The 219,112-nt window shown below is 42.0% G+C and overlaps 9 protein-coding genes and 1 pseudogene across 14 annotated transcripts; all 10 read left to right on the plus strand.

The window, feature by feature from the left end:
* The first annotated feature begins 642 nt into the window (after positions 1-642).
* LOC117673530 (uncharacterized) lies at positions 643-11,145 on the plus strand. Of its 2 annotated transcripts, XM_087884430.1 has the most exons (3): positions 667-747; positions 5,706-5,768; positions 7,899-11,145. In XM_087884430.1, the coding sequence occupies exon 3, from the start codon at positions 8,483-8,485 to the stop codon at positions 9,488-9,490; it is 1,008 nt and encodes a 335-aa protein (XP_087740556.1). In that variant the 5' UTR covers positions 667-747; positions 5,706-5,768; positions 7,899-8,482; the 3' UTR covers positions 9,491-11,145. The 2 variants fall into 2 exon arrangements, with proteins under 2 accessions (XP_060547340.2, XP_087740556.1); XM_060691357.2 differs by lacking the exon at positions 5,706-5,768 and having other exon boundaries at positions 643-747.
* Positions 11,146-20,867: 9,722 nt separating this feature from the next.
* LOC148115791 (uncharacterized) lies at positions 20,868-59,866 on the plus strand. Of its 3 annotated transcripts, XM_087884453.1 has the most exons (4): positions 20,868-20,954; positions 28,152-29,141; positions 32,970-33,059; positions 59,818-59,866. In XM_087884453.1, the coding sequence occupies exons 2-3, from the start codon at positions 28,332-28,334 to the stop codon at positions 32,982-32,984; spliced, it is 825 nt and encodes a 274-aa protein (XP_087740579.1). In that variant the 5' UTR covers positions 20,868-20,954; positions 28,152-28,331; the 3' UTR covers positions 32,985-33,059; positions 59,818-59,866. The 3 variants fall into 3 exon arrangements, with proteins under 3 accessions (XP_087740579.1, XP_087740577.1, XP_087740578.1); XM_087884452.1 differs by lacking the exons at positions 32,970-33,059; positions 59,818-59,866 and adding an exon at positions 27,930-28,027 and having other exon boundaries at positions 20,889-20,954; positions 28,152-31,157; XM_087884451.1 differs by lacking the exons at positions 32,970-33,059; positions 59,818-59,866 and having other exon boundaries at positions 28,152-31,157.
* Positions 36,683-39,823, plus strand: LOC148115792 (uncharacterized). Its single transcript, XM_087884393.1, has one exon. It carries the CDS (start codon positions 36,683-36,685, stop codon positions 38,039-38,041), a length of 1,359 nt encoding a protein of 452 aa, XP_087740519.1. The 3' UTR covers positions 38,042-39,823.
* LOC117673531 (uncharacterized) lies at positions 44,861-51,076 on the plus strand. Of its 2 annotated transcripts, none has more exons than XM_060691344.2 (2): positions 44,861-45,001; positions 49,048-51,076. In XM_060691344.2, exon 2 carries the CDS (start codon positions 49,229-49,231, stop codon positions 50,513-50,515), a length of 1,287 nt encoding a protein of 428 aa, XP_060547327.2. In that variant the 5' UTR covers positions 44,861-45,001; positions 49,048-49,228; the 3' UTR covers positions 50,516-51,076. The 2 variants fall into 2 exon arrangements, with proteins under 2 accessions (XP_060547327.2, XP_060547326.2); XM_060691343.2 differs by lacking the exon at positions 44,861-45,001 and adding an exon at positions 48,828-48,932.
* Positions 59,867-59,996: 130 nt separating the features above from the next.
* Positions 59,997-64,505, plus strand: LOC117673533 (uncharacterized). Its single transcript, XM_087884395.1, has one exon. The coding sequence runs from the start codon at positions 59,998-60,000 to the stop codon at positions 61,336-61,338; it is 1,341 nt and encodes a 446-aa protein (XP_087740521.1). The 5' UTR covers position 59,997; the 3' UTR covers positions 61,339-64,505.
* Positions 64,506-65,963: 1,458 nt separating this feature from the next.
* LOC117673536 (uncharacterized) lies at positions 65,964-71,029 on the plus strand. Its single transcript, XM_087884299.1, has 2 exons — positions 65,964-66,201; positions 67,717-71,029. Exon 2 carries the CDS (start codon positions 69,152-69,154, stop codon positions 71,006-71,008), a length of 1,857 nt encoding a protein of 618 aa, XP_087740425.1. The 5' UTR covers positions 65,964-66,201; positions 67,717-69,151; the 3' UTR covers positions 71,009-71,029.
* An 11,140-nt stretch (positions 71,030-82,169) lies between these two features.
* On the plus strand, positions 82,170-112,407 carry LOC117673538 (uncharacterized). The gene is made up of 7 exons (XM_087885247.1): positions 82,170-82,247; positions 88,596-91,077; positions 91,184-91,470; positions 104,809-105,509; positions 105,774-106,013; positions 106,794-107,030; positions 112,264-112,407. The coding sequence occupies exons 2-7, from the start codon at positions 88,982-88,984 to the stop codon at positions 112,405-112,407; spliced, it is 3,705 nt and encodes a 1,234-aa protein (XP_087741373.1). The 5' UTR covers positions 82,170-82,247; positions 88,596-88,981.
* Positions 96,088-132,372, plus strand: LOC132711724 (uncharacterized). Its single transcript, XM_087885248.1, has 3 exons — positions 96,088-96,350; positions 119,077-120,282; positions 129,140-132,372. Exons 2-3 carry the CDS (start codon positions 119,314-119,316, stop codon positions 130,514-130,516), a joined length of 2,346 nt encoding a protein of 781 aa, XP_087741374.1. The 5' UTR covers positions 96,088-96,350; positions 119,077-119,313; the 3' UTR covers positions 130,517-132,372.
* Positions 132,373-135,835: 3,463 nt separating this feature from the next.
* Positions 135,836-170,610, plus strand: LOC132711717 (uncharacterized; annotated as a pseudogene). Its single transcript, XR_015732002.1, has 3 exons — positions 135,836-135,979; positions 138,314-141,053; positions 168,419-170,610. The product of XR_015732002.1 is annotated as an uncharacterized LOC132711717 (transcript).
* Positions 163,550-194,730, plus strand: LOC148115793 (uncharacterized). The gene is made up of 3 exons (XM_087884232.1): positions 163,550-164,182; positions 167,934-168,072; positions 187,847-194,730. Exon 3 carries the CDS (start codon positions 188,330-188,332, stop codon positions 190,586-190,588), a length of 2,259 nt encoding a protein of 752 aa, XP_087740358.1. The 5' UTR covers positions 163,550-164,182; positions 167,934-168,072; positions 187,847-188,329; the 3' UTR covers positions 190,589-194,730.
* The last annotated feature ends 24,382 nt before the right edge of the window (positions 194,731-219,112 follow it).

Genomic DNA, 219,112 nt, shown 5'->3' on the forward strand with positions numbered 1-219,112 from the left:
CAGATATGTCTGACACAGAGAACTAAGATTGACATGATAGCAGTATTTCAGTATTTGAAGGACTGACATATTAAGAGGCGGTCAACCTATTCTCCAAAGTGCCTGAGAGCAGTAAAAGAAGCAATAGAGGGAGATTTATCAAAACCAAATCCTTCCTAGAATTGAGACAGTCCCTGTCCATGAAACCAATAAATCAGTAGAACAGCTTGCCTCCACAACTTGTGGGTACTCCAACAATGGGATTTTTAAAGAGGAGACTGGACAGCTGTTTGTCCAGAATGGTATAGGGTCTCCTGCTTAGAGAGGTGGTCCCTTCCAACTCCTATTCCGTAATTCTGTTTGAACTTCATAAACTTTTAGGACTCGGCACGTAGCGAAACTTCACAAGCTAAGTAGTTTCACATTTCACTTGGCTCAGTTGCTGGGAGTCGAAAACGATTTGACAGCATGTAATCAGTGAAAACATCTTGCAGACGCCTAAGGCAGAGACAGGACAAGCCTGTTTTTCGACCTCCTAGGATGAGATGGCGGTCAGATAGGCAGCATCTGCAATTAGAAAGCCAACAACACGAGAGCGCCATCTGTTGGTGCTAAAAGGAACTGAAACCATCGAGTACTGTATTGCTAGACAGGATGGGAGGAGAGGAGAAATGCAGATGAACTTCCTCTTCCAGATCACTCATGGGAAGAAGGTGGTGTGCAGAGTATTATTTGTGCTCTTCCAAGGATCAAAGCATCAGCTGGAAGGTGAGTTAAGGACAGGTTAGAGGAAAGGCCGGAAGCAAGTTGGCCTGTTTGGTTTGGGTGCTGCCAACCGGTTGATGTTAATGATGGTCACAGCATCCATACAGATACAGATTAACAGAGTTTGAAGGGACCTTCTAGGTCATCTAGTCCAACTCCCTGCCCAAGAGGTGACCCTACACCATTTCTGACAAATGGCAGTCCAATCTCTTCTTGAAAATTTCAAGTGATGAAGCTCCCACAACTTCTGAAGGCAAGCTGTTCCATTGGTTGATTGTTCTCACTGTCAGAAAATTTCTCCTTATTTCTAGGTTGACTCTCTCCTTGATCAGTTTCCATCCATTATTCTTTGTCTGGCCTTCAAGTGCCTTGGAAAATAGCTTTATCCCCTCCTTCCTGTGACAGACCCTCAAATATTGGAACACTGCTATCCTGTCTCCCCTGGTCCTTCTCTTCACTAGACTAGCCATGGCCAGTTCCTGTAACTGTTCATCATATGTTTTAGCCTCCAGTCTCCTAATCATCTTGGTTGCTCTTCTCTGCATTCTTTCCACACACTGCTGGCTCATATTTAATTGGCTGTCCACTAAGACTCCAAGATCCCTCTCACTGTTACTGCTATTAAGCCTGGTTTCACCCGGTCTATATGTGTACTTTTGTTTTTTCTTGCCTAAGTGTAAGACTTTATTTTTCTACATTGAATTTAATTTTGTTTGATAGGGCTCAGTGTTCAAGTCTGTCAAGATCCATCTGGATCTTGAGCCTATCATCTAGGTTGTTAGCTATTCCTACCAGCTTAGTATCACTTGCAAATGTGGTAAATTTCCCTTCTATTCCCTCATCTAAGTTGCTTATGAAGATATTTATTTATTTATTTATTTTTGAATTTGTATACCGCCCTTCTCCCTGAGGACTCAGGGTGGTGAACAGCCAAATAAAAACATCAAATACAAATATTAAAACACAGTTAAAAAGTATATATAGATTTGGCCCCATTAATTAAAATGATAAACAAACAAAACAATTAAAAAAACCCTTAAAAAGAAATTAAGCCAGCCCGGCTTGTTGAAAAAAGAAAGTTTTAAGGGCACGGCGGAAGGCACTGAGGTCATGGATTCTCCATATCTCAGGGGGCAACTGATTCCAGAGGGTGGGTGCCCCCACAGAGAAGGCCCTCCCCCTGGGGGTCACCAGCCTGCATTGTTTGGCTGATGGCACCCCGAGGAGGCCCTTTCTGTGGGAGCGCACGGAGGTCGTCGGTGGCAGTAGGCGGTCTCGAAAATAGCTAGGCCCTATGCCATGGAGCGCTTTAAAGGTGATAACCAACACCTTGAAGCGCACCCGGAAGACCACCGGGAGCCAGTGCAGTTCACGCAGGAGCGGTGTTACATGGGAGCGCCACGCTGCTCCCGTCACTACTTGCGCTGCTGCGTTCTGGAGCCTCCGGGTGCTCTTCAAGGGGAGCCCCATGTAGAGAGCATTGCAGTAATCAAGGCGAGAGGTTACGAGGGCATGAGTGACTGTGCACAAGGAATCCCGATCAAGAAAGGGCCGCAACTGGCGGATCATGCGAACCTGATAAAAGGTCCCCCTGGTTACAGCCGTCAGATGTTCCTCCAAGGACAGCTGCGTATCCAGGAGGACTCCCAGATTGCGAGCCCTCTCTGTGGGGGCCAAAGACTCACCCCCAATGGTCAGTGATGGAGTCAACTGACCATATCGGGATGCTGGGAACCACAGCTACTCAGTCTTGGAAGGGTTGAGCTTGAGCCTGTTCCTCCCATATTGAAAAGTATTGGGCCTAAGACGGAACCTTGTGGGACCCCACTGCTTTTTCTTGCGCTTCAGTGGCGCAGTGGTTAGAGTGCAGTACTGCAGGCTTCTACTGACTGCAGACTGACTGCAATTTGGTAGTTCAAATCCCATCAGGCTCAAGGTTGACTCAGCCTTCCATCCTTTCGAGGTGGGTAAAATTACGACCCAAATTGTTGGGGGCAAATGCTGACTCTGTAAATCGCTTAGAGAGGGCTGTAAAGCACTGTAAAGTGGTATATAAGTATAAGTACTATTGCTATTTCTAGCTTACCAAAAAGTAGGTTGTGGTCTACTTTGTTGAATGCCTTGCTGAAGTCTAAGTATATTATGTATTAATGTCCACAGTATTTTGCTAGTCTACTAATTTAATCACTATGTTGGAGAATGAAATAAGATTGGATTGGCATGATCTGTTTTTAACAAACCCATGCTGACTTCTAGTTATTACTTTACTCGTTTCTAGATGTTGGCAGATCTGATTTTTATTATCTTTTCCAGTATCTTCCCAGGTATTGATGTTAGGTTGATTTATCTGTAGTTTCCTGGGTTCCCCCGCCCCCCCCTTTTTTTAAGATGGGAACCACATCATCTCTTTTCCAGTCCTCTGATAGTTCCCCAGAGTTCCAGGATTTTTGGAAGATGTGGTACAGTGGTTCTGAGATTACATCTGCCAGCTCCTTTAGAACTCTGGGATGTGATCCATCAGGTCCCGGTGATTTGTATTCAAGATCAGACAAGTGTTCTTTTACACACAAACACACACACACACACACACACACACACACCTTTTGTTTTTTTCTTATTTTAACTTTTATTTCTAGTCTGCCTTTTACAGATATGTTTTTGGTAGGTTGGACTATAGTTTCTTTTTGTGTGAAGACCGATGCAAAGAATGAGTTAAGCAGCTCTGCTTTCTCTCTGCTGCCTGTTATTTCCTTGCCATCTTCTCTCTTTTGTGGACTATTTCCTTGATTTTTTTTCTTGTTATTTATGTTGGAAGAAACTTTTTTATTATCTTTGACTTTTCTTGCAAGTCTTTGTTCATTCTGAGCCTTTGCTTTCCTGACTTTGTCTTTGCAGATTCTGGCTCTTTGCTGATATTCTGCCTTAGTTATATGTCCTTTCCATTTTTTATACTTGTCCTTTTTGTCTTTCTATTTGTCAGAGAGATCTTTGTGCAGCCATGCTGGTTTCTTGGGATTTATTGTTTTCTTTTTCAGTGGTATTGTGCTGGACTGGGCTTTTATTATCATATTTTTCAGTTTTCCAAGCTTCTTCAGTTGTTTTAGCCTTTATGATTTTCATCCATCTTTCACAAATTCTCTCTGAGTTTGTTAAAATCAGTTCTTATAAAATCTAAGACTCTGTTATTTATTTATTTATTTGTTTGTTTGTTTGTTTATTGGAATTTGTCAAACAAAAATGAGAACAATAAGAAGAGAATAAAAATACAATGACAGGTTCGATAGGCACGTTATTGCACTTATGCATGCCCCCTCTACTGACCACTTAAGTATGAAGTAAGGTCCACAGAAGTCAATTTGTGACTGAAACTGTGAAAATTTGTAGCTGAGGTAGGGCAGTAATGGCTAACCTTTTTGCCATTGTGTGCCAGGACAGGGGGCAGGGGGGGTCACATGCGTGCATGCCCACACCCATAATTCCATGCGCCCTGCCCCCACGCATGCATGAGTGACCCCCCCTGCTCCCCCTGCTCCTGGCACGCGATGGCCCAGTAGGCCCGTTTTTCTTTCTCACCTGGCTCCGGGGCCTCTCTAGGAGTCTAGGGAGGGCAAAAACGGCCTTCCCCACCCTGCCAGAGGTCCTCTGGAGGCAGGAAATGGCCCGTTTAACAACTTCCGGTGGGACCAGAAGGCCCGTTTTTTTCTGTCCCCAACCTCCAGGGCCTCTCTAGGAGTCTGGGGAGGGTGAAAATAGCTTTCCCCACCCCTCCAGGCGCTCCGGAGGCAGGAAACAGCTTGTTTCCCTACTTCTGGTAGGCCCAGAAGACCTTAAAATCAGCATGCGCGCACCGGAGCTGAGCTCACGTACCCACTGATATGGCTATGTGTGCCACCTGTGGCACGCATGCCATAGGTTCGCCATCATGGAGGTAGGGCATTCCAGACTTTAGCAATTCTATTACAGATATCATATTTTTTACAGTCAAGTTTAGAACGATTTACATTGAATTTAAAGCAGTTGTTCGCGGGCATATTATTGTGATTAAAACAGAACAAGTTATTTACAGGTAAAACATTACTATGTATAATTTTGTATGCAATATCTAGGTCTGACTACAAGCGACACAGTTCTAAGTTATCCAAACCGAGAATTTCGAGCCTAGTAGCATAAGGAATTCTATTGTGTACAGAAGAGTCCACACTTTTCTCATGAAGTACTTAATTGTATTGATGTCAGATATATGGTGGGGATTCCAAACAGTTGAACAATACTCTAAATTGGTCTAGCGTACATTTTATAAGCTCTAATTAGCAATATCATGTTTCCAGAAAAAAAGCTTTGCAAAATTAAGTTTACAATTCTCATTGCTTTTTTTAGCAATGCTATTACAGTGAGCTTTGGAGCATAAATTGTCAGAGATAAGTACACCTAGGTCCTTTAAAAAGTGAGGGTCATCTGCTAGATCAACGCCATCTAGTTTATACTTGACATTCTGATTATGTTTACCAATATGTAAGACAGAGCATTTATTAATTGAAATTTGAAGTTGCCAAACAGATGACCATTCAGACACATAGTCAAGATCACTTGCAAAACAACAGAATTATCTGTAGAATAATTTTACATCATCAGCAAAAAGAACACAATTGCTTTTCAGTTGATCACATAAATCGTTGATATAGAGCAAAAAAAGTGTGGGACCTAAAACACTGCCTTGCGGAACAGCACTGTTAAATGATGCAGGATTAGACAGCGAGTTCCCTATTTTGACTTTCTGCAGTCTATTTACACAGGAAAGCAGCAATCCACTTGTGCAGAGGTCCAGAAATGCCGTAAGCGTTTAATTTCAACAGCAATTTATCATGTACTACTGTATCAAAAGTCTTACAAAAATCTACGTAAATTTCATCAACAGTATCATTATGTTCTATTGCTTGTGTTTTTGTTATGTTGAATTCTAGTATGACATGGTCACTCTCAACCAAGATTCCTGCAGTTTCAACTCCCTCTATCACTTCTTCTCTGTAAGTATTAAGTCCAGTATGGCTGTCCCTCTAGTTCCCCCCTCTACCTTTTGGACAACAAAGTTGTCAGCTAGGTTGGTTAGGAACCTATTTGATTTTTCACTTGGTGCAGAATTAATTTTCCAATTGATATCGGGATAATTGAAATCCCCCGTTACTATTATAGTGTGTTTCCTACATATTTCTTAGTTGGTTGGCAAAGAGGACATCTATTTTTTCTGCTTGGTTGGGTGGCCTGTAGTATACACCTATGGTAGTGTCATTCTTTTTTTCTTTTATATTGACCCATATGCATTCTAGGAGGTTTTCGTTTTGGTTTCGTGCATTTCTGTAGCAATATAGTGGTCCTTTACATACAGTGCAACTCCACCTCTTCTTTTATGGGGACTGGGGTTTTTTGAACAGTTTGTATCCTTCTATCAGTATCTTCCAGTCATGGGTTTCATCCCACCAAGTTTCTGTAATTCCAACTACCTTCATATCTACCTTCATGTATTAATAGTTCAAGTTCACCCTGTTTGTTCCCCAAACTTTGTGCATTTGTATATAGGCACTTGAGGTCTTTACGTCTGTCTGTGGGTATGCTTCCTATGTTGCCTATTTGGTTTTTGAGTTTGTCTTCCTTTCCATCACTCCTTACCTCATTATTTGACTTGCTTTCTAGGGGTTTCTGCTTGGAATTAGGTCCTGGAAATCCTAAAGATTGGTCATCCTCCCTGATAAATTGAGTCAGTCGTTTTCCAAAAATATTCTTCCCAGTCTTTGTGAAGTGCAGCCCATCCCTTGCCAAAAGCCCATCATGGAGGTAGTGCAGACCATGATCCAGGAATCCAAAGGTTTTTTGGCATCACCAACCCTTTAGCCAGTGGTTCACTTCTAGAATCCTTTGTTATCTTACCAGGTGTTGACCTTTCGTTGGTAGTACAGATGAGAAAAACTACTTGTGCATCTAACTCCTTAACTTTCTTGCCTAGATGCTCGTAATCTCTCAATATTGTTTTCAAGTTCTTTTTTGTTTCATTCATCCCTACATGTAGCAGTAGAAAAGAGTAGTAATCTGTGAGCTTTATCTCCACTTTGGTCTCATCTGTCTAAAGGACAGTGTTCCAGAGGTCTTGTGATTTGTTCAGATGCAACTTTGCAAATGCAAGCGCTGCTGCCATCAAATCAGGCTTTCTCCTGGCAACCCTACCAAACAAACCATACTTGTTCAGTCTTTTTCTAATTGTACTGTCGTGAACTTGTAACACTTAACATGCTAAATGAGGCCTGTAGAGCCTGAGATGTAATGCTTGGATTTTTTGTAATTTCTCTGAGCATTGCATTGTCTGAACTTGGGGTTAATTTGCTGGGACCTCCACTCCTGGGAAGATTGGCAATTGGCATTGAATGTTTTCCACATTCACTTGTGAATGTAGAATGTAGAATGATGGTCTTTAAATTGTTTGGAAATAGACTTACAACTCTTCCCAGATTGATGGGCAGCAACAATCGCTTCTCTAAAATACCAACTGATATCTTTACTCTTTAGCATTTAATTCACACTTCAATGCTGGAGACCAGGAAACTCCTACAACTTCGGCTTTTATAGATATAGTCACATTTGCTGATGATAATTGATCAAGGGCATTTGATCAAAGCACTGGCTGCTACTTTGCCTCTTCATACCTATAGAAGAAGTAAGAGTGTTTTTAGTTTTTCACGTCTCTGTTTTGGCTTTGTTTTTGTAAAAAAACCGATGACATGGGGATAATGTGTCATCTGTTTTTGTTCATCTGACATTATAGTTATCCATTTTTAAGAACTGCTAAGGACTGGATGATTTTTATTATGTCATGATATGTAAAATCATAGAACACAAAAAGGGTGTACTTTCTTTTTCACATAACTGTATTTGATGATAACCTTTTGCAGGGCTGAGAATTTATGACTGACCTAAGTCAACAAGTGAATTTCATGAGTGAATGGATATTTGAACTTGGATCTTGGTAGTCAAATGTCACAATCAATATAAGAAATTGTTTTACCATTGTGGAATGTTTGCTTTTTCATTGTAATGTATACTTTTTTCACATCATCTGCAACCCTTCTAAAGCCAATAAAAGCTGCATTTTCTTTTGAATCTTACAGACAAAGATGATGCCTAAAAGATCACACTGGACAACTGAGAATAACAAGCAACATTGAAAAGCAAAGCAAATTGAATAAAGATATTCTCCATTTTCTTCAAGAAAAACCACACAATACTTCTCCTTCCCCAGCAGGTGAAAGATAAAGGAAAGAAAATTAAGAACATATTTCAAGCTGGAAAATGTAGAGTATGCGGAACTCAACGATACATTATACATAAAGGTCAGGGGAGATTATTTTTCCATTTCAGCAAAAGGGGGAAATATCTGGAAGTCAGTGGGAAGGAAAGCTGAATTGGTTACATAGGGCAGATAATAATGCAGGACTTGCCCTGGAAGAAAGAAAAGGGCTTAAATCAAAGCACCCCTAAACAAGGCATCACACATATTTTCGACCTTCTAAAGAATATCAGTGGTGGAAAAGCTCCATAAATGTGCCTATTGTGAGAAAAGCAAATTTCTAATCACAAGTGATTATACAGGGGAGAATCCACTCTGGAGAAAAGCAGATACAAATTATCTGAATGTGATAAAAGCCCAGGTCAAAACAGCTCCTTTTTGGTTTTGTTCATCCACATAGGAGAGATGCCCTACAAGTGCTCCCAATGTGGTAAATGCTTTAGCGAAAATGGCAACTTGCTGATCCACCAGAAGATCCACATGGGAGAGAAGCCGTATGACTGTCCTGATTGTGGGAAATGTTTCATTGGAAATTCCCACCTTGTGAGACACCTGAGGACTCATACAGGAGAGAAACCCTTTGAATGTCCTGATTGCGGGAAAAGTTTCAGTCACAATTCCAATCTCATAAGACACCAGAGAACTCACACAGGAGAGAAACCCTTTGAATGTCCTGATTGTGGGAAAAGTTTCAGTCAGAATTCCTGCCTGGTGAATCATCAGAGGACTCACACAGGAGAGAAACCCTTTGAATGTCCTCTTTGTGGGAAAAGTTTCAGTCAGAATTCCTGCCTGGTGAATCATCAGAGGACTCACACAGGAGAGAAACCCTTTGAATGTCCTGACTGTGGGAAAAGTTTCAGTCAGAATTCTGACTTGGTGATCCATCAGAGGACTCACACAGGAGAGAAACCCTTTGAATGTCCTGATTGTGGGAAAAGTTTCAGTCGGTACTTCAGCCTGCTGATACATCAGAGGACTCACACAGAAGAGAAACCCTTTGAATGTCCTGTATGTGGGAAAAGTTTCAGTCAGAATTCCAATCTGGTGAAACACCAGAGAACTCACACAGGAGAGAAACCTTTTAAATGTCCTGATTGTGTGAAAAGTTTCAGTCAGAATTACAACCTAATGAAACATCAGAGAACTCATACAGGAGAGAAACCCTTTGAATGTTCTGATTGTGGGAAAAGTTTCAGTCAGAATGATAGCCTGGTGAAACATCAGAGAATTCACACAGGGGAGAAACCCTTTGCATGTGTTGAGTGTGGGAAAAGTTTCAGTCACAATTCCAACCTGGTAAGACATCAGAGAACTCATACAGGAGAGAAACCCTTTGCATGTGTTGATTGTGGGAAAAGTTTCAGTCAGAATTCCAACTTTATAAGACATCAGAGAACTCACACAGGATAGAAACCCTTGGAATGTCCTAAATGTGGGAATATTTTAGTCAGAATTCCCACCTGATGAAACACCTGAGGACTCACACAGGAGAGAAACCATATGTGGGCCCAGAGTGTGGGGAAAGTTTCATTAAAAATTTCTACCTCATGAGACACCGGATGACTCACAAAGGAGAGAAATCCTTCAAATGTCCTGACTGTGGACTATCTTCATGTATAAATTGTCCCTTATTTCCTACAAGGAAGTCCACATGAGGGAAACATTGATGAGTTTAGAGTAGGCTTGGATTTCATTTCTCATGTCTCATTAGGAATGTAGGTGAGAAATTGACTTGTTTTAATTCTGGCCTCATTCTTTTTACTGAAACATGTCTCAGAATTAGACTTGTAGGTGAATAGAAAAGGGAAATGGAAAAGGGCTAACCACCGGTTTCTGGTTAGCAGCAGCAGTTTTTGGATATTTCATTTTTGCAAAAGTAATGGAATTCCTCAAAAAGGCTTTTGAGTGGTGTTTTTTGTATATTGCTTATGGAATTTCCACAGATGGACTTTCCATCTTCTATCTTGGTGTCCTCCAGATTTTGAGCCCCAGAATTCCGCAGCCACCATACAAGTAGTCCTCTAGATACAATTGTAATGGGACCTGCCAGTTATGGTTGCATGTTGTAATGGTTGTTAAACGAGATTGCCTTACTTGGAAATGGTGTCTGCCTCCAGGACATCTCCAAATGGGCAGGGCATGTATCCTTGTGCCACATGAGAAATAGACAAGTACCACTTCTGCAACTGCCAAAAAAGCAGGCTGTATCAACAGAGGCATACAGTCTAGATAAGAAGAAGTTATGGAGTTGCTTTACACTATCCTGGTGACAGCACACCTAGAATAGTGCATCCAATTCTGGTCACCACGACAGTACCAGCCTCATGATTCTATGATTCTATGAATTTAGAGGCAGTTTAGAAAATAGGTACATAGTAGCCCTATAAAAGTGCTATGTGGTAAAAGAACTTTTTTTTAAAAAGGTTATTTTCTTCAGAAAATTAATATACAGTACAAACTCCAAAAAAAGAAATATTTTTTTCAAAAGCAAAACAAGGATAGACAAAACATTAAAAAAGAAAAAGTGTGCATTAAAAAAGACAAAAACAGATTTACTTATATTATCCCCCACACTTGAATATTCATAAATATATTGGAGCAATATTAGTTTCCTCCTCTTGTGAAGTAGCCCAAAATTTATGAAATTCTTCTTCTATTTACAACCAATTCGACATTCATCTATACACGTTATGTAAAGGCAATGTAATTAACAGATGAACCGACAACAAAGTTAAACATCAAAGCACTTTGTTAACAATCTACTATTCCGTTTAATTTGTATAAAGTTTAGAATGGCTTTTTATTTACCATAAATCACCAGAATCATTGTCTCTGATTTGTCCAGGATGATATATCTTTGTTTTATTCTTATTAATAAAACTTTTTCTTAAAATTTAAGTTAAGAACAATAAGACAACAGTTGTGTCTTATTTCCCCAAATCATAAAACCTCTTGGTCGATCCATTTAACATGTTTACTGTTAAGGATATTGTTATGTTAACCAACCAGCAGAGCGTATAGCACAGGAAAACGGTGCTGAGAGCAATAAATAAGATACATACAAACTGTTTTATCAAAGTTTTTATTTACTTTACTTTATAGTAAAAAACAATTGCATAGTCTTTAGTCAATCCAAGTCTTTAGCCAGTTAAATCAGTCCAGTGATACAAAAATCTTCTTACCATACAAAACAGCAGTAGGTAATAATAGCAAGTTCACGCTGGTAACAAACCACGATGGTAGCATATCCATCCACGATGATAGTCCGGGGGCAGCTCATTCCATAGGGCAGGAGCCCCCACAGAAAAGGCTCTCCTCCTGGGGGTCGCCAGCCGACATTGTTTGGCCGACGGCACCCTGAGGAGGCCCTCTCTGTGAGAGTGTATCGGACGTTGGGAGGCATGCGGTGTCAGAAGGCGGTCCTGTAAGTATCCCGGTCCAAACTATGGAGTGCTTTGAAGATAGTGACTAGCACCTTGAAACGCACCCAGAAGACCACTGGGAGCCAGTGCAGCTCGCGCAAGAGAGGTGTCACATGGGAGTGACGGGTCGCCCCCATAACCACTTGCGTGGCCGCGTTCTGGACCAGTTGGAACCTCCGGGTGCTCCTCAAGGTGAGCCCCATGTAGAGAGCGTTACAGTAATCCAGACGAGAAGTGACAAGGGCATGAGTGACCGTGTGTAAGGCGTCCTGATCCAGAAAGGGGCGCAACTGGGAAATCAGGCGAACCTGATAAAAAGCCCGCCTGGCCATGGCCATCATATGATCGTCTAAGGACAGCCGCATATCCAGGAGGACGCCAAAGTTGCGAACCCTCTCTGAGAGGGGTAAGGTCCCATCCCCAATAGCCAGCGATGGAACCAGCTGGCTATATCGGGGCGCCGAAAACCACAGCCACTCAGTCTTGGAGGGGTTGAGTCTGAGCCTGTTCCTCCCCATCCAGATCCACATGGCCTCCAGGCATCGGGACATCACGTCAAGGGCATCATTGGGGTGGTCCGGGGTAGAAATGTACAACTGCGTGTCATCGGCATACAGTTGACACTTCACCCCAAAACCATGGATGATCTCACCCAGCGGCTTCACATAAATGTTGAACAGGAGGGGTGAGAGGACTGACCCTTGCGGCACCCCACAGGTAAGGTGCCTTGAGGTCGACCTCTGCCCCCCGTCAACACAGACTGCGTATGGTCGGAGAGAAAGGAGGAGAACCACCGCAGCACGGTGCCTCCCACTCCCAATCCCCCCAACCGACACAGCATGATACCATGATCAATGGTATCAAAAGCCGCTGAGAGGTCTAGGAGGACCAGGACTGAGGAGCATCCCCCGTCCCAAGCCCTCCAGAGATCATCAACCAATGCGATCAATGCTGTTTCCGTGCTGTAACCCGCCCTGAAGCCCGACTGGCATGGATCTAGATAGACAGCTTCATCCAGGTATTGAGGAAGCTGTTGTGCCACCACACTCTCAACAACCTTTGCCGCGAAGCGGAGGTTGGAGACCAGATGGTAATTAGCTAATATAGCCAGGTCCATTAGCTAATTTAGCCCCACAAGCAAAACATCGTTTTACAAAATAGGCAGTTGAATACATTTTTTCTTCTTTTGGTTGTTGCCCTCTCAACTGATCCCTTTCTTGTCTTCTTCTGGATTCTTCCAATAACCTATCGGTTATGCCAGCCAATGTGAGTTCATCTCTGGTCAGCGAAGAAACATAGTCGTCATAACTATCGTCCAAAGAAGAAAGAATTATTTAAACTTGTTATAGTTCCGAGAAAACAAGTTCCTTTTCATGCAGCTCCTGGAAAATTCTGGTCATGGATTCCAAATGAGCCATCATATCTCCTCCTTTAAGAAGATGTTGTTTAAACAATTTCCGTGTGAGATAAATATGAGCACCCACAGTGTCATGAACATATAGTTTCTTCAACTTGGTCCAACACCTAGCAGCAGACTTTTCGCCACGAATATGAACAAGTTGCTGGTCACTCAGTGTTAGTCCAATAATACAAAGAGCTCGTTCATTGTCTCTGTTAAACTTGGCTAATTTCTTCGTATCTTCCTCATCAGCAGGGATGCTGTAAAATGCTGTTACATCCGGTGGATTATTTACTATGTCCCACAGTCCTTCTCTACACAAAAATAGATTACATTTTGTAGACCAGGATACATCGTTTGTTCCATCCAGCTGGGTTATCATGGAAATATTGGATACTTGTTCTTGTGCCATCTTCACTTGGATTATATATCATCAACACAGTTTTCTGTATTAGTCACATTAACTTTCAGTTTAGCTCTGAACAATTCTAATTAGTTCTGGTTGGCTCTGGGCCCATAAGCAATGTTAAGGATATTGTTGTGTTAACCAACCAGCAGAGCGTAGAGCACAGGAAAACGGTGCTGAGAGCAATGAATATGATACATACAAACTTTATCAAAGTTTTTACTTTACTTTGTGGTAAAAAACAATTGCATAGTCTTTAGTCAATCCAAGTCTTTAGCCAGTTAAATCAGTCCAGTGATACAAAAATCTTCTTACCATACAAAACAGCAGTAGGTAATAATAGCAAGTTCATGCTGGTAACAAACCACGATGGTAGCATCCATGATGATAGCATCTCCACACACCATGGTAGCATAACATCAATGACTACATTTCAGCTCCCTTCTTAAATACAGTTACAACAGAGCTTATCCAATTAGGATATAATGACTCAGCATTACAATGACTCAGCATTACAATGACTCAGCAGTACTACTTAAAGTCATATAATACATATTCATGTTAAAGTCATAGAACGCATATATTGTCCATATATTGCCTGGACAACCTGTTAAGCATACACCATATCCTAACATTTACAACAAGATAGTCAAGAACAGAGGGACATTGTGAGTTAAATCCAAATAGCATAAAGAGCACACGGAAGAAAAAAAGCGGGAAAAATGGGAAACTTCCCCTTTGCATGTACAGCAACCAATTATAGCCTAGATTGCCTCATGTAGGAGGTTTTAATGGTTTTGTCATGAGGTCAGCTAAATTATTTTCTGGTGGACAATAAATTATGTCTATTTCATTTTCTTTCACTGCTGCTCTGACATTACATTATGTCAACAGTTTTTCTTCTGGTTTGTACTCCCACCTGTTGCCATTTGTATATATTTTGTGTTATCTTCAAATACTGGTATAGCTCCTTTCACTTCAATATCCAAATCCTTTACTAATTATATAAGAGCCTGGTAGCTCAGCAGACTAATAGCCTGTTATTAACATTCAGCTGACTGCAATTACTGCAAGTTCAAATCTCCCCAGGCTCAAGGTTGACTCAGCCTTCCATCCTTTCTAAGGTAGGTTAAATGAGGACCCAGTTTGTGGGGGCAATAAGCTGACTTTGTATAAATATACAAAAGTATGAAGGCTATTGCTTAATGCATTGTAAGCCACCCTGAGTCTCCGGAGAAGGGTGACATATAAATCAAATTAAAAAAAAACAAAAGTATATATACCATGTCATCTCTGAAGACAATTTTGATAATGCTATGAATTGTGCTGCAGATGTGGAAATGGCAACTGAAGTCTGTTTTTTACATTTCCAACTAGCTAGCGTGTTTGCTAACATTATAACAAATCCTGACATTGACTTTGTGTCTTGTACATCATCAGCCCCAATACTGTCTACAAAGCATTTCAATTCCAATTCACTTGATGTTTGTAAATGCAATCCTAAATCCATGGTCTAGTCCAGTGGTTCCCAAAGTGGGCGGTACCGCCCCCTGGGGGGCGGTGGGATGATTTAGCGGGCGCTAAGAGGCAAGGAGGGTGGCAGAGAAGTGCTGCAGGTGGGCTCGAGCGGCGTCAGCCATTCCTCCTCCGGGTTCGCAACCAGCAGCTCAGATCAGACTAGCTGGCCAGTTCGCATGCGTGGACTAGAAACTGAAAGTTTGTTTCTCAGGTGTGTGCATGCCCACTGAGCAGCTCCTCTTACCACACCTGTGAGGTTGAACTGTTGGATGCTTTCTTATTGCTCTCTTTGCTTGCTATCGGTCCCTGAATGCCCAAACCACCCGGCCCAAGTCCAGGTCCTCCGCTCCTCACCCGCTTGACTGCCTTCCTAATTTTTGGTAAGTTGCAGGTGGGCTGCTGCGGTGGGGGGGAGGGCCTGGGGGGCGGCATGCCTGGTTGTCTGCTGCCGCTGGTGCCATGCCGTGCCGCCTAGGAAGGAGGAGGTTTGCGAGGGACGGGGGGCCTGGGCAGGCTGGCAGGCCTGGCTGGCTGGCGCCGGTGTCATGCTGCCCAGGATCAAGGTAGGCTGCCGCAGTGGGGTCGGGCAGGCCTGGCTGGCTGGACGCATACTAGCCATCCCGGGAAGGCCTTGGTGACATTGGGGTCAGCGGCAAAGCTCCCGATTTCGCCGAATGGCTCTTTCTTACCATAGTAAGGGGACAGGCTGTGGTGCAAAACGTCAGCAACTGTTGCACTGCCACCTGCATCGCATTCTTGGAGCTGGTTTGGAAAGGGAAAAAACGCAGCTGAATTAGGTGGGACACGCCCCACCCAGATCCCTCCAAATGGATCTTCCTACGGTAGCCTCCTCGCTGAAAAGTGCTTCCCACTTCTCCTTTAACTGCATTCTGTTACCGGCTCTGCACCCAGGTAGCGGCGTCTTGTTGGTCTTGGGGGATGCAATAGCATGTAGGTAAAGAAGCAGGAAGCGCTTTTCACGCCCCCAGCTCATTCGTTGCAAGAAAGAGCAGGCGCTCGGAAGAGCAGGCTCCGTTTGGGTGGACAATCACTTTTTGGTCGCGTAGTTCAGCGGGGGAGGCTACCGAAGGGAGACACGTTTGGAGGGATCAGGGTGGGGCATGTCCTGCCTAATTCAGCTGCGTTTTCTCCCTTTCCAAACCAACTCCAAGCAAGTTGTGCAGGTGGCGGCGCAAGAGCTGTTGAAGTTTGTGCACCGCTTGCTTGGAGCTGGTCTGGAAAGGAAAAAACCTACAGCTGAATTTGGCTGGACCTGCCCTACCCAGATCCCTCCTAACGGGTCTCCCTTCGGTAGCCTTCCCCCGCTGAACTAGGAGACCCAACAGTGATCGCCCACCCAAACGGAGCCCGCTCTTCCAAGTGCTCGCTCTTTCTTACAGCGAATGAACTGGGGGCGTGGAAAGCGCTTCCCGCTTCTCTACCTGAATACTGTTACCAGCTCTGCACCCCTCCCCCCAAAACCAACATGACACCGCTCTCCAGGGTCACCGACCGCTACCTGGGTGCAGAGTTGGTAACAGAATGCAAGCAGAGAAGCAGGAAAGCTTTTCAGCAGGGAGGCTACCATAGGAGACCCATTTGGAGGGATCTGGGTGGGGCGTGTTTCGTCTAATTCTGCTGCATTTTTTCCCTTTCCAAACCAGCTCCAAGCAAGCAGTGCAGGCGGCAGCACGAGCTTTTGAAGATTGCCCATCCCCTCACAATGGTAAGAAGGAAGCATTCAGAGAAATTGGGAGCTTTGCCGCAGACCCCAATGTCACCAGAGGCCTTCCTGGGGTGCCTGGTATGCGGCCAGCCAGGCCTGCTGCTCCCCTGCCGAGGATCCATGTGGGCTGTCGTGTGTGGGTGGGGAGCTGTTGCTACTACCGCCAGGGCCGGATTTAGATGAAAAGAGGCCCTAGGCTATTCCACTTATGAGGCCCTTTCACCAGTGGTGGGATTCAATTTTTTTAACAACAGGTTCTGTGGGCGTGGCTTAGTTGGGGGTGTGGCTTGGCAATCATGTGACTGGGTGGGCGTGGCTAGCTGGTCACATGACTGTGTAGGCATGGGTAGCTCGTCATGTGACCGGGTGGGCGTGGCTATGTGCATAGGGACTACTCAGAGGGCTGAAAAAAGTCATTTCTGACTGGGCCTCGCACTTTTGACCGGTCCTCACACTTATGACCATCCTCACATTTATGCCCGTGCAGCTTTCTTAACAACCATGTCACTCATTTCACAACTGCTTCTCTTCACCATGGTGACAAGATAGGGCAAAAACGTAAAATGTGAGGACAGTCGTAAGTTCCAGGACTGGTCAAAAGTGCGAGGACCAGTCAAAAATAACTTTTTTAGCCCTCTGAGTAGTCCATATGCACAAAAGGACTACCCAGAGGGCTGAAAAAAGTGATTTCTGACAGGTCCTCGCACTTTTGACCGGTCTTCGCACTTATGACTGGTCATCATTTATGCCCATTGTAGCATTCTTAACAACCATGTCACTCATTTCACAACTGCTTCTCTTCACCATGGTGACAAGATAGGGCAAAAACGTAAAATGTGAGGACAGTCGTAAGTTCGAAGACTGGTCAAAAGTGCGAGGACCAGTCAGAAATAACTTTTTCAGCCCTCTGAGTAGTCCATATGCATAAAAGGATACAGTAATAGAGAGGGATGAAGGAAGGGAAGGGAAATTAGAGTAGGAGGGAGGGTAAGAGAGGGAGGAAGAGAGGAGGAGAAGGAGAAAGGAAGAGGAAATAGGGAGGAGAAGAAGAGGGTGGGGGGGAAGAGAAAGTAAGAAGGAAAGAAAAGAGAGAGGTGGTAGGTTTGAGGAGAAAGATTGCTGTACAATAAAAAATATGAAAGAGAAGAAAGCCAACCCCAAACAAATATAAAGATATTAAGATAAAGAATGAATTGTTAAACTTTAAAGAATAAAAGAGAACAAATATGAATAAATAACAATAATTAGAAACACACATACAAACATACAATGTATTTTCTTTGAACAGAGTATTTTTGCCATATTTATTCCTCATCTATTTTTGTAAAAAACCAATATTACCGTTCATCCTCATCTCTAATCTTAATCAAATTTAATTTTTCCCTTCTATTCTATATTATACCCCTTCCCATTGTCATCTATTTTTATATCCATCCTCACATTGGTTAATTATGTAATATTAGTTGTTTAATATAAATTCAACATTTTAATATAAATCAATTAGTTATATAACTACCTTTTTTGTATATTAATCAATATGAACATGAATATTCCAATTATTTCCATGCAATCCAATTTCTTACAAATCAATTAATTATATTTACCAATAATAATAAACCAAATAATTTCCCCCATATATTCCTCCAAACCACAACTTAACCATTTCTGCTTTCAACACAATATACAATTAATAGTATCTCAATTATTACAATTCCCTAGTTAAATAGAGCTTTTTTTCTTTTGTGTTTTAAAATCCTGAACTCTCCTCTTTTTCCCTAAATTTCCCATTGTTTGCACGTACCTTTTTTGGTGAGGAAAAAGAAAAGAATTCTGCCTGCCTAATTTTCCAACCTTGCAGCAACAGCAAAGCAGTTTCAGTTTCGTTTCTTTGCAAGGAAGCAGAAGAGCCCTGAGCAAAACAGCCGAGACAAATCAGCTGAGAGCCGGGAGGCCAATTAGCCTATGCTGAAGCTCCGTGGGCCAATAAAATTACAAAAAAAAAAACACCAAACCCTTTGTTAAATTGCTGGCTCCCCCACCCCCCCTCCGCCCCCAGAATCCCACCACTGTGTAGGCCCCTCTTGATCTTGAGGCCCTAGGCTGAAGCCTAGTTAGCCTATAGGAAAATCCGGCCCTGACTACCGCCGTTCCGCCTGGAAAGCCAGGGACAGTATCGGTAAGAGTTGGAAGGGACCTTGGAGGTCATCTAGCAACCCACTTCTCATGCAGGACTATACTAGGGATTCGAACCACCTTTTAATTCTAGACACCTGCAGCCCACCCTTGCCTCCTCAGGTGTTGGAGCATCTGGGGGGGGGATGCTTTTCAAGGAGCCACAAGAGAGGCTGAGAGCAGAGTCATTCTGACAGTGTCTTTTAAAATTGCTTGGAAGAGCAATTTTTTCCCTAACAATAATGGTTTGTATAATGTGGAATAAAACATGCCTGGAAAAAATACCTGCAAAACTTGGACAGAAGGAAAAGAAAGGCAGGATTGGACTCATTATCAGTAGCTAGTAGTTCATTGTTATCAGTGACTCCCACTGATTCTAAACTCATTTTAAGACTGGGATTGGTGACTACTGAAATATTCAACATTGGTCTCAGAAATCTTTGAGAACCTGCAGAGGTGAAGACATTAGGTGGCCATCAGTCATTACTTTAGTGATGAACTCAAAAGAGATCAGGCAGGATATTGCTTATTTATCACAACTGTTTGCAAAGTTCATTGAAGTGAATTTGCAGTTGCAAGGAAATGAGGTCAATCTCATTAAGGCCAAATCTGTCATCTCTACGTTTATTTCAAAGTTAACTCTATTCAAGTGCAATATAGACCATCGCAAGCTATACCAATTTCCAAGCTTGTCCGAGCTAGAAGAGAAAGGTGGGATACAAGATGACGATCTGCAAGTTTTTTGTGACCATTTGGACATGCTGCATAAAGATATGTCTGAGTGATATCAGGATCTTCTTTTGATGGAAATTCCAAATTGGGTGATGAATCCATTTTCAGATACTGAGGAAGATGGGGTAGTGGAGGAACAACTAATAGAGCTGTTAAATGACATTGAGCTGAAGCCAAAGTTTAAGAAATTGTACCAAGAGTTTTGGTTACAGAAGGAAATTTCTGATTGCTATCCTGCACTATGGACAGTGGTTAAGAAGCTCCTTGTTGGATTTCCAACATCATAGTTGGTGGAACGTGGTTTCAGTGTGGTCTTCCAACTTCTCTCCAAGCAGAGAAATTGACTTCAGATTACTGAACGTGGTGATTTAAGACTCCTGCTAAGTGACTTAAAACCAGACATTGGGAAACTGGTATCACTTCATCAAGCCCATCCATTACTTTAAGAATTTACTAAACAGTGAAGTAGTTACTAAATTTTACTGAGTTTACTAAGTTATAGTTACTAAGGTTCTTGATAAATGACTATCAGACTTTGAAAACCTGGTATCACTGGATCATGTTCAACAATTTTGTTGAATTAACAAAAGATTTTTAAATTGGATTTTGAATAAAGATGCAATTAATTGTTACAGTTTTGAGTTTTACTGTTACTATCTTCCTTAGTAGGTCGTGCAAACCGCTATTCCGAACAATGCTATTTATAGGGGTGGGGGTGGGGGGCACTGAGGATGAGTTTGTAGCACCAAGGGGGCAGTGAACTGAAAAAGTTTGGTCTAGTCTAACACAGAGAAGGACTGCGGTTATATCATAGCAGCCTTTCAATATTTGAGGGGCTGACACACAAAAAAGGAGGTGGACCTATTTTCTAATGGGCCTGAGAGCAGGACTAGTAACAGGGAGACTTATCAAAAGGAAATCAAACCTACAATCAAGGAGAAATTTCCGTTCAGTGAGAATCAGTGGAAATTCTTTGCCTCTAGTCTAGAAGTTGTGGGTGCTCCATCAATGGGGTTTTTAAAGAGGAGATTGGACAGCCATTTGTCTGGAACGGTACTATAAGATCTCCTGCTTAGAGAGTTGGTCTCTTCCAACTCTATGTAATTCTGTAAGAACTTCATAAACATTTAGGGCTCAGCACATTTCTAACCTTCACAAGCTATTTAGTGTCACATTTCACATGGATCAGTTGCAAAGGTAGGTTTCTAGGAATCGAAAAGGACTTGATAGCATTTAATCAGTGAAAACATCTTGCAAAACGCCTTAGCAAAGACAAAACAAGCGTGCTCTTTTGCCTCCTATCGGGAAATGGTGGTCACAGATCAGTGATTAGAAAGCCCTTAATAGGTATATGTGGTTGAGCTTAAAGCAGTTAAAACCATCGAGAACAGCATTGCTAGAAAGGGAGGAGAGGAACTTCTTCCGGATCACTCATGGGAGGAAGGTGGTGTGCCCAGTCGCTTTTGTGCTCTTCTCAGGGTCGAAGCAGCACGTGGAAGGTGAGTGGAGGGCAGATCGTAGGAGAGGCTGAGAGCAAGTCGGGCTGTGTTTGGTTTCCTCCATGATGTGGAAGCAGAGAAGCAACTAGGCTGAAGCATGTCAGCTGCTGTTACATGTTCCTTCCCTCCCCAAATGCAAGCCCAGTGGTGCTGCACGCTGTGAAACTAGTGGCTGCAATTTTCTGCTGGTGGGAAGATTTAAAAAGTCTCCTTCAGGTTAAGGTTAATTCCTTGGGAACAGCTTGCCTCCAGAAGTTCTGGGTGCTAGATCGCTTAAGGTGGGGATCAGCAATGTGCGGCCCAGGGGTGAAATGTAAAATCTGTTACTACTGGTTCTGTGGGCATGGCTTTGGGGGGGGGGGTGTAATGTGACTGGGTGGGTGTGGCCAACTTTTTAAAAAAAAAACTTTTCAGAGCATTTTTTCTAATGCTTTGAAAAGCCTCTCTGCTGATCAGGAACTCAGCCTGGATCGTCAGAGACTTTTCAAAGCATTTTTTTTTAACCACCTCTTCGGCCAAGAGGTTGCAGAAAAAATGCTTTGAAAAGCCTCTGATGATCCCAGATGAGCCACGGGATCATCAGGGGCTTTTTTTTTTTTTTACTTTTAAAAGCATTTTTTCATCTGAAGAGGTTGTAGAAAAAATGCTTTTAAAACTAAAACAAAAAAAAGCCTCTGATGATCGTGTGGCTCAGCTGGGTATGGTGGGGGGGGGCAGGGATTTTTGCTACCAGTTCTCTGAACCACCCACCACCATCGCTACTGGATCAGGTGATCCGATCCGAACCAGGAGCATTTCACCTCTGGTGCGGCCCCAGAGCCGCATGCGGCTCTTTGGGCCCTCTGCTGCAGCTCCCTGTCAGATGATCCCACCACTGCGTGGCCCTGCCCCTCCCCCTCACTCCTCGCCTGCCCTGAGAAGGGCGACTGCGGCGGATGGAGACTCGCTTTGTATTCCAGAGTGGGAGCGAAGCGCCCCTCTACTTGCCTCTTTTCCTACGCGGAGCATCAGCTGGGCGGCCCAGCCAGTGTCTCGAGGTGGGGAAACTCGTTCGTTTCCCAACAAGGGCTGGAAAAAGAGGCAAGTAGAGGGGTGCTTCGCTTCTGCTCTGAAATATGGAGCAAGTCTCCATCTGCCCCCACGGCCCTTCTCTTCTCCGGGCAGGTAAGGGCGGGGTGGTGGTGGTGCAGCCAGCCGACAGGGAGCCACAGCAGGGGGATGAAAGAGCTTAATTTATCTGGGAACCTGAAATGACTCTTGATTTAAAATGAAATCATATGGTTAAAAAGCACCCAAAGAATAAGAACAAGATCAGAAATAAAAACCCAACCCTTGTCTGCTTTTGGAAATGGTTCAAGAGGGAACCGTGCATGAGCGCACGCACACATACACACGCACACAAAATACACACGAGAGAAAAGGGGGGGGGAGAAAGAGAGAGGTAGAGAGATGAGAAAGGGGGGGGAAAGAAAATGAGAAAGAGGGAGAAAGATGAGAGAGAGAAAGAGAGAGAAAGAAAGATGAGGGAGAAAGAGAGGGAGAAAGAGGAAGAGGAGAAAGAGGGAGAAAGATGAGAGTGAGGAAGAAAGAGGGAGGGAGAGGAAGAAAGATGAGAGGGAGGGAGGGAGAAAGAAAAAGGGAGAAAGTTGGGGGGAGAGACCTGTTTAAAAGAAAATACCTGGAGCCACAAAACCTGGGTAGGCGTGGCTGGGGGGTGTCATGTGATTGGGTGGGAGTGAGTGATGTTGAGTTGGCCACGCGCACCCAGGTTTTGTGCCTCCCGGTGTTTTGCTTTCTGTGGGAAACGGGCCCAAGTGGCTCTTTGAGTGTTTGAGGTTTAAGTCTTAAGGTCTTAAAGGAGAGATTGGACATCAATTAGTCCAGACTAACATAGAGTCTCCTGCCTGAGCAGGGGATTGGATTAGAAGACCCCCAAGGTCCCTTCCAACTCTGTTATTCTGTTATGGACTTGCTGTTTTCTTGGCAACAATATTGGACTGATCTGCATCTGCTTTCTTACTTCCAAGTCCACAAGCACAATATTTCCTATTGGTGTGCCATCCATGTATTAAGCAGGTTCAACTGTACTTAATTCAGACTTTGTGTAAAAAAAAAAAAAGATATTAGGGATTTTTTGGGATATTTAGTTGTATAGGTGGTCCTCACTTATCACTTCTTCCCTGAGCCTCCAAAGTTACAATGGTACTGAAAAAGCATACATTCATCTTGTACACAAATTTGTGGTCATTGTAGCATGTTCAGTGACCGTACTTCAGAAGTACCTGTGGATATGAAGATGCAAGAAAAGGAGTTGCACCAATTGAGATATTACCAACCGCTACATATTGATGATGGTTGCAGCATCCCACATTCATGAAGCCCATTAGTGGCCTTCCCAGCTATCCTCTGACAAGCAAAATCAGTGGGTATGCTGGTAGGAAGTTGCAAGTTATATGTAATTGCCTTTAACAATCCACAGTGATTTCTTTAATGGGCAAAAGTGGTGCTTCAAATGTTGCAGAGGCTTTTGGCATCATTTCATCAGTTAAAGCCCAGATCTCTAAAATTAACTCAGAAATGTTAGACTGTAACCATTTTCAGACATTTTTCAGGTTGAAAACACATGGATTTTCCACATATATACATTTGTTCAGCTGTGTATTTGTACTTCTCTCTGTATTCATATATCTGCAATTGTATATACTGTATTTTTCGGAGTATAAGATGCACCTTTTTCTCTTTCTCTCTCTTTCTTTGTCTCTCTCCCTCTCTTTCTCTTTGTCTGTCTGTCTCTCTCCCTCTTTTTCCATCTCTCTGTCTCTCTTTGTCTCTTTCCCTCTCCTTCTCTCGCCCTCTCTCTCTCCATCTCTCTGTCTGTCTGTCTCTCTTTGTCTCTCTCCCTCTCTCTTTCTCTCTCCTTTTCTCTTTCTCTCCCTTTCATTCTCTTTCTCTTTCTTTCTTTCTTTCTCTGTTTCTCTCTCCCTCTTTTTCTTTCTCTTTCCCTCTGTCTTTCTGTCTCTCTCTCCCTCTCCCTCCCTCTCTCTTTCTCTCTCCTTCTCTCTTTCTCTCTCTTTCATTCTCTTTCTCTTTTTTTCTTTCTTTCTCTCTATTTCTCTCTCCCTCTCTCTTTCTCTTTCCCTCTGTCTTTCTGTCTCTCTCTCCCTCTCTGCTTCTCTCTCTGTCTCTCTCTATCTTGTGGAGGTAGGGATGGTGAAAAACGGGCTGTTTTTGCCTGGTTTTATTGCCTTTTCACCCCCCCCCCCCACCTCCACAAATATTCTGCAGGCTAAAACCAGGCAAAAACAGCTCATTTTTTGGCCAAAAATGGGCCGTTTTTGCCTATTTTTTGGCCTCCTTTCACTCCCCCCCCCACCTCCACAAGCATTCTGCAGGCTAAAACCAGGCAAAAATGGCTCATTTTTTGGCCAAAAACGGGCCGTTTTTGCCTGGTTTTTTGCCACTTCTAACCCACCCACCCCCACACACACCTCCGCAAACATTCTGCAGGCGAAAATTGTTGAGCTTACCTTTTGGTTCCAGCCAACAGTTCTCCCGAAGGCAAGTCCTGCACTCTGTTGAAGGGTGGGGGTGATGTGGGTGGGGCTCCGTGGGCCGGATTAATAGTTTGAGGAGCCATGCTTTAGATAAATCACAGTGGTTTATATACAGCTAAATATTTACATACATATATATTGTTAAATATCTTACTATACAGCTACTGACAAAAGGAGAGCAATGAGACACAGGATGAGAAAGAATATGGAAGGGAGACACCCTCTAATGGGTTTCCTTATATAGGCTGCTTCTGCCCAGCTTCTTATAATGACAGTAACCCTGCTGCCTCATTCCCATTGCATCAGCTTACAGTTGCCTCTGCTTTCAACCTTCCATCAGTTTACAACTATTAAATCTACATACCCTGACAATATTCATCAGGGATATGATTTAGTGCATACCTGATTGGCCTAGTACTTTTCCCTACCTTCTTCAATTTAAGTCTAAATTTTGCAACGAGAAGCTCATGATCTGAGCCACAGTCAGCTCCTGGTCTTGTTTTTACTAACTGTATAGAGCTTCTCCATCTTTGGCTGCAGAGCACATAGTCAATCTGATTTTTGTGTTGACCGTCTGGTGAACAATACCGCTTGACATACAGTGGGGCAAAAAAGTATTTAGTCAGCCACCAATTGTGCAAGTTCTCCCACTTAAAAAGATGAGAGAGGCCTGTAACTGACATCATAGATAGACCTCAACTATGAAAGACAAAATGAGAAAACAAATTCAGACAATCACATTGTCTGATTTGGAAAGAATTTATTTGCAAATTATGGTGAAAAATAAGTATTTGGTCACCTACAAACAAGCAAGATTTCTGGCTCTCACAGACCTGTAACTTCTTCTTTAAGAGGCTCCTCTGTCCTCCACTCATTACCTGTATTAATGGCACCTGTTTGAACTTGTTATCAGTATAAAAGACACCTGTCCACAACCTCAAACAGTCACACTCCAAATTCCACTAAGGTGAAGACCAAAGAGCTGTCGAAGGACACCAGAAACAAAATTGTAGACCTGCACCAAGCTGGGAACACTGAATCTGCAATAGTCAAGCAGCTTGGTGTGAAGAAATCAACTGTGGGAGCAATAATTAGAAAATGGAAGACATACAAGACCACTGATAATCGCCCTTGATCTGGGGCTCCATGCAAGATCTCACCCCGTGGGGTCAAAAGGATGACAAGAACAGTGAGCAAAAATCTCAGAACCACATGGGAGGACCTAGTGAATGACCTGCAGAGAGCTGTGACCAATGTAACAAAGGCTACCATCAGTAACACCCTACGCCACCAGGGACTCAGATCCTGCAGTGCCAGACGTGTCCCCCTGCTTAAGCCAGTACATGTCTGGGCCCGTCTGAAGTTTGCTAGAGAGCATTTGGATGATCCAGAAGAGGATTGGGAGAATGTCATATGGTCAGATGAAACCAAAGTAGAACTGTTTGGTAGAAACACAACTCGTCGTGTTTGGAGGAGAGAGAACGCTGCGTTGCATCCAAAGAACACCATATCTACTGTGAAGCATGGGGGTGGCAACATCATGCTTTGGGGCTGTTTCTCTGCAAAGGGACCAGGACGACTGAGCCGTGTACAGGAAAGAATGAATGGGGCCATGTATCGTGAGATTTTGAGTGCAAACCTCCTTCCATCAGCAAGAGCATTGAAGATGAAATGTGGCTGGGACTTTCAGCATGACAATGATCCCAAACACACCACCCGGGCAACGAAGGAGTGGCTTTGTAAGAAACATTTCAAGGTCCTAGAGTGGCCTAGCCAGTCTCCAGATCTCAACCCCATAGAAAACCTTTGGAGGGAGTTGAAAGTCCGTGTTGCCCAGCGACAGCCCCAAAACATCACTGCTCTAGAGGAGATCTGCATGGAGGAATGGGCCAACATACCAGCAACAGTGTGTGCCAAACTTGTGAAGACTTACAGACAACGTCTGACCTCTGTCATTGCCAACAAAGGATATATAACAAAGTATTGAGAGGAACTTTTGATATTGACCAAATACTTATTTTCCACCATAATTTGCAAATGAATTCTTTCCAAATCAGACAATGTGATTGTCTGGATTATTTTCTCATTTTGTCTCTCATAGTTGAGGTCTATCTATGATGTCAGTTACAGGCCTCTCTCATCTTTTTAAGTGGGAGCTGACTAAATACTTTTTTGCCCTACTGTATCATGTCACCATTTATTCCAGAAAAAAAAAAAAAGCCGAAATAGAGAAGCCTTGTGTGAAAAAGTAACATCTTATGATTGAACATCTTGTAGAGCCACCTTTAGCACCAATAACTGAGAGTAATTGTTTTCTGTATGACTTTATCAGTCTGTAACATTGCTGTGGAGGAATTTTGGCGCAGTCTTCTTTACAACATTGCTTCAGTTCATTGAGGTTTGTAGGCATTTGTTGATGCCCAGCTCTTTTGACGTCCTGTCACAGCATGTCAATCAGATTGAGGTCTGCACTTAGACTGCAGTTGCAACACCTTGATTCTTTTAGTTTTCAGCCATTCTGTTGTTTATATGCTGGTAAACTTGCAATCATTGTCTTGTTACATAATCCGATGTTGGCCAAGGATGTTGTGTTTGGTTTTCATCAAACTTTGGTTTCGTCTCTCCAAAGGACAGTGTTCCAGAAGTCTTTTGATTTGTTCAGATGTAACTTTGCAAACCTCAGATGTGCTGCTATGTCATTTTAGAAAGAAGAGACTTTGTCCTCGCAACCTTTCCAAATGGACCATACTTGTTCAGTCTTTTTCTAATTGTACTGTCATGAACTTTAACATTTAACAAGCTAAATGAGGCCTGAGATGTAATGCTTGGATTTATTGTAATTTCTCTGAGCGTTGCACATTCTGAACTTGGGGTGAATTTGCTGGACTCCTGGGAAGATTCGCAATTATCAGAGAGGACCTTAGAGAAACAATTGTTGCTGCTCATCTACAGTGCATTCAGGAAGTATTCAGACCCCCTTCATTTTGTCAATTTTGGTATGCAGCAGCCTGATTCTACAGTTGTTGAAATACATTTTTTTTCTCATTGATCTACACTCAGCACTTCTGTTTTCATTTTGTCATGATGGGGTACTGAGAGTACATTAATGAGAAAAAAATGAATTTCAACAACTGTAGAATCAGGTTGCAGCATTAACAAAATTAACAAAAGTGAAGGGCCCCTGAATACTTTCTGAATGCACGGTAGATGAGCAGCAACAATTGCTTCTCTAAAGTCCCTGCTGACATCTTTACTCTTTGGCATTTAACACAACCTCAATGCCAGAGATCAGCAAACTCCTAGAATTTCAGCTTTTATAGAGCACTTGATTAGCAGCTATGGGCTGCTACTTAGCCTCTTCATACCTATGGAAGAAAGAAGGTGTACTTTATTTTTCTCTTTTGATGATAACCCTTTGCAGGGCTAAGGATTTGTGACTGACACAAGTCAACAGGTCACTTTCATGACTGAATGGATAATGGAACTTGGATCCCGGTAGTCAAATGAGTCACAATTAATGTAAGAGATTATTCTAACATTGTGGCATGTATGCCTTTTCATTGTAACATATGCTTCTTTTATTCACATCTTCTGCAACCCTTTTACAAACAATAAAAGCTATATTTTCAATTGAATCTTACAGACAAAGATGATGCCAAGCTCCATAGATATGCCTATTGTGAGAAAAGGAGACTTCAAATGACAAGCAATTATGCAGGGGAAAATCCCCTCTGGATAACAGCCATACTAATTATCTGAATGTGGTAAAAGCTCAGGTCAGAACTGCCCCTTTTTGGTTCATGGAAGGATCGACATAGGAGAGATGCCCTACAAGTGTTCTCAATGTGGTAAATGCTTTAGCAAAAATGGCAACTTAGTGATGCATCAGCAGAATCACACCAGGGAGAAGCCGTATGACTGTCCTGATTGTGGAAAACGTTTCACTGGAAATTCCCACCTCGTGAAACACCTGAGGAGTCACACAGGAGAGAAACCTTTCGAATGTCCTGTTTGTGGGAAAAGTTTCAGTCAGAATTTGTACCTGGTGAACCATCAGAGAACTCACACAGGAGAGAAACCCTTTGAATGTCCTCTTTGTGGGAAAAGTTTCAGGCAGAATTCTGACCTAGTAATACATCAGAGAACTCACACAGGGGAGAAACCCTTTGAATGTCCTGATTGTGGGAAAAGTTTCAGTCAGAATTCCCACCTGATGAAACACCAGAGGATTCACACAGGAGAGAAACCCTTTGAATGTCCTGATTGTGGGAAATGTTTCATTGGAAATTCCCACCTTGTGAGACACCAGAGGACTCACACAGGAGAGAAACCCTTTGAATGTGCTCATTGTGGAAAAAGTTTCAGTCAGAATTCCCACCTCGTAAAACACCAGAGGACTCACACAGGAGAGAAACCCTTTGAATGTCCTGATTGTGGGAAAAGTTTCAGTCAGAATGACAGTCTGGTGAAACATCAGAGGACTCACACAGGAGAGAAACCCTTTGAATGTCCTCTTTGTGGGAAAAGTTTCAGTCAGAATGACAGCCTGGTGAATCATCAGAGAACTCACACAGGAGAGAAACCCTTTGAATGTTCTGATTGTGGGAAAAGTTTCAGTCAGAATTCCAACCTGGTAAGACATCAGAAAACTCACACAGGATAGAAACCCTTGGAATGTCCTAATTGTAGGAATATTTTAGTCAGAATTCCCACCTGATGAAACACCAGAGGACTCACACAGGAGAGAAACCCTTTGAATGTCCTGATTGTGGGAAAAGTTTCAGTCAGAATGACAGTCTGGTGAAACATCAGAGGACTCACACAGGAGAGAAATCCTTCAAATGTCCTGTCTGCGGACGATCTTCAGGTATAAATTGTCCCTTATTTCCTACAAGGAAATCCACATGAGGGAAACATTGATGGGTTTAGAGAAGGCTTGGATTTAATTTCTCATGTCTCATTAGGAATGTAGGTGAGAAATTGACTTTTAATTCTGGCCTCATTCTTTTTACTCAAACATGTCTCAGGATTAGACTTGTAGGTGAATAGAAAAGGAAAAGGGAAAAGGGCTAACCACCTCTTTCTGGTTAGCAGCAGCAGTTTTTGGATATTCCATTTTTGCAGAAGTAATGGAATTCCTCAAAAAGGCTTTTGAGTGGTGTTTTTTGTATATTGCTTATGGAATTTCCACAAGTGGACTTTCCATCTTCTATCTTGGTGTCCTCCAGATTTTGAGCCCCAGAATTCCGCAGCCACCATATAAGTAGTCCTCTAGATACACTGTAATGGGGCTTGCCAATTATGGTTGCATGTTGTAATGGTTGTTAAGCGAGATTGCCTTGCTTAACTACCCCCGCCACCTTCTCTCCCTGATGAAGCTGTTAAAAAAATATTCAAGTCATTAAGCAGAACAGTGACTACCTCAGGGTTGTAGGAATCTATTGGAGGCCTAGCTTCCACTACCCTAACTTTTGGGTTCCCACAGACCTTTCCCTCGCTACAGTGTCCCCACAGGCATTTCTTACTCCCACTGGATCCCTGCGATCTTTAGGGCTTACTCCCACCTCACCAGGCATCACAACCTCCTCCTTCTCCATACTTTTTGAAGACCACTGAACCTCAAGTTGGTGAAGGAGGGTAAGACATTTGTGTGCTGCATGACTCTGTCATGAAAGCAGCCGTTATTTTGACTGTGCCTGGGATTCATGCCTAGGCCATGGGGTCGAGTGGTGGAAGCAGCCACCATTTTGCCATGTCTGCCTCTATGTCAAAATGGTGGCTGCTTCTGGGTCACTGTCATGTGGGACTGGGACAAAGTGTTCTGTTTTGCTCTCTTAACACTTTGTAAACTGTGTTAAGGAATTGTGGGTGCACTGGAAATGATGGCTGCCTCTGGGAGATCTCCAAAAGGGCAGGGCATGTATCCTTGTGCCACATGAGAAATAGACAAGTACCACTTCTGCAACTGCCAAAAAAGCCAATGCAGGCTGCATCAACAGAGGCATAGAATCAAGATAAGAAGAAGTTATGGAGTTGCTTTACACTGTCCTGGTGACAGCACACCTAGAATAGTGCATCCAATTCTGGTCACCACGACAGAACCAGCCTCATGATTCTATGATTCTATGAATTTAGAGGCAGTTTAGAAAATAGGTACATAGTAGCCCTATAAAAGTGCTATGTGGTAAAGGAACATTTTTTTAAAAAAGGTTATTTTCTTCAGAAAATTAATATACAGTACAAACTCCAAAAAAAGAAAGATTTTTTTCAAAAGCAAAACAAGGATAGACTAAACTTTGAAAAAGAAAAAGTGGGCATTAAAAAAGACAAAAACAGATTTACTTATATTACCCCCCACACTTGAATATTCATAAATATATTGGAGCAATATTAGTTTCCTCCCCTTGTGAAGCAAAATTTATAAATTCATCTATATACCATACGTAAAGGCAATGTAATTAACAGATGAACCAACAACAAAGTTAAACATCAAAGCGCTTTGTTAACAATCTACTATTCCATTTAATTTGTATAAAGTTTAGAATGGCTTCTTATTTACCATAAATCACCAGAATCATTGTCTCTGATTTGTCCAGGATGATATATCTTTGTTTTATTCTTATTAATAAAACTTTTTCTTAAAATTTAAGTTGAGAACAATAAGACAACAGTTGTGTCTTATTTCCCCAAATCATAAAACCTCTTGGTCGATCCATTTAACATGTTTACAGCAAACAAGATAATCAGGAACAGAGGGACATTGTGAGGTAAATCCAAATAGCATAAAGAGCACACAGAAGAAAAAAAGAGGGAAACTTGGGAAACTCCCCCTTTTCATGTACAGCAACCAATTATAGCCTAGATTGCCTCATGTAAGAGGTTTTAATGGTTTTGTCATGAGGTCAGCTAAATTATTTTCTGGTGGACAATAAATTATGTCTATTACATTTTCTTTTACTGCTTCTCTGACATTACATTATGTCAACAGTTTTTCTTCTGGTTTGTACTCCCACCTGTTGCCATTTGTATACATTTTGTGTTATCTTCAAATACTGGTATAGCTCCTTTCACTTCAATATCCAAATCCTTTACTAACTATATTACCTATATATTGTCTTTGAAGACAATTTTGATAATGCTATGAATTGTGCTGCAGCTGTGGAAATGGCAACTGAAGTCTGTTTTTTAGATTTCCAACTAGCTAGCGTGTTTGCTAACATTATAACAAATCCTGACATTGACTTCGTCTCTTGTACATCATCAGCCCCAATACTGTCTACAAAGCATTTCAATTCCAATTCACTTGATGTTTGTAAATGCAATCCTAAATCCATGGTTCACTTTAAATCTAGAAAGGAATTTCTGGAATGAAGGAGACATTTCTTGACAGTTAGAACAATTAATCAGTGGAACAACTTGCCTCCAGAAGTTGTAAATGCTCCAACACTGGAAGTTTTAAAGAAGAGATTGGATAACCATTCATCTGAAACGGTATAGGGTTTCCCGCCTAAGCAGGGGGTTGAACTAGAAGACCTCCAAGGTCCCTTTCAGCTCTGTTATTCTATTCTATTCTAAATAACAAGCATTCTTTTAATTCTTTTACTAACTATATATACCATGTCATCACTGAATACAATTCTGATAATGCTATGAATTGTGCTTCAGCTGTGGAAATCTGCTTTCTAGATTTCCCAACTATTTCGCTCCATAAGACACACTTTTTAGTCTCCCAAAAATGGGTGGAAATTTCTGTGCGTCTTATGGAGCGAATATTGCCGAAGCTCCACCCACACGCCGGCTCCCATACCGTTTTTGGCCTCTCTGTATCCCGTTTTCAGCCTCCGTGCATCCAGTTTTCAGTCTCTGCGCTCCGCATTTTCGGCCTCCATGCGGTCCGCTTTTGGCCTTCAAAAATTGGGCACGTGGAGACTAAAAATGGGGTACACGGAGGGCAAATCGGGGTGCACAGGCCGAAGACAGGATGCCCAGACGCTGAAAACAGGAGTGCATCTTATGGTCAGGTGTGTCTCATAGTGCGAAAAATGCGGTAGTTAATGTGTTTGCTAACATTATAACAAATCCTGACATTGACTTTGTCTCTTGTACATCATCAGCCCAAATACTGTCTACAAACCATTTCAATTCCAATTCACTTGATGGTTGTAAATGCAATCCTAAATCCATGGTTCCATTTCAATAACAAGTATTCTTTTAATTCCTAACCAATTTTGTTGTGTATGTTGTTATGTGTAGCAGGTTAAAATGTTGACTGAATTGGTAATATCTGGCCACAATATGTGATAAATACTACATAAACAGACCTCCTATGACTGCCTGATACAGTTCCGGATTACAAATTGTACTATTTTTGATGGTTTGAAATCTGGTATCATGGAGTTTGTACATTTCACAACTTTCCATATATTTTTAATAATTGTTCTATTTTTTTCTTTTGACTTAGAACATACCCAGCTAATCTTCACAAGCTAAGTACTATAGTGTCACATTTCACTATTTCACATGGATCATCTAACATCTAATAGTTGCAATGGTAGGTTTCTAGAAGTTGAAAACGACTTGATAGCATTTAATCAGTGAAAACATCTTGCAAAACGCCTTAGCAGAGACAAAGCAAGCTGTTCTTTTGCCTCCTATCGGGAGATGGTGGTCACATATCACTTGCTAGAAAGCCCTTATTAGGCATATGTAATTCATCTTAAAGGAGTTAAAACCATAGAGTACAGCAGTGCTAGAAAGGATTGGAAGAGACGAACTTCTTCCGGATCACTCATGGGAGGAAAGTGCCTTGCTAAGTGGCTTTTCTGCTCTTCCCAGGGTCAAAACACATCTGGAAGGTGAGTGGAGGGCAGATCGTAGGAGAAGCTGGGAGCAAGTAGGGCTGTGTTTGGTTTCCTCCATGATGTGGAAGCTGAGAAGCAACTAGGCTGAAGCATATTACCTGCTGCTACATGTTCTTTCACTCTCCAAATTTTGAGTCCACTGTGCTCCACGCTTTAACACTGGTGGCTGCAATTTTCTGCTGGTGAGAAAATTTAAAAAGTCTCCTTCAAGTTAAGATTAATTCCTTGGGAACAGCTTGCCTCCAGAAGTTCTGGGTGCTAGATCACTTAAGGTCTTAAAGAAGAGATTGGACATCAGTTAGTCCAGACTAACATAGGGTCTCCTGCCTGAGCAGGGAATTGGACTAGATAGAAGACCCCCAAGGTCCCTTCCAACTAGTGTTATTCTGTTACGGACTTGCTGTTTTCTTGGCAACAATATTGGACTGATTTTCATCTGCTTTCTTACTTCCAAGTCCACAAGCACAATATTTCCTATTGGTGCCCCATCCGTGTATTAAGCAGGTTCAATTGTGCTTAATCCCGTACTTCGGTGGTGGTGGTGGGGGAAGTAGCTATTGGGGACCTTTTGGGATATTTAATTGTATAGGTGGTCCTCACTTACCACTTATTCCCTGAGACTCCAAAGTTACAATGGCACTGTAAAAGCACACATTCATCTTGTACACATATTTGTGGTCATCGTAGCACATTCAATGACTGCACTTCAGAAGTTTCTGTGGGTATGAAGAGGCAGGAAAAGGAGTTGCATCAATTCTGGTGCTACCAACCGCTGCAGGTAGGTAAACACAACCTCAGATGAACAATAACGCTTGACATATCATGTCACCATTTATTCTACACACACACACAAAAAAGCCGAAATAGAGAAGCCTTGTGTGAAAAAGTAACATCTTATGATTGAACAGCTTGTAGAGCCACCTTTAGCGCCAATAACTGGAAGTAATTGTTTTCTGTATGACTTTTATCAGTCTAACATTGCTGTGGAGGAATTTTGGCCCACTCTTCTTTACAACATTGCTTCAGTTCATTGAGGTTTGTAGGCATTTGTTGATGCCCAGGTCCCTTGAGGTCCTTTCACAGCATTTCAATCAGGTTGAGGTCTGCACTTAGACTGCAGTTGCAACACCTTGATTCTTTTAGTTTTCAGCCATTCTGTTGTAGATTTGATGGTGAGCTTGCAATCATTCTCCTGTTACATAATCCAATGTTAACCAAGCATGGAATAGGAATGGGAATAGGAATAGGAATAGGGAATGGAATGGAATTTTTTTCTCCACTTTGGTTTCGTCTCTCCAAAGGACAGTGTTCCAGAAGTCTTTTGATTTGTTCAGATGTAACTTTGCAAACCTCAGATGAGCTGCTATGTCATTTTAGAAAGAAGAGACTTTGTCCTCGCAACCTTTCCAAATGAACCATACTTGTTCAGTCTTTTTCTAATTGTACTGTCATGAACTTTAACATTTAACAAGCTAAATGAGACCTGTAGAACCTGAGATGTAATGCTTGGATTTATTGTAATTTCTCTGAGCGTTGCGCATTCTGAACTTGGGGTGAATTTGCTGGACCTTCCACTCCTGGGAAGATTGACAATTGTCTTCAGTGTTTTCCACTTATGAACGTGGAGTGTAGAATTATGGAGTTTTAACTGTTTTGAAATAGTCTTATAACCCTTCCCAGATAAAAATAAAAGAGTTGAAGGGGACCTTGGAAGTTTTCTAGTCCAACCTAATGCTCAGGTAGGAAACCTATATAATTTCAGACAAATGGTTGTCCCATTTCTTCTTTAAAACTTCCAGTGTTGGAGCATTCACATACAGTGCATTCAGAAAATATTCGGGGAGGCCTTCACTTTGTCTATTTTGTTATGCAGCAGCCTGATTCTACAGTTGTTGGAATTCATTTTTTTTTCTCATTAATCTACACTCAGTACTTCTGTTTTCATTTTGACATGATGGGGGTACTGAGTGTAGATTAATGAGAAAAAAAAATGAATTTTAACAACTGTAGAATCAGGCTGCTGCAAAACAAAATTGACAAAAGTGAAGGGGGTCTGAATAGCAGGGGTGGGTTCTAATTTTTTTTACTACCAGTTCTGTGGGCGTGGCTTATTTTGTGGGTGTGGCTTGGAGGTCATGTGACTAGGTGGGCGTGGCTAGCTGGTCAGAGTCATTTCTGAAAGGTCCTCACACTTACGATCAGTCCTCGCACTTACGACCAGACTCATTTGTTTGCTTTTAACACTGATCAGCTGTAGGACGGCCGTTTGAAGCCCCGCGGCAAGAGTTTAAACAGTTTTTTTCCCTCTAGTCATCAGCTGGGACTCAGGAGGCAGCAATAGATTGGGGGTGGGACCAAATAAAAGGTAAGAATAACGTGGGTGGGGGGGTTGGAGGGCGGGGGGGAGAACCGGTTTGGTGACGTCATATCATCACCGCTACCGGCTCGGCCGAACCGGGAGGAACCCACCACTGCTGAATAGTTTCTGAATGCATTGTAGATAACAATAACAGAGTTGAAGGGGACCTTGGAAGTCTTCTAGTCCAACTCCTTGCTCAGGTAGGAAACCTATACCATTTCAGAGATATGGTTGTCCCATCTCTTCTTTAAAACTTCAAGGGTTGGAGCATTCACATACATTGTATTCAGAAAGTATTCTGCCTTCTATTTTCATTTTGTCATGTTGGGGTACTGAGTGTATATTAATGAGAAAAAAATTAATTTCAACAACTGTAGATGAGTGGCAACAATTGCTTCTCTAAGGTCCCCGTCAGTATCTTTACCCTTTGGCATTTAACACAACCTCAATGCTGGAGACTAGCAAACACCTAGAACTTAGCCTCTTCATACCTATGGAAGAAAGAGGGTGTAGTTTGTTTTTCTCTTATCTGTATTTGATGATAACCCTTTGCAGGGCTAAGAATTTGTGACTGATGCAAGTCAACAGGTGAGTTTCATGATTGAATGGATAATGGAACTTGGATCCCGGTAGTCAAATGAGTCATAATTAATGTAAGAGATTATTCTAACACTGTGACATATTTGCTTTTTCATTGTAATGTATACTTCTTTTGTTCACATCTTCTGCAATCCTTTTACAAACAATAACTACATTTTCAATTGAATCTTACAGACTAAGATGACGCCAAGCTCCATAGATGTGCCTATTGTGAGAAAAGGAGACTTCAAATGACAAGCAATTATACAGGAGAGAATCCACTCTGGATAACAGCAATACTAATTATCTGAATGTGGTAAAAGCTCAGATCAGAACTGCCCCTTTTTGGTTCATGGAAGGATCGACATAAGAGAGATGCCCTACAAGTGTTCCCAATGTGGCAAATGCTTTAGCAAAAATGGCAACTTAGTGATGCATCAGAGGACTCACACCAGGGACAAACTGTATGACTGTTCTGATTGTGGAAAACGTTTCATTGGAAATTCACACCTGAGGAGTCACACAGGAGAGAAACCCCTTGAATGTCCTGATTGTGGGAAAAGTCTCAGTCAGTACTGCAGCCTGCTGATACATCAGAGAACTCAAACAGAAGAGAAACCCTTTGAATGTCCTGTTTGTGGGAAAAGGTTCATTACAAATGCTCACCTAGTGATACATCAGAGGACTCACACAGGAGAGAAACCCTTCGAATGTCCTGATTGTGGAAAAAGTTTCAGTCACAATTCCAACCTGGTAAGACATCAGCGAACTCACACAGGAGAGAAACCCTTTCAATGTCCTGATTGTGGGAAAAGTTTCAGTCACAATTCCAACCTGGTAAGACATCAGCGAACTCACACAGGGGAGAAACCCTTTGAATGTTCTGATTGTGGGAAATGTTTTAGTCAGAATTCTGACCTAGTGAGCCATCAGAGGACTCACACAGGAGAGAAACCATTTGAATGTCCTGATTGTGGGAAAAGTTTCAGTCAGAATTCCCACCTGGTAATACACCAGAGGACTCACACAGGAGAGAAACCCTTTGAATGTCCTGATTGTGGGAAAAGATTCAGTCAGAATTCCAACCTGGTGATACACCAAGCAACACATAGAGGAGAGAAACTGTATGAATGTCCAGAGTGTGGGAAAAGTTTCAGTTACCGTTCTAACCTGATGAAACACCTGAGGACTCACACAGGGGAGAAACCGTATGAGTGTCTAGAGTGTCAGAAAACATTCAGTTCCCATTCTAATCTGGGAAAACACCGGAGGACTCACACAGGAGAGAAACCATATGTGTGTCCAGAGTGTGGGAAAAGTTTCAGTTACCCTTCTGTTCTTGTGAAACACCAGAGGACCCACACCGGGGAGAAGCCCTACAAGTGCTCCCAATGTGGTAGATGTTTTAGTGAAAATGGCAACTTGCTGATACACCAGAGGACCCACACGGGAGAGAAGCCGTATGAGTGTCCAGACTGTGGTAAAAGTTTCAGTTACCATTCTGACCTGGTGAAACACCAGAGGACTCACACAGGAGAGAAGCCGTATGAGTGTCCAGATTGTGGGAAAGATTTTAGTACTAGTTCTAACCTTATAAATCATGTAGTTTTACACACAGAGGAGAAACCTTTCATATGTCCAGTCTGTGGACGATACTTCAGGCGTAAATCATCTCTTATTGCACACAAGGAAATCCACATGAGACAAAAGTTGATGAGTTTAGAGAAGGCCTGAAATTAGTTTGTGATCTCACATTGAAAGTGTAGGTTATAAATGGATAGAGAAAAGAGATAGAAATTAGTGAAAGTAAAATTATGTATGAATGTTAATATTGAAAATAAAGAGATATATACAGTAGGGCAAAAAAGTATTTAGTCAGCCACCAATTGTGGAAGTTCTCCCACTTAAAAAGATGAGAGAGGCCTGTAATTGACATCATAGGTAGACCTCAACTATGAGAGACAAAATGAGAAAACAAATCCAGACAATCACATTGTCTGATTTGGACAGAATTTATTTGCAAATTATGGTGGAAAATAAGTATTTGGTCAATATCAAAAGTTCATCTCAATACTTTGTTATATATCCTTTGTTGGCAATGACAGAGGTCAAACGTTTTCTGTAAGTCTTCACAAGTTTGGCACACACTGTTGCTGGTATGTTGGCCCATTCCTCCATGCAGATCTCCTCTAGAGCAGTGGTCCCCAACCTTTTTATCGCCGCGGCCCGCTGAGCGCGCGCAGGGGTGGGGGCACGGCCCAGGAGCTTTTGCGCACGGCCCATTGCGCACGGCCCAGGAGCCTTTGCGCTGCAGCGTTCATGTCCCCCGGCCGCTGCGCGGCCCGGTGCCAGGTACTCCACGGCCCGGCACCGGTCCGCGGACCGGGGGTTGGGGACCACTGCTCTAGAGCAGTGATGTTTTGGGGCGGTTGCTGGGCAACACGGACTTTCAACTCCCTCCAAAGATTCAGTCTTCCCAGCCTGGTGCAGGTCTACAATTTTGTTTCTGGTGTCCTTCGACAGCTCTTTGGTCTTCACCATAGTGGAGTTTGGAATGTGACTGTTTGAGGTTGTGGACAGGTGTCTTTTATACTGATAACAATTTCAAACAGGTGCCATTAATACAGGTAATGAGTGGAGGACAGAGGAGCCTCTTAAAGAAGAAGTTACAGGCCTGTGAGAGCCAGAAATCTTGCTTGTTTGTAGGTGACCAAATACTTATTTTCCACCATAATTTGCAAATAAATTCTTTCCAAATCAGACAATGTGATTGTCTGGATTTGTTTTCTCATTTCGTCTCTCATAGTTGAGGTCTACCTATGATGTCAAATACAGGCCTCTCTCATCTTTTTGAGTGGGAGAACTTGCACAATTGGTAGCTGACTAAATACTTTTTTGCCCCACTGTAACTATAAACATAAAGGTAAAGGTTCCCCTTGCACATATGTGCTAGCCGTTCTCGACTCTAGGGAGCGTTGCTCATCTCCGTTTCAAAGCTGAAGAGCCAGCACTGTCCGAAGATGTATCTGTGGTCATGTGGCCGGCATGACTAAATGCCAAAAGCGCACGGAACGCTGTTACCTTCCCACCAAGGGTGGTCCCTATTTTTCTACTTGCATTTTTTACTTGGTTTCGAATTGCCAGGTTGGCAGAAGCTGGGACAAGTAACGGGAGCTCACCCTGTTCCACGGCACTAGGGATTCAAACCGCTAAACTGCCGACCTTTCGATTGACAAGCTCAGTGTCTTAGCCACTGAGCCACCACGTCCCCCACTATAAACATAGTAATGGATAAAAATATAAATAAGCTAATGTAAGAAGAAACTTAGTTTAAACTTTTTGGTTATATTATTATTACTGCTATTATTACTATCAGTATTAGCTTGTGTGCTAATATTTACTACCAACTTTCTTTGGTTTTGTTTTATTTGTAAATGATAATCTAAGAATGCACTGTTATGTTTATGAATGAAAATGTATTAAAGAAAAGAAAAGAAAGTGTAGGTTAGACATTTACTATTTGAATTCTGCCTGATTCTTTTTACTCAAATGTATCTCAGGATTAGACCTGTAGATGGGGAGAAGAAAATGGAAAATGTTAGTTTGATAAAAGATAAATAATTGTTTCTGGTTATCAGCGGAAGTCCTCAAAAAGGCTTTTGGGTGGTGTTTTTTGTATATTGATAATGGAATTCCCACAGGCGGAGTTTCAGCCTTCTATCTTGATGTCCTCCATATTTTGAGTGCCAGAATTACCCCAGCCAGCATACAAGTAGTCCTTGAGATATAACTAATTAGTTTTGCATCTTGCAACGGCCCTTAAGCAAGACTGCTTTGCTGAAGTACCCCCAACCTTCTGTTTTCCCTCATGTGGCCTTTAAATAAATTTGTGAGTCGTTAAGCAGAAAAGGTTGGGGGCATAGCAGAGGCCCAGACTTGCCTTTCAAAGGCTTCCTCTACCCTAACCCCTTCCCTCCCTCATAGGGTCCCCACGGGCCTTTTCACTCCCACTGGGTCCCTGCAGTCCTTAGGCCTGACTCCCACCCCACTAGGCCTCACAACCTCTTCCTCCTCATCTTTTGACGATCTCTGAACCTCATAATAGAAGGCAGGGCGGAGGATTTCGGACAATACCTGTATGACAAAATCGCTCAGATCCGGGGGGATCTGGACTCTGACTGGGTAGATCAGGGCAGGGTGACAAGGAACAGTCTTGAGAATATTATCTGGGAGGAGTTTGATGCTGTGACTCCCGATGATGTGGACAGGATTTTGGGGAGACTTAGTGCGGCCACATGTTTACTGGACCCGTGTCCCTCCTGGTTGGTACTGGCTTCCCAGGAGGTTACACGAGGCTGGCTCCAGGGCGTCATTAATGCTTCATTGAGTGAGGGTCACTTCCCCGCTGCCCTGAAAGAGGCGGTGGTGAAGCCTCTCCTCAAGAAGCCGTCCCTGGATCCAGCAATATTGGCTAACTATCGTCCTGTCTCCAACCTTCGCTTCATTGCGAAGGTTGTTGAGAGTGTGGTCGCGCAACAGTTTCCACAATTCCTGGAGGAAACATCCTATCTAGATCCGTTCCAGTCGGGTTTCAGGTCTGGGCACAGCACGGAAACGGCATTGGTCGCGTTGGTGGATGATCTCTGGAGGGCTCGGGACAGGGGTTATTCCTCTGTTCTGGTCCTATTAGATCTCTCAGCGGCTTTTGATACCATCGACCATGGTATCATGCTGTACCGGCTGGAAGAGTTGGGGGTGGGAGGCACTGTGTTGCGGTGGTTCTCCTCCTTTCTCTCCAACCGGTCGCAGTTTGTGTTGGCAGGGGGGCAGAGGTCGACCTCGAGGCCTCTCATTTGTGGAGTGCCGCAGGGATCAGTCCTCTCGCCCCTTCTGTTCAACATTTATGTGAAGCCGCTGGGCGAGATCATCCGTGGCTTTGGGGTGAGATACCACCAGTACGCTGATGACACCCAGCTGTACATCTCCACCCCAGGCCACCCCAACGATGCCCTTGAAGTGATGTCCCAGTGCCTGGAGGCTGTGCGGATCTGGATGGGGAGGAACAGGCTCAGGCTCAACCCTTCCAAGACTGAGTGGCTGTGGCTCCCGGCATCCCGATATAGCCAGTTGACTCCATCACTGACTATTGGGGGCGAGTCTTTGGCCCTCACTGAAGGGGCCCGCAATCTGGGAGTCCTCCTGGATAGGCAGCTGTCTTTGGAGGAACATCTGACGGCTGTTACCAGGGGGACCTTTTATCAGGTTCGCCTGATTCGCCAGTTGCGGCCCTTTCTTGATCGGGATTCCTTGTGCACAGTCACTCACGCCCTCGTCGCCTCTCGCCTTGACTACTGCAACGCTCTACATGGGGCTCCCCTTGAAGAGCACCCGGAGGCTCCAGCTGGTCCAGAATGCAGCAGCGCGGGTAGTGATGGGAGCAACATGGCGCTCCCATGTAACACCACTCCTGCGCGAGCTGCACTGGCTCCCGGTGGTCTTCTGGGTGCGCTTCAAGGTGTTGGTTATCACCTTTAAAGCGCTCCATGGCATAGGGCCTAGCTATCTCCGAGACCGCCTGCTGCTACCGATGACCTCCCATCGACCCGTGCGCTCCCACAGAGAGGGCCTCCTCAGGGTGCCATCAGCCAAACAATGTAGGCTGGTGGCCCCCAGGGGGAGGGCCTTCTCTGTGGGGGCTCCCACCCTCTGGAATCAGTTGCCCCCGGAGATAAGAAGAATCCAGGACCTCAATGCCTTCCGTCGTTCCCTGAAAACCTATCTTTTTCAGCAAGCCGGGTTGGTTTAAGAAGAAATTTTTAAAATTTTTAAATTCTTTTAATTAGTCTGTGATTCTTAACTTTCGGGCCAAAATTTATATATATTTTTAAATGTTTTAATATTTGTATTCTATGTTTTTTATCTTGGCTGTACACCGCCCTGAGTCCTCAGGGAGAAGGGCGGTATATAAATTGGAAATTAAATTAAATTAAATTAAATAATAGGGAAAGAGGGCAGGACACGCATCCCTGGGCCTCATGTCTATGTCCTGGAAGCAGCTGTTATTTTCATTGTGCCCAGGATTGAACCCTGGGCCATGTGATGGACTTGTGGAAGTGGTTTCCATTTTTTGGTGGAAAATGGTTGCTTCTGGGTCCCTATCACACGGGAGAGGGAGAAACTGCTCTCTTTCGTACCTTAACACTGTGCAAACTGCATTAAGGGTTTGTGGGTGCACTGAAAATGGTGGTTGCTTTCCGGAGATCTCCAAAAGAGAAAAGTGTGCGATGGCTGAGGGACATGTTGGGAATAGACCCAAGGCCCAATGAAAACAACCATTTCACATGTACAAGCTGTTCTGCCTTGGAAATGAACCTGATGATGAAGAGCTGTAGGAATATTGAGCTGAGGAGAAAAGGGATTGAGAATCTCTATTAGCAACTCCTGCCAGGATCTCTTTTTCTCGGAAGTGCCTGCTCGTTACCCTTTGATGGCTGTTGGGGGATAGCAGCACCACATTGCTGACAAAAGGGTTGTTGTAACCCTATTTGGTGATGACACATAAAAAAATTGAATAGTGAAAAATCTTTCATTTTTAATAATGCATCAAAAAAAAAAAAAAACTATCAGTAGCTTTTGACAAGGAAAAAATTGGGTAGTGTCAGTATTGCTATAAACATAGGGCCAGGCAAGACAGAGAGTTGCCACAAAGTGTGAGATGTGCAGTGAATAAATTTAATAATAAAATTGTAACATAAAGCCCTTTTCTCAATTATTGCTCCGTGTTGTGGTCTCCACACATACAGTGAGTTTCTCACGCACTACAATTTTTCAGCTACCTGTAATCTGTCTCTTGTGCAGTCTGCATCTCTATGACTAATCTGTCTTCCTCAGCTTCCTTTCCCTCCTCGTTATAAATTTAAAATTTGAATCAATCAGTTTATTACAGTCTTAGACCAGAGACCAGAACAAATAAAAACGCTCAGTAAATGTACAATTAAAAATTCTAGTATAAAATAAAAAATAACAACTACAATCTATAATAAAATCCAGTCTGTCAATTATATATGGTCTAACTATACTAAAGTTACAATCCATAAACTGTGTGGTCAAAATTTGAATTTGAATTGTATATCAATCCAGCCACTGTATCTCTCACGATGTGAGTCGCAGTTAGGCTTCTGCCTCTTAATTTATGGTTGCATTACTATCAGCCCCAGGCCTAAACTCTATGAAAATTTCTATGAACAACATTTCTTTATGCACAGTTAAACAATTAGAATGGCTAAACTATTTGTTTTGATGGGCATTCAGATTTCCTAATGGTGTGCCATCCATGGACTGACCTAGCACAACTGTGCTTATCCAAGGACTTCTTTTAAAGTAGCTACTGAGCACCAGTTGGGATGTTGAGATTTATAGACAGTCCTTGCTTACCTTTTTCCACTCAGCTTTCAAAGTTACAGTGGCCCTGAAAAAGAAGACTTACAACTTTTCCTCACAGTTGTGACCATCAGTTATTTGAAGGTGGCACTGGCTTATTTTTATTTTATTTATTTTTTATTTATTCATTTCATTTCATTTTATTTTATTTATATACCGCCCTTCTCCCGAAGGACTCAGGGCGGTGAACAGCCATAATAAAACAGTGTACAAAATAGAATTTAAAAGCAGATTAAAATAATTAAATCATAGGCCGAATTTAAAACTCTCATTTAAAACTAATTTGCAAAATTGGCTTGCATTTATGACAGTTGCAGTGTCCCAGAATCATGGACTCACTATTTAGAACCTTCACAATTGGCTTCCAACAAACCAAATCAATTGGAAATTGACAGGAAGTTGCAAGTCACAGTCATGTTACATTGCTCTGAGCAGACCACGGTGATTTGCTTAATGACCGCAGCCAGGAAGGATGTTGTAAGTTGACATGGTTAAGTGATGTCATACTTAATGACCACACCATTTAGAAATGGACATGACGGTCTCAATGGCTTTTGGTAAGCAGAGATTGCCTGAATTGGGATGTCACCAGTGTGAGACCAGGACTAGTAACAGGGAGACTTATCAAAAAGAAATCAAACTTAGAATCAAGGAGAAATTTCCTTTCAGTGAGAATCAGTGGAAACTCTTTGCCTCTAGAAGTTGTGGGTGCTCCATCAATGGGGTTTTTAAAGAGGAGATTGGACAGCCATTTGTCTGCACCGGTACTATAGGATCTCCTGCTTGGAGAGTTGTCTTCCAACTCTATGTAATTCTGTAAGAGCTTCATAAACATTTAGGGCTCAGCACATTCCTAACCTTCACAGGCTATTTAGTGTCACATTTCACATGGATCAGTTGCAAAGGTGGGTTTCTAGGAGTCGAAAAGGACTTGATAGCATTTAATCAGTGAAAACATCTTGCAAAATGATGCAAAACATCTTGCAACATTTTGCAAGAAAACATCTTGCAAAACGCCTTAGCAAGGACAAAGCGAGCGTGCTCTTTTGCCTCCTATCGGGAAATGGTGGTCACAGATCAGTGATTAGAAAGCCCTTAATAGGTACATGTGGTTGAGCTTAAAGGAGTTAAAACCATCGAGAACAGCATTGCTAGAAAGGGAGGAGAGGAACTTCTTCCGGATCACTCATGGGAGGAAGGTGGTGTGCCCAGTCGCTTTTGTGCTCTTCTCAGGGTCGAAGCAGCACGTGGAAGGTGAGTGGAGGGCAGATGGTAGGAGAGGCTGGGAGCAAGTCGGGCTGTTTGGTTTCCTCCATGATGTGGAAGCAGAGAAGCAACTAGGCTGAAGCATATCTGCTGCTGCTACATGTTCCTTCCCTCCCCAAATGCAAGCCCAGTAGTGCTGCACCCTGGGAAACTGGTGGCTGCAATTTTCTGCTGGTGGGAAGATTGAAAAAGTCTCCTTCAAGTTAAGGTTAATTCCTTGGGAACAGCTTGCCTCCAGAAGTTCTGGGTGCTAGATCGCTTAAGGTGGCGGTCGGCAACCTGCGGCCCTAGAGCCGCATGCGGCTCTTTGTCGGATGATCCCACCAGTGGTTGGCCCCGCCCCTCCCTCCTCGCCTGCCCTGAGAAGAGAAGGGCGACTGTGGCGGATGGAGACTCGCTTCGTAGTCCAGAGCGGGAGCGAAGCGCCCCTCTACTTGCCTCTTTTTTCCGGCCCTTGCCGCTGGGGGAGACGCGTGACTTTGCTCTGCGCCGAGACACTGGCTGGGCCGCCCGGCTGCAACCGATGCTGCGCCTTGTAATGGGCTCCGGGAGGAGACGCCCCAGCCGGTGTCTTCCCCATATTCCTCTCGCCGCCTCCGTGGCTGCTTGCTGGTCTTGCATTTAAACTTTAGCGCGCTGCACAATGGGGGAGACGGCCTCCCGTCCTCCTCCTCCTCCTCCTCCTCGTGGAGCCCATTACGACGCCGAGCATCGGCTGGGGCGGCCCAGCCGGTGTCTCTGGGCGGAGAAAGTCGTGCGTCTCCCAACAAGGGCCGGAAAAAAAAGAGGCAAGTAGAGGGGCGCTTCGCTTCTGCTCTGAAATACGGAGCGAGTCTCCATCTGCCCCCCCCCGCGGCCCTTCTCTTCTCCGGGCAGGTGAGGGAGGTTGCAGCCACAGCAGGAGGACGAGAGAGCTTCGTTTATTTGGAAACCTGAAATGACTCTTGATTTAAAATGAAATCATATGGTTAAAAAGCACCCAAAGAATAAGAAGACGAGCAGAAATAAATCGCCTGTTTTTGGAAATGGTTGAAGAGGGAACCAGCGCTCGAGCGCAGACACACACACACATCAGGGCATCTATTAATTAATCCCATGTTTGGCTCTGGGACAAATCACCCTGGTTAATTAGAGGAGATGGATCGTGGCTCCTCCTTGTTTGCAATATTCTGAAAAAGAATAAAAATAAAAAGAAACTTGAAGAAAAGTTCCAATAAAACTCATTTATTTGTTATAAAGAAAATAAAATACCTCACTAACTAAGAAAAGTAATTGCTACATTTTGGAAGTAATTCGGGCCAGTTGCTTTCCGTGGTATCCGTGGCAAGAGAACAAAGGAAGGAGTGTGTGAAGGAATGTGGGTGGATAGACATGCGTAATAGCTTTTGATAACAATTCTTGGCAAGGTACGGAAAGTCTGATAGTCCAGAAATGATGAGCTCAGCTGGGAAATAAAAAAACGCAGTGACACGAGAGAGAGAGAGAGAGAGAGAGAGGGGGGGGGGAGAAAGAGAGATGAGAGATGAGAAAAAGGGAGGGAGGGCGATGAAAAAGAGGGAGAAAGATGAGGGTCATTGTAGCATGTTCAGTGACCGTACTTCAGAAGTCCCTGTGGGTATGAAGATGCAGGAAAAGGAGTTGCACCAATTGAGGTATTACCAACCGCTTCATATTGATGATGGTTGCAGCATCCCACATTCATGAAGCCCATTAGTGACCTTCCCAGCTATCCTCTGACAAGCAAAATCAATGGGTATACTGGTAGGAAGTTGCAATTGCCTTTAAAAATCCACAGTGATTTCTTTAATGAGCAAAAGTGATCCTTCAAATCTTATAGAGGCTTTAGGCATCATTTCATCAGTTAAAGCCCCCAGATCTCTAAAATTAACTCAGAAATGTTAGACTGTAACCATTTTAGGACATTTTTCAGGTTGAAAACACGTGGATTTTCCACATATATACATTTGTTGGTCCGTGTATTTGTACTTCTCTCTGCATGCATATATCTGCAATTGGATATACCATATTTTTTGGAGTATAAGACGCACCTTTTTCCCCCCTAAAAGGGGGTGAAAATTTAGGTGCAACTTACATACCGAATGTAGCCCCGCCCACCCACTGGCCCCCACCCTTTGGCCTCTGCCTCCCAGCAGTTATTCCTTGCAAGCAAACAGCAAGAAAAAACAGCTCCTTTAAGCTTCAGCACAACCTGATTAGCAGAAGTTGATTAGATCGGCATCCTGACTCTCAGCTGATTTGCTCTCATCTGTTTTGGGCAGGGCTCTGTTGCTTGCTGCAAAGAGGTAAATTGCTGGAGCAGTTTTTTTTTTTCCTTGTGCTAATCAAGCTATGCTGAAAACGAAAATGAAAGTAAAGCAGGCTGTTTGCTCTTTGCTGCAACTAGGCAAAATTGCTCAGAAGCAGAGGGAGATTTCTTTTTCTTCTTTTCCTCACCAAAAAAGGTAGGTGTGTCTTATACTCTGGTGTGTCTTATACTCCAAAAAATACAGTACTTCCAGATATGCAGCCATGTGAAAAAGAAAGTACACCCTCTTTGAATTGTATGGTTTTACATATCAGAATACAGTAAAAATCATCTGGTCCGTAGCAATTATTAAAGGTAGGTAAACACAACCTCAGATGAACAATTGTTGTTGTTAGTTGCGAAGTCGTGTCCAACCCATCGCGACCCCATGGACAACGTTCCTCCAGACCTTCCTGTCCTCTACCATCCTTTGGAGTCCATTTAAGCTCAGGCCTACTGCTTCAGTGACTCCATCCAGCCACCTCATTCTCTGACATTGTTGTCGTCTTCTTTTGCTTGCAATCTTTCCCAGCATTAGGCTCTTCTCCAGTGATTCCTTCCTTCTCATTAGCTGGCCAAAGTATTTTGAGTTTAATCTTCAGGATCTGGCCTCCTAAAGAGCAGTCAGAGTTGATCTCTAAGACTGACCGGTTTGTTCACCTTGCAGTCCAAGAGACTCGCAGGAGTCTTCTCCAGCACCATAGTTCAAGGGCCTCAATTCTTTGGCGCTCAGCCTTTCTTATGGTCCAACTTTCACAGCCATACATTGCAACTGGGAAAACCATAGCCTTAACTATACGCACTTTTGTTGGCAGGGTGATGTCTCTGCTTTTTAGTATGCTGTCTAGATTTGCCATAGCTTTCCTCCCAAGGAGTAAGCGTCTTTTAATTTCTTGGCTGCAGTCCCCATCTGCAGTGATCTTGGAGCCCAGGAAATTAAAATCTGTCACTACCTCCATTTCTTCCCCATCTATTTGCCAGGAATTGAGAGGGTCGGATGCCATGATCTTGGTTTTCTTAATGTTGAGTTTCAAGCCAACTTTTGCATTCTTCTTCACCCGCATCAAGAGGCTTTTTCTGCATATCTTCCTTAAAACTTCCAGTGTTGGAGCATTCACATACGGTGCATTCAGAAAGTATCCGGCCTTCTGTTTTCATTTTGTCATGTTGGGGTACTGAGAGTATATTAATGAGAAAATATGAATTTAAACAACTGTAGAATCAGGCTGCTGCATAACAAAATTGACAAAATGAAGGGCCCCTGAATATTTTCTGAATGCATTGTAGATGAGCAGCAACAATCGCTTCTTTAAGGTCGCCGCTGACATCTTTACTCTTTGGCATTTAATACAACCTCAATGCCAGAGACTAGCAAACTCCTAGAACTTCGGTTTTTATAGAGCACTTGATTAGCAGCAATGGGCTGCTACTAAGCCTCTTCATACCTGTGGGAAAAAAAGGGTGTAATTTGTTTTTCTCATAACTGTATTTGATGATAACCTTTTTCAGGGCTAAGAATTTGTGACTGACACAAGTCAACAGGTGAATTTCATGATTGAATGGATAATGGAACTTGAATCCCGGTAGTCAAATGAGTCATAATTAATGTAAGAGGTAATTCTAACATTGTGGCATGTTTGCTTTTTCATTGTAACGTATACTTCTTTTTCACGTCTTCTGCAAACCGTTTACAAACAATAAAAGCTACATTTTCATTTGAATCTTACAGACAAAAGATGATGCCCAGCTCCATAGATGTGCCTATTGTGAGAAAAGGAGACTTCAAATGACAAGTGATCATGCAGGGCAGAATCTACCCTGGAAAACAGCAATACTAATTATCTGAATGAGGTAAAAGCTCAGGTCAGAACTGCCCCTTTTTGGTTCATGGAAGGACCCAAACAGGAGAGATGCCCTACATATGCTCCCAATGTGGTAAATGCTTTAGCAAAAATGGCAACTTAGTGATACATCAGAGGACTCACACAGGAGAGAAGCCGTATGACTGTCCTGATTGTGGGAAACGTTTCATTGGAAATTCCGACCTTGTGAGACACCAGAGGACTCACACAGGAGAGAAACCCTTTGAATGTTCTGATTGTGGGAAAAGTTTCAGTCTCAATTCCAACCTGATAAGACATCAGAGAACTCACACAGGAGAGAAACCCTTTGAATGTCCTGATTGTGGGAAAACTTTCAGTCAAAATTCCAATCTTACGAATCATCAGAGGACTCACACCAGTGAGAAGCCATACGACTGTCCTGATTGTGGGAAATGTTTCACTGGAAATTCCCAACTCGTGAGACACCTGAAGACTCACACAGGAGAGAAACCCTTTGAATGTTCTGATTGTGGGAAAAGTTTCAGTCACAATTCCAACCTAGTAATACATCAGAGAACTCACACAGGAGAGAAACCCTTTGAATGTGCTGATTGTGGGAAATGTTTTAGTCAGAATTTTGACCTGGTGATACACCAGAGGATTCACACAGGAGAGAAACCCTTTGAATGTGCTGATTGTGGAAAAAGTTTCAGTCAGAATTCCCACCTGGTAAGACACCAGAAGACTCACACAGGAGAGAAACCCTTCCAATGTTCTGATTGTGGGAAAAGTTTCAGTGAGAATTCCCACCTGGTAAGACACCAGAGGACTCACACAGGAGAGAAACCCTTTGAATGTCCTGATTGTGGGAAAAGTTTCAGTGAGAATTCCCACCTGGTGATACACCAGAGGACTCACACAGGAGAGAAACCATTTGAATGTGCTGATTGTGGGAAAAGTTTCAGTCAGAATTCCCGCCTGGTGAGACACCAGAGGATTCACACAGGAGAGAAACCCTTTGAATGTTCTGATTGTGGGAAATGTTTTAGTCAGAATTCTGACCTGGTGAGCCATCAGAGGACTCACACAGGAGAGAAACTCTATGAATGTCCAGAGTGTGAGAAAACGTTCAGTTCCCATTCTGACCTGTTGAAACATCAGAGGACTCACAGAGGAGAGAAGCCGTATGAGTGTCCAGATTGTGGGAAAGTTTTTAGCAGTAGTTCTAACCTTATGAATCATGTAGTTTTACACACAGGGGAGAAACCTTTCATATGCCCAGTCTGTGGACGATACTTCAGGTGTCAAAAATCTTTTATTGCACACAAGGAAATCCACATGAGGCAAAAGTTGATGAGTTTAGAGAAGGCCTGAATTAGTTTGTGATCTCCCATTGAAAGTGTAGGTTAGAAATTTACTAGTTGAATTCTGCCTGATTTTTTTTTTTACTGAAATGTGTCTCAGGATTAGGCCTGTAGATGGGGAGAAGAAATGGAAAATGTTAGTTTTTCAACGGCCCTTAAAACAAGTACCCCCTATCTTCTGTTCTCTCTTATTTGGCCGTTCAATAAATTTGTGAGTCGTTAAGCAGAACAGTGGTTATCTCAGGATTGCAGACATAGCACAGGCCCAGGCTTGCCTTCCAAAGGCCTCCTCTACCCAAACTTTCCCTCCCCTACAGGCATTTTCACTCCCACTGGGTCCCTGCAATCCCACTCCACTAGGCCTCACACACAATTGAATAGTGGAAAATGTTTCGTTTTTAATAATGCATTGTGTTAGAACTATCAGTAGGTTTTGACAAAGAAAAAATTGGGTAGCGTCAGTGTTGCTATAAACGCTATGGCCAGGCAAGATAGACAGAGTTGCCTCAAAATACGAGATGTGCAGTGAATATGTTTAATAATTATATTAATAATAAAATTGTAACCTAAAGTCCTTTTCTCAATTCTTGCTCCGTGTTGAGGTCTCCACACATAGTGATTTTCTAACATACTACAATTTTTCAGCTACCTGTAATCTGTCTCTTGTGCATTCTGCATCTATGACTAATCTGTATTCCTCAGCTTCCTTTCCCTCCTCGTTATAAATTTAATATTTGAATCAATCAATCAGTTTATTACAGTCTTAGACCAGAGACCAGAACAAATAAAAACGCTCAGTAAATGTACAATTGAAAATTCTAGTATAAAATAAAAAATAACAACTACAATCTATAATAAAATTCAGTCTGTCAATTATACATGGTCTAACTATACTAAAGTTACAATCCATAAACTCTGTGGTCAAAATTTGAATTTGAATTGTATATCAATCCAGCCACTCTCTATCTCTCATGATGTGAGTTGCAGTTAGGCTTCTGCCTCTTAATTTATGGTTGCATTACTATCGGCCCCAGTCCTAAATTCTATGAAAGTACCAAATTTCTTTATGCACACTTAAACAATTAGAATGGCTAAACTATTTGTTTTGATAGGCATTCAGATTTCCTAGTGGTGAGCCATCCATGTACTAAATGGCACAACTGTGCTTATCCAAGGACTTCTTTTAAAGTAGCTACTGAGCACCAGTTGGGATGTTCAGATTTATAGACAGTCCTTGTCACCTTTGACCACTCAGCATTCAAAGTTACAGTGGTGCTGAAAAAGAAGACTTACAACTTTTCCTCAAAGTTGTGACCTTCACAGTTATTTGGAGGGGCACTGGCTTGCATTTATGACAATTGTGTCCCACAGTCATGGACTCACCATTTAGAACGTTCACAATTGGCTTCCAACAAACCAAATCAATTGGAAATTGACAGGAAGTTGCAAGTCACAGTCATGTTACATTGCTCTGAGCAGACCATGGTGATTTGCTTAATGACCGCAGCCAGGAAGGATGTTGTAAGTTGACATGGTTAAGTGATGTCATACTTAATGATCACACCATTTAGGAATGGACATGCCAGCCCCAATGGCTTTCGGTAAGCAAAGATTGCCTGAATTGGGATGTCACCAGTGTGGTTGTGGACAGTATTTCTTGCCTTTTTCTTATTTAGAGTGGTAGACTTCCATGGCCAATAATGGTCCTTTAAATCTTGCTGAGACTTAGGATCATTTTATCAATTAAGCCTCACCTGTCCCTCTAAAATTAGATCAAAAAGTGTGACTGCACCCACATATATGTGTATATGTATAATCCATCCCCAGCACTTCCCACTATATTTGATAACCCTTTCTATGAATTTGTGATTGACATAAGTCAACAAATAAATTTCATGATTGAATGAATATTTGAACTTGGATCTCACTAGACCTGTATGTTGAAAATGAATTATAATTAATGTAAGAAGAATGCCAAAGAGCACCGTGGTGTATACTGAGGATCAGTAAAGTCAGGGTTCCAAGTAATGGACCCACAGAAAGCAAAACTCCAAGGCAGGTAGATTCCTCAAAGAATAGCTTTATTGGATATATCATTGGCACAGATCTGGTGAAAACCGACTCTGAAGGTTCCGGCAGTTTTCACCTAATTAAAAGTAAAAGTTTGTCACTTTCTCAAAACAATAAGTCACATGGTACAATCACGGCACTGTGTGGTTGCCTGGTGACATCACTCCGCCTTCCTCTGACCAGGTGTGAGAATGTCCTTGAGAATGTTCTCAAGAGAAAATATTTCGTTTTGGCTACAAAATCCCAGCTATCTCAAATCCCCTCCTCCCTATCCCCCAGCTCCAGTGTAGCAGCACTGAAACTATCAAGATGGCTTCAGTCAGGACAGTTGCAGGGTTGACAGCAGCATTAAAATGGGAAGCAAACCAAGGCAGAGTTAAAACCTTACGGTTCCTCCAGAAAAACTACAAACTTCTTCCCCAGCAGGTGACAGACAAGGAAGAGAAAACTCTTGCTAAGAAAGAAAGTTATTAAGTGAGCTTTACCCATTTTATGTTTCTTGCCACAATTATTAAGTGAATCATTGCAGTTAACTTAGTAACACATTTGTAAAGTGAATCTGGCTTTCTCATTGACTTTGCTGATTAGAAGGTGGCAAAACAGGCGTAAAACAGACCATTTCCATCAGCTCTTCTCTTTTTTTCCCCTTAGTGTCCTTTTGCCAGCATGCGCTAGGCAGGCAGTAGCGATCTTTATATGGGCTTTTATTTTGTCAGCCCGGGGTGCGGGGGGAGGCTCGGAATGGTATGTTAGAAATCACCCTGTCCCTGCAGCATCAGCCCGTCAAGCCTAGCAAACAAGGTGCCAGCTGTAACCACAAGCAGAGAACAAAAGGGGCAATGGAGCTTATCCTAAGTAGAGGTTGGTTAAAACTGAAGCTTTAAACAGGAAAAGCGGAGGGGGGGATATAGATTGAGCGCTTTGATAGGATGCTGTGCTGAAAAACAAACAGCAAATGGGGGTTTTGGGGAGAGGGATAAGCTGCATGTTTTAAACAGGAAAAGGGGAGGGGGGAAATGAGTCTGTGTAGGGGGATAAAAGGACTGACCTATGCCTTGTCACACGTTCACCTTTGTTGCACCCGTATTTGCACCGTATTTGTTAATAAAATCCTTTGCTACTTTCAAGTTATTGTCTCGGGTAGTTCCATATGCAAACATGCACTGTTTAACACAACATCTATAGAAGAGGTTGTACTTGGCTCAACGGCAGTAACTGCGAGAGAGATCTAGGAGTTCCAGTGAACAATCACCTCAGGTATGAGCTAGCAGTGTGCTCCAGTTGCAGAAAAAGCCAATACAGTCCTAGTCTGCATCAACAGAGGGATAGTATCAAGATCCCATGAAGTGTCAGTACTGCATTCTACCGTACTAGTAAGGCTACACTTGGAATATTGCGTCCAGAGGAGAAGCACAGAGGAACTTCCACTACTGGATCATTCATGGGAGGAAGGTAGTGTGCGGAGTGGCTTTTGTGCTCTTCCAAGGATTGAAACAGCAGCTGGCTGGTAAGTTGAGGGCAAGTGGGAAGAGAGTCCAGAAGCAAATCTGGGTGTTTGGTTTCCCCACAGCGTAAGAATCAGAGTGTATAGCATAAAATATAGAGTAACAGACTCAAAGGTGCTTTTTTTTCAAGAGGCAACTGGACTTTCTGGTTTTTCTTTGAAGAAGTGTTGCTTGTCATCCAGAAAGCTAAACATCTTCATAGAAACACCAGAAAGTCCCGTTGTTACTAGTACCACTCTATAAAGCCCTATTAAGACCACACCTAGAGTATTGCATCCAGTTTTGGTCACCACACTAAAAAAGATGTTGAGACTCCGGAAAAAGTACAGAGGAAAACAACCAGGATGATTAGGAGACTGGAGACTAAAACATATGAAGAACGGTTACAGGAACTGGGCATGGCTAGTCTAGTGTAGAGAAAGATCAAGGGAGACATGATAGCAGTGTTCCAATATTTGAGGGGCTGTCACCGAAAGGAGGGGGTCAAGCTATTTTCCAAAGCACCTGAAGGCCAGACAAGGAATAATGGATAGAAATTGACCAAGGAGAGATTCAACCTAGAAATAGGAGGAACTTTCTGACAGCGAGAACAATCAACCAATGGAACAGCTTGCCTTCGGAAGTTGTGGGAGCTTCATTGCTTGAGACTTTCAAGAAGAGATTGGACTGCCATTTGTCAGAAATGGTATAGGGTCTCCTACTTGGAGAGTTGGTGTCTTCCAACTGTATATAATTCTGTAAGAACTTCATAAACATTTAGGGCTCAGAACATACCTAAGGTTCACAAGCTATTTAGTGCCACATTTCACATGGTTCAGTTGAAAAGGTAGGTTGCTAGGAATCGAAAAGGACTTGATAGCATTTAATCAGTGAAAACATCTTGCAAAACGCCTTAGCAGAGACAAAGCGAGCGTGTTCTTTTGCGTCCTATCGGGAGATTGGCAGTCACAGATCAGTGATTAGAAAGCCCTTAATAGGCATATGTGGTTGAGCTTAAAGGAGTTAAAACCATAGAGTACAGCAGTGCTAGAAAGGATGGGAGGAGAGGAACTTCTTCCGGATCACTCATGGGAGAAAGGTGGTGTGTCGAGGGGTTTTTCTGCTTTTCTCAGGGTCGAAGCAGCATTTGGAAGGTGAGTGGAGGGCAGATCGTAGGAGAAGCTGGGAGCAAGTAGGGCTGTTTGCTTTCTTCCCTGATGTGGAAGCAGAGAAGCAACTAGGCTGAAGCATATCTGCTGCTGCTACATGTTCCTTCCCTCCCCAAATTTTGAATCCACTGGTGCTGCATGCTGTGAAACTGGTGACGGCAATTTCCTGCTGGTGAGAAGATTTAAAAAGTCTCCTTCAAGTTAAGATTAATTCCTTGGGAACAGCTTGCCTCCAGAAGTTCTGGGTGCTAGATCACTTAAAGTCTTAAAGAAGAGATTGGACATCAATTAGTCCAGACTAACATAGGGTCTCCTGCCTGAGCAGGGAATTGGACTAGATAGAAGACCCCCAAGGTCCCTTCCAACTAGTGTTATTCTGTTATCGACTTGCTGTTTTCTTGGCAACAATATCTGCATCTGCTTTCTTACTTCCAAGTCCACAAGCACAATATTTCCTATTGGTGCCCCATCCGTGTATTAAGCAGGTTCAACTGTGCTTAATCCCGTACTTTGTTAAAAAAAAAAAAGCTATTGGGGACCTATTGGGATGTTTAGTTGTATAGGTGGTCCTCACTTACCACTTATTCCTTGAGCTTTCGAAGTTACAATGGCGCTGTAAAAGCATACATTCATCTTGTATACCCAAATTTGTGGTCATGGTAGCACATTCGGTAACCCACACTTCAGAAGTTCCTGTGGGTATGAAGAGGCAGGAAAAGGAGTTGCACCAATTCTGGTGTTACCAACCGCTGCACATTGATGATGGTTGCAGCATCCCAAACTCATGATCCCCATTAGTGGCCTTCTCAGCTATCCTCTGCCAAGCAAAATCAATGGGTATACTGGTAGGAAGTTGCAAGTTATGTGTAATTGCCTTTAATCCCACAGTGATTTCTTTAACGGGCAAAAGTGATGCTTCAAATCTTGCAGAGACTTTAGGCATCATTTCATCAGTTAAAGCCCCCAGATTTCTAAAATTAACTCAGAAATGTTGGACTGTAACCATTTTAGGGCATTTTTCAGGTTGAAAACACGGATTTTCCACATATATGTATACATTGTAGGCCTGTGTATTTGTACTTCTCTCTGTATGCATATATCTGCAGTTGGATAATCTATCCCCAGCACTTCCAGATATGCAAAAGGAAGTACACCCTCTTTGAGTTGTATGATTTTACATATCAGAATACAGTAAAAATCATTCAGTCCTTAGCAATTATTAAAGGTAGGTAAACACAACCTCAGATGAACAATTGTTGTTGTTGCGAAGTCGTGCCCAACCCATCACGACCCCATGGACAACGTTCCTCCAGGCCTTCCTGTCCTCTACCATCCTCTGGAGTCCGTTTAAGCTCACACCTACTGCTTCAGTGACTCCATTCAACCACCTCATTCTCTGTTGTCTTCTTCTTTTGCCCTCAATCTTTCCCAGCATTAGGCTCTTCTCCAGTGATTCCTTCCTTCTCATTAAATGGCCAAAGCATTTGAGTTTCATTTTCACGATCTGGCCTTCTAAAGAGCAGTCAGGTTTGATCTCTGGGACTGACCAGGTTGATCACCTTGCAGTCCAAGCAGGGCCGGATCTAGATGAAAAGAGGCCCTAGGCTATTCCACTTATGAGGCCCTTTCACCTATAGTGAAAGTGTAATTTTAATTTTGCTAACAGTTTGAATGTAGGCCCCTCTTGATCTTGAGGCCCTAGGCTGAAGCCTAGTTAGCCTATAGGAAAATCCGGCCCTGAGTCTTCTCCAGCACTATAGTTCAAAGGCCTCAATTCTTTGGCGCTCAGCCTTTCTTATGGTCCAACTTTCACAGCCATACATTGCAACTGAGAAAACCATAGCCTTAACTATACACACTTTTGTTGGCAGGGTGATATCTCTGCTTTTTAGTATGCTGTCCAGATTTGCCATAGCTTTCTTCCCCAGGAGCAAGCGTCTTTTAATTTCTTGGCTGCAGTCCCCATCTGCAGTGATCTTGGAGCCCAAGAAATTAAAATCTGTCACTACCTCCAATTCTTCCCCATCTATTTTTTTTTTTTATTTGCCAGGAATTGAGAGGGCCGGATGCCATGAGCTTAGTTTTCTTAATTTTGAGTTTCAAACCAACTTTTGCACTCTCCTTCACCCACATCAAGAGGCTCTTTCTGCATATCTGAGGTTGTTGATATTTCTCCCTGCAATCTTAATTCCAACTTTTGATTCATCTAGCCCCACCTTTCTCATGATGTGCTCTGCATATGAGTTAAACAGGCAGGATGACAGTATACAGCCTTGCCGGACTCCTTTCCCAGTTTTGAACCAATCAGTGGTTCTGTGTCCAGTTCTCACTGTTGCTTCTTGACCTGCATATAGGTTTCTCAAGAGACAAATAAGATAGTCTGGTGGTCCCATGTCTTTAAGAAATTACCACAATTTGTTGTGATCCACACAATCAAAGGCTTTAGTATAGTCAATGAAGCAGAAGTAGATGTTTTTCTGGAACTCTCTAGCTTTCTCCATGATCCAGTGTATGTTGGCAATTTGATCTTTAATTCCTCTGCCTCTTTGAACTCCTGCCTGTACTTCTGGTAGTTCTCGATCCACATACTGCTGGAGCCTAGCTTGTAGGATTTTAAGCATAACTTTACTAGCATGTGAAATGAGTGCAATGGTGTGATAGTTTGAACTTTTTTGGCATTGCCTTTCTTTGGAATTGGAATGTAAACTGACCTTTTCCAATCCTGTGGCCACTGTTGAGTTTTCCAAATTTGCAGGCAAATTGAGTGTAGCACTTTTACTGCATCGTCTTTTAAGATTTTGAATAGCTCAGCTGGAATACTGTCACCTCCACTAGCTTTGTTGTTGCTCAGATTTCCTAAGGCCCATTTGACTTCACATTCTAGGATGTCTGGCTCAAGGTCAGTGACCACCCCATCGTGGTTATCAGGGACGTCAAGCTCATTCTTGTATAGTTCTTCTGGGTAATTTTGCCACCTCTTCTTAATCTCTTCTGCCTCTGTTAGGTCCCTGCCATTTTGGTTCTTTATCATGCCCATCTTTGCATGAAACGTTCCCTTCATATCTCCAATTTTCTTGAAGAGATCTCTGGTCCTCCCTATTCTATTGTTTTCTTCTATTTCTTTGCATTGTTTATTTAAGAAGGTATTCTTATCTCCTCTAGCTATTCTCTGGAATTCTGCATTCAATTTGGTGTATCTTTTTCTTTCTCCCTTGCCTTTCGCTTCCCTTCTTTCCTCAGCTTTTTGCAAAGCTTCCTCAGACAGCCATTTTGCTTTCTTGCATTTCTTTTTCTTTGGCAGGGTTTTAGTTGCTACCTCTTGTACAATGTTGCAAACCTCCGTCCATAGTTCTTCAGGCACTCTGTCTATCAGATCTAATTCCTTAAATCTATTTATCATCTCTACTGTATATTCTTTTGTGACCTAGGCTCACTTAGTCATTACAGAACATAATTAGTCTCAAACAAAACTATTTTATTATAACAGCTGAGAATTACTTCATTCCCAGCTTAATCCAAATTAATTCCAAAACTAGTTCTTCAGAAAAAGTCCTTCGGGCTTAATCACAAACCTTTATCTTCTTTGGCACCCTGCCAAAGGCCTTTCTTGGCAAAGCCCCATGAAGTTCAGAAACAAGAGACGCTTGCTTTCCTACAAAGAGCCCAAGAGCCTTTGCTGCTCTTTTAAGCCTTACAGGGTGGCGGGGAATCATCTCCTGGCCTTACTCCTGAGTCATCTTTTTTGCTTTAACTGCTCTTGCCTTCTGGCAGCTCTGCGCATGTGTGCATTAGGAACAGGCTTCTCCTGTTCCTCTGCCTCTCTGCTGTCCGACTGTGGAGGCTCCGGAGTCCGCACATCACTCCCAGATTGCCCTGGCCCCATCTCTGCCTCTGACGCAAAGCCCTTGTCCGGGCCTTCCCCAGACTCCAGGACTGGCCAATGGTCCTCCCCAACCTCCTCACTGCCCGACTCCGCTGCTAGCTCCGCGGGCTGCTGGTGGACCACAACATATTCATCAGGGATATGATTAAGTTCATATCTGAGTGGCTAGTGCTTTTCCCTACTTTCTTCAATTTAAGTCTAAATTTTGCCACAGTCAGCTCCTGGTCTTCAGGACCCTGAATAGTTTCCGAATGCACTGTAGATGAGCAGCAACAATTGCTTCTCTAAGGTCCCTGCTGATATCTTTACTCTTTGGCATTTAACACAACCTCAATGCCAGAGACCAGCAAACTCCTAGAACTTTGGTTTTTATAGAGCACTTGATTAGCAGTACTGGGCTGCTACTTAGCCACTTCATACCTATGGAAGAAAGAGGGTGCACTTTGTTTTTCTCTTATCTATATTTGATGATAACCCTTTGCTGGGCTAAGAATTTATGACTGACACAAGTCAACAGGTGACTGTCATGATTGAATGGATAATGGAACTTGGATTCCGGTAGTCAAATGAGTCACAATTAATGTAAGAGATTATTCTAACATTGTGGCATGTATGCCTTTTCATTGCAATGTATACTTCTTTTGTTCACATCTTCTGCAACCCTTTTACAAACAATAAAAGCTACATTTTCAATTGAATCTTACAGACAAAGATGATGCCAAACTCCATAGATGTGCCTATTGTGAGAAAAGGAGACTTCAAATGACAAGCAATTATGCAGTGGAGAATCCCCTCTGGAGAACAGCCATACTAATTATCTGAACGTGGTAAAAGCTCAGGTCAGAACTGCCCCTTTTTGGTTCATGGAAGGATCGACATAGGAGAGATGCCCTACAAGTGTTCCCAATGTGGTAAATGCTTTAGCAAAAATGGCAACTTAGTGATGCATCAGAGGACTCACACAGGAAAGAAACCATTTGAATGTCCTGATTGTGGGAAAAGTTTCAGTTGGTACAGCAGCCTATTGATACACCAGAGGACTCACACAGGGGAGAAACCCTTCGAATGTCCTGATTGTTGGAAAAGTTTCAGTCAGAATTCCAACCTGATAATACACCAGAGAACTCACACAGGAGAGAAACCCTTTAAATGTACTGATTGTGGGAAATGTTTTAGTCAGAATTATGGCCTGGTGATACACCAGAGGACTCACAGAGGAGAGAAACCCTTTGAATGTCCTGAATGTGGGAAAAGTTTTAGTCAGAATTCTGACCTGGTGAGCCATCAGAGGACTCACACAGGAGAGAAACCCTTTGAATGTCCTGATTGTGGAAAAAGTTTCAGTTACAATTCCAGCCTGGTAAACCATCAGAGAACTCACACAGGCGAGAAACCCTTTGAATGTCCTGATTGTGGGAAACGTTTCAGTCAGAATTCCAATCTGAGGAATCATCAGAGGACTCACACCAGAGAGAAGCCATATGACTGTCCTGATTGTGGGAAACGTTTCATTGGAAATTCCCACCTCGTGAGACACCTGAGGAGTCACACAGAAGAGAAACCCTTTGAATGTTCTGATTGTGGGAAACGTTTCATTGGAAATTCCCAACTCGTGAGACACCTGAAGACTCACACAGGAAAGAAACCCTTTGAATGTTCTGATTGTGGGAAAAGTTTCAGTTACAATTCCAACCTAGTGATACATCAGAGAACTCACACAGGAGAGAGGCCCTTTGAATGTTCTGACTGTGGGAAATGTTTTAGTCTTAATTATGGCCTGGTGATACACCAGAGGACTCACACAGGAGAGAAACCCTTTGAATGTCCTGAATGTGGGAAAAGTTTTAGTCAGAATTCTGACCTGGTGAGCCATCAGAGGACTCACACAGGAGAGAAACCCTTTGAATGTTCTGATTGTGGGAAAAGTTTCAGTTACAATTCCAGCCTGGTAAGACATCAGAGAACTCACACAGGAGAGAAACCCTTTCAATGTTCTGATTGTGGGAAAAGTTTCCGTCACAATCCCAACCTGGTAAGACATCAGAGAACTCACACAGGAGAGAAACCCTTTCAATGTTCTGATTGTGGGAAAAGTTTCAATGAGAATTCCCACCTGCTAAGACACCAGAGGACTCACACAGGAGAGAAACCTTTTGAATGTTCTGATTGTGGGAAAAGTTTCAGTGAGAATTCCCACCTGTTGCTACACCAGGCAACACATTCATGAGAGAAACTGAATGTCCAGAGAGTGGGAAAAGTTTCAGTTACTGTTCTCATCTGATGAAACACCAGAGGACTCACACAGGAGAGAAACTCTTTGAATGTTCTGATTGTGGGAAAAGATTTAGTCAGAATTCCAACCTGATGAGACATCAGAGAACTCACACAGGGGAGAAATTGTAGTGAGTATCTAGATCAGAGGTCTTCAAACTTAGCAGCTTTAAAGCTTGTGGACTCCCAGAATTCTCTAGCCAGCTATGCTGGGAGTTGAGTGCACAAGTCTTAAAGCTGCCAAGTTTGAAGATCTCTCATCTAGTGTCTGAAAATTTTCAGTTCCCATTCTAATCTGTGAAAATACCGGAGGACTCATATAGGAGAGAAGCTATTTGTGTGTCTGGACTGTGGTAAAAGTTTCAGTTCCCATTCTGACCAGAGGACTCACAGAGGAGAGAATGAGTGTCCATATACTGTGGAAAGATTTTAGTGCTAGTTCTAACCTTATAAATTATGTAGTTTTACACACAGGGGAGAAACCTTTCATATGCCCAGTCTGTAGACGATACTTCAGGCGTAAATCATCTCTTATTGCACACAAGGAAATCCACATGAGGCAAAAGTTGATGAGTTTAGAGAAGGCTTGAAATTAGTTTGTGATCTCCCATTGAAAGTGTAGGTTAGAAATTTACTATTTGAATTCTGCCAGATTGTTTTTACTCAAATGTGTCTCAGGATTAGGCCTGTAGATGGGGAGAAGAAATGGAAAATGTTAGTTTTGCAACGGCCCTTAAACAGCTACTCCCAACCTTTTGTTCTCTCTTATGTAGCCGTTAAATAAATTTGTGAGTCGTTAAGCAGAACATCTGTTATCTCACGATTGCAGACATAGCACAGGCCCAGGCTTGCCTTCCAAAGGTCTCCTCTACCCCAACCTTCCCTCCCCTACAGGCATTTTCACTCCCACTGGGTCCCTGTAGTCCTTAGGCCTGACTCCCATCCCACTAGGCCTCATACCCTCCTCCTCCTTATCTTTTGAAGATCTCTGAACCTCAAGTTGGTGAGGAAGGCCAGGACACGCATCCCAGGGCCGGATGGCTATGTCCTGGAAGCAGCCGTTATTTTCAGTGTTATTTTCAGTGATTCAACCCTGGGCCATGTGATGGACTTGTGGAAGCAGCTGCCATTTTGTCACACCTCCCTCAGGGCCAAAATGGCGGCTGCTTCTGAGTCATTGTTGCATGGGAGAGGGAGAAACTGCTCTGTTTCGCTTCCTTAACACTGTGCAAACTACATTATGGGATTGTGGGTGCACTGAAAATGAGGGCTGTCTCCAGGAGGTCTCCAAAAGGTAAGTGTTTGATGGGTGAGGGGCATGTTGAGGCCCATTGAAAATAGCAATGTAAAATTTCAAATGAAAAGCTATTCTGCCTTGCAGATGAACCTGATGATGAAGAGCTGTAGGAATATTGATCTGAGAAGAAAAGGGATCCTGGCTTTGATCACAGGACCTCCAGGTTTATTAGCAACTCCTGCCGGGATCTCTTTTTCTTGGAAGTGCCTGTTTGTTATCCTTTGATGGATGTTGGGGGATAGCAGCACCAGATTGCTGACATAGTTGTTGTAACCGTATTTGGTGGTGACAGAGAAAAAAATTGAACAGCGGAAAATCTTTCGTTTTTAATAATGCATTGTGTTGGAACTATCAGTAGCTTTTGACAAAGAAAAAATTGGGTAGTGTCAGTATTGCTATAAACGCTAGGGCCAGGCAAGACAGACAGAATTGCCTCAAAGTGCGAGATGTGCAGTGAATAAATTTAATAATAAAATTCTAAAACGTAAAGCCCTTTTCTCAATTCTTGCTCCGTGTTGTGGTCTCCACACATACAGTTAGTTTCTAACGCACTACAATTTTTCAGCTACCTGTAATCTGTCTCTTGTGCATTCTGCATCTCTATGACTAATCTGTCTTCCTCAGCTTCCTTTCCCTCCTCATTATAAATTTAAAATTTGAGTCAATCAGTTTATTACAGTCTTAGACCAGAACAAATATAAACACTCAGTAAATGTACAATTAAAAATTCTAGTATAAAATAAAAAATAACAACTACAATCTATAATAAAATTCAGTCTGTCAATTATACATGGTCTAACTATACTAAAGTTACAATCCATAAACTCTGTGGTCAAAATTTGAATTTGAATTGTATATCAATCCAGCCACTCTATCTCTCATGATGTGAGTTGCAGTTAGGCTTCTGCCTCTTAATTTATGGTTGCATTACTATTGGCCCCAGTCCTAAATTCTATGAACTTACGACATTTCTTTATGCACTGTTAAACAATTAGAATGGCTAAAATGTATCTGTTTGGATGGGCATTCAGATTTCCTAGTGGTGAGCCATCCATGGACTAACCTAGCACAGCTGTGCTTATCCCAGGACTTCTTTTAAAGTAGCTATTGAGCACCACTTGGGATGTTCAGATTTATAGACAGTCCTTGCTTACCTTTTTCCACTCAGCTTTCAAAGTTACAGTGGCGCTGAAAAAGAAGACTTACAACTTTTCCTCAGAGTTTTGACAATCACAGTTATCTGGAGGTGGCACTGGCTTGCATTTATGACAGTTGCAGTGTCCCAGAATCATGGACTCACCATTTAGAACCTTCACAATTGGCTTCCAATAAATCAAATCAATTAGAAATTGACAGGAAGTTGCAAGTCACAGTCATGTTACATTGCTCTGTGCAGACCATGGTAATTTGTTTAATGACCATCACAGTTATTTGGGGGTGGCTATATTTCTTGATTCTCACAGGTAAAAAACTAAATGTCAAACCCCAAGCCTAGCAAACAAGGTGCCAGCTGTAACTGCAAGCAGGGAACAAAAGGAGCACTAGAGCTTATGCTAAGTAGAGGTTGGTTAAAACTCTGAAGCATTAAACAGGAAAAGCAGAGGGGGGGGGCTATAGATTGAGCGCTTTGACAGGCTGCTGTGCTGAAAAACAAACAGCAAATGGGGGATTTGGGGAGAGATAAGCTGCATGCTTTAAACAGGAAAAGGGTAGGGGGGAAATGAGTCTGTAGAGAGATAAAAGGACTGACCTATGCCTTGTCACACATTCACCTTTGTTGCACCCTTATTTGCAAATACGTTAATAAAATCCTTTGCTACTTTCAAGTTATTGTCTCGGGTAATTCCATATGCAAACATGCACTGTTTAACACAACATCTATAGAAGAGGTTGTACTTGGCTCAACGGCAGTAACTGCGAGAGGGATCTAGGAGTTCCAGTGAACAATCACCTCAGGTATGAGCTAGCAGTGTGCTCCAGTTGCAGAAAAAGCCAATACAGTCCTAGTCTGCATCAACAGAGGGATAGTATCAAGATCCCATGAAGTGTCAGTACTACATTCTACCATACTAGTAAGGCTACACGTGGAATATTGCGTCCAGAGGAGAAGCACAGAGGAACTACTGGATCACTCATGGGAGGAAGGTGGCTTTTGTTCTCTTCCAAGGATTGAAACAGTAGCTGGCAGGTGAGTTGAGGGCAGGTGGGAAGAGCGTCCAGAAGCAAGTCTGGGTGTTTGGTTTCCTCCATGGTGTAAGAATCAGAGGGTATAGCATAAAATATAGAGTAACAGACTCAAAGGTGCTTTTTTTTCAAGAGGCAACTGGACTTTCTGGTTTTTCTTTGAATAAGTGTCCCTTGTCATCCAGGAAGCTAAACGTCTTCAAAGAAAAACCAGAAAGTCCTGTTGCCTCTTGAAAAAAAGCACCTTTGAAACAGGTTGATATCTTTCCCAAGAGAAATAAACTGTGAGGGGGAATCTAGGAGTACTAATAGACAATGACTGAAGTACGAAATAGCAGTGTGCTGCAGCTGCAGAAAAAGCCAACAGTCCTAGTCTGTATCACTAGGGGAATAGTATTAAAAAATCAGTGTTAGTAACTGTTAGTTACTGCTGCACTTGAAATACTGCTTCCAGTTTCAATTACCATAATACAAAAAGAGATGTTGAGACTCTAGAAAGAGTAGGGGACTGGCGGCTAAAACATCGGATGAGCAGTTGCAAGAACTGGATATGTCTGACACAGAGGACTAAGGGTGACATGATAGCAGTCACATTAGCAGACACATTAAGAAGGGGTCAACCTATTCTCTAAAGTGCCTGAGAGCAGTAAAAGAAGTAACAGGGAGACTTATCAAAACCAAATCCTTCCTAGAATTGAGACGGTCCCTGTCCGTGAAACCAATAAATCAGTGGAACAGCTTGCCTCCACAACTTGTGGGTACTCCAACAATGGGGTTTTTAAAGAGGAGACTGGACAGCTGTTTGCACAGAATGGTATAATGGAGAATTCTGGGAATTGAAGTCCACAAGTCTTAAAACTCCCAAGTTTGAAGACCTCTGGTATAGGGTCTCCTGCTTAGAGAGGTGGTCCCTTCCAACTCCTATTCCGTAATTCTGTTTGAACTTCATAAACTTTGAGGACTCGGCACGTAGCGAAACTTCACAAGCTAAGTAGTTTCACATTTCACTTGGCTCAGCTGCTGGGAGTCGAAAACGATTTAACAGCATGTAGTCAGTGAAAACATTTTGCAGACGCCTTAGGCAGAGACAGGACAAGCCTGTTTTTCGACCTCCTAGGTTGAGATGGCGGTCAGATAGGCAGCGTCCATGATTAGAGAGCCAACATCACAAGAGCGCCATCTGTTGGAAGTAAAAGGACCTGAAACCATAGAGTACTGTATTGCTAGACAGGATGGGAGGAGCGCAGACGAACTTCCTCTTCCGGATCACTCATGGGAGGAAGGTGGTGGGCAGGGTAGTATTTGTGCTCTTCCAAGGATCAAAGCATCAGCTGGAAGGTGAGTTGAGGACAAGTTGGAGGGGTTCGGGTGCTGCCAGCCAATGCACATTTATGATGGTCGCAGCATCCCACCATCATGATCCCCATTTTTGACCTTCCCAGCTAGTGTCTCATAGGCAAAGTCAGTGGAGATGCAAGCGACAATCACGTGAAATTGCCTTTAACAACCCACAGTGATTTGCTTAACAACCGCAGAGGAAGTTGGCATGATGTAAATTGGCACTGTCATGTGACACCATGCTTCATGATCGGGCTGCTTAGTGACACAGATGCCAGTCCCAAATGTGAGGACTACTTGAATGGGGATGTCACAGTAGGACAGTATTTTTCTGTCCTTATTTGGAGCTGAGGATTTCCATGGGTATAACTGGTGTTTCAAATCTTGTAGAGGCTTTAGGCATCATTTCATCAGTTAAAGCCCTCACGTCTCTAAATTTAACTCAAGAAGGTTTGACTTAACTATCTTGAGATGTTTTTCAGGCTGAAAACACATGGATTTTCCACATATATACATTTGTAGATCTGTGTACTTGTATTTATCCTTTGTATTCATATATCTATAATTGTATAATCTATCCCCAGCACTTCCAGATATGTAGTCATGTGAAAAAGAAAGTACACCCTCTTTGAGTTGTGTGGTTTTACATATCAGAATACAGTAAAAATCATCCGGTCCTTAGCAATTCTCAAAGGTAGGTAAACACAACCTCAGATAAACAATAATACCTGACATATCATGTCACCATTTATTCTACAAAAAGAAAGGCAAAATAGAGAAGCCATATGTGAAAACCTAACACTTTATGATGTGGTATAGGGTTTCCTGCCTAAGCAGGGGGTTGGACCTCCAAGGTCCCTTCCAACTGTTATTCTATTCTATTCTATTCTATTCTATTCTATTCTATTCTATTCTATTCTATTCTATTCTATTCTATTCTATTCTATTCTATTCTATTCTATTCTACACCTTTAACAGCAAAAACGTCAAGTAATTGTTTTCTGTATAACTTGGCTGCTACTTCGCCTCTTCATACCTATGGAAGCGGTAAGGGTGTCCTTAGTTTTTCACAGTTTTTGGCTTCTCCATTTTGGGTTTCTTTTTGTAAAAAAAATGATGACATGGATGTAATATGTCATGTATTGTTCTTCATCTGAGGTTATATTTACCCATTTTTAAGAACTGCTAAGGACCAGATGATTTTTATTATGTGATGATATGTAAAATCAAAGAACTCAAAGAGGGTGTTCCTTCTTTTTCCTTCTTTTCACATGACTGTATTTGATGATTTGATTTGATGATACAGGGCTCAGAATTTGTGACTGAGCCAAGTGAACAAGTAAATTTCATGCATGAATGGATATTTGAACTTGGATCTTGGTAGTCAAATGAATCATAATTAATGCAAGAGATTATTTTAGCATTGTGGCATTTCTGCTTTTCACTTATGTACTCTTTTTTTTCACACATTTTGCAACCATTTTATAAAGTTACACTTTTTTTTGAAACTTATAGACAAAGAGGATGGCAATAAGAGCACTCTGGATGACTGAGAATAACAAGCAACATTGAAAAGAAAAGCAAATCAAGTCAGAAATCAAAGTATTTTCCATTTCCTTCAGAAAACCACACAATTCTTCTCTGTCCCCAGCAAGTGCTAGACAAAAAAGAGAAAACTAAGAAGAGATTTCGAGCTGGAAAAAGTAGAGTGCAGAACTCAAGGATACATTACATGAAAGGTCAAGGGAGATTATTTTTTCATTCAGAAAAAGAGGGAAATATCTGGAAGTCAGTGGGGAGAAAAAGGTCAATTGGATAGTCACATAGGGCAGACAGTAATGTAGGCCTTGCTGTGGGAGGAAGAAAATTACCACTTAATCAAAGCATCACAAAACAAAGGATCATCCATATTTTTGACGACCTCAGGAATATTGATTGTCCAGGAATTGAATAGTCACATAGTATGCTGTGCAACTTATGTATAGACATATAACTGTGGTTTAGTGGGGTTATTAATATTCCACTGCAACTCCCTTCACCAAAAACCCAGAACTTTCCCAATTAAGTCCAGCGACAAGCAGACCAATGCTAGTCTACAGTGCAATAGCCAATGAGTACACAAGGCACCTGAACATTTCCCCATCAAAATAAATGTACCAGGCAAAATTAAATCCACAATACAAGAGGGTTCACGAGGCAAGAAAAATCGAATTCACAAGGCATGATCCAAATCAAGGCATGGTGTCAGTGGAAAGTGAGGCAAGAGTCACACCAACCAGAAAACACACAGCTAGGAAATGAACACATTCCCAGCATCGCTTCCATCTTTGTGCTGTGCTAAATAGCCAGCTTCCGTTGCAGCCCTTATAAAGAAGGGCAAGGCTTTCTCCTCACGAGTAATCTGGCTGACCTCTGCTCCTGCTTTTTCTCTGCCTTGGATGAGGTGCAGAAGGCAGTTCCTCTTCCTCCTCACTGACTGGCTGCATGCTTTCCCCAACCAAAACCTCAGGACTCCTGCTGCAGCTGTGCTTCAGCCAAATCTTTCTCAGATGACTGATTGGAGCCATAGACCAACTCCCTTCCAGATGTGGCCAGAACTGGTTCCTCTTCCTCCGAAATGATATCTGAAGAGTGATCTGGGAAAGCATCTGGAGGACTCATCACAGGCAGACAGTAATACAGGCCTCGAACTGGGAGGAAGAAAACAATAGCTGCAATCAAAGCAAAACTAAATAAGGGATCATGCATATTTTTGGCCTCGTCAATAATATCAGTGCTGGAAAAGCTCCATAGATGTGCCTACTGTGGGGAAAGTACAGACTGCAAATCACAACTGATTATGCACAAGAGGATCCACACTGGAAGAAAGCCATATTAATGCTATGAATATGACAAAAGCTTTCGTCAGAATAGTTCACTTGTGGTTCATAGAAAGACCCACACAGGACAGATGCCCTATAACTGCTCCCAATGTGGTAAATGCTTTCGCAAGCATGGCAACTTGGTGATACATCAGAGGACTCACGCCAGGGAGAAACCATGTGAGTGTCCAGTTTGTGGGAAAAGTTTCATTGCAAATTCCCACTTGGTGATACACCAGAGGACTCACATAGGAGAGAAATCTTTTGAATGTTCTGATTGTGGGAAACGTTTTGGTAACAATTCCAGCTTGGTGACACACCAGAGGATTCACACAGGAGAGAAACCCTTTCAGTGTCATGACTGTGGGAAAGGTTTCAGTCAGAATTCCAATCTGGTGATACACCAGCGGATTCACACAGGAGAAAAACCCTTTGAATGTCCTGATTGTGGGAAAAGTTTCAGTGTAAGTTCAAGTCTGGTGATACACCAGAGGACTCACACAGGAGAGAAACCCTTTGAATGTCCCGATTGTGGGAAAAGTTTCAATCAGAATTCCCACCTGGTGATACACCAGAGGACTCACACAGGAGAGAAACCCTTTGAATGTCCTGATTGTGGGAAAAGTTTCAATCAGAATTCCAACCTGGTGATACACCAGAGGACTCACACAGAAGAGAAACCCTTTGAATGTCCTGATTGTGGAAAACATTTCAGTCACAATTCCAGTCTGGTGATACATCAGAGGATTCACAAGGGAGAGAAATCATATAAGTGTCCTGATTATGGGAAAAGTTTCAGTCATAATTCCAACCTGGTGAAACACCAGAGGACTCACACAGAAGAGAAACCATTTGAATGTCCTGATTGTGGAGAAAGTTTCAGTCAGAATTATCACTTGGTGAACCATCAGAGGACTCACAAAGGAGAGAAATTGTATGAGTGCCCTGATTGTGGTAAAAGATTCAGTTACCATTTTAACCTGGTGAACCATCAGAGAACTCACACAGGAGAGAAACCGTACGAGTGTCCACATTGTGGGAAAAGTTTCAGTTACCATTGTAACCTGGTGATACACCAGAGGACTCATACAGGAGAGAAACCATATGAGTGTCCAGAGTGTGGGAAAAGTTTCAGTCAGAATTCTAATCTTGTGATACACCAGAGAACTCACACAGGAGAGAAACCCTATGAATGTCCTCATTGTGGGAAGCATTTCAGCCAGAATTCCCAACTACTGATACACCAGAGGACTCACACAGGAGAAAAACCATTTGAATGTCCTGATTGTGGGAAAAGTTTCAGGAAGAATTCTGACCTAGTGAACCACCAGAGGACTCACACAGGAGAGAAACCATATGAGTGTCCAGTTTGTGGGAAAAGTTTCATTGCAAATTCCCATCTGGTGAAACACCAGAGGACTCACACTGGAGAGAAACCATATGAGTGTCCACAGTGTGGGAAAAGTTTCAGTCAGAATTCCAACCTGGTGAACCACCAGAGGACTCACACAGGAGAGAAACCCTTTCAGTGTCTTGATTGTGGGAAAAGTTTCAGTTACCGTTCCAATCTTGTGATACACCAGAGGACTCACACAGGAGAGAAACCCTTTGAATGTCCTGACTGTGGGAAACGTTTCAGTCTCAATTCCAGTCTAGTTATACACCAGAGGACTCACACCGGAGAGAAACCCTTTGAATGTCCTGACTGTGGGAAATGTTTCAGTCAGAATTCCCACCTGGTAATTCATCAGAGGTCTCACACAGGAGAGAAGCCCTTTGAATGTCCTGAATGTGGGAAAAGTTTCAGTCAGAATTCACACTTAGTGATACACCAGAGGACTCACACAGGAGAGAAACCATATGAATGTCCAGAGTGTGGGAAAAGTTTCAGTTACGCTTCTGTGCTTGTGAAACATCAGAGGACGCATACAGGAGAGAAACCATAAAAGTATCTAGATTGTGGGAATGATTTCTGTATTAGGCCTAAGATTATCAGCCATGTACTTTTATACACAAGGGAGAAATTTCAAATATCCAGTCTATAATCTTTCAGGCATAAATCACTTCTTATTGCACACAAGGTAATGCACATGAGGCAAAAGTTGATGAGTTTAGAGAAGGCTTGCATTTCATTTCTGATCTATTGGGAGATGAATGGCCAGAATTCTGCCCTGATTCTTTTTAGTCAACACATCTCAGGAATTGGTGGAGAGAGAAAAAAATGGGAAATGGTAGGCTGTTAAAAGCCAGCTACCTGTTTCTGGTAATCAGCAGATGTTTCCGGATATTCCCTTTTGCAGAACCTGTGAAATTGCTGCAAAGAGGCTTTTGGGTGGTGTTTTTTATACATTGATTATGGAATTCCCACATTTCAGCCTTCTACTGTGGTGTCCTCTGGATTTTGAGCCCCAGAATTCCCTAGCCAGCATTCAAGTAATTCTCGAGATACAACTGTAATGGGGGCTGCCAGTTACGGTTGAGATCCTGCTTTGCTTAATTAATCCTGTTGCAATATTTTTAGGATCAGACTCAATAAAGATAATAAAGATTAGAGGTTTATATATATTTCTCTTTAATCATAACAGGCATTCTATATTCACTGAATATTCACAGATAGAAGCAAAGAAAATGGTGAGGGTGGCTCCTTATATATACAAAGGGCGGAGTCAAGAATGGGAGTGGTGAATTATGAATACATTAGGAAACAAAGAATAAGTTAACCCCCGATATCCCATATATACATTATTTACACATTAGGGAATAAGGCATTTACATCTGACAAATCCCCCTCTAAATGCCGGTTCGCTATACAACACCAATTACATTCAGATTCAGGACAATATAAGACATATAATTTTGAAGTTAAATATTTGTGCTGTTTAGAAGGTAAAGGCTTCGTTAATATGTCAGCTAATTGTTCAGAGGTATCACAATGCACTGCTTTGATAAATCCATCTTGAGACAATTGTCTCACATGTTTAAACTTTATATCTATATGCCTGGATCTTTGTCCAATGGCATCGGATCTGGATATTTCAATGGCTGCTTTATTATCTTCATGCATAACAAAAGGTAAAGCAGGTTTTTTCCAGACATCTGAAATCAAATCATTAAACCATACAAGGTTATTTGCAGCTTTGGATAAACAAACATATTCCGCTTCTGTGGTTGAAGTGGCTACCAGTTCTTGTTTACCAGTGTACCAGTAAACTGGACAGTTATTTAATAGAAAAATATAACCAGAAGTGCTCTTTCTGCATGATATATCTCCAGCCCAATCCGCATCTGCGTAACAAGTAAGTTTTGGTTCTTTGTCATTACTAGGTTCTAATACTAAACAAAAGTCTAATGTACTTTTTAGATATCTTAGAATTCTTTTGACAGCTTCCCAATGATACATAGTTGGTTTACTAACATGTCTTGACAATAAATTGAGAGGTAATGCAATATCTGGCCTGGTCCAATTAGATATATAAAGAAGTGAACCTATGACTGATCTATAAAATGTATTATCTTTGAATTCAGGGGAAGACTCATCAGTGTTTCTAAGGAAATCAGTTTGCATAGGAGTGTCACATGGTTTAGCATTGTTTAAATTGCATTTGTTTAGAAGTTCAATAATCTTATCTTTCTGAGTAAGTTTGAATCCCCTTCTAGTTTTGTTAATTTGTACACCAAGGTATTTGTTTACTTTACCTAGAGATTTCAACGAAAAATGTTCGTTTAGCTTATTTACAAAGGTTTCTCTTCTCTCCTTGTGTTTTCCTATATATAAAATATCATCTACATAAATTAACACGAATTCAATGTGATCATCACTTTTTTTTACAAAGAAACAGTTATCAGCGGTGGTAGCGTTAAAATCCATGGTCTTAAGTACTTTTACCAAACAATCATACCATCTTTTGCCAGATTGTTTTAACCCGTATAGACTCTTGTTCAATAGCCAGATTTCATTCTTATTAGTGTATTGACTGTGTGGTGCCCTTACATATATTTCCTTATCTAGTTTTGCGTGTAAGTACGCAGTCTGTATGTCATATTGAAATACATCAAGATTGAGTGCAGATGCCACTACCAGAGCTGTTTTAACACTCTCTGTTCTCACTGTGGGGGAGTATGTGTCAGTATAGTCCTCCGGATACTTTTGTGCATAACCTTGTGCAACTAATCTGGCTTTGTATAGAGTATTGCCTCCTTCTAGATTCTTAATTTTATAAATCCACCTAGTACCTATGATTGTTTTATCTTTAGGTGCAGTCGCAGGTGTGAATACATTTAATCCTTGCAAACTTTCCATCTCTTTTTTCATAGCTAGTTCCCATTTTTCCTTTTCTTCATAAGGGAGTTTTAATACTTCCTCATATGTATTAGGTGTTATTTGTTCACCATCCATATGCATTATGTAATCTCTGTATTTACTTGGTATTTGATTTCTATTGTTTCTAATAGCTCTTTCAGGTTTGCTATGGTTGTCATGCAAATATCTTGCTTCCTTTTTTGTTAATGTGTCTGTCTTTATTTTGTGCTGACTATTTGTCCAAGTTTTGGTTTTGTTTGTATTTTTGTTGATATTTTGATTTTCTATTGTTCCTTCCTCACAAGATTTTGTATCTTTGCATTTATCTGGAAATATTTCATTAAGATGTAATTTAGACCAATTGGCTTGTTCATGGAACACAGCTGTTCTGGAGACTATAAATTTGTTACTATTATCAATGAATCTGTACCCTTTGGTGCCAGTTTCATATCCCATAAATCTTAATCTTCTGGATACGTTTTCTCCCTTTCTTCTCAACTGTTTAGGTATGTGTACGTCTGCAGTGACTCCAAATATGTGCATGTGTGCTAATTTGGGTTTCCTATTATACATCACCTCATATGGTGTTTTATTCACAATACTGGACCAGGTTCTATTTTGAGTGTAATTTGAATAATGTAAGGCTTCTGACCAAAATTGTTTGCCTAAACCAGCATCCTCTAATGTGCACCTAATCATGGTTTGTAGTGTGGAATTCTTTCTCTCTGCAATCCCGTTTTGGAATGCAGAAAATGGACTAGACGTGAAATGTAGCATTCCTCTATCCTTTAACCATTGGGAGAATTCTTTAGACATGAATTCACATCCCCTATCTGTCATAATTTGTTTTATTCTGATATTATGTTGTGTTTCTATGCGTTTGTAGAATTCCTTAAATTTCTGAAAGGTTTCATCCTTGTGTTTTAATGTGTAAACAAAACCATAGCGACTGTAGTCATCTACTATTGTTAGGAAGTAACGTTTTCTATAAGTGATTGATGGAGTTAATGGACCAACTAAGTCCATATGTACTAAGTCAAAAATTTTGTTAGTTGATCTGTTGGATTTTTTTGGCCTGGGACTAGTTTTTAGTTTAGTGGATTTACATACTGAGCATTCCAAATAATTTTCACAATTTTTTATTTTGACACCTTCTGCGTGTTCAGTCATTTTTTGTACTACAGGAAAACTTGCATGTCCTAACTTCCTATGTAAGATGTGAGCACACTCATCATGAATTGGTTTACCTATTCTTGGTTTCTTCTCTTTGTGTGTATTTGTGTGATCATGAGATATTTTACATTCATCATTGTCACTGTTACTAACATTTTCATCATCTGCCTCAATACAATCTTCCATATTTGAATCAATGTTATGTAACCATCTTTCTTTTGTTACCAGATAGGGTAGGCCTCCTTTAATCATCACAGTGCCTACATTTGTTTTGTCCTTCTCTAAAGTTGCTTTCCCCTTTGAAAAAACTATATTGATGTCAGAATCTCTACTTAGTTTTATGACACTTAGTATGTTATGAGGTATTTCAGGAATTAACAATACCCCCTCTATTTTTCCTAGACCAGGCAATGTTATGTTTCCTCTGCCTAATACTTGAACCTTTTCTTGATTAGCTACCTTTATTACAAACTTATCTTCTGTAAATGAAGACAGAATATTTTTGTTATTAGTGGTGTGATTGGTTGCCCCAGAATCGATAAGCCAATTATTGTTCTCATTTTGTTGTGTTTTAGTGCTGTCTTGTTTATTTAGTCCATTCAGTGAACCAGATTTTCTCTCTTTTGAATTTTCTCTACCCCCTCTACTTTCTCTGTAATTTGGTGGGCTTCTATATTTATATCTATCTGTGGAAGACTGTCTATAATTGTATCTGCTTCTATATTCTGGCCTATGTCTCTCCTTTGATATTTTGGGACAGTCTCTTCTATTGTGTTCCCTGGACCCACAATTGTGGCATTTAAAAGCTTCATTGTATTTTTCTTGGAAAGCTACCTTCCTAAAAGATTTGTGTTCTGTGTGATTGCTAGAACGATTTTTTCTTGAATTGTCTTCTGCTATCAATTTGTTAGATAGACTCTCTATGGATAAATATCCTAGATTGATGGTGTCTAAGTGTGACATAAAACTATCCCATGATGAATCAAGTGAATTGATAATAACACTTTTCATTGTTTGATCTGAAATCACTTCCCCCCTCAGATGCAGCTCAGCTCTTATTTTGTTTAGAGATATCAAATGCTCACTTATGGAAACCCCTGGTTTTACTCTGGAAGAAAAGAAATCCTTAGACATTCTTGTAGTGGTAGCTACACTGTCGCTGTGAAACAGATTAAACATGCATTGAATTATTTCTGAAACAGTTAGGTTTGGTTTGATACTATGATACATTGCAGGAGATATGCTAGATATTATTAAGAAGAATGCTCTATGATGTAAACAATCTATTTTTAAAGTCCAAGGTCTTCTTGGAGGACTAGTGATAAAGAATAGTAAATTTTCTTTCATAAAGACAACCTGGAGCTGTTGATACCACTCTTGCAAATTAATGCCATCAACTCTAAGTTTTGGGAAGTCGCTGGGTAAGTTTCCCACATTATTTTGTCCATTACTTACAACCTGAGGTAGTCCGTGATCTCGCAAGTGCAGGAAATTGCAAAACGGCATGGGGATGCTCGCAACGAGTCTGCGTGGTTCTCTGGCCAGTTCAAGTCTTTCCGGACCGTCTACGTGGTTTCGCACATGCGCGTTGCTCATTTCTTCTTTGGCATCGTCGTGGAAGGTTCTCTCCATTTCAGCTCGTTCGCTCTGCTCCTCTTCAGACGAGTCGGTCTCTGGCTCGGTTTTAGGAGTTCTGATGGCGGCGACTGTTCTTCTCTTTCTCTTGTGTGCGTTGGTATTTGATCCGGTCTGCGGCGTGGGGCGGAATCGGCATGGCTCTCTGGGCTCGGGCGTCGTCGCTCTCGAAGTCAGGATGAGAGCGTGTAGGTCTTGAGGTATCGGCTTGTTCTCTTGCTTCTTCGTTGGCGCTTTGGAAATTTTTAATTTTGGCCCAAATGCAGCAAAAAGCGTCTTCATTGCTGATTTTATTTGGGATTTGGTTAAATCGTCTTCGCTTTCTGATTCGGGTTCTTCTGGAGAATTCGAATCTTCCTTTTCACTTTCGTTGTCTGATAACGTTTTTCGCGCCAGAAATTTTGAACTGAGCATTTTGATTGGCTCTGCTTCGCTCCCTTTGGAGGCTTGTTGAAACCAAGATGGCTGCCATTCAAAATTTCGCGCGGTATCACATCTTTTCTTTTTCATAATGACTTTCTCTGTAGTCATATCACTCACAGTTTTTTGGTCTTTGGGTTTCTCTTTGACGATGTTTTTCTCTCTCGCTGCTCCGCTGTTTTTCAGCATTTCTTGGAGATTCGCGATGAGACTTTCATCATTCTTCTGGCTTTTTAATAGCTTCAATATTTCTGACCTGAGTTCGTTATTTTCTATTTCGATTTCCTCCTGGTCATTATTTTCATTTATTAGTTCTTCTTCTTCTGTGGTGTACTCTTCGGATTCTCTCGAAATCGCGTTTGTGGATTCGTTGATTATTTCTTGTTCAGTTTCTATTTCTTTGCTGTAGGCCCTGGTGTTGGGCCTATCTTTCTTAGACATTTTTAAGTATTTATTGAGTCAATTAACCATCCTCTGCTACCAGCTTGTTGCAATATTTTTAGGATCAGACTCAATAAAGATAATAAAGATTAGAGGTTTATATATATTTCTCTTTAATCATAACAGGCATTCTATATTCACTGAATATTCACAGATAGAAGCAAAGAAAATGGTGAGGGTGGCTCCTTATATATACAAAGGGCGGAGTCAAGAATGGGAGTGGTGAATTATGAATACATTAGGAAACAAAGAATAAGTTAACCCCCGATATCCCATATATACATTATTTACACATTAGGGAATAAGGCATTTACATCTGACAAACCCTTCCCCCTGCTCTTATTGATGTAGTTAAATACATGTGCGAGTTATGGAGTGGAACACTGGCTACCTCAGATTTGGGGGAAACACTTGGAAGAGGGGCGCAGGGCCAGGCTTGCCTTTCAAAGGCCTTCTCTACCCCAATCCTTGGGTCCCTCCATTACAGAATCCCCTTAGGCCTATTACTCCCACATAGTGTCCCCCAGGCTTTCCCAAATAGGACTCACTAGGCCTCTGCCACAGGCTTTTTTCCCCACAGGCTTTTTTCCTCTCCTGCTGGGTCCCTGTAGTCCTTAGCCCCGATTCCCATCCCACCAGGCTTCAAACTCTCCTCCGTATCTTTTGAAGATCTCTGATTCTCATGTTGGGGAAGGAAGCCAGGACACGTATCTCTGGGCCTCGTGACTGTGTTCCGGAAGCAGCTATTATTTTCAATGTCCCTGTGATTCATCCCTGGAGTGGACTTGTGGAAGCGGTTGCCATTTTGCCACACCAGCTTTGGGGCCAAAATGGCGGCTGCTTCTGGGACATAGTCATGAGGGACAGGGAGAAACTGCTTTTTTTGTACCTTAACACTTTAGACCACGTTAAGGAATTGTGGGTGCACTGAGAATGTCAGCTGCCTCCGGTAGATCTTCAATAGGTGGGATGGGTAAAGGGTGTGTGGGTAGTAGGCCCAAGGCCTAGGTAAAAAAGCAATGTAAAATTTCACATGCAAAGGCTGTTCCACCTTGCACATCAACCTTATGGAGACGCCCTCAATATTGAGTTGAGGAGAAAAGGGATCAGGGTTTTGCTCACAGGGTCTCCAGATTTATTAGCAACTTCTGTGTGCTCTTGATGATAGCAACACTACGATGCTGGCATATTTGTGGTAACCCCCCCCCCCCCCGGTGGTGGCAATTTGAGAAAAGGAATGTACAGTGGAAAATGTTTCATTTTTAAAAATGCATCATGTAAGAACTATTAATAACCTTTTACAAGGAAAAAAGGTATTGTCAGTGTTGCTGTGAATATTATGGCAAAGCAACACACTTAGAGTTCCCTCAAACTGCAAATAAGTTTATTAATAAATACATTTAATAATAAAAAGGTGATGTAAAAGCTTTTTCTCAACTCTTGCTAGGTGGCGAGATCCCCATACATATGGTTGTTTCTAACTCACTACAATTATTAAGTTACCTATAATCTGTAATCTTCTTTTCCGCTGATCTATTGAAGGCATCATACACTGGAATTCTTTCCCTCTGTGAAAATCATATGTTAAAAAACTATTTCTGGGTGGGGCAGGGGGAAAAAAACCCTCCATCTTTGTAGTTGTTCCCCTTTTTGGCCAGTATAAGCAAAACTTTGCCAAATTCCATATGTGCCAACTATAAGGCTTTCCATTTCTTCTAGAGTGTGGAATCTTCCTGTTAGCTGCCTTTAAAGGTGATGCACAACAATCCTTGGTTCATGTGTGAATGTGCAATCCCCAAACCTTGTCAAGTGTGTCAGAAGAGAATCTTGCTGAGGGAACATACAGTCTCTTTCCACCAGGCAAAATTACAGGTAGTCCTCAACTTATGACCACAATTGAGCCCCAAATATTTCTTGTTAAGTGACACATTTGTTAAGTGAATTATACCCCATCTTATGAGCTTCCTTGCCACAGTGAATCATTGCAGTTGATAATTTAGTAATATGGTTGTTAAGTGAATCGGGCTTCCCCATTGTTTATGTTTGTTTTATGTTCTATGTTTTATTAAATTTGTATACCGCCCTACTCCCGAAGGACTCAGGGCGGTGAACAGGCACAGAATAAAATACATAAATACAAAAGTTAGAAACATAATTAAAACCAAATTAAATAATTTAGCCCAAGACAATTAAAAATCCCAATAATTTAAAACAAATTAAAATTTCAATTTAAAATTTAAAAGAAAGGGGAGAAAATTAGGCCAGGCCGGCTTGCTGGAATAGGAGGGCCTTAAGAGCACGGCGGAAAGTGCACAGATCCGGGATCCTCCGTATCTGGGGGGAGCTCGTTCCAGATAGTGGGTGCCCCCACAGAGAAGGCCCTCCCTCTGGGGGCCTCCAGTCGACATTGTTTGGCTGACGGCACCCGGAGGAGCCCCTCTCTATGAGAGCGTACCAGCTGGTGGGAGGCTGTTTGTGGTAGTAGGCGGTCCCGTAAATAACCAGGTCCTAAGCCATGGAGCGCTCTAAAGGTGGTAACCAAAACCTTGAAGCGCACCTGGAAGACCACCGGAAGCCAGTGCAGCTCGCGCAGGAGAGGTGTCACACGGGAGTGCCATGTTGCTCCCATAACCACCCGCATGGCCGCACTCTGCGCCATTGATTCGGCTTGTCAAATGGTTGCAAAAGGGGATCACCTGACCTTCGGACACAGCAATGTTCATAACTATGAACCAGTTGCCAAGCTCCGGACAGCCCCTGATCTCCGTTCCTTCCGCAAATATCTTAAGACCTGGCTTTTTATTCAAATTATCTGATCTGGTTGGGTTTTTTAGTTAACTCTGGGATTTTAAATTGGATTTTTAATGTTATTTAGTGATATTGTTTTTATTGTCATTTTATACTTGTGAGCCGCCCCGAGTCCTTCGGGAGAAGGGCGGCATATAAATTTTAATAAAATAAATAAATCTGAATTTTGATCATAGGGATGCTACCAAGGTTGTAAGTGTGAAAAATAGTTATGTCACTTTTTTTCAGTGTTGTCGTAACTTTGAACAGTCACTAAATGAACTTGTAAGTGATGGACTGCCTGTATTAGCTTAGTTCCTTTCCAGATACACTATTAAGATCTTAACATCTGGGTAGCTTTCAATGACCAGGATTAAACCAACATTGAAAATGCAGGTAATCCTTGATTTACAACTGTAATTTAGCCTGCAATTACAGTCCTAAGTCATGATGGTCATTAATGGGTCTCCACACAATGTGCCCAATTCTACAACCTATTTTGTGGCAGTTGTTAAGTGCATGCTACAATCAGTAAACGAACACATTGTTCACTAGGGATATAAGCATGGGTTTCTGGCAAAAATGTAAAAAATGATCATGTGATTGCAGGATGCTATGAAAGGACACAATTGCAGGCTGGTTGCCAAGCTCCCAAAATGTCATGTGACCCTGAGTGGAGCCCCCCCCCCCCCCATCCTCAGAAGTTCAAATCTGGGTCATAAGTTGTTTTTTGAATGGTTGCTAAACCATGCTGGTCGTTAGATGAGGACTATCTGTAAGTCACAGATTTGGTGTTGTCGCAGTTCTGTGTCTATCATCTGCACAGCTATAGAACAGCAATATTCTCAATAGCAGTAATTGCAAGAGGGACCTTGGAATCCTAGTGGACAATCACTTCAATGTGAGCCAGCAGTTGTGTGGCAGCTGTTAATAGAGCCAAGGCAGTGGTGGGCTGCACTAACAGAGGGATAGAATCAAGATCGCGTGAAGTATTAGTATCACTTTATAAAACCTTAGTAAACCACATTTGCAATATTGCATCCAGGGTTTTGTTGTTGTTATTTTTTAATACAAATAAAACAAACATAGCACATACACATCTAAATACAAAAAAAGAAAAGAAAAAAGGGGTAAAAAATATTACAGTACACCCCCACCCCAAGACCATTCCCTCCCCTTATATTTCTTCATCTATAACAACTAAAAGATATACAATATATTCCAATTGTGCCCTTATCCTAAGGTGACCAGATTTTAACATTGGTAAAGAGGGACACCATTGTGGGCGTGGCTTATTTTGTGGGCATGGCTTGGAGGTCATGTGACTGGGTGGGCGTGGCTAGCTGGTCATGTGACCGGGTGGCCATGGCTATGTGTATAGGGACTACTCAGAGGGCTGAAAAAAGTCATTTCTGACAGGTCCTTGCACTTTTGACTGGTCCTCACACTTATGACCATCCTCACATTTATGCCCGTGCAGCATTCTTAACAACCATGTCACTCATTTCACAACTGTTTCTCTTCACCATGGTGATAAGATAGGGCAGAAAACGTAAAATGTGAGGACAGTCGTAAGTTCCAGGACTGGTCAAAAGTGCAAGGAACAGTCAAAAATAACTTTTTCAGCCCTCTGAGTAGTCCATATGCACAAAAGGACTAACCAGAGGGCTGAAAAAAGAGATTTCTGACCGGTCCCCTATATCTTTCTTGCTCTTTTCTGCGCACTTTTCCCTTTTTTATATCACAGTGACTAAAACTAGATGCAATATTCCAAATGTGGCCTTACTAAGGTTTTATCAAGGATACTAATACTTCATGTGATGGCTAAAATATCCGATGAGCGGGTGCAGGAACTGGGTATGTGTAATTTAATGCAGAGAATGACTAAGGGTGACATGATAGCAGTCTTTCAATAGTTGAGGGGCTGACGCAGAAAAAGGGGTCGACCTATTCCCCAAAGTGCCTGAAAGTAGGACAAAAAGTAACAGAGGGAGAATTAGTAAAAAAATTCCAACCTAGAATTAAGAAGAAATTGTCAGTGAGAACAATTAATCAGTGGAACAAATTGCCTCTCAACCTGTGGTTGTTCCATCAGTGGAGGCTTTTAAGAGGAGACTGGAGAGCCATTTGACTGGAATGATATAGGTTCTCCTGCTTGGAGAGTTGGTCCCTTCCATCTCTTACTCTGTAATTCTGTAAGAACTTGGCGGTCAGATGGGCAACTTCTGCGGCTACAAAGCCGTCAATACAGTAAGTGCATCTGTAGTTGATCCTTAAAGGAGTTAAAACCATCAAGTACTGTATTGCTAGAAAGGATTGAGGAAGAAGAGAAGCACAAAGGAACTACCTGTACCGGTTCACTCACTGGTGGAAGGTGGCTTGCAGAGCGGCTTTTGGGCTCTTCTAAAAGTTGAAGCATCAGCTGGAAGGTGAGTTGAGGGCAAGTTGGAGGAGAGGCCAGAAGCAAGTTGGGCTATTTGGTTCGGGTGTGGTAACCGGTATACATTTATGATGGTCGCAACATCCCACCATCATGATCCCCATTTTTGACCTTCCCAGCTAGTTTCTCAGAGGCAAAATCAGTGGGGATACTGGCAAGAAGTTGCAAGTCGCAGCTATGTGAAGTTGCCTAACAACCCACAGTAATTTGTGTAACAAATGCAGAGGAACAGATGTAAATTGGCACACTAACAGTGGTGGGTTGCCCCCAGTTCGGACCAATTCTATAGAACCGATAGTAAAACTGGCAGGAAGCTCCGTCCGCTGACCTGGACGTCATCATAAGTGATCTGCGCATGCGCAGAAAAGCGTGTGTGCGAGTTAAACACGGGCACAATACAAACCGGTAGTAAAGGTAAGTAGAACCTACCCCTGCACACTAAGCATGTGATATCATGCTTACTGATCGGGCTGCTTAGTGACACAGTGCCAGTCCCAATTGCAGTCAGTAAGTGAGGACTACTTGCATAGGGATGTCACCAGAGGGGTTCTGGATGGTATTTTCTGCCCTTAAGCAGTTTCTGTGGGCAAAACTGGTGCTTCAAATGTTGCAGAGGCTTTCGGCATCATTTCATCAGTTCAAGCCCCACATCTCTAAAATTAATTCAGAAGGTTTGACTGTTTGGGGACATTTTTTTAGACTGAAAACACATAGATTTTCCACATATATACATTTTTAGCTGTGTGTATTTTTATTTCTGTATACCTGCAATTGGATAATCTATCCCCAGCACTTTCAGATATGCAGCCATGTGAAAAAGGAAGTACACCCTCTTTGAGTTCTATGGTTTTACATATCAGGACATAGTAAAAAATCATCTGGTCCTTAGAAATCTTAAAAGTAGGCAAATATAACCTCAGATGAACAACGACACATGACATATTACATGTCATAATGTATTTTACAAAAAGAAGGCCAAAATGGAGAAGCCATGTGTGAAAAACTAGCACTCTGTGATTCAGTATCTTGAAGAGTCACCTTTAGCAGCAATAACTTGAAGTAATTGTTTTCTGTGTGACTGTATCAGTCTCACATTGTTCTGGAGGAGAGATTTTGGCCCAAAGTTTACAACATTGCTGCAGTTCGTTGAGGTTTGTAGGCATTTGTTTATGCACAGCTCTCTTGAGGCCCCACCATAGCCTTTCAATCAGGTTGACGTCGGGACTTGGACTGCAATTTATTTATTTATTTATTACTCACATTTATAGACCGCCCTTCTCCCAAAGGACTCAGGGCGGTGTACAGCCAAGGTAAAAAACATAAAAACAAACATTAAAAACAATTTAAAAAGATATATATAAGTTTGGCCCCAAGTTAAAAAAACAGTAACAAAACATATTAAAAAACGTTTAAAAAAGTGTTAAGCCAGCCCGGCTTGCTGAAAAAGAAAGGTCTTCAGGGCACGGCGGAAGGCACCGAGGTCTTGAATTCTTCGTATCTCTGGGGGCAATTGATTCCAGAGGGCAGGTGCCCCCACAGAGAAGGCCCTCCCCCTGGGGGCCACCAGTCTACATTGCTTGGCCAATGGCACCCTGAGGAGGCCCTCTCTGTGGGAGCGCACTGGTCGGTGGGAGGTCGTTGGTGGCAGCAGATGGTCTCGAAGATATCCAGGTGCTATGCCATGGAGCGCTTTAAAGGTGATAACCAACACCTTGAAGCGCACCCAAAAGACTACTGGGAGCAAGTGCAGCTCACGCAGGAGAGGTGTTATGTGGAAACGCCATGCAGCTCCCGTCACTACCCGCGCGGCCGCATTCTGGATCAGCTGGAGTCTCCGGGTGCTCTTCAAGGGGAGCCCCATGTAGAGAGCATTGCCGTAGTCCAGGCGAGAGGTGACGAGAGGTGAAAAAGAAAAGAATTGCAACACAATTCTTTTCTTTTTCAACCATTCTCTTGTAGATTTGCTGGGGAGCTTGGGATCATTGTCACATTGCATAATCCAATGTCAGCCAAGCTTTAGCTTTTGGACAGATGGCCGCACATTTGACTCTAGAATACTTTAGTATAGAGAGGAGGTGATAGGCAACTCAGTGACTGCAAGGTGTCAGGGTCTTGTTGCTGCAAAACAAATCCAAATCATCACCCCTTCATCACGGTGCTTGATGGTTGGTATGAGACGTTTGTGCTGAAATGATATGTTTCATTTTTATCAAATGTGGCACTTTGCATTACAGCCAACCATCTCCACTTTGGTCTCACCTGTCCAAAGGACAGTGTTCCAGAAGTTCTGTGATTTGTTCAGATTCAACTTTGGAAACCTCAGCTGTGCTGCTATGTCCTTTTTAGAAAGAAGAAGCTTTCTCCTGACAACCCTTTCAAACAAACCATATTTCTTTAGTCTTTTTGTAATTGCATTGTCGTGAACATTAAATTTTAACATGCTAAATGTGCGCTGTAGAATCTGAGATGTAACTCTTTGATTTTTTGCAATTTCTCTGAGCATTGCATGGTCCAACCTTGGGGTGAATTTTCTGGGAGTTCCGTTTCTGGGAAGATTGGCAGCTGTCTTGAATATTTACTACTTCTGAATAATCTTCCTCACTGTAGAATGATGGATTTTAAATTATTTGGAAATGGCCTTATAAACCTTCCCAGATTGATGGGCAGCAACAATTGCTTCTCCAAGATCCGCATTGATGTATTTACATTTTGGCATTGAATTAAGACACACCTCAATGCCAGAGACCAGCAAACTCCTACAACTTCGGCTTTTATAGATGTAGTCACACTTGCTGATGATAATTGATCAAGAGCATTTGCTTAGCAGCAATTGGCTGCTACTTCATCTCTTCATATCTATGGAAGAAATAACAGTGTTTTTAGTTTCTTAGTTTTTTGCGTCTCCATTTTGCCTTTTTGTAAAAAAAATGATGACATGGGTGTAATAGGTCATGTTTTTTTTATAAAAGTTTTTTATTTTATAGACAAACATAAAATACATAATCAATCAGTATATCATCTGAGTACAACTTTTGTGTCTTCTTCCTACTCGTCCACTATTTATCATATCTTAATATTATCATTTCATTTATTATAACATTTCTCCCACATTTCTTGCTTTTCCATTAATACATTTATCTATCTTCTTTCTCTTCTTTATTCTTCACTCATTTCATTACATTATTATCCTATATATTTCTCTTCTCTAACCAATGATAAAATTGTCCCCAATGTACCTTAAAATATTCCAATTCCTCTTTTTCTTTAATTGTCAAAGTCAATCTATTCATTTCTGCACAATCCAATATTTTCTTAATTACTTCTCCCTCTGTAGGGATTTTCTCTGCTTTCCATCTTTGGGCAAATACTATCCTCGCTGCAGTTGTAATCAAATATGCATTTTCTTTACTAAATTTCTCTGGTAAGATAATATGTCATGTGTTGTTGTTCATCTGAGGTTATATTTACCTACGTTTAAGAACTGCTAAGAACCAGATAAGTTTTATTATGTCCTGATACATAAAAATCATAGAACTAAAAGAAGGTATTCTTTCTTTTCCACATGACTGTATTTGATGATAATCCTTTACAGGGCTCAGAATTTGTGACTGACCCAAGTCAACAAATGAATTTCATGCATGAATGGATATTTGAACTTGGATCTCGGAAGTCAAATTAATCATAATTAATGTAAGAGGTTATTCAAGCATTGTGGCATGTTTGCTTTTCATTGTAACATATACAGATAGTCCTCAATTTATGACATTAATGGAGCCTGCCCATTCATGTCGGAAGTCGAGAACTACATTAAATTAAGCAGCCTTCTCTGGACCCGGCTGTTTTATCAAACTATCATCCGGTCTCCAACCTTCGCTTCGTGGCGAAGGTTGTTGAGAGAGTGGTGGCGCGACAGCTTCCCCAGTACCTGGATGAAGCGGACTATCTAGATCCGTTCCAGTTGGCTTCAGGCCTGGGTATAGCACTGAAACGGCATTGGTTGCATTGGTAGATGATCTCTGGAGGGCTCGGGACAGGAGTTGTTCCTCTGTCCTGGTCCTATTAGACCTCTCAGCAGCTTTTGATACCATTGACCATGTTGCGTCGGTTGGAGGGCTTAGGGGTGGGGGGCACCGTGAAGACTACCTGACGGCTGTGGCCAGGGGGGCTTTTTATCAGGTTCGCCTGATCTACCAGTTGCGTCCCTTTCTGGAACGGGACGCCTTGCACACGGTCACTCACACCCTCATCACTTCCAGTCTGGACTACTGTAACACTCTCTACATGGGGCTCCCCTTGAAGAGCACCCGGAAGCTCCAGCTGGTCCAGAATGCGGCCACGCGGGTGATTATGGAGGCGACTCGGTGCTCCCATGTAACACCGTTCCTGCGCGAGCTGCACTGGCTCCCAGTGGTCTTCCGGGTGCAATTCAAGGTGTTAGTTGTCACCTTTAAAGCGCTTTATGGCATGGGACCTGGATATTTATGAGACCTCCTTCTGCGTCCAATAGCCTCCCACCGACCAGTACGCTCCCATTGAGAGGGTCTCCTCAGGGTGCCGTCAGTTAGACAGTGTCGACTGGCGGACCCCCAGGGGGAGAGCCTTCTCTGTGGGGGCACCTGCCCTCTGGAATGAGCTGCCCCCGGAGATTCGTCGGATTTCTGACCTCCGTACCTTCCGCCGCGCCCTTAAAACGCTATTATTCCATCAAGCAGGGCTGGCCTAAAATATTTTAATGGGTTATTGTATTTTAGACGTTTGGCCAAACTATTTAATAATTTTAAAATTGTTTTTAACTTTTCTATTGTTGGTTTTATCTTGGCAGTACACTGCCCTGAGTCCCTTTGGGAGAAGGGCGGTATAAAAATTTAATAAATCTGAAACTGAAACTGAAACCTAACTAACAACCTCCCTCCTTTCCCCAATGCATCTGTTAAACAAATGTGCAGGTCATTACCTAGATCATGGGGTGACTCAGGGATGGGAGAAACCAAGGGAGGCCTATTGCGGGCACAGGCACTCCCAGGAGGCTTCCTCCCCTACCCTCTAGGATATCCAATGCTCTGCCTCCTGCTCCTTGGTTTCCCCAAAGCCATGTGGGCCTCCTCTATACTCCACCCCATCACCATTCGCTTACTTTAATTTTGATGAGCTCAGGAAGTCAGAGTAGATAACCTATCTCTTAAGTCCGACCCACCAGGCATCATAGCCTCCTCCTCTGTACCTTTTGAAGATCTCTGAAGCTTACCTTAGAGAAGGAGGGTAGGACGCACATCTATGGGCTGCATGACTGTATCATAGAATCAGACGTTATTTTCAGTGTGCCTGTTATTCATCCCTGGGCCATGTGGTAGACTTGTGGAAGCAGCTGCTATTTTTCCATAAATGCCTCAGGGCCAAAATGACAGCTGCTTCTGAGTCATTGTCCTGCAGGAGAGGGATAAGCTGCACTTTATTTCTACCTTAACACTGCAGACCGCATGAATGAATTGTAGGTGCAGTGAAAACCCTAACCCTCTGGATATCCGATGCTCTGCCTCCTGCCGCTTGATTTCCACCAAGTCATGTGGGCCTCCTCCATACTCCACCCCATCACCATTTGCTTACTTACATTTTGATGAGCTCAGGAAATTAGAGTAGAGAAAGCCGCTCCCTCTGTGGGCCACGTGGCACAATCAAGAAGAAGAAATCCAATCTCTTTTGTTTCCATGGCAATCCTTTTGCCCCAGCCAGCATAAACTACTATGATTTCCTCTTAGCTCTGCCGGTGCTAGTTTTATGCAGCTGGCGCTAAGAAGATACTATAGTGGTTTAACCTGGCTGTGGAGGAAAGGAGTGGCATGGGAAAAAAAGAGAAGGGGTTTCTTCTTTGCTCTACCAGCATAAGACTAGCGTAAAGCTAGCATTGATAGAGCAAAGAAGAAATCCGATCTCTTTTGTTTCCATGGCAATCCTATCCTCCCTAGCCTAAGTAAGTGAATGATGACACGGGAATGGGGTTGGGGAGGAATGCCTAGAAGCAAAGATATTGACAAAGCAGGCCAATCTACTGGGGTCTGGGGCCTCTGCGGACTCACCGGGCAAGATGGGAGAGAAATAGGTGGGTGTTTGTGCTGTAGCATCTCTGCAGTTGGTCGTAAGGCTGAAGGACTACGGGGGGGGGGGGGGGGACTGCAAAGTTTCAACTTTGAAACTATTGATATTTATCATGGGGGGGGGGTGTTGTAACTTCAAACATTTCTTGAATGGCCTGTTGTACCTCAAGGATTGCCCATGCTACCTTTTTTCACATCTTCTGCAACCGTTTTATATAATTTACACTATCATTTGAATCTTACAGACAAAGATGATGCCAATATAAGCACACTGGACAACAAGCAACATTGAAAAGCAAAGCAAATTGCAACAAAATAAAAATATTGTTCATTTCCTTCAGAAAGCCACACAATTCGTGGCTATTGAGGGAAAAGCACAGAGTCCAAATCACAGAGGATCCACACTGGAGAAAAGCCATATAAATACTCTGAATGTGGCAAAAGCTTTGGTCAGAATAGCTTCCTTGTGATTCATAGAAGGATCCACATAGGACAGATGCCCTACAATTGCTCCCAATGTGGTAAATGCTTTCGCAAGCATGGCAACTTTGTGATACATTAGTGGACTCACACCAGGGAGAAACCATACGAGTGTTCTGATTGTGGGAAAAGTTTCCGTTACGATTTTAACATGGTGAACCACCAGAGGATTCACACAGGGGAGAAACCGTACAAGTGTCCAGAGTGTGTGAAAAGTTTCAGTCATAGTTCCAACCTTGTGAATCACCTGAGGACTCACACAGGAGAGAAACCCTTTGAATGTCCTGAATGTGGGAAGAGCTTCAGTCAGAATTCCCACTTAATGAAACACCAGATGACACATACAGGTGACAAACCCTTTGAATGTCCTGATTGTGGGAAAAGTTTCAGTTACCATTTTAACCTGGTGACCCACCAGAGGATTCACACAGGGGAGAAACCGTACAAGTGTCCAGAGTGTGTGAAAAGTTTCAGTCAGAGTTCCAACCTTGTGGATCACCAGAGGACTCACACAGGAGAGAAACCCTTTGAATGTCCCGATTGTGGGAAATATTTCAGTCAGAAATCCTCCTTAATGTATCACCAGAGAACTCACACAGGAGAAAAACCTTTTGAATGTCCTGATTGTGAGAAAAACTTCAGTCTCAATTCAAGCCTGCTGATACACCAGAGGTCACACACAGGAGAGAAACCGTACAAGTGTCCAGATTGTGGGAAAAGTTTCAGTCAGAGTTCCAACCTCGTGAATCACCTGAGGACTCATACAGGAGAAAAACCCTTTGAATGTCCCGATTGTGGGAAAAGTTTCAGCCAGAACTCCAATCTGGTGAACCACCAAAGGACTCACACAGGAGAGAAACCATATGAGTGTCCAGATTGTGGGAAAAGTTTCAGTCAGAACTCCAATCTGGTGAACCACCAAAGGACTCACACAGGAGAGAAACCATATAAATGTCCAGATTGTGGGAAAAGTTTCAGTTATCGTACTAGCCTTGTTATACACCAGAGGACTCACACAGGAGAAAAACCTGTTGAATGTCCTGATTGTGGGAAAAGTTTCAGTCAGAATTCCAACTTGAGGAAACACCAAAGGACTCACACAGGAGAGAAACCCTTTGAATGTCCTGATTGTGAGAAACATTTCAGTCAGAATTCCCACCTGGTGATACACCAGAGGATTCACACAGGAGAGAAACCCTTTGAATGTCCTGATTGTGGGAAACGTTTCAGTCTCAATTCCTACCTGGTGATACACCAGAGGATTCACACAGGAGAGAAACCCTTTGAATGTCCTGATTGTGGGAAACGTTTCAGTCAGAATTCCCATCTGGTGATACACCAGAGGATTCACACAGGAGAGAAACCCTTTGAATGTTCTGATTGTGGGAAACAATTCAGTTGGAATTCCCACCTAGTGATACACCAGAGGACTCACACAGGAGAGAAACCCTTTGAATGTCCTGAATGTGGGAAAAGCTTCAGTCACAATTCCCACTTAATAAAACACCAGATGACACATACAGGTGACAAACCCTTTGAATGTCCTGATTGTGGGAAAAGTTTCCGTTACCATTTTAATATGGTGAGCCACCAGAGGATTCACACAGGGGAGAAACCGTACAAGTGTCCAGAGTGTGTGAAAAGTTTCAGTCATAGTTCCAACCTTGTGAATCACCTGAGGACTCACACAGGAGAAAAATCCTTTGAATGTCCTGAATGTGGGAAGAGCTTCAGTCAGAATTCCCACTTAATAAAACACCAGATGACACATACAGGTGACAAACCCTTTGAATGTCCTGATTGTGGGAAAAGTTTCCGTTACCATTTTAATATGGTGAGCCACCAGAGGATTCACACAGGGGAGAAACCGTACAAGTGTCCAGAGTGTGTGAAAAGTTTCAGTCATAGTTCCAACCTTGTGAATCACCTGAGGACTCACACAGGAGAAAAATCCTTTGAATGTCCTGATTGTGGGAAACATTTCAGTCAGAAATCCTCCTTGGTGTTTCATCTGAGGATTCACACAGGAGAAAAACCTTTTGAATGTCCTGATTGTGGGAAAAAATTCAGTTGCAATTCCAGCCTGCTAATACACCAGAGGACACATACAGGAGAGAAACCATACAAGTGTCCAGATTGTGGGAAAACTTTCAGTTACCGTTCTAACCTGGTGAGCCACCAGAGGACTCACAGAAGAGAGAGACAATATGAGTGTCCAGATCAGGGGTGTCAAACTCAACTTCATTGAGGGCCGCATAAGGTTTGTGGTTGACCTTGTTGGTGGGCGTGGCTGGGGTGACCTCTCATGGCCAGCTTGACATCTCTTGTGCCTTGGGTGCTTACGATGGCCCAGGCAGGTCTGGGGTGATCCATTGTCTCCAGGAGAGGAAACCGAGACAATGGTTCTCGCCATCCCTCTCAAGCCACGCAAAGGACCCCCGGAGAGCAGCGCCGGCTGTCCAGAGCCCTTGGAGCGCAAGTACCCACCCTGGCCCTCGAGCTCCCACGGTACTGGGACCCCACAGTCCAGCCCTGCTTCCCCAAGTGGGTGCCCGGCTGCGCTTATCTCCTCCTCAAGGCTGCTGCTGCTGTGCTCACTCTCCTTGGGCATGTTGCTCATGGTGTATGCAGAAGGACAAAGTGTGTGGGTCAGAGGAAGGCCCACTCCCTCTCCATGCCAGGAGACCCAGCTTTGTAACCAAAGCATCCTCATCAATAGGATGGGAGACCATGAAGAGAGGTCAGAAGGAGGGGACAAGAGAATGGCGAAAGGGCAGCAGGGCAGCTGGTGGCCAAGTGCTTAGGCAGGATTTCCCTCAGAATTTTACTCCCTCTCATTATAACCTTTCCTTTCCTTTCCTTTCCTTTCCTTTCCTTTCCTTTCCTTTCCTTTCCTGGAAAGGAGGGCGGGACACGTATCTTTGGGCCTCATGACTTTGTCCTAGAAGCAGCCGTTATTTTTAGTGTCCCTGTGATTCATCCCTGGAGTGGACTTGTGGAAGCGGCTGCCATTTTGCCACACCAACTTCAGGGCCAAAATGGCGGCTGCTTCTGGGACATGGTCATGAGGGACAAGGAGAAACTGCTTTTTTTGTACCTTAACACTTTAGACCACATTAAGGAATTGTGGGTGCACTGAGAATGTCAGCTGCCTCCAGGAGATCTTCAATAGGTGGGATGGGTAAAAAGTGTGTGGGTAGTAGGCCCAAGGCCTAGGTAAAAAAAATAATGTAAAATTTCACATGTAAAGGCTGTTCCACCTTGCAGATCAACCTTATGGAGGTGACCTCAATATTGAGTTGAGAAAAGGGATCATGGTTTTGCTGTGAGTAAAACCATATCTCCAGATTTATTAGCAACTCCTGTGTGCTCTTGATGATAGCAACACTAAGATGCTGGCATATTTGTGGTACCCGCCCTGGTTGTGGCAATCTGAGAAAAGGAATGTACAGTGGAAAATGTTTCATTTTTAAAAATGCATCATGTAAGAACTATCAATAACTTTTTACAAGGAAAAAAGGGGTATTATCAGTATTGCTGTGAACATTATGGCAAGGCAAGACACTTATAGTTGCCTCAAACTGTGTGATGAATAGCGAATAAGTTTATAAATAAATACATTTAATAATAAAAAGAAAACCTTTTTCTCAACTCTTGCTTGGTGGCGAGATCCCCATACATACGGTTGTTCCTAACTCACTGTAATTGTTAAACTAGCTGTAATCTGTAATCTACCTATATTTGAGGTCCCCACAGATGGAGATAGCGAGTAGACAAAAATGTTTTGAAAAACCTGGGGATGAATTCCTTTAACGTGGTCATCTTAACATGACTGGGTGCTTTTGACCATTTCACATTACAATGGACCCTCCAAAAGCCACTTGAGACGCAAATTCAAAGTTCCATCATCCCCACATGGTACCTGTGGGGATGACATGACTGCATTTTGGATGTTCAACAGCTGGCTCACATTTACAGCTGTTAGCAGCAGTTTATCATTGTGACCTCAATTTATGACATTTTTTCCTGCTAATTGGTGTTTACTTCTGGCAAGAAGTGCCCCATAGCAAATAATGGGTTTGTTTAACAACCACAAGGTATACTTAATGACTGCCACAAAAGTCTTAAAATTGGGTCTGGTCATATGATAAATTGTTTTACGACCATGATAACTTACAACCGAAATTATGGGCTCAATTGTGGTCATAAGTGGATACCTGTAATATGAAAAAATGTTGCATTTTATTAATTACGCTCACAGACCAAAGGTGGATAGAGGATCCGGTTCCCAGGCGTGCTTTAGCTTTTTGATTAGTGTGTGGATTCCCTGTTGATTTCAAGCTTTAGGGGACTGGTTTTCTTTTCTGCTGATCGATTGAAGGCATCCTACGCTGGAATTCTTTCCCACTATTTATTTATTTATTTATTTAAATTTATATACCGCCCTACTCCCGAAGGACTCAGGGCGGTGAACAGCCACAGGATAAAACACATAAATACAAAAATTTAAAAATAGAATAAAAACGAATTAAATAATTTGGCTGAACAAATTTAAAATACCCCATAATTTAAAAACAAATTAAAATTTAAAATTTACATTTAAAAAGGGGAGAAGATTTAGGCCAGGCCAGCTTGATGAAATAAAAATGTCTTAAGCGCACGACGGAAGGTGCGCAGATCCGGGATCCTCCGTATCTCCGGGGGGAGCTCGTTCCAGATCGTAGGTGCCCCCAGAGAGAAGGCTCTCCCCGTAAGGGCCGCCAGTCGACATTGTTTGGCCGGCGGCACCCGGAGGAGCCCCTCTCTATGGGACCGTACTGGCCGGTGGGAGGCTATTGGCGGTAGCAGGTGGTCCCGTAGATAACCAGGTCCTAAGCCATGGAGCGCTTTAAAGGTGATAACCAAAACCTTGAAGCGCACTCGGAAGACCACCGGGAGCCAGTGCAGCTCGCACAGGAGAGGTGTTACATGGGAACTCCACGTCGCTCCCATAATCACCAGCGCGGCCGCACTCTGCGCCAGTTGGAGCCTCCGAGTGCACCTCAAGGGGAGCCCCATGTAGAGAGCGTTACAATAGTCCAGACGAGAGGTGACGAGGGCATGAGTGACTGTGTGTAGAGTGACTGTGTGTATCAAAATCATACGCTAAAAAACAGTGTTTCTGGATGGGGCAGGGGGAAAAAAACTCTCCACTTTGCAGTTGTTCTCCCTTTTGGCCAGTATAAGCAAAACTTTGTCAAATTCCACAGGTACCAACTATAAGACTTTCCATTTCTTCAGATTTCTTTCTTCTAGTGTGTGAAATCTTCCTGTTAGCTGCCTTTAAGGGTGATGCACAACAATCCTTGGTTTATGTGTGAATACACAATCTCCAAATCTTGTCAGGTGTGTCAGAAGAGAACTTGCTGAGGGAACATACAATCTCTTTCCACCAGGCAAAATTACAGGTAGTCTTCAACTTATGACCACAATTAAGCCCCAAATATTTGTTTTTAAGGGACACATTTGTTAAGTGAATTATACCTCATCTTATGACCTTCCTTGCCACAGTGAATCATTGCAGTTGATAATTTAGTAATATGGTTGTTAAGTGAATCTGGCTTCCCCATTGATTTGGCTTGTCAAATGGTTGCAAAAGGGGATCTCACCTGACCTTCGGACACAGCAACGGTCATAACTATGAATCAGTTGCCAAGCATCGGGATTTTGATCAATGTTCATAGGGATTCTACCAAGATTGTTAGTGTGAAAAAGGTCATGTCACTTTTTTCAGTGTCATCATAACTTTGAACAGTCAGTAAATGAACTTGTAAGTGGAGGATTGCCTGTATTAGCTTAGTTCCTTTCCAGATGCACTGTTAAGATCTTAACATCTGGATAGCTTTTCAATGACCAGGATTAAACCAACATTTTAAATGCAGGTAATCCTCAATTTACAACTGTAATTTAGTTAATAGAGCCAAGGCAGTGGTGGGCTGCAGTAACAGAGGGATAGAATCAAGATCACGTGACGTTATTAGTATCACTTTATAAAACCTTAGTAAGACCACATTTCCAATATTGCATCTTTTTTAATGATTTTTTAAAATACAAATAATACAAACATAGCACATATTACATCTAAATACAAAAAAATAAAAACAAAAGAAAAAAATAAATATTACAGTGCACCCCCATCCCCTGGAGACCATCCCCCCCATATTTTATCGTCTATAACAACTAAAAGATATACAATATATTCTAACTGTGCCCTTATCACCTCCAAGACAACATATATTCTTGAGTAGGTTTATTTGCCTACCCTTTGCCTTCCACAAACACTGATTTTATAAAATCCCCCCCCCATTTCATTATAATTGTCTGCTTTGCTCATCCCTTTTTTGAATTTAATTTCTGTTGTTAGTTTATCATTTGTTGCCATGCTCCTGGGCTTCAGTAATAGAGGGATGGAATCAAAATCACATGAAGTATTAGTATCATTCATAAAACCTTAGTAAGGCCACATTTGGAATATTGCATCTAGTTTTAGTCACCGTGATATAAAAAAGGGAAAAGTGCGCAGAAAAGAGCAAGAAAGATATAGGGGACCTGAGGCTAAAATATCTGATGAGCGGGTGCAGGAACTGGGTATGTGTAATTTAATGCAGAGAACGGCTAATGGTGACATGATAGCAGTCCTTCAATAGTTGAGGGGCTGACGCAGAAAAGGGGGTCGACCTATTCCCCAAAGTGCCTGAAAGTAGGACAAAAAGTAACAGAGGGAGAATAAATATATCTATATATCTATATATCTATATATCTATATATCTATATCTATATCTATATCTATAGATAGATAGATAGATAGATAGATAGATAGATAGATAGATAGATAGATAGATAGATAGATAGATAGATAGATAGATAGATAGATAGATAGATATCCAACCTACAATTAAGAAGAAATTGTCAGTGAGAACAATTAATCAGTAGAACAAATTGCCTCTCCACCTGTGGTGGTTCCATCAGTGGAGGCTTTTAAGAGGAGACTGGAGAGCCATTTGACTGGGATGATATAGGTTCTCCTGCTTGGAGAGTTGGTCCCTTCCAACTCTTACTCTGTAATTCTGTAAGAACTTCATGAACATTTAGGGCTCAGCATGTAGCTCATCTTCAGAAGCTTAACTAGCTTCACATTTCACTCTTTTACTTGGCTCTGTTGCAAAGATAGGTTGCAATTTGATAGCATATAATCAGTGATATCTTGCAAACGCCTTAGGCAGAGACGGGACAAGCGTGTTTTCCCGCCTCCTGTGGGGCGATGGCGGTCACTTCTGCGCCTAACAAAGCCGTCAATACAGTAGCTGCATCTGTGGTTGTTCCTTAAAGGAGTTAAAACCATCGAGTACTGTATTGCTAGACAGGATGGGAGGAGAGGAGAAGCGCGGACGAACTTCCTCTTCCGGATGGCTCGTGGGAGGAAGGTGGTGTGCAGAGTAGTATTTTGTGCTCTTCCAAGGATCAAAAGCATCGGCTGGAAGGTGAGTTGAGGGAAAGTCGGAGGGGGCAAGTTGAGCTGTTTGGTTCGGGTGTGGCAACCGGTGCACATTTATGATGGTCGGAACAACCCAGTATCATGATCCCCCATTTGTGACCTTCCCAGCTAGTTTCTCAGAGGCAAAGTCAGCGGGGATATACTGGCAAGACGTTGCAAGTCACAGCCGTGTGAAGTTGCGTAACAACCCACAGTGATTTGCGTAACAAATGCAGAGGAACAGATGTGAATTGCCACACTAAGCACGTGACATCATTTCCCGTGGGCAAAGCTGTTGCTTCATATCTTGCAAAGAGGCTTTCGGGATCATTTCATCAGTTCAAGCCCCACATCTCTAAAATTAGCTCAGAAGGTTTGACTGTTTGGGGACTTTTTTTTAAAGACTGAAAACACACAGATTTCCCACATGTATACATTTTTAGCTGTGTGTATTTTTATTTCTGTGTACCTGCAATTGGATAATCTATCCCCAGCACTTTCAGATATGCAGCCATGTGAAAAAGGAAGTACATCCTCTTTGAGTTCTATGGTTTTACATATCAGGACATAGTAAAAAATCATCTGGTCCTTAGAAATCTTAAAAGTAGGCAAATACAACCTCAGATGAATAACAACACATATTTTTTTAATAAATATTTCATTTTATTTTAATACAAACAATTTATTTAATACATTAATTTAATACATCATTTTAATGTTCCATTAAATAGTGTGTCGTCTGGGTACAAATGTTTTGTCCAATAACAGTTAAAATTTACAATCATATTCATTATTTAATATATTCTTAGCTTAATACCAATCCATTAAGTATCTAATACTATAAAACAATAGCAGCAGTCCTCTTCTTGATTTATTTGACTCTATTAACTCTATTGACTTTATTAATACATTTTCTATATTTTACTCATCTACTTTTATTTCTAATTTTTATATTTATTCTCTAACCATCGATAAAATCATTCCCATATAGCCGTGATGGCGAACCAATGGCACGAGTGCCACACAGGTGGCACACAGAGCCATATCTGTGGGCACACGAGCATTGCCCTAGCTCAGCTCCAGCGTGCATGCGTACGCCAGTCAGCTGATTTTTGGGCCCACCAGAAATTGGGAAACGGGCAGTTTCTGGCCTCCGGGGGAAATGGGGCAGGCCATTTTTGCCCTCCCCAGGCTCCTAGAAAGCCTCTGGAGCCTGGGGAGGGCAAAAAACAGGCCTACAGGGCTCACCGTGCCGTCGTGTGCCAAAAGCAGGGGAAGCGCCGGGGGTGGGTGGGTAGCACATGCATGCATGGGGGGCGGGCACATTGAATTATGGGTGTCAGCACACGTGCGTTCGACCCCCCCCACACTCCCCCCACACTTTTGGCACACGATGGCAAAAAGGTTAGCCATCACTGCCATATAGTGTAAAAATCAGTTTGTTGTTTCTCTTTAATTGCCAGTGTTAATCTGTTCATTTGTGCACATTCTAATATTTTCCTAATCACATTCTCCTCTGTAAGAATCTCTTCACTTTTCCAGTTTTGTGCAAATACAATTCTACCTGCAGTTATTACATGGATAATCTAATATACATTTTCTTTGCTATAAGCTTCTGGTAGAATCCCCAACAGGAATATTTCAGGTTTTAAGTCAATATGTTGTTGTATCATCTTTTCCAACCACGTGTGTATTTTTAGCCAATATTTTTTAGCTTCTACACATTCACCACCTATGATAATATGAGCCAGGTGTCTGGTGACATTTCCAACATTTAGCTGATTTATCTTTGAACATCTTTACCAATCTTGCCGGTGGCAATTGCCATCTATAAAACATCTTATACAAATTCTCTTTATACATAGTTGACATTGTTAGTTTATAATTTCTATCCCATAATTGCTGCTATTTTGCTAATTCCATCGTATAACCAAATTTTTTTACCCAGGCTATCATTCTTTCCTTCACTTCTTGTTCTTCTAGCTTAATACTCAATAAATAGCTATATGGTTTTTTTATCATCCTCTCTTCTGTTCCTGTTAATATCTTATTTGTCGTGTCCATATAAATATAATTTAGCATCTTTTTCATACCTGGATTGAATTTGCAGTTGTGTATACCAAACCATATGAATCCCTTGTTTTTCTAATTCTTGCTTAGTTTTGGGCTCTCCCGTTTCAGTCAAAATGTCTTTATATTTAACAATATTTCCCATGTTGATAATATTTGGATGTATTAGTGCTTCCATCATCGAAAGCCAAACTGGTATCTTTGAATACTGTTCTCTAACTTTCTCTCACACTACATAAGAAATAAAGCATTTCTTATTATGTAGTGTCTTTGAAAGTAACCATGTATCTTACTCTTCCCATATCAAAAGAAGGCATGCCAAGCCAACCCAGTTGCAAATCATGTCCCTCCAGTGTTAATAATCTTGTGTTTTTCAGTACAATCCATTCTTTCATCCATGTTAACACCGCTGCCTGATAATATAGTTCCCAATTTGGTAATCCAAAACCTCTAATTCTTGCATCCTGTAACATTTTAAGTTAACTCTTGCTTTTTTCCCCTGCTAAATATATTTTGTTATTATTTTATTAAGGTCTTCAAAATATTTTTTCTCCAATCTTATTGAAATTGTTTGAAATAAATATAATAACCTTGGTAATATATTCATCTTAATTGTACCTATTCTTCCTGTTAACAATAGTTGCAAACTTTTCCATTTTTCCAAATCTGTCTTAATTTGTTGTATCAGTTTATAGTAATTATATTCCTTAATTGTTACAAATCTTGCTGTTAATTGAATCCCTAAATAATTTACTTTCTTTGTAATCTGAATATCTAGTTTCGTCATTAACTCTTTTTTCCCCTGAAATATTCTTCACTAAGATTTTAGTTTTTTCTTTGTTTTATTTTCAGACTTGCCACTTCACCATACTCTTCTATTCTTTTTAACAGTTTTAGCCCTGTTTCTTGCGGATATTACATGTCATACTGTATTTTATAAAAAGAAAGCCAAAATGGAGAAGCCATATGCGAAAAATTAGCACTTTATGATTCAGTATCTTGAAGAGCCACCTTTAGCAGCAATAACTTGAAGTAATTATTTTCTGTATGACTTTATCAGTCTTTCACATTGTTGTGGAGGAGAAATTTTGGCCCACTCTTCTTTACAACATTGCTGCAGTTTGTTGAGGTTTGTAGGCATTTGTTTATGCACAGCTCTCTTGAGGCCCCACCATAGCTTTCAGTTGGGTTGAGGTCTGGATTTGGACTGCAATTGCAACACAATTATTTTCTTTTTCAATCATTCTGTTGTAGGTTTGCTGGTGAGCTTGGGATCATTGTCTCATTGTATAATCCGATGTTGGCCAAGCTTTAGCTGTTGGACAGATGGCCTCACATTTGACTCTAGAATACTTTAGTATAGAGAGGAGGTGATAGGCGACTCAGTGACTACAAGACATCTGGGTCCTGTCGCTGCAAAACAAATCCAAATCATCACCCCTCCATCACCGTGCTAGACGGTTGGTAAGAGATGTTTGTGCTGAAATGCTGTGTTTGGTTTTCGTCAAATGTGGCACTTTGCATTATGGCCAACCATCTCTACTTTGGTCTCGTCTGTCCAAAGGGCAGTGTTCCAGAAGTCCTGTGATTTGTTCAGATTCAACTTTGGAAACCTCAGCTGTGCTGCTATGTCCTTTTTAGAAAGAAGAAGCTTTCTCCTGACAACCCTTTCAAACAAACCATACTTCTTTAGTCTTTTTGTAATTGCATTGTCGTGAACTTTAAATTTTAACATGCTAAATATGGCCTGTAGAATCTGAGATGTAACTCTCTGATTTTTTGCAATTTCTTTGAGCATCAGAAGGTCCAACCTTGGGGTGAATTTTCTGGGAGTTCCGTTTCTGGGAAGATTGGCAGCTGTCTTGAATATTTACTACTTCTGAATAATCTTCCTCACTGTAGAATGATGGATTTTAAATTATTTGGAAATGGCCTTATAAACCTTCCCAGATTGATGGGCAGCAACAATTGCTTCTCTAAGATCCCCATTGATGTATTTACATTTTGGCATTGAATTAACACTCACCTCAATGCCAGCGGCCAGCAAATTCCTACAACTTCGGCTTTTTATATATATATATATATATATATTATATATATATATATATATATATATATATATATATATATATATATATATATATATATATATATATATATATATATATATATATATATATATATATATATATGTAGGTCTTTGGTTATTCGGGTCTTCTCCCACGTAAAATTATATAATATATTGTTTTTATTACGCATTTTCCTTTCTTATACATACATTTTCCTTTCTTATACATAATGTTTCCATTTAAATACAGTTTTATACACCATAATTATAGCCAGTTTTCTCATAATACATACAATGTAATCTTCCCTTCTAATAACCCTATACAATTTAATCTATAATCAAGTATAATCCAGTGATAATATTACTTATTGCTTATACTGTATTATAAAGTATAAGAAAATATTAAGTATAATAAAATAAAGAAAATATTAGACTGAACCTGTCCATTTCGGAACAGTCTAATATTTTCTTTATTACATTTTCATCTATAGGTATATTTTTGGTTTTCCAATTTTGTGCGTACATACCATAATTCTCACTGCCATTATCACATGTAATATTAAATATGTAATTCTTTTATTATATTTTCCCAGTAATATACCTAGGAAGAACAATTCTGGTTTAAATCTATTTGTTGCATTGTCATTTCTTCTAACCACCTTTTAACCTCAACCAATATTTTTTTCGCCATTGGACAGGTCCACCACATATGGTAATAGGAACCTGGTATCTGTTTACATTTCTAGCACTCTGGCGATATGTTTTGAAACATCTTTGCCATTCTTGCTGGTGGCAAATTCCATCTGTAGAACATTTTGAAAAGGTTTTCTTTATATGTTGTTGACATCGCTAGTTTGTAGTTTCTTTCCCAAAGTTTTTGCCAATTGTCTAATTCTATAGTATATCCAAAAAATTTTGGCCCATACTATCATAGTTTCTTTTACATGTTCTTCTTCAATTTTAAAATTCAATAGTAGCTTTTATAGATGTAGTCACACTTGCTGATGATAATTGATCAAGAGCGCTTGATTAGCAGCACTGGGCTGCTACTTCGCCTCTTCATACCTATAGAAGAAATAAGAGTGTTTTTAGTTTTTTGCGTTTCCATTTTGCCTTTCTTTTTGTAAAAAAAAATGATGACATGGATGTAATATGTCATGTGTTGTTGTTCATCTGACGTTATATTTACCTACGTTTAAGAACTGCTAAGGACCAGATGGTTTTTACTATGTGATGATAATGTAAAAATCATAGAACTTAAAGAAGGTATTCTTTCTTTTTCACATGTCTGATAACCCTTTGCAGGGCTCAGAATTTGTGACTGACCCAAGTCAACAAGTGAATTTCATGCATGAATGGATATTTGTACTTGGATCTCGGAAGTCAAGTGATCCATAATTAATGTATTCTAGCATTGTGGCATGTTTGCTTTTCATTGTAATGTATACAGATAGTCCTCAACTTATGACATTAATGGAGCCTGCCTATTCATATCGGAAGTCAAGGACTACATTAAATTAAGCACCTAACTAACAACCTCCCTGTTCCTTTCTTTCCCCAATGCATTTGTTAAACAAATATGCGGTCATTAGGTAGAACGTGGGGTGACTTGGGGATGGGAGAAGCCGAGGGAGGCCTATTGCGGGCACAGGCACTCCCAGGAGGCCTTCCCTCCTACACTCTAGAGCCGTGATGGCGAACCTATGGCACGCGTGCCACAGGTGGCACGCGGAGCCATATTAGTGGGCATGCCAGCTCAGCTCTGGGGCGCATGCGCTCGCTGGCCAGCTGATTTTCGGGCCTTCTGGGCCCACCAGAAGTAGGGAAACAGGCTGTTTCCTGCCTCTGGAGGGCCTGGAGGGGGGTGGGGAAGGCCCATTTTTCTTTCTTACCTGGCTCCAGATCCTCTCTGTGTATCTGGGAACGGCGAAAACAGCCTTTCCCACTCCCTTGGAGGCCCTACGGAGGCTGAAAGGGCCCATTTCCCGACTCCCAGTGGGACAGGAAGTGACGTTTTTTCCAGTCCCAGCCTCCAGAGACTCCTAGAGAGGCTCCTAGAGATTCCTAGAGAGGCTTCTAGATACTCTTAGAGAGGTTCTGGAGGCTGGGGACAGCAAAAAATGTCACTTCCTGTCCCACCGAGAGTTGGGAAATGGGCCCTTTTAGCCTCCGTAGGGCCTCCAAGGGAGTGGGAAAGGCTGTTTTCGCCGTTCCCAGATACACAGAGAGGATCTGGAGCCAGGTAAGAAAGAAAAACGGGCCTACCAGGCCATCATGTGCCAGGAGCGGGAGGGTGGAGTGGGGTTGTGTGCGCATGCGCGTGGGCACCTGCGTGCGCGACCCTCCCCCGCCCCCCCTCTCCTGGCACACGATGGCAAAAAGGTTAGCCATCACTGCTCTAGAATATCCCATGCTCTGCCTCCTGCTCCTTGGTTTCCCCAAAGCCATGTGGGCCTCCTCCATACTCCATCCCATCACCATTCACTTACTTAAATTTTGATGAGCTCAGGAAGTCAGAGTAGATAACCTATCTCTTAGGCTTTTCCTTCCTAAAACAGGGTCTGTGTAGTCCTTAGGTCTAAGTCCGACCCACCAGGCATATTAGCCTCCTCTGTACCTTTTGAAGATCTCTGAAGCTTACCTTAGAGAAGGAGGGTAGGACGCACATCTGTGGGCTGCATGACTGTATCATAGAATCAGACGTTATTTTCAGTTGCCTGTTATTCATCCCTGGACCATGTGGTGGACTTGTGGAAGCAGCTGCCATTTTTCCATAAATGCCTCAGGGCCAAAATGGCAGCTGCTTCTGAGCCATTGTCCTGCAGGAGAGGGACACTTTATTTCTACCTTAACACTGCAGACCGCATGAATGAATTGTAGGTGCACTGAAAACCCTAACCCTAACCCTCTGGATATCCGATGCTCTGCCTCCTGCCCCTTGGTTTCCACAAAGCCCATGGGCCTCCTCCATACTCCATCCCATCACCATTTGCTTACATACAATTTGGTGAGCTCAGGAAGTCAGAGTAGAGAAGGTTGCTCCCTCGCCCTCAATCCTTTCACCCCAGCCAACATAAACTACTATGATTTCTTCTTAGCTCCACCAGTGCCAGTTTTATGCTGCTGGCGCTAAGAAGATATCATAGTGGTTTACCCTGGCTGGGGAGTAAAGGATTGGCATGGAAACAAAAGTGATGGGTTTTTTTCTTTGCTCTACCAGCATAAGACTAGAGTAAGGTTATTGAGTGCAGGTCAGAATCTGATAATTCCAGTGAAACTCTGAACACGAGGCAACTGATAATCAGCTTTATTTTTCTCATCAGAAAGCAAAACTGGGTAACCTTTTTGTCTCCTACTTTAAACAGAGCAGGCAGAGAGAAAAGCAGGCGCGCACACTATTTTTTTTTTCCTTTTTATAGTCTACAGATATTGCTTGCATAGATTGTTATTGCTATAGAAACATTATTTCATATCCATTAGTTCATGCAAACCTCATGATTTTCTCAGCACTCTGAAAACAAAGGACCTTAGAAAGGAGGAAAATAATACATTTTCAGACATATAGTCCAGAGTTTTGTTAGGGGGTGCTATCTTGCATTAAGTTGCTGAGAATACACATTTTAAGTTACAAGCAAGGCTAACTTGGCAGCCTGGAAGCTTTATCTTTGCAGTTGGCACATTAGGTTACAATGGAGCTCAGCTCAGCAGGGAATCAAAAGTTGAGTTAGGTACACTCTGTGTATGCTCTAACCCTTTCAGTAGCGTAAAGCTAGCGCTGATAGAGCAAAGAAGAAATCCGATCTCTTTTGTTTCCATGGCAATCTATCCTCCCCAGCCTAAGTAAGTGAATGATGACATGGGAATGGGGTTGGGGAGGAATGCCTACAAGCAAAGATATTGGCAAAGAAGGCCAATCTACTAGAGTCTGGGGCCTCTGAGGACTGACCGGCCAAGATAAGATGGGAGAGAAATAGGTAGGTGTTTCTGCTGCAGCATCTCTGCAGTTGGTCATAAGAGTGAAGGACCGCGGGAGTGGTGGTGGAGAGGGGGGCTGCAATATTTCAACTTTGAAACGGATTTCTATTTAGCATTGGGGGGGGGGTTGTAACTTCGAATATTCGTTGAATGGCCTGTCGTACTTCAAGGAATACCTATACTACTTTTTTTCTCATCTTCTGCAACTGTTTTACAAACAATAAAACTTACACTTTCATTTGAATCTTACAGACAAAGATGATGCCAATATAAGCACACTGGACAACAAGCAACATTGAAAAGCAAAGCAAATTGAAGCAGAAATAAAAATATTTTCAGAAAGCCACATAATTTCTGGCTATTGTGGAAAAAGCAGAGAGTTCAAATCACAAGAGGATCCACACTGGAGAACAGCCATATAAATACTCTGAATGTGGCAAAAGCTTTGGTCAGAATAGCTTCCTTGTGATTCATAGACGTATCCACACAGGAGACATGCCCTACATCTGCTCCCAATGTGGTATATGCTTTAGCAAGCATCACAACTTTTTGATACATCAGGAGACTCACACTAGGGAGAATCCATACGAGTGTCCAGATTGTGGGGAAAGTTTCATTGCAAATTCCGACCTGGTGATACACCAGAGAACTCACACAGGAGAAAAACCTTTTGAATGGCCTGATTGTGGGAAAAGTTTCAGTCTCAATTCCAGCCTGGTGAACCATCAGAGCACTCACACAGGAGAGAAACCCTTTGAATGTCCTGATTGTGGGAAACAATTCAGTCGGAATTCCCACCTAGTGATACATCAGAGAACTCACACAGGAGAGAAACCCTTTGAATGTCCTGATTGTGGGAAAAGTTTCAGTCTCAATTCTGACCTGGTGAACCACCAGAGGATTCACACAGGAGAGAAACCGTATGCGTGTCCAGTTTGTGGGAAAAGTTTCATTGCAAATTCCCACTTGGTGAAACACCAGAGGACTCACACAGGTGAGAAACCATATGAGTGTCTACAGTGTGGGAAAAGTTTCAGTCAGAATTCCAACCTGGTGAACCACCAGAAGACTCACACAGGAGAGAAACCCTTTGAATGTCCTGATTGTGGGAAACATTTCCGTCAGAAATCCTCCTTGGTGTTTCACCAGAGAACTCACACAGGAGAAAAACCTTTTGAATGTCCTGATTGTGGGAAAAACTTCAGTCTCAATTCCAGCCTGCTGATACACCAGAGAACACATACAGGAGAGAAACCATACGAGTGTCCAGATTGTGGGAAAAGTTTCAGTTGCCGTTCTAACCTGGTGAAACACCAGAGCACTCACATAGGAGAGAAACCATATGAGTATCCAGATTGTGGAGAAAGTTTCAGTTATCATTCTAGCCTTGTTATACATGAGAGTACTCTCACAGAAGAAAAACCCTTTGAATGTCCTGATTGTGGGAAATGTTTCAGTCTCAGTTCCAGCCTGGTGAACCACCAAAAGACTCACGCAGGAGCGAAACCCTTTGAATGTTCTGATTGTGGGAAACAATTCAGTCGGAATTCCCACCTAGTGATACACAAGAGGACTCACACAGGAGAGAAACCCTTTGAATGTCCTGATTGTGGGAAAAGTTTCAGTCTCAATTCTGACCTGGTGAAGCACCAGAGGACACACACAGGAGAGAAACCGTATGAGTGTCCAGTTTGTGGGAAAAGTTTCATTGCAAACTCCCACCTGGTGAAACACCAGAGGACTCACACAGGAGAGAAACCATATGAGTGTCCACAGTGTGGGAAAAGTTTCAGTCAGAATTCCAACCTTGTGAATCACCTGAGGACTCATACAGGAGAGAAACCCTTTGAATGTCCTGATTGTAGGAAACGTTTCAGTCAGAAATCCTCCTTGATGTATCACCAGAGAACTCACACAGGAGAAAAACCTTTTGAATGTCCTGATTGTGGGAAAAACTTCAGTCTCAATTACAGCCTGCTGATACACCAGAGGACACATACAGGAGAGAAACCGTACGAGTGTCCAGATTGTGGGAAAAGTTTCAGTTATCGTTCTACCCTGGTGAAACATCAGAAGACTCACAGAGGAGAGAAACCATATGAGTGTCCAGATCAGGGGTGTCAAACTCAAGTTCATTGTGAGCCGCATCAGGGTTGTAGTTGATCTCAGGGGCAGCATGACCAAAGTGGTCGTAGCAGGGCTGGTGTCACGTGGCCAGCTTGACATCGCTCATGTTGGGGGATGCCTGTGGTGGCCCAGGCAGGTCTGGGGGGATCCTTTGTCTCCAGCAGAGGAAGGTGAGACCAGGGTGAGCAGCAAACCCTTATCCTCCAGCAGAGCTTCACCGTCCCTCTCGGACCACGCAAAGGACCCCCAGACAGCAGCGCAAGCGCCCGGACACAGCCCTCGGAGCACGAGCGCCCAGCCTGGCCCTCAAGCACTGGGACCCCACAGCCCAGCCCCACTTCTCCAAGGACCCCAGCTGCGCTTACTTCCTCCTCAAGGCTCCTGCTGCTTTGGTCGTTCTCCTTGGGCATGTTGCTAATGGTGTATGCAGGAGGGCTAAGTGTGTGGGTCAGAGGGAGGCCCACTCCCTCTCCATGCGATGAGACCCAGCTTTGTAACCAAAGCATCCTCAGCAATAAAATGGGAGACCACCAGGAGAGGTCAGGAGGAGGGGACAAGGGGATTGCGAAAGGGCAGCAGGGCTGCTGGTGGCCAAGTGCTAAGGCAGGACATATCTAAAGCTGGCTGCAGTCCAGTTCTAATGGCTGCCACCTTGTGGCAGCTCAGCGCTCAGTCCGCCTGGATTGGGCCAAGTTGCCGCCAGCCAGTCCTTTCATGTTTCCAGGGCAGACCCGCAGGCCAGATCTAATCACCTTTCAGGCCAGATCTGGCCTGCGGCTCTTGAGATTGACACCCCTGGTCCAGATTGTGGGAAAAGTTAACATTATTTTTGTTTTGAATATATGTTGTATTGGTACATTTTTCTTTTAAAAACAAAAAAAAATCCATGTCTATACTGTGTTGTTTGGGCACAATTTTAAGTAAAGATACAACAATAACCATAATCATACTAGTAATCTTAACAAACATCAATATTAATCACAGAGGAATAATACAATTAGTTTATATATCTTGCAAAATTTTCAATATAAATTTTTATTATCTTTTAAAATTCTGTTTAGTTTCTAACCTGTTTCTATTAGTTAACCAATGGTATAATAAATCACATGTTAAAAATATTCTGTTTCTTCCTTTTCTTTTATCTTAAGTGTCAATCTATCCATCTCAGCACATTTAATATTTTTTTATTACACTTTCATCTGTCAGGACCTCATCATTTTTCCAATGTTGTGCAAACACTATTCTTGTTGCCGTTACTACATGAAAAATTAAGTATGTATTCCCTTTATTATACTGTTCTGGTAATATACCCAGCAGGAATATTTCTGGTTTCAAATTTATATGTTGCTTTATCTTTTTTTCTAACCAAGTATGTATTTTTGTTCAATATTTTTTTGCCTTTGGGCATGTCCACCACATGATAATATGAACCTGGTATCTGATTACACTTCCAATATTTAGTTGATAAATTTTCAAACATCCTTGCTAACCTCTCTGGTGGTAAGTGCCACCTATAAAACATTTTGTATACGTTTTCCTTATAAGCCGTTGACATTTTTAGTTTATAATTTCTATCCCACAATTTCTGCCATTTATCTAATTCTATTGAATAACCAAAGTTTTTAGCCCATCTTATCATTGTTTCTTTCACTTGCTCTTCCATTTTAATACCCAGTAAGTAGCTATACATTTTTAAAATTAATTTTTCATCTGTCCCTAGTAGTCTAGTTCTGTTGGTTCTTTATAGAAACCATACATTCTTACATCTTCCTCATATCTTAATTGTAATTGCACATGTGGCCCCCATGCCTAGTCAGTTCTTATTTAGATTTAAGTTCCCCTTTATCTTTCAAAATGTCCTTATACCTTACAATTTTTTCCATATTAATCACATTCGGATGTATCAGTGCCTCCATCGTGGAGAGCCAAACTGGTATTTTCATGTAATGTCTTTCTTTAATTTCCCCTCATACTAACAATAATGCATTAATAACAACATGTCTTTGAAAATATCCATGTATTTTCTTTTGCCCATAGCATAGAAAGGCATGCCACCCCAGTTTGAGATCATGTCCCTCCAAAGTTAATAGTCTTTTATGTCTCAGATTTACCCATTCTTTCATCCAGACATGTGCAGAGGCCTGATAATATAGCTCCCAATCTGGCAACCAAACCCCACTTTAAGTTTAGTATCTTGTAGCAGTTTCAATCTTATTCTTGCTTTTTTCCCTTGCCAGATATATTTTAATATTATTTTATTTAGTTCTTCAACTAATGTTTTTTCTAATTTTATCGGGAATGTTTGAAATAAGAATAACAGTCTCTGCAAAATGTTCATTTTTATTGTGGCTATCCTTCCTATCAACTATAGCTGCAGGTTTTTCCATTTCTCCAAGTCTAATTTGATTTGTTATAACTGTTTCATATGGTTATCTTCTTTAATAGTTGTGAATCTTGCTGTTAGCTGAATTCCTAAGTATTTAACTTTCTTAACTATCTGAATATCTATCTTCTCCAGCAACTCTTTTTTTTTGTTTGTTTCTCTGTAACATTTTTAACCAGTATTTTAGTTTTCTCTATTCATTTTCAGTCCTACAACTTCACCATACTCTGCTATCATTTTTATTAACTTGGATCCAGATTCTTATGGTTCTTCTAAAATAAATACCAGCTCATCTGCAAATGCCTGTAGCTTATACTCTTCTGTTTTTATTTCCATTCCTTTATTTCTTGTCTAATATTTCTGTTTAATACTTCCAATGTTAATATAAATAATAGGGGGGACAGCGGACATCATTGTCTTGTCCCTTATGTTAAAATTCTCTGTCATGTCCCCATTAACTATCACTTTTGCACTTTGTTTGGAATATATTGCCTCAATCATGTTAATGAATTTCTCCCCAAAGTCCATATATTTTAATTGTAATAACATAAATTGACAATTTACATTATCAAATGCTTTCTGTGCATCTAAGAATATAAACATTTGTTTTTCAGGATGCATTTCATAATACTCCAACGTGTTCAAAATAATTCTCATATTGTTCTTAACTTGCCTTTTAGGTAAAACTCCATTCTGGTCTGAATGTATAAATTCATTCAAGAATCTTTTTAATATCTGCAATTATTGAAGCATATATCTTGTAGTCGGCATTTAGTAGTGATATTGGCCTGTAGTTTTTTATCTGCATTAATTCTGATTTTTCTTTCGATATTAGAGTGATATTCGCTTCCAGCCATGTATTTGGTATTTTGGTCTCGTAATAGTACTTCATTATAAACTTCCAACATTGGGAAACCTAAAGTATCTTGTAGACATTTATAAAGTTCTGCCAGTAGTCCATCTGGTCCTGGTGTTTTATTATTTTTTTGTCTCTTGATCGCCTCTGTTAATTCCATCATTATCTTTTCATTTAGTATAGTCTTCACTGTTTCAGGCACTTTGGGTAATTCAGCTTTCTGCAAGTATTGTTTTATTTTTTCTTCTGACACCTTCTCTTGATTATATAGTTTTTCATAGTAGTTCTGGATTATTTTCATTTTGTTTCATTTTGATGGTGGAGGATTCCCTTTTCATCTAACAAACTGTGTATCAATTTCTTCTCTCTATGCTAACCATCTTCCTGGCTTTTTGGCATTTGCAAAGTAGTTTTGTTTTGCTCTTTTAATCTTTTGTGCTAATACTTCTGTTTCCATTAAATTGAGTTTGTGTTTTATCAGTTCCATTTGTTCTTTTAAATTTCTTTTTTGTGGTTCTTTCTGTAACTCTGTTTCCAGTCTTTTATATTCTTCTGCTAGTCTCTTTTGTGTTTGCGTTTTTTTCTTATTCTTTTTTTGCTGTATAGGTGATCACTAATCCCCAAGTATATGCTTTTGCTGTATGCCATACATTTTGTACTGAAGTCTCTTTTTTTTCTTTTTGAAAAAGAAATGAATTTCCTTCTGCATTATTTGTATAAACTTTTGTGCTAATACTTCTGTTTCCATTAAATTGAGTTTGTGTTTTATCAGTTCCATATGTTCTTTTAATATCACTTGGTTCAACATCCATCTCGCTTTTTTCCTTTGACCTTTCCATTTTATTTTTATTGGATTATTATCTGCCCATACATTTGTTTCAATTTTTATCTCTTCTACATTTGTTCTTAATTCCGATGTCATCCATATCATATCTATTCTTGACCATGATTAAGGTTTATCTGAGTAGACTGTATATTGGTTCTTCTCTAAATTCATTTCGTTCCATGCATCTTGAATTGATAGTTCTTCTGTCATTTTAAAGAAAGTTCTTGGCAGTGTTTTCTGTGCTTTTTTACCTATTTTTCTGTTTCTATAATTCAACTTTACATCCACTATTGTATTGAAGTCCCCTAACAAAAAGTTACAGTTATTGTTCTAGCCTTGTTATACACCAGAGGTCTCACACAGGGGAGAAACCCTTTGAATATCCTGATTGTGGGAAATCTTTCAGTCAGAATTCCTACATGGTAATACACCAGAGAACTCACACAGGAGAGAAACCATATGAGTCCCGAATTGTGGGGGAAAAAATCAGTATTGGGTCTAACCTTATAAATCATGTACTTTTACACACAGGGGAGAAACCTTTGAAATGTTCAGCCTATGAACAATGCTTTATGCATAAATCATCTCTGATTGCTCAGAAGAAAGTTCACATGAGGCAAACATGGAACAGTTTAGAGAAAGCTTGAAATTCATTTCTGATCTCCCATTCAGAGTATAGAGGAGAAATTGATTATTTAAATTCTGGCTTTTTTTAGTCACCAGATCTCAGGATTAGACCTGTAGGTGGAGAGAGAAAAAATGGAAAATATTAGTTTGATAAAGGCTAACTACCTGTTTCTGATTATCAGCAGATGTTTCTGGATGTTTACATTTGCAGAAGTTGTGGAATTTCTGCAAACAGGCTTTTGGGTGGTATTTTTTGTATATGTGTGTATGGAATTCCCACATGTGGAATTTTAGCCTTCTATCTTGGTGAACTCCAGATTTTCAACCTCACAATTTTCCAGCCAACATACAATTAGTCTTCAAGATATAACTGTCATGGGGCCTACCAATTATGGTTACACCTTGCAACAGCCGTTAAGTGAGACTGCTTTGCTTAATTGTGCCCCATCCCCCCGGTCTCTCTGATGCAGTCGTTAAATGAATGTATAAATTATTAAGCGGAACACTGGCTACCTCAGAGTTGGGGGAAGGTCTTAAGAGGCCTAGCGCAGGCCCAGGCTTTCCTTCCAAAGGCCTCCCATAACCATCTCTTAGGCCTCTCCTTCCTAAAACAGGGTCCCTGTAGTCCTTAGGTCTAAGTCCGACCCACAGGCATCATAGCCGCCTCCTCTGTGTTTTTTGAAGATCTCTGAACCTTATGTTGGGGAAGAAGGGTAGGACTGTATGACTATTTCATGGAAGCAGCCGTTATTTTCACTGTGCCTGGGATTCATCGCTGGGCCCTGAGGTGGATTTGTGGAAGTGGGTGCCATTTTGCCACGACTGCGTCAGGCCCAAAATGGCGGCTGCTTCTGGGTCATTGTCATGCAGGAGAGGGAGCTTGAAAATTTACATGTGGAATAGGTGTTGGGCTTGTGGGGAGTAGGCCCGAGGCCCAGTGAAAAAAAGCAGTGTAACATTTCAAATGAAAAGCTATTCTGCCTTGCAGATGAACCTGGTGGAGAAGAGCTGTAGGAATATTGAGTTGAGGAGAAAAGGGATCGTGGCTTTGATCAAGATCTCCAGGTTTATTAGCAACTCCTGCTGGGATCTCCTCTTCTTGGAGGTGCCTTTGATGGCTGCTGGGCAATAGCAGCACCATATTACGTGTTGCATCCCCCTTTGTGTTGGTGATATAAGGGGAAAAAATGTACAATGGAAAATGTTTCATTTTAAAAACGCATTGTGTAAGAAGAATAATTTTGACAAGGAAAAAATGGGTAGTGTCGGTATGGCTATGAACATTAGGGTAAGGCAAAATGCTTAAACTTGCCTCAAACTGCGAGATGGGCAGCAAATAAGTTTATTAATAAATAAATTTAATAATAAAAAGGTAACTGTTGCTCAGTTGTAAGGTCTCCATACATATAGTAGGTTTTTAAAGCACTACAATTGTTAACCTACTTGTACATGTCTGTTGTTCATTCTGTATCTCTACCAATCTGTCTTCCTCAGCTTCCCTTCCCTCTTCAGTGTAAATATAAATTTTCAATCGTACATCAGTCCGGCCACCCTGTGGCTGTGATGATGTGAAAGTAGTGCCTAAATTTAGGATAACTTAGAATAGGCAGCACAGAGAGGTAGTGCTTATTTATGACCCCTGGTGGCACTGAATGACGGAGATTTATGATCAGTCCTCAAAAGTTCCAACCATCCCAGAATCCCCTGAACACCTGATTGCAATCCAACATATGGCGATCCATTCATACGACAAAACAACTAGACACAAGGACAGTATTTCCCCCATGCCATCACTCTGCTAAACAATTCATTCCCACAACACTCTCTTATGCCCTCCGATGTCAAATCACATAATTGGTCTGTATTACTATTATCCTTCTCATCTTTCTTATTATCTATTCCCTTAGCATCTTATGACTATAACTTTATTGTTTGTATATTATGATTTATGTTGATTGCTTATTTAGTACCCTAATATGAGCCAGCAGTGTGTGGCAGTAGCCAAAAAAGCTAATGAAATTCTTTGTTGTATATACAGAGGCATAGAATCAAAATCACATGAAGTATTAGTACCGCTTTATAAAGCCTAATTAAGGCCACACCTGGAATACTACATCCAGTTTTGGTCACCACATTACAAAAAAAGATGTTGAGATTTTGGAAAAAGTGCAAAGAAAACCAACTAAGATGATTAAAGGCCTGGATCCTAAAACGTACGAATGAAGAATGATTGCAGGAGTGAGACATTTGTTAATGAGTTTTGCCCCATTTTATTACCTTCCTTGCCTCAGTTGTTCAGTGAATCACAGCAGTTTTTAAGCTAGTGACACGGTTGTAAAAGGAATCTGGTTTCTCATTGATTTTCCTTGTCAGAAGGTTGCAAAATGGGGATCACATGAACCCTGGACACAGCAACAGTCATAAAAATGAATCAGTTGCCAAGCATCTGAATTTTGATCACATGACCATGGAGATGCTGCAAAGGTCGTAACTGAAAAACGGTCATAAGTCACTTTTTTCAGTGCCGTTGTAACTTTCAATGGTCACTAAATGAACTGTAAGTTGAGGTCTACCTGTATTTATTGTCATGAATACTGCTGGAAAGTCCTTTGCACCTGGATCCAGTTTAAACAGACGTTCTCAAAACCAGTTCTGAACACTTTTTTGGGTTTACAGTTATAACAAAGGCTAACTAAAGTTAATCCCTAGGAGACTTTGTTCCAAAATGAAATCGTGATTGCAAATACATTTTTTGTTCCGTGTTGCTTTAAATCTGTGCTGTAAAAAGCTGTTCTGGCCATTGAATTCTGCATGAGGAAGCAGGGTTGGTTGGGAGATCGTTAGTGAAACTCCCAAAAGCTGAACAGGTTAAAAGCACAACATTCAGCAGCTAGAGTAGATCCAGAAATGTAGACTCCTCTTACTGAATTCCTTTTCCTGTAGCTCCTTTGGATAAAACTTTTAGTTTGGTGGTGGTGGTGTTTAATTTTGCTGGGCGAATCTCAACAGTTCGGAAAGAGTAAGTTAAATTTGAAACTTTCAGAAAAAGAAAAGATCAGAGAATAAGAAATCCAGGAAGGGGGAGTGGGGGGGGAGGTTAAAGGGAAATTATCCTCGAGTAAATAATTTCTTTTTTTTAAAAAACTACACCTATTCAACTCTCTCCTGGTAAAGGAGAGTATACAACAGTTGGTCCTTGCAGACCTCTCTCTTCCTATAGAAAATTGAACCTCCATGTTCAAGCATAGCACACAGCTCCACAATCCAGGTGTGGGAAAAGGCATAAAAAGACGGTGCGGAGGCGTCACAGGTGGGGGGACAAAATGACAAAAAGTGCATCGAGGCAATTGAGTTGCAAGCGGTGTCTCTTTGTTTTGATGAATCGTGACATAATTCCGTGGAGATTTGAAATGGGTAGGACGTCACGGCAACGCCTCTATTTGCATGTTTGCCAAAGCCTCCAATTAACAGAATAACAGGAATTGGAAGGGACTTGTAGGTCATCTAGTCTAACCCCCCTCTCCCCCCATCCCGCGCCCAAGCAGGAGACCCTACACCATTTCTGACGGATGGCAGTCCAGTCTCTTCTTGAAAGCTTCCGGTGATGATGCTCCCACAACTTCTGAAGACAAGCTGTTCCTCTGGTTGGTTTTTCCCACTGTAAGATACAAGATACAAAGGTTTACATCTGGTAGGAAAAATGTGCAGGCCAAGTATAGAATGGAAGAGGGGCAACCTAGCAGTAGTTTCTGTGAAAGGAATTGGCGTTCTTACAGAATATACAGAATAACAGAGTTGGAAGGGACCTTGTAGGTCATCTAGTCCAAACTCCTGCTCAAACAGGAAAACGTATACTATTTCTGAGAATGACAGTCCAGTCTGTTGTTGAAAGCTTCCAATGATGATGATGTTGTTAGTTGCGAAGTCGTGTCCGATCCATCACAATCCCATGGACAACATTCCACCAGGCCTTCCTGTACTTTATCATACCCCAGAGTCCAATTAATTTCATGCAGACTGCTTCATTGATTCCATCCAGCCACCTCATTCTCTGTCGTCGTCTTCTTTTGTCCTCAATTGTTCCCAGCTTTAGGCTCTTCTCCAGTGAGTCCTTCCTTCTCATTAGGTAGCCAAAGTATTTGAGTTTCATCTTCAGGATCTGGCCTTCTAAAGAGCAGACATGGTTGATCACCTCTAGGACTGACCGGTTTGATCACCTTGCAGTTCAAGGGACTCACAGGAGTCTCCTCCAGCACCATAGTTCAAAGGCCTCAATTCTTTGGCGCTCAGCCTTCCTTATGGTCTGACTTTCGCAGCCATGTATTGCAACTGGAAAAACCATAGCCTTGACTATACGCACTTTTGTTAGCAGGGTGATGTCTCTGCTTTTTAGTATGCTGTCTAGATTTGCCATAGTTTTTCTCCCCAGGAGCAAGCGTCTTTTAATTTCTTGGTTGCAGTCCCCATCTGCAGTGATCTTGGAGCCCAGGAAAATAAAATCTGCCACTACCTCCATTTCTTCTCCTTTCTTTGGAATTGGAATGTAAACTGACTTTTTCCAATCCTGTGGCCACTGTTGAGTTTTCCAAATTTGCTGGCAAATTGAGTGTAGCACTTTTACTGCATCAACTTTTAAGATTTTGAATAGCTCAGCTGGAATACTGTCACCTCCACTAGCTTTTTTGTTGCTCAGATTTTCTAAGGCCCATTTCAATTCACATTCTAGAATGTCTGGCTCGAGGTCAGTGACCTCCCCATCGTGGTTATCAGGAACATTAAGCTCGTTGTTGTATAGTTCTTCTGTGTAATTTTGCCACCTTTTCTTAATCTCTTCTGCCTCTGTTAGGTCCCTGCCATTTTGGTCCTTTATCATGCCTTTATTATATTTTTCATGTTTTGCATGAAACATTCCCTTCATATCTCCAATTTTCTTGAAGAGATCTCTGGTCCTCCCTATTCTGTTGTTTTCTTCTATTTCTTTGAACTGTTCATTTAAGAAGGCATTCTTATCTCTTCTAGCTATTCTCTGGAATTCTGCATTCAATTGGGTCTATCTTTCTCTCTCCCTTGCCTTTCGCTTCCCTTCTTTCCTCAGCTATTTGCAAAGCTTCCTCAGACATGATGATAAAGACATCAGTTTTTGGTGTTAATTCTATAAGGTGCTGTAGGCCTTCATAGAATCGGTCAGTTTCATCCTCTTCAGCACCAGTAGTTGGGGCATAGACTTGGACTATTGCGATATTGAGTGGTTTGCCTTGGATTCGAACTGAGATCATTCTGTCATTTTGGGGATTGTATCCCAGTATTGCTTTTCATACTGTTTTATTAACTATGAAGGCTACTCCATTTCTTCTGAGGGATTCTTGCCCGCAGTAGTACACCTGATGGTCATCTGAATTAAATTCACCCATTCCTGTCCATTTTAGTTCGCTGATTCCTAAATTGTCGATGTTCAGTCTTGTCATCCCTGGTTTGACCACGTCCAGCTTGCCTTGATTCATGGATCTTACATTCCAGGTTCCTATGGAGAATACAGCTTTAAAGCATCGGACTTTCCTTTCAACACCAGATGCATCCACAGCTGAGCATCCTTTTGGGTTTGGCCAGTCACTTCACTCTTTCTGGCGCTACTAGTACTAACCCTCTGCTCTTCCCCAGTAGCATATTGGACATCTTCCGACCTGAGAGGCTCATCTTCCAGTGTCATATCTGTTTGCCTTTTGGTACTGTCCATGGGGTTTTCATGGCAAAGATACTGGAGTGAGTTGCCATTCCCTTCTCCAGTGGATCACGTTTTATCAGAGCTCTCGGCTATGACCTGTCCGTCTTGGGCCCTGCAAGGCATAGCTCATAGCTTCATTGAACTACACAAGCCCCTTCGCCACGACAAGACAGTAATCCATGAAGGGGGCAACTGTATTACTGCAACAGTATTAATTGAAAGGGGAAAAAATAAAAGTTGGAGACTGGAAAGGACCTGGGAAATGTAAGCTTTGCAGAAGAGGAAATCAAAAAATGCTTGATCAGTGTAAATTATGCTGACTGGGGAACTCTGGCAGTTGAAATCTCCACATCTTTATATTGCTAAAAATATAGAATCATAGGGCTGGAAGGGACCTTGAAGTCTTCTAGTCTAACTCCCTGCCCAAGGCAGGGGACCTTATGCCATCTGTCAAATGGTTGTCCAATCTATTTTTGAAAATCTCCAGTGATGGAACACCCACAACTCCCAAGAGGCAAGATATTCCATTGATTAATTCTTCTCACCATTAGAAAATGTCTCCTTACTTCTAGGGTGGATCTCTCTTTGACAAGCTTCCACCCATTACTTCATGTCCTACCCTCTGGTGCCCTAGAGAATAAGTCAATCCTCTCTTCTTTGTGACAGATCCTCAAGTGTACTGGAATAGGAGCTATCACATCTCCCTTAACCCTTCTCTTTCAGTCTAGGATACCCCATGCTCTGCCTCCTGCCCCTTGGTTTCCCCAAAGCCCTATGGGTCTCCTCCATACTCCACCCCATCACCATTTACTGACTTACATTTTGATGAACTCAGGAAGTTAGAGTAGAGAAGGCCATTCCCTCGGTGGACCATGTGGCACAATCAAGAAGAAATCCAATATCTTTTGTTTCCATGGCAATCCTTTTTCCCCAGCCAGTATAAAATATTATGATTTCTTCTTAGCTCCACTGGAGCTAGTTTTATGCTACTGGTGCTAAGAAGATACCATAGTGGTTTACCCTGGTTGAGGATTAAAAGATTGGCCTGGAAACATAAGAGTTGGGGTTTTTTCTTTGCTCTACCAGCAAAAGACTAGCGTAAAACTAGCACTGATAGTGTGAAGAAGAAATCCAATCTCTTTTGTTTCCATGGCAATATTCTTCTCCCAAGGCAGGGTAAACCAGTACGGTATCTTTTTAGCTCCTTCTGCATAAAATTAGCACCAGTGGAACTAAGAAGAAATTGTAGTAGTTTATGCTGGCTGGAAAGGATTGCAATTGAAGCAAAATAGGCATGATTTCTTCTTAGCCCCGCCAGCGCTAATCTTACGCTGGTAGAGCAAAGAAGAAATCTCATCTCTTTTGCTGGGTAAATCACTACCGATTTATGCTGGGTGGGCCAAAAGGATTCCCATGGAAGCAAAAGGAATTGTACGTCTTCTTGATTATGCCACGTGGCCCAGTTGACTTCGTGAGCTCGTCAAAAATTAAGTAAGTGAATGATGACAGGGGAGTGGGGTTGGGGAGGAATCCCTAGAAGCAAGTATATTGGCAAAGCAGGCCAATGTACTGTGGTCTGGGGCCTCTGAGTAGTGACGGGCAAGATGGGAGGGAAATAGGTGGGTGGGTGTGCTGCAGCATCATTGCAGTTGTTCAAAGGCTGAAGGACCACAAGGGGGCCCCTTCAAATTTCAAGTTTGAAACAGATTCGTATTTAGCATTGGGGGCAGTGGTGTGTGGCTCCCAGTTTGCCCTGGTTCAGGAGAACCGGTAGTGGCGGCGGTGGGAGGCTTCGCCCACCCGCCCAGACGTCATCAAAAATGCTCTGCGCATGCGCATAACCTTCTGCACATGCATAGTAGTGCTATGTACTCACAAAGTGAGCGCCTGTGCCCTACCGATAGCGAACCGGTAGCGCCGGGATTTGAATCCCATTACTGATTGGGTGTGTGTGTTGTAACTTTGAACTTTTGTTGAATGGCCTGTCATACCTCAAGGATTACCTGTACTACTTTTTTTCACATCTTCTGCAACCTTTTTATTAACAATAAAACTTACACTTTCATTTGAATCTTACAGACAAAGATGCCAATATAACAACACTGGACAACAAGCAACATTGAAAAGCAAAGCAAATTGAAGCAGAAATAAAAAATAGTTCCCATTTCCTTCAGAAAGCCTATTGTGGGAAAAGCACAGAGTTCAAATCACAAGAGGATCCACACTGGAGATCAGCCATATAAATCCTCTGAATGTGGCAAAAGCTTCGGTCACAATAGCTCCCTTGTGATTCATAGAAGGATCCTCATAGTAGAGATGCCCTACAACTGCTCCCAATGTGGTAAATGCTTTCGCAAGCATGGCAACTTTGTGATACATCAGCGGACTCACACTAGGGAGAAACCATATGAATGTCCAGATTGTGGGAAAAGTTTTATTGCAAATTCCCACCTGGTGATACACCGGAGGACTCACACAGGAGAGAAACCCTTTGAATGTTCTGATTGTGGGAAACAATTCAATCGCAATTCCCACCTAGAGATACACAAGAGGACACACACAGGAGAAAAACCCTATGAATGCCCTGATTGTGGGAAAGGTTTCAGTCTCAATTCCAGCCTGGTGAAACACCAGAGGACTCACACAGGAGAGAAACCCTTTGAATGTTCTGATTGTGGGAAACAATTCAGTCAGAATTCCAGCCTGGTGAAACATCAGAGGACTCACACAGGAGAGAAACCCTTTGAATGTCCTGATTGTGGGAAAAGTTTCAGTCTCAATTCCAGCCTGTTGATACACCAGAGGACTCACACAGGAGAGAAACCATACGAGTGTCCAGATTGTGGGAAAAGTTTCAGTCACCATTTTAACCTGGTGAACCACCAGAGGATTCACACAGGGGAGAAACCATACAATTGTCCAGAGTGTGTGAAAAGTTTCAGTCAGAGTTCCAACCTTGTGGATCACATGAGGACTCACACAGGAGAGAAACCCTTTGAATGTCCTGATTGTGGGAAACATTTCAGTCAGAAATCCTCCTTGGTGAAACACCAGAGGACTCACACAGGAGAAAAACCTTTTGAATGTCCTGATTGTGGGAAAAACTTCAGTCTCAATTACAACCTGCTGATACACCAGAGGACACACACAGGAGAGAAACCATACAAGTGTCCAGATTGTGGGGAAAGTTTCATTTACCGTTCTATGCTGATGAAACACCAGAGCACTCACAAGGGAGAAAAACCATATGAGTGTCCAGATCAGGGGTGTCAAACTCAATTTAATTGAGGGACGCATCAGGGTTGTGGTTGATCTCGTGGGTGGTAGTGGCCAAAGTGTGTGTGGCTGGGGTGACGTCGCATGGCCAGCTTGACGTCTGTTGCATCATGGGGTGCCTCTGGCAGCCCAGGCAGGTGTGGGCAATTCATTGTCTCCAGCAGTGGAAGGCGAGACAATAGTGAGTGCCAAACCCTTGTTCTTGCCATCCCTCTCAGGCCAAGCAAAGGACCCCCAGATAGCAGCTCAGTCTGTCCAGAGCCCTGGGACCGCAAGTGCCCAGCCTGGCCCTCAAGCTCCCCTTGCACTGGGACCCCACAGTCCAGCCCCGCTTCCCCGAGTGGGTGCCTGGCTGTACTTACCTCCTCCTCAAAGCTGCTGCTGCTGTGCTCGCTCTCCTTGGGCACGTTGCTCATGGTGTATGCAGGAGGGCAAAGTCAGAGGGAGGGCCATTCCCTCTCCATGTGAGGAGACCCGGCTTTGTAACCAAAGCATCCTCACAAATAGGATGGGAGACCACCAGAAGATGTCAGGAGGAGGGGACAAGGGGATGGCGAAAGGGCAACTGGTGGCCAAGTGCTAACTGAGGACTTCCCTCAGAATTTGACTCCCTCTCATTATAATCTTTCCTTTTCCTTTCTTTTTTCCCCTTTTCTTCTTTTTGCTTCCCTCATTTTTTTCCTCTCTTCTTTCTTCCCCTATTTCCTTGTTTTCCCTTCCTTGGTCTCTTTCCTTCTTTTTCTTTGTCTTTCCTCTCCCTTCTTGGATGCTCAACTGCAAAAGGAGAAACATTTCTGGATGCCTCCTTGCCTTGTGATCAAATGCCACGTTTGCTAGTAGTTTGTGGCCAAAGACTGAGAATAAACCAAGCTCAGTTTTTCCCGTGCTTGCATCTAGTGGGAGAGTCCACAGACAACAGCAAAACTATAAAATTGTTGGTTGTGATAGTTGATCAGAGCTCCTCTGTTTTTTATGTACAACAACTTTAGTGTTTAGGAACAGAGATAAATTAGTTGCTTTTTTATTAATACATAATCCTTAAAAGGGCTGTCCTGTAGGGAGCCTCCCATGGTCTAATTCAGACTGGAAACATAGCAAAGGAAAATATTTTCCCCACTCGGCTTTGTCCTGTTTTCCCCACTGGAAATGGTTGTTTGCAACACACAAGGAGGGGATATTTTCCTGAGAGCTCACAGTTCAAGAATACCAATGTTAACTTGGATTGCCCATAAAGTTCGGTCCGTGATAAAACAGAAGACAACATTGCTTTCTCCTTTGAACTGGGGCATCTCCAACCAAGTTGCCTCTCTCTCCTTCCTTCCTTCCTTCCTTCCTTCCTTCCTTCCTTCCTTCCTTCCTTCCTTCCTTCCTTCCTTCCTTCCTTCCTTCCTTCCCCCTTTCCTTTCTTTTTTTAACCTGCCAGAGGCTCCCTACAGACTTCCCATATTGACTTCAGCATGGTTTTTAGCTCACATTTCCCGGACGTGTATTTTTCTGTGTGTGTGTGTGTGTGCCCCTTGCAGCCCAGCCAGGGCTGTGATATTGGTAGGGGTGATAGCAGCACCATATTGCTGACGTATTTGTTGCATCCCCCTCTGTGGTGGCGATGTGAGAAAAAAATGTACAGTGGAAAATGTTTCATTTTTTAAAAAATGCATTGTGTAAGAAGAATAATTTTGACAAGGAAAAATGGGTAGTGTCAGTATTGTTATTAGGGTAAGGCGAGCTTTTCTGACTCGCCTCAAATTGCGAGCTGGGCAGCAAATAAGTTTATTAATAAATAAATTTAATAATAAAAAGTTAACTCTTGCTCAGTTGTAAGGTTTCCATACATATAGCAGGTTTTTAAAGCACTACAGTTGTCAACCTACTTGTACTCTGTCTCTTGTGCATTCTGCATCTCTAAATACCATTCTGTCTTCCTCAGCTTCCCTCTTCAGTGTAAATATAAATTTTCAATCATACATCAGTCCGGCCACTCTGTGGCTGTGATGATGTGAAAGTAGTGCCTAAATTTAGGATAATTTAGAATAAGCAGCATAGAGAGGTAGTGCTTAGTTAATGACCCCTGAATGGCACTGAATGAGGGGGATTTATGATCAGTCCTCAAAAGTTCCAACCATCCCTGAATCCCCTGAACACCTGATTGCAATCCAACATATGGCAATCCGTTCATACGACAAAACAACTAGACACAAGGACAGTTTTCCCCCCATGCCATCACTCTGCTAAACAATTCATTCCCACAACACTCTCTTATGCCCTCGGATGTCAAATCACATAGAAGGTCTGTGTTACTATTATCCTTCTCATCTTTCCTATTATCTATTCCCTTAGCATCTTATGACTAGAACTTTATTGTGTGCATGTTATCATTTATGTTGATTGCTTATTTAGTACCCTAATATGAGCCAGCAGTGTGCGGCGGCAGCCAAAAAAGCTAATACAATCCTTGGTGGTATATACAGAGGCATAGAATCAAAATCAGATGAAGTATTAGTACCCCTTTATAAAGCCTAATTAAGGCCACACCTGGAATACTACATCCAGTTTTGGTCACCACATTACAAAAAAGATGTTGAGACTTTGGAAAAAGTGCAAAGAAGAGCAACTAAGATGATTAAAGGCCTGGAGAATAAAACATACAGTATGACGAATGGTTACAGGATTTGGGTTTGGCTAATATATAGAAAAGAAGGACTGGGGTGGGGACGGACATGACAGCAGTATTCCAGAGGCTGCCACAAAAAAGGAAGGGTCAACTTATTTTCCAAAGTACCAGATGGCAGGCCAAGAAACAATGGTTAGAAACTAATCAAGGAGAGGAGCTATCAGGAATTAAGGAGAAACTTCCTAACAGTGAGAACAATTAACCAGTGGAACACTTGCCTTCAGAAGTTGTGGGTGCTTCATCACATCTTCTTTTTAAAAAGAAACTGACAATCACTTGTCTGAAATGGTATAAGGTCCCCTGCTTTAGCAGGGGTTGGACGAGAAGACCTCCAAGGTCCCTTCCAGCTCTATTCCGATTGATTGACTGATTGACTATCACCAAGAGTTGTATCTTATGATTTATGAGCATTATATTTTATGATTATGATCATGATTTATGATCAGTGTACATGATGTACACTGAGAGCTAGTGCACCAGAGACAAATTCCTTATGTGTCCAATCACACTTGGCCAATAAAGAATTCTATTCTGTCCTGTCCTGTCCTATCCAGTGGTGGGTTGCTACCGGCAGCAGTGGTGGCGGGAGGCTCCGCCCACCCGCCCAGACGTCATCAAATACAATCTGCGCATGTGCAGAAGCTGCTGGCTTCCCACAAGCAAGGTCAATGAAGAAGCCAGCAGGAAAGTTCAAAAGCCATTCATACTCCTGCCATATTCTCTCTTAAGGAGCACCCACAGCACCGGTTCTGCCCTTACTCCATAGTGCATATCTACCTGCCTAGCTATTACAGCAGACACTGGTGGACACTCCTACAGCCGGCTGCTTGCAGAACAATAGCCAGTTATCTGTGAGGGTATTTGCCAGGGTATTTGCGAGACCGCCTGCTGCTACCGATAACCTCCCACCAGCCAATACGCTCTCACAGAGAGGGCCTCCTCAGGGTGCCGTCGATCAGGCAATGTCGGCTGGCAGCCCCCAGGAGGAGAGCCTTCTCTGTGGGGGCACCCGCCCTGTGGAATGAGCTGCCTCCTGGAATACGATTGATCCCGGACCTCCGGACCTTCCGTAAAGCCCTGAAGACGTTTTTATTCCATCAAGCTGGCCTAGCCTAAATGGTTTTTAATTGGGATTTTAAATTTTATGGATTTGGGGGTTTTAAATTGGGAAGCCAGTGATTTAATTCTTTTTAATTATCTTAACTTTTGTATTTGTATGTTTTTTAATTTTGGCTGTTCACCGCCCTGAGTCCCTTCTGGGAGAAGGGCGGTATATAAATTAAATAAATAATAATAATAATAATAATAATCTACTTGCCAGCCTGTTTGTCAATTGCCCTAGGTCGGATTTGTGACTTCCTGAGATTTACTTGTTGACTTTGCATATTAGAAACAGCAGGAAATTACAATGAAGTCCTTGCTTAATGACAGCAGCAAGGACTGTGGAAATTGCCTAAGTGATGTAGTCATGTGATACAGCTAGTCCTCAATTTACGACCACAATTGAGTCCAACATTTCTATTGCTAAGTGAGAAATTATTTAAGTGAGTTTTGCCCCATTTTACGACTTTTCTTCGCTTCGTTGTTAAGTGAATCACTGCACTTGTTAAATTAGAAACACGGTTGTTAAGTGAATTTGGCTTCCCCATTGACTTTGCTTGTCAGAAGGTTACAAACGGGAATCACATGACTCCAGGACACTGCAACCATCAAAAATATGAGTCAGTTGCCAAGCATCTGAATTTTGAACACATGACCATGGGGATGCTGTAATAGTTGTAAGTGTGAAAAGTCACTTTTCCAGTGCAGTTGTAACTTTGAACAGTCACTAAACGAACTGTTGTAAGCTGAGGACTACCTGAATTGCACTTTACTAATGATAAAGCCGAGGTGGCTCAGTGGTTAGGGTGCAGTACTGCAGCTACTTCAGCTGACTGCTAGTTCAGCAGATCAGCGGATCAAATCTCATCAACTCAAGGTTGACTCAGCCTTCCATCCTTCTGAGGTGGGTAAAATGAGGACCCAGATCAGGGGTGAAATCTAAATTTTTTTGCTACCGGTTCTGTGGGCGTGGCTTAATTAGTGGGCAGGGCTTGGTGGTAAGGTGACTGGGTGGGCGTGGCCAAGTCAATGTCACTTCTTTGCCCTTTTTTAACCTACACAACACAACTGGCTCACCCACAATGTAAAAGCAGCTGTGCTAGACCCAAAATGGCCCCTGCAACAAGCAGGAACCTCACACAGCCACAAAAAGCCCAAAAAACCAACTTTCACACTTTACACACGCAAAATTCCACATACAGCTTTGTGAGATTTTGTGTGTTTGTGTAGTTAGAGTGAAACACTACAGAAACACACTAAATCTCAGAAAGCTGCACAAATATTATTTTATTTTTATTTATTTTTATTTTTATATAAAAGCCGCTAAATTTAAAACTTCCTAAACTTTAAATGGCTATGTCTAAAAAAAGAACAACTAAAAAAAACCCCAATTGACTATTTTTTTTAAAGCTCCCAAAGGGGAAAAAAACTTACCCAATAGAACAGGGGTCTCCAACCTTGGCAACTTTAAGACTTGTGGACTTCAACTCCCAGAATTCCTCAGCCAGCTTTGCTGGGAGTTGAAGTCCACAAATCTTAAAGTTGCAGATAGAGCTGCTCACAGATGAGCTTGATTGCAGGCAGGGAGATTGCTGATGCAGTGGATTGCGTTGCGATCAGCAGCTAAGGTAAGCAAGCTGGAGGCTGGGGTGGGGGTGGGGGTGGGAGTGGGGTGGGGAGAAAAAAAAACTTTTTTTTCTTTTAAATGGGTCTGACAATCCAAGCTGAGTTGCCTGATTAGCAGAGCTAATTAGCAGATCGTCAGAGCTGGGATCCTCAGAGCTTGGCTGGTCAGAGCCATTTAAAAGAGAAAAAAGGCTCTGATGATCGCGGGGCTCAGCTGGGCATGGGGGGGCGGGGTCAGGGAGTTTTGCTACCGGTTGTCCGAACTGCCCGCCACCATCACTACCTACTCACCCGAGCCGGTCCAAACCGGGAGCATTTCACCCCTGACCCAGATTGTTAGGGAGCAATATGCTATATAGTATACTGTCTTTGGTGTAAGCCGCCCAGAGTCCTTGGAGAGTGGGCGGCATAGAAATATGACTAATAAATAAATAATAAATAAATAAATAAAGGTTTTCCCTGTTCAGTCATTTCTGACTGTAGGGGACGATGCTCATCTCCATTTCTTAGCCGGGGGAGCCAATGTTGTCCGAAGATGCTTCTGTATCCTTGTGGCCAATATGACTATAGACTGATGAGTGGTTCTTAAGAGAATTTGGCTTTCCTGTTGACTTTGCTTGTCAGTAGGTCACAAAAGGGAATCACATGATCCCAGGGTACTGTGACCGTCATAAATATGAACCAGTTGCCAAGCGTCTGAATTTTAACCACATGACCATGGAGATGCTGCAAAGGTTGTAACTGTGAAAAACAGTCATAAGTCACATTTTTCAGTGCCGTTGTAACTTTCAACGGTCACTAAATGAACTGTTGTAAGTCAAGGTCTACCTGTATTTATTGTCATGCATACTGCTGGAAAGTCCTTTGCACCTGGATCCAGTTTAAACAGACGTTCTCAAAACCAGTTCTGAACACTTTTTTGGGTTTACAGTTATAACAAAGGCTAACTAAAGAGAAATTGTTCCAAAATGGAATCGTGATTGCAAATACATTTTTTGTTCCGTGTTGCTTTAAATCTGGGCTGTAAAACGCTGTTCTGGCCCTTGAATTCTGCATGAGGAAGCAGGGTTGGTTGGGAGATCATTTTACAATCAGGTTTGTAAAACTTTCCAAGAAGCTGAACGGGTTAAAAGCACAAAGTTCAGCAGCTAGAGTAGATCCAGACATGTAGACTCCTCTTACTGAATTCCTTTTCCTGTAGCTCCTTCGGATAAACCTTTTAGTTTGGTGTTGCCGTTCTTGAATTTTGCTGGGCGAATTTCAACAGTTCGGAAAGAGTAAGTTAAATTTGAAACTTTCAGAAAATGATCAGATCAGAAAATAAGAAATCCAGGAAGGGGGAGTGGGGGGGGAGGTTAAAGGGAAATTATCCTTGAGTAAATAATTTCTTTTTAAAGAAAGCATAGCATGTTCAAGCATAGCACACAGCTCCGCAATCCAGGTGCGGGAAAAGGCATAAAAGGAGGGCGCGGAGGCGTCACAGGTGGGGAGAACAAAATGACAAAAAGAGCATCGGGGCTATTGAGTTGCAAGCGGCGTCTCTTCCTTCGATGAATCGTGACTCGATCCCGCGGAGATTCGAAAGGGGCGGGGCACAATCTTAAATCTGAAGATGGGGGTAACATTTTTGAACTTGCATTGGGAATGGGTGCTGTAAAACTCTTATATGGGGAGGTGGTTAGAGGTTAAGTTACGTGCAACTGCATTACTGAAACTATTAATTGAAAGGGGAAAAAAAGAAAAGTTGCAGACTGGGAAGGACCTGCGAAATGTAAACTTTGCAGAAGAGGAAATCAAAAAATGCTTGATCAGTGTAAATTATGCTGACTGGGGAACTCTGGCAGTTGAAGCCTCCACATCTTTACATTGCTAAGAATATAGAATCATGGGGCTGGAACGGACCTTGAAGGTCTTCTAGTCTAACTCCCTGCCCAAGGCAGGGGACCTTATACCATCAAATGGTTGTCCAATCTATTTTTGATAATCTCCAGTGATGGAACACCCACAACTCCCAAGAGGCAAGATATTCCATTGATTAATTCTTCTCACCATCAGAAAATTTCTCCTTACTTCTAGGGTGGATCTCTCTTTGACAAGCTTCCACCCATTACTTCTTGTCCTACCCTCTGGTGCCCTCGAGAATAAGTCAATCCTCTCTTCTTTGTGACAGATCCTCCAGTGTATTGGAAGAGGAGCTATCACGTCCCCCTTAACCCTTCTCTTTTAGTCTAGGATATCCCATGCTCTGCCTCCTGCCCCTTGGTTTCCCCAAAGCACTATGGGCCTTCTCCATACTCCACCCCATCACCATTTGCTGACTTACATTTTGATGAGCTCAGGAAGTCAGAGTAGAGAAGGCCATTCCCTCAGTGGGCCACGTGGCACAATCAAGAAGAAAAAATCCAATCTCTTTTGTTTCCATGGCAATCCTTTTGCCTCAGCCAGCCTAAACTACTATGATTTCTTCTTAGCTCTGCCGGTGCTAGTTTTATACTGCTGGCGGTAAGAAGATATCATAGTGGTTTACCCTGGCTGTGGAGGGGAAAGGACTGGCATGGAAACAAAAGTGATGGGGTTTCTTCTTTGCTCTACCAGCAAAAGACTAGAGGAAAACTAGTGCTGATAGAATGAAGAAGAAATCCAATCTCTTTTGTTTCTATGGCAACATTCTCCCCCACAGCCGGGGTAAACCACTACGATCTCTTTTTAGCGCTGCCACCATAAAATTACTGCTGGTGGAACTAAGAAGAAATCGTAGGAGCTTATGCTGGCTGGAAAGGATTGCAATGGAAGCAAAATGGACATGATTTCTCCTTAGCACCACCAGTGCTAGTTTTATGCTAGTCTTACGCTGGTTGAGCAAAGAAGAAATCTCATCTTTTTTACTTCCATGGGAATCCTTTCCTCCCCAGGCAAGGTAAATCACTACCAATTTATGCTGGGTGAGGTGAAAGGATTGCCATGGAAACAAAAGAGATCGTAAATCTTCTTGATTCTGCCACGTAGCTCAGTTGACTTTTTGAGCTTGTCAAAAATTAAGTAAGTGAATGAAGAAGGGGAGTGGGGTTGGAGAGCAATACCTGGAAGCAAAGTTATTGGCAAAGCAGGCCAATGTGGGGCCTCTGAGGACTGACTGGGCAAGATGTTTGGGAAATAGGGGGGTGGGTATGCTGCAGCCTCTCTGCAGCTGTTCGATGGACAATTGGGAGGGGGCCCTGCAAAATTTCAACTTTGAAACAGATTCGTATTTAGCATTGGGTGTGTGGTTGTAGTAACTTTGAACATTTGTTGAATGGCCTGTTTTACCTCAAGGATTACCTGTACTACTTTTTTTCACATCTTCTGTAATCTTTTTATAAACAATAAAACTTACACTTTCATTTGAATCTTACAGACAAAGATGCCAATATAACAACACTGGACAACCGAGAATAAGAAGCAACATTGAAAAGCAAAGCAAATTGAAGCAGAAATAAAAAAATATTTTCCATTTCCTTCAGAAAGTTTATTGTGGAAAAAGTACAGAGTTCAAATCACAAGAGGATCCACACTGGAGATCAGCCATATAAATCCTCTGAATGTGGCAAAAGCTTTGGTCAGAATAGCTCCCTTGTGATTCATAGAAGTATCCACATAGGACAGATGACCTACAACTGCTCCCAATGTGGTAAATGCTTTCGCAAGCATGACAACTTTGTGATACATCAGCAGACTCACACCAGGGAGAAGCCATACAAGTGTCCAGATTGTGGGAAAAGTTTCACTGCAAATTCCCACCTGGTGATACACCAGAGGACTCACAAAGGAGAGAAACCCTTTGAATGTCCTGCATGTGGGAAAAGCTTCAGTCAAAATTCACACCTGGTGATACACCAGAGGACTCACACAAGAGAGAAACCCTTTGAATGTCCTGAGTGTGGGAAAAGTTTCAGTCAGAATTCCCACCTGGTGATACACCAGAGGACTCACACAAGAGAGAAACCCTTTGAATGTCCTGATTGTGGGAAAGGTTTCAGTGTCAATTCCAGCCTGCTGATACACCAGAGGATTCACACAGAAGAGAAACCCTTCGAATGTCCTGAGTGTGGGAAAAGTTTCAGTCAGAGTTCCCACCTCATTGGCCACCAGAGGACTCACACAGGAGAGAAACCCTTCGAATGTCCTGAGTGTGGGAAAAGTTTCAGTCAGAGTTCCCACCTCATTGGCCACCAGAGGACTCACACAGGAGAGAAACCCTTCGAATGTCCTGAGTGTGGGAAAAGTTTCAGTCAGAGTTCCCACCTCATTGGCCACCAGAGGACTCACACAGGAGAGAAACCCTTCGAATGTCCTGAGTGTGGGAAAAGTTTCAGTCAGAGTTCCCACCTCATTGGCCACCAGAGGACTCACACAGGAGAGAAACCCTTTGAATGTCCTGATTGTGGAGAAAGTTTCATTGCAAATTCCCACCTGGTTAAACACCAGAGAATTCACACAGGGGAGAAACCCTTTGAATGTCCTGAATGTGGGAAAAATTTCAGTCGGAATGACCACCTAGTGATACACCAGAGGATTCACACAGGAGAGAAACCCTTCAAATGTCCTGAGTGTGGGAAAAGTTTCAGTCAGAATTCCAGCCTGATGAAACACCAGAGGACTCACACAGGAGAGAAACCGTTGGAATGTCCTGAATGTGGGAAAAGTTTCAGTCTCAATTCCTACCTGGTGATACGCCAGAGGACTCACACAGAAGAGAAGCTGTATGAGTGTCCGGATTGTTGGAAAGATTTCAGTATTTTGTCTAACCTTTACACACAGGAGAGAAGCCATCTTGTGAACAATGCTTTAGGTGTAAATCATCTCTGAGTGCTCACAAGAAAATGCATGAGGCAAATATTGAACAGTTTAGAGAAAACTTGAAATTCATTTCTGATCTCCCATTTGGAGTATAGATGAGAAATTGATGATTTAAATTTTGGCCTGATTCTTTTTAGTCAAGAGATCTCAGGATTAGATCTGTAGATGGAGAGAGAAAAATAGAAAATATTAATTTGATAAAGGCTAACTACCTGTTTCTGATTATCAGCAGTACTTTCTGCAAACAGGCCTTTGGGTGGTGTTTTTTGTATTTTGATTATGGAATTCCGACATGTGGAGTTTCAGCCTTCTATGTTGGTGAACTCCAGATTTTGAACCTCACAATTTCCCAGCCAGCATACAAGTAATCCTCGAGATACAACTGTAACGGGAACTGACTATTATGGATGCATTTAGCAATGGCGACAGTGCTTTGGTTAACTAACCCCATCCCATGCTGTCTGTTATGCAGCTATAAAATGAATGTGCCAGTTGCTAAATAGGACACTGGCTACCTCAGTGTTCAGGAAAACTCTCGGAGGCTTAGCCCAGGCCCAGGCTTCCCCGCTTCCCCCCAGGCATCCTTAGGCCTCCTCCACCCCCCAAGACACCTATTACTCTGGTTCCCAACTCTTGGTTCCCCTAAGGCAGGGGTGAAATGCTACAGGTTTCCTCCAGTTCGGGGGAAGCCCTCCCCCCCAGCCCTTCCCACAGAGTATCCCCCAGGCTTTTTCCCACTCCCACTGGCTCCCTGCAGGCCTTAGGCCATTCTGTCACGGGGCCTTCCAATTACGATTACACCTTGCAGCAGCTGTTAAACGAGACTGCTTTGCTTAATTGCAGACAGGCTTTCCTTCCAAAGGCCTCCCGTAGGTCTCCCCAGGCCTCTCTGTCCCTCACAGAGTCTCCCGAGGTCTCTTCTGTCTCAGGGCCAAAATGGCGGCTGCTTCTGGGTCGTTGTCGTGCAGGAGAGGGAGAAATTGCTCTGTTTCGCTACCTTAACACTGTGCAGAAAGCCTTAAGGAATTGTGGGTGCACTGAAAATGATGGCTGCTTCCATGAGATCTTGAAAATTTACCTGTGAAATAGGTGATGGGCTTGTGGGGAGTAGGCCCGAGGCCCAGTGAAAAAAAGCAGTGTAACATTTCAAATGAAAAGCTTTTCTGCCTTGCAGATGAACCTGGTGGAGAAGAGCTGTAGGAATATTGAATTGAGGAGAAAAGGGATCGTGGCTTTAATCACAAGATCTCCAGGTTTATTAGCAACTCCTGCTGTGATCTCCTCTTCTTGGAAATGCCTGCTTGTTACCCTTTTATGGCTGCTGGGTGACAGCAGCACCATATTGCTGACGTACATGTTGCATCCCCCTTTGAGTTGGTGATATGAGGGGAAAAATGTACAATGGAAAATGTTTCATTTTAAAAAACGAATTGTGTAAGAACAATACTTTTGACAAGGAAAAAATGGGTAGTGTCAGTATTGCTATGAACAGTTGGGTAAGGCAGGATGCTCAGACTTGCCTCAAACTGTGAGATAGGCAGCGAATAAATTTATTAATCAATAAATTTAATAATAAAAAGGTAACATAAACATCTTTTGTCAACTTTCGCTCAGTTGCAAGGTCTCCACACATATAGTAGTTTCTAACAAACTACCATTGTTCTTCTTGTGCATTCTGTATCTCTACGACCGATCTGTCTTCCTCAGCTTCCCTTCCCTCCTCAATGTAAAATGAAAATTTCCTTTTAATCTGTTCTTAATGTTTGTATTATGTGTTTTTATCTGGCTGTCCACCGCCCTGAGTCCCCAGGGAGAAGGGCGGTATATAAATTTGAAGTAAAATAAAATAAAAAATAAAATGTAAACTTAAATTTCCAATTTCAATTGTACACCAGTACAGCCACTCTTTGTGCCATTTTTCAAGTATCACTAGACAGATTTCAAGGTTTTTTTTTAAATTAGTATTATTATGAGGGGTGCACTTCCTTATCCATAAGGTCTCCTTTTTTTATTTTTACTATAGTAATAATGAAATGTAAGGTCCCAAAACACACGAGTCACCAGAATGCCAAAGAGAGAGACTCAAGACGACGCTTGCAAAAAAGCAGATTTTATTTATGGCCAAAAACAAAATACTGGGTGGAACTATATTCAGAACATACAGATACAATGCATGCGAGGAAATAGCCACACCTTGGGAAAGGTATGGCGTCCTTTTATACCCTCAGAGACGTCAGTTTAGTACCCAATTCTGGCCTCCTAATTTAGGTTTGTGTATTCCTTGTTGCCCTGCAAGGGGGAATAGAAACTTCCCAATTAGTCATCCTTGAGCATTTCTTTGTTTACTCAATTGGCCACTTTGGCCCCCTGGCTCTGGAAAGCAGGAGTTTATCCAGATCAAACATAAATTAGGGCTGAGGTGTAAATTATCCCTTTGTTGATGGCTGTAGTTTCAACTGAGATATGTACCATGCTTTTAGATAGATCCTATTTTTATCAATAGCCGCACGAAAAAGTGCTGCTGAATTTTGTCCAAACCAGTCCCTTAGATTTTGAAGCCATGATGTTCTTCTTCTGCCTGGACATAATTTGCCTTCAATCCTTCCCCAGAGGATTAAATGAAGTGTGCCGTATTTTTCTGGATGTCGCATTACAAGTACGAAATATCCCAACTTTTGTTTTTTTAATTTTAATGGTTTTTTTTAATGTTATAAATAGGTGACTCAAAAGATTAGTCAGATTAGCATTGATCCTCATTACTTATTTTCCAAGAGTGTGTCATCAACATTTCATCAAAAAAGGACTACGGGATAATGTATAGGAATTAATGGCTAAAGGTAAAATTTCATGTTCATAGATATTCCAGAGGAAAAATTGCAGACCACAGGAACCATGTTCACCTTTAACATTTGGAACTAACCACAGATACATACAAACTTTTCAAATTGTTATTTCCTCCCAGGGTTACCTTCTCTTTTCCATTACCTGATTTGGGAGTCGGGGTGGGGAGAGCGTATCACGTTTTTACAAAAAGAATACAGAGTTAGTTTTCTTTTTTCTTCTTTAGTCTTTAGAATTGCTTTGTCTGTTTTAACCGTATAATCAATTGTGAAAGTTATTTTCAAGTTTCCCACAACTATGATTGATATTTTGTTAACAGCTGGAGAAAGTAGTGCCTAAATTTACGATAACTTAGAATAGGCAACACAGAGAAGTAGTGGTAATTATATAGTTGAGTACTACCTGCATTGCACTTTACTAAAGATAAAGGTTTCCCCTGTTCAGTCATTTGTGACTCTGGGGGATGATGCTCATCTCTGTTTTTTAGCCAAGGGAGCCAACGTTGTCTGAAGATGCTTCTGTGGCCTTGTGGCCAATATGACTATATGCTTTTGTGCATGGAATACTACCTTCCCACCAAAGTGGTACCTATTTATCTACTCGCATTTGCAAACTTTTGAACTCTTCAAAAGATGGACTGGAGCTGGAGCAAGTAACGGGAGCTCAACCTGTCATGTGGTGCTCGGATTTCAAACCCAGGCTGACAGCTTTCCAACTGACAAATTGAGTTGTTTTGCTGCACAACAATCCTTGGTTTATGTGCAAATGCACAATCCCCAAACCTTGTCAGGTGTGTCAGAAGAGACTCTTGCTGCAAGAAAACACAGTCTTTTTCCACCAGGCAAAATTTCAGGTAGTCCTTGACTTATGACCACAATTGAGCCCAAAAGTTGCATTGTTAGGTGAGACATTTGTTAAGTGAGTTATATCCCATCTTATGACCTTCCTTGCCACTGTGAATCATTGCAGTTGATAATTTAGTAATATGGTTGTTAAGTGCAAAAAGGGGTTCACCTGAACGTGGGACACAGCAATGGTCATAAGTATGAACCAGTTGCCAAGCATCTGGATTTTGATCACTGTTCATAGGGATGCTACCATGGTTGTAAGTGTGAAAAATGGTCATAAGCCACTTTTTTCAGTGTCATCCTAACTTTGAACAGTCAGTAAATGAGCTTGTAAGTGGAAGGCTGCCTGTATTAGCTTAGTTCCTTTCCAGATACACTGTTAAGATCTTAACACCTGGGTAGCTTTTCAACAACCAGGATTAAACCAACATTGGAAATGCAGGTAATCCTTGATTTACAACTGTAATTTAGCCTGCAATTACAGTCCTAAGTCATGATGGTCATTAATGGGTCACCACACAATGTGCCCAATTCTACAACCTATTTGGTGGCAGTTGTTAAGCGCATGCAACAATTGTAAAACAAACAGCTTGACTAGGTGGCTCAGTGGCTAAGACACTGAGCTTGTCGATTAGAAAGGCTGGCAGTTCGGTGGTTGAAATCCCTAGCATAGGTCTCCTGTGTAAGCAGGGGGTTGGACTAGATGACCTCCAAGGTCCCTTCCAATTTTGTTACTGTTACTGAGTGGTCAGTGGGGCACTTGAGTTTACTTCTGCATACACCTTTTTCTGGTGACTCATAGATTCCCTACCCAGTTGATTCAATTTCATTCAAACACTGCAGTTGTTAAGTGAATGCTACAATCACTAAGCAAACCCATTGTTCACTAGGGATATAAGCATGGGTTTCTGGCAAAAATGTAAATCATGGTCATGTGACTGCAGGATGCTATGAAAACTGCAGGCTGGTTGCCAAGCACCCAAAATGTCATGTGACCTTGGGTGGAGCCCCTCCGCCCCCAGTCCTCAGAAGTTCAAATCTGGGTCATAAGTTGTTTTTTGAATGGTTGCTAAATGGCTGGTCGTAAGACGAGGACTATCTGTAAGTCACAGGCTTGGTGTTGTCGTAGTTCTGTGTCTAGGACAAAAAGTAACAGAGGGAGAATTATTAAAAAAAAAATCCAACCTACAATTAAGAAGAAATTTTCAGCAAGAACAATTAATCAGTGGAACAAATTGCCTCTCAACCTGTGGTTGTTCCATCAGTGGAGGCTTTTAAGAGGAGACTGGAGAGCCATTTGACTGGAATGATATAGGTTCTCCTGCTTGGAGAGTTGGTCCCTTCCAACTCTTACTCTGTAATTCTGTAAGAACTTCATGAACCTTTAGGGCTCAGCATGTAGCTCATCTTCAGAAGCTTAAGTAGCTTCACATTTCACTCCTTTACTTGGCTCTGTTGCAAAGAGGTTGCTAGGAGTCTAAAACAACTTGATAGCATATAATCAGTGACAACATCTTGCAAACGCCTTAGGCAGAGACGGGACAAGCGTGTATTTTCGCCTTCTGTCGAGAGATGGCGGTCAATTCTGCAAAGCCGTCAATACAGTAGCTGCATCTGCGCTTGATCCTTAAAGGAGTTAAAACCATCAAGTACTGTATTGCTAGAAAGGAATGAGGAAGAAGAGAAGCACTGAGGAACTTCCTGTACCGGATCCCTCATGGGTGGAAGGTGGCTTGCAGAGCGGCTTTTGTGCTCTTCCAAAAGTTGAAGCATCAGCTGGAAGGTGAGTTGAGGGCAAGTTGGAGGAGAGGCCAGAAGCAAGTTGGGCTATTTGGTTTGGATGCTGCCAACCGATGCACATTTATGATGGTCACAACATCCCACCATCATGATCCCCATTTTTGACCTTCCCAGCTTGTTTCTCATAGGCAAAGTTAGTGAGGATGATGACGGCAAGAAATTGCAAGTGACAGTCATGTGAAACTGCCTTTAACAACCCACAGTGGTTTGCTTAACAACTCCAGAGGAACAGATGTAAGTTGGCAGTTATGTGACATCATGCTTCATGATCGGGCTGCTTAGTGACACAGATCCCAGTCCCAAATGTGAGGACTCCTTGAAAGGGGATGTCACCAGAGGAATTGTGGACAGGAGGACAGTATTTCCTTATTTGGAGCTAAGGACTTCCATCGGTATAACTGGTGTTTCAAATTTTCCAGAGGCTTTAGGCATCATTTCATCAGTTAAAGCCCCCACATCTCTAAATTTAGCTCAGAAGGTTTAATTGTAACCATTTTGGGACATTTTTCAGGCTGAAAACATGGATTTTTCACATATATACATTTGTAGGTGTAAATGTAATTCTCTCTGCAGTTGGATAATCTATCCCCAGTGCTTCTAGATATTCAGTCATGTGAAAAACAAAGTACACCCTCTTTGAGTTGTATGGTTTTATGTATCAGGACATACTAAAAATCATCTGGTCTGTACACTCTTAAAAGTAGGTGAATACAACTTCAGATGAACAACAACACATGACATATTACATCACGTAACCATTAGTGGTGGGTTTCACTTACCTTTGCTAGTGGTTCATGCACGTGCACCACTTCTGCGCATGCACAGAGCATATTTGATGATGTCCGGGCGGGTGGGTGGAGCCTCCTGCCACGCTACTACTGGTTCAACTGAACCGGGCCGAACCGGTAGCAACCCACCACTGGTCACCATGTATTTTACAAAAGGAAAGCCAAAATGGAGGAGCCACGTGTGAAAACTAACACCCTATGATTCAATATCTTATAGAGCCACCTTTAGCAGCAATAACTTCAAGGAATTGTTTTCTGTATGACCAAAAACAGTCTCTTGCTTTGTTGTGGAGGAATTTTGGCCCACTCTTCTTTACAACATTGTTTCAGTTCATTGAGGTTTGTGGGCATTTGTTTATGCCCACCTCTCGAGAGGTCCCACCGCAGCATTTCAATTGGGGTTTGTTATTGCAAACCTTGAGATGGGATTTCTTCTTTGCTCTACCAGCGTAAGACTAGTGAAGAGCTAGCACTGATAGAGCAAAGAAGACATCTGATCTCTTGTTTCAATGACAATCCTTTCCTCCCCAGCCAGTGTAAATGACGACAAAATCTTCTTAGATCTCTTCACCAGCATAAAACTAGTGCCGGTGTAGCTAAGAAGAAATCGTAGTAGTTTATGCTGACTGGAAAGAAAAGGATTGCAACGGAAGCAAAATAGGCCTGATTTCTTCTTAGCCCCGCTAGCACTAGCTTTACATTAGTGTTGTGCTGGTAGAGCAAAGGCGAAATCTCATCTCTTTTGCTTCCATGGCAATCCTTTCCTCCTCAGCCAGGGTAAATCACTAACGATTTATGCTGGCTGGAGTGAAAGGATTGCCATGGAAAGAAAAGAGTTTATATTTCTTCTTGATTATGCCACGTGGCCCAGCTGACTTCCTGAGCTCGTCAGAAATTTCGTAAGTGAATGATGATGGGGAGTGGGGTTGGGGAGGAATGCATAGTATATTGCAAAGCAGGCCAACATACTCGGGTCTGGGGATTGTGAGGACTGACTGGGCAAGATGGAAGGGAAATTCCATCTTGCCAGGGCCTGGTGGCTCAGCAGACTAAAAGCATTGTGATTAACACCAGCTGTCTGCAATTACTGTAAGTTCGAATCTCGCCAGGCTCAAGGTTGACTCAGCCTTCCATCCTTTCTAAGGTAGGTAAAATGAGGACCCAGTTTGTGGGGGCAATAAGCTGACTTTGTATAAATATACAAAAGTATGAAGGCTATTACTTAATGCATTGTAAGCCGCCCTGAGTCTCCGGAGAAGGGCGGCATATAAATCAAATTTTTAAAAAAAATAGGTGGGTGGGTATGCTGCAGCATCTCTGCAGTGAAGGAGTCAAGGACTCCCGGCGTGGGAGACGCTGCAAAAATTCAACTTTGGAGCAGATTCGTATTTAGCATTTGGGGAACTGTTGTAACTTCAGAAATTCGTTGAATGGCCTGTCGTACCTAAAGGATTACCTGTACTTTTTTTCACATCTTCTGCAACCCTTTCATAAACAATAAAACTTACACTTTCTTTTGAATCTTACAGACAAAGATGATGCCAACATAAACACACTGGACAACTGAGAATAACAAGGAACACTGAAAAGCAAAGCAAAGCAAATTGAAGCAGAAATAAAAATATGTTCTATTTCCTTCAGAAAGCTGCAGAATTCATCTACTTCATCAACAGGAAAGAGACAGAAAAGAGAAAATCATGAAGAGATTTGCAGCTGGAAAAAGTAGATTATATAGAATTTAAGAATACGTTACTTGAAAAGGTCAAAGGAGATCATTTTTCCATTCAGAAAAAGAGGGAAATACCTGGAAGCCAGTGGGGAAGAAAATGTCAATTGGATAGTCACATATGGCAGCCAGTAATGCAGGCACCAACAAAATAAGGAATCACACATATTTTTGATCTCCTCAAGAATGTCAGTGATGGAAAAGCTCCATAGATGTGCCTATTGTGGGAAAAGTAAACAGTTCATATCACAAGAGGATCCACACTGAACAAAAGCCATATAAATACTCTGAATGTGGCAAAACTTTAGTCAGAATAGCTCCCTTGCGATTCACAGACGGATCCTCATAGTAGAGATGCCCTACAACTGCTCCCAATGTGGTAAATGCTTTTGCAAGCATGGCAACTTTGTGATACATCAGAGGACTCACACCAGGGAGAAACCATATGAGTGTCCAGATTGTGGGAAACGTTTCACAGCAAATTCCCACCTGGTGAACCACCAGAGGACTCACACAGGAGAGAAACCCTTTGAATGTCCTGATTGTGGGAAAGGTTTCAGTTTCAATTCCAGCCTGGTGAACCACCAGAGGACTCACACAAGAGAGAAACCCTTTGAATGTCCTGATTGTGGGAAACGTTTCAGTGAGAATTCCAGTCTGGTGAACCACCAGAGGACTCACACAAGAGAGAAACCCTTTGAATGTCCTGATTGTGGGAAAGGTTTCAGTGTCAATTCCATCCTGCTGATACACCAGAGGACTCACACAGGAGAGAAACCCTTTGAATGTCCTGATTGTGGGAAACATTTCAGTGTCAGTTCCAACCTGCTGATACACCAGAGAACTCACACAGGAGAGAAACCCTTTGAATGTCCTGAGTGTGGGAAACGTTTCAGTGTCAATTCCCGCCTGCTGATACACCAGAGAATTCACACAGGAGAGAAGCCCTTTGAATGTCCTGAATGTGGGAAAAGCTTCACTCAGACTTCCAGCCTGGTGAAACACCAGAGGACTCACACAGGAGAGAAACCCTTTGAATGTCCTGATTGTGGGAAATGTTTCAGTGAGAATTCCAGCCTGGTGAAACACCAGAGGACTCACACAGGAGAGAAACCCTTTGAATGTCCTGATTGTGGGAAAGGTTTCAGTGTCAATTCCAGCCTGCTGATACACCAGAGAACTCACACAGGAGAGAAACCCTTTGAATGTCCTGATTGTGGAAAAGGTTTCAGTGTCAATTCCATCCTGCTGATACACCAGAGAACTCACACAGGAGAGAAGCCCTTTGAATGTCCTGAATGTGGAAAAAGCTTCACTCAGAATTCGAACCTGGTGAAACACCAGAGGACTCACACAAGAGAGAAACAGTTTGAATGTCCTCATTGTGGGGAACGTTTCAGTCAGAATTCCAACCTGGTGAAACACCAGAGGACTCACACAGGAGAGAAACCCTTTGAATGTCCTGAGTGTGGGAAAGGTTTCAATGTCAATTCCCACCTGCTGATACACCAGAGAACTCACACAGGAGAGAAACCCTTTGAATGTCCTGTTTGTGGAAAAGGTTTCAGTGTCAATTCCCACCTGCTGATACACCAGAGAACTCACACAGGAGAGAAGCCCTTTGAATGTCCTGAATGTGGGAAAAGCTTCACTCAGAATTCCAACCTGGTGAAACACCAGAGGACTCACACAGGAGAGAAACCCTTTGAATGTCCTGATTGTGGGAAAGGTTTCAGGGAGAATTCCAACCTGGTGAAACACCAGAGGACTCACACAAGAGAAAAACCCTTTGAATGTCCTGATTGTGGGAAAGGTTTCAGTGTCAATTCCCGCCTGCTGATACACCAGAGAACTCACACAGGAGAGAAACCCTTTGAATGTCCTGATTGTGGGAAAGGTTTCAGTTTCAATTCCCGCCTGCTGATACACCAGAGAACTCACACAGGAGAGAAGCCCTTTGAATGTCCTGAATGTGGGAAAAGCTTCACTCAGACTTCCAGCCTGGTGAAACACCAGAGGACTCACACAGGAGAGAAACCCTTTGAATGTCCTGATTGTGGGAAAGGTTTCAGTCACAATTCCCACCTGCTAATACACCAGAGAACTCACACAGGTGAGAAGCCCTTTGAATGTCCTGAATGTGGGAAAAGCTTCAGTCAGAATTCCTACCTGGTGATACACCAGAGGACTCACACAGGAGAGAAACCCTTTGAATGTCCTGATTGTGGGAAATGTTTCAGTCAGAATTCCAACCTGGTGAAACACCAGAGGACTCACACAGGAGAGAAACCCTTTGAATGTCCTGATTGTGGGAAACATTTCAGACAGAATTTCCACCTCATTGGCCACCAGAGGACTCACACAGGAGAGAAACCCTTTTAATGTCCTGATTGTGGGAAAAGTTTCAGTGTCAATTCCTACCTGGTGATATACCAGAGGACTCACACAGAAGAAAACCATACGAGTCTTCGGATTGTTGGAAAGATTTCAGTATTTCGTCTAACCTTTACACACAGGAGAGAAACCTTTCCAATGTCCATTTTGTGAACAATGTTTTAGGCATAAATCATCTCTGATTACTCACAAGAAAATGCATGAGGCAAATATTGAACAGTTTAGAGAAAGTTTGAAATTCATTTCTGATCTCCCATTCTGAGTATAGATGAGAAATTGATTATTTAAATTCTGGACTGATTCTTTTTAGTCAAGAGATCTCAGGATTAGACTTGTAGGTGGGGAGAGAAAAATGGAAAGTATTAGTTTGAGAAAGGCTAACTACCTGTTTCTGATTATCAGCAGTACTTTCTGCAAACAGGCCTTTGGGTGGTGTTTTTTGTATTTTGATTATGAAATTCCGATGTGGAGTTTCAGCCTTCTATGTTGGTGAACTCCAGATTTTGAACCTCACAATTTCCCAGCCAGCATACAAGTAATACTCGAGATACAACTGTGATGAGAACCAACTATTATAAATTCATTTAGCAATGGCAATAGTGCTTTGGTTAACTAACCCCATCCCATGCTGTCTGTTATGCAGCTATTAAATGAATGTGCAAGTTGCTAAATAGGACACTGGCTACCTCAGTGTTCGGGAAAACTCTCAGAGGCTTAGCCCAGGCCCAGGCTTGCCCACTTCCCACCAGGCATCCCTAGGCCTCCTCCACCCCTCCATGCCCCTCCCAAGACACCTATTGCTCTGGTTCCCAACCCTTGGTTCCCCCAAGGCATCCCTAGGCCTCCTCCACCCTCACCCCCAAGACACGCATGGTTCCCCCAATGTAGGGGTGAAATGCTACAGGTTTCCTCCGGTTCGGAGGAAGCCCCCCCCCACAAGCCTTCCCACAGAGTAACCCCCTAGGCCTTTTCCCACTCCCACTGGCTCCCTGCAGGCCTTAGGCCATTCTGTCACGGGGCCTTCCAATTACGATTACACCTTGCAGCAGCTGTTTAACGAGACTGCTTTGCTTAATTGCAGACTTAGGCTTTCCTTCCAAAGGCTTCCCGTAACCCATCTCTTAGGTCTCCCCAGGACATTCCTTCCCTCCCAGAGTATCCCCAGGCCTCTTTCATAAAACAGGGTCCCTGTAGTCCTTAGGTCGAATTCCAACCCTACCAGGCCTCATAGCGTCCTCCTCTTTATCTTTTGAAGACATCTGAACCTTATATTGGGGAAGGAGGGTAGGACGGAAATCTCTCAGCTGTATGACTATTTCATGGAAGCAGCCATTATTTTTACTGTGCCTGGGATTCATCGCTGGGCCCTGAGGTGGATTTGTGGAAGTGGCTGCCATTTTGCCACAACTGCCTCAGGACCAAAATGGCGGCTGCTTCTGGGTCATTGTCATGCAGGAGAGGGAGAAACTGCTCTGTTTCGCTACCTTAACACTGTGCAGAAAGCCTTAAGGAATTGTGGGTGCACTGAAAATGATGGCTGCTTCCATGAGATCTTGAAAATTTACCTGTGAAAAAGGTGTTGGGCTTGTGGGGAGTAGGCCCGAGGCCCAGTGAAAAAAAGCAGTGTAACATTTCAAATGAAAAGCTTTTCTGCCTTGCAGATGAACCTGGTGGAGAAGAGCTGTAGGAATACTGAGTTGAGGAGAAAAGGGATCGTGGCTTTGATCACAAGATCTCCAGGTTTATTAGCAACTCCTGCTGTGATCTCCTCTTCTTGGAAATGCCTGCTTGTTACCCTTTGATGGCTTCTGGGTGACACCAGCACCATATTGCTGACATACGTGTTGCATCCCCCTTTGAGTTGGTGATATGAGGGGAAAAATGTACAATGGAAAATGTTTCATTTTAAAAAACGCATTGTGTAAGAACAATACTTTTGACAAGAAAAAAAAGGGGAGTGTCAGTATTGCTATGAACAGTTGGGTAACACAAGATTCTCAGACTTGCCTCAAACTGTGAGATGGGCAGCGAATAAATTTATTAATCAATAAATTTAATAATAAAAAGGTAACATAAAGACCGCCTTCTGCCACCAATAGCCTCCCACCGGCCAGTACGCTCACACAGAGTGGGCCTCCTCAGGGTGCCGTCCGCCAGACAATGTCGGCTGATGACTCCCAGTGGGAGAGCCTTCTCTATGGCAGCGCCCACCCTCTGGAACAACCTCCCCCCAGAGATACGTACAATAACAGACCTCCGGATTTAAAAAATGTTTAAACTACATAGAATTCTCACCTCCTTTTGCCTCTCAGCATCCTTTCAACAAAACAACCCTCTGCATTTCTCTCTAGCCTCAACAACTGACAGACATTTTCCACAAATTTATCTCTCACATCCTCAACACACAGGCATTCACAGGTCTCAGGATCACTTCGCCTTATCACTCCTTATGAACTTCGGGACATCTCACACACACACATTCACATTTGTACTGCTATCAGACTTTTTGTATAAACCAATTTCACATACAAAAATTTCATTTAATGCTTCCTCCATGCAAACCAATCATAATTATTTCAGGGAGCTTTTTCACAAGCCAATGAGCTCCATTTTCTAAATAACTTTTTGTGTACTGTTGTTAGAGGGTCTCATCCTTCCTGCAGGTTTGGAAATGATTACATACACACACATACACACACATACCATCAAACATTTCCAGACCTGTGGATGTTGTTTTTTGTTTTAATTTTATTTCCTTGGGCAATCTATAGCTTATTCTTAAAGCAGTGGGAAAACTCAGAGAGCAGTTTAAATCATAAATATGATTGGGCCCTAACTACTTTCCGTTTCCCACAGCTCCAAGCCAAGATGTTTACTTAATTTGCAGGCTGGCCAGACATATCACAATCAATTCTACATGCTATTATTATAGATGCATATCCAGGAATTTTTTAACAGAAATCACACCAAATTGATCAAGTCAAATTATATGAGTCTTCCCATTTAGGCAGGTTTTACATTTTTTTTAAATTACCTGCTAAAGCCCAGGTGGGAAGAACAATAAACAATTTCTTCTTTATTCTTAGTTCTGTCAGACTTCTCTGGCTCTTTCGAGAATGGTAAATTATCAAGATCTTTATAACACTGTAATATTTCTTTGCCACCCATAGATCTCTCTTTAGGCACTAGATTGTTACTACGTGCCTCTGCCCTGGGGGTGTTCTGTGTGTTCTCATTCTAACTTGGATCGCCCAGCAATCGCTGGCCCATTTTAAAGATCAAGATGTATAAGAGGTATAGAGACCTATGTTCACACATCGTTTGCATTTAGCCAGGGCTCTCATGAGCAAGTTTGAACTCCACTTTTCTTTTTACAGATAACTTTTACTGCCACATTTTTTCATTCATTTTTTTAATACTCTTTTTTGTTTTGTTTTTTCACAACTTGTTTGTAATGTGTTCCAGTGGGCTAACATAGCCAAATGGAGAAAACGGCCCAATTCTTGTTACTAGGCTATTTGTTCCAAACAGGCTACCAGCATGATTGCCCATTTTTCCCAGGGGATTCCTTTCTGTCAGCTCGAAGCCTGACTAGACTCTCTTTCTTCCTGAGGAGATTTCCCACACCTTTCCGTCGGTGCGAAGCCTAACCAAACCCTCTCTTTTTCCCTAAGAGATTTCCCAGACCTCCCCTGCGGGTCCGAAGTTTGGTCAGAGCCCTCTCCTGCACTACAAATTCTTATTCCAACAGTCACACTCCTTTCAAAGCGATCGTCTCTGGCTGATCTCCTCTCGGATAATCAGAAACGCAGATTGGATCTCCGCACATCGCTTCGAGGCCAAACCTCTGAGGAATTTCCCTCGTCTCATTCACACACTCACAAAGCAACACTCCCCTTCCCAAGAGAAAAAAAAAAGTCTACTCACCCAGAAGAGCTGAGTTCCATAACCCCCCACAGTGGAAGCCTCTTTGTTAGGCATTCAGGGCAGGCAGAATCGGAGCCTGCCAGCAAATGACCAGATCAAAATCACTGGATAAATTTTTCCAGGAGCGCTCTTGACTTCGGTACTGGTCCAAGCTGGTTTCTCCTGTCTGCCTTTAATGAAGGCCACCAAGCCTCAAAGCGGCTCAGTTTGTGGGAAGCTGAATGCAGCCACCTTGAAGAAACTTTGCCTTCAAGTCCCACTTCAGGCGCCAGAAATGTAAGGTCCCAAACACACTTGAGTCACCAGAATGCCAAAGAGAGAGACTCAAGACAAGGCTTGCAAAAAAGCAGACTTTATTTATGGCCAAAAACAAAATACTGGCTGGAACTATATCCAGAACATACAGATACAATGCATGTGAGGAAATAGCCACACCTTGGGAAAGATATGGCGTCCTTTTATATCCTCAGAGACGTCAGCTTAGTACCGAATTCTGGCCTCCTAATTTAGGTTTGTGTATTCCTTGTTGCCCTGCAAGGGGGAATAGAAACTTCCCAATTAGTCATCCTTGAGCATTTCTTTGTTTACTCAATTGGCCACTTTGGCCCCCTGGCTCTGGAAAGCAGGAGTTTATCCAGATCAAACATAAATTAGGGCTGAGGTGTAAATTATCCCTTTGTTGATGGCTGTAGTTTCAACTGAGATACGTACCATGCTTTTAGATAGATTGATATGAGTTCAGGTCAAATGCCAGGGACATACGTTTGACAACTATCAGATACATTACAGCGGCCTAATAACAATCTGTTTGCAACAGGAGATACAAATAGAAAGGAATAATATGTATGATACAAATACAAAGGCATATATGTATTACAGGAACCTAATGGAGAATTCAAGACCTCAGTGCCTTCCGTCGTGCCCTTAAAACCCACTTTTTCCAGCAAGCCGGGCTGGCTTCAGAAGAAATTTTTAAATGTTTTAATTGGTTTGTGATTTTTAATATTTTGGGGCCAAATTTATATATATATTAATTGTTTTTAATATTTGTATTTCATGTTCTTAATTTTGGCTGTGCACCGCCCTGAGTCCTCAGGGAGAAGGGCGGTTATATAAATTGGAAATTAAATTAAATTAAATTAAATTAAAAATTAAATGTTTACAGAATCTAGTCTACCAGTATATCATATTCTAGTATTATTTATTATATCCTTATTATTGTTTCCCTTTCAGAACTTTACTGATTCTGGCATTTTCCAGCTCTTTCTTCTTGTCTGACTTGCAGAAAGGAGAGATACATTTTTAAAAATGGCTTCAAACTACTCTCACTACCATTACAAGGACGGGAAGTTTTTGAAATATTTGATATGATATAAATCTTCTTCTTGTGCCATATCCGTCATAAGCCGTTGGCGATCATGTTGGCGATCCTATTTTTATCAATAGCCGCACGAAAAAGTGCTGATGAATTTTGTCCAAACCAGTCCCTTAGATTTTGAAGCCATGATGTTCTTCTTCTGCCTGGAGCTCATTTGCCTTCAATCTTTCCCTGGAGGATTAAATGAAGTGTGTCGTATTTTTCTGGGTGTCGCAGCACATGTCCGAAATATCCCAACTTTTGTTTTTTTAATTTTAATGGTTTTTTTTAATGGTATAAATAGGTGACTCAAAAGATTAGTCAGATTACCATTGATCCTCATTACTTATTTTCCAAGGGTGTGTCATCAACATTTCATCAAAAAAGGACTATGGGATAATGTATAGGAATTAATGGCTAAAGCTAAAATTTCATGTTCATGGATATTCCAGAGGAAAAATTGCAGACTACAGAAACCATGTTCACCTTTAACATTTGGAATTAACCACAGATACATTTTTTCAACTTCCAAAATGTCTGAATAGCTTATATTTAAGCATATACAAAAGAGCCTTTTCCAACTTTCAAACTTGTTACGTCCTCCCAGGGTTACTTTTCATTGCCTGATTTGGGGTGGGTGGGGGTAGACCGTAATATGATTTTTAAATAAAGAATACAGGGTTAGTTTTCTTTTTTCTGCTTTTGTCTTTAAAATTGCTTTTTCTGTTTTAACAGTATAATCAACCGAGAAAGTTACGTTCAAATTTTCTACTATAATTGATATTTTGTTAATAGTGTGTGAAAGTAGTGCCTAAATTTAGGATAATTTAGAATAAGCAGCACAGAGAGGTAGTGCTTAGTTAATGACCCCTGGTGGCACTGAATGAGGGGGATTTATGATCAGTCCTCAAAGTTCCAATCATCCCAGAATCTCCTGAACACCTGATTGCAATCCAACATATGGCGATCCGTTCATACGACAAAACAACTAGACACAAGGACAGTATTTTCCCCCATGCCATCACTCTGGTAAACAATTCATTCCCACAACACTCTCTTATGCCCTCGGATGTCAAATCACATAGAAGGTCTGTATTACTATTATCCTTCTCATCTTTCCTATCATCTATTCCCTTAACATCTTATGACTAGAACTTTATTGTTTTTATGTTATGATTTATGTTGATTGCTTATTTGGTACCCTAATATAAGCCAGCAGCGTGCGACGGCAGCCAAAAAAGCTAATACAATCCTTGCTGGTATATACAGAGGCATAGAATCAAAATCACATGAAGTATTAGTACCGCTTTATAAAGCCTAATTAAGGACACACCTGGAATACTGCATCCAGTTTTGGTCACCACATTACAAAAAAGATGTTGAGATTTTGGAAAAAATGCAAAATGCCTGTGGAGACTAAAACGTATGAGTGAAGAATGGTTGCAGGATTTGGGTTTGGCTAGTCTAGAGAAAAGAAGGACTGGGGGTGGGATATCTGCCCTCTGCTCTGCCCTCACTCCATATTGCATATCTACCTGCCTAGCCATGTGCTGGTGGTACCACAGCAGACGCTGGTGGACACTCCTACAGCCGGCAGCAATCACTCCGGCTCTGCCATGCTAACAGAACAATAGCCACTTATCTACTTGCCAGCCTGTTTGCCAATTGCCCTCAGTCGGAGTTGTGACTTCCTGAGACTTACTTGTTGACTTTGCTTTTTAGAAGCCAGCAGGGAGTTGCAGTGAAGTCCTTGCTTAATGACAGCAGCAAGGATTGCTGAAATTGCCTAAGTGATGTAGTCATGTGATACAGCTAGTCCTCAAGTTACAAATGATACATAAAAATGCTACAAGATGCAAGAATTAAAGGTGGGTTTGGCCTTCCTAATTGGGAATTGTATTATCAAGTGGCAGCGTTAACATGGATTAAAGAATGGATTTTATTACGGAATACAAGACTATTGACATTGGAGAGTCATGATTTACAACTGGGTTGGCATGCCTTTTTACGGTACAGGAAACAAAGGATACATGGGGAAATCAGAACTGGATGAAATATTGACAGGAACAGATGAGAAAATGATTAAGAAATTATATAATTATTTATTGCGTATTAGACTATAACAGCGGTTCTCAACCTGGGGGTCGCGACCCCTTTGGGGGTCAAACGGCCATTTCACAGAGGTCGCCAAAGCCCTCTCTCCCCCCCCCCACGCCTTCACTCACCCTCACCCTCTGCCTCTGTTTGATCGCCCAGTTGCCCTTCGCTTACCCCGCCCACTCCCAATCTATTGCTGCCTCCAGAGTCCCAGCTGATGGCTAGAGGGAAAAAAACTTTAAATTCTTGCCGCGGGGCTTCAAAGAGCTAGCTGCAAAGAGATAAATTCCTGGAGCAAGTTTTTTTTCCCCTAGCAAAGAGAAAGCAAAAGCAGGGTCTTTTCTGCAACGTGACAAAATGAGGCAGAGAGATTTCTTTTTCTTTTTCCTCACCAAAAAAGGTAGGTACAAAACTGCAAACAATGGGAAATTTAGGGCAAGAGGAGGTTCAAGATTTTAAAACAAAAGAAAAAGAACAAAAGAAAAAAAGCTCTATTTAACTAGGGAATTGTAATAATTGAGATGCTATTAATTGTATATTGTGTTGAAAGCAGAAATGGTTAAGTTGTGGTTTGGAGGAATATATGGGGGAAATTATTTGGTTTATTATTATTGGTAAATATAATTAAATGATTTGTAAGAAATTGGATTGCATGGAAATAATTGGAATATTCATGTTCATATTGATTAATATACAAAAAAAGATAGTTGTATAACTGATTTATATTAAAATGTTGAATTACATAATTAACCAATGTGAGGATGGATATGAAAATAGATGACAATGCGAAGGGGTATAATATAGAATAGAAGGGGAAAATTGAATTTGATTAAGATTAGAGATGAGGATGAAGGGTAATATTGGTTTTTTTAAAAAATAGATGAGGAATAAATATGGTAAAAAGGAAATACAGAAATTGTAAATTTAATTGAAATGACTAAATACTGTGTTGGAAGAAATATCCTTCTGGGTTCTGCTCCAAGTGGGGAAAAAGACACTGGAAACATGGAGACTGTTTGGAAAGATGGTTTAATGGTGGACAGGATCACATGGCTGGATGGGGCCCATTGTGTTAGTTTCTGTTGCTATTGTGTTGCAAATGTCCTTTGACAAAGGATTGACTTTCTGCCTCTGGCCCATTAACAAAGGGTGGGGGGCAGGAAGGTGGGAGCTGCTTTGTCTGTAAAATATGCTTCTCCATTTCTCATCCAGGGAAATATAATATTCTGCCTTTTTAATATTTCCCAAAATATTTCATTCTTCTAGGAAAGGGGTGGGTAAGGTGACCAGATTTTAACATTGGTAAAGAGGGACATTGTGGGCCTGGCTTATTTTGTGGGTGTGGCTAGCTGGTCATGTGACTGGGTGGGCGTGGCTAGCTGGTCATGTGACTGGGTGGGCGTGGCTAGCTGGTCGTGTGACCGGGTGGCCTTTTCTATGTGTATAGGGTAAGGTGAACAGATTTTAACATTGGTAAGAAGGACACCATTGTGGGTGTGGCTTATTGTGTGGGCGTGGCTTGGAGGCCATGTGACTGGGTGGGCGTGGCTAGCTGGTCATGTGACCGGGTGGCCATGGCTATGTGTATAGGGACTACTCAGAGGGCTGAAAAGTCATTTCTGACAGGTCCTCACACTTTTGACTGGTCCTCACACTTATGACCATCCTCACATTTATGCCCGTGCAGCATTCTTAACAACCATGTCACTCATTTCACAACTGCTTCTCTTCACCATGATGACAAGATAGGGCAAAAATGTAAAATGTGAGGACAGTCATAAGTTCGAGGACTGGTCAAAAGTGTGAGGACCAGTCAAAAATAACTTTTCCAGCCCTCTGAGTAGTCCATATGCATTAAAGGATACAGCAATAGAGAGGGATGAAGGAATGGAAATTAGAGTAGGAGTGAGGGTAAGAGAGGGAGGAAGAGAGGAGGAGAAGGAGAAAGGAAGAGGAAGTAGGGAGGAGAAAAAGAGGGGGGGAAGAGAAAGTAAGAAGGAAAGAAAAGAGAGAGGTGGTAGGTTTGAGGAGAAAGACTGCTGTACAATAAAAAAGATGAAAGGGAAGAAAGCCAACCCCAAGCAAATATAAAGATATTAAGATAAAGAATGAATTGTTAAACTTTAAAGAATAAAAGAGAACAAATATGAATAAATAGCAATAATTAGAAACACACATACAAACATACAATGTATTTTCTTTGAACAGAATATTTGGCTGGTTCACAAATTTAAACAGCGTTTAGTCATTTCAATTAAATTTACAATTTCTATATTTCCTTTTTGCCATATTTATTCCTTATCTATTTTTTAAAAAAACCCAATATTACCCTTCATCCTCATCTCTAATCTTAATCAAATTCAATTTTTCCCTTCTATTCTATATTATACCCCTTCCCATTGTCATCTATTTTTATATCCATCCTCACATTGGTTAATTATGTAATTATGTAATACAGTTGTTTAATACAAATTCAACATTTTAATATAAATCAATTAGTTATATAACTATCTTTTTTGTATATTAATCAATATGAACATGAATATTCCAGTTATTTCCATGCAATCCAATTTCTTACAAATCAATTAATTATATTTACCAATAATAATAAACCAAATAATTTCCCCCATATATTCCTCCAAACCACAACTTAACCATTTCTGCTTTCAACACAATATACAATTATTAATAGTATCTCAATTATTACAATTCCCTAGTTAAATAGAGCTTTTTTTCTTTTGTGTTTTAAAATCTTGAACTCTCCTCTTTTGCCCAAAATTTCCCATTGTTTGCAGTTTTGTACCTACCTTTTTTGGTGAGGAAAAAGAAAAAGAAAAAGAAAGAAATCTCTCTCTGCCTCATTTTGTCACGTTGCAGCTTTCGCCTTTGTTTTCAGCATAGCTAGGGGGGAAAAAATCTGCTCCAGGAACTTTTTGCAGCTTTTTGCAGCTTTTTGCAGCTAATTAACCTAGCGGAAGCTGTTAACAGGGGCTGTTTTTTCTATTTTTGCAGGCATGGGTCTACTCTTTTTTTTTAACACTGATCAGCTGTAGGTCGGCCCTTTGAAGCCCAGTGGCAAGAGTTTAAACAGTTTTTTTCCCTCTAGCCATCAGCGGGGATTCAGGAGGCAGCCGGGACTCAGGAGGCAGAATGAAAAATCGGGACTTTTTTAAAACGCCGCGGGACGTGGGACAAATTGCTCAAAAGCGGGACTGTCCCGCCAAAAGCGGGACGTCTGGTCACCTTAGGGGTGGGTGCTAACCTCCTACAACTGTTTAAATTTGTGGACCGGCCAAATATTCTGTTCAAAGAAAATACGCTGTATGTTTGTATGTGTGTTTCTAATTATTGCTATTTATTCCTATTTGTTCTCTCTTATTCTTTAAAGTTTAACAATTCATTCTTTATCTTAATATCTTTATATTTGTTTGGGGTTGGCTTTCTTCCCTTTCATCTTTTTTATTGTACAGCAATCTTTCTCCTCAAACCTACCACCTCTGTCTTTTCTTTCCTTCTTACTTTCTCTTCCCCCCTTCTTCTCCCTACTTCCTCTTCCTTTCTCCATCCCCTCCTCTCTTCCTCCCTCTCTTACCCTCACTCCTACTCTAATTTCCCTTCCTTTCCTTCATCCCTCTCTATTGCTGTATCCTTTTATGCATATGGACTACTCAGAGGGCTGAAAAAGTTATTTTTGACTGGTCCTCGCACTTTTGACCAGTCCTCGAACTTACGACTGTCCTCACAATTTATGTTTTTGCCCTATCTTGTCACCATGGTGAAGAGAAGCAGTTGTGAAATGAGTGACACGGTTGTTAAGAATGGTACAATGGGCATAAATGATGACCAGTCATAACTGCGAAGACCGGTCAAAAGTGCGAGGACCTGTCAGAAATCACATTTTTCAGCCCTCTGGGTAGTCCTTTTGTGCACAGGGACTACTCAGAGAGCTGAAAAAGTTATTTTTGACTGGTCCTCGCACTTTTGACCAGTCCTCGAATTTACGACTGTCCTCACATTTTACGTTTTTTGCCCTATCTTATACCATGTTGAAGAGAAGCAGTTGTGAAATGAGTGACATGGTTGTTAAGAATGCTGCACAGGCATAAATGTGAGGATGGTCATAAGTGTGAGGACCAGTCAAAAGTGCGAGGACCTGTCAGAAATGACTTTTTTCAGCCCTCTGAGTAGTCCCTATACACATAGCCATGGCCACCTGGTCATATGACCAGCTAGCCATGCCCACCCAGTCACATGACCTCCAAGCCACGCCCACAAAATAAGCCACACCCACAGAACCGGTAGTAAAAAAAATTTAGAACCCACCCCTGGTTGGGGGTCACCACAACATGAGGAACTGTATTAAAGGGTCGCGGCATTAGGAAGGTTGAGAACCACTGGACTAGAAGATTTACAACTGGGTTGGCATGCCTTTTTATGGTAACTAGAGAGTCAAGGGATTGAGATAGATTGGTATACAAGACTGCAAATACAATCAAGATATGAAGCAGATCGTAGACAATATGGCTTTAACTTGGGGAAATCAGAACTGGATGAAATATTGACAGGAACAGATGAGAAAATGATTAAGAAATTATATAATTATTTATTGCGTATTAGACTAGAAGATGAAATAATAAAAGATATGATAGCATGGGCAAAGAATTTTGGATACACCATAGAATTGGATAAATGGCAACAACTTTGGGAAAGATATTATAAATTAACAATGGCAACAGCCTATAAAGAAAACCTGTATAAAATGTTTTATAGACGGCATATGCCACCAGAAAGATTAGCTAAGACGTTTAAAGATAAATTAGCCAAGTGTTGGAAATGTCACCAGTTGCCGGGATCATACTATCATATGTGGTGGTTGTGTAAAGAAGCAAAACAATATTGGGTGAAAATACAAACATGGTTAGAATGAATAATATAGAGTTAAAACCAGAGATATTCTTTTTGGGAATTTTACCCAAGAATTATAGTAAAGAAGATATATATTTGATTATTCATATAATAACAGCGGTTAGAATTGTATTTGCACAAAATTGGAAAGCAGAAAAAATCCCATTGGAAGAAAAAATTATAAAGAAAATTTTAGAATGTGCAGAAATGGATAATTAACATTGAGAATAAAAGATAAAGAGGAGTCGATGTATTTCAAGATATGGGATAAATTTTATGATTGGTTAGAAAAGAAACATGAATTAGGATATAGAGATAAAATAGATACAAGAATAGATGGGAGAAAACAATTAGAAAAATAGATACCCAGATGATGTCAAGTAAAAGGAGAAAGGGGGGGGGGTAAAAGAGAAAAAAATGAAATATTATAAAAATGTACGCAAATGATGACATGAAAATAAATAATAATTGAATAAGAAATTGAAATGAGAATAAAGATAATTAGGAAATTGGGGCTGCTCCAATACCACTTTAGATTGAACTGAAAAGAGAAACAACAGGAGAGGGGAAGGAGTAGAGAGAGAGAGAAGAAGGGAGAAGCGGGGAGAGGAGAGGAGAGGAGAGGAGAAAGAAGAAAGGGAAAAGGAGAGGAAGAAAAGGGAGGGGAAAGAGGAGTAGAGGAGAAGGTTAGAAGGGGGAAGAAGAAAAGGAGTGGGGGAAGGGAAGGGGAAGTAGGAAAGAGAAGGAGAGGAAGAACGAAGGAAGGAAGGAAGTAGGAGGAGAAACAGGAAGGAAGAGAAGGGGAGGAGAAGAAAAAAGGTTGGAGTAAAGGTAAAGGGTAAAAGAGCAGCCCCAAAAAAGTAAAAATGAAAAATGAAAGTTAAAAAAAATAAATAAATGAAAAATGATGGAAATGACTGTACATTTAAATGTGTTTAGGAAAAATAAAAATAAAAACTTTAAATAAAAATAAATAAATAAATATGAACCAATTGCCAAGCGGCTACATTTTAATCACATGACCATGGAGATGCTGCAAAGTTTGTAACTGTGAAAAATAGTCATAAGTCACTTTTTTCAGTGCCGTTGTAACTTTCAATGGTAACTAAATGAGCTGTTGTAAGTCGAGGTCTACCTGTATTTATTGTCATGGATACTGCTGGGAAAGTCCTTTGCACTGGATCCAGTTTAAACAGACGTTCTCAAAACCAGTTTAGGACCAGTTCTGAAGACTTTTTTGGGTTTACAGTTATAACAAAGGCTAACTAAAGAGAACTTGTTCCAAAATGGAATCGTGATTGCAAATACACTTTTTGTTCCGTGTTGCTTTAAATCTGGGCTATAAAATGCTGTTCTGGCTGCTGAAATCTGCAGAAGGAAGCAGGGTTGGTTGGGAGATCATTTTACAATCATGTTGGTGAAACTTTCGAAGAAGCTGAATGGGTTAAAGGCAGAAAGTTCAGCAGCTAGAGTAGATCCAGAAAATAATAATAATAATAATAATAATAATAATAATAATAATAATAATAATAATAATAATAATAATAATAATAATAATAATAATAATAATAATAATAATAATAATTTTATTTCTATACCGCCCTTCTCCCGAAGGACTCAGGGCGGTGTACAGCCTATTTAAAAACACAGAACAAAACAACGATTAAAATTTAAAATCATTAAATAATTAGGCTCCAATTAAAATCCCAGAAATTTAAAATACCCCAATTTAAAATCGTTATGTTAATAGCCCGGCCTGGCGGAACAACAGGGTCTTCAGTGCGCAGCGAAACACCTGGAGGTCGGAGATCTTACGTATTACTGGGGGCAGTTCATTCCACAGGGCTGGGGCTCCCACAGAGAAGGCCCTCCCCCTGGGTGTCGCCAGCTGACATAACTTGGCCGATGGCACCCTGAGGAGATGTTGAGTCCTCTTACTGAATTCCTTTTCCTGTAGCTCCTTTGGCTAAAACTTTGAGTTTGGTGTTGCCGTTTAATTTTGCTGGGCTAATTTCAACAGTTTGGAAAGAGTAAGTTAAATTTGAAACTTTCAGAAAATGATTAGATCAGAGAATAAGAAATCCAGGAAGGGGGAGGTGGGGAGGTTAAAGGGAAATTATCCTTGAGTAAATAATTTCCTTAAAAGAAAAAACAGTGATGAAGCTCCCACAACTTCTGAAGGTAAACTGTCCAGATTCCCAACATCTTTTCTCCAGTGTGGTCACCAAACCTGGATGCAGTATTCTGTGTGGGGTCTTACTAAGGCTTTATAGATTCCCTGCAAGTCTCTTGAGATGGAGTGGCAGGATTGACCTAAAAGTAAAACTGAGCAGTTCCAGCCTCTGATTTCATTTCTCTGCCAGCCCCCCCTCCTTCCAAAAGCACAAATGGTCAGAATGCAGCAGCTTTTAAAAAAGAAATCTATTCCCCCACTCGTGAAATTGTTCTTGGGAGATAACAGATAGTCTTGGACTTGCAAAAACACTTGAGCCCAACATTTCTGTTGCCAGGTGAAACATTTGTAAAATGTGTGTTTCCCCCCCCCCCCATTTTATGACCTTTCTTGCCACAGTGGTTAAGTGAATCACTGCAGTGGTTAAGTTAGTAACCTGGTTAAGTGAATTTGGCTTTCCTGTTGACTTTGCTTGTCAGACGGTCACAAAAGGGGATGACATGACCCCGGGACACTGCAACCACCATAAATATGAGTCAGTTGCCAAGCATCTGAATTTTGATCACATGACCATGGGGATGCTCTAATGGTGTAATATAATGATGCTGTAATGTAAGTGTGAAAAACTTACACTTACCACTTAAAGTGGTAAGTCACTTTTTTCAGTGCAGTTGTAACTTCGGTCACTAAATGAATTGTTGTAAGTCAAGGACTACCTGTATGCAGTTCCTGAGTCTGGAAGCTCCATTTTTTCTTGGTTGTTGCAGTTATTATCTTCTCTTAAGATAGAAGAAAATGACCTTTGCTGCATCTGAAAGCACTTCCTTCGATTGTTCGGCTCCAATTTTCCGCCACTATTTTTAATAAATCTTTCCTGAAGCTCTTAAAAAACCAAGGATTTTCTGGACAGTTTGTAAGAAGGGGAAAATCCCTTTTGCATTGGTCTTCTGTGCCCCGACTGTATCCTGTTTCTTGCTACTAAATAACGCAAGGCCATGGCTTCAGGCTCTTGACTGCATTCCCCTAACCACTGTACCAATATGTTTAAATGTTTTAATTGGTTTGTTAATGCTTTTAATTATGGGGCCAAATTTATATATATATATATTTTAATTGTATTTTAATATTTGTAGTCTATGTTTTTACGTGGCTGTACACCGCCCTGAGTCCTTAGGGAGAAGGGCGGTATACAAATTCAAAATAAAATATAAATAAATAAAAAAACATGCCCAGTAGCTGTTTGGGGACAGGACTTATTTCCCTTCATTTACAAACGTTTGACAAGCTTCTCCTAGGTGGCCGAAGGAAATTTATTTCCAACGTTTGGGTGGTGTTTTTTGTATTTTGATTATGAAATTCCGACATGTGGAGTTTCAGCCTTCTATCTTGGTGAACTCCAGATTTTGAACCTCACAATTTCCCAGCCAGAATACAAGTAATCCTAGAGATACAACTGTAATGAGAACTAACTATTATGGATTCATTTAGCAATGGTGACAGTAGTTTGGTTAACTAACCCCAACCCATGCTGTCTGTTATGCAGCTATTAAATGAATGTGCAAGTTGCAAAATAGGTAAGGTGACCAGATTTTAACATTGGTAAAGAGGGACACCATTGTGGGTGTGGCTTATTTTGTGGGCGTGGCTTGGATGTCATGTGACTGGGTGGGCGTGGCTAGCTGGTCATGTGACCGGGTGGCCATGTCTATGTGTATAGGGACTACTCAGAGGGCTGAAAAAAGTCATTTCTGACAGGTCCTCGCACTTTTGACTGGTCCTCACACTTACGACCATCCTCACATTTATGCCGTGCAGCATTCTTAACAACCATGTCACTCATTTCACAACTGCTTCTCTTCACCATGGTGATAAGATAGGGCAAAAAACGTAAAATGTGAGGACAGTCGTAAGTTCGAGGGCTGGTCAAAAGTGCGAGGACCAGTCAAAAATAACTTTTTCAGCCCTCTGAGTAGTCCATATGCATAAAAGGATACAGCAATAGAGAGGGATGAAGGAAGGGAAGGGAAATTAGAGTAGGAGTGAGGGTAAGAGAGAGAGGAAGAGAGGAGGAGAAGGAGAAAGGAAGAGGAAGTAGGGAGGAGAAGAAGAGGGGGGGAAGAGAAAGTAAGAAGGAAAGAAAAGAGAGAGGTGGTAGGTTTGAGGAGAAAGATTGCTGTACAATAAAAAAGATGAAAGGGAAGAAAGCCAACCCCAAACAAATATAAATATATTAAGATAAAGAATGAATTGTTAAACTTTAAAGAATAAAAGAGAACAAATATGAATAAATAGCAATAATTAGAAACACACATACAAAAATACAATGTATTTTCTTTGAACAGAATATTTGGCTGGTTCACAAATTTAAACAGTGTTTAAATTTAAATTTAAAACTGATCAGCTGTAGGGCGGTCCTTTGAAGCCCCGCGGCAATAGTTTAAACAGTTTTTTTCCCTCTAGCCATCAGCTGGGACTCAGGAGGCAGCTGGGACTCAGGAGGCAGAATGAAAAATCGGGACTTTTTTAAAACGCCGCGGGACGCGGGACAAATTGCTAAAAATCAGGACTGTCCCGCCAAAAGCGGGATGTCTGGTCACCTTATAAATAGGACACTGGCTACCTCAGTGTCAGGAAAAGTCTCCGAGGCTTAGCCCAGGCCCAGGCTTCCCCCCAGATAACCCTAGGCCTCCTCCATCCCCACCTCCCAAGACACCTATTGCTCTAGTTCCCAACACTTGGTTCCCCCCAGGCATCCCTAGGCCTCCTCCACCCCCACCCCCAAGACACCTATTGCTCTGGTTCCCAACCTTGGTTCCCCCAAGGCATCCCTAGGCCTCAACCCCCACCCTCCAACACACCTATTGCTCTGGTTTCCAACACTTGGTTCCCCCAAGGCAGGGGTGAAATGCTACCAGTTTGCTCCGGTTCAGGGGGAGCCCCCCCCCCAGGCCTCCGCACCAAGTACCTCCCAGGCCTTTTCCCACTCCCACTGGCTCTCTGCAGGCCTTAGGCCATTCTGTCACGGGGCCTTCCAATTACGATTGCACCTTGCAGCAGCTGTTTAACGAGACTGCTTTGCTTAATTGCAGACTTAGGCTTTCCTTCCAAAGGCCTCCCATAACCCATCTCTTAGGTCTCCCCAGGCCTCTCCGTCCCTCATAGAGTCTCCCCAGGCCTCTCCTTCCTAAAACAGGGCCCCTGTAGTCCTTAGGTCGAAGTCCAACCCTACCAGGCCTTATAGCGTCCTCCTCTTTATCTTTTGAAGACATCTGAACCCTATATTGGGGAAGGAGGGTAAGACGGAAATCTCTCGGCTGTATGACTATTTTTTTTTTAAAAAAAATAAATTTTATTAAGTTTTTCAAGTTAAAATCAACATAAGACAAAAACATTGATTATACCTAAAAACAAAAACCATACATTCCTCTCCCTCCCTCCCCCATTCATAACACTAAGCATACAGACACGTCTATCCCGGCAGATAATATTCCTGCCCTCATTAATAAATAATTATGCCCACAACACAGAATAAAGTAAATAATCCCCAAGTATGGTTTTCATACAATTATCTTTCAATCTAGATAAGTATATCTCTCCTCATATTGATTTAGGCCCTCACTTCATCTCAATCCTTTTATTCAACCACCGATACCAACTGTCCCAACTTTGAAAAAATTCAGAATCCTCCTTTTCTTTCAACCTATACGTCATTCTGTCCGCTTCAGCGCACTCTAATACTTTATTTATAATTTGGGCACTAGCCGGTATCTCTTTTTCTTTCCACTGTTGGGCGAACACTATTCTAGCTGCAACTAAAAAATGTAGAGTGAGATACCGTAATTATCTCTATCCTTCCTATAATGAGATTGAACTATAGCATAGGTCCACCAATCTAGCCTAATTCCTTTATCAGCCAAATCTTCCCTAGATTTTAATATCCCTTGGGCATCCACAAGCTCTTTATATCTATAAATATTATCCTGTTTAAGAGTTGTTGGATATATCGTCGCTTCTGTTGCTGAGAACCAGGTTGGGATCTTGGTATAAAATTTTCCTCTAATTATGTCCCAGGTTTCCAGCAATATTCGCCTTAAATAATGTCTCTTAAAATACTTATACTGTTCTCTCTCCATAACAGTGCATGCCAACCGTGTTGCACAGTTTAGCTTTGCTAGAAAGCAGTATTTTCTGCTTTCTAGCGAAGCAAAACCGTGTGGCACAGCTGATTCCCCTCCCCTCGCTGTTCTACTTACCTTCCCAAGTCTCCTTTTGGTGTGCACTGTGCATGCAGTGTGCACATGCGTGGCCAGCGAACTGATAGCAAACCGGTTCAGATTTCACCACTGCCTCAAGGCCTTTTCCTCCCGTACATCGTCCCACGAGGCTTTTCCTCCCCCCCGTCCCCAGGCCTTCCCACAGAGTAACCCCCAGGCCTTTTCCCACTCACACTGGCTCCCTGCAGGCCTTAGGCCATTCTGTCACGGGGCCTTCCAATTACGATTACACCTTGCAGCAGCTGTTAAACGAGACTGCTTTGCTTAATTGCACACTTAGGCTTTCCTTCCAAAGGCCTCCCGTAACCCATCCCTTAGGTCTCCCCAGGCCTCTCCCTCTCTCCCAGAGTTTCCCCAGGCCTCTTTCATAAAACAGGGTCCCTGTAGTCCTTAGGTCGAATTCCAACACTACCAGGCCTTATAGCGTCCTCCTCTTTATCTTTTGAAGACATCTGAACCTTATATTGGGGAAGGAGGGTAGGATGCAAATCTCTCTACTGTATGACTATTTCATGGAAGCAGCCGTTATTTTCACTGTGCCTGGGATTCATCGCTGGGCCCTGAAGTGGATTTGTGGAAGTGGCTGCCATTTTGCCACGACTGCCTCAGGCCCGAAATGGCGGCTGCTTCTGGGTCATTGTCATGCAGGAGAGGGAAAAACTGCTCTGTTTCGCTACCTTAACACTGTGCAGAAAGCCTTAAGGAATTGTGGGTGCAACTGAAAATGATGGCTGCCTCCTTGAGATCTTGAAAATTTACCTGTGAAATAGGTAATGGGCTTGTGGGGAGTAGGCCCGAGGCCCAGTGAAAAAAAGCAGTGTAACATTTCAAATGAAAAGCTTTTCTGCCTTGCAGATGAACCTGGTGGAGAAGAGCTGTAGGAATACTGAGTTGAGGAGAAAAGAGATCGTGGCTTTAATCACAAGATCTCCAGGTATATTAGCAACTCCTGCTGTGATCTCTTCTTCTTGGAAATGCCTGCTTGTTACCCTTTGATGGCTGCTGGGTGACAGCACCACCATATTGCTGACGTACATGTTTCATCCCCCTTTGAGTTGGTGATATGAGGGGAAAAATGTACAATGGAAAATGTTTCATTTTAAAAAACGCATTGTGTAAGAACAATATTTTTGACAAGGAAAAAATGGGTAGTGTCAGTATTGCTATGAACAGTTGGGTAAGGCAAGATGCTCAGACTTGCCTCAAACTGTGAGATGGGCAGCAAATAAATTTATTAATCAATAAATTTAATAATAAAAAGGTAACATAAACATCTTTTGTCAACTCTCACTCAGTTGCAAGGTCTCCACACATATAATAGTTTCTAACCAACTACCATTGTTAACCTACTTGTGCATTCTGTATCTCTACGACCGATCTGTCTTCCTCAGCTTCCCTTCCCTCCTCAATGTAAAATGAAAATTTCCAATTTCAATTCTACACCAGTCCAGCCACTCTTTGTGGCATTTTTCAAGTATCATTAGGCAGATTTCAAGGGTTTTTTTAAATTAGTATTATTATGAGGGGTGCACTTCCTTATCCATAAGGTCTCTCCTTTTTTATTTTTACTATGCTAATAATGAACTTTACTGATTCTGAAAAATTCCATCTCTTTCTTCCTGTCTGACTTACAGAAAGGAGGGATGCATTTTTAAAAATGACTTCAAACTACTCTCACTACTCTCACTAAGGATGGGAAGTTTTTGAAACATTTTATATGATATAAATCTTCTTCTTGTGCCATATCCATCATCAGATGTTGGCGATCCTATTTTTATCAATAGCCGCGCGAAAAAGTGCTGCTGAATTTTGTCCAAACCAATCCCTTAGATTTTGAAGCCATGATGTTCTTATTCAGCCTGGAGCTCATTTGCCTTCAATCTTTTCCTGGAGGATTAAATGAAGTGTGCCGTATTTTTCTGGGTGTCGCATCACATGTCCGAAATATCCGAACTTTCATTTTTTAATTTTAATGGTTTTTTAATGGTATAAATAGGTGACTCAAAAGATTAGTCAGATTAGCATTGATCGTCATTACTTATTTTCCAAGGGTGTGTCATCAGCATTTCATCAAAAAATTTCATGGACTACGGGATAATGTATAGGAATTAATGGCTAAAGCTAAAATTTCATGTTCATGGATATTCCAGAGGAAAAATTGCAGACCACAGGAACCATGTTCACTTTGAACATTTGGAACTAACCACAGATACATACAAACTTTTCAAATTGTTATTTCCTCCAGGGTTACCTTCTCTTTTCCATTACCTGATTTGGGAGTCGGGGTGGGGAGAGCGTATCACGTTTTTTTTAAAAAAAAGAATACAGAGTTAGTTTTTTTTCTGCTTTAGTCTTTAGAATTGCTTTGTCTGGTTTAACAGTATAATCAATTGCGAAAGTTATTTTCAAATTTCCCACAACTATTTTTTTTTTTTTAATTTGATTTATATGCCGCCCTTCTCCGGAGACTCAGGGCGGCTTACAATGCGTTAAGCAATAACCTTCTTACTTTTGTATATTTATACAAAGTCAGCTTATTGCCCCCACAATCTGGGTCCTCATTTTACCTACCTTAGAAAGGATGGAAGGCTGAGTCAACCTTGAGCCTGGTGAGAATTGAACTCGCAGTAATTGCAGGCAGCTGGTGTTAATAACACTGTTAATAACAGTGCTTTAGTATGCTGCGCCACCAGGACTCTATGATTGATATTTTGTTAACAGTGGGAGAAAGTAGTGCCTAAATTTAGGATAACTTAGAATAGGCAGCACAGAGAAGTAGTGGTAATTATATAGTCGAGTACTATCTGTATTGCACTTTATACAACCTATTTGGTGGCAGCTGTTAACCGCATGCAACAATTGTAAAACAAACAGCCTGACTAGGTGAGACAGCCTGACTAGCTGGCTCAGTGGCTAAGAAACTGAGCTTGTCGATTAGAAAGGTTGGCAGTTTGGTGGTTCAAATCCCTAGTATAGGTCTCCTGCGTGAGCAGGGGGTTGGACTAGATGACCTCCAAGATCCCTTCCAACTCTGTTACTGTTACTGAGTGGTCAGTGGGGCACTTGAGTTTACTTCTGCATACCCCTTTTTCTGGTGACTCATAGATTCCCTACCCAGTTGATTCAATTTCATTCAAACACGGCACTTGTTAAGTGAATGCTACAATCATTAAGCAAACCCATTGTTCACTAGGGGTATAAGCATGGGTTTCTGGCAAAAATGTAAGTCATGGTCATGTGACTGCAGGATGCTGTGAAAGGCCACAACTGCAGGCTGCTTGCCAAGCACTCAAAATGTCATGTGACCCTGGGTGGAGCCCCTCCGCCCCCAGTCCTCAGAAGTTCAAATCTGGGTCATAAGTTGTTTTTTGAATGGTTGCTAGATGGCTGGTCGTAAGACGAGGACTATCTGTAAATCACAGGCTTGGTCTTGTCGAAGTTCTGTGTCTACCATCTGCACAGCTATAGAAGAGCAATATTGTCAATAGCAGTAATTGCAAGAGGGATCTTGGAATCCGAGTGGACAATCACTTAAATGTGAGCCAGCAGTTGTGTGGCAGCTGTTAATAGAGCCAAGGCAGTGGTGGGCTGCAGTAACAGAGGGATAGAATCAAGATCACATGAAGTATTAGTATCGCTTTATAGAACCTTAGTAAGATCACATTTGCAATATTGCATCCAGTTTTAGTCACCGTGATATAAAAAAGATTTTGAGACACAGGAAAAAGTGCACAGAAAAGAGCAACAAAGGTAGAGGGGACCGGAGGCTAAAATATCCGATGAGCGGGTGCAGGAACTCGGTATGTGTAATTTAATGCAGAGAAAACAGCTAAGGGTGACATGATAGCAGTCTTTCAACAGTTGAGGGGCTGACGCAGAAAAGGGGGTCGACCTATTCCCCAAAGTGCCTGAAAGTAGGACAAAAAGTAACAGAGGGAGAATTATTTTTTAAAAAATTCCAACCTAGAATTAAGAAGAAATTGTCAGTGAGAACAATTAATCAGTGGAACAAATTGCCTCTCAACCTGTGGTTGTTCCATCAGTGGAGGCTTTTAAGAGGAGACTGGAGAGCCATTTGACTGGGATGATATCGGTTCTCCTGCTTGGAGAGTTGGTCCCTTCCGAACTTCATGAACATTTAGGGCTCAGCATGTAGCTAATCTTCAGAAGCTTAAGTAGCTTCACATTTCACTATTTTACTTGGCTCGGTTGCAAAGATAGGTTGCTAGGAGTCTAAAACAACTTGATAGCATATAATCAGTGACAACATCTTGCAAACGCCTTAGGTAGAGCTGGGACAAGCGTGTTTTTTCGCCTTCTGTTGGGAGATGGGGGTCACTTCTGCGCCTACAAAGCCGTCAATACAGTAGCTGCATCTGTGGTTGATCCTTAAAGGAGTTAAAACCATCAAGTACTGTATTGCTAGAAAGGAATGAGGAAGAAGAGAAGCACAGAGGAACTTCCTGTATCGGATCCCTCATGGGTGGAAGGTGGCTTGCAGAGCGGCTTTTGTGCTCTTCCAAAAGTTGAAGCATCAGCTGGAAGGTGAGTTGAGGGCAAGTTGGAGGAGAGGCCAGAAGCAAGTTGGGCTATTTGGTTTGGATGCTGCCAACCGATGCACATTTATGATGGTCACAACATCCCACCATCATGATCCCCATTTTTGACCTTCCCAGCTTGTTTCTCATAGGCAAAGTTAGTGAGGATGATGACAGTCATGTGAAACTGCCTTTAACAACCCACAGTGGTTTGCTTAACAACTCCTGAGGAACAGATGTAAGTTGGCAGTTATGTGACATCATGCTTCATGATCGGGCTGCTTAGTGACACAGATCCCAGTCCCAAATGTGAGGACTCCTTGAAAGGGGATGTCACCAGAGGAATTGTGGACAGGAGGACAGTATTTTCTTATCTGGAGCTGAGGACTTCCATCGGTATAACTGGTGTTTCAAATTTTGCAGAGGCTTTAGGCATCATTTCATCAGTTAAAGCCCCCACATCTCTAAATTTAGCTCAGAAGGTTTAATTGTAACCATTTTGGGACATTTTTCAGGCTGAAAACATGGATTTTTCACATATATACATTTGTAGGTGTAAATGTAATTCTCTCTGCAGTTGGATAATCTATCCCTAGTGCTTCCAGATATTCAGTTATGTGAAAAACAAAGTACACCCTCTTTGAGTGGTATGGTTATATGTATCGGGAAATCATCTGGTCTTTACACTCTTAAAAGTAGGTAAATACAACTTCAGATGAACAACAACACATGACAAATTACATCACATCATCATCAATGATGGGTTTCCCTTACCTTTGCTAACGGTTCATGCATACACACCACTTCTACGCCTGCACAGAGCATATTTGATGATGTCCAGGCGGGTGGGCGGAACATCCTGCCACCGCTACTACTACTTTAAGCCGAACCGGGCCGAACTGGTAGCAACTGACCACTAGTCACCATGTATTTTACAAAAGGAAAGCCAAAATGGAGGAGCCACATGTGAAAACTAACACCTTATGATTCAATATCTTATAGAGCCACCTGTAACAGCAGGAACTTCAAGGAATTGTTTTCTGTATGACCAAAAACAGTCTCTTGCATTGTTGTGGAGGAATTTTGGCCCACTCTTCTTTACAACATTATTATTATTATTATTATTATTATTATTATTATTATTATTATTATTATTATTATTATTATTATTTATTGGTTAATCTTTAGTGAGATTCACAGCCTTTGAGGCTGGTTAATAGCTCAGCAGCTCGAGTCCTAACCAAGGACCTAGGAACTGTTAAGGTATCGTCGGAGGATGTAAGCTGTTCCGAGTAAGGTGGTTTTTTGTAGAGTCAAAATGTTCAAGTCTGGCAAATTTAGAATTTCTAAATAGCGGGGTAGCCCTTTGGGTATTGCTCCAAGGGCTCCAATTACAATCGGGACAACACACGATTTCTTTTTCCACAGTCGCTCAACTTCAATTTGTAAGTCCCAGTACTTTGTGATTTTTTCTTGCTGCTTATCTTCAATTTATATTATTATATTTATATTTATATTTATATTATATTATAATATATATAATTTATAAATTATATTATTTATATTATATTATTATTATTATTATTATTATTATTATTATTATTATTATTATTATTATTATTATTTTATTTATTTATTTATTTATTTATTTAACTTTTATACCACCCCCTCTCCCGAAGGACTCGGGGCGGTGAACAGCCAAAATTGAAAACACACAATACAAATATTAAAATACATTAAAACGAAATTAAATTATCTTTGGCTTCTCCAATTTAAAACCCCTTGCCCATAAAATTCCCAATTAAAAGATTTTTAACCCAGCCCAGCTTGCTGAAATAAGAAAGTCTTCAGGGCCCGGCGGACGGTTCGGAGGTTCAGGATTAGTCGTATCCCTGGGGGTAGTTCATTCTAGCGGGTGGGTGCCCCCACAGAGAAGGCTCTTCCACGGGGGGTCACCAGCTGACATTGCCTGACAGACGGCACCCTGAGGAGGCCCTCTCTGTGGGAGCGTGTTGGCCGGTGGGAGGTTATCGGAGGCAGAAGGTGGTCTCGTAAGTAACCGGGTCCTAAGCCATGGAGCGCTTTGAAAATGAGAACCAACACCTTGAAGCGCACTCGGAAGACCACTGGAAGCCAATGCAGCTCGCGCAGGAGAGGTGTCACATGGGAGCGCCATGTCGCCCCCATAAATACCCACGCGGCCGCATTCTGTACCAGTTGGAGCCTCCGAGTGCTCCTCAAGGGGAGCCCCATGTAGAGACCATTGCAGTAGTCCAGGCGGGAAGTGACGATGGCATGAGTGACCATGCATAAGGAGTCCCGATCCAGAAAGGGGCGCAACTGCCGTATCAGGCGAACCTGATAGAAATCCCCCCTGGCCACGGCCGTCATATGCTCTTCTAAAGACAGCCGTGCATCCAGGAGGACACCCAAGTTACGCGCCCTCTCCATGGGGGCCAATGTCTCGCCCCCAATAGTCAGCGATGGCACCAGCTGACTATATCGGGACGCCGGCAGCCACAGCCACTCTGTCTTGGAGGGATTGAGTCGGAGTCTGTTCCTCCCCATCCAGACCCGCACGGCCTCCAGGCACCGGGACATCACTTCAAGGGCATCGTTGGGGTGGTCTGGGGTTGAGATGTATAGCTGGGTGTCATCAGCGTACAGATGACACTACACCCCAAAACCACGGATGATCTCGCCCAGCGGCTTCACATAAATGTTGAACAGGAGAGGCGAGAGGACCGACCCTTGTGGCACCCCACAAACCCACCTCTCGAGAGGTCCCACCACAACATTTCAATTGGTTGGAGTGAGGTCTGGACTTGGCTATTGCAACACCTTGATTCTTTTCTTTTTCAGCCATTCTGTTGCAGATTTGCTGGTGAGCTTGGGATCATTGGCATGGAAACAAAAGAGATGGGATTTCTTCTTTGCTCTACCAGCGTAAGACTAGTGAAGAGCTAGCGCTGATAAAGCAAAGAAGACATCTGATCGCTTGTTTCAATGACAATCCTTTCCTCCCCAGCCAGTGTAAATGTCGACAAAATCTTCTTAGATCGCTTCGCCAGCATAAAACTAGTGCCGGTGTAGCTAAGAAGAAATCGTAGTAGTTTATGCTAACTGGAAAGAAAAGGATTACAATGGAAGCAAAATAGGCCTGATTTCTTCTTAGCCCCGCTAGCACTAGCTTTACATTAGTGTTGTGCTGGTAGAGCAAAGAAGAAATCTCATCTCTTTTGCTTCCATGGCAATCCTTTCCTCCTCAGCCAGGGTAAATCACTAACGTTTTATGCTGGCTGGAGTGAAAGGATTGCCATGGAAAGAAAAGAGTTTATATTTCTTCTTCTTGATTATGCCACGTGGCCCAGCTGACTTCCTGAGCTCATCAGAAATTTCGTAAGTGAATGGTGAAGGGGGAATGGGGTTTGGGAGGAATGCATAGTATATTGCAAAGCAGGCCAACATACTGGGGTCTGGGGATTGTGAGGACTGACAGGGCAAGATGGAAGGGAAATAGATGGGTGGGTATGCTGCAGCATCTCTGCAGTGAAGGAGTCAAGGACTCCCGGGGTGGGAGGTGCTGCAATAATTCAACTTTGGAGCAGATTCGTATTTAGCATTTGGGGGAGTGTTGTAACTTCAGAAATTCGTTGAATGGCCTGTCGTACCTAACGGATTACCTGTACTTCTTTTTCCACATCTTCTGCAACCCTTTCATAAACAATAAAGCTTACACTTTCTTTTGAATCTTATAGACAAAGATGATGCCAACATAAGCACACTGGACAACTGAGAATAACAAGCAACATTGAAAAGCAAAGCAAATTGAAGCAAAAATAAAAATATTTTCTATTTCCTTCAGAAAGCCGCAGAATTCATCTACTTCATCAGCAGGTAAGAGACAGAAAAGAGAAAATCATGAAGAGATTTGCAGCTGGAAAAAGTAGATTATATAGAATTTAAGAATATCTTACTTGAAAAGGTCAAAGGAGATCATTTTTCCGTTCAGAAAAAGAGGGAAATATCTGGAAGCCAATGGGGAAGAAAATGTCAATTGTATAGTCACATATGGCAGCCAGTAATTTAGGCACCAACAAAATAAGGAATCACACATACTTTTGACCTCCTCAAGAATGTCAGTGATGGAAAAGCTCCATAGATGTGCCTATTGTGGGAAAAGTAAAGAGTTCAAATCACAAGAGTATCCACACTGAACAAAAGCCATATAAATACTCTGAATGTGGCAAAACTTTAGTCAGAATAACTCCCTTGCGATTCATAGAAGGATCCTCATAGTAGAGATGCCCTACACCTGCTCCCAATGTGGTAAATGCTTTTGCAAGCATGACAACTTGGTGGTACACCAGAGGATTCACACAGGAGAGAAACCCTTTAAATGTCCTGATTGTGGGAAAGGTTTCAGTGTCAATTCCAGCCTGGTGAGACACCAGAGGACTCACACAGGAGAGAAACCCTTTAAATGTCCTGATTGTGGGAAAGGTTTCAGTCAGAATTCCCATCTCATTGACCACCAGAGAACTCACACAGGAGAGAAGCCCTTTGAATGCCCTGAATGTGGGAAAACCTACAGTAAGAATTCCCACCTGGTGATACACCAGAGGATTCACACAGGAGAGAAACCCTTTGAATGTCCTGATTGTGGGAAACGTTTCAGTGTCAAATCCAACCTGCTGATACACCAGAGGATTCACACAGGAGAGAAACCCTTTGAATGTCCTGAGTGTGGGAAAAGTTTCAGTCAGAGTTCCCATCTCATTGGCCACCAGAGGACTCACACAGGAGAGAAACCCTTTGAATGTCCTGATTGTGGGAAAGGTTTCAGTGTCAAATCCAACCTGCTGATACACCAGAGGATTCACACAGGAGAGAAACCCTTTGAATGTCCTGAGTGTGGGAAAAGTTTCAGTCAGAGTTCCCATCTCATTGGCCACCAGAGGACTCACACAGGAGAGAAACCCTTTGAATGTCCTGAATGTGGGAAAAGTTTCAGTCAGAGTTCCCATCTCATTGGCCACCAGAGGACTCACACAGGATAGAAACCCTTTTAATGTCCTGATTGTGGGAAACGTTTCAGTGTCAATTCCTATCTGGTGATACACCAGAGGACTCACACAGAAGAGAAGCCGTACGAGTGTCCTGATTGTGGGAAAGATTTCAGTATTTCGTCAAGCATCCCTAGGCCTCCTCCACCCCCACCCTTCAAGACACCTATTGCTCTGATTCCCAACCCTTGGTTCCCCCAAGGCGTCCCTAGGCCTCCTCCACCCCCAACCCACAAGACACCTATTGCTCTGATTCCCAACCCTTGGTTCCCCCAAGGCATCCCTAGGCCTCCTCCACCCCCACCCCCCAAGACACCTATTGCTCTAGTTCCCAACCCTTGGTTCCCCCAAGGCATCCCTAGGCCTCCTTCACCCCCACCCACCAAGACACCTATGGCTCTAGTTCCCAACCCTTGGTTCCCCCAAGGCATCCCTAGGCCTCCTCCACCCCCACCCCCAAGACAACTATTGCTCTGGTTCCCAAACCTTCGTTCCCCCAAGGCATCCTTAGGCCTCCTCCACCCCCACCCCCCAAGACACCTATGGCTCTAGTTCCCAACCCTTGGTTCCCCCAAAGCATCCCTAGGCCTCCTCCACCCCCAACCCACAAGACACCTATTGCTCTGATTCCCAACCCTTGGTTCCCCCAAGGCATCCCTAGGCCTCCTCCACCCCCCCAAGACACTTATTGCTCTGGTTCCCACCCTTGGTTCCCCCAAGGCATCCTTAGGCCTCCTCCACCCCCACCGCCAAGAAAACTATTGCTCTGGTTCACAACCCTTGGTTCCCCAAAGGCATCCTTAGGCCTCCTCCACCCCCATCCCCACCCCCAAGACACTTATTGCTCTGGTTCCCAACCTTGGTTCCCCCTAAAGTAGTAAAGTAATAAATAAAGTAAAAGCGGGTCCAGCTAGATGATCACTGAAGGTCCCTCTTTGTTCATAATATTGTAGACGGGAAATGTTCTTGCAAATGTATCCAGCACGTAGGCAAACACATTCCTTTCAAATAGGATTTGTAAAACAAGGCCCCTCAGTTGTCACAGATAAAGACAGTCTGGTGATTTACACTTTGAAGGTCAGAGAGACGGAGATGACCATATTATTGTTTCAACAAGAAGATAATTTGAATCTATGCTTCAGTAACTTCTAAAAAGAATTATAACTGTTTTGCAAAGATAGTAACAAACTCAGTAATTAAGGTATGTCATTTTGTGTAACAAATGTCTGTGGTGATAAGAAATGCTGACTTCACAGAATCCTTTGTCTGACCATATATAAAGACTGAGATCTTCTTTCTTTCTTTGTTCAGACTTTCTTTGGTAATGATACCGGTCTGATCCTTTATTGCAATAAATAAATAATAAACTGATTCTGTCTGCCCTGTAGGGATGTTTCTTTAATTCCTTCTTCCACAACAAGGGAGCCAATGTTGTCCGAAGATGCTTCTGTATCCTTCTGGCCAATATGACTATAGGCTGACGAGTGGCTCTTAAGAGAATTTGGCTTTCCTGTTGACTTTGCTTGTCAGTAGGTCACAAAAGGGAATCACATGATCCCAGGGTACTGTGACCGTCATAAATATGAACCAGTTGCCAAGCGTCTGAATTTTAACCATATGACCATGGAGATGCTGCAAAGGTTGTAACTGTGAAAAACAGTCATAAGTCACATTTTTCAGTGCCGTTGTAACTTTCAACGGTCACTAAATGAACTGTTGTAAGTCAAGGTCTATCTGTTCTTGGCTTTCCACCGGCCCGTGTACGCCAATAAACCCAGCCGCTCAGACGGGGTAATGAAATGTAGTTTAATGGGAGACAGCAGCTCAGCTAAGAAGCCGGAATGCATGCATGCAAGGCAAAAACGCGGCTAACATAACCGCCGGCGGCGCCCCTTAATGCCGACCAGCTGGGCGCGGTTTGAAAGTCCCGCTGCCGGGCGTGCGCGGATGACGTTATCACATCCGGACTCGCAGCCGCCCTTCACCGGCAGCGCCGCTGCAGGTTTGTTTGTCGTCGCTCCGCACCGCAGCGCCATCCGCGATCCCCGCTAAGGCCCCCGTGCACCCCAATGCCTAGTCGCCCCTCGTACCCCACCACCATCACCCTGTGCCACCCACACCTCCCACGACCCCCCACGCCACCCACGCCTGCACCAGAACCCCCTTCCCCGGGCAGCTGCGGTCACGGGCATGGTGTCGAGTGCTGTGTGATGCTCGACAGGCGGCTCCCCCTCACCAGGTATCCGCCTAGAGAAACAGAGAAACAACATCAATTATTACCGATTACGTTTTGGTTTTGGTTGCGGTTTTTGGGGTTTTTTTGTGTGGTATTTTCGTAATAGTTTCGGAGCGTTTATATCGGTTAATAAAACCCAGGACGCTTTCAATTCGGGATAGCCTGTCCACCTGACTAGATACTGTAACCGTCCCCTATGGTGTCTGGAATCAATGATGTCACTGATCTCGTAATGCGATCCTTTTATTGGGCCGGGGAGATTTTGGGGACGACGGGGGTCGTTAGCTGGTTTCAATAAACTGGAATGAAACACTGGGTGGATCTTTCCTAACGAAAGTGGTAGTCTTAGTTTGACTGTTACCGGATTTATGATTTGTTCTATAGGGAAAGGACCTATATACTTGGGGCCTAGCTTTCGGCTTGGGAGTCGTAAACGTATGTATTTCGTGGAGAGGTACACCTGGTCTCCTATTTTGAAAGGCGGACAGGCAGCCCGGTGTTTATCCGCCTGTTGTTTATATTCTCGTGATGCCTTCTCCAGAGCTTCTTTCACCTGTGGCCACGTTTTCTGTACAGCCTGGGACCAGTTGTGGGGAGTTGTGTCCGTTGGAGTGTGGGGTTCCAACTCTGGGATGGCAGTAAATTCCCGCCCCATCACAACCTGGAAAGGGGTATACCCCGTGCTGCGGTGAACCGAATTGTTATACGCTACCTCAGCAAAAGGTAACAAATCCACCCAGTCAGTCTGTCGATATGACACATAAGAGCGTAAATAGCGCTCCACCATAGCATTAGCCCTTTCAACGGCTCCGTTGGTACTAGGATGGTAAGCAGAACTTAGCCCTTGAGTAGCCCCGATGTCACGAAGGAACCCCCTCCAAAACCGAGCCGTGAATTGGACCCCCCTGTCGGATATAATCCGCTTGGGTACCCCATGTAAGCGGTAGATATGGTGCAGAAACAGTTTTACTAATCGTCGTGCCAATGGTAGACCTTTACAGGGGACGAAATGTGCTTATTTTGAGAAGAGGTCTAGCACCGTCCAGATTACAGTATAGCCCCTACTGTTCGGGAGGTCTACGATGAAATCCATCGAGATCTCTTCCCAAGGCCGAGTGGGTTTTGCTACAGTCTGGAGTAGTCCTAAGGGTTTCCCAGGTCTTGGTTTTGAGCGAGCACAAACGTGACATTTCTGAACGTAACCCTCAATTTCTTTCCGCATTCGAGGCCACCAAAACTGTCGCCTGGCCAGGTGCAATGTTTTTAGGAATCCAAAATGCCCCGCGGGTTTCACATCATGGCATTGCTTAAGAACTTGGTGTCTCAACGCAGCGGGGACATATAATCTATTCCCCCACCATGCCACCCCCATTCGATGAGTTAATATCGCTTGGTTCTTACGTAGCCAGACATCGGATGCTGATGCCGTTTGAAACAGGGAGAGCCATCCATCATTGTCCCGATTCCCAACAGCGCATGTTTCCGTTTGCACCGTCGGTATTAAAGCCTGTAACGGACTGGTTTTATCATTGCCATACTGCGGCATCCGAGACAGAGCATCAGCTAGAAACATCTTCCCCGCTGGTTTATATTTTAATGAGAAACGAAACCGCTGGAAAAACTGTGCCCATCTCACCTGTTTCGGGGATAGTTTTCGGGGCTCCTGGAGGGCTTCTAGATTTTTGTGGTCCGTCCAGACTTCGAACGGATGCTTACCACCTTCCAATAGATGCCGCCAGGTCTGCAACGCCCACTTGACGGCAAATGCTTCCTTTTCCCAAATAGCCCAGTTTTGCTCCGATGCCGTAAACTTTCGCGACGTATATGCACTGGATCACATATCACCCAATCTGTCTTTATGTAAAAGAACTGCTCCAATGGCTATGTCGCTGGCATCTGCTTGCACAATAAAAGGCAGTAACGGGTCTGGATGTTTCAGAACAGGCTCCCTGGAAAACAGGCTTTTGAGGTTCTCGAATGCCTTTTGGCATGCGGAGGTCCAGGGCAATAGGTGCCCCGGTTTTGGTTTAACTCCAGATGGCAACACTCCTTTTGTGCGTAAGAGGTTTGTTAATGGTAAAGCTATCCTAGCAAACGAAGGGATAAAACGTCGATAAAAGTTCGAAAACCCTAGGAAGCTCTGTAATTGCTTCCGGGTACGTGGAGCTTGCCACTCTAATACTGCCGTCACCTTTTTCGGATCCATCTGTATGCCTGTGTTCGTAATCCTAAAACCAAGGTAGTCTATTTCCGTGCGGTGGAACTCGCACTTCGAGAGCTTTACGAACAACCGGGCTTCAAGCAACCTGGTAAGTACTTGTCTCACTAGTTGGATGTGTTCCTCTAGGGACTCTGAATAAATAAGGATGTCGTCCAAATAGACTAACACCCCGCGATATAAGAAATCATGCAATATCCCATTGATTAGTTGCATAAAAGCAGCTGGGGCCCCCTGTAATCCGAATGGCATTACCAGGAAATGATAGCTTCCTAGTGGACTGTTGAACGTGGTTTTCCATTCGTCACCGGAGCGGATTCGTACTCGATAATACGCCTCGCGAAGGTCTAATTTGGTAAAGACCTTCCCGGTAGACAACGTTGTTAACAGGTTGGTTATTAAAGGGAGCGGATATAACGGCTCGACACAAACAGCATTTAATCCCCGATAGTCCACACACAAGCGTAGCCCCCCATCCTTCTTTTCCCGAAAAAGCACCGGGGCAGCCAAACGCGAGCGACTGGGGCATATGAAACCTCGTGCTAGATTCTTGTCGATGTACTTTCTTAACTCTTCTAACTCCCTTGGTGTCATCGAATACATTCGAGGTTTCGGTAGTATCGTCCCGGGGATCAATTCGATGCCACAGTCCGTCTCACGATGTGGTGGCAGTATATCGCATTTGTCCTCGCTAAACACTCGAGCAGGATCATCATACTCCCGGGGGTATAGCTGAGTATCCTCCAACCCTGGTTGTGTTCTTGCACATGGGTCTACTGTTACTGGTAACCGCAATTTCCGAAAAACCCCTTCCCACCAAATGGTTGGCTCCCATTTATCCAACCATGCAAGTCCAAGGATTACAGGTTCCACCATATGCGGGACGACTATGAAACGGATGAGTTCACGATGTTCCCCTACCCCCAAGATAACTGGTTCCGTTATATGGGCAGTTGGTTTTTCCCCAAGAATAGTCCCGTCCATCTGTTCGAATCTAATGGGATTACATAAAGTGACAATATGGAGACCTAACTCCTCCGCCACTACACGGCAGATTAGGCATCTGGTACACCCTGAATCAATTAGAGCCATCTGCTGACACTCTTTTTTAGTCTTTGGATGGCGTAGAACAACTGGTATTAAAAACGGACGCACCAGGTCACTTACCATGGGGTCTTGGATGTCGTCATCGTCCTCACTTGTCACCGTGGTGTCAGGAACACGAGCCGTCCCAGGCGAAGTACTCACGCCCGACTGTAGTGTCATTTCCGCTAGAGAAGCGCGGTCTGCCGCTCTGGACCGTCCCAGTGTACGTCCGGGCCTTTCCGTCGATGCGGTATTGAGTCCTTGTGATCTCGGGGTGGACATCCGCGGTGGCGGTAGGAGACATTCAGCTGCTCGATGCCCTTCCTGGTTGCATCGGAAGCAGCGGAACGGGCGCCTGCTTGTTTCACCGGTCGCGGTACCGGTGAACGGGGTTGGTCGGGCGAGGGATTTCTCATTGGGCCGCCCACTGGGACCCCGTTTTTGTTGCACCTGACTCACCCCCCTGGGCCTGAATTCCCGGAGGCCTACGTCCAGGGGACAGCCGCTTTGTACCAGTCCGACAGGTGGGGCCCTAAGCCACGGTATACACATGCTTGACGTATCTCCCGTCCAACCCAGACTGGAACTGGTGGATAAGGAGGCGTTCCGGCCAGGAGCGGAGCTTCCCGGCTAAACTGCGGAACTCTTTAACATAGTCTTTGGCAGGCCGACCACGTTGTCGCAGCCCTACAAGCTCCCCTTCGATCACTTGGGTTCGGGTCTCATCTTCAAACCGGACCCGTAACGCCTCCAAGAATAGTCCGAGGTCTGTCAATTCATGCGCATGTTCGCTGTGAAGGTCGGCGACCCAATCTGCCGCCTCGCCTGTAAGGACTGCTGTCACAGCTACTACCATGGACCATTGTGAGGGATATAATCTGCCGTACAGGTCCATATGACTAATCACCTGACTAAGGAACAGTGCTACCTTCTCTGATGTACCATCAAAGGTAGCCTGCACTGGCGGCAGGCCCCAATTCGTCTGTGGAGCCCATAATCCGGGGCCCCAGTGTGGTACCAGGTCTATCTGGCGCGGCTGAGGGGGTGGTGGTCTGACTCCCCCCCCAGGGGGTCGTTGCCTATCCACATCCGAACCCCCTCTTTCCCTACTGGGTCGTGCAGCTGACCTTGGTGGTACACGGGCACCATCCCCACCAAACGACAACCCAGAACTGGTATTGGCTGGGAGATGCTCACCGCTGGCCCGACTCATCCTTCGTTCTAGTCTGAACTTTGGACTGGCAATACGCTGCCTGCTGTCGGGCCCGGTTCCCTGCCACACCCCCGTTGACTCTATACTGGGCGCCCAGGGCTGCCAGGAAGGTGCATCACGGAAACTAGCCTCCCCAAACCTGTCCCGTAGTACATCCATCGTGGTCGCTCCTGGGCCGGTGGAGTAACTCCAATCGCCGTCTTCCTCATCGACCCATTTGCGTTCCCTCCAGCCCTGGAACTGGGCTTCAGTATATGGGGGGGGTCTGTACCTGTGTGCCAGTCATGTCCTGGGTCCAGCAGGGGCCGGGGCCCCAGATGTGTGCGTGTCCTCTAATCCGGCCGTTCCCCATGGCTCGGTGGTTACCTCTTTTGGGGGGTCCCTTAGCTTTGGCCGCACCACAGGCTGCACACTCGGGTCAGTCACCTCAATGACTGTGTCCTCCGCAGCCTCCTCCTCAATCTCCTCCAGCGGTACGTCCTTGGAAACCCCCTCCGCCATGACGCTCGTCCGATGTGCCGGTTCCGCGGTGAGGACGAGCTGAAAGTGAGCCGCGTTTTCTTCTCGGCTTTCCGCCAGCCCGTGTACGCCAATAAACCCAGCCGCTCAGACGGGGTAACGAAATGTAGTTTAATGGGAGACAGCAGCTCAGCTAAGAAGCCGGAATGCATGCATGCAAGGCAAAAACGCGGCTAACATAACCGCTGGCGGCGCCCCTTTATAGAATGGTCTTAATGCCAATCAGCTGGGCGCGGTTTGAAAGTCCCGCTGCCGGGCGCGCGCGGATGACGTCATCACATCCGGACTCGCAGCCGCCCTTCACTGGCGGCGCCGCTGCAGGTTTGTTCGTCGTCGCTCCGCACCGCAGCGCCATCCGTGATCCCCGCTAAGGCCCCCGTGCACTCCAACGCCTAGTCACCCCTCGTACCCCACCACCATCACCTTGTGCCACCCACATCTCCCACGACCCCCCACGCCACCCACGCCTGCACCAGAACCCCCCTCCCCGGGCAGCTGCGGTCACGGGCATGGTGTCGAGTGCTGCGTGACGCTCGACATCTGTATTTATTGTCATGCATACTGCTGGAAAGTCCTTTGCACCTGGATCCAGTTTAAACAGACGTTCTCAAAACCAGTTCTGAACACTTTTTTGGGTTTACAGTTATAACAAAGGCTAACTAAAGTTAATCCCTAGGAGACCTTGTTCCAAAATGGAATCGTGATTGCAAATACATTTTTTGTTCTGTGTTGCTTTAAATCTGTGTTGTAAAAAGCTGTTCTGGCCCTTGAATTCTGCATGAGGAAGCAGGGTTGGTTGGGAGATCATTTTACAATCAGGTTGGTAAAACTTTCCAAGAAGCTGAACGGGTTAAAAGCACAAAGTTCAGCAGCTAGAGTAGATCCAGAAATGTAGAGTCCTCTTACTGAATTCCTTTTCCTGTAGCTCCTTTGGATAAACCTTTTAGTTTGGTGTTGCCATTCTTTAATTTTGCTGGGTGAATTTCAACAGTTCGGAAAGAGTAAGTTAAATTTGAAACTTTCAGAAAATGATCAGATCAGAAAATAAGAAATCCAGGAAGGGGGAGTGGGGGGGGGAGTTAAAGGGAAATTATCCTTGAATAAATAATTTCTTTTTAAAGAAAGCATAGCATGTTCAAGCATAGCACACAGCTCCGCAATCGGTGCGGGGAAAGGCATAAAAAGACGGCGCGGAGGCGTCTCGGGTTGGGGGGGGACACAAAATGACAAAAAGAGCATCGGGGCTATTGAGTTGCAAGCGGCGTCTCTTTCTTCGATGAATTGTGACACGATCCCGCGGAGATTCGAAAGGGGCGGAGCACAATCTTAAATCTGAAGATGGGGGTAACATTTTTGAACTTCTGTTTTGGCATTGGGAATGGGTGCTGTAAAACTCTTATATGGGGAGGTGGTTAGAGGTTAAGTTACGTACAACTGTATTACTGAAACTATTAATTGAAAGGGGAAAAAAGAAAACTTGGATACTGGGAAGGACCTGGGAAATGTAAGCTTTGCAGAAGAGGAAATCAAAAAATGCTTCATCAGTGTAAATTATGCTGACTGGGGAACTCTGGCAGTTAAAGTCTCCACATCTTTACATTGCTAAGAATATAGAATCATGGGGCTGGAACGGACCTTGAAGGTTTTCTAGTCTAACTCCCTGCCCAAAGACAGGCTTTCCTTCCAAAGGCCTCCCGTAGGTCTCCCCAGGCCTCTCCGTCCCTCACAGAGTCTCCCGAGGCCTCTTCTGTCTCAGGGCCAAAATGGCGGCTGCTTCTGGATCATTGTCATGCAGGAGAGGGAGAAATTGCTCTGTTTTGCTACCTTAACACTGTGCAGACCACCTTAAGGAATTGTGGGTGCACTGAAAATGATGGCTGCTTCCATGAGATCTTGAAAATTTACCTGTGAAATAGGTGATGGGCTTGTGGGGAGTAGGCCCGAGGCCCAGTGAAAAAAAGCAGTGTAACATTTCAAATGAAAAGCTTTTCTGCCTTGCAGATGAACCTGGTGGAGAAGAGCTGTAGGAATATTGAGTTGAGGAGAAAAGGAATTGTGGCTTTGATCACAAAATCTCCAGGCTTATTAGCAACTCCTGCTGTGATCTCCTCTTCTTGGAAATGCCTGCTTGTTACCCTTTGATGGCTGCTGGGTGACAGCAGCACCATATTGCTGACGTACGTGTTGCATCCCCCTTTGAGTTGGTGATATGAGGAGAAAAAATGTACAATGGAAAATGTTTCATTTTAAAAAACGAATTGTGTAAGAACAAGACTTTTGACAAGGCAAAAATGGAGAGTGTCAGTATTGCTATGAACAGTTGGGTAACACAAGATGCTCAGACTTGCCTCAAACTGTGAGATGGCAGCGAATAAATTTATTAATCAATAAATTTAATAATAAAAAGGTAACATAAACATCTTTTATCAACTTTCGCTCAGTTGCAAGGTCTCCACACATATAGTAGTTTCTAACAAACTACCATTGTTCTTCTTGTGCATTCTGTATCTCTACGACCGATCTGTCTTCCTCAGCTTCCCTTCCCTCCTCAATGTAAAATGAAAATTTCCTTTTAATCTGTTCTTAATGTTTGTATTATGTGTTTTTATCTGACTGTACACCGCCCTGGGTCCCCAGGGAGAAGGGCTGTATATAAATTTGAAGTAAAATAAAATAAAAAATAAAATGTAAACTTAAATTTCCAATTTCAATTGTACACCAGTACAGCCACTCTTTGTGGCATTTTTCAAGTATCACTAGACAGATTTCAAGGTGTTTTTTTTTAAATTAGTATTATTATGAGGGGTGCACTTCCTTATCCATAAGGCCTCCCCTTTTTTTATTTTTACTATGGTAATAATGAAATGTAAGGTCCCAAAACACACTTGAGTCACCAGAATGCCAAAGAGAGAGACTCAAGACGAGACTTGCAAAAAAGCAGATTTTATTTATGGCCAAAAACAAAATACTGGGTGGAACTATATTCAGAACATACAGATACAATGCATGCGAGGAAATAGCCACACCTTGGGAAAGGTATGGCGTCCTTTTATACCCTCAGAGACGTCAGCTTAGTACTCAATTCTGGCCTCCTAATTTAGGTTTGTGTATTCCTTGTTGCCCTGCAAGGGGGAATAGAAACTTCCCAATTAGTCATCCTTGAGCATTTCTTTGTTTACTCAATTGGCCACTTTGGCCCCCTGGCTCTGGAAAGCAGGAGTTTATCCAGATCAAACATAAATTAGGGCTGAGGTGTAAATTATCCCTTTGTTGATGGCTGTAGTTTCAACTGAGATACGTACCATGCTTTTAGATAGATTGATATGAGTTCAGGTCAAATGGCAGGGACATACGTTTGACAACTACCAGATACATTACAGAGGCCTAATAACAATATGTTTGTAACAGGAGATACAAATAGAAAGGAATAATATGTATGATACAAATACAAAGGCATATATGTATTACAGGAACCTAATGGTTACAGAATCTAGTCTACCAGTATATCATATTCTAGTATTATTTATTATATCCTTATTATTGTTTCCTTTTCAGAACTTTACTGATTCTGGCATTTTCCAGCTCTTTCTTCTTGTCTGACTTGCAGAAAGAAGAGATACATTTTTAAAAATGGCTTCAAACTTCTCTCACTACCATTACAAGGACGGGAAGTTTTTGAAACATTTGATATGATATAAATCTTCTTCTTCTTGTGCCATATCCGTCATAAGCCGTTGGCGATCATGTTGGCGATCCTATTTTTATCAATAGCCGCACGAAAAAGTGCTGCTGAATTTTGTCCAAACCACTCCCTTAGATTTTGAAGCCATCATGTTCTTCTTCTGCCTGGACATAATTTGCCTTCAATCCTTCCCCAGGGGATTAAATGAAGTGTGCCGTATTTTTCTGGATGTCGCATCACAAGTACGAAATATCCCAACTTTTGTTTTTTTTAATTTTAATGGTTTTTTTAATGTTATAAATAGGTGACTCAAAAGATTAGTCAGATTAGCATTGATCCTCATTACTTATTTTCCAAGGGTGTGTCATCAACATTTCATCAAAAAAGGACTACAAGATAATGTATAGGAATTAATGGCTAAAGGTAAAATTTCATGTTCATAGATATTCCAGAGGAAAAATTACAGACCACAGGAATCATGTTCACCTTTAACATTTGGAACTAACCGCAGATACATACAAACTTTTCAAATTGTTATTTCCTCCCAGGGTTACCTTCTCTTTTCCATTACCTGATTTGGGAGTCGGGGTGGGGAGAGCGTATCACGTTTTTACAAAAAGAATACAGAGTTAGTTTTCTTTTTTCTTCTTTAGTCTTTAGAATTGCTTTGTCTGTTTTAACCGTATAATCAATTGTGAAAGTTATTTTCAAGTTTCCCACAACTATGATTGATATTTTGTTAACAGTGGGAGAAAGTAGTGCCTAAATTTACGATAACTTAGAATAGGCAACACAGAGAAGTAGTGGTAATTATATAGTTGAGTACTACCTGTATTGCACTTTACTAAAGATAAAGGTTTCCCCTGTTCAGTCATTTGTGACTCTGGGGGATGATGCTCATCTCTGTTTTTTAGCCAAGGGAGCCAACGTTGTCTGAAGATGCTTCTGTGGCCTTGTGGCCAATATGACTATATGCTTTTGTGCATGGAATACTACCTTCCCACCAAAGTGGTACCTATTTATCTACTCGCATTTGCAAACTTTTGAACTCTTCAAAAGATGGACAGGAGCTGGAGCAAGTAACAGGAGCTCAACCTGTCATGTGGTGCTCGGATTTCAAACCCAGGCTGTCAGCTTTCCAACTGACAAATTGAGTTGTTTTGCTGCACAACAATCCTTGGTTTATGTGCAAATGCACAATCCCCAAACCTTGTCAGGTGTGTCAGAAGAGACTCTTGCTGTAGGAAAACACAGTCTTTTTCCACCAGTCAAAATTTCAGGTAGTCCTTGATTTACGACCACAATTGAGCCCAAAAGTTGCATTAAGTGAGACATTTGTTAAGTGAGTTATATCCCATCTTATGACCTTCCTTGCCACTGTGAATCATTGCAGTTGATAATTTAGTAATATGGTTGTTAAGTGAATCTGGTTTCCCCATTGATTTTGCTTTTCAAATGGTTGCAAAAAGGGGTTCACCTGACCTTGGGACACAGCAATGGTCATAAGTATGAACCAGTTGCCAAGCATCTGGATTTTGATCACTGTTCATAGGGATGCTACCATGGTTGTAAGCGTGAAAAATGGTCATAAGTCACTTTTTTCAGTGTCATCCTAACTTTGAACAGTCAGTAAATGAACTTGTAAGTGGAAGACTGTCTGTATTAGCTTAGTTCCTTTCCAGATACACTGTTAAGATCTTAACACCTGGGTAGCTTTTCAACGACCAGGATTAAACTAACGTTGGAAATGCAGGTAATCCTTGATTTACAACTGTAATTTAGCCTGCAATTACAGTCCTAAGTCATGATGGTTATTAATGGGTCACCACACAATGTGCCCAATTCTACAACCTATTTGGTGGCAGTTGTTAAGCGCATGCAACAATTGTAAAAAAAACAGCTTGACTAGGTGGCTCAGTGGCTAACACACTGAGCTTGTCGATTAGAAAGGTCGGCAGTTCGGTGGTTCAAATCCCTAGTATAGATCTCCTGCGTAAGCAGGGGGTTGGACTAGATGACCTCCAAGGTCCCTTCCAACTTTGTTACTGTTACTGAGTGGTCAGTGGGGCACTTGAGTTTACTTCTGCATACCCCTTTTTCTGCTGACTCATAGATTCCCTACCCAGTTGATTCAATTTCATTCAAACACTGCAGTTGTTAAGTGAATGCTACAATCACTAAGCAAACCCATTGTTCACTAGGGATATAAGCATGGGTTTCTGGCAAAAATGTAAATCATGGTCATGTGACTGCAGGATGCTATGAAAGGCCACAACTGCAGGCTGGTTGACAAGCACCCAAAATGTCATGTGACCCTGGGTGCAGCCCCTCCGCCCCCAGTCCTCAGAAGTTCAAATCTGGGTCATAAGTTGTTTTTTGAATGGTTGCTAAATGGCTGGTCGTAAGACGAAGACTATCTGTAAGTCACAGGCTTGGTGTTGTCGCAGTTCTGTGTCTAGGACAGTGGTTCTCAACCTGGGGGTCGCGACCCCTTTGGGGGTCGAACGGCCATTTCACAGGGGTCGCCAAAGCCCTCTCTCGCCCCCCCCCACGCCTTCACTCACCCTCGCCCTCTGCCTCTGTTGGATCGCCCGGTCGCCGTTCGCTTACCCCGCCCACTCCCAATCTATTGCTGCCTCCGGAGTCCCAGCTGGTGGCTAGAGGGAAAAAAAACTTTAAATTCTTGCCGCGGGGCTTCAAAGAGCTAGCTGCAAAGAGGTAAATTCCTGGAGCAAGTTTTTTTCCCCCTACCTATGCTGAAAAGCGAAATTGAAACTAAAGAAGGGTCTTTTCTGCAACGTGACAAAATGAGGCAGAGAGATTTCTTTTTCTTTTTCCTCACCAAAAAAGGTAGGTGCAAAACTGCAAACAATGGGAAATTTAGGGCAAGATTTTAGGGCAAGATTTTAAAACACACACACACAAAAGCTCTGTTTAGGGAATTGTAATAATTGAGATACTATTAATTGTATATTGTGTTGAAAGCAGAAATGGTTAAGTTATGGTTTGGAGGAATATATGGGGGAAATTATTTGGTTTATTATTATTGGTAAATATAATTAATTGATTTGTAAGAAATTGGATTGCATGGAAATAATTGGAATATTCAAGTTCATATTGATTAATATACAAAAAAGATAGTTATATAACTAATTGATTTATATTAAAATGTTGAATTTGTATTAAAGAACTGTATTACATAATTAACCAATGTGAGAATGGATATAAAAATAGATGACAATGGGAAGGGGTATAATATAGAATAGAAGGGAAAATTGAATTTGATTAAGATTAGAGATGAGGATGAAGGGTAATATTGTTTTTTTAAAAAAATAGATGAGGAATAAATATGGCAAAAAGGAAATATAGAAATTGTAAATTTAATTGAAATGACTAAATACTGTGTTGGAAGAAATATCCTTCTGGGTTCTGCTCCAAGTGGGGAAAAAGACACTGGAAACATGGAGACTGTTTGGAAAGATGGTTTAATGGTGGACAGGATCACATGGCTGGATGGGGCCCATTGTGTTAGTTTCTGTTGCTATTGTGTTGCAAATGTCCTTTGACAAAGGATTGACTTTCTGCCTCTGGCCCATTAACAAAGGGTGGGGGGCAGGAAGGTGGGAGCTGCTTTGTCTGTAAAATATGCTTCTCCATTTCTCATCCAGGGAAATATAATATTCTGCCTTTTTAATATTTCCCAAAATATTTCATTCTTCTAGGAAAGGGGTAGGTGCTAACCTCCTACAACTGTTTAAATTTGTGAACCGGCCAAATACTCTGTTCAAAGAAAATACGTTGTATGTTTGTATGTGTGTTTCTAATTATTGCTATTTATTGCTATTTGTTCTCTTTTATTCTTTAAAGTTTAACAATTCATTCTTTATCTTAATATCTTAATATTTGTTTGGGGTTGGCTTTCTTCCCTTTCATCTTTTTTATTGTACAGCAATCTTTCTCCTCAAACCTACCACCTCTGTCTTTTCTTTCTTTCTTACTTTCTCTCTCCCCCTCTTCTTCTTCTCCCTACTTCCTCTTTCTTTCTCCTTCTCCTCCTCTCTTCCTCCCTCTCTTACCTTCACTCCTCCTCTAATTTCCCTTCCCTTCCTTCATCCCTCTCTATTGCTGTATCCTTTTATGCATATGGACTACTCAGAGGGCTGAAAAAGTTATTTTTCACTGGTTCTCGCACTTTTGACCAGTCCTCGAATTTACGACTGTCCTATCTTATACCATGTTGAAGAGAAGCAGTTGTGAAATGAGTGACATGGTTGTTAAAAATTTGCACAGGCATAAATGTGAGGATGGTCATAAGTGTGAGGACCAGTCAAAAGTGCGAGGACCTGTCAGAAATGACTTTTTTCAGCCCTCTGAGTAGTCCCTATACACATAGCCATGGCCATCCGGTCACATGACCAGCTAGCCACGCCTACCCAGTCACATGAGGCCAAGCCACGCCCACAAAATAAGCCACGCCCACAGAACCAGTAGTAAAAAAAAATTAGAACCCACCCCGGTTGGGGGTCACCACAACATGAGGAACTGTATTAATGGGTCGCGGCATTAGGAAGGTTGAGAACCACTAGTCTAGGACAAAAAGTAACAGAGGGAGAATTATTAAAAAAAAAATCCAACCTACAATTAAGAAGAAATTGTCAGTGAGAACAATTAATCAGTGGAACAAATTGCCTCTCAACCTGTGGTTGTTCCATCAGTGGAGGCTTTTAAGAGGAGACTGGAGAGCCATTTGACTGGAATGATATAGGTTCTCCTGCTTGGAGAGTTGGTCCCTTCCAACTCTTACTCTGTAATTCTGTAAGAACTTCATGAACATTCAGGGCTCAGCATGTAGCTCATCTTCAGAAGCTTAAGTAGCTTCACATTTCACTCCTTTACTTGGCTCTGTTACAAAGAGGTTGCTGGGAGTCTAAAACAACTTGATAGCATATAATCAGTGACAACATCTTGCAAACGCCTTAGGCAGAGACAGGACAAGCGTGTATTTTTGCCTCCTGTTTTTTCACCTTCTGCGCCTACAAAGCCGTCAATACAGTAGCTGCATCTGTGGTTGATCCTTAAAGGAGTTAAAACCATCAAGTACTGTATTGCTAGAAAGGAATGAGGAAGAAGAGAAGCCCAGAGGAACTTCCTGTACCGGATCCCTCATGGGTGGAAGGTGGCTTGCAGAGCGGCTTTTGTGCTCCTCAAAAAGTTGAAGCATCAGCTGGAAGGTGAGTTGAGGGCAAGTTGGAGGAGAGGCCAGAAGCAAGTTGGGCTATTTGGTTTGGATGCTGCCAACCGATGCACATTTATGATGGTCACAACATCCCACCATCATGATCCCCATTTTTGACCTTCCCAGCTTGTTTGTCATAGGCAAAGTTAGTGAGGATGATGACGGCAAGAAATTGCAAGTGACAGTCATGTGAAACTGCCTTTAACAACCCACAGTGGTTTGCTTAACAACTCCTGAGGAACAGATGTAAGTTGGCAGTTATGTGACATCATGCTTTATGATTGGGCTGCTTAGTGACACAGATCCCAGTCCCAAATGTGAGGACTCCTTGAAAGGGGATGTCACCAGAGGAATTGTGGACAGGAGGACAGTATTTCCTTATTTGGAGCTGAGGACTTCCATCGGTATAACTGGTGTTTCAAATTTTCCAGAGGCTTTAGGCATCATTTCATCAGTTAAAGCCCCCACATCTCTAAATTTAGCTCAGAAGGTTTAATTGTAACCATTTTGGGACATTTTTCAGGCTGAAAACATGGATTTTTCACATACATACATTTGTAGGTGTAAATGTAATTCTCTCTGCAGTTGGATAATCTATCCCCATTGCTTCTAGATATTCAGTCATGTGAAAAACAAAGTACACCCTCTTTGAGTTGTATAGTTTTATGTATCAGGACATACTAAAAATAATCTGGTCTGTACACTCTTAAAAGTAGGTGAATACAACTTCAGATGAACAACAACACATGACATATTACATCACGTAACCATCAGTGGTGGGTTTCACTTACCTTTACTAATTGTTCAGGCACACATACCACTTCTGCGCATGCACAGAGCATATTTGATGATGTCCGGGCGGGTGGGTGGAGCCTCCTGCCACGCTACTACTGGTTCAACTGAACCGGGCCGAACCGGTAGCAACCCACCACTAGTCACCATGTATTTTACAAAAGGAAAGCCAAAATGGAGGAGCTACATGTGAAAACTAACACCTTATGATTCAATATCTTATAGAGCCACCTGTAACAGCAGGAACTTCAAGGAATTGTTTCCTGTATGACCAAAAATGGTCTCTTGCATTGTTGTGGAGGAATTTTTGCCCACTCTTCTTTACAACATTGTTTCAGTTCATTGAAGTTTGTGGGCATTTGTTTATGCCCACCTCTCGAGAGGTCCCACCACAGCATTTCAATTGGGGTGAAGTCTGGACTTTGCTGTTGCAAACCTTGATTCTTTTCTTTTTCAGGCATTCTGCTGTAGATTGGCTGTTGAGCTTGGGATCATTGGCATGGAAACAAAAGAGATGGGATTTCTTCTTTGCTCTACCAGCGTAAGACTAGTGTAGAGCTAGCACTGATAAAGCAAAGAAGACATCTGATCGCTTGTTTCAATGACAATCCTTTCCTCCCCAGCCAGTGTAAATGTCGACAAAATCTTCTTAGATCGCTTCGCCAGCATAAAACTAGTGCCGGTGTAGCTAAGAAGAAATCGTAGTAGTTTATGCTAACTGGAAAGAAAAGGATTACAATGGAAGCAAAATAGGCATGATTTCTTTTAGCCCTGCTAGCACTAGCTTTACATTAGTGTTGTGCTGGTAGAGCAAAGAAGAAATCTCATCTCTTTTGCTTCCATGGCAATCCTTTCCTCCTCAGCCAGGATAAATCACTAACGATTTATGCTGGCTGGAGTGAAAGGATTGCCATGGAAAGAAAAGAGTTTATATTTCTTCTTGATTATGCCACGTGGCCCAGCTGACTTCCTGACCTCGTCAGAAATTTCGTAAGTGAATGGTGATGGGGAGTGGGGTAGGGGAGGAATGCATAATATATTGCAAAGCAGGCCAACATACTCGGGTCTGGGGATTGTGAGGACTGACTGGGCAAGATGGGAGGGAAATTCCATCTTGCCAGGGCCTGGTGGCTCAGCAGACTAAAAGCATTTTGATTAACACCAGCTGTCTGCAATTACTCTAAGTTCGAATCTCACCAGGCTCAAGGTTGACTCAGCCTTCCATCCTTTCTAAGGTAGGTAAAATGAGGACCCAGTTTGTGGGGGCAATAAGCTGACTTTCTATAAATATACAAAAGTATGAAGGCTATTGCTTAACGTATTGTAAGCCGCCCTGAGTCTCCGGAGAAGGGCGGCATATAAATCAAATTAAAAAAAAAAAAAGGTGGGTGGGTATGCTGCAGCATCTCTGCAGTGAAGGAGTCAAGGACTCCCGGCGTGGGAGACGCTGCAAAAATTCAACTTTGGAGCAGATTCGTATTTAGCATTTGGGGAACTGTTGTAACTTCAGAAATTCGTTGAATGGCCTGTCGTACCTAAAGGATTACCTGTACTTCTTTTTTTCACATCTTCTGCAACCCTTTCATAAACAATAAAACTTACACTTTCTTTTGAATCTTACAGACAAAGATGATGCCAACATAAGCACACTGGACAACTGAGAATAACAAGCAACACTGAAAAGCAAAGCAAATTGAAGCAGAAATAAAAATATGTTCTATTTCCTTCAGAAAGCTGCAGAATTCAACTACTTCATCAGCAGGAAAGAGACAGAAAAGAAAAAATCATGAAGAGATTTGCAGCGGGAAAAAGTAGATTATATAGAATTTAAGAATACGTTACTTGAAAAGGTCAAAGGAGATCATTTTTCCGTTCAGAAAAAGAGGGAAATACCTGGAAGCCAGTGGGGAAGAAAATGTCAATTGGATAGTCACATATGGCAGCCAGTAATGCAGGCACCAACAAAATAAGGAATCACACATATTTTTGATCTCCTCAAGAATGTCAGTGATGGAAAAGCTCCATAGATGTGCCTATCGTGGTAAAAGTAAAGAGTTCATATCAGAAGAGGATCCACACTGAACAAAAGCCATATAAATACTCTAAATGTGGCAAAACCTTAGTCACAATAGCTCCCTTGCGATTCAGAAAAGGATCCTCATAGTAGAGATGCCCTACAACTGCTCCCAATGTGGTAAATGCTTTTGCAAGCATGGCAACTTTGTGATACATCAGAGGACTCACACCAGGGAGAAACCATATGAGTGTCCAGATTGTGGGAAATGTTTCACAGCAAATTCCCACCTGGTGAAACACCAGAGGACTCACACAGGAGAGAAACCCTTTGAATGTCCTGAGTGTGGGAAACGTTTCAGTGTCAATTCCCGCCTGCTGATACACCAGAGATTTCACACAGGAGAGAAGCCCTTTGAATGTCCTGAATGTGGGAAAAGCTTCAGTCACAATTCCAGCCTGGTGAAACACCAGAGGACTCACACAGGAGAGAAACCCTTTGAATGTCCTGATTGTGGGAAATGTTTCAGTGTCAATTCCAGCCTGCTGATACACCAGAGAACTCACACAGGAGAGAAACCCTTTGAATGTCCTGAGTGTGGGAAAGGTTTCAGTTTCAATTCCCGCCTGCTGATACACCAGAGAACTCACACAGGAGAGAAACCCTTTGAATGTCCTGATTGTGGGAAAGGTTTCAGTCACAATTCCCACCTGCTGACACACCAGAGAACTCACACAGGAGAGAAACCCTTTGAATGTCCTGAATGTGGGAAAAGCTTCAGTCACAATTCCAGCCTGGTGAAACACCAGAGGACTCACACAGGAGAGAAACCCTTTGAATGTCCTGATTGTGGGAAATGTTTCAGTGTCAATTCCAGCCTGCTGATACACCAGAGAACTCACACAGGAGAGAAACCCTTTGAATGTCCTGAGTGTGGGAAAGGTTTCAGTTTCAATTCCCGCCTGCTGATACACCAGAGAACTCACACAGGAGAGAAACCCTTTGAATGTCCTGATTGTGGGAAAGGTTTCAGTCACAATTCCCACCTGCTGACACACCAGAGAACTCACACAGGAGAGAAGCCCTTTGAATGTCCTGAATGTGGGAAAAGCTTCAGTCACAATTCCAGCCTGGTGAAACACCAGAGGACTCACACAGGAGAGAAACCCTTTGAATGTCCTGATTGTGGGAAATGTTTCAGTGTCAATTCCAGCCTGCTGATACACCAGAGAACTCACACAGGAGAGAAACCCTTTGAATGTCCTGAGTGTGGGAAAGGTTTCAGTTTCAATTCCAGCCTGCTGATACACCAGAGAACTCACACAGGAGAGAAACCCTTTGAATGTCCTGATTGTGGGAAAGGTTTCAGTCACAATTCCCACCTGCTGACACACCAGAGAACTCACACAGGAGAGAAACCCTTTGAATGTCCTGATTGTGGGAAAAGCTTCAGTCACAATTCCTCCCTGGTAAGACATCAGAGGACTCACACAGGAGAGAAACCCTTTGAATGTCCTGATTGTGGGAAAGGTTTCAGTCACAATTCCAACCTGGTGAAACACCAGAGGACTCATACAGGAGAGAAACCCTTTGAATGTCCTGATTGTGGGAAAGGTTTCAGTCAAAATTCCAACCTGGTGAAACACCAGAGGACTCATACAGGAGAGAAACCCTTTGAATGTCCCGATTGTGGGAAAGGTTTCAGTCTCAATTCCCGCCTGCTGATACACCAGAGGACTCACACAGGAGAGAAAGCCTTAGAAAGTCCTGATTGTGGGAAAGGTTTCAGTTTCAATTCCCGCCTGCTGATACACCAGAGAACTCACACAGGAGAGAAGCCCTTTGAATGTCCTGATTGTGGGAAAAGCTTCAGTCACAATTCCTCCCTGGTAAGACACCAGAGGACTCATACAGGAGAGAAAGCCTTTGAATGTCCTGATTGTGGGAAAGGTTTCAGTTTCAATTCCCGCCTGCTGATACACCAGAGAACTCACACAGGAGAGAAGCCCTTTGAATGTCCTGAATGTGGGAAAAGTTTCACTCAGACTTCCAGCCTGGTGATACACCAGAGGACTCACACAGGAGAGAAACCCTTTGAATGTCCTGATTGTGGGAAATGTTTCAGTCAAAATTCCAACCTGGTGAAACACCAGAGGACTCATACAGGAGAGAAACCCTTTGAATGTCCTGATTGTGGGAAAGGTTTCAGTTTCAATTCCCGCCTGCTGATACACCAGAGGACTCACACAGGAGAGAAACCCTTTGAATGTCCTGAATGTGGGAAAAGCTTCACTCAGAATTCCAACCTGGTGAAACACCAGAGGACTCATACAGGAGAGAAAGCCTTTTAATGTCCTGATTGTGGGAAAAGTTTCAGTGTCAATTCCTACCTGGTGATATACCAGAGGACTCACACAGAAGAAAACCATACGAGTGTCCGGATTGTTGGAAAGATTTCAGTATTTCGTCTAACCTTTACACACAGGAGAGAAACCTTTCCAATGTCCATTTTGTGAACAATGTTTTAGGCATAAATCATCTCTGATTACTCACAAGAAAATGCATGAGGCAAATATTGAACAGTTTAGAGAAAGCTTGAAATTAATTTCTGATCTCCCATTCGGAGTCTAGATGAGAAATTGATTATTTAAATTCTGGCCTGATTCTTTTTAGTCAAGAGATCTCAGGATTAGACCTGTAGGTGGAGAGAGAAAAAGGAAAATATTAGTTTGATAAAGGCTAACTACGTGTTTCTGATTATTAGCAGTACTTTCTGGATGTTTGCATTTGCAGAAATCGTGGAATTTCTGCAAACAGGCCTTTGGGTGGTGCTTTTTGTATTTTGATTATGAAATTCCGATGTGGAGTTTCAGCCTTCTATGTTGGTGAACTCCAGATTTTGAACCTCACAATTTCCCAGCCAGTATACAAGTAATCCTCGAGATACAACTGGGATGAGAACTAACTATTATGGATTCATTTAGCAATGGCGACAGTGCTTTGGTTAACTAACCCCATCCCATGCTGTCTGTTATGCAGCTATTAAATGAATGTGCAAGTTGCTAAATAGGACACTGGCTACCTCAGTGTTCGGGAAAACTCTCCGAGGCTTAGCCCAGGCCCAGGCTTGCCCGCTTCCCACCAGGCATCCCTAGGCCTCCTCCACCCCTCCATGCCCCTCCCAAGACACCTATTGCTCTGGTTCCCAACCCTTGGTTCCCCCAAGGCAGGGGTGAAATGCTACCGGTTTGCTCCGGTTCGGGGGAAGCCCCCCCCCACAAGCCTTCCCACAGAGTAACCCCCGAGGCCTTTTCCCACTCCCATTCCCTGCAGGACTTAGGCCATTCTGTCATGGGGCCTTCCAATTACGATTACACCTTGCATAAGGTGACCAGATTTTAACGTTGGTAAAGAGGGACATTGTGGGCGTGGCTTATTTTGTGGGCGTGGCTAGCTGGTCATGTGACCGGGTGGCCATGGCTATGTGTATAGGGTAAGGTGAACAGATTTTAACATCGGTAAGAAGGACACCATTGTGGGCGTGGCTTATTGTGTGGGCGTGGCTTGGAGGCCATGTGACTGGGGGGCGTGGCTGGCTGGTCATGTGACCGGGTGGCCATGGCTATGTGTATAGGGACTACTCAGAGGGCTGAAAAAAGTCATTTCTGACAGGTCCTCGCACTTTTGACTGGTCCTCACACTTATGACCATCCTCACATTTATGCCCGTGTAGCATTCTTAACAACCATGTCACTCATTTCACAACTGCTTCTCTTCACCATGATGACAAGATAGGGCAAAAATGTAAAATGTGAGGACAGTCGTAAGTTCAAGGACTGGTCAAAAGTGTGAGGATCAGTCAAAAATAACTTTTTCAGCCCTCTGAGTAGTCCATATGCACAAAAGGACTAACCAGAGGGCTGAAAAAAGTCATTTCTGACAGGTCCTCGCACTTTTGACTGGTCCTCACACTTATGACCATCCTCACATTTATGCCCGTGCAGCATTCTTAACAACCATGTCACTCATTTCACAACTGCTTCTCTTCACCATGATGACAAGATAGGGCAAAAATGTAAAATGTGAGGACAGTCGTAAGTTCGAGGACTGGTCAAAAGTGTGAGGACCAGTCAAAAATAACTTTTTCAGCCCTCTGAGTAGTTCATATGCATAAAAGGATACAGTAATAGAGAGGGATGAAGGAAGGGAAGGGAAATTAGAGTAGGAGTGAGGGTAAGAGAGGGAGAAAGAGAGGAGGAGAAAGAGAAAGGAAGAAGGAAAAAAAAATACAGAGGTGGTAGGTTTGAGGAGAAAGATTGCTGTACAATAAAAAAGATGAAAGGGAAGAAAGCCAACCCCAAACAAATATAAAGATATTAAGATAAAGAAAGAATTGTTAAACTTTAAAGAATAAAAGAGAACAAATATGAATAAATAGCAATAATTAGAAACACACATACAAACATACAATGTATTTTCTTTGAACAGAGTATTTGGCCGGTTCACAAATTTAAACAGTGTTTAGTCATTTCAATTAAATTTACAATTTCTATATTTCCTTTTTGCCATATTTATTCCTCATCTATTTTTTAAAAAAAACAATATTACCCTTCATCCTCATCTCTAATCTTAATCAAATTCATTTTTCCCTTCTATTCTATATTATACCCCTTCCCATTGTCATCTATTTTTATATCCATCCTCACATTGGTTAATTATGTAATTATGTAATACAGTTCTTTAATACAAATTCAACATTTTAATATAAATCAATTAGTTATATAACTATCTTTTTTGTATATTAATCAATATGAACTTGAATATTCCAATTATTTCCATGCAATCCAATTTCTTACAAATCAATTAATTATATTTACCAATAATAATAAACCAAATAATTTCCCCCATATATTCCTCCAAACCATAACTTAACCATTTCTGCTTTCAACACAATATACAATTAATAGTATCTCAATTATTACAATTCCCTAGTTAAAAAGAGCTTTTTTTTCTTTTGTGTTTTAAAATCTTGAACTCTCCTCTTTTGCCCTAAATAATTTCCCATTGTTTGCACCTACCTTTTTTGGTGAGGAAAAGGAAAATAAATCTGCTGCCTAATTTTCCAACGTTGCAAGCAAACAGCAAAGCCAACAGCCTGTTTTACTTTCAGTTTCGTTTTGAGCTTGGTTTGCACAAAGAGAAAAAAAAAACTGCTGAGCAATTTAGCAAGAGCAGAGCCCTACGCAAATCAGCTGAGAGTGGGAAGCCGAGCTAATCAACGTAGGGCGGCCCTTTGAAGCCCCGCGGCAAGAGTTTAAACAGGTTTTTTCCCTCTAGCCAGCAGCTGGGACTCAGGAGGCAGATTGAAAAATCGGGACTTTTTTAAAACGCCGTGGGACAAATTGCTCAAAAGCGGGACTGTCCCGCCAAAAGCGGGACGTCTGGTCACCTTAACCTTGCAGCAGCTGTTTAACGAGACTGCTTTGCTTAATTGCAGATTTAGGCTTTCCTTCCAAAGGCTTCCCGTAACCCATCTCTTAGGTCTCCCCAGGACTTTCCGTCCCTCCCAGAGTATCCCCAGGCCTCTTTCATAAAACAGGGTCCCTGTAGTCCTTAGGTCGAATTCCAACACTACCAGGCCTCATAGCGTCCTCCTCTTTATCTTTTGAAGACATCTGAACCTTATATTGGGGAAGGAGGGTAGGACGGAAATCTCTCAGCTGTATGACTATTTCATGGAAGCAGCCGTTATTTTTACTGTGCCTGGGATTCATCGCTGGGCCCTGAGGTGGATTTGTGGAAGTGGCTGCCATTTTGCCACGACTGCCTCAGGACCAAAATGGCGGCTGCTTCTGGGTCATTGTCATGCAGGAGAGGGAGAAACTGCTCTGTTTCGCTACCTTAACACTGTGCAGAAAGCCTTAAGGAATTGTGGGTGCATTGAAAATGATGGCTGCTTCCATGAGATCTTGAAAATTTACCTGTGAAAAAGGTGTTGGGCTTGTGGGGAGTAGGCCCGAGGCCCAGTGAAAAAAAGCAGTGTAACATTTCAAATGAAAAGCTTTTCTGCCTTGCAGATGAACCTGGTGGAGAAGAGCTGTAGGAATACTGAGTTGAGGAGAAAAGAGATCGTGGCTTTGATCACAAGATCTCCAGGTTTATCAGCACATACTGCTGTGATCTCCTCTTCTTGGAAATGCCTGCTTGTTACCCTTTGATGGCTGCTGGGTGACACCAGCACTATATTGCTGACGTACGTGTTTCATCCCCCTTTGAGTTGGTGATATGAGGGGAAAAATGTACAATGGAAAATGTTTCATTCTAAAAAACGCATTGTGTAAGAACAAGACTTTTGACAAGGAAAAAATGGGGAGTGTCAGTATTGCTATGAACAGTTTGGTAAGGCAAGATGCTCTGACTTGCCTCAAACTGTGAGATGGGCAGCGAATAAGTTTATTAATCAATAAATTTAATAATAAAAAAGTAACATAAACATCTTTTGTCAAGTTTCGCTCAGTTGCAAGGTCTCCACACATATAGTAGTTTCTAACGAACTACCATTGTTCTTCTTGTACATTCTGTATCTCTACGACCGATCTGTCTTCCTCAGCTTCCCTTCCCTCCTCAATGTAAATTTAAAATTTCAATTTCAATTCTACACCAGTCCAGCCATTCTTTGTGGCATTTTTCAAGTATCCCTAGACAGAATTCAAGGATTTTTTAAAATTAGAATTATTATGAGGGGTACACTTCCTTATCCATAAGGTGTCTCCTTTTTTTATTTTTACTATGCTAATAATGAACTTTTCTGATTCTGGCATTTTCCAGCTCTTTCAGGAGGGGAAATACAGGGAGAAAAAATGTTTAAACTACATAGAATTCTCACCTCCTTTTGCCTCTCAGCATCCTTTCAACAAAACAACCCTCTGCATTTCTCTCTAGCCTCAACAACCGACAGACATTTTCCACAAATTTATCTCTCACATCCTCAACACACAGGCATTCACAGGTCTCAGGATCACTTCCCCTTATCACTCCTTATGAACTTCGGGACATCTCACACACACACATTCACATTTGTACTGCAATCAGACTTTTTGTATAAACCAATTTCACATACAAAAATTTCATTTAATGCTTCCTCCATGCAAACCAATCATAATTATTTCAGGGAGATTTTTCACAAGCCAATGAGCTCCATTTTCTAAATAACTTTTTATGTACTGTTGTTAGAGGGTCTCATCCTTCCTGCAGGTTTGGAAATGATTACATACATACACATACACATACACACACATACCATCAAACATTTCCAGACCTGTGGATGTTGTTTTTTGTTTTAATTTTATTTCCTTGGGCAATCTATAGCTTATTCTTAAAGCAGTGGGAAAACTCAGAGAGCAGTTTAAATCATAAATATGATTGGGCCCTAACTACTTTCCGTTTCCCACAGCTCCAAGCCAAGATGTTTACTTAATTTGCAGGCTGAACAGACATATCACAATCAATTCTACATGCTATTATTATAGATGCATATCCAGGAATTTTGTAACAGAAATTACACCAAATTGATCAAGTCAAATTATATGAGTCTTCCCATTTAGGCAGGTTTTACATTTTTTTTTATTACCTGCTAAAGCCCAGGTGGGAAGAACAATAAACAATTTCTTCTTTATTCTTAGTTCTGTCAGACTTCTCTGGCTCTTTCGAGAATGGTAAATTATCAAGATCTTTATAACACTGTAATATTTCTTTGCCACCCATAGATCTCTCTTTAGGCACTAGATTGTTACTACTGCCCTGGGGGTGTTCTGTGTGTTCTCATTCTAACTTAGATCACCCAGCAATCGCTGGCCCATTTTAAAGAACAAGATGTATAAGAGGTATAGAGACCTATGTTCACACATCGTTTGCATTTTGCCAGGGCTCTCATGAGCAAGTTTGAACTCCACATTTCTTTTTACAGACAACTTTTACTGCCACATTTTTCATTCATTTTTTAATACTCTTTTTTGTTTTGTTTTTTCACAACTTGTTTGTAATGTGTTCCAGTGGGCGAACATAGCGAAATGGAGAAAACGGCCCAATTCTTGTTACTAGGCTATTTGTTCCAAACAGGCTACCAGCATGATTGCCCATTTTTCCCAGGGGATTCCTTTCTGTCAGCGCGAAGCCTGACTAGACTCTCTTTCTTCCTGAGGAGATTTCCCACACCTTTCCGTTGGTGCGAAGCCTAACCAAACCCTCTCTTTTTCCCTAAGAGATTTCCCAGACCTCCCCTGCGGGTCCGAAGTTTGGTCAGAGCCCTCTCCTGCACTACAAATTCTTACTCCAACAGTCACACTCCTTTCAAAGCGATCGTCTCTGGCTGATCTCCTCTCGGATAATCAGAAACGCAGATTGGATCTCCGCTCATCGCTTTGAGGCCAAACCTCTGAGGAATTTCCCTCGTCTCATTCACACACTCACAAAGCAACACTCCCCTTCCCAAGAGAAAAAAAAAATTCTACTCACCCAGAAGAGCTGAGTTCCATAACCCCCCACAGTGGAAGCCTCTTTGTTAGGCATTCAGGGCAGGCAGAATCGGAGCCTGCCAGCAAATGACCAGATCAAAATCACTGGATAAATTTTTCCAGGAGCGCTCTTGACTTCGGTACTGGTCCAAGCTGGTTTCTTCCGTCTGTCTTTAATGAAGGCCACCAAGCCTCAAAGCGGCTCAGTTTGTGGGAAGCTGAATGCGGCCACCTTGAAGAAACTTTGCCTTCAAGTCCCACTTCAGGCGCCAGAAATGTAAGGTCCCAAAACACACTTGAGTCACCAGAATGCCAAAGAGAGAGACTCAAGACGAGGTTTGTAAAAAAGCAGACTTTATTTATGGCCAAAAACAAAATACTGGCTGGAACTATATCCAGAACATACAGATACAATGCATGCGAGGAAATAGCCACACCTTGGGAAAGGTATGGCGTCCTTTTATACCCTCAGAGACGTCAGTTTAGTACCCAATTCTGGCCTCCTAATTTAGGTTTGTGTATTCCTTGTTGCCCTGCAAGGGGGAATAGAAACTTCCCAATTAGTCATCCTTGAGCATTTCTTTGTTTACTTAATTGGCCACTTTGGCCCCCTGGCTCTGGAAAGCAGGAGTTTATCCAGATCAAACATAAATTAGGGCTGAGGTGTAAATTATCCCTTTGTTGATGGCTGTAGTTTCAACTGAGATACGTACCATGCTTTTAGATAGATTGATATGAGTTCAGGTCAAATGGCAGGGACATACGTTTGACAACTACCAGATACATTACAGCGGCCTAATAACAATCTGTTTGTAACAGGAGATACAAGTAGAAAGGAATAATATGTATGATACAAATACAAAGGCATATATGTATTACAGGAACCTAATGGAGAATTCAAGACCTCAGTGCCTTCCGTCGTGCCCTTAAAACCCACTTTTTCCAGCAAGCCGGGCTGGCTTAAGAAGAAATTTTTAAATGTTTTAATTGGTTTGTGATTTTTAATTTTTTGGGGCCAAATTTAGATATATTTTAATTGTTTTTAATATTTGTATTTCACGTTCTTAATTTTGGCTGTGCACCGCCCTGAGTCCTCAGGGAGAAGGGTGGTTATATAAATTGGAAATTAAATTAAATTAAATTAAATTAAATTAAATTAAATTAAATTAAAAATTAAATGGTTACAGAATCTAGTCTACCAGTATATCATATTCTAGTATTATTTATTATATCCTTATTATTGTTTCCCTTTCAGAACTTTACTGATTCTGGCATTTTCCAGCTCTTTCTTCTTGTCTGACTTGCAGAAAGGAGAGATACATTTTTAAAAATGGCTTCAAACTACTCTCACTACCATTACAAGTACGGGAAGTTTTTGAAACATTTGATATGATATAAATCTTCTTCTTCTTGTGCCATATCCGTCATAAGCCGTTGGCGATCATGTTGGCGATCCTATTTTTATCAATAGCCGCACGAAAAAGTGCTGATGAATTTTGTCCAAACCAGTCCCTTAGATTTTGAAGCCATGATGTTCTTCTTCTGCCTGGAGCTCATTTGCCTTCAATCTTTCCCTGGAGGATTAAATGAAGTGTGTCGTTTTCTGGGTGTCGCATCACATGTCCGAAATATCCCAACTTTTGTTTTTTTAATTTTAATGGTTTTTTTTAATGGTATAAATAGGTGACTCAAAAGATTAGTCAGATTACCATTGATCCTCATTACTTATTTTCCAAGGGTGTGTCATCAACATTTCATCAAAAAAGGACTATGGGATAATGTATAGGAATTAATGGCTAAAGCTAAAATTTCATGTTCATGGATATTCCAGAGGAAAAATTGCCGACTACAGGAACCATGTTCACCTTTAACATTTGGAATTAACCACAGATACATTTTTTCAACATCCAAAATGTCTGAATAGCTTATATTTAAGCATATACAAAAGAGCCTTTTCCAACTTTCCAACTTGTTACGTCCTCCCAGGGTTACTTTTCATTGCCTGATTTGGGGTGGGTGGGGGTAGACCGTAATATGATTTTTAAATAAAGAATACAGGGTTAGTTTTCTTTTTTAGTCTTTAAAATTGCTTTTTCTGTTTTAACAGTATAATCAACCGAGAAAGTTACGTTCAAATTTTCTACTACAATTGATATTTTGTTAATAGTGGATGAAAGTAGTGCCTAAATTTAGGATAATTTAGAATAGGCAGCACAGAGAGGTAGTGCTTAGTTAATGACCCCTGGTGGCACTGAATGAGGGGGATTTATGATCAGTTCTCAAAGTTCCAACCATCCCAGAATCCCCTGAACACCTGATTGCAATCCAACATATGGCAGTCCAGGAGAGTATTTCTCTCATGCCATTACTCTGCTAAACAATTCATTTCCACAACACTCTCTTATGCCCTCGGATGTCAAATCACATAGAAGGTCTGTATTATTATTATCCTTCTCATCTTTCCTATCATCTATTCCCTTAACATCTTATGACTAGAACTTTATTGTTTTTATGTTATGATTTATGTTGATTGCTTATTTGGTACCCTAATATAAGCCAGCAGCGTGCGACAGCAGCCAAAAAAGCTAATACAATCCTTGCTGGTATATACAGAGGCATAGAATCAAAATCACATGAAGTATTAGTACCGCTTTATAAAGCCTAATTAAGGCCACACCTGGAATACTACATCCAGTTTTGGTCACCACATTACAAAAAAGATGTTGAGATTTTGGAAAAAATGCAAAGAGGAGCAAAGAGGAGCAACTAAGATGATTAAAGGCCTTTGGAGACTAAAACGTATGAGTGAAGAATGGTTGCAGGATTTGGGTTTGGCTCGCCTAGAGAAAAGAAGGACTGGGGATGGGATATCTGCCCTCTGCTCTGCCCTTACTCCATATTGCATATCTACCTGCCTAGCCATGTGCTGGTGATACCACAGCAGACGCTGGTGGACAGTCCTACAGCCGGCAGCAATCACTCCGGCTCTGACATGATCGCAGAACAATAGCCACTTATCTACTTGCCAGCCTGTTTGCCAATTGCCCTAGGTCGGAGTTGTGACTTCCTGAGACTTACTTGTTGACTTTGCTTATTAGAAGCCAGCAGGGAGTTGCAATGAAGTCCTTGCTTAATGACAGCAGCAAGGATTGCTGAAATTGCCTAAGTGATGTAGTCATGTGATACAGCTAGTCCTCAGCTTACAAATGATACATAAAAATGCTACAAGATGCAAGAATTAAAGGTGGGTTTGGCCTTCCTAATTGGGAATTGTATTATCAAGCGGCAGCGTTAACATGGATTAAAGAATGGATTTTATTACGGAATACAAGACTATTGACATTGGAGGCTCATGATTTACAACTGGGTTGGCATGCCTTTTTATGGTAACTAGAGAGTCAAGGGATTGAGATAGATTGGTATACAAGACTGCAAATACAATCAAGATATGAAGCAGATCGTAGACAATATGGCTTTAACTTGGGGAAATCAGAACTGGATGAAATATTGACAGGAACAGATGAGAAAATGATTAAGAAATTATATAATTATTTATTGCATATTAGACTAGAAGATGAAATAATAAAAGATATGATAGCATGGGCAAAGAATTTTGGATACACCATAGAATTGGATAAATGGCAACAACTTTGGGAGATATTATAAATTAACAATGGCAACAGCCTATAAAGAAAACCTGTATAAGATGTTTTATAGACGGCATATGCCACCAGAAAGATTAGCTAAGACGTTTAAAGATAAATCAGCCAAGTGTTGGAAATGTCACCAGTTGCCGGGATCATACTATCATATGTGGTGGTTGTGTAAAGAAGCAAAACAATATTGGGTGAAAATACAAACATGGTTAGAATGAATAATATAGAGTTAAAACCAGAGATATTCTTTTTGGGAATTTTACCCGAGAATTATAGTAAAGAAGATACATATTTGATTATCCATATAATAACAGCGGCAAGAATTGTATTTGCACAAAATTGGAAAGCAGATAAAATCCCATTGGAAGAAAAAATTATAAAGAAAATTTTAGAATGTGCAGAAATGAATAGATTAACATTGAGAATAAAAGATAAAGAGGAGTCGATGTATTTCAAGATATGGGACAAATTTTATGATTGGTTAGAAAAGAAACATGAATAAGTACATAGAGATAAAATAGATACAAGAATAGATGGGAGAAAACAATTAGAAAAATAGATACCCAGATGATGTCAAGTAAAAGGAGAAAGGGGAGGGGGGGTAATAGAGAAAAAAATGAGATATTATAAAAATGTACGCAAATGATGACATAAAAATAAATAATAATTGAATAAGAAATTGAAATGAGAATAAAGATAATTAGGAAATTGGGGCTGCTCTGCTCCAATACCACTTTAGATTGAACTGAAAAGGGAAACAACAGGAGAGGGGAAGGAGGAGAGAGAGAGAGAGGAAGGGAGAGGAGAGGAGAGGAGAAAGAAGAAAGGGAAAAGGAGAGGAAGAAGAAGGAGGGGAAAGAGGAGTAGAGGAGAAGGTTAGAAGGAGGGACGAAGGAGTGGGGGAAGACAAGAAGGAAGTAGGAGGAGAAACAGGAAGGAAGAGAAGGGGAGGAGAAGAAGAAAGGTTGGAGTAAAGGTAAAGGGTAAAAGAGCAGCCCCGAAAAAGTAAAAATGAAAAATGAAAGTTAAAAAAAAAGATGAATGAAAAATGATGGAAATAACTGTACATGTAAATGTGTTTATGAAAAATAAAAATAAAAACTTTAAATAAAAATAAATAAATAAATATGAACCAGTTGTCAAGCGGCTACATTTTAATCACATGACCATGGAGATGCTGCAAAGTTCATAACTGTGAAAAATAGTCATAAGTCACTTTTTTCAGTGCCGTTGTAACTTTCAACGGTCACTAAATGAACTGTTGTAAATCGAGGTCTACCTGTATTTATTGTCCTGCATACTGCTGGGAAAGTCCTTTGCACTGGATCCAGTTTAACAGACGTTCTCAAAACCAGTTTAGGACCAGTTCTGAAGACTTTTTTGGGTTTACAGTTATAACAAAGGCTAACTAAAGAGAACTTGTTCCAAAATGGAATCGTGATTGCAAATACATTTTTTGTTCCGTGTTGCTTTAAATCTGGGCTGTAAAATGAATTCTGCAGAAGGAAGCAGGGTTGGTTGGGAGATCATTTTACAATCAGGTTGGTGAAACTTTCCAAGTAGCTCAACGAGTTAAAAGCAGAAAGTTCAGCAGCTAGAGTAGATCCAGAAATGTAGAGTCCTCTTACTGAATTCCTTTTCCTGTAGCTCCTTTGGATAAAACTTTGAGTTTGGTGTTATCGTTTAATTTTGCTGGGCTAATCTCAACAGTTTGGAAAGAGTAAGTTAAATTTGAAACTTTCAGAAAAAGATCAGATCAGAAAATAAGAAATCCAGGAAGGGGGAGGGGGGAGTTAAAGGGAAATTATCCTTGAGTAAATAATTTCTTAAAAAAAAAACAGTGATGAAGCTCCCACAACTTCTGAAGGCAAACTGTTCAGAATCCCAACATCTTTTCTCCAGTGTGGTCACCAAACCTGGATGCAGTATTCTGTGTGGGGTCTTACTAAGGCTTTATAGATTCGCTGCAAGTCTCTTGAGATGGAGTGGCAGGATTGACCTAAAAGTAAAACTGAGCAGTTCCAGCCTCTTGATTTCTCTTCTCTGCCAGCCCCCCCTCCTTCCAAAAGCACAAATGGTCAGAATGCAGCTTTTAAAAGAGAAATTATTCTCCCACTCGTGAAATTGTTCTTGGGAGATAACAGATAGTCTTGGACTTGCGAAAACACTTGAGCCCAAAATTTATGTTGCCAAGTGAAACTTTTGTAAAGTGAGTGTCCCTTCCCCCCCCCATTTTATGACCTTTCTTGCCACAGTGGTTAAGTGAATCATTGCAGTGGTTAAGTTAGTAACCTGGTTAAGTGAATCTGGCTTTCCTGTTGACTTTGCGTGTCAGACGGTCACAAAAGGGGATGACATGACCCCGGGACACTGCAACCACCATAAATATGAGTCAGTTGCCAAGCATCTAAATTTTGATCCCATGACCATGGGGATGCTGTAATGGTGTAATGTAATGATGCTGTAATGTAAGTGTGAAAAACTTACACTTATCACTTAAAGTGGTAAGTCACTTTTTTCAGTGCAGTTGTAACTTCGGTCACTAAATGAATTGTTGTAAGTCAAGGACTACCTGTATGCAGTTCCTGAGTCTGGAAGCTCCATTTTTTCTTGGTTGTTGCTGTTATTATCTTCTCTTAAAATAGAAGAAAATGACCTTTGCTGCATCTGAAAGCACTTCCTTCAATTGTTTGGCTCCAATTTTCCGCCACTATTTTTAATAAATCTTTCCTGAAGCTCTTAAAAAACCAAGGATTATCTGGATAGTTTGTAAGAAGGGGAAAATCCCTTTTGCATTGGCCTTCTGTGCCCCGACTGTATCCTGTTTCTTGCTACTAGATAACGCAAGGCCATGGCTTCAGGCTCTTGACTGCATTCCTCTAACCACTGTACCAACATGTTTAAATGTTTTAATTAGTTTGTTAATGCTTTTAATTATGGGGCCAAATTTATATATATATATATATATATTAATTGTATTTTAATATTTGTAGTCTATGTTTTTACGTGGCTGTACACCGGCCTGAGTCCTTAGGGAGAAGGGCGGTATACAAATTCAAAATAAAATATAAATAAATAAAAAAACATGCCCAGTAGCTGTTTGGGGACAGGACTTAATCTCATCCCCAGTTTCCTGTTGAAAGAGCTTCATTTTTCCCATTTCTATGGCTCAATATGTTCTTGTTAGTAAACAAGCTACTTTGGCATACAGGTATTCCTTGACTTACAACCATTTTTTTAGTGACCATTTGATAAGGTGACCAGACATCCCGCTTTTGGCGGGACAGTCCCGCTTTTGAGCAATTTGTCCCGCGTCCCGCGGCGTTTTAAAAAAGTCCCGATTTTTCATTCTGCTCCTGACTCCCGGCTGCCTCCTGAATCCCCGCTGATGGCTAGAGGGAAAAAAAAGTCTTTAAACTCTTGCTGCGGGGCTTCAAAGGGCCGACCTACAGCTGATCAGTGTTAAAAAAAAAAATGAATAGACCCATGTCTGCAAAAATAGAAAAAACAGCCCCTGTTAACAGCTTCCGCTAGGTTAATTAACTGCAAAAAGCTGCAAAAAGTTCCTGGAGCAGATTCCCCCCCCCCCCAGCTATACTGAAAACAAAGGCGAAAGCGAAACTAAACCTGCAAGGTGACAAAATGAGGCAGAGAGAGATTTCTTTCTTTTTCTTTTTCTTTTTCCTCACCAAAAAAGGTAGGTACAAAACTGCAAACAATGGGAAATTTTGGGCAAAAGAGGAGAGTTCAAGATTTTAAAACACAAAAGAAAAAAAGCTCTATTTAACTAGGGAATTGTAATAATTGAGATACTATTAATAATTGTATATTGTCTTGAAAGCAGAAATGGTTAAGTTGTGGTTTGGAGGAATATATGGGGGAAACTATTTGGTTTATTATTATTGGTAAATATAATTAATTGATTTGTAAGAAATTGGATTGCATGGAAATAATTGGAATATTCATGTTCATATTGATTAATATACAAAAAAGATAGTTATATAACTAATTGATTTATATTAAAATGTTGAATTTGTATTAAACAACTGTATTACATAATTACATAATTAACCAATGTGAGGATGGATATAAAAATAGATGACAATGGGAAGGGGTATAATATAGAATAGCAGGGAAAAATTGAATTTGATTAAGATTAGAGATGAGGATGAAGGGTAATATTGTTTTTTTTAAAAAATAGATGAGGAATAAATATGGCAAAAAGGAAATATAGAAATTGTAAATTTAATTGAAATGACTAAACGCTGTTTAAATTTGTGAACCAGCCAAATATTCTGTTCAAAGAAAATACATTGTATGTTTGTATGTGTGTTTCTAATTATTGCTATTTATTCATATTTGTTCTCTTTTATTCTTTAAAGTTTAACAATTCATTCTTAATCTTAATATCTTTATATTTGCTTGGGGTTGGCTTTCTTCCCTTTCATCTTTTTTATTGTACAGCAATCTTTCTCCTCAAACCTACCACCACTCTCTTTTCTTTCCTTCTTACTTTCTCTTCCCCCCACCCTCTTTTTCTCCTCCCTACTTCCTCTTCCTTTCTCCTTCTCCTCCTCTCTTCCTCCCTCTCTTACCCTCACTCCTACTCTAATTTCCATTCCTTCATCCCTCTCTATTGCTGTATCCTTTAATGCATATGGACTACTCAGAGGGCTGAAAAAGTTATTTTTGACTGGTCCTCACACTTTTGACCAGTCCTTGAACTTATGACTGTCCTCACATTTTACATTTTTGCCCTATCTTGTCACCATGTTGAAGAGAAGCAGTTGTGAAATGAGTGACATGGTTGTTAAGAATGCTGCATGGGCATAAATGTGAGGATGGTCATAAGTGTGAGGACCAGTCAAAAGTGCGAGGACCTGTCAGAAATGACTTTTTTCAGCCCTCTGGTTAATCCTTTTGTGCATATGGACTACTCAGAGGGCTGAAAAAGTTATTTTAACTGGTCCTCACACTTTTGACCAGTCCTCGAACTTACGACTCTCCTCACATTTTACATTTTTGCCCTATCTTGTCACCATGGTGAAGAGAAGCAGTTGTGAAATGAGTGACATGGTTGTTAAGAATACTGCACGGGCATAAATGTGAGGATGGTCATAAGTGTGAGGACCAGTCAAAAGTGTGAGGACCTGTCAGAAATGACTTTTCAGCCCTCTGAGTAGTCCCTATACACATAGCCATGGCCACCCGGTCACATGACCAGCTAGCCACGCCCACCCAGTCACATGACCAGATAGCCACGCCCACAAAATAAGCCACGCCCACAATGTCCCTCTTTAACAATGTTAAAATCTGGTCACCTTACCATTTGAAGTTTCAGCAACACTGAAAAAAGTGAGTAATAACCATTTTTAACACTTGCAGCTGTTGCAGCATCTCAGTGGTCACGTGACCAAAATTCAGATCCTTGGCCACTGGCTCGTATTTATGACAGTTGCAGTGTCATGCGATCAGCCTTTTGCAAGCTTCTGACAAGCAAAGTTAGTGGGAAAGCCAGATTAACAACTGTGGCAAGAAAAGTTAGAAAATGGGGTAAAATTCACTTAACAATTGCCTTGCTTAGCAGTGGAAATGTTGGGCTCAATTGTAGTTGTAAATCAAGGATTACCTGTATTAAGAACCTCCCATGTTGACAGATGGTCTATCCCAACATGTTGATTTGGGGGGAAATAATGAAACAGCTGGTTTGCTGATTACAAAGGAAAACCTGATGCTAGCCAAAAGATAGCTTCTTAAAACTCCACTCCTATTTCACTATACTTGCCTATTTTCTAGGAATGTTTCTCCGCTTGATACTTTAGCTGTAACGAATATTTTTGACATCTTAACAAACCCTAGTTTGTTTTAAGTTAGGTATACCAGTCTTAAGATGGTTTAATCATAGCTTAATGTCGCATGCAGTGATCCCAGCCATGTAAGCTTTGCAGAAGAGGAAATCAAAAAATGCTTGATCAGTGTAAATAATGCTGACTGTTGAAATCTCCACATCTTTACATTGCTAAGAATATAGAATCATAGGGCTGGAGGGGACCTTGAAGGTCTTCTAGTCTAACTCCCTGCCCGAGGCAGGAGACCTTATGCCATCTGTCAAATGGTTGTCCAATCTATTTTTGAAAATCTCCAGGGATGGAACACCCACAACTCCCAAGAGGCAAGATATTCCATTGATTAATTCTTCTCACCATCAGAAAATTTCTCCTTACTTCTAGGGTGGATCTCTCTTTGACAAGTGTTAGGATATGGTTTGAGCCTAACATGTTGTCCAGGCAATATGTGTACTGTAACTTTAATGTGAATCTGTATTATGTTACTTTAACAGTTTTCCTGCTGGTTCATTGTAATGCTGAGTCATGCTGTAATTAGGTAATGACTGGTTGTGAGAGTATTTAAGCAAGGTATTGTAACGTATTCAGTTTGATGAAGCTGATGTGATATGCTACCATTGAGAGGAGTTGCTATCTGCTAATCATCGTTGGATGGATCTGTTACCATCGTGGTTTGTGAACCAGAGTGAGTTTGTTATTCTAACCAACTACTGTTTGTTTGGTAAGAAGATATCTGTAACTTCGGACTGATTTAAATGGCAAAGACTTGGAATTTGTTTAAAGACTTTGAGAATGTTTTTCTACTGTAAAGTAAGCTTTTGATAAACCAGTTTGCTTATCTCTTATTCATTGCTCTCAGCAATGTTTCTCTGTGCACCTACTCTGCTGGTTGGTAACACAACAACAATAACCTCAACATTGGTTATGGGCCCAGAGCCAACCATAACTAACAAGGATTGCTAACAGCTAAACTGAGAGTTAATGTGAATAGAACAAACTGTGTTTGTGATAAACAATCCAAGTGAAGATGGCATTAGAACAAGCAGCAAATTTTTCCATGATAACCCGGCTGGATGGAACAAACTATGTATCCTGGTCTACAAAATGTAATCTACTTTTGCGTAGAGAAGGACTGTGGGAAGTAGTTAATAATCCACCGGATGTAACAGCATGGAATCCTACTGATGAAGAAGATGCAAAGAAAATAGCCAAGTTCCTGGACAACATGTTAGGCTCAAACCATATCCTAACAACAAGCTTCCACCCATTACTTCTTGTCCTACCCTCTGGTGCCCTAGGGAACAAGTCAATCCTCTCTTCTTTGTGACAGATCCTCAAGTGTATTGGAAGAGGAGCTATCATGTCTCCCTTAACCCTTCTCTTTGAGTCTAGGATACCCCATGCTCTGCCTCCTGCCCCTTGGTTTCCGCAAAGCCCTATAGGCCTCCTACATACTCCACCCCATCACCATTTGCTTACTTATTATGGGGATTAATTGTGTCAAAAAACTTAAATACTTAGGTATTTGGCTTACAAATAGATGTTCTTTTATCAAAGAGCTCAATTATTCCAAATTATTAATAGATACAGCTAATGAAATGGAAAGATGGCGGCATATTCAGATCTCATTTTTGGGTAGAATTGCCGCGATAAAAGCCCATGTTTTACCGAAATGGATCTTTTTATTCCAAACGGCTCCTGCAAGATTGGATAAAAACTTTTTAGGGAAATTAGATCAAATTCTAAGCAAATTTATTTGGCAGAGTAAAAAAACCCGTATAAAAAGAAAAATGCTGCAAGAGCACAAAACAAGGGGTGGCTTGGGGCTCCCTATGTGGGAGCTTTATTACCAAGCTTCATCCCTGGTTTTGATAAAAGATTGGGTGATCCTCTCAAGAAAGCGCATTTTGGCAATTGAAGGATATGATTTGCAGCCGGGATGGCATTCCTTCTTGTGGTCTCAGAAAGACAAACAATCCAAACATTTTACTAATCATTATATTAGAGGAATTTTATTAAGGGTTTGGGAAACGGTGAAGAAGCAAGTTTACACACAGATTCCTAAGTGGGTGTCTCCGTTAGAGGCAGTGACCCTTCCGATTGTGCACAATATAAAGAGGAACTGGGCTTATGGTGACTTGTTGGATGAAGTCGGGAGATTTAGACTTAGAGCCGATCTTCAAACTAGAGGATTAGATATAGACTGGTGGTCCTATGTGAAAATTCAAACTAGATTCGCTAGGGATAAACAGGAACATGGTATTTCCCTTCATTTACAAACGTTTGACAAGCTTCCCCTAGGTGGCCGAAGGAAATTTATTTCCAACGTTTACAATCTTCTTCTGTCCAATTTTATGGCGGATGAGATTGTAAAGGACACGATGATTGCCTGGGGGAGAAATAATGGAAGGACAATTCAGCTTGATGCATGGCAAAATGTAGGGAACAAAACTATGAAACTGACCCTTTCTTCCCTGTTCAAAGAAAACTTTTATAAAATGATCTACCGTTAGTATCTCCCCCCCGCCAGAATTGCTTAGATGTTCCCAGGATCTTCTGATAGATGTTGGAAATGTGGATCGGCCAAGGGTACTTCCTTCCATCAGTGGTGGATTTGTCCGTCAGCTAGACGCTATTGGGGGAAAATACAGCAGTGGCTGTTGGAAATAACAGGTGTGAGCTTCCCTCTTCACCCAGACCTCTATTTACTCGGAATAAGACCGGACTACATCGATAAGAAGGATTGGTATATATTTGTCCATGTCTCAACAGCAACGAGAATGGCATTTGCTCAACTGTGGAAAGATGCAGACACACCCCCTGACCATCTGATAATAAACAAGATTCTTCGATGTGCTGAAATAGACAGGCTAACGTATATCTTAAAAGACAAGAAAGATTCGGTATATAATAGAAGTTGGGACAGAAGTTTTGTTTGGCTCAAAAGAAGGTTAAACTTAGGAGAAGGGTGATAAGATCGTCTAATTAGATTAACTAGATATTAACTAGGCTTTATAACTCTTTATAATTTTGATAAAAACAGACCAATTGTTTTGTAGTTAGTAAAAAGAACTTTATTGCATTGAAATGTTTGGCTAGGATGATATTAGTTAATATTAATTGGAGAGTGAGCTTAACTCTCGGTTAGTCATGTTTGTTGTTTGGTTTTAGTCTTGTGTTTATGTGTTTCTATATTTCGCTTCCTATATTGCTTTTCAACCATTATTGTGTGTTAGTTTTATTGTAAATATTTAATAAAGATTATTTTATAATTGAAGAGGAGCTATCATGTCCCCCTTAACCCTTCTCTTTGAGTCTAGGATACCCCATGCCCTGCCTCCTGCCCCTTGGTTTCCCACTCCACCCCATCACCATTTGCTTACTTACATTTTGTTGAGCTCAGGAAGTCAGAGTAGAGAAGGCCATTCCTTCGGTGGGCCACGTGGCACAATGAAGAAGAAGAAATCCAATCTCTTTTGTTTCCATGGCAATCCTTTTGCCTCAGCCAGCATAAACGACTACGATTTATGTAATAATTTTAATTATTTTTAACTGATGTTTGTCTTTGTGTTTTTTAATAGGCTGTACACCGCCCTGAGTCCTTCGGGAGAAGGGCGGTATAGAAATAAAATTATAGATAGATAGATAGATAGATAGATAGATAGATAGATAGATAGATAGATAGATAGATAGATAGAAGGATCCACATAGGACAGATGACTTACAACTGCTTCCAATGTGGTAAATGCTTTTGCAAGCATGGCAACTTTGTGCTACATCAGCGGATTCACACCAGGGAGAAGCCATACAAGTGTCCAGATTGTGGGAAAAGTTTCATTGCAAATTCCCGCCTGGTGAACCACCAGAGGACTCACACCAGAGAGAAACCCTTTGAATGTCCTGAATGTGGGAAAAGTTTCAGTCAGAGTTCCCACCTCATTGGCCACCAGAGGACTCACACCGGAGAGAAACCCTTTGAATGTCCTGAATGTGGGAAAAGTTTCAGTCAGAGTTCCCACCTCATTGGCCACCAGAGGACTCACACAGGAGAGAAACCTTTCCAATGTCCACCTTGTGAACAATGCTTTAGGCGTAAATCATCTCTGATTGCTCACAAGAAAATGCACATGAGGCAAATATTGAACAGTTTAGAGAAAGCTTGAAATTCATTTCTGATCTCCCATTTGGAGTATAGATGAGAAATTGATTATTTAAATTCTGGCCTGATTCTTTTTAATCAAAAAAAGATTAGACCTGAGGTGGAGAGAGAAAAAGGGAAAATATTAGTTGTTTTTTTTTTTTGCTTTAATTTATATGCCGCCCTTCTCCGGAGACTCAGGGCGGCTTACAACGCGTTAAGCAATAGCCTTCATACTTTTGTATATTTATACAAAGTCAGCTTGTTGCAGTAATTGCAAGCAGCAGTTGTTAATAACAGTGCTTAGTCCACTGTACTACAGGCTCGTTTGATAAAGGCTAACCTGTTTCTGATTATCAGCAGTACTTTCTGAACTTTGCATTTGCAGAAGTTGTGGAATTTCTGCAAACAGGCCTTTGGGTGGTGTTTTTTTTTGTATTTTGATTATGAAATTCTGACATGTGGAGTTTCAGCCTTCTATCTTGGTGAACTCCAGATTTTGAACCTCACAATTTCCCAGCCAGCATACAAGTAATCCTCGAGATACAACTGTAATGAGAACTAACTATTATGGATTCATTTAGCAATGGCGACAGTACTTTGGTTAACTAACCCCAACCCATGCTGTCTGTTATGCAGCTATTAAATGAATGTGCAAGTTGCTAAATAGGTAAGGTGACCAGATTTTAACATTGGTAAAGAGGGACACCATTGTGGGTGTGGCTTATTTTGTGGGCGTGGCTTGGAGGTCATGTGACCGGGTGGCCATGGCTATGTGTATAGGGACTACTCAGAGGGCTGAAAAAAGTCATTTCTGACAGGTTCTCGCACTTTTGACTGGTCCTCACACTTATGACCATCCTCACATTTATGCCGTGCAGCATTCTTAACAACCATGACACTCATTTCACAACTGCTTCTCTTCACCATGGTGATAAGATAGGGCAAAAAACGTAAAATGTGAGGACAGTCGTAAGTTCAAGGACTGGTCAAAAGTGCGAGGACCAGTCAAAAATAACTTTTTCAGCCCTCTGAGTAGTCCATATGCACAAAAGGATACAGCAATAGAGAAGGATGAAGGAAGGGAAGGGAAATTAGAGTAGGAGTGAGGGTAAGAGAGAGAGGAAGAGAGGAGGAGAAGGAGAAAGGAAGAGGAAGTAGGGAGGAGAAGAAGAGGGTGGGGGGAAGAGAAAGTAAGAAGGAAAGAAAAGAGAGAGGTGATAGGTTTGAGGAGAAAGATTGCTGTACAATAAAAAAGATGAAAGGGAAGAAAGCCAACCCCAAACAAATATAAAGATATTAAGATAAAGAATGAATTGTTAAACTTTAAAGAATAAAAGAGAACAAATAGCAATAAATAGCAATAATTAGAAACACACATACAAACATACAATGTATTTTCTTTGAACAGAGTATTTGGCCGGTTCACAAATTTAAACAGTGTTTAGTCATTTCAATTAAATTTACAATTTCTATATTTCCTTTTTGCCATATTTATTCCTCATCTATTTTTTAAAAAAAACAATATTACCCTTCATCCTCATCTCTAATCTTAATCAAATTCATTTTTCCCTTCTATTCTATATTATACCCCTTCCCATTGTCATCTATTTTTATATCCATCCTCACATTGGTTAATTATGTAATTATGTAATACAGTTGTTTAATACAAATTCAACATTTTAATATAAATCAATTAGTGATATAACTATCTTTTTTGTATATTAATCAATATGAACATGAATATTCCAATTATTTCCATGCAATCCAATTTCTTACAAATCAATTAATTATATTTACCAATAATAATAAATCAAATAATTTCCCCCATATATTCCTCCAAACCACAACTTAACAATTTCTGCTTTCAACACAATATACAATTAATAGTATCTCAATTATTACAATTCCCTAGTTAAATAGAGCTTTTTTTCTTTTGTGTTTTAAAATCTTGAATTCTCCTCTTTTGCCCTAAATTTCCCATTGTTTGCACCTACCTTTTTTGGTGAGGAAAAAGAAAAGAAATCTGCTGCCTAATTTTCCAACGTTCGAGCAAACAGCAAAGCCAACAGCCTGTTTTACTTTCAGTTTCGTTTTGAGCTTGGTTTGCACAAGAAAAAAAAAAATCTGCTCGAGCAATTTAGCAAGCAGAAGAGCCCTGTGCAAAACAGCTGAGAGCAAATCAGCTGAGAGTGGGGAAGCCGAGCTAATCAACTTGTGCTAATTAACTTATGCGGAAGCTGTAAGGGGCTGTTTTTTCTATTTTTGCAGGCATTGGTCTACTCATTTGTTTTCTTTTAACACTGATCAGCTGTAGGGCGGTCCTTTGAAGCCCCGCGGCAATAGTTTAAACAGTTTTTTTCCCTCTAGCCATCAGCTGGGACTCAGGAGGCAGCTGGGACTCAGGAGGCAGAATGAAAAATCGGGACTTTTTTAAAACGCCGCGGAACGCGGGACAAATTGCTAAAAATCGGGACTGTCCCGCCAAAAGCGGGATGTCTGGTCACCTTATAAATAGGACACTGGCTACCTCAGTGTTCAGGAAAAGTCTCCGAGGCTTAGCCCAGGCCCAGGCTTGCCCGTTTCCCCCCAGACAACCCTAGGCCTCCTCCATCCCCACCTCCCAAGATACCTATTGCTCTAGTTCCCAACACTTGGTTTCCCCCAGGCATCCCTAGGCCTCCTCCACCCCCACCCCTCAAGACACCTATTGCTCTGGTTCCCACCCTTGGTTCCCCCAAGGCATCCCTAGGCCTCCTCCACCCCCACCCCCAAGACACCTATTGCTCTGGTTCTCAACACTTGGTTCCCCAAGGCATCCCTAGGCCTCCTCCACACACCCCGCCAAGACACCTATTGCTCTGGTTCCCAACCTTGGTTCCCCCAAGGCATCCCTAGGCCTCAACCCCCACCCTCCAACACACCTATTGCTCTGGTTTCTAACACTTGGTTCCCCCAAGGCAGGGGTGAAATGCTACCGGTTTGCTCCGGTTCAGGGGGAGCCCCCCCCCAGGCCTCCGCACCAAGTACCTCCCAGGCCTTTTCCCACTCCCACTGGCTCCCTGCAGGCCTTAGGCCATTCTGTCACGGGGCCTTCCAATTACGATTACACCTTGCAGCAGCTGTTTAACAAGACTGAAATGCTACCGGTTTGCTCCGGTTCAGGGGAAGCCCCCCCCCACCAGGCCTCCGCACAGAGTACCTCCGAGGCCTTTTCCCACTCCCACTGGCTCCCTGCAGGCCTTAGGCCATTCTGTCACGGGGCCTACCAATTAGGATTGCACCTTGCAGCAGCTGTTAAACAAGACTGCTTTGCTTAATTGCAGTCTTAGGCTTTCCTTCCAAAGGCCTCCCATAACCCATCTCTTAGGTCTCCCCAGGCCTCTCCGTCCCTCACAGAGTCTCCCCAGGCCTCTCCTTCCTAAAACAGGGCCCCTGTAGTCCTTAGGTCGAAGTCCAACCCTACCAGGCCTTATAGCGTCCTCTTCTTTATCTTTTGAAGACATCTGAACCTTATATTGGGGAAGGAGGGTAGGATGGAAATCTCTCGGCTGTATGACTATTTCTTTTTTTAAAAAATAAATTTTATTAAGTTTTTCAAGTTAAAATCAACATAAGACAAAAACATTGATTATACATAAAAACAAAAACCATACATTCCTCTCCCTCCCTCCCCCATTCATAACACTAAACATACAGACACGTCTATCCCGGCAGATAATATTCCTGCCCTCATTAATAAATAATTATGCCCACAACACAGAATAAAGTAAATAATCCCCAAGTACGGTTTTCATACAATTATCTTTCAATCTAGATAAGTATATCTCTCCTCATATTGACTTAGGCCCTCACTTCATCTCAATCCTTTTATTCAACCACCGATACCAATTGTCCCAACTTTGAAAGAATTCAGAATCCTCCTTTTCTTTCAACCTATACGTCATTCTGTCCGCTTCAGTGCACTCTAATAGTTTATTTATAATTTGGGCACTAGCCGGTATCTCTTTTTCTTTCCACTGTTGGGCGAACACTATTCTAGCTGCAACTAAAAAATGTAGAGTGAGATACCATTTTTTCTTACTCAGCTCCTCTGGGCGAATACCTAGTAAATATATCTTAGGTTTCCATTGGAGGTCCACATTAGTAATTTCCTTAATCCAATTCCTAATCCTTCTCCAATACCTCCTTGCTATTATACAAGTCCACCATTGATGGAAATACGCACCTCTGGTTTTCCCACATTTCCAACATAATTCTGATGCACCCGGAAACATTTTAGCAATTCTTGCTGGTGGGAGGTGCCACCTATACAACATTTTATATGCATTTTCCTTGAAAGACATTGCTGTAGTTATTTTAATATTTCCCCCCCACATTTGTTGCCATTTTTCTAAAGGAATCGAGTACCGAAAATTCCTCCCCCAGGCAATCATAGTGTCTTTTACAACCTCCTCTCCTATCATTCGCTCATGCAACTGTGCATATATTTTGGTTATGTATTTATGGTCCTCTTCCATTAATATTTTATCAAAACTCTGTTCCATCACATGTATCCCGTAATTATCTCTATCCTTCCTATAATGAGATTGAACTATAGCATAGATCCACCAATCTAGCCTAATTCCTTTATCAGCCAAATCTTCCCTAGATTTTAATATCCCTTGGGCATCCACAAACTCTTTATATCTATAAATATTATCCTGTTTAAGAGTTGTTGGATATATCGTCGCTTCTGTTGCTGAGAACCAAGTTGGGATCTTGGTATAAAATTTTCCTCTAATTATGTCCCAGGTTTCCAGCAATATTCGCCTTAAATAATGTCTCTTAAAATACTTATACTGTTCTCTCTCCGTAACAGTGCATGCCAACAGTTGCACAGTTTAGCTTTGCTAGAAAGCAGTATTTCTGCTTTCTAGCGAAGCAAAACCGTGTGGCACAGCTGATTCCCCTCCCCTCGCTGTTTTACTTACCTTCCCAAGTCTCCTTTTGGTGTCCACTGTGCATCCACATGTGTGGCCAGCGAACTGGTAGCAAACCGGTTCAGATTTCACCACTGCCTCAAGGCCTTTTCCTCCCGTACATCGTCCCACGAGGCTTTTCCTCCCCCCCCCCACAGGCCTTCTCCCACTCCCACTGGCTCCCTGCAGGCCTTAGGCCATTCTGTCACGGGGCCTTCCAATTATGATTACACCTTGCAGCAACTGTTTAACGAGACTGCTTTGCTTAATTGCACACTTAGGCTTTCCTTCCAAAGGCCTCCCATAACCCATCCCTTAGGTCTCCCCAGGCCTCTCCCTCCCTCCCAGAGTATCCCCAGGCCTCTTTCATAAAACAGGGTCCCTGTAGTCCTTAGGTCGAATTCCAACACTACCAGGCCTCATAGCGTCGTCCTCTTTATCTTTTGAAGATATCTGAACCTTATATTGGGGAAGGAGGGTAGGATGCAAATCTCTTGGCTGTATGACTATTTCATGGAAGCAGCCGTTATTTTCACTGTGCCTGGGATTCATCGCTGGGCCCTGAAGTGGATTTGTGGAAGTGGCTGCCATTGTGCCACGACTGCCTCAGGCCCGAAATGGCGGCTGCTTCTGGGTCATTGTCATGCAGGAGAGGGAGAAACTGCTGTGTTTTGTTACCTTAACACTGTGCAGAAAGCCTTAAGGAATTGTGGGTGCAACTGAAAATGATGGCTGCCTCCATGAGATCTTGAAAATTTACCTGTGAAATAGGTGATGGGCTTGTGGGGAGTAGGCCCGAGGCCCAGTGAAAAAAAGCAGTGTAACATTTCAAATGAAAAGCTATTCTGCCTTGCAGATGAACCTGGTGGAGAAGAGCTGTAGGAATACTGAGTTGAGGAGAAAAGGGATCTTGGTTTTGATCACAAAATCTCCAGGTTTATTAGCAATTCCTACTGTGATGCCTGCTTGTTACCCTTTGATGGCTGCTGGGTGACAGCACCACCATATTGCTGACGTATGTGTTGTATCCCCCTTTGAGTTGGTGATATGAGGGGAAAAATGTACAATGGAAAATGTTTCATTTTAAAAAACGCATTGTGTAAGAACAAAACTTTTGACAAGGAAAAAATGGGTAGTGTCAGTATTGCTATGAACAGTTGGGTAAGGCAAGATGCTCAGACTTGCCTCAAATTGTGAGATGGGCAGTGAATAAATTTATTAATCAATAAATTTAATAATAAAACGGTAACATAAACATCTTTTGTCAACTCTCACTCAGTTGCAAGGTCTCCACACATATAATAGTTTCTAACCAACTACCATTGTTAACCTACTTGTGCATTCTGTATCTCTACGACCGATCTGTCTTCCTCAGCTTCCCTTCCCTCCTCAATGTAAATTTAAATTTCCAATTTCAATTCTACACCAGTCCAGCCACTCTTTGTGGCATTTTTCAAGTATCATTAGGCAGATTTCAAGGGTTTTTTTTAATTAGTATTATTATGAGGGGTGCACTTCCTTATCCATAAGGCCTTTTTTATTTTTACTATGCTAATAATGAACTTTACTGATTCTGAAATTTTCCATCTCTTTCTTCCTGTCTGACTTACAGAAAGGAGGGATGCATTTTTAAAAATGACTTCAAACTACTCTCACTACTCTCACTAAGGACGGGAAGTTTTTGAAACATTTTATATGATATAAATCTTCTTCTTGTGCCATATCCATCATCAGATGTTGGCGTTCCTTTTTTTTTTTAAATTTTTTATTTTTATTATAACACATAGTGATACATTCGGTACATTTTCGGTTCATTGGTGCAATTATATATATATATACATCTACATACATTATTACTTGTCTTTTATTTGATATTGTTTCTTAAAGCTAGATTTAATTTCAAAACACTTAAAGATAATAGTGCTCAAATCTCTAAGACTAAATATAATACTGTTCATATGAATTTTGTTAATTAATTAATATTTAATCTCTATTTCCTTCTTTATTTCTTTTCCTCATCCATTCGTACCACATGTCCCACACGCTATAAAATTCCGAATCTTCTCTGTCATTAATTTCTGAAGTCAATTTGTTCATTTCGACGCACTCCAATATTTTTCCAATAACATGTTCTTGAGGTGGTATTTGTTTTTCTTTCCAGTACTGGGCAAAGGAAATTCTAGCGGCTGTCAGAATATGTATAATTAAATATTTTTTCTTTTTTGCATATTCAGTTTTCAAAATTCCCAGGAGAAAGGCTTTTGGTTCGAAATCAAAATTTTCTTTTATTATTTCACTAATCCACATCCATATCATCCTCCAGAATTTTTGTGCCTGATTACATGTCCACCAGCAATGATAGAAAGTACCCTGCTGATGGTCACATTTCCAACATTTAGGGCTCGAATTGGGGTAGATCTTCGCTATCCTAGCTGGGGCCATATGCCATCTATAAAACAGCTTGTATTGGTTTTCCTTGTAAGCCGTCGCCTTTGTCATTTTGAGATTATTATTCCATATTGAATCCCATTCGTTCAGATTTATATTCTGTCCTATATTTTTGGTCCATGCTAACATCGGGTTCTTTAACTACTTCCTCTGCCATATCGTACTCCAATAAGTAATTATATAATTTAGCTAGAATTTTGTCATCCGTACCCATCCATATCTTGTCAAATCCATTTATGCTCGTTTCAATGCCAAATTCCTCCTTATCTTTTTTATATCTAGATTTAATTTGGTTATATGGCCACCAGTCTATGGAAATACCTTGTTCCATCAATTCTTCCCTTGTTTTAAGATTCCCTCCCCCATCTAATAATTCACTGTATCTGACCGTTTTACCCATTTCTAATATATTTGGATATATTATAGTCTCCATGGTGGAAAGCCATCTCGGAATTTTCCTATAGTGCTTCTGTCTCATCTCTCCCCATATTTGTATCAAGATCTCCCTTACTTTATGCCTATAAAAATAAGTTTTTATCTTCTTCTCAGTATCCCAGAGATATGCATGCCAACCCTTCTGGAGATCGTGCCCTTCTAAAGTTAACAGTCTTTTATTTCTCAGGGTTGCCCAATCTTTCAGCCATACTAGGTTTGCAGCTTTTTGATATAACTCCCATTTAGGTAATCCGAAACCCCCTCTTTACTGATTCTGAAATTTTCCATCTCTTTCTTCCTGTCTGACTTACAGAAAGGAGGGATGCATTTTTAAAAATGACTTCAAACTACTCTCACTACTCTCACTAAGGACGGGAAGTTTTTGAAACATTTTATATGATATAAATCTTCTTCTTGTGCCATATCCATCATCAGATGTTGGCGATCCTATTTTTATCAATAGCCGCGTGAAAAAGTGCTGCTGAATTTTGTCCAAACCATTCCCTTAGATTTTGAAGCCATGATGTTCTTCTTCTGCCTGGAGCTCATTTGCCTTCAATCTTTCCCTGGAGGATTAAATGAAGTGTGCTGTATTTTTCTGGGTGTCGCATCACATGTCCGAAATATCCCAACTTTCATTTTTTAATTTTAATGATTTTTTAATGGTATAAATAGGTGACTCAAAAGATTAGTCAGATTAGCATTGATCCTCATTACTTATTTTCCAAGAGTGTGTCATCAGCATTTCATGGACTACGGGATAATGTATAGGAATTAATGGCTAAAGCTAAAATTTCATGTTCATGGATATTCCAGAGGAAAAATTGCAGACCACAGGAACCATGTTCACCTTGAACATTTGGAACTAACCACAGATA

Source organism: Pantherophis guttatus, chromosome 2 (genome assembly GCF_059756535.1).
Source record: "Pantherophis guttatus breed Tessera chromosome 2, ASM5975653v1, whole genome shotgun sequence".
In the NCBI taxonomy this organism is placed as follows: Eukaryota; Metazoa; Chordata; class Lepidosauria; order Squamata; family Colubridae; genus Pantherophis; species Pantherophis guttatus.

Excerpts from the sequence above, each read along its gene's own strand:
- LOC117673530 (XM_060691357.2), top strand. The coding sequence starts at position 8,483 with ATGCCCTACAAGTGCTCCCAATGTGGTAAATGCTTTAGCGAAAATGGC.
- LOC117673533 (XM_087884395.1), top strand. The coding sequence starts at position 59,998 with ATGCCCTACAAGTGTTCCCAATGTGGTAAATGCTTTAGCAAAAATGGC.
- LOC117673538 (XM_087885247.1), top strand. The coding sequence starts at position 88,982 with ATGGTGAACCACCAGAGGATTCACACAGGGGAGAAACCGTACAAGTGT. Across the intron at positions 105,510-105,773 it reads TCAGTCAGAATTCCAACCTG|AGCACTCACATAGGAGAGAA; the intron begins GTGAACCACCAG and ends GTGAAACACCAG. Across the intron at positions 107,031-112,263 it reads CAGGAGGGCTAAGTGTGTGG|ATGAACCTGGTGGAGAAGAG; the intron begins GTCAGAGGGAGG and ends TCTGCCTTGCAG.
- LOC148115791 (XM_087884451.1), top strand. The coding sequence starts at position 28,332 with ATGCCCTACAAGTGTTCTCAATGTGGTAAATGCTTTAGCAAAAATGGC.
- LOC148115792 (XM_087884393.1), top strand. The coding sequence starts at position 36,683 with ATGCCCTACAAGTGTTCCCAATGTGGCAAATGCTTTAGCAAAAATGGC.
- LOC117673536 (XM_087884299.1), top strand. The coding sequence starts at position 69,152 with ATGCCCTATAACTGCTCCCAATGTGGTAAATGCTTTCGCAAGCATGGC.
- LOC117673531 (XM_060691344.2), top strand. The coding sequence starts at position 49,229 with ATGCCCTACATATGCTCCCAATGTGGTAAATGCTTTAGCAAAAATGGC.
- LOC132711724 (XM_087885248.1), top strand. The coding sequence starts at position 119,314 with ATGCCCTACAACTGCTCCCAATGTGGTAAATGCTTTCGCAAGCATGGC. Across the intron at positions 120,283-129,139 it reads GGTGTCAAACTCAATTTAAT|AGAAATAAAAAAATATTTTC; the intron begins TGAGGGACGCAT and ends GCAAATTGAAGC.
- LOC148115793 (XM_087884232.1), top strand. The coding sequence starts at position 188,330 with ATGTGGCAAAACCTTAGTCACAATAGCTCCCTTGCGATTCAGAAAAGG.